This window comes from Podarcis muralis, chromosome 10 (assembly GCF_964188315.1).
Source record: "Podarcis muralis chromosome 10, rPodMur119.hap1.1, whole genome shotgun sequence".
In the NCBI taxonomy this organism is placed as follows: domain Eukaryota; kingdom Metazoa; phylum Chordata; class Lepidosauria; order Squamata; family Lacertidae; genus Podarcis; species Podarcis muralis.
Genome location: NC_135664.1, coordinates 1,575,627 through 1,831,775, shown reverse-complemented (window position 1 = coordinate 1,831,775; position 256,149 = coordinate 1,575,627). Strand labels below are relative to the sequence as shown.

The window sequence follows — 256,149 nt, the reverse complement described above, 5'->3', positions numbered from 1 at the left end:
TTTGGCAAAGCAAATTACAAATTGTGCTGTCATGTTCTTATCAGTTTATGGGCACAAGCCCACTGTAAAGTTCTCTTGTACAAGATCCACTAAAAACAAAGAGACCAGGAGTGTCCTAGTGCAGCTCCTATTAATTTCAGAAGTGCTTGAACAAAGAACTACCTGACGGATGACACCCCATGCAATTTCCACAAAGTGAAAATTAGTCAATCTAATTCTAGTTATCTTGATCGCAAATTGTTCAGAGCCAGCATGAGAGTTCTTTCTTTGGCATTTACACTTTAATAGTAATGCCTTTTCACATGGAAATATGACCTTCGTAGACAAATTGTTCTTCCTAATTAGCCACCGGCATGAATTAACCAAGAAAACATTTAAAGGGTGGAAATGAACCTTGGGGAGGAAATGAAAGAACAGGCAAGGCTATGTGTATCAGGGGCTATAATGACAAGGCCGTTAATTAGGATTTAGTAAGTTTTAAGATGAACAAATAAAATATAATGGTACTGGAGACATGATTTCATTGTAACATGAACTTTATAGTTACAGAATGCACCCAACTTAGTCCCATACTCTATAGGCTATTGGCTTTCATTCAATCCTGAACTGACCCTTACATATCTGCCAAGTGCCCCAGAAAAAATTGGACATCCCATTTTTTCACACGAGATCACAGTGACCATTTTGGGTGCCTCAATCTCACTCTCACACTGTGCTCTCACCCTGAAAAAAATGCCTTTTCAGGGCCATGATCTTGTGCTTTGGGGGAGGGGTGTGCCCCGTGACTCACCAGGGAGTGCAAACACAGAAGATGCCTGTCTTGGTTTTGGGTTTGAAAGAGTTGGCTGGTGTGGAATAAAATGCTCTCCCCTTCTTACAGTCATCATATGTGTTTTGAAACATATTAATACTTCAGGAATTTTGGGTGGATCTTGTTCAAAACATTCTGCTGTACATTGTATAGGACTTGTATTGGACTTATTCAAATTACTGTGGCAAACTTAACCCAAACTCCAGAATACAGCACTCTTATCATCTGATGGAGGGTACTGAATTTTTAATTTAAATTTAAATAGTACGTATGGGGTGCATTGAAATCAGAGCTGGGAAAAGGCAAAAAACAAAACATTGCCACCTTCTGAAAGCCTACTTTTGTCATTCAGTTAAATCATCCAACTTTTAAAACACTTTCATTTTTAAATACATTGTTGTGTGATAAACCTCCACTTTCTCATAACTGAAATTTTGTAAATTTGTATTGCATCCGTTTCCATTCAAGAATGTCATTAATATCCCTCCATCTTCACTCTGTCTGAATTCGAACACTTTTTCCTCTTCCTCTTCTTTCCAGGGTGGGAGGCCAAGTTCAGGTGGAACAATTAATCCATACAACTCTGCTAATCCTCTGTAGCTTTTCCAGTTGAAAAAGAACAGAGGTGCCATTCACTGGAAAACCAGTAGCCTCCTCAGTGTTCCCCATCATATGTAATCAAAAATCCTCCCTTGTCATTGAGAGCTATAGAAAGTAACCTCAACAAATGATTTAAAATGTGTTGTTTTATTGCCATGTAATCTTGAATGAGATTTATTAGCAGGCCTTAAAGCTTACTGTGAACCTTACCCACTTCCCACATATCAGACAACCTCTGGAAACTGAAACACAGACCCCAAACAATGTTCTTTGTTTAAGAGAGTTTTTAAGCTCCTGAGTTAATCTCCCAGCAAACTGATAATGTATTACAGGAAGAAAAAGCATGACAACAGTCCAGATAAACAGGCACACTTTGAACAGAAATGATTATCTTTAATTCTAATTAAACTATCTATGCATGGACATTTTTGTAAATGGTATGCAGCTAAGTTACTTTCATTTAATAAGCTGATCACTAAGCCTTGTAGAAAGTGTTCCAAACTTTGAAGCATTCCCAAACCTCTGCGCATAAATGTATGGGTGGAGCAATGGGATATTATTTTTAAATGGAGCCTGGGTAACTAGTGAAGACCCTCTAGAGCTGATGGCTTTTTTGCAATTCTGCACTACTATGGTTTAGAGGTGTCCCAGCTACATAACACTCCAGACCTCTGACAGCATCTGAAACTGCCTCTTTGAGAAAGAACATGTTAGCAATCACCTGTTGGCTGCCTTCCCTAATAATCTTTGGGAGACTCACATAGAAACATGAATAAATCCATGGGCTGTAACTTAAATACTTTGGTTAATTTTTGCAGTCACAAGGCTTTGATAATCACAGATGAAACACATATGTCCCTCTTAACTTTTCAAAGGGGATGAAGCATGGCCCCTTGGTGACCTGTGCCTGCCCAGAGGACTGTGGACCATCTAGAACATGGGTAGGCAAACTAAGGCCCAGGGGCAGGATCCGACCCAATCACCTTCTCAGTCCGGCCTGTGGACGGTCAGCGTGTTTTTACATGAGTAGAATGTGTCCTTTTATTTAACGTGCATCTCCTGGTTATTTGTGGGGCATAGGAATCGTTCATTATTTTTTTTCAAAATATCATCCAGCCCCCGCACAAGGTCTGAGGAACGGTGGACCGGCCCACAGCTGAAAAAGGTTGCTGACCCCTGATCTAGAATCTGCTAGCTGCTGAAATCCTTGCCATGAAGGCTGGTCAAATCCAGAAAAGCACTTCTTGAGGAAGAGTAAGAGTGCATACTCAGGATCAGTTGTTAAAATGTGTTAAGTCAGGGGTGGGAGATCTGTATCAATCTAGATATTGATGGGATTCCAACTTCCATCACCCCCACTTACCATGGCCCCTGGCCAGAGATTATAGGAGTTGTTGTCCAACATCATCTGGAGGGCAGTGAAGGCCAAAATCAGAGCACCCAATTTAAATTTCACACTCATTGGTGGATCCCAGGGATTTGAGGAAATACAGACTGACCAAGTCATGGTTTAAGGACTAAATCAACAATCAGGTGACTACTTGGGGCTGCAGTGGTCCAATCAAGTATACATCTCAAATGATCTTGAGCAAGTTTGAAAGAGGGAAAACTTGTAATATTTATCTGATTGCCATTCAAAAAGCACATAGCAAAAAGCAGATGTGTGGCATGCACTAGTTCATTTATTCCCAGGCTGCGGTTTGCTTTATTTTTTTTAAGAAAAGGCTTCCAAAGGCATGAAGTCATTACATCTCTCATCCCTCTTGTTTCAGGCCCCTTAGGCTACCTACCTTTTTGTGCACCTCCCGTATACAGAGCCATGGGAAAAATAATGAAAAAGTACTTCAAAGTTTAATAATAAAGTAGACTTCCATGGCAAAAGAACATGATTTATAAACTGACTCTGCAGCCATTTGCCAGAGGTAATAATTAAGAATTATATTGATTTATGCTTCCGAGTAATGTAATTGATTTTACAAAAAATTAAATTCAAAGCTTAGAGTTAGTTGATCTTGATCATTGGAAACATACATCAAAGGGCACCAGTGCCAACCCACCTAGAATTGCTATAGGGAAAAATAAATAGTGTTCAGCTGTGTAGCTGGAAGATTTCTCCTGCCCCAAGAGTTCTAAACAACACAGAAAAAGTAGTTCAAAGCAAAACATTTTATATCCTGTTTTTCAGCATGGTAGAGCTCAGTTAGTGAATCTCCCCTCAACTATTTTCAGTTTCCTGAAAATAAAAAAAAAAGTAAAAGTCCTGGCTTCAGATATGATCTATGTAGGAGGAAAGATATTGTTGAAAGTTGTGCAAAGGTGGCTGTGTGACCTGAACACTGGTGGAAAAAAGAAAGGAGGAGGAAGACCTTTGGTCCCTCTAGCCCAGCACTCCTGACACTGACGCAGGGAGCTGCTCTCCAGCTTCAGGAAAGTGTCTCTCCTAGCCTAACCTGGAGAGGAGGGCTTGCCCAATTGGTTGCCAAGTCTTTTAGCCATGAGCTGATGCCAGTACCACAAAACGGGCACATGGAGCATGGATTTGTGGGACAAAGGCCTGAGGGCTAGGCCATGACACACAGAAACCTTCCTCAATTGACGCCCAAACTATGTTGCTGGATTCCAACTCCCATCTTCTTTGACAGGGGCTGATGGGAGTTGGAGGTCTACTACCTGGAGGTCACCAGGTTACAGAAGGCTGGCATACAGTCAGGCCTCCATTTCTGCTTCTCTTGTGCTACGTTGTGCTGCCATCATCACTGCCACTCAGTAAACTAAGGGAAGAAACCGAGCAAGATGGGAAGGGGCCCTGCTGCAGAGTTGGACCATCATTTCATCCTTTGGATCTGATTTGTGGCACACCTTGCCAAAGAAGTTTGGTCATCTTAGATTACACATATACAGAATTTATACATATAATTTGTATAGAACAACACAGTGAGCATGTGTGTGTCAATCCAAACACTATCAAAACAAGTGTCTTGAACATGCCCCAGCTGGTTCAGAACTGAGCAGAAAATCTGTAAATGGAAAAGCCAGCTCTGAACATTCTGTCCTACTTGCCCAACATTGCATCCCACTGGAAAGGCGACTGAGCGACAGAATGAAGGAGGCTCCTGTGCTCCCAATGGGCTTGAGGCATGGAGCCCAAAGAACGGAAGCGGGTTTAGCTCTTCTCTCCCACTGCTGTTGCCCAGTACTTTCCTTCATGTAACATGTTTTCCTTTGAAAGTAAATGGCTGCCACTTGCCCTAGGGGAAAAAGTAACGCGATGCATTTGGAGAAAAGAGCAAAGGAGGCAGGGAGAGTTGGGCAAGGCAGGAAAAGGCCGTGGTAATGCAGAGGCCATTTTTCTAGGGAAGTGAAGGCATGGCATGAAGTTGGGTTAGGGATAAGGTGGCAGAGGAGGGCAAAGCTTTCCTTGGTGTCCTTTGAGTTCGACCAGTGGCTGCCAACTTTTCAAGGGCAGTTCTCCATTTGGAAGCTGCCAATTTGTGCACACAGATCAGCAGCAGATGATCCTGTGGGTTGCATGATGGGATGTGTCAGATGAAGCTGAAGTTTCCCCCTTAGTATGTAGCATTGCAGGGAGAAATAAAATGATCTGCATGATACCACGAACACCTCCAATGCCCATTTAATCTCCTGTTGATCAGGAAGGCAAAACAAAGGGTTGCTAAGAGAAACTAATTATTACATATGCACCAACCTAAGACTATTTCAATCTCTTGATGTTGAAGATTCATTGCAGAGACAGAATAAATTACAACCGCCAGAGATTGTATTCAGTGATAGTCATACTCAGAATAGACCCTCTGAAATTAATGGACATGACGGATTCAGGGCCATGTCAAGGGGTCTACTCAGAGCAGAACAGAGCAGAGCTACAGGCCCAGGCTTTTGTGTTGCAGCTGAAAAACATGACAAAAAAAGAGAAGCTCCAGTTCAAGCCAAGCCAGATGAGATGGAAATGGCAACAACATATTTTACTTTGGGTACAAGTGCTCAAAATCACATTGATTTTGTGTCTCTGTATTGTGATAGTGCTCAGTAATCCTGGATATTCTAGACATACCTGTTGGGTCCCAGCTGACATTTTGCAGTTCCTTTTCTCTGCCACCTCAAGTAGAATATTTTGAATGGCAGAAGGAGATTACATGCACCCACAGAAGCTTCTCCTGTAAGTGATATATAATTTCAAGCTTCAGGCAGGTCTGACATGTCGCTGTAGCAAAGGTGAGCAGTCCATCAGTACCTGCCAATCATTGTTTAAAAGTCAAACAAAAATGTTGGCATGTGCAGATAAGTGTGCTAGATGCTTGGGTGGGGTGGCAGCAAAAGCAGAAAAGCATGCTAATAAGGATTCTCTAAAACTGATCATGTGTAAAAGCCCCAGGACTTTACAGAGCATGGCACTGGCGACAGAGTCTTTGAAGCCAATCCCAGGTTGAAAACCACAGGTGTGACAGATTGCTCGGATCCATTTCCACCAACTAGATCAACCTACTGACAAGGAAACCCACCTAACTGGGTGGAATCTACAAACATATAAAAACCGTTTTGAAAATGCTTTTTTAAAGCTTTTTAAAAAATACATTGAATTTTCCATAAGGCTCACCATCGCCATCTAGTGTCAAATTGCTTATTGCACTTAAAACACACTTAATTTTTTTTCTTTGCAGCTGTATAGCTGAGTCCCTGGTTCAGAGAGAAAGGCTATCAGTCTCCTAAGGAGCAGACACCTAAAGCTTTGCCATTACCCTGAAGGGTTTATAAGTGGACTGCACTGTCATTTTGGGAAACCAGCAAAGGTCAGCTGACATAGAGTGTCAGCTGGTTCCATTGTCACAGCAGTATTTGTCTCCAGGTCTCTTATCTCTAAGCTTAGGAAGTGAGCATCCCATAAGGGGCAGGAGCTAGAGCTGCTACAGCAGCTCTGGTTTGTGACTCCTGGTCTATAAGCACAACTTCACAAAAGCTGCAGGTTTCTTGCCAGCTTAACATTGTTTATTATTATTACAAGATTGTGGTTGACTGTGTCAACAACAGCAAACTATGGCAAGTTCTCAAAGAAATGGGACTGCCTGATCACCTCATCTGTCTCCTGAGAAATCTCTATGTGGGACAAGAAGCTACAGTTAGAACTGGATATGGAACAACTGATTGGTTCAAAATTGGGAAAGGAGTACGACAAGGCTGCATATTGTCTCCCTGCTTATTTAACTTATATGCAGAATTCATCATGCGAAAGGCTGGGCTGGATGAATCCCAAGCCGGAATTAAGATTGCCGGAAGAAATATCAACAACCTCAGATATGCAGATGACACAACCTTGATGGCAGAAAGTGAGGAGGAATTAAAGAACCTTTTAATGAGGGTGAAAGAGGAGAGCGTAAAATATGGTCTGAAGCTCAACATCAAAAAAACGAAGATCATGGCCACTGGTCCCATCACCTCCTGGCAAATAGAAGGGGAAGAAATGGAGGCAGTGAGATTTTACTTTCTTGGGCTCCATGATCACTGCAGATGGTGACAGCAGCCGCGAAATTAAAAGACGCCTGCTCCTTGGGAGAAAAGCAATGACAAACCTAGACAGCATCTTAAAAAGCAGAGACATCACCTTGCTGACAAAGGTCCGTAGAGTTAAAGCTATGGTTTTCCCAGTAGTGATGTATGGAAGTGAGAGCTGGACCATAAAGAAGGCTGGTTGCCGAAGAATGGATGCTTTTGAATTATGGCGCTGGAGGAGACTCTTGAGAGTCCCATGGACTGCAAGAAGATCAAACTTCTCCATTCTGAAGGAAATTAACCCTGAGTGCTCACTGAAAGGACAGATCCTGAAGCTGAGGCTCCAAGACTTTGGCCACCTCATGAGAAGAGAAGACTCCCTGAAAAAGACCCTGATGTTGGGAAAGATGGAGGGCACAAGGAGAAGGGGACGACAGAGGACAAGATGGTGGGACAGTGTTCTCAAAGCTACCAACATGAGTTTGACCAAACTGCGGGAGGCAGTGGAAGACAGGTGTGCCTGGCGTGCTCCGGTCCAGGGGGTCACGAAGAGTCGGACACGACTAAACAACTAAACCCCCTTCATGGATCACTGCCTTGCCGTGGCGAAGGGGCTTGAAGAACTCAGAGAAGCTATGAACTATGCTGAGCAGGGCACACAAGATGAACAAGTCATAGTGGAGAGTTTTGACCAAACGTGATCCACCTGGAGGAGGAACCGGCAAGCCACTCCAGTATCCTGCCAAGAAAACTCCATGGACAAAGACAACAGGCATATAAAAGTTATGACGCTGGAAGATGAGCCCCTCAGGTCGGAAGGCGTCCAACATGCTACTGGGGAAGAGCGGAGGGCAAGTACAAGTAGATCCAGAGCTGATGAAGCGGCTGGGCCAAAGCCAAAAGGACGCTCAGTTGCGGATATGCCTGGAAGCGAAAGGAAAGTCCAATGCTGTAAAGAAAAATATTGCATAGGAACCTGGAATGTAAGAACCTTGAACCTGGGTAAGTTGGAGGTGGTCAAAAATGAGATGGCAAGAATAAATATTGACATCCTGGGCATCAGTGAACTAAAATGGACAGGAATGGGCGAATTCAGTTCGGATGACCATCACATCTACTACTGTGGGCAAGAAACCCGTAAAAGAAATGGAGTGGCCCTCATAGTCAACAAAAGAGTGGCGAAAGCTGTACTGGGATGCAATCTCAAAAATGATAGAATGATCTCGATACGAATCCAAGGCAGACCTTTTAACATCACAGTAATCCAAGTTTATGCACCAACTACTGGCGCTGAAGAAACTGAAATTGACCAATTCTATGAAGACTTACAACACCTTATAGAAGTGACACCAAAGAAGGATGTTCTTCTCATTATAGGGATTGGAATGCTAAAGTAGGGAGTCAAGAGGTAAAAGGAACAAGTGGCAAGTTTGGCCTTGGAGTTCAGAACGAAGCAGGGCAAAGGCTAATAGAGTTCTGCCAAGAGAACAAGCTGGTCATCACAAACACTCTTTTCCAACAACACAAGAGACGACTCTACACATGGACATCACCAGATGGGCAGCATCGAAATCAGATTGATTATATTCTCTGCAGCCAAAGATGGAGAAGCTCTATACAGTCAGCAAAAACAAGACCTGGAGCTGACTGTGGCTCAGATCATCAGCTTCTTATAGCAAAATTCAAGCTTAAACTGAAGAAAGTAGCAAAAACCACTGGGCCAGTAAGATACAATCTAAGTCAAATCCCTTATGAATACACAGTGGAAGTGAGGAACAGGTTTAAGGATTTAGATTTGGTGGACAGAGTGCCTGAAGAACTATGGATGGAGGCTCGTAACATTGTACAGGAGGCAGCAATGAAAACCATCCCAATGAAAAGGAAATGCAAGAAAGCAAAGTGGCTGTCCAACAAGGCCTTACAAATAGCGGGGGAGAGAAGGCAAGCAAAATGTGAGGGAGATAGTGAAAGATACAGGAAATTGAATGCAGATTTCCAAAGAATAGCAAGGAGAGACAAGAAGGCCTTCTTAAACGAGCAATGCAAACAAATAGAGGAAAACAACAGAATGGGAAGAACCAGAGATCTGTTCAAGAAAATTGGAGATATGAAAGGAACATTTCGTACAAAGATTACCATAATAAAGGACAAAAGTGGTAAGGACCTAACAGAGGCAGAAGACATCAAGAAGAGGTGGCAAGAATACACAGAGGAATTATACCAGAAGGATATGGATGGCTCGTACACCCCAGGTAGTGTGGTTGCTGACCTTGAGCCAGACATCCTGGAAAGTGAAGTCAAATGGGCCTTAGAAAGCACTGCAAATAACAAGGCCAGTGGAAGTGATGGTATTCCAGCTGAACTATTTAAAATTTTAAAAGATGATGCTGTTAAGGTGCTACACTCAATATGCCAGCAAATTTGGAAAACTCAGCAGTGGCCAGAAGATTGGAGATCAGTCTACATCCCAATCCCAAAGAAGGGCAGTGCCAAAGAATGCTCCAACTACCGCACAATTGCACTCATTTCACACGCTAGCAAGGTTATGCTTAAAATTCTACAAGGAAGGCTTAAGCAGTATGTGGATCGAGAACTCCCAGAAGTGCAAGCTGGATTTAGAAGAGGCAGAGGAACCAGAGACCAAATTGCAAACATGCGCTGGATTATGGAGAAAGGTAGAGAGTTCCAGAAAGACATCTACTTCTGCTTCATTGACTATGCAAAAGCCTTTGACTGTGTCGACCACAGCAAACTATGGCAAGTTCTTAAAGAAATGGGAGTGCCTGATCACCTCATCTGTCTCCTGAGAAATCTCTATGTGGGACAAGAAGCTACAGTTAGAACTGGATATGGAACAACTGATTGGTTCAAAATTGGGAAAGGAGTACGACAAGGCTGCATTTTGTCTCCCTGCTTATTTAATTTGTATGCAGAATACATCATGCGGTAAGAACAGATACTACACTTGATCTTAGCCAAAAGGCCGAGAAGGGAAAGGTTATGGAATACTGGTGTTAGGTTTACGGCTTGTAATGCTTTGAGAGAAAACATAATGAAAATGATCTATAGGTGGTACATGACCCCAGTCAAACTTGCAAAAAATTACCATTTGCCCAATAACAAATGTTGGAAATGTAATGAGACTGAAGGTACTTTCTATCACATTTGGTGGACCTGCCCGAAGATTAAAGCCTACTGGGAAATGATCTATAATGAAATTAAAAAGGTCCTTAAATGGACATTTTCTAAAAAACCAGAGGCTTTTCTCCTGGGCATGGTGGGCCAATTGGTGTCAAGGAAGGACAGAACTTTTTTCATGTATGCTACCACAGCAGCAAGAATTCTTCTGGCAAAGTATTGGAAGACGCAGCAGCTACCCACTCTGGAAGAATGGCAAGCGAAGGTGATTGACTACATGGGAATGGCAGAGATGACCGGCAGAATCCGTGACCAGGGGAGTGAAACAGTGGAAGAAGATTGGAAGAAATTTAAAATATACCTTAAAAATTGTTGTAACATTGAGGAGTGCTGAGATGTTATGGTGTTAAGAAACAGAGAATTGCAGCTGTAAATCATAAATTTAAGGAAATTATAATGAAGATGAGTTAATTAATTAAATGGAGGGTTGCTGTCAAAAGGGAAAAATAAGGATGCAGAAAAAGGGAGGTATGGGGAAGTCCGGAAAATAAGGTGAAGGAAAATAAGTTTATGAAATTATACATGTTTATTTGTTTGTATGTTTTGTTTTGTTTTATTGTTTGTTTTTATTACATGTTTGGAAAATTAATAAAAAAAAATTTTTTAAAAAAAAAAACAGAATACATCATGCGAAAGGCTGGGCTGGATGAATCCCTAGCCAGAATTAAGATTGCCGGAAGAAATATCAACAACCTCAGATATGCAGATGACACAACCTTGATGGCAGAAAGTGAGGAGGAATTAAAGAACCTTTTAATGAGGGTGAAAGAGGAGAGCGCAAAATATGGTCTGAAGCTCAACGTCAAAAAAACGAAGATCATGGCCACTGGTCCCATCACCTCCTGGCAAATAGAAGGGGAAGAAATGGAGGCAGTGAGAGATTTTACTTTCTTGGGCTCCATGATCACTGCAGATGGTGACAGCAGCCACGAAATTAAAAGACGCCTGCTTCTTGGGAGAAGGGCAATGACAGGCCTAGACAGCATCTTGAGAAGTAGAGACATCACCTTGCCAACAAAGGTCCGTATAGTAAAAGCCATGGTTTTCCCAGTAGTGATGTATGGAAGTGAGAGCTGGATCATAAAGAAGGCTGATCGCCGAAGAATTGATGCTTTTGAATTATGGTGCTGGAGAAGACTCTTGAGAGTCCCATGGACTGCAAGAAGATCAAACTTCTCCATTCTGAAGGAAATCAGCCCTGAGTGCTCACTGGAAAGACAGATCCTGAAGCTGAGGCTCCAAGACTTTGGCCACCTCATGAGAAGAGAAGACTCCCTGAAAAAGACCCTGATGTTGGGAAAGATGGAGGGCACAAGGAGAAGGGGGCGACAGAGGACGAGATGGTTGGATAGTGTTTTCGAGGTTACCAGCATGAGTTTGACCAAACTGCGGGAGGTAGTGGAGGACAGAGGTGCCTGGCGTGCTCTGGTCCATGGGGTCACGAAGAGTCGGACACGACTAAACGACTCAACAACAACAACAAACAACTAAACAACAACAACAGCAACATTATTACAAGCCCTCCCCACCTCCTGCAAAAGCTCACTCAAAATTGAAAGGGAAGTGGTGAGGTATGACTAAACACTGAATCTGCTATTTTTCCAGGTATGAAATGGCTGTGCCAAAATAACTGGTATGAAGAAAAGCTCTATAAAACAAAGCTGTTTCCACAGAATTTACTGTTTTATTTTGACAGTCACATGAAAAAGCAGACACACGTCAGGTGTACCAATAGAGCCCTATGCAGCTCAAACCAAGGTGCCCGAAGGGACTGCCTGCCTCTCCACTCACATCACATGGCCTGGCTGCTCCCCCCCTTCTGGGCCAAAGTGGGTGGCAACCAGCAAGAGGCCCTTCTCAGCTGTGGCCTCTGGCATCCCCTCCTCAGGGAAGCTTGCTCAGTACCTACGTTTTCATACATTTTTACATTCTTAAGCTGATAATGCTTTTACTGTGTCCTTCATTTTACTTCATAATTTGCTTATTGCTGTTTCAATGTTTTGTGTTGCTTTTACTGTGGTGAGCCACCCTAGAAGAGTATATGCCAAGGGTGGTTATCTGGACAGCCTGGACAGCTCAGTTGGTTAGAGCAGGGTGCTGATAACACCAAGGTTGCGGGTTCGATCCCTGTATGGGACAGCTGCATATGCCTACACTGCAGGAGGTTGGATTAGATGACCCTCAGGGTCCCTTCCAACGCTACAATTCCCTCAGTTCACGGCCTGATTCTCTCTCTCTCTCTCTCTCTCTCTCTCTCACACACACACACACACACACACAGACACACACAAACTCCAACAACGATTCCCCCCGCCCACCACCATTTTTGTGGTGGTGGCGGCAAAATAATAATGTAGACCCAGGGCTGGGGTGGGTGGAATCCAGCACCCTGATAAAGATGCAAATAATCCCCTTGCTGGTCCCAGGCCAGTCATTTGAGGGGGAAATGGCCCCTTTTCTTCAGCTAATCTGCCGGGATGAGCCGTGGGCAGGGGGTGTGGTGTGTCTGAGGTTGGGTGGAGAGTGGGTGCACAGACACTGCCGCCCTGCTGCCCCCAGAAGCTTGGCTCTGGGTGAATGTGGCCCTTTGGCCAAAAAAGGCCAGACAGTTCTGGACAGATATGAAGAAAATAATCATAATATTTCCATTTATTTCCACAACTGGAAACTCTCCTCACCAGCCACCGAAGTGGAAAGGGAAAAAACCTCATCTTGGTGAACCACGGCCTTGCTGCAAGGGCCAAAAGCAGCAGGGCCTGGGCTAGTGGGAAGAAAGCAGAGCTGACTCACACCAAAGGCAGCAAACTACTTACGGGAGAAACTCCCTCTCAGGTCAATGGGTTTGCTCGCTTCCCATCTCCCAAGTCATAGGAGCCCTCTGCTCTAGCCACCTTCCGGGCAAAACAGGAAAACTCTTTGAGACTTAAGGCCAGCACATTGCTACAGTGGCTGCCAGTTTCTTATTCAGAAGGTCTGCCTGTGTGTGCTACCAGCCCCAGAACAGAGGTATTAATTTTAGTTTATAAAACCCTGAACCACTTAGGAACAGGTTACCGTCAAGATCACCTTGCCCCCCTATGCCTTAGGCCTGATTTGAACATTCAACAAATGGGAGTTGCTGGCAGTGCCCATTTCTAAGGCATGAAACTACCAACAACAGGGCTTTCACTGTGATCATGCCAGCTTTGTAGAACACGGCTCCACTGACAATTAGCCAGGCACTTTTTCTATTTCAGATGCCTGCTGAAACCTTTTGTCAACTGACATATTATCTGTTTTGCTTGTAGCACTGTTATAATGAAGGGGTTTTACACATTGTATTTATGATGATTTTTATGTATTTGTTATATATTTTGTTCACTGCTTAGATATTTTTATGAACAAGTGGCCAATAAACTAGAATACAGTGGTACCTTGGTTTGCGAACTTAATCCGTTCTGGAAGTCCATTCATAAACCAAAGTGTTCTTAAACCAAGGTGTGCTTTCCCATAGCAGCGGGAAACTCAATTTACAAATGGAACACACTCAACAGGAAGCGAAGCATGTTCTTATTCCAAGGCAAAGTTCACAAACCTACTTCTGGGTTTGCAGCATTCTTAATCCAAGTTGTTCATAAACTAAGCTGTCCTTAAACCAAGGTACCACTGCATAAATAAATAGTTTTAGAGGATAGCACTACAGCAAAAAACAACAACAACAGTTCTCTTGGTTGTAGCGAGTTGTGAAATAAAAAGTTGTCATCAAGAGAAAGGGGAGACCCAGCAGTGTTAAGCGAGAACCAGCTGTCTCCCTTGTAATACTGCAAAGTCAACTTAAAACAGATTTATTCAATGAAGCGCCCACACAAGATCAGAATCATCACGGGGTTGTGGGAATAATATTAAAGAGCTAATGTTCTCAGAGCTTGTGGTGTCACAAATGCTATCTTTCCCCATGAAGTTGTGGCCTTGTTTCTTATTCCAATTTCATCCCACGTTTCATGATTCTTCATCATCTTGCTGATTTCGTTTCTGTTAGGATAACCAAGAAAATGAAATTATATTGAATTCAATGCTACAACTATTTTCCAGAGGAGACAGCCATGCAGTTGAACAAATACAACACATTTCCCACTGCCTATATTCCCCGAGGGAGAGAAGAGGGCAGGAGCGCTGAAACAGATGGAAGGAGAGCAAAAGAGCCCTCTGCAGCTCAGCCCTTGGGCAAGAGCAAGCTGCCCCTTCCCCCGGCCGCCTGGAAAAGGCGGTGGCTGAAGGAGGGAATGGCCTGTCCGCTTTTGGCTCTGATCCTGCCCACCACCAGCCTGTGGCCCCCAAAGGAGCACAGCTCTCTAAAGGGGTGGGGGGAAGGTTTCCCATCCCCCTTCTAAAGCCACAGAGACAGGAGCATTTGGACACGTTACTTTTAAATTTTTTGCATAATTCAATATTAGCAATGCTCACTAAAATCTACATAATTCAAGAGAGGAGAATCAATTATCAGAAAGATCTAACATCAAAGGGCTTTTTAAAAAAGACTAAATAAAGACCTCTCTTTTAAAGCAGGGAACTGCAGGGGAACAGAACACTAATAATAATGACTTCCTGGTTAAGTGACATCACACTTGAAGCTCTTCCATGCTCAATCTAACACTCTCTTCTTCTTCTTCCTGAACTGATGGGTGCATCATTAAATGCACATGCTGTTTAGTGACCCACCCCCCCGCCACCCCCCACAGCATGTTCTGCAGGGACATAATGAATAGTCCAGTTGAGATTGCTAATGCATCAATGGGCTTGTCGGGTTAATCCAGCAGTTGCATGGAATGGCCTGTCCCAATTTTCATAATGTGACCTTAATAACAAAGGTCACTTTGTAACTCAGCTCCAGTCCTTTCAACTCTTATGAAAGCACTGGGGGAAAAGATCAGCAGGGAAGCTTGCAGCTTTTTTGATAACCCCACAAGCTTTGGAACTAAAGATTTCATGATCTATAGGCTGACACATCGGAGGCTTTTAAGCTAAACCCTGTGTTCTACCACTAAGAGATCTTCTGTAAAGCCTGAAGGCATGTCCTGTTATTAGATCAAGACTAGATTTAACAAGTGTACAGTACAAAATATACAACCTTAAGTAAATGGATGTTCTTTTGGAACAATACTTCAGATGGATAAATTTCTTTTGGATTAGATAATATCCCTCCACCTCCACCTGCAACCACCAACGACTGAACAACAAGAAAGCACTCAATGAAATGCTTTTGATAAGATTTCACTCAATGCTAAAATTGTTATTTAGCCTTTTCCTTCTGCCTGAGGAGTGATATGATTAACCTTGTTAGAAGGGCAGGAAATTGACTGATTAAAAATGAAAACCTCAATGTCTTCCACTGTGTGATCAATATGCCTAATTTGCTGAGAAAAGCTGGAAACCAGTTACCAAATAGCCAGACTAGGCTTGCAGTCATTCTAAGCACAGAGTCACAAAGTAGTTTTTGAGACTTGAAAGTAGTTTGAGGAAAACTTAAGCATAGAGTTGCCCATACATCCAGGAATTCCCAGACATGTCCTCTTTGGGGGATCCTACATGCCCACCCGGGGAGAATTTTACATTTTAATGCAAATGTCTTGGATTTTGGGGTTTTTTTAAAAAAGAAGTGTGTGGGCAGCTCTGGTTCAGGCTCGGGCATAAGCAGCTTGGGCTCGGCAGTGGCAAAGGGGCCATCAGGAGATTGCCCTTGAAATATGGCAACCCTACTTAAGCATAAACACACATACATTCTCCCAACTTGCCCCTGGAAAGACAGCTTATGAATGGGTTTTTTTGGGGAAACAATCAAATTATATTCCCATATTATCTCCCTTGAAGAGGCAAAAGTAGGTGAACTCTCCTTCAAATCACATTCACCTCTAAGGAAAATCTAAAGTGTTTCGCTAATGTGATTAAGTAATACAGTTTCTACTTTTTTATTCGCAGCCAAGAAGTAACAATGCTGTACAAGGGGAGAGAGTGGTGGCGAAGAGTATAAAGTTTGTAACCTCATAAAAACAAAAACAACAGGAGAAATGTCATTTTCAGCATCTCAGTCTGTCTCAGACCAAAAACAACTCCCTATAATATGTATTTAAAGTATCTCAAGGGCTGTCACATGGAAGAGGGAACAAGCTTGTTTTCTCCTGCCCATGGCTTCAAGTTACAAGGAAGGAGATTCCGACTCAACATCAGGAAGAACTTTCTGACAGTAAGAGCTGTTCAACTGTGGAAGGGTCTCCCTCCGGAGATCGTGGATTCTCCTTCCTTGGAGCTTTTTAAACAGTGGCTGGATGGCCATATGTCTTGGGAGCTTTAGCTGAAATTCCTGCATTGCAGGGGGTTGGACTAGATGTCCCTTGGGGTCCCTTCCAACTCTACCATTCTATGTTTTGTTTTACTTATTTACTTGATTTTATCCTTAATTTTATTCTGTGAACCACCCTGAGATCTTATGATGAAGGGCGGTATAGAAATCTAATAAACAAACAAACAAAAATAGCCCTCGCTTTTTTGCTGCTGCATCACACTGCTGACTCAGGTTAAGCTTGTGTTCTACTAAGACCCCCAGGTCCTTTTCACATGTACTACTGGCGATCCAGGGGTCCCACATCTAAAAATTCAGGACTATCCAAATAAACAGATTGGCAATAGTTATGGAATTCTCCTTCACTATATGAAACAATGGCCACAAGGATTAGACAGTTTCAAAAAAGGAACTGACAAAGAGGTTAAATCTCTCAACTGTTTTTAGACATTGTAGTAAACAGAACCTCCAGATACTGAGACATATACTTGAGGCTGGAGACAATCAAGAGGGGAGGGCTGTCACTTTCAAACTACGCTTGTGACCTTGCAAAGGCCTCCAGCCAGACACACACAGGAGGAAACAGAATGCTGGATGTGATGGGCTTGACTCTGTCCAGCAAGGCCCTCCTTATGTAAGGAAATGTGCCTTTGCAGCAGCTTAATGAACACCACTTCAGAACTGATGCTCTGAAATGTAGCCTTAATATATTCATAATCATTTAAGTAGGCATTTAAAGACTCCATTCCTGGCTATAAAAACGCCAGCAAATTGTGGGTTCTAAATATGTATCCCTTTATTGAAATGGGCTACTAAAACCTATAGGACTTCTATATACAAAGATGGTATACAGTGACTAAATATTTGCATTTGCCAATTTTCCTGATCATCATGTTTTTTTTTAAAAAAAAGCTTGGAAACACTGGATGGCACAATTCAGTTAAAAGTGCTGGAGAGATAAAAATAAAGTCTGTCCAGAGCTTAGGATCTACTTTTGGATTGTGAACCTAAAATTTAAAATGTCAAGGCACCCAACATCACTGCAGCAACTGGGTTGGAGAAGTTGCGCTTGCCAAAATTCTTCCCTCTACACAAAATGACTCTTGTCCCTTATTACACCAAGCAACCAGTACTAAAAAGACCAGGAAAGGCAGAATCTAAATGAAAACAGAGAGACCCTGTAAGAGTTTACCAAATATATGATGAAATATAAAAATTGACCTAGAAACTGATATACCTTATTGGTCCAAATATAAGCCACACTTTCCCCCCAAATTCGGGCTGTGAAAAGTTAAAGTGCGGCTTATATTCATGACCTTACCACATGCTCCCCCCCCCCAGAGCAGCCTGGGAGTGCGTGGCAGTGGTGCGCAGCCCACCTGCCCACTACTCCCAAGCCTCCCCCGGCGCCGGCTTGGGGAGGTTGTGCCTGGAGTGCCAGGAGGCGGGCTGCACCCGCAAATAAGCCTTGAATTTTAAAGGTGTGGCTTATTTGCGCCTGTGTCTTATATTTGGGGCAATACGGTGCTGTAAAAAATAGAAGAGCTCAAAACAATTTTGATTGAGTCTCACATCACTTGATCACTGAGCACCATGTGGAAATTAGTCTACAAATAACCTCAACAGATCGACCTCCACCAACAAAACCATTGTATTATCTAATATGACAAGCTTTACAAGAGTCTGTCCTCCCAGTTCATCAGGTGGGAAGGAGAACATCATGAGAAATGAAATGACACATACAGATGTAAACTAACCTCTGAACCAAATAAGTGCCTGTTTGCAGTTACCTTAGAAACATAAAGATATGCTCCTCAGTTAGGAAAATTACTTACCAGTTTGAGCAGGTCAATTAATTTGTGAACATCTTCCCCAGTGGAAAGGTCTACAAAATCTTTGGGCAGCCTGTAGCTGAGATACGGGCTAGGCTGAACAGTAAGGCTGCTGTTTGTACAACGGAATGATGGATAGTCCTAATAAGGGGAGGCAATAAGCAAGAGATGTCAATTTGAAATCACCATTGTGTGTACCTAATTAGCGCAGTATATTTCAAATAACTGACAAAATCCTCAAAAGGATCACATTGGGAAGGATCACTCACTTGGCATTTCTACTTTATCAATGGCTTTTTAATACACATTTTAAATTGTATTTTCCAAATGTACATTATATTAGGAAAAAGCCTCGAAATATTGTAGAAGAATTAGACATTTTTGAAGGACAAAAACAACTGAATTTCCAGGAGGGCCATTGGAAGAATGGAGTTCACTGAGGTGGCCTGCTGGCAGGTTCTATTACATAAATGCAGCTGCCTCCACAGCCTCTGTTGCCCTTTGTTTGGCAAGCTGGGTGAAGGTGGTCTTGGCCTAGGGGCCTTCAGTTGCCCCTTTTTGCTATTAGTGGCAATCAGTACTCTTGCTACATAAGCTCTCAAATACTGATAAAATAAAATGGAACTGGAAATATCAACAGTTCAGTTAGAAGACCCGATATTATAAAAGAAGCATCCACTAAGAAACAGAACACTGTTAAATGTACAGTGAGAAAGTTCATGCATAAAGGTCATGCTTGAAGACTGATGTTACACGTAGAGGCTTTTGTTTTGCCTGGAAAGTGCAAAAAAGCTCAGGGTGACGAGCAAGTTGGAGAGCAGAGCTGTCACCAGGAAGGCCTTCTTCAGATTAATCTTGCCTTTCATTTCCAGCTCCCTGAAGTCCAGAACACCAGTGTATATATGCGGAAGTTCAAAAAGGAAATTTATGAAAGATACTTCCTCACAACTCCAGCTGCTCAAAATGTAGCAGTGGGAATGAAAGATCAAGGGCCCATTTTATTTGGCTGGAAGTGAACATACTAAATTGTGAATGAAGAAGTGGCAAAAAAAGATCAGCTTCATATGCAAGGGTTTTTTTTTTAATGTAGGTAGACACACAGATATAACACACTAACAATACTTGGACCTTTAGGTTTTGTATGTGCATGCACCCCATTAATTGACACCCTTACTGCTGAGTAGACATCAGAATACAAATAGATTTCCATTTCTTGGATACCAAGGGAAGTGGGCCATCTCTACATTAACGAATCAGTAGTCCCAGCAGCCCCCTTCATGGATCACTGCCTTGCCGTGGCGAAGGGGCTTGAATAACTCAAAGAAGCTATGAACTATGCCGAGCAGGGCACCCAAGATGGACAGGTCATAGTGGAGAGTTTTGACCAAACGTGATCCACCTGGAGCAGGAACCGGCAAGCCACTCCAGTATCCCTGCCAAGAAAACTCCATGGACAAAGACAACAGGCATATAAAGTTATGACGCTGGAAGATGAGCCCCTCAGGTCGGAAGGCGTCCAACATGCTACTGGGGAAGAGCAGAGGACAAGTACAAGTAGATTCAGAGCTGATGAAGCGGCTGGGCCAAAGCCAAAAGGTTGCTCAGTTGCGGATATGCCTGGAAGCGAAAGGAAAGTCCAATGCTGTAAAGAAAAATATTGCATAGGAACCTTGAATGTAAGAACCATGAACCTGGGTAAGTTGGATGTGGTCAAAAATGAGGTGGCAAAAATAAATATTGACATCCTGGGTATCAGTGAACTAAAATGGACGGGAATGGGCGAATTCAGTTTGGATGACCATCACATCTACTACTGTGGGCAAGAATCCCGTAAAAGAAATGGAGTGGCCCTCATAGTCAACAAAAGAGTGGCGAGAGCTGTACTGGGATGCAATCTCAAAAATGATAGAATGATCTCGATACGAATCCAAGATAGACCTTTTAACATCACAGTAATCCAAGTTTGTGCACCAACTACTGGTGCTGAAGAAACTGAAATTGACCAATTCTATGAAGACTTACAACACCTTATAGAAGTGACACCAAAGAAGGATGTTCTTCTCATTATAGGGGATTGGAATGCTAAAATAGGGAATCAAGAGATAAAAGGAACAAGTGGCAAGTTTGGCCTTGGAGTTCAGAACGAAGCAGGGCAAAGGCTAATAGAGTTCTGCCAAGAGAACAAGCTGGTCATCACAAACACTCTTTTCCAACAACACAAGAGACGACTCTACACATGGACATCACCAGATGGGCAGCCTCGAAATCAGATTGATTATATTCTCTGCAGCCAAAGATGGAGAAGCTCTATACAGTCAGCAAAAACAAGACCTGGAGCTGACTGTGGCTCAGATCATCAGCTTCTTATAGCAAAATTCAAGCTTAAACTGAAGAAAGTAGGAAAAACCACTGGGCCGGTAAGATGCAATCTAAATCAAATCCCTTATGAATACACAGTGGAAGTGAGGAACAGGTTTAAGGATTTAGATTTGGTGGACAGAGTGCCTGAAGAACTATGGATGGAGGCTCGCAACATTATACAGGAGGCAGCAACTAAAACTATTCCAATGAAAAGGAAATGCAAGAAAGCAAAGTGGCTGTCCAACAAGGCCTTACAAATAGCGGGGGAGAGAAGGCAAGCAAAATGCGAGGGAGATAGTGAAAGATACAGGAAATTGAAGGGACGCGGGTGGCGCTGTGGGTAAAACCTCAGCGCCTAGGACTTGCCGATCGTCAGGTCGGCGGTTCGAATCCCCGCGGCGGGGTGTGCTCCCATTGTTCGGTCCCAGCGCCTGCCAACCTAGTAGTTCGAAAGCACCCCCAGGTGCAAGTAGATAAATAGGGACCGCTTACCAGCGGGAAGGTAAACGGCGTTCCGTTTGCTGCGCTGGCTCGCCAGATGCAGCTTGTCACGCTGGCCACGTGACCTGGAAGTGTCTGCGGACAGCGCTGGCTCCCGGCCTATAGAGTGAGATGAGCGCACAACCCTAGAGTCTGGCAAGACTGGCCCATACGGGCAGGGATACCTTTACCTTACAGGAAATTGAATGCAGATTTCCAAAAAATAGCAAGGAGACACAAGAAGGCCTTCTTAAACGAGCAATGCAAAGAAATAGAGGAAAACAACAGAATGGGAAGAACCAGAGATATGTTCAAGAAAATTGGAGATATGAAAGGAACATTTCGTACAAAGATTACCATAATAAAGGACAAAAGTGGTAAGGACCTAACAGAAGCAGAAGACATCAAGAAGAGGTGGCAAGAATACACAGAGGAATTATACCAGAAAGATATGGATGGCTCGTACACCCCAGGTAGTGTGGTTGCTGACCTTGAGCCAGACATCCTGGAAAGTGAAGTCAAATGGGCCTTAGAAAGCACTGCTAATAACAAGGCCAGTGGAAGTGATGATATTCCAGCTGAACTATTTAAAATTTTAAAAGATGATGCTGGTAAGGTGCTAGACTCAATATGCCAGAAAATTTGGAAAACTCAGCAGTGGCCAGAGGATTGGAGAAGATCAGTCTACATCCCAATCCCAAAGAAAGGCAGTGCCAAAGAATGCACCAACTACCGCACAATTGCACTCATTTCACACGCTAGCAAGGTTATGCTTAAAATTCTACAAGGAAGGCTCAAGCAGTATGTGGACCGAGAACTCCCAGAAGTGCAAGCTGGATTTCGAAGGGGCAGAGGAACCAGAGACCAAATTGCAAACATGCGCTGGATTATGGAGAAAGCTAGAGAGTTCCAGAAAGACATCTACTTCTGCTTCATTGACTATGCAAAAGCCTTTGACTGTGTCGACCACAGCAAATTATGGCAAGTTCTTAAAGAAATGGGAGTGCCTGATCACCTCATCTGTCTCCTGAGAAATCTCTATGTGGGACAAGAAGCTACAGTCAGAACTGGATATGGAACAACTGATTGGTTCAAAATTGGGAAAGGAGTACAACAAGGCTGTATATTGTCTCCCTGCTTATTTAACTTGTATGCAGAATTCATCATGCGAAAGGCTGGGCTGGATGAATCCCTAGCCAGAATTAAGATTGCCGGAAGAAATATCAACAACCTCAGATATGCAGATGACACAACCTTGATGGCAGAAAGTGAGGAGGAATTAAAAAAACATTTTAATGAGGGTGAAAGAGGGGAGTGCAAAATATGGTCTGAAGCTCAACATAAAAAAAACACAAGATCATGGCCACTGGGCCCATCACCTCCTGGCAAATAGAAGGGGAAGAAATGGAGGCAGTGAGCGATTTTACTTTCTTGGGCTCCATGATCACTGCAAATGGTGACAGCAGCCACGAAATTAAAAGACGCCTGCTTCTTGGGAGAAAAGCAATGACAAACCTAGACAGCATCTTAGAAAGCAGAGACATTACCTTGCCGACAAAGGTCCGTAGAGTTAAAGCTATGGTTTTCCCAGTGGTGATGTATGGAAGTGAGAGCTGGACCATAATCAGCTGGACCATTGATCTGGACCATTGATCAGAAGATCAAAAGAGACTACGAGGCTCTGGGCAGGAAATTGAAGCAATTAAATGCACAAATTGTCATCTCATCTGTCCTCCCAGTTGAACGACGTGGCCCAGGGAGAGAGGGAAAAATAGTGGAAGTGAACAGCTGGCTTCGCAAATGGTGTAAACAGGAACGGTTTGGATTCTTAGATCACGGACTGCAGTTTCTTGAAGATGAACTTCTGGCAAGCGATGGGCTGCACCTCACAACGGTTGGGAGGAATGTTTTTGCCAAAAATCTCAGAAAACTCATCAGGAGGGCTTTAAACTAACTAATGTGGGGGAGGGAGACAGTGCTCCTGAAGGTAGGAGTCTATCAATTGATGAAGATGAGATCATCCAAATGTCATAGACCAAATGGAGCAAACAGCATGCAGACCTAGTGGTGGGAGGAAAAAATCCTTAAATAAGAGACACGGGGGGAATGATTAATGGACTTCAATGTCTGTACACTAATGCGCAAAGCATGGGAAATAAACAAGATGAGCTTGAGCTCTTGGTACAGCAAACTAAATATGACATAATAGGCATCACTGAAACCTGGTGGGATAAGTCCCACGATTGGAATGTAATAATGGAGGGATACAATCTATTTCAGAGAAACAGACCAGACAAGAAAGGAGGAGGAGTGGCGTTATATGTCAGGGATGTGTATACCTGTGAAGAGATCCAAGATTTAGAACCTCAAAGCCAAAGTGAGAGCACTTGGGTCAAAATTAAGGGAGAGAAGAATAACAAGAGACCTCATTGTGGGAGTTTACTATAGATCCCCAAGCCAAACGGAGGACATAGATGATGCCTTCCTGGAACAGAGGGCCAAGCATGCAAAAGGAAGGGAGATAGTAGTAATGGGGGACTTCAATTACCCGGATATTTGTTGGATGTCAAACTCAGCCAAGAGCATAAGGTCAAACAGATTCCTCACTGGCCTTGCAGACAACTTCATTGTCCAGAAAGTGGGAGAAGCAACAAAAGGAACAGCCATTTTAGATCTGGTCCTAACCAATGTTGATGACCTGGTTAGTGGGGTAGAAGTGGAAGGATCATTTGGCGCGAGTGATCATGCTCTTCTGAAGTTTACTATACAGCGGAAAGGAGCAGCCAAGCAGACTAGGACTCAATTTCTTGACTTTAAAAAAGCCGACTTCATAAAACTTAGGGAAGTGCTGGGTGAGATCCCATGGACAGTAATACTAAAAGGAAAGGGAGTTCATGGTGGCTGGGAGTTTGTTAAGAGGGAGATAGTAAAAGCACAACTTCAGGCAATACCAATGAGACGGAAACATGGAAGGTGCCTAAAGAAGCCAGGGTGGCTATCTAAAGAACTTTTAACTGAGTTAAGATTAAAAAAGGATGTGTACAAAAAATGGAAAAGGGGGGAAACCACCAAAGAGGAATTCAAACAAATAGCCAGCACATGTAGACACAAAGTCAGAAAAGCTAAAGCACAGAATGAACTCAGGCTTGCTAGAGAGGTTAAAAGCAACAAAAAAGGCTTTTATGGGTATGTCCGTAGCAAAAGGAAGAACAAAGAAACAGTGGGGTCATTCAGAGGAGAAGATGGTGAAATGCAAACAGGGGACACAGAAAGGGCTGAACTCCTCAATGCCTTCTTTGCCTCAGTCTTCTCCGATAAAGAAAACAATGCCCGACCTGAAGAATTTGGAGCAAATGATTCAGCAGAGGAAACACAGCCCAGAATAACTAAGGAGATAGTACAAGAATACTTGGCTAGTTTAGATGTATTCAAATCTCCTGGGCCAGATGAACTGCATCCAAGAGTATTAAAAGAACTGGCAGATGTGATCTCAGAACCACTGGCAGTCATCTTTGAGAATTCCTGGCGAACAGGCGAAGTCCCAGCAGACTGGAGGAGGGCAAATGTTGTCCCTATTTTCAAAAAGGGGAAAAGAGAGGACCCAAATAATTATCGCCCAGTCAGTCTGACATCAATACCAGGGAAGATTCTGGAGCAGATCATTAAGCAAACAGTCTGTGAGCACCTAGAAAGGAATGCTGTGATCACCAATAGTCAGCATGGATTTCTGAAAAATAAGTCATGTCAGACTAACCTGATCTCATTTTTTGACAGAATTACAAGCCTGGTAGATGAAGGGAACGCAGTGGATGTAGCCTACCTTGATTTCAGCAAGGCATTCGACAAGGTGCCCCATGATATTCTTGTAAAGAAGCTGGTAAAATGCGGTCTTGACTATGCTACCACTCAGTGGATTTGTAACTGGCTGACTGACCGAACCCAAAGGGTGCTCATCAATGGTTCCTCTTCATCCTGGAGAAGAGTGACTAGTGGGGTGCCACAGGGTTCTGTCTTGGGCCCGGTCTTATTCAACATCTTTCTCAACGACTTGGATGATGGACTCAAGGGCATCCTGATCAAATTTGCAGATGACACCAAACTGGGAGGGGTGGCTAACACCCCAGAGGACAGGATCACACTTCAAAACGACCTTGACAGATTAGAGAACTGGGCCAAAACAAACAAGATGAACTTTAACAGGGAGAAATGTAAAGTATTGCACTTGGGCAAAAAAAATGAGAGGCACAAATACAAGATGGGGGACACCTGGCTTGAGAGCAGTACATGTGAAAAGGATCTAGGAGTCTTGGTTGACCACAAACTTGACATGAGCCAACAGTGTGACGCGGCAGCTAAAAAAGCCAATGCAATTCTGGGCTGCATCAATAGGAGTATAGCATCTAGATCAAGGGAAGTAATAGGTAAAAGGTAAAGGTACCCCTGCCCGTACGGGCCAGTCTTGACAGACTCTAGGGTTGTGCGCCCATCTCACTCAAGAGGCCGGGGGCCAGCGCTGTCCGAAGACACTTCCGGGTCACGTGGCCAGCGTGACAAAGCTGCTCTGGCGAGCCAGAGCCGCACACGGAAACGCCGTTTACCTTCCCGCTGGTAAGCGGTCCCTATTTATCTACTTGCACCCGGGGGTGCTTTCGAACTGCTAGGTTGGCAGGCGCTGGGACCGAGCAACGGGAGCGCACCCCGCCGCGGGGATTCGAACCGCCGACCTTTCGATCGGCAAGCCCTAGGCGCTGAGGCTTTTACCCACAGCGCCACCCGCGTCCCATAAGGGAAGTAATAGTGCCACTGTATTCTGCTCTGGTCAGAGAAGCGGACACGGAGCAATGGATCCAAACTACAAGAAAGAAGATTCCACCTAAACATTAGGAAGAACTTCCTGACAGTAAGAGCTGTTCGACAGTGGAATTTGCTGCCAAGGAGTGTGGTGGAGTCTCCTTCTTTGGAGGCCTTTAAGCAGAGGCTTGACAACCATATGTCAGGAGTGCTCTGATGGTGTTTCCTGCTATTATCTCTGAAGTTCAAAATCAATGGAAAGTCCATGTATTCATTTAAACAAGACACAATAGCTTCCATAGATGTATGAACACAGCATAATGAATCCTTGCATCCAGGTACATATACAGAAGCCAGGAAGACCTGCTTAATTATATTTCCAGTCACATTCCATGTGTTCCCCCCCATCTGTTACCTGTTCCATGGTTCCACCTTCACTCTCGTCATCTTTCAAACCATTTCCAGACCTCAGCTCCTCCCACATAAATAGTAGAGAATCTGTTACCTCGCCAAATGGATTAAAATCAATTAACCACACTCTACCCTGCAGAAGAAAAATGGCAGAAGCAAAACATAAATCTATTTATATAGGACAACATAAAGAAAGCCTTTAAAATGGAATGTTGACCCACATGCTTTTTGCTAATTTTCATGTGGGGTTCAGTTCATTAACTCAATGGCTATCTGATCTGGTGGGGTGGAAGCAAGGCTGGTTAAGGAGGTCAGGAAACCACACATTAACAATTAAAACATATGTGGAGGTTGGCTTATGGAGGACTGACCTATTCGTGTCTATGAGCCATGACAGCTAAATAGCGTCTGGATAGCAGGTGCTAATACCAAACAATGAGGGGTGGCTGCTACCTGTGAGCCAGGCTTATTAAGAGAACTTCCATAGGGATGCCTTCCAAACGTTGTGGACTTCAACTCCTATCATGACTGACCATTTAGCATGCTGGCAGAGGCGAATGGGAGCTGCAGGCCACAAAATCCTGAGGGCACTACCTTGGCTGCCCCTGTTCTTAAAGTATCTGACTGGACGCTGCTGGAGGCGGAATATTGTGGCTTCAGCCTGATCTAGCAAGACAATTCTTGCCTATATCACAAAACGGCAAGCCACTGTCTTTTGCAGTCTTTCCATGCATGCATGTACTAGACGTGAAAGGGTGCTGTCACTTAAATAAATCAGGCAAAGTCCACATTTTGGATCCCTCTTGTACTGGTAAAACAAGATAAAGCTAACCCACAAACTGAAACTAACACGAGGACAAATAAAAGAGGATGTGGCTCTCCTTTATTACATACACAGCCCAACAAGACAACAACCCACCATACAGCCATACAGATTGACATGGCTACCTTGACACAACAACTCCTCCTGCCCCTCACACATGCAGTCAGCTGAAAGCAAGCAATCACAGGCCCCAACCTCTCTTACCCCAAAGAAAACAAATACATGAATAGAAAGAAAGCCTACCCATGTGATGCTGACACAAAAACCTCACACTTTCACCATGCAGACTACTGCCTGCTTCTCCCTCCGCTCTCCCCCCCCTCGCCTTATACTGTATACAACATTAAAGTCTCACATCAAACATAACTGATCAATAGAAAGGACTTTATGATATGAAAGTAGAGACAATGTTCGTACTATTGTAACCCAAGAAAATCCTTAATAGAAACAATTTAAAGAAAATATAAAACCAATTTGGTCACAAAAAGAATCAGCGGCTAGCAAATTTTGACCCTTTGGTGTGAAAGGTCTCTGTCTTCAGCTTGATGAAGTGCAAAGTGTTAAAACAGCTGCATGCAGTTTGCCCATCTAAACCATTTTAGAGGCTTTGGCAGGAAGATTTCTACATCATTTAGAACGTGGGTAGGCAGGCCACTCTTCCCAGTGTTCATGACTATGCCAAAGTTTTGCCAGAACACATCATTTAAACTTATCTCTGCTGCCACAACAGATTTCTTCCTTTTAAATGAAAACTGGGATGCTCAGGATTCTAAGGGGCGGAAGCCACACAAAATAGCATCAGTCCGTGCACAGTTATGACCCTCTACTCAGGCAGATGGAAGCTCCAGTATCAAAGATCACTTACAGAGATGTTGAATGGACAAGGAAGTTCTACAGTTCCAACCACAATGTTTCTCCAATTCCTATCCGTACCTTCCTTTGGAACATTCCTTTGGTGGCCTTGAGCGATTGCCAATACTTCAGAACAAACAAACAAGGTTCAGCAAGATTGCCCGGCTCAGAGTGCTGAACAGCCCAGACTCACTGGAACAACTCTGGGGTTGAGGCAAATGTCAAAAATGCTCTTAAATGTTTTAAAATGTTTTAAAATAGTTTTTAATTTGTGGCATTTTAAATTACAGTTTTATGGTCTGGTTTTTGCTATGTTGGGGGTGAATTAAACGATTAGTTGGGGCTGGGGATTAGTTTAATTTTCAGTATAACTGTGAATTGTGTTTTGTTTTGTTTTTAAATTAGTTTCTATCGTTTTATATAGTTTGTATTTGGTCGCTGGAAAAGACCCTGATGTTGGGAAGGAAGGATAACAACAGGAAGATTTAAAGAAGGAACTATTGGAAACTCAAGGCAGTAGAAACATAAGATGATTAGAACCCCACTGAACTTGAAGCATGGGAAGCCCCCCCAAAAAATTATAATTTGGCAGAATATTTGTACTATATGATATGCATTTGTATAATTTGGAATACTTAATGTGATTTGATTGGATTGTTAAAATGGAAAATTTAATAAAAATTATTTAAAAAAAATAAATAAGGAAAAGACCCTGATGTTGGGAAAGATTGATGGCACAAGGAGAAGGAGACGAGGACCAGATGGTTGGACAGTGTTCTCGAAGGTACGAACATGAGTTTGACCAAACTGTGGGAGGCAGTCAAAGACAGGAAGGCCTGGCATGCTCTGGTCCAGGGGGTCACAAAGAGTTGGACATGACTAAACAACATCAACAAATTTGGTTCTTGAAGGGAGAGGGTCAGGGCTGCCTGGAAGTGGGCCCCAGCCAACAGAATGGCTGGGGCAGGTTCCACGGGGGGTGGGATGCACTGGGACACCTGATCTCAGTGATCACGAATAAGAGGAGTTACACCAGGACCAGACCATGTCATTACCGAGGAGGCAGGTTTAGTCGTTATTGGAGGACTATCCCTGCCTCCGGGTCTTGACCAGAAGGATATTGAAATCAGCAAGGGAGACCCACATGACCTGAAGGTGCTGCTGTGCAATGCCAGGTCAATGATTCACAAGACCACTGCCATCCATGACTTTATCGTGGATGGAAGACTTGACATGACATGTGTAACAGATTTGGTTGAATGAAGCAGATGGGCCTGTTCTTGCCCCTGCATGTCCACCAGGTTTCTCTTCTGCACAGGTCATGTGGGCGGGGGGGGGGGTTGCAGTGATTTTTAGGAAGTCATTAGCATACACCAGGCATCCTGTTGGGAAGACCCAGTTTTCTTAGTGCATGTTCTGGAAGTTGGGCAATAGGGGCAGTACAGGATTCCTTTTGGTGTACCAACCTCCACGCTGCACCAAGGATTCCCTGGCCAAGCTGCTTCAGGTCATGGCGGATGTTCTCCTGGAGGGCGAGGGCGGGAGAGTGCTAGAGTCCTGTCTAGTCAAGTTGCATGGGATCAATTCCAATCTGTTACCTCCGAAGATGTGGACAGGCTGCTTGGACGAGTGAAACCAACCACCTGTCTCCTTGATCCTTGCCCATTCTGGCTCATAAAAGCAAGCTGGGAAGTACGTGGTAATGGACTCTGTGGGGTGGTGAATGCATCCCTCTGTGAGGGAGCCTTCCCAGACCCACTGAAAGAGGGGGGGTTGGGCTGAAAGTTCATCAGTATGCGGATGATACCCAGCTCAACCTCTCATTTAAATCAGAACCAGTGAAAGCTCTGAAGGTCCTGGGTGAGTCTCTGGAGGTGGTTGGAGAATGGATGGCGGCTAACAGATTGAGGTTGAATCCTGACAAGATAGAAGTCCTGTTTTCGGTGGATGGGGTGGGCAGGTGTGGGGGACTCCCTGGTCCTGAATGGGGTAACTGTGCCCTTGAAGGACCAAGTGCACAGCCCAGGAGTCATTTTGGACTCACAGCTGTCAATGGAGGCACACGTCAATTCTGTGTCTACCAGCTCCGTCTGGTACGCAGGCTGAGACCTTACATGCCCACAGACTGTCTCGCCAGAGTGGTGCATGCTCTAGTTATTTCCTGCTTGGACTACTGCAATGTGCTCTACGTAGGGCCACCTTTGAAGGTGACCCGGAAACTACCACTAATCCAGAATGCTGTAGCTAGACTGGTAACTGGGAGTGGCCACTGGGACCATATAACACCGGTCCTGAAAACCAACATTGGCTCCCAGTACATTTCCGAGCACAATTCAAAGTGTTGGTGCTGACCTTTAAAACCCTAAATGGCCTTGGCCCAGTATACCTGAAGGCGTGTCTCCACCCCCATCGTTCAGCCCGGACATTGAGATCCAGCTCTGAGGGTCTTCTGGCGGTTCCCTCACTGCGAGAGGCCAAGTTACAGGGAACCAGGCAGAGGGCCTTCTCGGTGGTGGCGCCCACCCTGTGGAACTCTCCCATCAGATGTCAAGGAAATAAACAACTATCTGACTTTTAGAAGACATCTGAAGGCAACCCTGTTTAGGGAAGTTTTTAATGTTTGATGTTTTATTGTGCTTTTTATTTTCTGTTGGGAGCTGCCCAGAGTGGCTGAGGAAGATAAATTATATTTTTATTTTTATCATCATCATCATCATCATTATCATCTAGCAATATGAACCACCAAACACCTTTGCTCTGCAGCAGCAGACTCAGAAGATAATGCTGCTCAATTGCAGGTTTCCACAACCCAGTAATGAATACAGAAAGTACAAGTAAATATGATTGCTCTAATAAATTCTAGGCAGTTAAGCACATTTTTCCGTCTATTTTTGACATCACAATGTTGTTAACAGCCACACTTTTTTGACTACTATTCAAGATTATTCCTGCTAGAGGAAAACCTTCCACTAGAGATTCATTTCTATAGCCACTTTTAAGGTTTAATCATCAATCTGCACAAACATCTTTTTTCAAACATTCACAAAGCTGAAATGCTTCTCCAAAAGCTCCATTGTGCCCACAGAGCCCCGCTTGCCATGCCAAGGTTCACTGCAGAAATTTATAGCCCAAACTTAAATATAGTTGCTTGTAAATCCACTAATCTTGGTGGAACAGGCTCAGCGGTAGATCAGCCATCGGCTGCTCTGAGTAAAGCCAGAGTACCAGAGTTGGATATCTATCAGTGAAAGTGCTTGGTATAAGCTTGAAAGACACATCTGTTTTATCACTTTTAAACTGCCCTGGCTTTCCACAAAAAAGGGGTTGGTTAAAGGTGCTGAAAGTGGTTTAACCATCAATCCCTCTTGCCAGGGAGCTTCGAGCAATATAGCTTTGTGAGGGGACTAGGGCTCTCCTAATAACTCTTAGCACCCATAAGAAACTACAGTTCCCAAGATTCTTTGGGGGAAGCCATGACTGTTAAAGTGGCATAATACAGCTTTCAATATATGTGGCCAAAACTGCATATACAGCCCTCTTACACTTGACCCATTTGATTCTGTTTAAAAAGTGACGGGCATTAACTGCCGCTGTGCATTGGTTCAAACCTGCATGTTTCTCTGTTTTTGATACTTCTTTCAATCGTTTTATCAATTGGTACTTCAGCAAAATTAAATTAGAAATTCATGGAGGATAAGGCCTTGCTTGTGGCTTCTCATAGACCTCTGGTTGGTTAGTGTGAGAACAGGATTCTGGAGCGCATGGGCCTTTGGCTGGATCCAGCAAGGAGCCTTCTTAACTAATGAAGAACAACTGTGGTGTTTTATTCTCAAGACACTTCTGTTTCAAGACGCCCCCCAAACACTGTTCCCTTACCACCCACCCAAAAAAGCTGTAAAGAGAAAGGAGAAGGAAAAGGAGTATACAATGTACTTGACCAGGCATCTTCAAACTACGGGCTCCGGCCGGGTCTCGTTATTCCGGCCTGTGGACCCTGCCGCCCGCTCGGTCAGTCCCCACGCACTGAGCTAAAAGGGACTGACTTCCGCAATGCTGCTGCGGCTTCACATTGGCAGCAGGAAACTCCTGCAGCCAATCCAAAGCCACGGACGCCTCTGGACGGGGGTGACGCTGCCATCATCACAAGAAGCCAGCTGGCTAAGCCGCCCAAGCAGCAAATATGGCTCCCCAGCGCAAGGAATTTCTCCTTGATCCAGCATTTCTCCAAAAAGGCTCCCCTGGTAGCGCACAAGCAGATAAGGGTGACTTATTTGGAAGGTGCTGGATTTTCAGTCCCCTCCTTTTCCTTTCCTTTCCACACCAGGATTCTTGGGGAAGGGGGAAGGGAGGAGGAGGAGGAGGAGGAGGAGGAGGATCAAGTCTGGGCAAACTGCACTGAGCTCAAGCCATCTGCAAAATGGGTCTGACCTGACACGGATCAGCAGCCGGGCTGGGAAGATGGGCGGGCGCAGGGGTGGGTGTTGTGCGCCGCCAGGAAGAGACTGAGCTCTCGAGGAGCTAAAATGGACACGATCCCATTCTGTTTCACCTCCGGCTGCCTTATAGACTTCCCCACCCACTAACACCTAATTGTCCAGCCTGCTTGTGGACGCTGCAAAGGGGGCCAGGCAGGGGCGGAAAGCAACAAGCAGAGGGAAGGGGTCAGTAGACTTGCTCAGTGAGGAGTGGGCCCACCTCCGACCGCCTCGCTGCCTTGCCTGGGGCCCCCAATCGCCAGAAAAGCAGGTCAGGAAGTGGGGGGGTGAGGGGGGGAGATTCAAGGGAGAACGGGCGTGGCGGGGGAATCCTTTTGCAGTCAGCTGCATTCCCATGCTATAGGACAGGTGGCCATGCCCTGGAAAGGAAGTGAGGGGGAGGCGTGTGCAGGCAAGGCAGTGATGGTCAGATCCAGCCAATCCAAGGAGGTGCTGCCTCTCCGCAAGCTCGCCTTGTTCCTCCGCACATGCCGATGGTGCAAATATATTCTGCATGGGCAAGAATGCTGTCTTCGTCGACTGTGCCTTCCAGAGGAGGGGTGGCCCTGCATTTGCCCCCGCAGTGAGTCATGAGGATGGGCAACACGCAGACAGGCTGCACCATGGGGATCGGGGGTAGGGAAAAGTGTACGGGCAGGCTAGCGCATAGGCATTTGGGGTTGGAGGTCAGGCGTGCAAGCTGGGGGTGGTGGATGGGGGTTAGGGAGACGTGTACCAGCTGGGTTGTGGGGATGGGGGCATGGAAGGCCTGCATGTAGACTGGGCCATGGGGGTGAGGGAGATCCATGTGCAGGCTGGGTTGTAGGGACGACGATTATCGATATTGACCATCTCATTAGCCAAAAGCAGGCCCATACTTCCCATTGAAATACTTATAAGTTCATGTTGATTAAAATCGTTCTTCATTTTAAATATTGTATTGTTTTTCCTGTTTTTTGTGCACTACAAATAAAATATGTGCAGTGTGCATAGGAATTCATTCATATTTTTTTCAAATTATAGTCCAGCCCCCGACAATGTCTGAGGGACAGTGAACCGGCTCTGTTTAAAAAGTTTGGGGACCCCTGTACTTGACAAACACACAGACACAGAGACACAAACAGAAACAAGCACACACACACTTTAGAACAGGCATAGGCAAACTCGGCCCTCCAGTTGTTTTGGGACTACAGCTCCCATCATCCCTGACCACTGGTCCTGTTAGCTAGGGATGATGGGAGTTGTAGTCCCAAAATATCTGGAGGGCCAAGTTTGCCTATGCCTGCTTTAGAGAGTCAGGCTTACCAGAACATTTATCTAGCTCAGCATCCTGTTTCCCTCCAGTAGCCAACCAGATTTTCGCATGAAGCACAAACATGACATGAGGACCATAGGCCTCTCCTGCTGCTGCCCCCTGCAGAGCCATGATGCCCAGATCCTGGAAGCAGCTCAGCAATCATGACTAGTAGCCATTAATACTCTGGAGATGCAGTTGACAATGTTTTATTTTTAAAAAGGTCCCCAAAGCCATACCATGTGTTTTGCACATTAGGCTGTTTCATATATCCTGCTTATCCTTTTATTTTGCCATTTGATCCAGTAAGGTCCTAACCTACTGCTCAAAACACTTAATTAATGGGCAGCTTCCAGCATTGTGAAACCGCAAGTGTGACTCTCAGAAGACAGGCCCTCTGAGCAAATGACAATTCTCACACTCTCAAGGTATATCCAAATAACAGATACAGATACTATTTTGTTTTACATAAATACATCACACATTACTTAATGCCATATTGATTTTAAGCATGAGAAAGAAGCCGCTGCCCACTCCCATAGAAGATGGACTTGCCCTGCCATTACAGACATATACAACATGTGGAATTTGACCACATTTAATTATATAGCAAGTCAGCATTATAGATCCCATGTTGATAGAAAACTGGTCCACCAAAATCCATGGTTAATGTGAAATGTGAACTTTTTAGCCGCTGCAGCAAAGGCTCCAGCATCGTCCCACGAGTAAAGAACCACTGCTAGCAGTCCCCTGTGGTGCTTTGAGACAGAGGCAAGTGCCAGTGGTGTAGATCCTGTGAGAGGGATTGGACCCAACACCTATACCAGACTGGAACTGGCATATCAAAAAATAAAGAGAAATTTGCCTGCCCCATCTTCCGTTCTGGCAGGTATGAGCCAGGAGGGCTTTCAATGCCGTAGTAGATTTGCTTGGAACAGTTGAAGTGCAGGACAGAATGGCTGACTATGATTATGCAGACCTGCCAATATTGTCTCCATCCCCAAATAGGGCACCAGCAAATCTTAACAAGGTATTACAGAGAAGGATGAAGTAGAGCTTGTGTTTTAGAATTTAACAAACAGCCATTCATTCCCTTGCAGCAACACAAACTGGAATTTCTACATTCATATGTTGAAAACCCACATTTCCAGGCGGTAATGGTATTAAAGACTGCAAAATCACTCCAATTCAGTGGTGACTGGAACCAGGTTTCTGCTTAAGATAAATACCAAAAATTCTACAATATTGATTGTTTCAAGAAAAAATGAAAAATCCCACTGGGAACTCACAGAACCAGTGTGCCTGAAGCACACTTGGATATGTACTATTCTTGCTTATTGATGGGTACCCTGCATAAGGTCATGGCAACTGTTTTATTACTGTACACTATCACTTTTCTTTTTTTTTTGAAAAGCAGAATAAAATACTGCTTTGCCAAGGAGACCATAGTCAAAAATTTACACAGAATAAAAATAATAAAGCATTACAAACCAAAGAGTTGACTTACCATGCTGTCCCTGTAGATGTCAAACACAACTAGAAAGATTAAAGAAGGAAAAAGAAAAGGGAAGGGGAGGGAAAGAGAAGAGAAGAGAAGAGGCAAGATTAATAGGTTTACTAAGCAAAACCTGAAAACCACTTCAATTTTTTTGCTTTTAGGCCTTCTTAGAACTGAAGGTGCTCTTATTATGTTACACTGAAACAAACATGGGTTCTTCCGGTGCTGTGAAAGGGTAAGTGAGATGTGTTGGGCCAAGCAGGAGGAGGGCACACTCCGCCTCTTCCCATGAACTTCATCCTTCCCAGAAAACTAGGACAACTGAGAGCACAATCCAAACCCCCAATCCAGCACGTGTGGGGATGGGGAGCTTGTACGAGGCAGACCTCTCTTGTCATCCAGCCCCAAATGGTCTCCACCTGCCGAGTGACATCACTCCACTGGCATGAAACGCCTGGCTCTTGCCCTTGATGAGCTCCTCTCTAGCAGCAGTCCCTGGAAAGCCCCCAAACAGGACCTTCTGTAGGAGGGACCGAGGCTGCCCTAGGTCTGCATGAGTGATGGGCCTGTAGGTATGGTGGCAGCTACTCTGCTGGGTTGCTTTGCCAGTGTGGGCCCCTTGTCGCCTGGGGCTTCTCCTGCTACTGCAGTGGCAAAGTAGAGAGCCCTGCTGGGTGATGCAAGATGGAGCCGCAAGACTTTTTAAGAAGTTCAGACCCTCCTCAGTGGTCTACACAAATGACTGTGAGCTTACTCACATTTTACACTAATAAAAACAACTTGCATTCTGCAAGCATAAGAACTGCCCTGCTGGATCAAACCAAGATCCATCTCGTCTAGCAATTCTCACTGTGGCACCAGATGCCTTGGAATGTCCTAAGCAGGGCTTGCGAGTATCAGCCATTCCCAATTTCTCCCCAGCAGCTGCTGCTCACAAATACTCTGCTTCTTCACATAGAGGTTGTTGACAGAGAGAAAATAGCTCTGCCTATCTTGCTCCACCCCTATAAGCCTGGAAAAAGCTGCTACCACAAGCGAGAGGTGCGGCTGCCTGTCAATGTACATTGGCAAACTGTGGAGAACCCCATGTCGCCTTTGCGAAATGCAGATTTATCTGGCCATGTACATGTAATGGTGTGTGAGGTTTTATTCTTCCTCCTGTTTAGCTTTAAGCCACAGGAGGCTAAAACCTGGCTGGGAGGTCTCATTTGGCCTCCCAATTATTTTTTTCTGCTCACCCCAAGACCCCTCCAATTTTGGCAGTGGCACACAAAATGGGGGTTGGGGGAATAAGTATTCACAATGATGGGATGGATTTAAATATTTATATCTACTCTAGCGCCCTGATGGGGATACAGATTGACACTCACACTGATTTGCACAGAACAGCCGTGGAGCGAGGGGGCTGCATGCCTGTATGTGCACATGACAATGTATGTAGAAGAGTGTGGCCATACCTACTACCAAAAAGGTCAACTACCTCTTCTAAACTGCTGGATTAAGCCAGTTTACTGGTGTTGTTTTATTCAAAGTAGCATGAATTGCTAGTTTATTATGTTTATTTACTTATTAATAAGGTAATTTGCAAGTATTCTTATGTTTTTTGAATTTCTGTACTTAGTTGCTGCTCATTTGATGTTTGAGAGCTGCTCTGAGGAAATGATGGATACCAATAACTGGGTAGACAGGCTGTCATGGCTGATCGGTTCATGAAAGAGATAGGTCTGCCATCAGCGATGAAATTTCTGCTTGAACTCATCTAACTAGGCTAGTGGTCATCACCATGTGGCATGACTTTTTGTTTAGATCCATGGTGTGACTGTATTTGAATTATTAAGTAAGCACAGACAGTTCTAGTCACTCCATGGCAAAACCAAATATTACAGAACTGAAAAGGGTACAGAAACAGGCAAGCAAAGTGATCGAGAAGCAGGAACATGTTCCCTATAAGAAAGAGCAGAAGGGTGTTGGGCTTTTTAATTATGAAGAGAGAGAGACAAATGACCAAAGGGGGACATGACAGGGGTTGAAAAAAACTGACAAGACTTTGTGTGAGTGGAGAGAAAAGTATTTTTCAATTTCTTATTAACACTCGAGGGGGAAACAATCAGCAATTAAGTTGATTGGCAGGAGATTCAGTAAAAGGTAAAGGTAAAGGTACCCCTGCCCGTACGGGCCAGTCGTGACCGACTCTGGGGTTGTGCGCCCATCTCGCTTAAGAGGCCGGGAGCCAGCACTGTCCGAAGACACTTCCGGGTCACGTGGCCAGCGTGACAAAGCTGCATCTGGCGAGCCAGCGCAGCACACGGAAACGCCATTACCTTCCCGCTATAAAGCGGTACCTATTTATCTACATGCACTTAGGGGTGCTTTTGAACTGCTAGGTGGGCAGGAGCAGGGACTGAACAACGGGAGCTCACCCCGCCGCGGGGATTCGAACCGCCGACCATACGATCGGGAAGTCCTAGGCACTGAGGTTTTACCCACAGCGCCACTCGCGTCCCCGAGATTCAGTACTTTCCACTTAACTAGCACATAATTTAAATGATGATATTCACTACCAAAAGATGTGATGAAAGACACTGGTTTAAGGGGTCTTCAGACATTGCATTCCAGGTCAAGGTAAGTGAGAGAAGGCAGTGGGAGGGGAACATTCACTTCATTCCTCATCATCATGGAAGGCGAGTTTCATGGAGGCTCCCTAGGCAGTTTAAAAGCCTGGTTTTCCAGGGTTCAAAAAATGTTTGGGGAGCTTTGACAAGCTTCAGGTCTTTGGCTTCTAGAAGTGGGAAAGCAGTTGGAATGCCAACATGGGGCAGAGCTAGTGCACTCATCCCCAGGACCAACCCTCCTCGCCCGCCTTAAGTGTTTGCTTTGATCAAGAACATAACACCTGAATAAGGATTCAGATGAGTCTGGAAAGATTTAGGCAGATTTATGGGTGATAAGATTCTTATTAGTTACGGAGGTTTAAGGGAAATAACTCAAATGGGACTTCCCAGTAGAGTCTGCATAACTCTTAAGGCTGCAACACTACACAGATTTAACTGAGAGTAAAACCCATTGAAATCAGTGGGAGTTAAATGGGCTTAGGCTGTAAGTGCTCAAATACACTGTGCTCAGCTGGATTTGGGAAGGCTTAAATTTCTCTGTAGTAGTAGCCCATGTGAACTTATGATCATCTGGTTACTGACACATTTGCTACATAAGTAAAGGGCTTCCTTTCATTCTTTGTCAAAGCAGGGTAGCTCAGCACAGGAAACTGCTTCAGGGCATTGACCATTCTTGACCCTCCAAGTATTTCCTCTGAAGCATTATCAAGGAATTTTGTTCCCAAAACAGGGAGTCGTGTAGTCAATTTTTTGGATATCTGAAAAAGTCTAAGTGACTGAAGTCAGACCACGCTCTCTTGCATAGCTCATGAAATTACAACTCTTTGTAAACTGTTGTGCTTGCCTAGTCCAATAACTCTGGATGTTTTAAAGGTCAGTCAAGGCAGCCAGAGGTTCTATTAGAACCTCCTGTTGGAATGCAGTTCTCATCATTTCCCACAGCTTTAGTGATTGAAAGTAAAGATTATTACTTGTTGCAAACACTACTATGTAGAACAGCCTCCCTCAACTTAGCCAACCAACAAACCACGCTGGATTGAGTGTGGTTTATTTTCCCTGTATTTTTATAGTATGGTATGTGTAGGGACACGGGTGGCGCTGTGGGTTAAACCACAGAGCCTAGGACTTGCGGATCAGAAGGTCGGCGGTTCGAATCCCCGCAATGGGGTGAGCTCCTGTTGTTCAGTCCCTGCTCCTGCCAACCTAGCAGTTCAAAAGCACGAAGTGCAAGTAGATAAATAGGTACTGCTCCGGCGGGAAGGTAAAGGGCGTTTCCGTGCACTGCTCTGGTTTCTCCAGAAGCTGTTTAGTCATGCAGTTTAGTCAAAAACTGTCTGTGGAAGCGGACAAACCCCCTGATTATAACTCCCTCAGCCTTTAAAGTGAGATGAGCGCTGCAACCCCAGAGTCGTTCACAGCTGGACCTAACGGTCAGGAGTCCCTTTACCTTTATGACATGTGTGCTGCCTTGAGAGGCTTGTTTTGCACCAAAGTATGGTTAAAATTAGCATTTCTGTACACACATTCTCCTACATCACAGGGTTCCGCTTGTATAGTTTTCTAAATTCAAAAATCAATTCCAAATTAAGTGATTAAAATATCACTACTTTTTGTTAGTGAAGAGTATCAATTTTTCAACCTTAGTTTGGATTTAATGAAATAGCATTCATTACAGCTGAAGAACAAATGAGACATCTCCATTCAAGAAAGACGGAAACACTTCTGTCCTTAAACAACTTTACCTCATAAAAACTGAATAAAATAATCTAGGGCTATAAATTTCACTCTGACAAATTGCATGAGCACATGGGAGAAGAACCTGTACAGTGTGAAACAAGCAAAGTCTATAGAGCTTCTTGGGAAACTTCTCACATGGCAAAAGAAGCAAACCAAATTTGAATAAAAAGCAACTTCAGCTATGTAAATGGCTGCAGGTGGAACTTTAAAAGATACCTCTGGGTGCACGTAGAATTCTGCTTCCACCCCACAGGTGTTCCTAGCTTTAATTAAAACTTTTTAGTTCCGAAAAAGCACCAGTTCCTTTCTAATGTTAGCTCAAAGAATACTTACAGTCTTCATCAAAAAACTTATACTGGATGTGTTTCTTGAAAAACTCTTGTGTAAGTCTACAGATCTCTTCTTTTTGTTTTGAGATGTGCTCGTAGTACTGAGTGTAGTCTCGCTGAGATATACCTGTCAGGAGAATTACATCAGTCATCCATAGCTAATGTATGATTCAACTAGAAAGCAAAGCTGTGTGAAATACGCTTGCTGTGATGTTTCTTTCACAGACAAAAAACAAAAGAATACTTGCTGCTTGGTCATTCTCTGTGCTAACATAATCATTCAGGAAGGTCTCTGACAGACCTTTTGAAAACAAATTCCATGGGATGCAATCAACCATGTTAGCTGGTTTTCTTAAATAATATTTTTTATGAAGCAATAAAATATAGCATTTGGAACTACTGCTAAAATAAAATAAAAATAAAATAAAATGATTGTGTATTTTGTACTGTGACTTCATCAGAGTTACTTGGATTCCAGCATGATTTCAAAACTATTTTACAAAAACAGAAAATATTTTAATAAGATAGTGGTACCAAAGCCATATAACTTGACCCCCTGAACAGCAGTCCAGCAAAGTACTGAAATAAACTGAGCTAGTCCTAATCCTTGGCAGACAAAATCTCCTTCTGGGACACTACCTGTGAAAGCCCACCTAACAGAAATCTCCACAGTTCAAATGCACTGAACTAAACAACAGGTTTGTTGTGTTCATTGGTGGTGCTAATGCAGAATTATTTGTGCCCCACCTTTTCTCCAAGGAGCTCATTTCAAGCCTAACAACAGCTGCCTGGGCTTGGTTAGGATGCAGAGACACTGATGGGACCAAGGACTTGCATAACTAAGCCCAACAAGCTAGCCACAGTGCTGCCCTGGAGGGAGTGGCTAGCTGTCTGGCCCAGTTGTTTCCCCCTTACTTTCGCCAGTTGCCAAGGAAAGGGGAACCTGTACTCCCTGCAAACCAAGAGTTGTTGTTGGACTGTGGCTCCTATAATTACTGACCACTGCCCATGCTAGCAGGGGCCCATGGGAACTGGTGGTCCAACATTTGGAGGGCCACAGGCTCCCCATCCCTGATGTACACAATCTCTCTTTACTAGAGAAATATTGGGGTGCTGCACTTGCTCTAAACCAGTCCAGGAAATCATTTAAATGAAATGTTGCAGAGAGAAAACATTCAGTTCTTTGGGACAGCAGCTGCATGAGTCACCTGGAAATTATTGTTATTTATCCTAGACGGCCTGAACTGCAAAGCTGAACTAGAGTCAGTCTACCAGAATGTCTCAAAGTGGACAGCTCAGTCAGTAGAGGAGGAGACTCTTAATCTCAGGGTCGTGGGTTCAAGATTCCTGCACGGTAGGGGGTCGACCAGATGGTGCTTGCGGTCCCTTCCAACTCTACAATTCTATGAACACTCTTGACAAGGTAGCACTCTGTCTTTTACTCACTAATAATAGACACAAAAACATACATAACTCATATTCATATGGCTCAGATAATGCAGGACTAAAACAACTGTCACCATCTTCTACTAGCATCATATACCACATTTGATATTACGGAAAGTGATGTACAGTGGTACATTGGAAGTCAAACATAACCAGTTCCGGAAGTCTGTTCGACTTCCAAAATGTTTGGAAACCAAGGCACGGCTTCCAATTGGCTGCAGGAGCCAATTGGAAGCTGTGGAAGCTGCGTTGGACATTCGGGTTCCAAAGAACGTTTGCAAACCAGAACACTCACTTCTGGGTTTGTGGCGTTTGGGAGCCAAAATGTTAAGACTCGTAAGGCATTCATCAACCAAGGTACAACTGTATTGTTGATTTGTATCTTTGCTTGTTTCATTGTAATACTTTGTTGTGAACTACCTGCAATACAACGTCTATTGAAAAGCAGCTCATGTATCAAGTGACTCTCGCTATGATCAATTAGGAGCAGCAACAACCAACAAAATAGGAATCGTAGCCAGATCAAACCATATATTCTTGCATAAAAAAGGCATGACACCCACTGTGAAATGTGAGTCTTAAAAACAGCAGAGAAGAGCCATAACTCACAACCTCACCTATAAGCTTGTTTTCCTTCACAAAGCATCTGAATTCTGCCCCAGGAATCAATTCACACCATTTTCGGAGTACAAGCTATAGCAGAAAAACAAAATCATGAAAAAATCTTGATAACTATCAATTAGCCAAAAAAAAAAAAACCACTCTCAACATCAGCAGTAATTAAGAAATTTATAGTCACTGGAAGCAAGAAGACTGTCTTTGTATGCACAATTATCTCTGCAAACAAGCCAAGTAGTTGAAATGCTGCTCAAGTGAGATTTTTGTCACATTTCTTTATCTGTGAGAATCACTTAACTAATATGCAAATCTTTCTCTGGCCTCCATTAAGAAGGTAAGATTTGACTTGCAGGGACCAGCCAAAGGTCCAACTAATTCAGCATTCAGTGTTCAATAATAGCCAGCCAGATAATGCCAGAAGTTCGCAAACAAGGCCCAAAGGTGACACCCCAATTGTTCCCAGCAGCTGCTTTTCTGATGAATAGCAAGGCCAACATAAACGAGCATTTTTGCAAGAGGCGTTTCTGCACTCCCTCCCTGCCCCCCTCTAGGAACAAAAATCTGCCAAAAAACCCCTCCACAAACCCTTTATAAATAGTTCAAACTCTGCCAAAGCAACAAGAGTCAATTACTTAAACAGAGAGAATTCATTTGAGGTAAACACCAAGAAATTTGCACTGTCCTCAGTGTTAATCTGATTAATAGAGCCCTAGGTACATTGCTTTCTTTTAAACAAAGACGGAAATGCTAACATGGAGGTAAAGCTTTTGCTCATGTTTGCATAACTAAAACATGGTTTAGGGCTATGTGGATAAACCCTCTCAGCAGAGTTTAGTGTCATTTTTACTAAGTATTTCAGGATTAGTATTACATTTGATGCAGGAATCCTGGTTCAAAACAAACTCTGGTAAGTTTCAAAGCAACTATTAAGCTGTCTTATTAAGCTCTCTGTGTAAGAACACACACAACAGTCTAGAAAAATAGTTTTCACTTACCTCATATTGCAAATTGGGGTCAGGAGAATCATCATTACAATGGATAAATCTGGAAAAGGAAAGCAGGTGCACTAATTTGCTTTGAGACTAAGAACCACAAACATTTGACATGAAAACTTTGCCAATGGCATTCTGGAGCATGTTAAAAATCAAGAAGTAAAATCAAGATATGGAAAACAGCATTAGACTCTCCTCCTATCATCAACTCATTAAAAAAAAAGAAAAAATTAGTTATGTCTTGTAAGCAGAAAGGTTAGAACTCAAGGAGATGCGCCTCCAGGAGCAAACATTACTTGGGAGTGCGCAGAACACAGTTCCTTCTTCTATCCTTTCCCTTCCCAGGCAGTCTGCTAATCTGAGGGGTGTGAAGACTGGGGCTGCTGAAGATATCACAGGCGCCACCTGATTGTGTTAGATGCTACAGGCATTATTCTCCATCTACAGAAGACTTATTTATTAAGGTCAAAATGGTTTCTAATCAGTTTTAAAGTCAAGCTTTTACTTACTTATTTGTATTTATTACACATACTTTGCTTTTCCTCACGGAGGTGGCCAGAGTGCATGGCCTGTTCTCAAACAGCCTCTTATTGAGGCAACTTACAGAGCTAAATCCATCTTGCTTTTAGCAGCATTATTTATATGTTTGTTTGTTTGTTATACATTCCTCACAGAGGAGCCCAGGGTGGCATCAGGTACTTCCAGCCAAAAAATACAGAGTGGAATCCCCCTGAAAGACCTAAATGTTGTATTGAAGGATATGGAGGAATTATTGCATGGAAGAAATAAACACTATTAATAACCACACACACAAACTGGAACATGCTCAGTTAATTATATGCAGCTTTACATATACTGGAAAAGTCTGTCATTGTTTACAAGCCCAGAACATCCCTTTGTTCACACAAAAGAGATTACACTGTGCAATTCTGTTAAACAGGACACTGTGTGTGTGCAATCCAAACACACAGGAGTTGTGGCTTTTAACAAGAGAGCCTGTTTCAAGGCATAATTTTATCAGGCAGGTGCTTGAAAAGCTGAGGAATCAAGGAATCAAGACATCCAGTAGAAAGCTACATTGATTTTACCCAGTCAGTTCCTATAGATGCCCAGCCCTTGTTCCCAGACACTGCCCACTCATATTTCACAAGCAGCAGCATCCCTCTAGAATTTTATGCCAAGTTGGGTACCTCAGAAGTTTGAAATAACTTAGAACTGTTTAACAAAGAGCAGTGGCATAACAGAAGCAGAGGTGTGTCGACAGGGATACTGAAAATTCACACAGGAAAGAAATACAGATCACTGCGAGAGTCACCAAATACCCATCCATTAAACACAGGAACTTTTCAAACATCTCTGTGTTCCAGAGGAATAGGAAGTTGTGCTTTTAAAGTAACTGAAGTAACTCCAGGTCAAGTTATCTTGAGCCAGTCTTTATATTGTTCCTTCTATCTTTTTGAACAATCCTATTTTCTATTTCTTGTGGGTTCTCTACTTTCTTAATAATTATTCTTGAGAAAGCTGGTAATCTACTTAGGTCTCAATTCTGTTCCTACATCTGGCAAGTAGCAATCATCTCAGTGGGAACATAGGAAGTTCCGTGACTGCCAACGATTATGCATTTTCTTTATATCTTTATGGTAATTGTAAATACTTCATTAAATCTGGTCACTCTTAAAATAAATTACATGAGAAAAAATTAGGGTGGAATCCAACATTGTGTGATTAGACTTCCACCCATGCATATTAGAAGTCTGTTCTGCTGACAACCCTTAAATGCCAGTTTTAAGTACTGCATGACTATACCAATATCATTATTTGCAAACAGAGTGACATTTTGTGAACAGCACAGACTGATGATATACACAGAATACCAGCTTAGTGCAGAACATGGAGTGGGGACTTGGGATAGCTAACATGCAGAAAATAAACCAACTCCATCTCAAACTCTTGTTTTCATTGACGATATAATACTATGTTTGAAAAATATCAGCTTAATCATCATGTCTCTGTTCTGCAAATAGAATCATAGGATCTTAGAGTTGGAAGGGATCCTGAAGGGATCAACCAAAGCAGGGGTCGAAAAGGCTTACCGGGCATGGGCCGGATCACTCCCGCGGAGATCCTCCATGGGCTGGACCGGCGCAGTGCGACGCCAGAAATTGCGTCCTGCGCAGAAGTGATTTCCGGAGCCACGGAAGAGAGTCCCTGCACCGCGCAGCACACTGCGCAGCACTCAGGACTCACCGAGTGGGCGGCTCGGTTCGGGGGCAGTTCATGGGCTAGTTAAGCAACCCTCATGGGCTGCTTCCGGCCCATGGGCCTTAGGTTGCCAACTTCTGAACTAAAGCATCCAAGACAGATTGTCAGCCAACCTCTGCTCCAAAACCTCCACTGAAGAAGACATAAATACATTTGGGTTCTCAAGTGGCCTCCCATCCAAACACCGGGTACCAGGCTGAGATCAGCACAGTATCATCAAGGCTGCTGCATTATATGCTTTCAGGCACCCTTGGGATAGCAAAAAGATTTGTAGCCCCCCCCCAAAAAAATATATATATGCAAAGATGACGGAGCTAAATTTGAACTGCCCACCACAAGCTGTTCTCCAAGGAAAACAAAGTTTGTCAAATCTGCTGAAATCCTGAGAACATTAGGACAAACGACATTCTGTTTCAGCTAAACATTGCCCCCTTTTGGATGTTTAGCAGATGTGCAGTCCATCCATACCCAGCTTTAGTATGTCTGCTGGGCACCCCAAAACCCCTCCGGGCAAAACAGGCTGCAGAGAAACCTACTGGGAAAGAATTTTTCTCTTCACAGTTGAATGCAAGTTGCCTCAGTTATCCAAGATTCTAATTCTGAGAACAGTTCTGGATTGTTTGACCCAATGTCTTTGTCAAAACAAACTCTGAGCCTCTCAATACGAAAGTTTTGTTTGTTTGTTACCTGGGAAACATTTAAAACGGTTTGAGGATGGTCAACTATCAGAACTTTTTTCTGAGCAGAGGATAGCCATTGAAAACAATGTTAGTTTATCTCACTCAGTTATGAAGACAGTATTGAGCAGGCTGCTCACCTCTCCCAGGTGAAACAAGACCCTCATCTGGCGAAGAGCAGGCTGGGGACCCCGAGAGTCTGGCGTGTCACACCTGAACCCCAAACCAGCATCTCAGACCAACTGCTTTAAGCTCTTGCGTTCCCCCGTCAATCCTTGTCTGTGGGATCAACTGAGGCCTAAATACAGGGCCTGGGAGCTGAAGGCCAAGCTCTTCACAGAAGACAGGGATCTGGTGGGAAAGGAGCGCATTGCCCAGCAAAAGCTGTTTACGCACCCCATGTGGCAAGAAGTCAACAGTTCAGAGTTTGCGTGGGGATGAACACCTGCAGCAGCAGAGGTGATGCCAGGAGACAAATTATACAGAACGTGACAACCGGTAACATTAGCAGGGATCCATGGACACGACCATGAAGGGCTCACAGAACGTACTGTTGTAGCTTCACTTCCTCATGCACCAGTTCCAGCACACACTCATTAGGTCTGCCTGTTCCATCAACGAAGCCTCACCCTGGGCCCGTCAAAAGGTCTTGCTTCCATCTAAGGTCAGAAGGGCTGGCCATACCCTTCACCTGAAACGTCCAGAGTACACAGTGAGACACTGTTGTTTAGCAATGATGCCCTGTTGTTGCTGGAGCCTCGTGGGCACATTTATTGTCATGGAGCCTGGATGGCAAAGTTATTGTACCAAGACCTTGTGGAATATGCACTTGTAGTTACTGCATTATCAAATAAAGCCAAGCTGTATCCTTTCCCCTTTTGTGGTCTGGATTTCAGTTCCAGATAGCACGGTCTGTCTAACCTTTACAATTACATGTGTCTGTGTATAGAGGAGAATTCAAGGCACCTCGTCAGAGCATGGCTTCACTGTTGTGTTCTCCACTTGGAGTTGAGCTTCTAAGTAAGATAAAGGCTCAACTGATACTTGCCACGGATACTTTAGCTGAGATTCCTGCATTGCAGGGGGTTGCTCTAGATGAACCTTGGGGTCCCTTCCAACTCTACCATTCTATGGTTTTGTTACACCAGTGTGGGATCTGTGTATCTAGGAGACTCAGGAATATGCACCCTTAAGACCAGACAATATAGCTCAGTAACAATGGCAAAAGATTCTATTTCTAGTCCAGTAATTCTCAGAAAATGGTAACTTGTTTTTTAATAAGCCCTTGCCATTTATTATGCAGGGTAGGAATAAAAAATAATCATCATATATTTTCCATTAGTATTATGTTTCTTTGGAGCAGTTAAATTATAGAACTTTCTCCATGTTACTAAACAAAGACTAAGTGCTGCTTAAAAAGAGAAATAAATAAATAAATAAATAAAATAAAATAAATCTATAAGCCGATTCAAATTAACAGGATATATAAATGTACCCAATTTCCACTTGTTCAGCATTTTCCTTCCGAACAACAGTAACATTTCTCATTTTCTCTTGTCAGGGGTGTTGAAGCTTAATCAATATCTTAATTAATGAAGACAGGTCTTGTGGTTCAGCAGGGCTGTTAACTTAAGATCCTGACTAGGTATATTCAGGCAAATTTGGAAATGTCATGAAAAAAGATCCTACATTCTGTCCCTTAATAGTTCCCTTTATGGAGGACTATGACTGGCATGACCCTGACGCAGAGAATAGCATTCAGGGCTGTGTATAAGGCTGCTGTTCCACTCTCATAGCCAACTTCTGCTTGTGCAGCAGAACTTTTCCCTCCCCTCCCCGGACCCTCAACTCCTCAACAATGCACCTTCAAAACTGCTCCAGAGGGTTGCAGGGAGCAGATTTGGGGGGCAGGCAGAGAGAAATGGGAAGTCCTACAGAGCATGTGCAACTTGGTTCACGCAGCACTGGATTCAACCTTCAGCTAAGAACTATGTGTAGCAGATTTCAGTAAAAAATCTAAAAGTTGAGAACTGTGCTAACTCCCCTAATCTGAAGATCTGGAGCACTTACCGTGCAAGCCTTTTCTGGATAAGACAGAGGAATGTCTGTTCTACATTTGAGTAAATTCAGATTGTTATTCCATCCACACTTACCTGAGAGCAAGTCCCACTGAATCTGGTGGGACTTGCTTCCAAGTAGAATGCACTGTTTAAGCTCCCACAGTCCAATATTCCATCCCATATGTGCTTTTACTTGCTCAGCCCTGGAGCACTCTCTTCTCTTATGAGCTCAATATCACGGCCCAAGTTTTGATTCTTTGACATAAGGATGTTTTAATTTTAGCACATTTGCTGAGAGGTAGTTTAACTATTCAGGTCCCCATCTTGAAAGAGAGATACATGTTTATCCTGTTTTCCAACGAGCCCTGTGTGAACATTATGCCCAATGTCCGCTTATATGGGAGGCAACATCCCAGACCTTCTCACGTTGCATGGACAAGGTTTGAATGCAAGTAGAACCCCATGAACAGTTGAGGACCCTGATAAATGCAGGACTGCTTTGCATAAAGCCATAGCTAAAATAAACTGTGTTTTAATGTGAACAAATGGCATGCTGGGGTACACTGCTCACTGACCAACCTTATCCAGCACCTGGAGGGTAGCACATTGGCCAACTCTAGGATAGGGCTAGTGAGAACACTAGAACTACCTTCTGGGATCAGACCAAAGGTCTCTCTGATCCAGCAATATGCTTCAAATGGGCCCACCTTAAGGAAGCTCATGAAGGTAAGAGCTCTCCTTTGTTGTCCATCTTTAGCACCTGGTAATCAAGAAACAGACTGCTTCTGGCAGTACAATGTGGAAAACGAAACTAATCTTATATTTCAGGGGTGGCTCTCCAGAGGTTGCTGATCTCCAACTTCCACCAGCTCCAGCCAGCATGGACAAAGCCAAGGGTGATAGGAGTTGTAGTTGAAGAGTATCTGAAGGGCCACAGGTTTCCACTCAAGTATATTGCATTACAATTGTGGTGATAAATACTTGCCTCTAAACAGTACATATGTCAGGGATGATGGTGAGAGAGAGAGAGAGAGAGAGAGAGAGAGATGTAGGATGACTCAAGGCTGAAAAGTGGGAACAAAAAAATAACCTCAAAGTAGAATAAGGGGATCCAGTTAGGAGGAAGCAGAAAAATTAAGAGTGGATAAATTAAGAGTGGGACCTGGAGTTAGTTGGGGGTGGGCAGGAGAGTGGGGTTTAGTAACCTGAGAAGCCAAGAGAGAGAGAGAGAGAGAGAGAGAGAGAGAGAGAGAGACAGAGACAGAGACAGAGAGAGAAAGATGGGTGGGTAACTGAAGTGTAGGTGGGTTCCCACAAGGCAAGACATATTGATAACAGCAAGAACCTTTATTGAACTACAGAACTGGACAACAGGGGCAAAGCAACTGCTTATATACATTTCTGGAGGCCTGAGCCACTCCCACTCCCAACGTGATTGGCTGTCTAAACTTCCAAGCTGCAAATCATAAGTCAGAGTTTAAGGGCCAATGGCCGAAGCCCAAATCCTGAAGTGTTCTGTGATTGGATATCATGTATCAAATCAGAGCAGGGGCTCAGAATCCTTAGTCCAGACTCAAGCTCAGGCAAACACTGAATACATAACAGTAACCAAGACAGCATTAGGAAAACAAAGGCATTGTGCACAGAGTTATGATTAAATTCCAGTATTGAGACAATGCAGAAGATAGATTAATGAACAATAAACTCAGAGAAAGCAAAGTTGCAGTAGGATAAACAGCAGAATAGTCTGACAAAGCATCTCTGCTCATGGACAAGATCAAATTGAAGATCCAAAGATCCAAGATTTCAGAACTGGGAACAGTTGAGGTGGGGGTGCCTGAAAACTCAGCAACACCACACCACACACTGATACTGTACCTAATCTTTTTAAAACTTACGGTTGAGTGAAATCTCGAGTAATGAAGTCTGAACTCTTGAAAAGTAGGAAGATGTCACTGAGACATTTGCATTTCAGTGAACTATTCAATGCTATCCAGTAAGCATCCTAAAAATTAAAAAACAAACTTTATTTTAAGCACATTTTAACCAAAGTGGCATCAAAGCTAGTCTGGGTAGAATACTGAATTTTGATGTGGGAAATCTAGATTCAGATCCTTCTTTGGCGCCGAGGAATGCTAGTATGCCTTGGATAAGAGACCGTTTTTTAGCCCAGAGTACTTCACTGTGTTTGTGAAGATTAAAACATGATTGCTCCATGTGCCCCACCCTAAGATTCTTCAGTAAAGGCTAGGATTCAAATGCGATACATAAACGTCAGCCGAAAATGCTGCGTGAGAGACAATTTTATTACATCCTTTGGCCATCCTCCCTTTCCCAAGCTGCCCTTAAGCATTGCTATACTATCTCCACTAACTCTTTTGAGTGTAATTATTTTTTTCACTTCCCAAATAGCTCAAAGAAAGTTATCCTTAATTTTTTAAAAAATATATCATTAAATCATCTGATTTAGGATTTAATTCATGTTCTCACCCTTGGAGCACTCCAGTTAAGCTTAGGAAAGACACTGCCTCCCAGTGAGCCAATTGCTTCTTCAACTTTAAGTGCAAACTCAGGGAATTCTGGTGCCTAGACAAACAACAACAAAATGAGAAGCTTGTGAAAAACAAAATGTGTCCTGGGTTGAACAGATTTAGAGATGTTTGTGGGCTCTCTTGCATTTTTTATTTTCTTTCTCTTCATCAAATGGAAGAAATTGTTTTGGGAATATGAAGATATTCATCGACGGTGATAAATGACTTACCATTGAAGTTGTCATGTTATTTTTTTTAAAAAAAGATATTTATTAAAAGTTTAATAGTTACAGAAAAAAAGAAGAAAGAAACAATAAAAAGTTCACAATACATCAAAAAGAAAAAGAAAAAATACCGCAAAACGACAAAAAAAGCAGAAACATTTAAAAACACATCCAATATCTCTATATCTCTACCTTTCATTTACTTGTATCATCGACCTCCTCACACCTCCCTTTTTTGTATTCTTGTTCAATTAGCTATTTCAGCAAATCCTTTCCATCTTTCTTAATTTTTGTTCTGTAATTTATCTTAACACAATCTAACCTTAAATTTCCACTTTGACCCATTAACAATCTATTTTTACTTAATTCTTTATAACATTTCTGCTAAAACCATATAACTTCATTCCAGCATCCTTCTAACATTCATTAATTTTACAATATTTCTGTAAATATACTTTAATTTTTTTCCAATCTTCTTCCACTGACTCTTCTCCCTGGTCTCGGATTCTGCCGGTCATTTCCGCCAGTTCCATATAGTCCATCACCTTCATCTGCCATTCTTCCAGGGTGGGTAGATCTTGTGTCTTCCAATACTTCGCGATAAGTATTCTTGCTGCTGTTGTAGCATACATAAAGAAAGTTCTATCCTTCTTTGGCACCAATTGGCCAACCATGCCCAGGAAAAAGGCCTCTGGTTTCTTCAGAAAGGTATATTTAAATACCTTTTTTATTTCATTATAGATCATCTCCCAGAAAGCCTTAATCCTTGGGCATGTCGACCAAAGGTGAAAGAATGTACCCGCCTGTGATTTTTGAAGGGTCACCGCCTTCGCCGTGGCGGCCAGACCCGATTTCCACAGAGCGGATTCCTCTCGTTCAGAGGAATTCCGCCATTGCCGATGGCGCTAACCCGGAAGTCCTGAAGTTGTCATGTTAAAGCCAGTATTTACAAATGTCATCCACTGTTTAGTTTCAGAGCACAGGTTTGATAAACAATAAGATTTCATAACTTTCCCCTTCCCTTCAGTTTTCATTGATCTAGATTCCCTCCTGCTTGTTGATTTTGAAATCATCTACAACCCAAACACTTCAGCATTTATTTATTATTATGCAGAATGTAGGCAGTAATAGTAATAACTGAAATCAAACTATTCATATGAGGCAATGAAGGATAATGGTAACTGTAATAATGCAAAAGTGCTGTAAATTTTATTTACCCCACATTGTCTGTTGGCTATGTTCAGAAACACAAAATGGAGGGAACTACCAGGGGATAGGAGCGGGGGGAAGACCAACAAATTTCTCTTGACTTTCTGTGCATCCAAACCCACTTCCACTGGCTCTGGAGCAGGGGGGAAAGGCAGTCCCCACTTCCTCACTTCACTACTCATCACTGAGGCCCCAATCCTTCCATATTTTTGCAATCTAATGCGCCATTGAATCTAATGTGCACCTCAATTTTCAAAACCTTGAAACGAAAAAAGTATTTGCTGGTGAATGTAAATGCGGCATTAAATCTAACGCACACTCTAATTTGGCCAAAAAAGGTGTGCATTACCATTGAGTAAATACGGTACTTCTCCAGGTCTGGCCCTGATGTTATGCTTGTCAAGATGGCTGTAAGAGCAAGTGGGATGAAGGTGTTGAGCAAGGAGCTCAGACAGAACAAGAAAAGAAAAACTGGAAAGTTTCCTTCCAAAATTTCAGTGAGCTGAAAGTCACCTGCCACATGGCACATGGAGATGCTTAAGAATGAGTATTGATAACTGATTGATGAGTGAAGAAGACTTGCGTATAGTACGCAGGTCTGAAAGGGCAACAAAAGGCAAACCTCCAAAGAGATTTGCTGATGAGTTTGCTAAGACAGCAACTGCTGTTCTTAGTAGCTCAGAGAAGGTGTGGGAACCTTCAAGCTTCAAAGAGGTTCAGGAGTTAACCTCTAAAGATGCTGAGCCTTGGCTTAATGCCATGAAGGCTGAAGTTGATTCCTTGAATAGGAACCAAACTTGGGAGCTGGTACCGGTAGTCCCAGAAATGAGACTGGTTGGCAGCAAATGGGTCTTCAAGGCCAAGACAGACCAGAATGGCAAGGTTGTCAGACACAAAGTCAGATTGGTTGCCAGAGGTTTTTCACAGGTACCAGGACAGGATTACCACGAGACCTACTCACCCACCGTCAAGTATGAGAGCATTCAGCTGATGCTCAAGATTGCTGCAGAGGAGAAACTGCATGTTTCCCATCATGACATTAATACAGCTTTTTTGTACGGGGTTTTGGGGGAGGAGCTGTATATGCTTCCACCTGACGGGATGCAGCTACAAAAGGGAATGGGCTGTAAACTGTGGAAATCCTTATATGGTCTCAAGCAGAGTGCCAGGTGTTGGAACACAAAACTCACTGAGACATTGATTTCTCTAGGTTTTCACCAGGGCAAAGCTGATCCGTGTGTGTTTGTCAAGGAGGAGGGACAAAACAAACTGTATTGTTTATGTTTTGTTGATGATCTTCTGATGTTTTGGAAGAATCAGGCTTTGTACCAAAGCACCCTAGCTCAGCTGAAGGAGCACTTTGACATGAAGGATCTTGGTGAGGTATCCAACTATCTTTCTCTGCAGATGGAGAGGGACTGAGCAGGTAATTTTCTGGTACACCAAACACAGAAAATTGCTGATGTATTAACCAGGTTGAATTTGGTTGATGCAAACCCAGCAGACACACCGATGGTGACAGGTTACCAGGTAGATAGTACTGCTGAAGCGTTTTCTGACACTACGCTGTACAGATGCATTCTAGGCAAGTTGAATTTCATTGCTAGATGCTAAAGACCCGACATAGCAGTAAGCACTAACCTGCTTAGCAGACATGCCAACAATCCTACTGTTCAGGATTGGAAAGCTCTGAAGCGCATAGCCCGCTATTTGAAAGGGACTTTGCACTACAGGCTGAGGTTCACCAGTCAGAAGACTGGGGGTCTTGAAATCTTTGCAGATGCTAGTTTTGGAAGTGACACCACGGATGGTACAAGCACTTCTGGAGTATGCTACATGTACAACCACTGTCTGTTTGACTGGTTGTGCAAAAAGCAGACGGCAGTAAGCCTAAGTTCCTGTGAAGCAGAACTCAATGCTCTGTCATTTTCACTCATGGATTGTGAATGGTTGATGCAACTGTTTAAGGACATCAGAGTTTCTGTGAAATGTCCTATACAAGTGTATCAAGACAATAGATCCTGTTTGGCTTTGCTGAACTCAGAGAGTTGCAAGCAAAGAACCAAGTACTTGCAGATTAAGCTACATCGTGCAAGAGAGTGTATTCAGAAAGGACTCATTTAGGTGTCCTACATGGCAGGAAATGAAATTCCTGCTGATCTGTTGTCTAAGGTTGTTAACAGAGAACAACTTAAGGTTTATGTACAGAGGTTGCAATTGGGTTGAACCACAGGTACTACAGGTTACACGGAAAGGGGAAGGATGTTAGAATATTTCCGTTCCACCTTAAAAGGGAGCAGGCTTTGTGAGTCACAGAGTCTGCGTATTTCCTGTTCACAGGAAGTTTATATTTTGTCTATGCTTTCGTTTTCTCTCTGTGTGTCTGAGACACACTGAAGCAGGCAGTCATGTTTTTTTCTTTGTTCTGACCAACGCTGAATAAACTTGTAAATATGCTCTCCTGCGTGCATCTTTCGCTGTGCGAATTCTGCTGATAGAGCGTGCAAGAGCACTGGAATGTGGGAAGCTATTTCTGGAGCTCGTGTCGCTAATTGAATGATACTGCGTTATCTACAGAGGTTGATGGATCGCAACGGAGACGGCTTGGGGGCATGATGGCCTTTGTCTCCCGGGCAGTATCCCAACACTTATTTAGTCTGATTGTTAATGCAGAACTTGACCCAAATCAGTTATTTCTCAAAAATATATTTTCAACCACTTTATGTAAGCAAAGTTATCATTATGTTTTAAATACAATGCTATTTAATTTGATTAATAAGGTTGTACACACTTTATTTTTACATTTTTATTTAGTTTTAAATGGACTACCATGTTGAGCCATTGCCTTTTCTGGGAACAAGTAGAGTTTAGTTCAATTTCTAACCTAATGAAAAGAGTTCTTATGCAACTCTGGTCCGATAAAAGTTAGTACTAATGGCAAATACAGTTAACCCTTCAGTATACATATTTTCCCTGCAGCTCAGCTGTATCTGATTAGACAATCCCTGAATTAGTACAATATGCAGATTCATATCCTGCCTTTTTTCAGCAACGAAACCCAAGGCTGTGGTTTCCAAGTCATCACTCATCTAGGTACTAAAATCAGCACCACAACTGCTTAAATTCAGGAAGGTGGTGGCCTCAAATGCCTTCAGACCATTCACTGGGACAAAAAAAATTAAAGAAAAAAAGGGCCTTACCGTAAGTGTTGTAGTATTCTCATCATCAGACCACTGAAGAAAGAAAAGAGTTTGAAATAAATAAATACATAAATCTGGGCATGTTTTTTCAGATCATCGGGAGGCAGAAGGGACCTTGGAGTCATTCAGTCTCACCTCCCTGTTCACTGGATTATGTGCAATGTAGGGCACCGCTACCGCATCTCTGATAGGCTGTTGTCCAAGGAGAAGACACTCCCTCTCCTGAGCCAGTCTATTCCACTGTTGAACAACCTTTACTCCCAAGGTTTAGCTGAAGTTTCCATCCACTGACCTCAAGAAGCAGTTTGGGGTCACATGTGACCTCCAGACAGGAATATTTGGCTAAAATTGAGGTGGTGGTAGGAAATCTACCTCATCAAAGCTCTCTATTTGGAGGATTCTCTTTTCTCTTGCTGCTGTAGATCTCCTCAACCTCTGTGAGCTTTGGTGATACTGAATGAATGATAACGACAACTAGTGGAGTGTGCCTGAGCAGCTCATGGCACAGACTCTGAAAAATATGTTTGCAGCTATCCCAAAGCCATAGGAGCAAACTCCTAGGGGTTGAGGGGTCTTTGCCCCTCCAATAAAATATTTGAGCCCCCCGAAGTTGATGGGAATTGCCGTTCAAATGGTGTCCATGCACCACATCATGTGATGGATTATGCAGGGCAGGGCTTACTTGCCCACCACCCCAATATTTTATTCAAGTTGGCAGCGCTGTGTAAAACTATCCTGCAGTGGATGGGAAAGACAGGTTTCAACATGAAGATAGAAATAAGAATTCCATTTGCACTGCACAGCAAGTAAAAGCACATAAAAAGGGACTGGGTGTGTAGTGGGTGTGGAAGCAGGCTAGAGAATAAGATATTGCTTTGTTTTCCAATTCAATAGCCAACTTTTAAAAAGTACAAGGGGAAACTTTGGGTTATAAGCTGGTAACGGTACCCGTGGGTGACACAGAAATATCAGTATACAGAGCGTGAGTATATCACAGTTTGTACAAACCTGTATTTCCTCTGCCTCTTCCCCATCATCATCTTCTTGGGAACATGTTGGTGGATCTTCCCTAGAATAGAAGCAGGAAAACCGAAACCTATTAATTTCAAGTCACAAGGGTACAGAACTTGAAATAGCCTAACAAGTTGATACGGTTTTACTTCTGCAGAATGCACTAACTTACGGTGACTGGAGCTTTAGAAATGCAAAATGTAAGCCCCAAGCCATATGCTACATAAACTAAACACAGAAGCTCCAAAAGCAAGTATTCATTTTCCCAACCAACAAGTCATTTTAATTTATGCCATGGCTTCTCACATTTGGCCACCAGTAACTTTTGATACAACAATCCAGACTTCATCTTTGGTTCATATATGTGAAAGTCAATTTGCTCCATTGCTTGTATGGATAGAAAGGGCTGCAAATCAGGAACACTATATAAGAGAACGAAGACACTTTTTAGATAACCACTACCACCACCCTTAAAAGTTGTCCCATAATGCACTCACTCCTTTGACTTTTCAGATTTAGATAGGATACTTTTAGTCACAGACCTTGCAGGCAACAAAAAAGGTCAAGCATCCCTCAGACCCAATACTCACACCAATAACTTTTTAAAACTTTGGACACAATAAATGTATTGAGGTCACATCTATGGTTTCTAATTGCATGCTGTAGCCACACTTGCAGCCAGAGCTAAAGACTACTGTGAGAGTCATTATTCTACCTTTATTTTAACACTAGATTAAACATATGAATCAATTTACTCTGACTTTAAAGCCACACAAGACAGGAGAGAGAAAAATGACTTTAAAGACTTTAAAGACTTTAAAGCCACACAAGACAGGAGAGAGAAAAATGACTGAGGCAATTTCTTTGAAGTATCAGTGAAACGCCAGAGCAATAATTTATAATTATCTTTAAAATACAAATAATTTCTTACCTTCCTGAAACCACCAAGGTTCCGTCATCCAGCAAATAATCTTTTACATTCTGAGGCAGTGGCAGTATGATACTGAATTGATTAAAAAAAAACTAATTTAGGACAACATGAAAAACCGAAGACATAAAATATACCAATTATCTATGTTCCATATAGATGTTGTCACTAAAGTGATTTAATAATATTAACCATGTCATCTTAATACACACATTTTTTAAAAGGAAGAAAATCTCTTTTTATCCAAGAATAAAAAATAAAAGGCAGAGAAGTGAGGGAGGAGAAAATGTACAAAGACTTTATTAAAGAAGCAAAACTCATGTAAACTCATTACAATAGTATTTTGTCTTTAAACTTGAAGAACACTGTCTCAAATATTTTAGTTTTATGTCACTACATACTAGAGTTCCCAGTCCCATGAGCCACTGAGCTTGGTAACTCCAAACAGGCTGGCAAGACAGTCATTTGCTACTTGCAGTCAAGGAGATTCACCAATATATTTGTTGTCCCGGTGAACAGCTTTTACTTTCTGCAATACATTTACATGGACAAACAACATGATATGGGCGATCACAAGCTAAGGCCAGCAATTTCCACAGTCACTAATGAGTGGCAGTCCACCCACCCACCCACCCCCTTTCAAATCTGTACTGTGAATGTGGAATGAGCAAATATTCATGGGAAATGCATTAACAGAAAACAAAACAACCCTAATTAATAGGTACTTATTTGTGTGGGAGCCTTGGGGTGGGGCCATCACTTCTACCTATGTGGAGGCTGACATTAAGAAATGCATATTGTGTTCTAAATATTGGTCACGGATATCTTGATTTGAAGATGGGGAAGTTGAATACCCTTTCTTCATTCCTAGGCATTCAAGAAAGCCCTTGCCTCAAAGGATTCTCGCTCACCTGCGGATGGTCTGACTCTTGAAATGAGGATACCAGCATGAGAACTGACAGTTCAGCACTTGCTCCTTCTTCATCCCTTTGCCTGGACGCTCCTTCTGAGTGCAAGGCTGGTTTGAGATCTAAAAGAAAGGAAAGAAGGTACCATAATTCCCAAAGCAGCAGCAAAGCACCCTCACAAAGCCAAGAAATCATCCTCTCGCCAAGTTAATCACCATTTTCATAATGAGAGCTACTGAAAGCGTTATTTGTTTAATTCTGCTTGGCGGCCAAATGCCAGTGATAAAACACAGCCCTGCCCTCGGGCCTCGAGTCTAAAAGGCACAACAAGAAAGGGAAACGAACTGCGAGGAAGGGGAAATGAAATCTGAGAAACTAACTCGTAGTGACACAATTCTTCCCGTGAGCAGCACCACTACCAGGAGCGAAGCGGCGGAGAGCGACCCGCCCCTTGAGGGCCCAAGGAGGGCGACCCGAAGCGCGCTTCCTCAGGGGCGATGACGTCATTAGCATCTTAAAATATTTATAAACAAATGAAACACGAAGCGCTTTGTCACTGCTCATTTATTGGCAGTTTCCACCGTTCCGGTCGCTTTGCCTCCTTTCTGGGAGCCGAACCCACCTGCCGCCGGCCTTCCTCCTTTCTCATGCGCGGCCCCTTCCGCCTCCTCCAGAGCCTCGCTCCATCTTCCTGACCTTCCTGACTAGCCAATCAACAGGCGGGGCGGGACTCCAAACCTTACTCCGATTGGGCCACTGCCATACAAGCGTCTCGGTGGCTCAATGAAAGGCAGCTTGGCTGGCACCGCCCGCCTCCAGCCCAGGAGGCCAGACAGGCGAGAGAGAGAACCAATCGTCACAAAGCTGGTCAACAAAGCCGACTCTGGTTGGACCAGCTCTTTGGCAAATATTATCGCTGATCCAATCAATGTCAGGTATTGGAAGTGGCGGGCGGAGGAGGCGGGAAGAACTGCGTTCCCGGGTTACTAATAGAGATATACCGAGTGTAGATTCGCCATAGTTCTTGCTTTCAGGCTGGGAAGGAAAGAGCTGCAGAGACATTCAGAATTGAAGCGAGCGGCGGCTCTTCGACCCTCGGGCAGCTGCAGGATCCCCGGGGCAGCGCCACTGCCGGGAGCCGGGCTGCTGCTCCTCCGAAGAGCCTCCCCAATCCTGCCCCTTGGGGGAGAGGAGCCGCGGCTGGTCTCCTCCCACCCTTGCCAAGGACGGGGCTCCGCACCTGCCTGGGTGATTCCCACTTCACCCATTGAGTAAGGTTATAATATAATAAAAAAAAGTTAATTTATTACTTATAGCCTGTCCATCTGGCCAGGCCTCCCCAGCCACTCTGGGCAGCTCCTAACAGGAACTGCCAGAAGGCCCTCGGCGCTGGACCTCAGTGTCTGAGCTGAACGATGTGGGTGGAGACGCTCCTTCAGGTACAGTGGTACCTCGCAAGACGAATGCCTTGCAAGACGGAAAACTCGCAAGACGAAAGGGTTTTTTGTTTTTTGAGCTGCTTCGCAAGACGATTTCCCCTATGGGCTTGCTTCGCAAGACGGAAACGTCTTGCAAGTTTGTTTCCTTTTTCTTAACACCGTTAATACAGTTGCGACTTGACTTCGAGGAGCAACTCATAGCACGTGGTGTGGTAGCCTTTTTTGAGGTTTTTGAAGACTTTGGTGATTTTTGAAGCTTTTCCAAAAATTTTCCGACACCGTGCTTCGCAAGACGAAAAAAATCGCAAGATGACAAAACTCACGGAACGAATTAATTTCGTCTTGCGAGGCACCACTGTATACAGGGCCAAGGCTGTTTAGGGCTTTAAAGGTCAGCGCCAACACTTTGGCTTCCTATAGGTGTTAAAAAGCATGGGGGGTAGAGAGGATGGAACCTTGAGGCACCCCACAAGTGAGAGCCCAGGGGTCTGAAGACTCATCCCCCCAGCACCACTATGTGGACACAGCCCAGGAGGAAGGAACTGAACCACTGGGTAACAGTGCTCCCAGCTTCTCTAGACGGTCCAGAAGGATGTCATGGTTGATGGTATCAAAGGCTGCTGAGAGATCCAGCAGAACTAGGAAACAGCTTTCACCCTTGTCCCTAGCCCACTGGAGATCATAGCCCAGCACGACCAAGGCAGTTTCAGTCCCATGATGAGGCCTGAATCCTGACTGGAAGGGATCCAAATGGTCCGCATCCTCCAGGCATGCCTGGAGTTGTTCGGCAACCACCTGCTCAACCACCTTGCCCAAGAATGGAAGATTTAAGACTGGGTGATAGTTCAATTTTTTTTTTTTTAAGAAGCGGTTTAATAACCACCTCTTTCAGCAGGTCTGCGAAGGCTCCCTCACAGAGGGAAGCATTCACCACCCCACGGATACCGTCACCCAGCCCTTCCTGGCTCTCTTTTATAAGCCAGGATGGGCAAGGATCAAGGAGACAGGTGGTTGGTTTTACTAGTCAAGGAGCATGTCCTTGGAGGTAACAGATTGAAATTGACCCTTGACTAGACAGGACTCTAGACATGGCCCTGCTCCCATGGTGGAGTCTACCTCTTTCTGAATCCAACCGACTTTATCTGAAAAAAAAACCCCTGCAAAATCGTTGCAGGAGATCTTGGGGTCCTTACCAGGCCCCAATGGCAAAGGTGGTTCCATTAAATTGCGAGCCACCTGAAAGAGTTTCCTGCTGCTGTTTTCTGCAGGTGCAATAGAGGTGGTGAAGAAGGTCCTCTTTGCTGTTGCTATCACCACTTGGTAGGCTTGACGTTGAGCTCAAACCTGTGTCCGGTCCAATTCAGAATGAGTTTTCCACCACCAGTGCTCTAGCCGTCTCAGCAATTGTTTCATCACCCTCAGCTCTGGGGAAAACCACAGGGCTGTCTGGGCTCCATGCAATCGGAGAGGGCGCTTCGGAGCCAGACAGTCGATAACCCTGGTTAATTCCACATTCCAGCAGGCCACCAGGGAATCAGCTGAAAGGCCATCAACATGATGGTTGATTTGACCCTTCAACCCCCATTGTTCCTGATGTAGATCTTCACTCCATTCTTCTTCCCTGGTGGGGGAAGATACCATTTTGTGGTTCACCTCAGGTGGCAAAATATTCTTAGTCAGCTGTGGATGTGAGGTAGGTACACACCCAGTAGTAAGATTTAGGACAGACTAAAGGAAGCACTTTTTCCCCACGGCACATAGTCATCTAGTGTTATGAATTAGAAGACATCCTAAATTCTGGATCAAGCTAGTTAACAGGATTTAATTAAGGCGTAGAGTGTTAAAGCTATGCTAGACCCATATGTGAATTTGAGCTGTGTATTGTACACTTCTAACCCTCGGGAATCAGCTTGTGTCAAAAGCTATTTAAGCCAAGATTAGCCTCCTGCGTGAGCCAGTAGGGTATTGAGTGATTAGGACTACGAAAGATCAACAGCAAATCTCATTTGCAAATGAGTGGGCCCCCTCTCTCCCTCAACTGATAGTTTAAAAGACAAGTCCAGTGTTATAGGTTAGGGTTTTTAAGGATTGGAGTTAGGAGTTATGCATGGAGATACTGCAATGGCCTGAATATACGTTGTACCCCCAAATAAGCTGCACCTTTAAAATTCAAGGGGGAAAATACAATACCCAGATATAAGCCGCTCCCTTGGCCAGCGTTGAATTTTTTTGGGGTGCCCTAATCACCCTGATGCTCAAACCAACCAGTGGGTTGGGGGTGGCACTGGCACTCGGTATCCCGCTCCCCAAGCCGGCACCAACACTCGGTTCCGAGTGCACTGTGTGCCCGCCTCCCAGCACTCCCGCCCTGAATGAGGGATGGGGGCGCCCGGCCCCCTGCTCCCCAGGCAAGCGCTGGTGTTGGACCCCTGCCACCGCCTCCCCAGGGGGGAGCGGCCATTGCTGGAAACCCCAGCAGGAGAGGAGAGGCGCTCTTGTGCTCTTGTCCTGCTCCTGCTTCCCCGCAAGAGGCATCTGCTTGGCTGCTGTCAGAACAGGATCCCGGGCTAGGTGGGCAACTGGCCGGATCCAGCAGGGCTCTTCTTGTGTTCGGGTTGGAAAGTGGAGCTCCCTGCTGCAGTCACGGAGAAGCCTTGAGCTCTTATTGACACAGACGGGGGCTTGTTGGTTTTTTTACAAACTGAACAAAGAGCAAGCCCCGTTTCCCAAGCACCACGCAAGACCCGAATGAGGAAGAGCAAGAAGTGGGGGAAGGGCGGGTTGACCAGGCAGTCAAAGCCAAACTGAAGTCCTGCGCTTCCCATGGCTATCTCTAGAGGGCGCTCTCTTCCGAAGTGAACCCGGAGTGCGAGTCTCCCGGTTACATCTCGGGGCCCTCCGAGCACAAGGCCAAAGAGCAGCGCCGGAGGCTCCGAGTGCGCCTGCGTAGCCCTTACCCTGCTTTGGACTCCTGCCTCGCGGCGCCGTAGAAGCGCGGAGGTCATTGGTGGAGCCGCCAGGCGCGCCCGGCCGACGTGCGCCAGCCAGTCAGAAGCGCGGGATTGGAGGAGGCGCTTCCCCCGCCCGGCGGGCTCTGAGGTGAGAGCGCGAGGCGCGCGCCAGGCCGACCCCTTTTCCCTCTCGCCTCCGGCGCTTGGCGGGGTGGGTGGGCTAGATGACCCTCGAGGGCCCCTCCCGCCCTGCGGTTCTGCCACACGGACTGCAGAGCCGAATCGCCCCCCCCCCGCCCCCCAGTTTTGAGCGCCAAGCGGGAGCCCCTCGCTGCTCCTCGGGAGGAAACCGCGCAGTCTGCGGGGGCGATTAGGCTCCCCGTTGGGTCCCCTCGGCCCCCTTCCCGGGCCCTTGGCCAGGATCCCCTCCAGGCGGGCCTGTCGCTCTTCCCTTTCTGTGGTCTCCTCCTGAGGCAGCGGCAGCCCCGAAGGCGCCGGGAGAGAGCGGGTCTGGCCTCGCCCGAGGGGCCGCCAGCGAGCGCTGCCTGTGGGTCTGGATGCGTCCCCGTGCTCACCGCCCAGGAGGACTGACTAGGCCTCCTTTGGAGCGATGACTCGCTTCCCCTGGAGAATAAATGCCGCAAATGTCCCCAGTGGCTTGCAGGGCAACTTCATCTAAAGCTATATTGAGAAGGAGCTATTTGCACTTCTGGTTGGCACCCATCTGTCTCGAGAGACATTGGAAGAGGGCACCATCGGGGGCAAAGTCAAGCCGCTGAAGCGTTAACCGTGCCGGCTGTGGCTGTAGAGACCAATACGGAAGAGACTTGCTTTGTTGCAGATGAAGGCATTCACTTGTGCTGCTGCAGATGTACCACAACATTTCCCCCTCTGCACTGGCTACAATACCATCAAATAAATGCAATTTTTGACAAACATAAAAAAAGAACGGATTTGAAAACAAAATTTCAGCACTAGAGAAGGAACTGTTACATTATAAGAATACATTATAAAAAACGTATAGGTTAATTCTAGTTTGGAATCTTAAGGACGGAGAAATAAAAAAGTAATGATAAAGTGGGTGCAAAATTTAGGACACCCCATAGAATTACAAAAATGGGAAGAGTTGTGGAAATTTGCAGCATGTTACTTAATCAAAGAAAACTTTTATGAAAATGCAGTTTAGATGGTATTTAACCCCTACAAAATTGGCTAAAATAAATAAAAGTTACAATAATGTTGGAGATGCAAATCTCATGAAGGAACTTTTCCCCACGTGTGGTGGATGTGCCCAGAAATTAAAAAATTCTGGGACACAGTCTACGAGGAGATGAACAAAATATTAAAATTTACATTTAAGAAAAATCCAGATGCATTCCTACTAGGTATTCCAACATGACATTCCAAATGAAATAAGAACACTTCTCTATGCAGCAACTGCAGCGAGAGTACTACAGTAATGGCAAAGTATTGGAAGAGCGAGCACATTCCATGTAGAGAGGAATGGCAATTAAAACTCTGCAAGTATTTGGAACTTGCAAAATGACGGAATCAATAAGTCATCAGAAAACGTTAAAAAAGGGTGGGAATGCTTCAACAATTATTTATCAAAACAAGGCGCCATATCTAAGATTTGGTTGTGTATGGAATAACTCCGTAAACCCCCTGTAATTTCTGTAACAATAGGGATATATTGTTTCCTCATACCAAGATGACGAGGAAACATTAAACACAGGAAAGATTTTAGTAAGAAAAAATGAACCGTTTTGAGGTGGATGGAAGTCCATAACAAGTAAATACATAAAGAGATTCAATGCATATGAAAGGTATTTATGAGAAATACTAATACGGGATTGAATTGTATTAAATAGTATCTAACAAAAGATACGTCGTGTTATTTTTGTGGGTGGGTGTGGGTATGTGTGTTTGTTTTTGTGTTTTGTTTTGTTTTATTTATTTATTTTTAAGAAAATGTGGGCTCTTGTCATTGTTTTAGTGTCTTTTCCTTTTTTTTTGTTTCCTTTTTTCTTGAATATAGAGATGGAAGGGTATTTTTTGGATATTATTTGATTTTGTTATTTGATTCATATAGAAGTTATCAATTGTATGTGTTTGTTATTTATGTATTTGTATATTTGTATATTTTGAAATAAATTTATATTATGTGGGGGATTAAAAAAAGTAGAACTAAGATTGCAGCTTTATATGTATTTTATAACAAATTTTATTAATTTTTCAGTTTATACATCTCAAAATAAACATTTTACATAATACCATGTAACAATTGACTTCGCTCCTTCCCGTTTCATAGTTCATTTTACTTATCTATCATTCCTGCATATTTTACTATAGCCAATCTAGTCGTTTCTCCATTTTACATCCTTCAGATATTTACCATACTGTTGACTTTATCTTCCTTACTAGGGATCTTTCTCACTTTCCATTTTGGGGCTAGCAAAATTCGAGCCACCATGGTTGCGTACATAAATATTTTTTTTCTGACAACTGGGAACTTCAGACTGAAGTATTCCCAACAAAAAGACCTCAGTTTTTTTCGGGGAATGTCGTTTTAAACATTTTTTTTAACTCATTGTAGATAATTTCCCAATAGCCTTTAGCCTTTTTACATGTCCACCACATGTGAAAAAATGTTCCTTTTGTTTCTCTGAATTTCCAACACAGATCTGATCCAACTTTGTACATATTGACCAACCTAAGGTAAAGGGGCCCCTGACCATTAGGTCTAGTCGTGACCAACTCTGGGGTTGCGGCGCTCATCTCGCTTTATTGGCCGAGGGAGCCAGCGTACAGCTCGTCCGGGTCATGTGGCCAGCATGACTAAGCCGCTTCTGGCAAACCAGAGCAGCGCACAGAAACACCGTTTACCTTCCCGCCGGAGCGGTACCTATTTATCTACTTGCACTTTGATGTGCTTTTGAACTGCTAGGTTGGCAACCTACTCAGCGTTAAATACTATCTATGCATCATTTTCATATACCATAATTCTCTTTCGAAGCATAACATGCTGTACATTTCAAATCACTTCCAGATTTCTCCCAGAGGTTTAGGTCTATGTTATGCCCCATAACAGGGGTCAGCAACCTTTTTCAGCCATGGGCCAGTCCACTGTCCCTCAAACCATGTGGTGGGCTGGATTTTTTTTGGGGGGGGGAATGAACGAATTCCTATACCCCACAAATAACCCAGAGATGCATTTTAAGTAAAAGCACACTGTAGGGGTTCTAGGAGTTGCTCGTGCGTAAGCCGGTGCCCACACCTGGCTGGGTTGCCTAAGTGAACCTTTTCTGTCTCAATCGCTGGCAGAATCCATCAGTGGGCGTTTCTTAAACTTCTTCCAACAAAGAAGTTCTTTCACGCCCAGTCTCCTACTTTCCCTGCGCGGAAGCCTTCTGCGCAAGGAGGGCGTAGGCAGCAGAAGACCCTTCCTCCCCCCGTTGGTCCCTGGCAAGGAGTCATGTGACCCCCTCTCAGATTTCCCCATCAGCCCCCCTTCTCCACTGGAGCTAAGCTGATTCCCTTCCCCAGAAGATGGGCTGCCTCTCCCAATCCCGGGACGCTCTCTGGGATCCCTCTGGAGCTTGCTCTCTCCCTCCGGCACTGATGGCAGTTCCCTGACATCCACCTCCTCCTCAGGATTCCTCCCACCCCCGGCACCATTTTCCAACACAACCTCCTCTCCTCGGCCGACAATGCGGGGAATCCCCTGAAAGAGCTGTCATCCTCTTCTGAGGATTCAAAATCAGCCTCCCATCTGCTCAGATCCCTTCCCGCTGGTTGAACCTCCCAGTCTGATTCTTCTCCCTCGGACACCTCCTCTCCCTCCTCTTCGGAGGCAGGAAAACCCACAAAGTCCCCTTCGTCGTCTGTGGGTCCAAATTCTTCCTCCCAAAATCTAGCTAATGGTTTGGGCTTATCCGGGAACAAACTGTAGAATTCTTCCACCAGATACTCGTCAGTGATTGATTCAGCCGGGACCCACGTGTTTTCCGACCTGGGTTCCCCCTCCCAGGCTACCAAGTACTCTAACTGGCGACCTCGCCACCTTGAAACGAGTATTTCCGTGGCTTCGTTACAGTGTTCCCTCTCCTCGACCCGCGGGTGGGTGGTAACCCCTCCCTCCCGTCCCGGGAATTCCCGCCCCTCCCTGTACGGTGAAAGTAGGGACCTGTGGAACACCGGATGTATCTTCATGCTGTCAGGCAACTTGAGTTTAAATGCCACTGGGTTCACCTGCTGCATTACCTCAAAAGGCCCCAGCCGCCTAGGGCACCCTCCCTTTAGGGCAACCCTTGGGATGACAACCACACCCGGTCTCCCACCCATATGGCCTCCCCCTCCCGACGGTGCCTGTCCGCCTGCCTCTTGTAAACTTCCTTGGCCCGCTCTAAGTTCAGCCTGAGTTGCTGGTGTAAGGCCTCCATTTCTTCCACAAATTGCTCAGCCGCAGGTACGCTCCATCCTTCCTCCCCCCGCCCCGGGAATGCCCTGGGGTGACACCCGTAATTGGCCATGAAAGGGCTCATTCCCGTGGACACGTGTTCAGCGTTATTGTACGCAAATTCAGCCAAAGCTAATTTCTCTACCCAATCGTTTTGTCTCGCTGACATAGCAGCGTAGGTATTGCTGGAGTATGCTGTTCGCTCTTTCGGCTTGTCCGTTGGTTTCCGGGTGCCTCGCTGTCGAGAAGCTCACCTCAACCTGTAGCAAGCTCATGAGTTTCCGCCAGAACCGGGAAGTAAATTGTTTCCCGCGATCCAAGATTACCCTCAAGGGAGCCCAATGCAGTCTAAAAATGTGATCCACAAACAGTCTGGCTGTCTCCTCTGCTGTTGCTGCATGTGAGCACACTACATAATGGCACATTTTTGTCAGTAGATCGGCTACTACCATGACCGCTGTCTTTCCCCTTGGGCAGATCTGTCATAAAATCGATGGACACCACCTCCCAGGGCCTTTCCGGTGTGGGTAAGGGTTCCAGTAACCCCACGGGGGCAGCCCTTTCCCCCTTTGCCCTCTGGCATCGGTTACACCCTCATACATATTCTCTTACATCTTCCCTCACCTTTGGCCACCAGAACTGCCTGGTGACAAGTAGCATGGTCTTGTGCTGTCCAAAGTGCCCAGCTGTTGGGTTGTCGTGGAGTTGTTTAAGTACCTTCCCCCTCAAAGTCTCCCCCGGTACATACAGCGCCCCCTTATAGTACAATAGCCCTTCCTTTTCCTCGAACCCTCCATTGACTTCCCTTCCGTCCCTGAGTTCCCTGATTTTCGTCTGAGCAAACTCATCGTCTCTGGTGAGCCCTGCCAGTTCTCGTTTCCCAACCAACACTCCCCCCCACACCCACCGGTCCTCGGGGAACACGTGCCTGGTCTCTGGTGGCCCCTCTCCTTCCATGTACTCTGGTTTCCGGGAGAGAGCATCTGCCCTTACGTTTTCCTCTATCGGCACATATCGGATCTCAAAGAAAAACTTGGCGAACTCCTGGGACCATCTGATCTGTCTCTGGTTGAGCACTCGTGCGGTCCGCCAGTATTCCAAGTTCTTGTGGTCAGTTCAGACCTGGATCTTGTGCCGCGCCCCTATCAACAGATGTCTCCATTGCCGAAATGCCGCATAGATGGCAAGCAGTTCTCGGTCATACACTGTGTAGTTTTGTTCTGATTTGCTCAGCTTACTCGAGAAAAAGGCACACGGCATCCAGTTCTGCTTGTCCCCGGGCTGCAAAAGGACCACTCCAATGGCGCGGTCGGACGCGTCCGTCTCCAGTCTCATGGGCTTCTCCAGATCCATGTGCAGGAGCTGTTCTTCCAAGGCAAACGCCCTCTTCAGTTTTTCAAAGGATTGCTGCGCTCCCTCTGTCCACGCAAACTTTTTTTTCCTACTAAGACAATCCGTTATGGGCGCTGTCAAGTGAGCGAAGTTCCTTATGTTTTTTTTTTTTTTAAAATATTTTTTATTGCTTTGTTTTCCAGGGTCAAAGTACAACGTCAATACATCGTCGATAACACAACAAAAGCTTTTTTTTACAAAATGGAAAAAAACAAAAAAGAATACACTTTTCCAAATCTTTTTTTTCATCATCAACTGGACTTCCCCACATCCTCCATCCCTGCGTTCTTTACAATAAAAATCAACAGCAAATTAATACCTTGTTTCATGTGTTTTTGTATTTTTATCTTAATATTTACTCTAAAAGTTAAGCTTTTCTCAGTCATAACTTAGTTTCAATCATTTCCGAATCTCAATACTGAAGCATGTTTTTCTCAAGACTTAGCAAATTCTCAACATTCATATAACTTAAAATGTTTTTGTAAATAGTCCTTAAATTTTTTCCAGTCCTCTTCCACTGCCTCTTCTCCCAGGTCTCGGATTCTGCCAGTCATTTCAGCCAATTCCATGTAGTCCATCAGTTGCGTGTGCCACTCTTCCAGTGTGGGTAACTCCTGTGCCTTCCAGTATTTGGCTATAAGGATTCTTGCTGCTGTAGTTGCATATAAAAAGAAAGTTCTATCTTTCTTTAGCACTCTCTGGCCCACAATGCCCAGGAGGAAGGCTTCTGGTTTCTTATGGAAGGTATACTTAAATACCTTTTTCAACTCGTTATAAATCATTTCCCAAAAAGCCTTCACCCTCGGGCATGTCCACCAAAGGTGAAAGAATGTTCCTTCAGCCTCCTTACATTTCCAACATTTATTATCAGACAAATGATATATCTTTGCAAGTTTGACTGGGGTCATGTACCACCTGTACATCATTTTCATAATGTTTTCTTTTAAGGCACTACATGCCGTAAATTTCATACCGGTGGTCCATAACCTTTCCCAGTCTTCAAACATAATGTTGTACCCAATATCTTGCGCCCATTTTATCATGGCTGATTTAACTGTCTCGTCTTGAGTATTCCATTTAAGCAACAAGTTATACATTCTTGAAAGCACTTTCGTCTTAGGTTCAAGTAGTTCTGACTCTAATTTTGATTTTTCCACCTGGAAACCAATTTTTTTGTCCTTTTTAAAGGTCTCTAAAATTTGGGCGTAATGAAACCAGTCTCGCACCTTTCCTTTCAATTTTTCAAAGCTCTGCAACCTCCAAGTGTCCCCCACTTTTTCTATTATTTCACAATATTTTGCCCAGCCACCCCCCATATTAAGTATTTTTGTGGCCTTAGCCTCCATCGGTGACAACCACCTCGGAGTCTTATTTTCGAGTAAGTCCTTGTATTTAATCCAGACAGTAAACAAAGATTTCCTGACAATATGGTTTTTAAATAACTTATGAGACTTTACCTTGTCGTACCACAAATATGCATGCCATCCAAAAGCATTGTTAAACCCTTCCAGATCTAGGACATCAGTGTTTTCTAGCAAGAACCAATCTTTCATCCAGCAGAAGGATGCAGCTTCATAATACAACCTTAAGTCCGGCAGGGCAAATCCCCCTCTTTCCTTCGCATCTGTTAGTATTTTAAATTTTATTCGGGGCTTTTTCCCCTGCCAGACAAACTTCATAATGTCCCTCTGCCACTTTCCAAAACACTCCACCCTGTCCACGATCTGCAGGGCCTGAAACAGAAACAACATTCTTGGCAATACATTCATCTTAACTGCTGCGATTCTTCCCAACAAGGAAAGTTTCAGTCTTGACCAGATTTCTAAGTCCTTTTTGATTTCAGACCAACATTTTTCATAATTATCTTTAAACAAATTCAAATTTTCCCCAGTCAAATTAACCCCCAGGTATTTCACTTTTTTAACCACATTTAGTTCCGTTTCCTTCTGGAACCCCTCTATTTCTAAAGGTGTCAAGTTTTTCGCCAGGACCTTAGTTTTTTGTTTATTTAACTTGAATCCCGCCACCCGACCAAACTCATAGATTAGTTCTAAAGCTCTTTTTGTACTGGGTTCTGGCTCCTGTAGTGTCAAAACCAAATCATCTGCAAAGGCCTTCAGTTTATATTGTTTTCCTCCGACCTGTATTCCTTCCACCCGCTGGTCCTTCCTAATCAAGTTCAGCAAAACCTCCAGAACCGAAATAAATAGCAAGGGTGATAAGGGGCACCCCTGTCGTGTTCCTTTTTCAATTTTAAACTCCTCTGTCACCACATTGTTTACTATCAATTTAGCTTTTTGTTCTGAATAGATTGCTTCAATACCATTTTGGAACGCCCTTCCCACTCCCATCCCTTCCAAATTTTTCTTCATAAATTTCCAAGATATGTTGTCAAAGGCCTTCTCCGCATCTATAAATATCAAAACTGCTTTCGTATTCAAGTTTGTCTGTAGTAGTTCCAGGACATCCACAATGTTCCTAGTGTTGTCAGACAAATGCCTGCCAGGGAGGAAGCCTGCTTGGTCTTTATGAATTACTTCGTTTAAAACTTTTTTCAATCTGTTTGCCAAAATATCAGCAAAAATCTTGTAATCCACGTTTAGGAGTGAGATAGGACGATAGTTCTTAAGTTGAGTCTTTTCAGATTCCAATTTTGGTATCAAAGTAATGAATGCCTCTTTCCACGATTCTGGTGCCCCCTTCCCCTCCATAATTTGGTTGCATACCTCCATCAATGGTTGAGTCAAATATTCCTTCAATGTCTTATAATACTTGGAGGTAAGTCCATCTGGGCCCGGGGATTTGCCTAATTGCATGTTCTGAATGGAACTTTCAATTTCCTGTTGTGTTATTTTATAATTCAGTGCTGTTTGTTTATCTTGTGTTAGTTTTTCCAGGCCGTAGCTTTTTAAAAATTTATTTATCTCAGTCTCCACTTGGGGTCCTTGAGTGAACAATTTTTTGAAATATCTCTGGAAACACTTTCTAATTTCTTCTGGTTTCTGAATACATTCTCCTTCAACCTCTAGATTGGTAACAAAGTTCAATTTTTGTCTCCTTTTCAGCTGCCATGAAAGCAGCTTCCCACATTTATTTGCCGATTCAAATGATCTTTGTCTCATCTGTTTAATTTTCCATTCAACTTCTTGGTTTATCAATTTCGCATATTGTGCTTGATGGAATTTTATTTCTCTTAAAACTTCTTTTGATTTTGGATTAAGTCTCAACCTTCTCTCTCCGTCCTTTATCTTTTCCAAAATCTTGTCCTTTTTACCATTCCAGAGTTTTTTCCTAATAGTATTCTGTTGTATCAGGAACCCTCTCATAACAGCTTTACTTGCGTCCCAGATTGTTTTCTTTTCCACCGAAGTGTTCAAATTTATTTCAAAATAGTCTTTCATCGTTTTTTGGGCCTTCTTTACAATCTCCTGATCTCTGAACAAAGAGTCATTCATTCTCCATCTGAAGGATCCAGCTGGTGTGAGTCTCAAGTCTATTTTCAAGGCGTTATGGTCGGAGCAAGTTTTGGGGCAGATCTCTATTTTTTTAGTCTTAGGTGCCAGTCCTCTAGATATCCAGATTTGGTCGATTCGTGTCCAAGATAGGTGGGCCTCAGAAAAGAATGTTCCCTCTTTACCTAGAGGGTTCTTTATCCTCCAAATGTCAATCAAGTCCATATTGTCTGTAAGTTCAAAAAAAGTCTTTGGTAGTCTGCCATCTTTAGTCAAGTTTTGGTTTTGTGACTTGTCCATGTGTGTGGAGACAACCCCATTCATATCTCCCATCAAGATGATGTTATTATAGTCAACATGGTCCAGCATTATCTCATGCAGCTTCTTGTAAAATTCCGATTTCCCCTCGTTCGGTGCATAAATTCCTACTATCAGAAATTTTTCTCCTTGTGATTGTATTTCAATCGCCAGAATTCTTCCTTGTTCATCTTTAAACACAAATTTTGGTGCTAGGCTCTCCTTTGCATATATCACTACTCCTCTTTTCTTTACTTTGTCTGATGAAATAAATTCTTGGCCTAGTCTCTTGTTAATTAATACTCTTCTGTGGAGCCTGGTCACGTGAGTTTCTTGAAGACAAATGACGTCTAGTTGTTCTTTCCTCAGTATATGAAAAATCCTTTTCCTTTTTTCGGGGGAGTTTGCACCATGAATGTTCCAACTGAAGAGCTGCAGAGACATCCTGGATCAGTTTGTCAGCCAATAGGGTTGTCTCCCTTGTCGTCTATTTCTGGAGGTGGGTCTTTTTCACCAGGCCGGGGGGGGGGGGGTGGCCAGGTACCTGCTGTTCCTTTCCGGAGGTCCTCCCCGTGGTCGTTCAGGAACTTTTCTTGCTCCTCTGCTGTTCTAATTCTTACCTTCTTCTCTTTCCAGTTAAAAGATAGTCCTTGGGGGAATTCCCACCTGTAAGGAATTGTGTTGTTTCTCAATAATCTTGCCAGATCTTTATATGTAATTCTTAAGTCCAACAACTGTTTTGGTATATCTCTGAAGATTTCTGCTGTCTTTCCCTGTATCATCAATGAATTTTTAAAGTGTAGGCCGAGTATATTATCTTTTTCTTGCTTAGATCTCAATATGATCAAGCAATCTCTTGGTTTATCCTTCTTAGCCACTCTTCCCAGTCTAAAGGTGGTGACAATTTTGAAGTCCTTCTCTTCTGCCAAGCCCCAGAACTTGGATATTTCTGCTGTCAAAAAGCCGGTCAGATCTTCCTTTTCTAATTCTGGGATATTTCTAAGCCTAAGATTGCTTTCTCTGTTTTTCAGCTCCGCCATAGACAGGTAGGCCTGCTGTTCAGTAACCTGTCTGCTCAGTGGTCTTACTTCTCCTCTTAGTTCCTCTATCCTTTTTTTATTTTGGTCTGCTTTTGCACTTGCTTCCTCGGCTAATTTTCGATTCTCTGTTGTAGTCTTTTCAATATTTCCTATCGCCTGTGTATTTTGAGCAACTTGGTCTGTCAATTTATTAATTGTAGCTGTCACCTGGTCAAATTTAGCCGCTTGTTCATCAGCTTTCTTGTTTAAAGCTGCCAGTTGGTCCAGTATTTCTTTAGAGATAGGGTCTAGCCCTCCTGCAGCCATATCCTCCAAAACTGGCTGTTTAAGTTGTCCTTCTTGCAAACCTGTCACAATTGGAACAGATGACCTGCGTTGCTGCACAGGCAAAGTTAATTGCACTAGTTCGGCTTGTTTTGCTTTCTTGCCAGCCCTTGTTTTTCCTGCACCACTCATTCCACAGCTGTCTATGTTTCAAGGTCAAATTGTAAATCCCATGGGAAAAGCAATCCAAAAAGTAAACATCCAGACATAAAAAATTCCAAAACAACCAGCAGTTCTCAGAGACTGATAATTCCACAATCCAGCAGGGGGAGCACCCCAGAGGTTAGGAAGAAAGATGAAAATTTTCCATTAAGTTCCCAAGTAAAGTAAAATCCAAAACAGAGGGGGGAACCCTCCAAATTCCCTTTAAACTGCAGAGAGTAAAAGTTCCTTACAAAGGTGCTTGCAACAGTTCCTTTCTTGTAACTTGCAAAGTAGCCCAATGAAACTTTGTATCTCTATACACAGTCACCACAGTCTGATGTTACTTTGTATCCAGACAGCCCGAGAGCTGGGTCTCATAACTTTGTAATCCACAAAAGATAAAGAGGAATAACACAGTCTCTGTCCACTTATAATACAGTTTTAATTTTTCCTTAACTTTTTAGCAATCAAGTCCGAATTTGCAGGGTAAATTCCAAGTTCTTTTGAACTCCTTTCAACGCTTCCGCTTTAGAAAGACTTTGCTCAGCACTTTAAACAGAGACGGAAGACTGACTTCCTTTTTAGCGTCTCCCGCTTTCAGCCGAAATTCACGAATTACTGTTCAAATAGAGTCTCAAATTTCTTACTCACGAGTATGTTGTTTTGAATCAAATGTTTAAAGAAGAAAGGTCAGCGCTCATCAGCAGCAGCCGCGCGGCTTCACTTCCACGGAAAGAGCGATGGATTCACAGCACCGCTACCCCCTCCACGTTCCGGAGCCCCTTACGGGGTCCCTTCTGCGTTTCCGAGGTCGCTCCTGGTGCCCGCCGAATCCCACGGCCACGGGCTCACTCTACCCGTGGATTTTCTGAATGGGTCGTCGCTGTGCCGCAGCGCACGATCCTTTTCCGCGGAGCCCCTCTTCAACAGCTGAAGAGGACCGCCATTGCCGTTTCGCGCCGCCTTCGCGCCGCGCCAACTTCCTATAGAAGTTGCTGAACCTTTGCACATCCTTTCTGATTTGGGGGGCTTTCCATTCCAGCACTGCCTTTACCTTGCCCGGATCCATGGCTAGTCCCTTGTCTGACAGCCTGTATCCCAGGAACTCGACCTCCCTGGCGTGGAATTGGCATTTTTCCAGCTTGACCCACAACTGATGCTTCAATCTCTGTAGCACCTCCCTGATGTCTCTGACGTGTTGCCTTTCATCGTCCGAATAGATTAAGACGTCATCCAAAAAGGCTATGCAATTCTTGTACAGCAGGGGCCCCAACACATGGTGCATGAAGGCTTGAAAGCAGGCCGAGCCCGATTGTAATCCAAATGGCATCACTAAGTACTCAAAAGCCCCCAGGGGGGTGAACATGGTCGTTTTCCATTCGTCCCCTCCCTTATCCTAATCAGATTGTATGCTCCCCTGAGGTCCAGCTTGGTAAAAATCTTCCCCTGCCTCACACGTGTCAAAATATCGTCAATCCTGGGCATTGGGAAAGTCACGGGTTCTGATACCAGGTTCAGGGCCCTGTAATCCACGACTAATCTGGGTTGATTAGTCTCCTTTTTGTCCACAAAGAACACTGGACTGCCCCCCACCGCCTTAGATTCCCTTATGAAACCTCTCTTCAGATTCTTGTCAATAAACTGCCGCAGCTCCTGCATCTCCCGGTCGGACATGGCATACAGCTTACCCACTGGTAACTGAGCCCCTGGAAGCAGGGCCTGGGGGGGGCAGTTTGTCTGCCTCCCTTTCACTGAAGACCTTCTTCAAATCAGCATATTGTGGTGGCACCTGCCTTTTTTGCTTCAGGGCCAACCCCGCCACCCTGGCTACAGTCATTCTTGGTTCCTTCCCTCCCAGACAGTGTTCTGAGCAGTAAGCTGACCCAAAGGTGACCGACCGCTGATGCCATGACACCACCGGGTCATGTAGTGCCAGCCAGTTCATTCCTAGTATTATTGGGGGTCCTGCCAGCGTGGCCACGTGAAAGGCAATGGTTTCCGTGTGCCTAGCAACCCTCATTCGCATTGGCGGTGTCTGGTGTGTCACTTCCCCTCCCAGGAGCTCCCTGCCATCGATGGTGGTCACCTGCAAGGGAAAATCTAGTGGCAACAGGTGGAGTTGGTGCTCCAGAGCAAAGTCTCTGCTGAAGAAATTACACGAGCTGCCAGAATCTAGCAGTCCCTCCACCTTGACGGGGTGCCCGTTTGGGAGTTCTAGCACCACCTCTATGGCTACCGCTGCCTGGGGGGGGGTCAGGCTGGGGCACTTCTATTGGTTGCTGACCTGGCTGCTGGCCCCGCTAGTTGGCAGCCAGGCGTTGGCGTTTCCCTGCGCCTGCCCCTCCTCCCCCTTCTCGTCGTGGCCTGCAGCCCCCATCATGCCTTGCCAGGCCTTTCGTTGAGGGCAGACCTTTGCAAAATGTCCCGGTCGCTGACAGAGGAAACACTTCTTGGTAGTTTTCCACTCCTTTCCCTCCCTTTTCCGACCTTCACCGGCGTTTGAAACTTCGCGCGCTGCATCAATTTCCATCGGCTCTGCCGCCTGGGAAGGCTCCCTCAGTATTTCAGGAATGCGGTTGTCATGGAAACGTTCCGCCCTTATCTCCTGCTTCTCCTGAGCCCGCGCTTCCTGGCGTACCCCGATCGCAAGCACAGTCTTTGTGAGTTCATCCATCGACCGTGGGTGGGGCGCTCGGGACAATTCGTCTTTCACTTCAGGGGACAACCCCCCCTCGAACAACATTTGCATAGGTTCGGAGCCCAGATCCCACCCGAGCTTGTGGACTAACATCGTGAACTGCGACCAGTAGTTTCTGACGGACAGGCTCCCCTGCTTGCACCCCATCAGCTCCCAGCATGTCACGCTTTGCTCAACCTCGCTGGAGAACATCGCGTCCATCGCCTGGTAGAATTTATTGAGATCTTTCAATGCATCATTCTGCGTCGCCATTAGGGGCCTGATCCATTCACGCGCCCCATCCTGCAGATGTCCCACAATGTAAGCCACCCTCTCCCCGTCATTGGCAAAGTCATCTTTCTGCAGTTCCAAAGCGTACTGGATTTCCATTCGGAATGCATTGTAGTCCTGGGGCTTTCCACCAAATTTGTGTACCAGCCCCTGAACCTTCCTCCCTATCGGGGTGGCTCTGACCTGTGCATCCTGAGCCCGTCTCTCCTCCAGCCGCGCCATCAGGGTAGCTACATGCGCCTCCAGGTCTCGGTTCCTCTCAACCAGACCTCGCACCAAGGCTTCTTGCTCTGTTCCTCCGGCCGGCTCTGTTTGGCTCATCGTGCTGCCTCTCCGGGACTGCGCACAAGCAATGTCAGGGACTGACGGATTGCTGTAGGGGTTCTAGGGGTTGCTCGTGCGTAAGCTGGTGCCCACACCTGGCTGGGTTGCCTAAGTGAACCTTTTCTGTCCGGACAGCCACTCACCCGTGGCTGTCTCAATCGCTGGCAGAATCCGTCAGTGGGCATTTCTTAAACTTCTTCCAACAAAGAAGTTCTTTCACGCCCAGTCTCCTCCTACTTTCCCTGCGCGGAAGCCTTCTGCGCAAGGAGGGCGTAGGCAGCGGAGGACCCTTCCTCCTCCCGCTGGTCCCTGGCTAGGAGTCATGTGACCCCCTCTCAGATTCCCCCATCTGCCCCCCTTCTCCACTGGAGCTAAGCTGATTCCCTTCCCCAGAAGATGGGCTGCCTCTCCCAATCCCGGGACGCTCTCTGGGATCCCTCTGGAGCTTGCTCTCTCCCTCCAGCACTGATGGCAGTTCCCTGACACACACATTCTACTCATGCAAAAATATGCTGATTCCTGGACCATCCGCAGGACGGATTTAGAAGGCCATTGGGCCCTTGGGCCTTAGGTTGCCTACTCCTGCCCTATATCCATTGCCCAGTGTGTCGTTGAAGCTTTGACTAACTTGTCTTTCATTTCCCATTCTAATGATAAGTTATACATTTTTGACAATAATTTATCCTTATTCCATAATCATTCTCTTTCATACTCTGAGCTTTGATCTGGAAACCCTCTGTTGTAAACAAAAATTGCCCTTTTCCCTTATGGGGTGTCCAAGAGCCCGTATAGAGTCCTTACGTAGGTTCCCTATTGGTAGGAGAAAATAACAGGCCAACCAGAGAATATTGAGAAGCAAAGCAGCTAGTAAGCTTGATCTTTATTGATCTGTTGCAACAGGGGGCTCCCTTCATCCGCAGGAAAGGAGGAGGAACCCAGAACAAGGGCGCACAAGCCCTTATAAAGACTTTTGAAATTGCCACCCTGTAGATCAAGACCACCCCCAGAAACATCATACAGACATCACAGAAGGGGTGTGATCTAAGACCACCCCTCAGCTACATCATACCTACATCACAGAAAAGGCGGTCTAAAACAGAAATTTGAATGTTTTCCTCCTGTCATTGTTTATCTCCTGTCTGGCAGGTTACTTGATTGGATTGCCTGGAGAGCCTGGCCAGTCTTTTGTAATGATAAATACTTAGTTCCTGGGCCAGGTCACAGGCTCACACCCTATTCATATCTTAAATGTGTCCTTAAAACAGGATTTGTAAGGAAAGAGACAATGGGGAGGTTTCCCACTTTGACCTTGCAGAGAAATCATTTGCTCAGTTTGGGAATCAAAATGGTTTCAGGTCGGTCTTCCTGTGCTGATCTATGTACGTGCTTGGTTGGTACACTTCTGAACATTACCATATATCTAAGACCTCAAAATTCCTATCACACCCATTTTAAAAAAAAATCTAATTTAAACATATAATATATTTGATGATACTATAACCAATCCGTAATTTGGCTCCTTACTTCTTCCATTGGTTTCAATCAAGGTTCACTCCCTGTAAATTCCAACAGATCTCTGTATGTAGCCCATTGTCTGTTTATGTTAATTCCCTTAATTGTGATTGCTTCAGTGGGGGAATACTATTATTGCAGCTTTAATACCTGTTTAATAACTGCATTCAGAATTTCCCTGATGCTTTGGGGCTGTAAAAATATGCAGGAATTCACTTTGTTTGTTCTAGGTCATTACACTGTAGGCTACAGTACAAAGGGGCACTCTGTGTCTTGCATTTTAAAGTTGCAACTAATTTTGTGAGGGGCTTCTAAAATTTCAGTACTGTATAAAGCAACCCCACTTGTTTTCAGAGAGGTTTCACTCATATTAATTTAATTACTTTCTTTTATCTTTGTCTCACAATTTTTCATAAAATTCACTTAATTTTGGTGCTTAAATTGATAACTCCAGTACCAGTTGGCATATATTATTATGGTTGTTGCAATCAGAAATCATATTTAAAAATTATGTCATGGTGCAATACTATGTTCTCATGCTTGAATCTCTTCAGCTATGTTGGTTGTTTATATTCTTTCAACTACAGTATATGATACTTTTGACAGTATCAAAGTCATCTTGCTAATTTGTACCCATTAATGATCATAATATAAGTAACAAAGTAGTCTGGTACTTCAAAAGTATAGAATTAACCCTCAGTTGGGGGTGGGGCAATCTGTAAATAACAGCTTTGTGTTGCCCAGGTAGGTTTTTTAAATACCAGTTTTTCCAATGCTAGATTATAAATTTATTAAACTCTCTTAATATCTTCTCTTTGGTAATGTGAACAATTTAATTTTATTTGTTGCTGCTTTAGTTTTTTTGCTTTAATTTGCTATACTAGTTTATATGCTTTATATTATTATTATTATTATTATTATTATTGACCTTTTTGTTTCTCATTACACTGTGATCTGCCCTGGCAGCATCAGGCTGCATGCACATCATACGTTTAAAGCGCATGGCTGCTTCCAAATAATCCTGGGGACTGTAATTTACCCCTGACAGAGCTATGATTCCCAACACACACTTAATAAACTATAGTGCCCAGGATTCTTTTGGGACAAGTATGTTATGCACACAACCTTAATTTATGTCAAATTAGATAAATTAGGTAAATCATAGGACATTTAGTATTGGAAGAGAGAGCTACAATTAAAAGAATCTTAAATTTAAACAATTAATTGGTTAAATCTGCATAGTTATATTAAATTTAGAATATATGTCCTGCTACTTTAGGGAGCACATTTTGAAACAAGCAATTAAAAGGTTTTTAAAGTATTACTGAGTTGCTAGAATAAATATTGCAATCCTCATTTTTAATCTTAATTGTGACCTGGATTGTCTTCTCATCTGGTTTGGATACTGAGGCAACATCCTGTTGATCTTATGTTCCATTGAGATGAAGGCAGACTCTTTCACCAATGAATAACCAGTCTCTAGTTAGCCAGTATGTTACTTGTCTGATCTGGAGTCTACATTTTGTGTTTATATTTGCTGCAGGGTTGACTTGTTAATTTAGAATGAAAAGAATGAATGGTCTGACTTGATCCTGAGGGCAAATATTGACTCTGGTTTGTAGTTAGGTGGACTTTGTGCTTGAGGTGGCAGACCAACATCACTGAAAATGGAAAAGGAAGCATCTGCTGAAGCTCGGAAAACCACCCAAGAATCTATAGTTAAAGAAGAGGTATGCAATGTTTGTGTGCTTTTTGGCATGTTATTTTGAAGCAACTTAGTTATTGTGATCAAATACTGGGCTTAGTATTGCATAATATCGTATGCAAATGCTACGTATCCTACTGTGATAATGGGAAAGCAGCACCTTTATGTGACTTAGCAAGACCATTTCCTATCATCCAGAGATCTTGCAATTCCAACCTTTTGTCAGGATAGCTGTTTTGCTTTGGAAGGTTATTCTGTTTAGGTACCAAAAGTTTGGAAGCTGATATGAGATGAGTTAGAAATAAGAAAGCAGATGCATCAAAGTCCTTATAGTGTATGCCTGCACTGCAGTTATAAACATAACCACATTTAACCAGTCAATTCATATTTTAAATTTTCTTTTATACTTCTATTCCGTTATTCACCAAATGCTTCAAGGGTGGGTTACAAACATAGGGAACAAGTTGTACTGAACACAGCCCAGCTTGCTTTTGAGCAAACATGCATCACACTGTCCCGTTGAAATTAATGGCAATCTAATGCTCTTCAACATGACCTTAATTGCTCTGAAGACGTTTGTGTTATATTAAGTGAGTTGTGCGTTGGTAATCAAATGTCTGTTGATTCTCAAGAATCAAGAGCAGGGTTCATGGAGTTCCTCACGTAACATCCACCTGACTTCTTGATGTGTCTAGTAAGATGGGACTGCCTCAGTGTGCAGAAATCCGGTGTCCATTAGAGGGACTTGTTAATAATCTGTAATATTTTTCATGCTTAGCTTCCTCTTAATTGGTCTTCTTGACCTCTTGCTTGCCTGGTGCATTTTTGCCAATTCAGTCCCGCTACATTTGATGGTCCACGTAATGTCCAGTTTACCTACCTCTTTCCGCCTATCAATCACATGCCCGTGGGTTGCTGTGAGTAGTTGGGGTAATGATTTAAGCTTGTGTCACAACAGTGTAGGGGGTCACGATAAATTTCTCTCTAGTCCTTCATATCTTTTGTGTAACGTTGTGTAACATTTCAAACAATTGCTCAATCATTACAGGTCTGGTGTGAGTGTGTCAAGTGTGACCAGGGCAGAAGAGGAATTTTATGTTTTTTCTCCCACTTAGTGATTAAGTTGTTGTTATTTACTACATTCTAGGCAACAGTTCTCTGGAGAGTCCACAGATCTAAACCATTTTAAAATAAACTTAATTTCCACAAAACCTGATTTCTGAGTTCAGCATAGCCTCCTGTTACTTATGAAATCAGCTCAATAGCTCTTTTCTCATGGTGTTGCTTATATGCCTTTCATTTGTACCTCTGAATGTACCTATAACCACAGTTATTGATACTTAACCATACAGTCATAGGTATGTTTACCTGGAATTTAGTCCTAGTACATTCAGTGGGACTTATTCCCAGGTAAGTGTGCATAGGATTGTAGCCCTGAGCTCCTACTCACTTGCCTTTTCCTCTTGCCTCTCCTTTTGATTCCTGCTGTTCCTTGTTATTGTTGTCTTCTTTTCTCTTTTTTTTCCTTCCTAACTGCAGTGTCTCATTCTAAAGTCATGAAGGATTGCTGTGGCTCAATGGCTTCCTTCCATTCACTGGCCACACCTGCTCTGTCAGTAGATAAAGCATTAGTGTGATGTCCTTGGGGTCCTACAATAAAGCCCTGGCTTCTAAGGGTCACTGGGTAAGCCAAAGTAACTAGGTGTCTAGTAACTCAGGTTCACACTCACCATAAAATTATCCAAAATACACTTCTGTCAACACCCACTGAAGTGCAGAATAGTAGGACTTTCCTAAGTATGTTCATCTGTGCAGATAAAAGCAAGAACATGAGGTGGAATTCAACCAGACCACAATTCATCAAGTATTTGAACCAACTATTGTATTTATCTAGAAAAGTCATTCGGTGGAAGGGGTAGCCAACTTGATGGCCACCTGATATTGTTGGACTACAACTCCTATCAGCCCTACCCAGCATGGCCAGTGTTGAGGGGTGATGGGAACTATAGTTCAGCATCTACAGGCCATCATGTTGGTGAACTCTACAATAAATAGGAAATAATGTTTCTGCCTAATGCACCGACCCAACATATCAGACTCCCTGCTTCACTATCAGCCTTTGTTCCGGGTCCTTTTCACCTGACTCCTCCAACTGTCATTCTTAACTAACACTCCTTATTTGCCACTCACCTTGATTCTACCCACCATTCTGTCTCACTCTTCACTTCACTTCTCCCACACATTCTTCTAATAGGACTAGTACTAAAATTCTTCTCTCCAACAAGAATGTAAGAACCACCTTGCTGAATCAGACTGAAATCCAGCTCATCCTGCACTGTTTGCCAACAACTAGAGATAACAAGTGAAAGCTCACAAAGGTGGTGGCCATTTGTTCATTGAGTGTGGTGTGCAATAAGCAAAAAACAAAATTAAAATAATTTGGGCATGGTACTCTTGAAGGGACTGCTGCTGTTTAGGTCACACAGATCCGGTGTTTCAGTCTCATCACAGTGTGAATTAAGAGCAGAGTACTCTTGAATTTGGTTTCATACCATTCCGCCTTTGTTGGGCAACCTTTGCTTTGAGAGAAAATGCAAGTCCATTTCACCATTTCATAGTGTAGTGGTGGGTGACCTGTGGCCCTCCAGATGTTGTTGGAATCCAACTACCATCAGCCTCAGCTAGCACAGCCAGTGGTCAGGAATGGTGGGTGCTGTAATGCCTCAGAATCTGCAAGGTCAGAGGTTTCCTATCCCTGCCATAGTAAGCAATTCTGTATTTGGTTCACTTGAGGAAAAGGCACATACGGTACCTGTTGTTTCCCCTTGCCTTTGATTGAAATTCTAGTACTCTCTGTAGAAAATGACCATGTTGTAAAAATAACAGTGCCAAATTATTCCATATATTGTTGATTCAGGCTGCTTTAAAAATGCCCTCAATGGTTAATGTTCATAAAGATTGCTTCCTGTTCAGGGCATATGATCCTTTTCCAAGAGCACATGAGAAAATTATAGAGGGCTCCCTTTACTTTTGAACTTGCACACATCTCTGTGTTCACAGCAAATAGTTCTTCATTCATGTAATGTAATGCAAATACTTTGGTAATGCCTACCATTTTGGAAATGGCAAAACAGCAAAACTATTGTCTTCCTTCATCTATGAGTAAAATCCTGCCATTACTGAACTGAAAGAGAATGCTGATGATGACTTCAGTTTTCCATATTAGCTGTAACCACAGTGGAGGCAGTTTTCATGGTTGTTCCAAATCATCATCTTTGTGGTGAAAATAAAGGGATCGTAGTAGATAGGTCAACAAAGATGGTCAACCCAGTTTGCAGCAGTTTTGGAAAAGCTTGAATCCTGCTTGCTAATTTTCCATGGGCATCTGATTGGCCACTGTGAGAACAGGCTGCTAGACTTAGATGGGCCATTAGCCGGACCCAGCAGGCTTTTCTTAAGTTTTTAAAATGTTTAAGTGATTTTTTCCCCCCTCAAGACGATTGCAGAAAGAAAATGGGTGAAGCTTGAGCAGACAACTTACATTGACCCTGAAGGTCAAACAAGGTAATAATTTTTACCTATTAGCTGTTTTCTAAACCATGGGGTTTTGAAATAGTGTTCTAAGGTAAAGGGACCCCTGACCATTAGGTCCAGTCGTGACCGACTCTGGGGTTGCGCCGCTTATCTCGCTTTATTGGCCGAGGGAGCCAGCGTACAGCTTCCGGGTCATGTGGCCGGCATGACTAAGCCGCTTCTGGCGAACCAGAGCAGCGCACGGAAACAGCGTTTACCTTCCCGCCGGAGCAGTACCTATTTATCTACTTGCACTTTGACGTGCTTTTGAACTACTAGGTTGGCAGGAGCAGGGACTGAGCTAGTGTTCTAGAGAGCTTTTAATAGTGTTCTAGGGAGTTCACATAGGGTTCTTCATTGAGGACACCAGTGGTGATGGACAAATCCCATCAAATTGCAAGACAAATTGCCTATTCCTCTCTATCTGCCCTTGCAGCACATCTCCACAGGAGAGAGTTGGATGTGTGCATAGTTCATGCTGGGCATTTGTGAGTCACAGTAGGCTGGGCCAGCACTCTGCATGAAGTAGGGTGCCCAGATGCAAAAGGGCATGTGGAAGGGGGAATTTCAGCAGGTATAGCTTGCATGACAAGCCACACCTACTGAAATTTCCTATTTTACACAACTATTAAAGGTGCAGGTGCCCCCCCCCCCTTCATGATAGGGTAATCATGAGCTGGCTCCTCAGACAACATCCCAGAATTCTCTGCAGATATTCATGGCCTAATAAACCATGCTTTGTTAGCCAGCAACCCTTCATCTGTAATTCAGTTTTTTTTCAATTGTCTCAATTTCTTACTCATATTTATGTTTCATTGGAACATAGAAAAGCCACAGATTATGGAGCTGGCCTTAAAAGTAAAAGTAATCTACTTGAGAATCTTGTATTTCATTAAAAAGAAAGAAGAAAGTTTCTCATCTGTTTGCATAAGTTTTCCTGAAAGTTTTTAGCAATGCCTAATGTATATTGGAAGTTCCTAGCTGAGAGTTGGGAACGCCCCCTTTGTGAGACAAGGATTAATATCTACTTTTGAGAGAGGGATTTGTCTTTTCTTTGCTCTTTTTATTTTTATTTAGATTTGTTTTTTATTGTATGATGACAAAGTTTCATTAAAAATTATGGGGGGGGGGGGAGAGTAAGTAAGAGCCGAGGTTGCTCAATATTTCTAGTGCTCAGAGGTCAGGACTTATGATCTGGAGCTTCTTCCTGTGACTAGTGAAAGCAGAATGAACTATGCAACACTGGGAAGAAATGCTGCATCGATTGGGCAAAAAAGAGGTCACATTTGTTTGCATAATTTATTCCAGCTGCAGAATTCTGCATTTGTTAGAGTCACTTGGTGCATACCTTTGATTATTATTTTTTAACATTTTAACATTTTTTTTAGCATATAGAATCATAGAATCATAGAGTTGGAATAGACCACAAGGGCCATCGAGTCCAACCCCCTGCCAAGCAGGAAACACCATCAGAGCACTCCTGACATATGGTTGTCAAGCCTCTGCTTAAAGACCTCCAAAGAATATACTCTCAGCTTTGAGAGATTTTTTTCATGAAGGAAAAAAATTCTCTGTGACATCAGCAAGAACTCCGTTCTTGAAGTACCTTAGGATGTAGAGTGAGGTATTATAACAGTAATAATGATTAACATCTCATTTTGGGAACCAACATGTTTACATTGACATCTATCTTCTTCCCATCTCCTCCTTTCTATTTAATAGAGTATGGGAATCTGTGAAGCGTACTACCAGAAAAGAGGGGGTTTCTGCTGATGGTGAGCAAGTCTTTACATTGACAAACACAAAACACCTGTTACTTCACTGGCTGCTGAGAGTCTCCTAATGTTAGATAAGCTGGGGACATACATGAGAGAACACCAATATATATGGGAATATTGATTGTTGAGATTATTGGTCCTTCACCAAATTTCAGGCAAGCATTTTATCGTCGTTGAAATTTATAATAATTATAATGATGGTTTCCATTTTCATTCAGTAGCTAGTGGTTCATAACAGTGGCTGTATGTGTGAACAGGCCCCCAGGCATGCCCTCAAAGCTAAGTGACCTGCCAGTCTTCCCTTCCCCACCTTTTATAATCAGAGCGTGGAAAGGAAGATGCAAAACAGTGTGGTCTGGTACCCGCTTGGATACTTGTGGATAGTAGGCCACAGCAGCACTGTTAAGATGGTTTGAAAAAAGAGCCATATGAATTTCCTAAACTAATGTTTGTTTCCAGTTGTGTTCTGGAGAATCCTGGTGTTCATTAAAAGCTTCTTCAGGGCTATAATTAGGAATGGCAGACTGGCTTCTCTGATGGACAGCTTGCCACCTATTCCAGTCTTCCCCTATGATTGGCAGCTGCAGTGGAGTGTTGGATGGTTATCTTCTCCATTCACCTATGTGGATGGTATGACCCAACAGGTCAAACCAAGCACCTTATGTGAACTGAGGATATGCCCTAAATCATCTTCCAGAATCTTCTGCAACATTCAGGGCTTCCAAGTAGATACTGAAATTGTTCCCTCAAGGGAGAAAGTGTGAAAACCATTACTCTGAAACTGATAACATGGACACAACCATCAAGTACACTGCATGAGATACCTTGAGTGAGTTACTGATCTTTGTCTGTTTCAGTGCAGGCATGTTTTTGCAAGTTCCTTCTCTGTATTGGCAGGTGTTGCTGTTATTCCAGTGTTGCAAAGAACTCTTCACTATGACTGTGTTGTCCTAGTGAAGCAATTTAGGCCTCCCATGGGAAACTACTGCTTGGAATTCCCTGCAGGTAGGTGGTTCACCTCAGCTTCCTTGTTAATTTTAAGGTAAGGCTCTTGCCATTGTGAGAGAGGCACTAGCTGTTTCTTGGGATGCTTATATGTTTGGAAATAGGCCACAAGTCCTGTGTTGCAAACCCCTTAGGTTAAATTCTTTCAGTGGTATTGCACCCTGGACATATCTGCACATTGCTATTTCTGATTTTATCAGAATTAATGCCTTGTAACTAGGAATGGAGGAGAACTTTATTTGGTGTGCCCTTTTAAGTGAGCAGGCCTATTTTACACCTTCCTAACTAAGACATAGATTAGAACACAATTATCCTTTTGATCTTGCACTTCTCTGAACTTTGCAATACATTTTTTTTGTTGGGGGGTAATCAAGGTGTAAAAATGTGTATTTTAGGATAAAGTGCATTCAGAAAGGCATTCATTGAGGAAAAATACATTTAAATATGTTCTTATATACAAGTTTTTTTAAAAAAATCAGAGATGAATGTGGAAAGTGGATGGAAGACACTTACAAATGAACCCATGTCAAATTGATAGGGACAGAAATGGGCTGTGCATGTAACAAGAGCCAGACTAGGAAGTAATTGCTTAAAACAGTTGAGAGCAGCAAGGAATGTTGAGAGGGAAGGTCAGCTTTCACTTGCCTTCCCTTCACACTTCTTTTTGGCAAACAGGCCAAGTATTGTGTAAGATACATGCATTTGTCCTACAGATCTAGTCTGGTATGGAGCCTCAGGATTCTAAACATGCCCCCGTAGTCTGTACTCTTCAAAACTTGTGTGCCCCATCCTGTGAAGAATCTTGCTGGTATCATTATGAGGAGATTGGCTTTTTAATGCATATGTATAATGCATTTAGGGATGCGGGTGGCACTGTGGGTTAAACCACAGAGCCTAGGACTTGCCAATCCGAAGGTCGGTGGTTTGAATCCCCGCGACGGTGTGAGCTACCGTTGCTCAGTCCCTGCTCCTGCCAACCTAGCAGTTCAAAAGCACGTCAGAGTGCAAGTAGATGAATAGGTACCACTCCGGCGGGAAGGTAAACGGCGTTTCCGTGCGCTGCTCTGGTTTGCCAGAAGCGGCTTAGTCATGCTGGCCACATGACCCAGAAGCTGTACGCCGGCTCCCTTGGCCAGTAAAGTGAGATGAGCACCGCAACCCCAGAGTCGGTCACGACTGGACCTAATGGTCAGGGGTCCCTTTACCTATAATGCATTTTAATAATTAGAGTAGTGATAGGGAGAACCTGTGGGCCTCTAGATGTTGTATGCCAGCTCTCATCATCCCTGATCGTCAGTCACTTTGGCTGGGGCATATGGGAGTTGTAACAAAATTTCGAGGGCGCCAGAGTCCCCATCCATGAATTAGAACATTTATCTTGCCACTAAGTCTTGTGCTTTCTTCCTAGCCATGCCAATGTCATCACCCCCCCCCCCAAAAAAAGGTCCATTTACCGTTGTTGATCTTAGTTACAATTCAACCTTTACATCACAGGTCTAATTGATAGCAATGAAACCCCAGAAAGTGCTGCTTTACGTGAGCTGGAGGAAGAAACAGGATACAGAGGGGAGATCCTTGAATGCTCTCCAGGTAACTTCTGTATTTTGTCTTGACTGTTTGGATGGAAAATGTTGATGCATGTCCTTTTATGGAGCACTTTGGAATGCTCAAAGGGCTTGCAGTTGGAAATATCAAACATAACTGCCATACCATAAATGCTGTCTAATTATTTTCTAATAAATGCATGCTGGAACATTTCACCAGTGCAAAGAGGCATGCCCTAGCAAACTCTGGGCATACCTATGAAGGTGCTGATGGAGCTGGTCAGAACACTTGCAAAATTTGGGGCTTTTCAGCTGAGAAAAAGGGAGAAGGGAGGGACATGAGGAACATTATGTGGGGAAAGTGGATAGGGAGAAAGTTTATTCCCCCCTCCTCTCATACCAGAGCCCAGGATCATTCAATAAAGCTAAGTGGTTAGAAGCTCAGGACAGATGAAATGAAGTACTTTCCCCAAACTGAGCCCATCTAGGAGAAGGAAAACTGATCCTAAACCTCTGCTGCCTTGCAGGATATTTTGGGGAGAAGAAAGGGCTAAGGTGTAAATCCTACACAAATTTGGAGCAGAGTCCCTAAGATGGTTGGATGGCACCGTGTCTGCCTCCTCCTGGCAACTCCTGCAGCCAAGCTGGTGCCAAATGTATGGCTCCGCTTTCCTTTTAACCACATCAGTGAGGCTGAGATGGCAGTCTTGTTATCTGGGCAGCCCAGGGCCTCCAGACACACTGCCCAGGCTTGCTCCCCAGAGGGGTCACTTGAGTGCTGCTAATGTAGCGGTTTGCCTACCCCCAGAGGCACACACATTGTCTCTCAAGACAGATGGATCCCACCAACAACTGGTTGTTGTAAAATGCTTGGCTATCTAGTTTCTGAATTCCATGTATTTCTCTGGCTTGCTGGAACTAGAGGATCTGAGCGTATGCACAGTGGTCCCTAGTCTTCGGCGGCACATTAGAGTTGTTTATCTAGTTCTTAATTAGGAGCAGATTCTGTGATATTCCTTCTGTGTCTTTGAGAACAAATGTGTATTTATTAGCATGTCAGACAAATAACTGAAGAAAGATGCTTTCTGTAGCTTTGTGCTTGGATCCTGGATTGACTAACTGTGCATCACACATTGCAACAGTCACCATTAATGGAGATATTCCTGCCAATCTGAAGCCCAAACAAAAACCAGGTGAGTCCACCACTTGATATAATCTTCTCTTATTCTTGTATCAAAACATTTTCAGTGCCCTATTTGAAACACCCTGTATTTATACACATATATTCAAAGTGAAATTTCTGTTCATGTTGGTGTCTTTCTGCAAGGAGCCAAACATAAATCCTCAATATAAGAGTTGTCAATGTTATACCTAATAGCCAGAAAGCAGGAGTCATTGTGTGGTTTACGGGAAATACTGTAGTAGCATTTTTGTGGACTGTCCTATTTACAGGATGCAAGTGAGGCTTGCACAGTGTGACTACTGCTCCACTTTAAAAGCATATATAGTATGATTAACACATTTTTAAAAAGGATCTCCAGGCTCTGCAGACTGAAGTTGTGCCCTTCAGAGTTCCTCCACTGCTTGGCACAAATACAGTGGTACCCCGGGTTAAGAACTTAATTCGTTCTGGAGGTCCGTTCTTAACCTGAAACTGCTCTTAACCTGAGGTACCACCTTAGCTAATGGGGCCTCCCGCTGCCGCCGCGTCACCACCACGTGATTTCTGTTCTCTTTCTGAAGCAAAGTTCTTAACCCGAGGTACTATTACAGAGTCTGTAACCTGAAGCGTCTGTAACCCGAGGTACCGCTGTACAGAAATACAGATAAGATAAGAAACAAAGTAGCATGGTAGCTCTTAAACTGTCTGGGAGCTGCATAAGCCTAAATTCAAGAAGGTGCAGTAGATATTAAGAGTCTGCCTCCCCCTTCGTCTCACCCCTCCCCTTTTAGCTGCATGGGAAGAAGGGTTCAGTATGTGGGGATCCAGGGCAGGGGGCTTCCTTGGTCTGAGGGAAGCAGCTACAGTTTGTCTGGTAGGAAGCTGTGGAGATTGAAGAGAGGAGCCTTCGGGGGCAGAAGTGGAGGCATCTTGGGTGTTCTGAGCCAGGGGAATGTTAATATAAGTAAATGTGGTGGCAGGCATTGTGGCAAGGCTGTTTAGGAAGAGGCGGAACTGAAGGGTTGAGCTGTGTGGGGTTGCTAGAGACCGAAAAGTGTCCTGGAGCATTTAGAGAGAGAATTCAGATAAGTGGATTTAGGCTTAAGAAGTAGAGCAGCACCAAGAAGCCTTGCATGTCATGCATGCTGAGTACCACCTCCCACCCTCCATGTGTGCAGCACAAACATCTGCACGTAGGGAGCCTTTGCACATGTTTGCACTGTATATGCAGGCGCCAGGGACTCTACCATGCAACAGCAGGACTACTGGATCCAACCCTGATCCTGTGCTGCTCCATTCAGGAGCATGAGCAGCTATATAGGACTATGTTTCAATAATATTGTGGATAAATTGTTCAGAAAGGAAGTCTGATATCAGAGTGAAAAACAGAAGTATCTAGAGTCACAAACCTTAATTCCCATTGTGTTTATGCTTTGTTTTGTATATGCAGAGGAAGGAGGTACGTTGTCTGCTTAAGTTCACTATGGCTGGCATCACAGATAAGTATGCTAGATACTTCTGAATATTCCAGTGTAGTTTTGGCTCAATAAAGCCCTTTTGTCTTTTAAGTTCAATAGCTATCTCTTTCTGGGTCACCCTAACTTTTTCCAGTAACACATTGAGTAGTATAGAATTTTAAAAATGTAGACTTCACTGGTGTATTAAAAGAAGTTAATCCCATTTAGCATGATCTGCAGGAAAGGGATCCAAAATCAATTTCCTTAAAAAGAAAAGTTGGGAACAATGGGTTGGATCCAAAAAACTGAGTGGAAAGAAAGCAAGACACTAGCACTGTTCTCCAAATGGGTTGACACAGCCTAAGTAGTTGACCCAAACTTTTGCACCGCTGCTCTTCTTGTCTGTGATGTCACACTGAGCTTTGGAGACACCTAGGAGAGTTGACAAGCCCTTGCCTCTTTTTCACTCTGCGGTGGCAGGGGAGGACATGGGTTTGACTGTTACACAAAGCTCAGTGTATAGATCTTTGGCTTTGTAGAGTATGGAGGAATCTCCCAGACTTTACACTGCCTTAGGAAAGGCTTGAAAAGCACCGAGATCTTTTCCAGAGAAATTACCCACTGTCTCCTAGTGTGGACGAAGAGGTGATCTTGCTATTACCACTTCTGAGGTGACAGATATATTTGCGTAATTCCACTTGTGTAAGAGTTCATTGCACACTGCTATAAGTTCTCATGCTTCCATTTGTGCAAGTTTTTTGGATTTACCTTCACTTTTATTGCATAACCCTGAAGGTAGAGGTGCAAAATAGCCCTTTTGTTGTTAAGTTGCTTTGAGACTTTTTTATGAAGTGACTAAGAAATAATAATAGTAATAATGATGATGATGATGATGATGTTGTTATTCTGTAAGTGGGAGACACATTCCATGAGCAGAAGGACTTTTATTTGGATCCAGTCCCATACTTCATGCAACTAAGTTTTGAACTAGGGAAGAGATGAGGAAACCTGTGACCCTCCAATTATTATTGGACTACAGTGCATACCAGCCCACATGGCCAATGGTCAGGGATGATGGGAGATGTAGTCTGATAACACCTAGAGGGCCACAGGTCCACCCCTCAGAACTAAAGTTTCCATTATTTCTAGGATAGTGTTTTCGCAGGTAAAAATCAACAGAGCTCAACTGCAATGTTGTGATCTCCTTTTAACCGAGGAGTCAGAAACTGGTGACGCCTTTGACTAATCTAGTCCTCCAAATCCTAGTTCATGTGTACCACAGAATAACTGCCTTCAATATTGGCAATAGAACACCTCTTTCTGATTCCTGGTGACCCAAACATTTGCCACTGTCTACCTCTGCGCACCATTACTCAACACTAGGGGGAGTAAGCAGTTTTTTGCAGAAACAGCTGGCCTTGGGTGGAGGAGCGAAGTACTGTGAATAGGAGGCATAGTCATGTCAGCATAACATGAATGGGGCTGGTTGTAGCTCACTGGCTTTCCTTATAAGTTTCAGTATATGTGAAACTCATCTTATTTTCAGCTTTAGACTAAAAGGAGAGTCACCTTGTGGAATAGAGTAGAAATTATGTAATGCGTAATTTTCTTTCTTTCCCCTCCCTCAGAATTTGTAGAAGTTGTTACACTACCAAAGAATGATTTATTGCAGAGAATTGAGGGTAAGTACCATCACTGAAGAAAAGATTCATGAAAATTGAAATGGTGGCAGAGTTTGCAAAGTCAGGGCCTTCTAAAAGGATTTTCTGAGAATGAAGCATATTTTTCTTGAATGCCAGGGAAGATTCCCAATAGGAGACCTATTTCTACCTGACATCAGTCTTCTGAGCAGGGATGCTTAGCTACACCTACATATTACCCTCCAAAATACCACAGCAAACCGTTATTTCATTTATACATCCTTGAAAACCTGTGAAGTAGATGGTTGAGGCAGGATTTCATGTCCCTGTGGAACTGCACCTATTAGCTGCATCACTGGCAAAAAGAACAGACCTGCTTGTGACCATAGCAAAACTGAAGGGGGGAAGAAGCAAGACGGACAGGAACAAATAAAATATACAATATGGGGGGGGGGGGTCAAAAGGAGAAGAGTGGAGGAGGTAACTGAAAACCCTGAGAGGTAAAAAAAGACTCTGTGTGTTTAGTCATTGGCCGTATTTTTTAAAAAGAGGCCTGAGTTTAAAAAGGAATTTTAAGCATTAGCTCAAGTGTTTTGCAAAGGGCTGTTCTCTGCTGTTTTTCCTCCAAACCACTATAGTTCCTTTAAAAAAGAAACAACCTCAAGGATTTTAGAGCCAAACTGCATCATCAATAGAATGATATGGCTGAACTCTTGAGGCTGGGGGTGGGATGTCTGGCTGCTCTGCCAGCTTTAAAACAAAACAGCAAAGTCTTCCTGCGTCTGGAACAGGGGTGGGAAAACTTTTGGCTTGAGAGCCACATTTCTTTTTGGGCAACCTCACAAAAGAGGGTGATGAAATGACTGTGAATGTTACTACTGTACTGCAGGCTGGATTCTACACACACTCTTCTCTGACCTCCAGCCAGGCAAGCAAGAGTTGGTACTGGAGGTCAAGGATTTTCCAAATTCATGATGGAGGGGATGCATCCCAAAGGCCAGCTAGGGAGGCCTGGAGGTCAGCATTTGATTCTCACTGCAGGCCTGAGATTCCTCGTCCCTGATATGGAAAATCAGGGGAAAGGCATGGTGGATTTTTTAAAATCTAGGGTGCAATCAGACTTGGTTTTCCTTCTTCTGCAGCATTAAGAGCTGTATTATGCTGTTCTGCCTTATAACAGTTGGGGGGGGGGAGTGTGCACTCTCCTCTGTATCGCTGTTCTAGTGGTCATCTTACTCAGTTTTATATGACTTTAAGACCAAACATCTTGGTAAAATTTAAGTACAATTATACCTTGGAAGTCGATCGGAATTTGTTCCAGAAGTCTGTTCGACTTCCAAAACGTTTGGAAAGCAAAGCACAGCTCCTGCAGCCAATCAGAATCTGCGGAAGCCCCATCGGACTTTAGGCTTCCAAAAATAGTTTGCAGACCGGGACAGTCACTTCCAGGTTTGTGACGTTCGGGAGCCAAAATGTTCGAGACTATAGTACGACTATGGTAATATTCTCCTGACAATTTAAGATCACACAATTCAGAGAGAGTTGATTATTTATTGTTGTTGTTGATTGAACTTGGTGAGAACCACCCAGAAAACTTTGTTGATTGGGCAGTTGGTTGGACAGCATGGCCTTGGTTACCATATCCTGGCTCTGAGTGCAGGGTGGCACACAGTTGTTTTCGTTATGTCCTGAATGCTCCGTGTGTGGTCTGCCAGGGGGTGTGGGAAGCAATGGCCAAGGCTGCTCCACTCACTTTCTGGCAGACCACCCATGAGAAGAGCATATGATTATTTTTGCAGATTTGCTTTTTCGCAACTACCACATTGCAGAAGGTGCACGTAAAACCAAGTTGAACTCAGATACAGTAGTTTCAACAATGTTAAGTGCATACAATGCAAAGTTTTGTGGCCTGAAAGCAGAGTGTAAAAAAATTAGCTCAGTCAGTACAGCCTAAGATGTGATCTCAGGGTCTTGGGTTTGAAGCCCCACATGGGGCAGAAGATTCTGGCATTGTAGGAACCCTTGTGGTTCCGTCCAACTCTGCGATTCTACTCTTTTATTCTAACAATACACGTTTCCTCAACATATGTGTGACTTGTGTTCTTTGGAACATTGGGATTAAACCAGTCTTGCTTATACTACTTTAACAAAATATTTATCTATTTTTTCCAGAGCTGGTGTCAGAGGAGCACATGATAGTCGATGCAAAAGTATATGCTTATGCCTTGGCACTGAGGCACGCAACAGATCAGCCATTCCAAGTGCCATTTATGAAATTCTAAGACTGCTTAGTTGTTTGGAAGGATGTTCCTGTATGGAGCTAAGGCACCATTTCTTTCCTGTGACAGTCAACAAGCTGAATGAAACAGTAAGCTTTTTCTAAAAAAAAGAGAGTAAAGTTTATAGCAGTCTAACTGGCCTGTTTGTTGAAAAGAAAGAAACAATTTCACTTAATTCATTTTCTGTATCCAATTAACTGGAGATTTCCTGAGAAAAATAAATCTCTTACTGCCTTCTGACAGGGTATTGTTCTTCTTCTATTGTCTTAGAAATTCTGAGCCCTGAAATTAGTGTGAGCAGAAAGACTAGCTTTGTGAGGGGCTGGAATCTGGCTTATTTGTAAATCAGGTATTACTTGTTTTTTCTCCCTAAGCCAAGGGCCTTAGATGGAAATAGGAAAACAATGTACAGTGGTACCTCGGGTTAAGAACTTAATTCGTTCTGGAGGTCCGTTCTTAACCTGAAACTGTTCTTAACCTGAGGTACTGCTTTAGCTAATGAGGCCTCCTGCTGCCACCGCGCCGCCGAAGCACAATTTCTGTTCTCATCCTGTAGCAAAGTTCTTAACCTGAAGCACTATTTCTGGGTTAGCGGAGTCTGTAACCTGAAGCGTATGTAACCTGAAGCATATGTAACCCGAGGTACCACTGTACAAGGCTAGGCTAGTAGCCAGAGGTTTCACGCAGTGTAAGGGGCTGCATTACACTGAAGTGCATGCTCCTACTTCCAGAAGTGAAACTCTGCATATGCTCTTAGCCATTGCTGCACAGAGAGGTCATCAGGTGCATCACTTTGATGTGGATGTAGCCTATTTGAACTCAGACCTAAAGGAGGATCTGTACATGCTCCCTTCATGGTTTGAGGTCAATAGGCCAGATGCAGTGTGGAAGCTCCACAAATCCATTTACAGCCTGAAACAATCGGCCAGGAACTGTAACTTGTGTCTGAATGAAGCCTTGCAGGGCATGGGTTTCAAGAGGAGTCTTGCTGACAGCTGCCTGTACCTGAAAGGGTCAGGAGAGTCACAGGAGCTAGTATCGGTGTTTGTAGATGACATAATCTACGTGGCCAGGACTGAGAAACGGGTTCAAGGTTTTGCCAAAGAGCTTGGGAAACGTTTCCAGCTCAAAAACCTAGGTCCAGTGAAAATTTACCTAGGCGTCCAGGTTGATAGAACCCAGGACGGAAGCTTCTCTCAGTCAGAAAGGCAAGATTGAGCAGTTGCTTGAGAAGTTCAAAATGTCTGAATGTGCAGGGGTCAGAACACCCATGGAAATGAGCTACGTGAAAGACAGTAAGCTTGGGGAACATGCTGAGTTCGAAAACACAGATCTTTCAGTCAGCTCTGGGTAGTCTGTTGTATCTCTCCCAGTGGAGCAGACCTGACATAGCGTTTGCTGTGAATCTGCTCAGCAGGGAGGCTACAAAGCCAAGTGTGAGTGCCTGGAATGGTATCAAGAGGGTGCTGTGATACCTGCAGGATACCAAAGATTTCTGCCTCAAGCTGTCAGCTGAGGATGAAGCACAGCTCACCTACTGGGCGAATCTGGAAGACAGGAAGTCTGTGTCTGGAATGGTAATAAAGTTTGGGAAATCTCTAGTTGAGTGGAAGTCCCGAAAGCAAAGTCTCATTGTGCTTTCCTCTACTGAAGTGAGTTCAGTGAGTTGTCAGAACTCTGCAGGGAACTAGAGTTTTACACTTGTTTGGTCCAAGAAATCTGTAGGGATTGTTGTTTGCCCATCACTGGGAAGACAATCAACTCTATCTGAAGTTGGCAGAGTCTGGACAGTTCGAGTCCAGAACCAAACATTTAGACATACATTTCCAAAATGTGTGTCAGGAGTGTCCAGACAGGCTTGCTGAAGCTGAAGTACTGTCCAAGCCAGCAGAATCTGGCAGATGGGTTTACTAAACCTTTGAGCTTCCAAAGACACAGTGAGTTCTGTGCAGGGTTGCTTTTGGGGTAAGTGATGTTGCTTGCATTCCCCCAGCGGTGCAGGACAAGAGGGGTCTGAGGAGAATCAGAGTTTATAAACAGCTCAGAGTCTGCATCCTGCCCACTGGAGTGGTCTCCATCCGGGGATCTGTTCTTTGTGTTCAGTCTGCTTTCGGTTTTGTCCGAGACTGGAGACAAGATGTTGTCGCCCGAAGGTGTTGATTTATTGTTGCTGCTGTACATAAAGCTTCTTAGATTAGATACAGACTGTTTTCTGCATGCTCACACACAAGAGCACACACTGTTTACTCTGCTACAAGTCCAGAAAAGCTGAATGGCAGTGGAAGCGTACAGGACTCATTCCTCATTACTTCACAGAGACTCCCATGCCATAGATACTGCACTGTTACAAACCAGGATAGTAGAACTCTGCTGTTAAAAACTTTTATGGACTAAACAGAAGGCGAGAAGGCTGTGGCAACACCAAATGTAATTTTACACACCTTGAGAGTAGCAAAATCAATTCTTGGCTTGGGGGCACACCAACTAGTTTAACAAAATAAAAATCATGGTAAAGCAATTTGCACATAGTAAGAACAAGTACCAGAGCCCATAAATCTCTAGTGTAGAATGGGAAGAAGGCTATCTTCAACAAGCTAATCTCTCTTAGCCACAGTTTTTATAAATCCCAAATGAGAGGTAACACTGGCCCACCTTACAGGCTCTAGTAAAAGTATTTTCATCCAGCCAATGTTAAGTCCCTTGAGTTTAATGGGAGAGTTGAAAGTCTAGTAAGTAAAGCATCTTACACAACAAATAAAGCAACATTTAAATTAAATAAGTTTATTGTCTAATGTTTACACTGCTTACACTGCTGCCAAGAAGCACAATGATTTCTTTTTCAGCATGACTTGCTAATTTCCTCTGCTTTAAGACCTAGGGCTTTGGAAGAAGAAGGGGAGAAGTTTCAACAGTATCGATTCCCCCTGCTTCAAAGAACACATGGGTCTATAATAAGGCAAAGCAGCACTTAGAAGGCTGCTACTGGCTGCTGGGAATCTTGGATAAGGACTTCCAACCTTACTCCTCCCATGTGCCTTCACAGACCCCAAATTTGCAAGTGAGATGGTTAAAATTCCCACACACACCCTCCTGGCTTCAAAGCATGGTGCTTGCAAGGGAGCATGGCAAAGGCATCAGACACTGACCCCACACCAGGAGAGTTGGGGTATGCAACAGGTCACATTTCTTTAAGTTGTATATCAAAAGGAATTCATGTAAATATATATTTCAGGGGGGAAATTGCATGTACTTTTTAAAATAAGCTCAGGGATTCTCACATGTGGCCACTTGGAACTCTATTGTTGTGGTTCCCTTTTGCCAGTGTGTGCAGGTACATTCAAGCCTCATGATGGAGTGTCCAAAGTGTTCTCTACTAGCAAAATGGGCATCTTTTGACTATTTCCACAGGAAGGCAGATGCACTATTTTCCAGCATCACAGGCAACAATGGAGTTTTTTTTGTATTTTTAACCCGTGTAAACTCTTTATTCTTAAGGCAGCTGAAATAGAAGCTGCACACAGGCATTGTGCAATACCTATTATGAGAAATATGGCAAGTAGCATTTGGAACGGGGGTGAGGGCGGGACTGGCATTACTGGAATAAAAGATTGCATGTCATCAAAATACAGGAGTTCCTTTCTTACACATCACATGGTATCTCAACATTTAGAAAAATAAAGCACCCACCCCTCCAACCTCTGCCTGTTCTTTGACAAATATCTCAAAATATTGATAAATAATGGTGACAGCAAGTAGAATGCCGGTGCCTGAGCCAATGGCACCAAGGAAGTCCGCTAAGACAGAGAGGGCCCCGATGCACAAGCCTCCAAATGCAGCTGCTGTGGGGATGTACCTGTGGGAGGAAATCACTTTTAATGTGGGCCTAGCAGGCTGAATTCATTCTTCTGCACAGGTAAGTCATTATGGCTTCAATCCTAACCCCCATTAAGTTAAACTAGACTCATGAAAACACACCTCTTGATTCACCAGAGAGGCTGAAAAAGCTGTAGACTAGTTAATAACAGCCTGAGTTTGAATCATTTCTATCCACAAAGCCCAATATTTCTTTATGATTGTGACTGCAGCAACAAGGGGCCAGGTAGAGAGGCAGCAGGATTGAGCTGGAATGCATCTGTGTTCTGCCCCCAACATATAGTCCAAGCTTAAACATGCTTACTCAGAAGCAAGACCTGCTGGGTTCCATGATCTTACTCCTTAGTGGGTAAACTGGAAATTCACAGCAACTCTTACCTGTTTAATTCATGAACCATGGATGTATCCCTGTGGCCTCTCATCACCATTTGCTGTTCTTTCAGTTGCTTGGCAACCTGCAGAAACACGTGTATCAGGTGGCTGCAGTGTTCTGATAATTAGAAACCAGCCTTGTGCAAAGAACAGCAGCAAAGGTTTAGAGAACAGTCATGAAAAATACCTACATCTTTTGCAGATGATCCTGACACTTCAATCCACGTCTTGGAGAAAAATGCACAGGAACCCAACATAAATATGATATAAACAATTACATGGACAGGATCCTCAAATATAGCACCCATGGATTCTGGAGGCGAGAGGTAATAGCAGAGGCCTCCAACAGGGTAGGCACGTGCTGGACCACCACCAGTAACGTCCTGGAGAGGAAACAGTAAACACACCAGCAGCATTGGTGCCCTTTGCGGATCAAAAGCTAACATACTGCTACTTGTAAAGGCAGCATTCTAGGAATGGGTGAATACTTACCGCCCACTGCCCAAGTAAGTTTACCAAGAAGTTGCCACTGAACCGCACAGACAGCATTTGAGAAATAACATAGAGGTTGGAAACTAAGGCAGACTGAAGAATGATGGGAATGTTGGAGGTGTAAAAGAGTTTGATAGGATAGCTACTGTATTGTCCGCGATATCGAGCAGACTTGATTGGGAGATCAACACGAAATCCCTTGGGGAGGAAAAAAGAAAAGTTAATCACTAAGCTATAAGAAAATCAGAAATGCATTCACTAAGAAGTCACAGAAATTGTTAAGTGGCTTGGAACTTTGGACTGGATTATTTGCATTTCTGTTACAATTAACCAGAACTGGCCATCTGTGATCCTGAGTCCAAGGATTTATCAGGTCATGCCTGCACATTGAAGTCTAGATGCCAGAAGCAAAGGTTTTGCCTAGTTTTTTTCAAATCAATATACAATTCCTCTGCTCTGCAATTAATTGTCATGAGCAGAACTTCTCTGTGGCCACTCTTTCACCCTCCATACTCCTTGTCTGAGTCCTCCATCCCTTCCCCATCCAGACCACTCCACATTTCAAATCTCCGCTGTCTTTTCTCAAGCTCTCTTGCTTCTACAGATGCACAATTGTGCCTCTCCTTTCTTTCTGCCCTTTTGCACTGTCACAATCAAGAATCCTCCCAGCTCAGCCGCTACATACAAGGACTCTTCTGCCTGCCCCATGCCTCTCAAAAGTTGTTTGTGGCATGGCACCAGACCCCACTTCTGTTTTAAATCAAGTCCCGCTAGGTATGCCCAGGCACCCGGTATACTGACAACAGCTCTTCAGATCCTGACCCTGCTCTCCCTCTGCATTCTCCTAGCAAACAGTGGAACTTCAAATGAAATGGATCAGCAGTAGGTTCAGACACACAAAGAGGAAGTACTCATTCACACAAAGCATATTTAACTTCTACGGAACTGACTTCCACAGGATGTCTGATACCCAGTGGCTCAGATGGCTTTAAAGGGAGATTAGAAAGATTAATGAAAGCTAGACACCAGAGAACACACAATGAAGGAAGAGTGCCATCTTCACACTCTGTGTAGCCAGATGTTACTGGGGTGCATGGAAGCAACATGGACTAGATGGAACCCTGTGGTTTGCTTCAGCAGGGGGTTCCTCACATTTTCAGAATCTAGCAACAAAGCTAACCATCACACATTTCTGTCATTTCCAACACTGACACATTTTATAATTATACAAGGAGTTCAGGGCAGCCTCCCATCCAACAGGGCCAAACCTGCTTAGCTTCAGCACTTAGGAGTGGGTCATGAACCTTCAAACCATCATCTGGGTCAAATCAAGCTGCACTCTATTTTAGAGACAGTTACAAAGCAAAGCTACAGTATCCAAAAGAAAACAGTCACCGGTGTTAACTACTGTAGCACCACTCCAAATGAAAGTGTTGGTGCTGATCTTTAAAGCCCTCAACAGCCTCGGCGCAGTGTACCTGAAGGAGCGTCTCCACCCCCATCCTTCCGCCCGGACACTGAGGTCCAGCGCCAAGGGCCTTCTGATGGTTCCCTCGCTGCGAGAAGTGAGGTTACAGGGAACCAGGCAGAGGGCCTTCTCGGTGGTAGCGCCCGCCCTGTGGAACGCCCTCCTATCAGATGCCAAGGAAATAACTATCTGACTTTTAGAAGACATCTGAAGGTAGCCCGGTTTAGGGAAGTTTTTTAAGGTTTAATGCAAAATAGGCAAACTCGGCCCTCCAGATGTTTTAGGACTACAACTCCCATCATCCCTAGCTAACAGGACCAGTGGTCAGGGATGATGGGAACTGTAGTTTCAATACATCTGGAGGGCCGAGTTTGCCTATGCCTGGTTTAATGTTTTACTATGTTTTTATATATGCTGGAAGCTGTCCAGAGTGGCTGGGGCAAACCAGTTAGATGGGTGGGGTAGAAATAATAAATTATTATTATTATTATTACTATTATTATTATTATGGGCTTACTATGAGTTTTAACTCCTAAAAGACAGAGAAAAGAAGCTACTTGTGTACTTGTGTACTTCAGTGTAATGCAGCCCCTTCCACTGTGTGAAACCTCTGGCTACTAGCCTAGACTTGTACAGTGGTACCTCGGGTTACATATGCTTCAGGTTACATACGCTTCAGGTTACAGACTCCGCTAACCCAGAAATAGTGCTTCAGGTTAAGAACTTTGCTACAGGATGAGAACAGAAATTGTGCTCCGGCGGCGCAGCAGCAGCGGGAGGCCCCATTAGCTAAAGTGGTGCTTCAGGTTAAGAACAGTTTCAGGTTAAGAATGGACCTCCGGAACAAATTAAGTACTTAACCTGAGGTACCACTGTATTTTCTCAAACTAATTTAGAATAAAAATTATCCTAACAAAAGTTCTTTGCAAACTTGAAATTGTGGCCTTCCTCCTGACACAAATGCTACAGTGAACGTTCTGGTGCCTGGTGAGCTATTCAGAGATCCTTTAGGGCTGTTTAGGATGCTTAGACCACGGTTCCTTCTGTGAGGGAAAAATAATAGTTCTGTAGTAAGATGTACGCAGCAGACTTCACCTACCTGAAAATATATAACTACAGCAAACACAAATACTGTAGCAATCAGATTCATAAGATTAGGCAAGTTCTGGCGGTAGAAAGCCTCCCGTAAAGCACGGACTTTGTCGGTTCGTGTAGCCAAAAGGTGGAACAACGCAATGACGGCACCTTCAAATTCAGTTCCTGTGTGCACCAAAAATAATAAACAGTAACCCCTATGAGATATAGACAGTACAAGCCTGGTAATAAATTTCACCAGGTGATAAACAAGATTATTTTTAATAAAAGATGGAAATGGAATTAACACAGAGAAAAAACTGCAAGGAATGAAATCTTACAAGGAACAGAATGCTAAAAAGGACTGCATACAAATAAAATAAATTGTGTTGAACTTCTGCAGGTATTACAAAAACCTCAAACATGACAACACATTTCTGTTTTTTAATGCAGAACATCATGCTTTTGTTTTATAGAATTTGGGTGTTGTGATCCAAAAAGTTACAACAACTCAGTGACTAGATTTGGACAACTGTATCTTGACTTACTTAGCTGAGGTATGAACAAGATGTCTGGCTATGCATGCAGCCTTTTGGCTCCTCACTTTGGCCAAGCAAAAAATTCCCAGGAAGTTTCCCATTAATTCTAGCTTCCTGTTTCCTCTGAGCCAGGAAGCTGTGATTAAGAGCTCCAAATAAAGTTAAGGTATTAAGCAAACTTCAAATGATAGTGTAATATTCTAGCCTATTCCAAATCTATTCCCCATAATTTCTAAATCAATCAAAATGGGAAACATGACTAATGGAAGACTTCCTAGTTTGTTTTTGTGACCAAAAAGATTGTTCAGAGCTCAGATTAATAAGCAAATTAACAATGTCTGAATTGTGATAGTGTAAAGTCATAATTTACAAAATATTTGCCCCAAAAGAATTATTAGGGTGATGCATTTAAAAATAATAATATTTATTACATTTCTATAAAGCCCTTCATCTGAGGATCACAGGGCAGTTTGCAATATATATATGGCCCCCTGTTTAAAAGACCATAGATTGTTTAATTAGCTGAAGGCCTGAGAGAAGAGGTATGTTTTTGCCTGGCACCTAAAGAGACGTTCCATAGATGGGCAGCCACTGCAGAGAAGGCCCGTTCCCATGTTGCCACCCTCTGGACCTCTCAAGGAGGAGGCATACGAAGAAGGGCCCCAGATAATGATTACAGGGTTTGGGTCAGTTCATATGGGGAGAAGCAGTCCTTGAGGTATTGCAGTCCTCAGCCATTTATGGCTTTATAGATCAAAACCAGCACTTTGAATTAGGCCCAGAAACTAATTGGCAGCAACTGCAGTCGGGCCAGGATCAGTGTAATATGCCAAACCTCTCGTGTACCTGTGAGCAACCTGGCTGCCAAATCCCACCAGCTGACATTTCTAAACTGTCCTCACAGGCAGCACCACATATAACACTGTGCAGTAATCTAACCAAGAGGTTACCAGAGTACAGAAAACAGAAGTTAGGCTATCCCTGTCCAGATAGGGGCGTAGCTTTGGTTGGTGGCCCAGCTACGCCCCTATCTGGACCACCAACCAAAGCTGACGGAAGGCACTCCGGGCCACTGAGGCCACCTGAGCCTCAAGTGACTGCAGAGAGTCCAACAGTGCCCCCAACCTGTGTACCTGCTCCTTCAGAGGGAGTGCAACCCCATCAAGAGCAGGCAGTCTTCCTTCCATCCAGTCTAGGGAACCACCCATTAACAATGCCTCATAATTCACTTTTCTGGTGTTGCCTTCTTCCAGTCAACCTCCAACAGGGGCAAATAACTCTGCTGCATCTAGGCACTGGGTGCAATTTGCTCATTTACGTGACTGCCTAATTAGGAGGCATGCTCAGAACAGTGACTCAGGGCTTCTCTGAACTCAGATAACTCTTTCTTTTGCACACGCCAGAAGTAAACCTCTTGGTGTGCAAGAATGGAATATCCCCCCCTCCTTCCATTAACAAAAATAGTGTCCCTCAGCTATCAGCTGTCTGGAAAACAGAAGTGTTAGAGAGAAAATGCAGATAAGCAGAAGATGAAATAGTGTGGCACAGTAGCAGAAGCAAATCCAAGGAAATAAAAAATTCAGAAATCAGAAGGGAGAAACTCGCTCAGAGAGAGGGAACAGTTACAGAATCTGGATTGCAATCCTGCATTGAATTAATTGTTTATGATTCCCACTGAGGTCAGCGGGACTTACCTAGGCACAAGTGATGATAGGATTGCCCCTTTGGATTTAAAAGTTATGCTAGATGCTAACCTCTCAGCACAAAAAGGGCACTGCTTCTCTACAGGTAGGCCGCGACTCTGCAGCTGAAGCTGGAGAGGCTAAAACAAATAAAGTTAACATTTCTGTACTGCAGATTTCCAGGCAGACTTTTGGCACAGCAACCAAGATACCCCAACTACAGGATTATTCTTTCACCAGAAAACAGCAACTGTGCCACAGTATTTCCATTCAGCATATATTACATAAATGAACAGATCATAAATCACAAAAGGAATTTTGTTCCAGACTCTGGGAAGCTCCAGAAGTTTCACTGTGGTGGGAGGCCTCACCACACATGCACAGCAACCTTCTGCTCTGACACGATGTGATGACATGGCCAGCACAATGAGACAGCCTTCTGGACAGCGAGTCTGCCAGAGTCTGTTAAGAAACCCAGATCAATATTGCCTCCCGCCCTCCCTGCAAAAAATAATAATCAAAAACCTGCTGCCTCCTTATCCTTTTGCAGCAGAAAATAAAGCATGCATAGTGACCTAAGACAGCGCTTCCCAATTAGCTAAGTGCTGGGGACCTCACTTTTCAAAAGCGAAGCCATGGACCCCCTACTGTTAAAAACGTTGGTATCTCTGTGGTAGTTTTTATTATGTGCATGGTGCCACCATATCCTCCAACATGTCCCAGAGCAAAACTGGGTCACGCATCTTCTGGGCTCCTGCATGTGTCAGGCAACCTGTGCGAGAACACAGCACCCCAAAACGGGGTGTCCTGGGCAGCTGGTGGGTATGTGCCACAGACCTCCTGGGTATGTTACATGGACCCCTGGGGTCTGCAGGCCACCAACTGGGAGCCAGTGATCTGGGACATTTCGCTGTTTGTGGTTATGAAGAGATTATTCTAATATCACATCTTATAAAAGTCCATTTGGTGCAAAGGTTGTGCCTTCACTATGCCATGTCTTCATTTAGTTCCCCATCAGCAGATCTCATCCACTCCAACATCCATGGTCACTCACTATATTAACCTAAAGAAAGCAGCTGACAAGCATGCATTTGGTCAAAAGGTCAGATTTTCAAAGTGTACTATACCTCTGCCAGTGTTAATAGTTGTAGGACTGAAAGCCTTCCAGACAATGGTTTCACAGATGTTGGTAGCAATAAAGAGGGAAATCCCAGAGCCCAAGCCATAACCTTTCTGCAAGAGCTCATCTAGTAGCAGCACTATCAAGCCAGCAACAAACAACTGTGGGTGAGAAACACCAAAAGATCCACAAAAGTGGTTTAATATCTGATTTGCGTTGTTCAAAAGTGGGCCACATTTGCTATCAGAGTTGCAGCTCCTCCTTCTGTCATTCCAGTTGAGTAAAGGAAGTAACAAAAACTTCTGGAATCATCACTAAAATGTATGCTGCAATTCTTAGCATAGATGCTTGAAAGAAAATCTCACCAACAAGAATAGTACCAAAATCAGAGGAGCTAATAAGCACTGTCAAAACAAAGAATGGTGTATTATCAAAAATAAAGATAGTTGATTGACTCCTGGTTGTTCATTGGGAAGTGCAAGTAGTTTTTCTTTTTTAAAAAAAGATCTTATATCTGAAAATATTTGACATTTTGTTTTTACATATGCCTTGGTCAAATCCCCTTAATAGCACAAAGAAAATAATTATAGAATATTATCTAGCTGGCACCTTGGTGAGTGATCTGAGAGAAGGTGCAAAATAAATTAGAACTTTTAAGGAAGTTTTGTTTCCCTTTATTAGTATACTGATTGAGGGACATATAGTTGATTTGAATTTATTTTTAATAATGAAAAAATATTTTTTTATTTAACAAAATTTATATACCACTTCATTGTAATAAAAGCTCTAAGCGGTTTACAAGAAATATTAAAATTAACAATAAGAACCAGTTACAAAGAATTATTAACTATACTTAGAGTATTCAGAAGGCGTACCTGAATTATAATCAGGAGACAAATTCCAGCCCCCATTTCTGCAGGATCTCCATACATCCCAGTCATGACATACACAATTGCTTGCCCAATAGTAATTATCATTCCAAACACTGAAACAACAACAAAAGAGGCAGGTATTCCCTGCTTGTATGACCTAACAGACATAAGTAAAGTTTGATTTGATTTTGATTTAAACTGTTTATTCTGCTTTTCCAACAATAAATATTGAATGCAAAGCAGCTCAAAATAATCACAAAAGCACTGAAATCAACAAACATTACAATCACTATACTATCAGACACAATCACATATAAATAAAGCAAACAACAACAAATTCATCAAAATGGTTACTACAATTCAATAGAGCATTAGCTAAGAAAAAAGGAAGTTTCCATTATGGCAAAGATATTAATACTCACACTTCTGAGCGCCATTAAAAAGGGCTCTGTCTTTTGGTGTGTCACCAACTTCAATGATCTTGGCTCCAGCCAGTAACTGCATAATTAAGCCAGATGTCACAATGGGAGAGATACCTAGCTCCATCAACGTGCCTGCAAAGGAGAAGATACTCTTAACAATAGTGTAAACTAAAACAAAGACTTCTTACAATTCCTTAAATACTCCAAAGTCTCAGTTCACTGCATATTTCCCCACTAGCATTGTCTTTCAAATATAATTGGTCAGATACCTAACCATAGTGCTGGGCTTTAAACACTGCATCCAGAGTGCTTGCAGTATTAAACAGTATTAAGGGTGGAAGAGTATTTCCACAAACAACATTAGCTGCTCTTAAAGGCACAAGAGAGCACACTAATTTAGTACAAATTAGAAATAAATACCTTCCCTCCAGGTCTCCTAGACAATATCAAGATTCAACTGTACAGTGTCTTTAGCATGGCTCGTATTATCTGGAATGGGCTGGATAATCTCTTTCTCTCCATGGCCTCATTTTGAGAATTCCTTGCTCTGCACTACATAGTTAAAATCAGAAATCTTACACAAGAAATGGGAGTCAGATGTGGCACTTTCAGAAATATAAGTCACATACACACACCCAGTTGACAGGTTCAGCAGGTGGCTTCATTGGCTACTGGATCTGCAAGAGCCCACTTGGAGAAACAGAGAAAAGAGAATGCCCCCCCCCCCCAAAAAAGTGGTCTTCCAAGTAAAACTAGCTGCTGACCCTGTCTCCAAGAGACCTGCACTGATGGTATATATACATACATACGTACACACTGTGCTTTTTCCTGGGGGAACACAGGGGTACGCATACCCCTAAACATTTTGTAAATCTAAGTTTGGCCTCAAGCAGGGGCACTATTTCAAAATGAGTAGGAAAATGAGAGTACCCCTAAACATTTTTTTAGAAAAAAGCACTCTGTGTGTGTGCGCGCTATAGCAAGTGGTCTTCCAAGTAAAATTAGCTGCTGACCATGTATCCAAGAGATCTGCAGTGATAGGGAGAAAAACATTTGGCAAAATATAGGTAAAAATTATTCACATACCAAAATACAGTAATTTTGAAACCCTTCAAGTACTTTCCAAACTCTAACAAAACTTACTATTTAGCTTCTCAGTACCAAAGACCAATGCAAATTGTAATTTCAAGATAAAAAGAGCACTTGTCAATTGCACATTCTCATTGATGTGACCCCAACTACCATACTTCTCCACCTATAAGACGCCCCCTTGTATAAGCGACCCCCCCCCCCATTATGGAGGACTAAATTTTAAGAAAATGAGGGGAGATGGCCCAAAGTTGTTGAGCCTCTCCCCCCACGCAGCTGCAGACAGGAAACACTCCCTAGATCGTTTCCCATGGGAAGCGGCAGCGGGGGAAGTTGCGCTCCCTCCAGCCATCTGGTTTGCAGAAGCGCAACCTCCCCTGATGCCGCCACGTGTGGGAAACAATCCAGGGAGCGCTTCCCATGTGCAGCGGCATCGGGTGAATTTGCGCTCCTGCCAAAGAGCTGGCTGGGGGCGCACCGCTTCTCCCGCCCCCCCATGCCACTATCCGTGTATTGGACGACCCTGGCTTTTTGACATGATTTCTGAGTCACAAAACCTCATCCAATAAATGGAAAAATACGGTATATGCACCATGAGCCACCTCCAGACAGTAAACCAAAGCCAGAGAAAAGACAGCAAGAGAGATGATGAGAATCCTGACCTCTGTTTGATGCGAGAATGACTCTCATCCAGTAGAAAGGATCTGCGGAGTCGGAGGACATTATTCCAAACAATGGTATCTGCAAGATTCATAGCAACATTACACTGAAAATATATAAATGAGGGAATCCCCTCCCCCCCACACCACAACCCATCATCCATTTGTTGAGCAAAGACAAATATAATACTGCAATAATCAGCAGTTTACTTCAAGACTTTCTCAAGCATATGGTTGCTGGTTAAAGCTTGAAATCAATGTAAACCTATACATGTCTACTCAGGTGAGCTTAATAGGACTTACTCCCAAGTAAGAGGATACAGGATTGTGACCTGAAACAGCCCCAACAGAAAGAATGTTAAAAGCCCCAGGTTATTTTCAAGCCAATATCATAATTCTTTGTGTGAATAATTCACTGAGCATTTTTCTTTTCTTTTAAAATGTGAATTGTTGGTTGTTTCTAAGAATCATAGAATCATAGAGTTGGAATAGACCACAAGGGCCATTGAGTCCAACCCCCTGCCAAGCAGAAAACACCATCAGAGCACTCCTGACATATGGTTGTCAAGCCTCTGCTTAAAGACCTCCAAAGAAGGAGACTCCACCACACTCCTTGGCAGCAAATTCCACTGTCGAACAGCTCTTACTGTCAGGAAGTTCTTCCTAATGTTTAGGTGGAATCTTCTTTCTTGTAGTTTGGATCCATTGCTCCGTGTCCGCTTCTCTGGAGCAGCAGAAAACAACCTTTCTCCCTCCTCTATATGACATCCTTTTATATATTTGAACATGGCTATCATATCGCCCCTTAACCTCCTCTTCTCCAGGCTAAACATGCCCAGCTCCCTTAGCCGTTCCTCATAAGGCATCGTTTCCAGGCCTTTGACCATTTGGGTTGCCCTCCTCTGGACACGTTCCAGTTTGTCAGTGTCCTTCTTGAACTGTGGTGCCCAGAACTGGACACAGTACTCCAGGTGAGGTCTGACCAGAGCAGAATACAGTGGCACTATTACTTCCCTTGATCTAGATGCTATACTCCTATTGATGCAGCCCAGAATTGCATTGGCTTTTTTAGCTGCCGCGTCACACTGTTGGCTCATGTCAAGTTTGTGGTCAACCAAGACTCCTAGATCCTTTTCATATGTACTGCTCTCAAGCCAGGTGTCACCCATCTTGTATTTGTGCCTCTCATTTTTTTTGCCCAAGTGCAATACTTTACATTTCTCCCTGTTAAAGTTCATCTTGTTTGTTTTGGCCCAGTTCTCTAATCTGTCAAGGTCGTTTGGAAGTGTGATCCTGTCCTCTGGGGTGTTAGCCACCCCTCCCAGTTTGGTGTCATCTGCAAATTTGATCAGGATGCCCTTGAGTCCATCATCCAAGTCGTTGAGAAAGATGTTGAATAAGACCGGGCCCAAGACAGAACCCTGTGGCACCCCACTAGTCACTCTTCTCCAGGATGAAGAGGAACTATTGATGAGCACCCTTTGGGTTCGGTCAGTCAGCCAGTTACAAATCCACTGAGTGGTAGCATAGTCAAGACCGTATTTTACCAGCTTCTTTACAAGAATATCATGGGGCACCTTGTCGAATGCCTTGCTGAAATCAAGGTAGGCTACATCCACTGCGTTCCCTTCATCTACCAGGCTTGTAATTCTGTCAAAAAACGAGATCAGGTTAGTCTGACATGACTTATTTTTCAGAAATCCATGCTGACTATTGGTGATCACAGCATTCCTTTCTAGGTGCTCACAGACTGTGTGTGGAGCAGGCATTTCCTCTTTGGCTCCTGCTTTGAAAGAGATGCAGAGAGATATTATCCCAAAGCTTGGCTTTCTCTGTTGGATGCAGTTCAATACTCTTGGATGCAGTTCATCTGGCCCTGGAGACTTGAATACATCTAAACTAGCCAAGTATTCTTGTACTATCTCCTTAGTTATTCTGGGCTGTGTTTCCTCTGCTGAATCCTTTGCTCCAAATTCTTCAGGTCGGGCATTGTTTTCTTTATCGGAGAAGACTGAAGCAAAGAAGGCATTGAGGAGTTCAGCCCTTTCTGTGTCCCCTGTTTGCATTTCACCATCTTCTCCTCTGAGTGACCCCACTGTTTCTTCTTCCTTTTGCTACGGACATACCCATAAAAGCCTTTTTTGTTGCTTTTAACCTCTCTAGCGAGCCTGAGTTCATTCTGTGCTTTAGCTTTTCTGACTTTGTGTCTACATGTGCTGGCTATTTGTTTGAATTCCTCTTTGGTGGTTTCCCCCCTTTTCCATTTTTTGTACACATCCTTTTTTAATCTTAACTCAGTTAAAAGTTCTTTAGATAGCCACCCTGGCTTCTTTAGGCACCTTCCATGTTTCCGTTTCATTGGTATTGCCTGAAGTTGTGCTTTTACTATCTCCCTCTTAACAAACTCCCAGCCATCATGAACTCCCTTTCCTTTTAGTATTACTGTCCATGGGATCTCACCCAGCACTTCCCTAAGTTTTATGAAGTCGGCTTTCTTAAAGTCAAGAAATTGAGTCCTAGTATGCTTGGCTGCTCCTTTCCACTGTATAGTAAACTTCAGAAGAGCATGATCACTCGCGCCTAATGATCCTTCCACTTCTACCCCACTAACCAGGTCATCAACATTGGTTAGGACCAGATCTAAAATGGCTGTTCCTCTTGTTGCTTCTCCCACTTTCTGGACAATGAAGTTGTCTGCAAGGCCAGTGAGGAATCTGTTTGACCTTATGCTCTTGGCTGAGTTTGACATCCAACAAATATCCGGGTAATTGAAGTCCCCCATTACTACTATCTCCCTTCCTTTTGCATGCTTGGCCATCTGTTCCAGGAAGGCATCATCTATGTCCTCCGTTTGGCTTGGGGATCTATAGTAAACTCCCACAATGAGGTCTCTGTTATTCTTCTCTCCCTTAATTTTGACCAAAATGCTCTCACTTTGGCTTTGAGGTTCTAAATCTTGGATCTCTTCACAGGTATACACATCCCTGACATATAACGCCACTCCTCCTCCTTTCTTGTCTGGTCTGTTTCTCTGAAATAGTATCCCTCCATTATTACATTCCAATCGTGGGACTTATCCCACCAGGTTTCAGTGATGCCTATTATGTCATATTTAGTTTGCTGTACCAAGAGCTCAAGCTCGAAGAGGGTGCTTTACTTCTGGGACTTTTTTTCTGCATGGCAATAACCCTTACTGTCTCCAGCCGTGTGTGCCAGTTATTACCACATTGATACTTACCTGGCAGCATACTAGAAAAATGAAGAGGGTGATAGCTGTCCATAAAACCTTTTCTCTGAACTGAATCTGCAGAACACAATGAAAAAGAAAGAAAAAGGGAAAAAGAGAAGTCTGGCAGGCCAATAGTAAAACGGGCAGGCCAATAGTATAGCGAACATACAATAAAGCAGCCCTAACTGGCAATTTAAGGCAGACTTGTATTTAGACACTGGCATGCAAGTAACCAGGGTAGTCCCTCCATATGTCTGTCCAGCACAGAAGGACACAGCTCTCCATCTCTCCTCTGCCAGCCCCCAAGAGGTCAGTCCATATGTTCTGTGGCTTAGTAACCTCCATGGGCTTCATTACAAGGCTATACTATCAGGGGTATACAGTATTCACATTTCACCAGTCCAGAAGGTATGTACAAGCTCTGACATGGGAGCTAACTTGCTTATCTCCAATACTGAGGAGAGACAATGTCTGTCCTTCCAAAGTGGCAAAGGAACAGGAAGCACTAACAGTTTGCAAGTCCTGTTGTACAACAACAATACATCTGACTCTTAAGTTCTTACTTAAGGGGCAAAGTAAAATGCTTATTTCACTGGACTCATTGGGCTAGGCCCTGCAATCGAGGTAGGCATATCTACTCAGAAGTCATGCCCATTAGTTCAATGGGGCTTACTCTCAGCTGTAATCAAAACCCCCAAGTCAGCTATGATGAGGCTTGATGGTGTGGCAGAGCCAGGGGGGCATCCACAGTCCTGCCACTCATGCCAATGAAAGTGGAATGTGAGGAGAACAGGAATAAAGGCTTCTTTGACATACCAGGTCCCAAAGTGGCACAGTGAAGAGGCTCGGAAGAAGCCCATTGTAGTCACGGGACAACAGCAAGTCCAGCTCAGGATCCTGTAGCTTGTGCCCACATAGTGGCTTCTCTCCCCACCCTGGCTAGAGCAGGGACATTGCATCTCTGTTTGGGAGCAGTGCTCCCTAGCTGGCAGAGCTGAGTAGGGTTTGGAAGAGGGACACCTCAACCTCATCCCAACCACCTCCAGTATGGAGGCCTGTGGGTTGGGACTGCTCTGTTGGTTGTGACCAATGTTTGCTAGATTGTGCTCCGTGTAACTAGACCAAAGTAAGCATAGGGCTACATCAATGGAACATGTCAGCACCTAAACAATCACTTCAACAGAGGGATTTTTACACATTTAGATTTTTGAAGAACACAACTTGCATCCCCAGATACAAACTTTGTCACAATGTCAAGCAAACTAAAGGCCTGTATACAGTATTCCGAAGAGCCAGAAAAACCTAAATAGGTAGTACATAGCCTAAAGAAACTACATGATCTCAAGCCTGTTTACTCAAAGAAACCCCACTGTGTTAATTCAAAATGCATTTGATCAACATTGCACAAATAAGAGACACCATGATGTGCACTTACTTTTCTTTCTGGCTTCTGGATTTCCGGAAGAATAGCACAGAATGGCTTAATAACTTCTAGAAATTTGACTGTTAAAGAAGAGAAATATTAAAACAGCAGAATGTAGGTTTTGACCAGTCCAAGAAAACATTTCAATTTCTCATACTAGTGTATGTTCCTGACTGCAAATATATGCCCTGGTTTGATGGGGGGACGGGATGGGATAGAATCCCTATTTTCATCAGCTCTATCTTATATATTAGTGAAATAGAACTTTGGCCACAAACTAGGTTACACACTTTTTAAAAAGTGAAAACTTAAATCCTTTGTATGCTAATTTGTGAGTGCATTTAACTGAATTCAATATAACTTACTTCCAAACAAACAAACAAACACACACAGGAACAGGCTGCTGGTCACAGTGGGAGAATTAAGCATATACTTAACTCTCCCCCATTGAACTCAAAAGGATTTAAGTGTGACCTAATCTTTCTCATCTCTCAAAGTTGGGATGAGGGAGGTAAGGATCCATCTATCTTCTGAGCTGGATCCAGTTTCTCACCCCTGATCTAAGCAAAGGTGAGCAGCTTTTGCCAGCCTGGTGCCCTGTAGTTGTTTTGTACTACCATCAGCTGATGGGAGTTGTAGTTCAAAACACCTGATTGAGAAAGTAGTCCATTGTCTACCCTTGATGGGGCTGCCCTCTCCTAGGAGCAGGTTCACAGCGGGTGTGTGTGTGTGTGTGTGTGTGTGCGCGCGCTTCTGGATCCAGCTTTGTCACTGGCCTCTGTGGCTAGAAGCATTTTTTACTAGCATTGACTGGTAGGATCATTCCTGGACCAGGAAAGATCAGCCACAGCAATTCATGCACTGGTTACATCAAGACTGGATTACCGCAAGGCGCTTTATGTGGGGCTTGCCTTGCGCTTGATCTGGAAGCTGCAGTCAGTGCAGAATATTGCAGCACTACTGCTGACAGGAGTGAGACCCCATCAGCATGGAACACCTGTAACTCAGAGATCTCCACTAGTTGCCAGTTTGCTACCAGGCCAAGTTCAAGGTGTTACTGTTAGCATATAAAGCCCTGAACAATTGGCATCACTTTACCGGAGAAATCACCTGACCCAAAATATGCCCACTTCATCACTTCAATCTGCAGAACTTGTACTGTTACTGCTGCCACATAATAGTATTTGTTCTGCATTTATAAGAAACAATCTTTTAGTGTGGCAGCACCAAAACCTTGACACTCCCTGTCTCCTCCCTGTCTCTTAACATCAGGCAAATGACTTCATTGTACTCTTTTCAGTGCCTGCTTTTTTTTTCTTTTCTTTTTTTTGCAGAAGCTTGTAATTTTTTATTTTAAAAAAGCTGTATTTCAGTGCAAGTTTCTCATAATATTGCTGAATATAGTGCTGATGAAAATGCACATTCCCTTATTGTGTGCATACTGGTACGCATTACTTGGCTGGAGAACTGCATTGTGCAATTCTGAGAAGTACAAATTCTAAAGGGTTGCTGTGTTTGGGTTTGCATATTAGATTGAGAAGTACAAATGAGGTCATTTCCCATTAAAATGCAGAAAGAATCAAATCAATTTGTAAAAACACATAATTAAAAGAAAAAGGGGGGGGGGAATTGGAAAAAAATAGATCAATTTTTATGCCTTTTGCTTCATTTACTAGTTTCCTTGACTTCCACCCGCCTCCCCTTTTTGTATTCCCATTTACCTAATCAATTCAGCAAATCCTTGGCCTCTTTTCAGTGCCTGCTAAAACATTTTTGTTTAGATAAGCCTACCTAGATATGTAGGACGTTGTTGTGTTTTAACCTGTTATTAGTTTATCACTGATTTTAATTTTTTGTAATATTTTAGTCGTTTTCAGCTGTTTTTACCAATGATTTTATTTAATTCTTTTTGTAAACTGCTTAGAGGTTGTTCAGAATCAAGCCTTGTATAAATTTTAAGAAATCAATAATATGAAATAATTGAAACATCACAATCTGTAGGATTAACATCACAATTTGCAAGATGGTTCAAAATGATTTGTGAGCTAAAACATTTCTTTTCCGCTTGAGATGCTTATGAAGAAGATAATTTATTAAATTTGTAGACCACCCTATAGCCATAGATCTCAGGGTGTTTCACAATGTATCGTATATGATATGCATCTTCAAATATCTAAAGAAATGGAAGATGGAGCAAGCTTGTTTTCTCTTGCTCCAGACTCGAGTCTAGAATCCAAAACAATAGATTCAAGTTACAAGAAGAGATTCTGACTAAACATCGAGAAGAATTTTCTGGCAGCAAGAGCTGTTGGTCGGTAGAGAAGACTTTCAGAAGTGGTGCTTGACTCTTCTTCCTTGGAGATTTCTAAGCAGAGGCTAAATGTCCTCCTGATTTGTCTGACACTCCTGCATCGCGGGGGGGGGGGGACTGGGGGGGGGTGGATTAGATGCCCCCCCCCGGGGTCCCTTCCAACTCCACGATGCTCCAGACTGCTGCCTCGCTCATTCTTGCCCCCTTAAAGCAAATCCTGCCCTTTCCCCTTTGGCCCTTTTTGCATTTCCGCTTCGGAGCCCTGCGCGGGGGGGGGGGGGGCCTGGGGGGCCCAGAAGGGGCTCCTCTCGCCCCCCTCCCTCCCTCGCCCCCCCCGCCCGCCTCCGAGGCAGCCGCGCAGGACCAGAAGCCGCCGGCCAGGACGCCCCCCTCCGGCCCCCGGCCCGCTCCCTCCCGGCCCGCCGACTCACTTCCCATGCTGGCGGAGGCGGCGCCCGGAGGAGGAGGAGGAGGCGGCCCCCCCCGCACCCGCCTCGCCGCCGCTCACGTGACCAGTGACGCCTTTTTCCGGCGCGACCGAAACTCCGGCCACGTAGAGCCACGCCAAGGGGAGCGTCGCGCCACCTCGCCTCCTTGTTTACATTCGCTTCTTTAATTGGAGGGGCGCTTTAATTTAATTTAATTTAAATTTATTTATATTTGTGTAATAAAATTGACGGGCGCTTTATTTATTATTAAATTTGAGGGGCCCTTTTATTTATTTGTTTAATTTGACGGGCTTTTTATTTTTCATTCATTTATTTATCCGCTCCAAACCGGTGCCAAGCTGCTGCAGTTGTTTTCAGCCTTTTGCTGCGAAAACTGCGCGTTTTGGAGTGTCCCACCGACTGAGAAATTCTTAATTAAACCTGGGGTCAAACTATCACCCCAAGGCCTAACATTGTCTAATTCACTCCAAAGTGTGGCAACAATTTTGCCCCGAAAACACGACGTTTTACAGCAGGGGTCAGCAGGGGGCCGGTCCACTGGCCCTCAGACCTTGTGGTTATATTTTGAAAAATATAAATACCCGGCAAGCCAGTCCCGCTGCTGCCTGCGGACCTGAAGGAGGACGCACGGCGCACGCTCACCGGCCTTGTGGACGAGCAGCCAATCCGAAGCCGCGCCAGCGTTGCGGAAGTCAGTCCCCACATGGCGAGGCGTCCGCAGCAAGTGCGGGCGGCAGGGTCCGCGGGCCGGATTTACAAGCCGGGGAGGCTGCATCCAGCCCCCGGGCCTTAGTTTGCCAACCCCTGTTTTACAGCACCCCACCACAGAATAGAATTGAGCAAATTCTACTTGTGGCAGTGGCCCAAAGGGCCACAATAAACGTGATAATGTGTACCCCTGTAAATCCTTGAGTGCTTCCAATAGAGATGTTGTGGTTGCCTGTTACTTTATGAAACTGATGATTTTGCAAGTTGCCCCCCCCACCCCCAAAATTGGGGCAGAAATACAGCTAACATGTGAATCACAAAGATACAGCTCAAAGCTAGAACATAAGTTGCTACATGGTGCAAATGGCTACACGTAATATTGGCTCCCAACATGCACACTAATACAATGTAATAGAACCCAGTGGGAATCAGAGCATAATCAGCAGAAATTGCCAGTGCCTGTTGTGCATGTGTGTTAAACATGAAATGAGGTAATGATGTATGTTTGGTGGAAATTGAAATGCTTTGTTTGAAATCTTATAAATACCACTGCCTGGACCACTGGGCAGGGTTGCAGATTTGTGGAATGATCCGACTGTAACCTTTTGTAAGCTTTGCAATAAACATTGGACTCCTAACTCCTCACATTTCTGAGTTTTATTGGCGTAAACTCAGGAGATAAGCTATTTTCTGGCTTACAACATACTCAAACCTGGGGTCACAGCTATCACCCCAAAACCAACACTTTTGCAGCCCCCCCACCAACTGAGCAATTGCTACTCAAACCTGGGGTCATAGCTGTCACCCCAAAACCCAATGCTGTCCAATTCACTCCAAACTGGTGCCTGAACGAATCGCAGAAGCATAATGTGGTGAGTAAAAGAAAACAGAAGAGTCTGGGGAATGCGTGAGCTTCATATGCACAAATTCCATTCCATGGGTGGGGGGGGGGGGGGGAGAGAGGTGGAAGGAGAGGGGGGTGGTAAATGTGCATGTTATTTTCCCTTTTTTTTTTTTTTAAATTGGTGTATGTGAGGTTTTTGTGTCAGCCTCACTTGGGCAGGTTCTGTTCCTTTGCTGGTTTATGTTGGCAGTGAGAGAAGAGCGGGCAGGGCATGGTTGATTGCCTTTGATAAACTACAGTAAGATTTGTTTGTGTGTGTGGAAAGGGGGTGATGGATTGTCTGGTCAAGTTAGCCATATTGATCTATATGCTGTTGGTGGTGAATAACTCATGAACGGATCCTATCAAGCTATTTGAAACATTTGACAGACAAGGCCAGCTTTAGCCATCGTTCAATAGGAACATGATTTTACGCCCCCAAATTTGCAACACGGGAGAGGGGAGAATTGGGGAGGTAACTCTGTTTAGGAAACTATCAAACTACTGAATTGCTACCTTCCTGAAGACTCAATCTCCCATCTGTGCATGTGGATGGAGGGTAAGCTCTCGCCCACAGTTGCAGGGGAGAAAGAGTACATTGCTGTGATATTTTGTTTCAGGTGCACAAATATCTAAAAAGCGCACACTGCAACCACTCTTGCTTTCTCACCAATATGCTATTGGGCCAACTGCTGAGCACATAAGAATCTGCTGTAATTTCTGTAGCAGCATATATGAGAGATGGGGAGGAAGAAAATGCTCATTTGGGAGGGAAATTTTCTTGCCCAAACTGTGTTGATATATGTACCTGCCTGGCTCCATACTAGGTAAGAAGGGGGAGGGGTGTGCCAGAGGACAAGGGGTCCTGCCTGTTGGGCTGCACAAGTAACCAGCCATGTAAGCCTTTTATTTGAGTAATAAAAACCTTTGAGACTTCCAAGTGACCCAGAAGTTTCATTTTTATTACAATGGAACATATTAAATTTATATTGTCATTTCCCCTCCCCCCATTCTCCTAGAAAGCAGCAATATAGCAAAATTTCAAGAAAAGTATTCAAAGATTGGTATTAAGTTCTTAGTGAGCCCTGTGATAATATTGCCCCATACTTTGGCATTGCCTTGTTTTACTATAAAGTAAAATAGTTGCAAGCCTGAATACAATTGGAGCAGTGGTGCTGGGGAAGGTTTTAACACTTACTTTCTCATTCTAAATTATCCCCCATAAACAGATCTTAGCGGCACTATAGAAAAATACAGGGACTTGAACATGATCAAATCTCCCAATGTTCTGATAAAGGTAGGCAGGCTAACTTAGAAGTACATTGCAGTAAAACATTACAAAAGGACATTTCTTCAGTCACTACTCTTGACATATGAACCAACTAGGAAAACTTCACAACCCACTTAAGGCCTGGATTGCAGATATGAAGAATACAATGGAAAATGCAAGGCACAGGGAATAATTTTGTGTTATCCCTTTGAGGATGGCACTTCGGGGTAGAAAAAGGGCATTGCCAGCCCCCTCAGGCCAGTGCTCCAGCCCAATGAGCTTCCTTGCAGTTGGAACTGCTGGAAGCTAAGCCCAAGAGGGGCTGTTGCTTCCTGCCCTGCAAACGGGCTGCTACCCACATGTATACCAACTGCAGCAAGACTAAAGATGTAAAATTTCCAGAAATTTTGAAGCCGGAGGGGGGAGGCGGAAAAAAACTGTTTCCCCCCCAATTCTTCTGGGTTTTCCCCAGGCCTTCCCATCTCTACTTGAGGACAGCCGGGGCAAAGCATAAGGCAAATTTTTTTGCTTGCCAGGCCCAGAAGTAACACAGATGTATTGGTAAAACCATCCCTGGGTTGTATCACTTTTGACTTTAGCTAGGGGATTGCATGACTGAATAAATACTCCCAATAAAACAAATTCACAGCACGCAGAACCATAGATGTCAGTGGCGCTATTTTTCTAGATCTCACCATGCATGCCTCTCTTGTTCTCTTATTATGGCAATGGCGCCCACCTGAGAGGTGATGGAATTGAGTTCTGGCAAATTCCAGCTGAAAAAAAGCCCTGGATGTCAGGATTAAAATTATGATAGCTTTTCATATGCAGGGATCCCATCCACTCAGTTGAGTTATTTTCCCACCTACTGCCTGAAGTGATACAGCTGAGGAACAGTTTTTTCCATCACATCTGTTTTTTATAATTTAGACCTACAAGGCCCACTCATTAAAAAACAACAACACCCAGCAAGCTTTAATAATTTCTTTTTAAACTACAGTTACAATAATCTACCATGATTGAAGCCAAGGGTAGCTATCCTTTTCCAGACAGAGAGCTGCACTCAGCTGTGGTCAACCTTCTGTGCATGACATGTCTGAGTTGGTGTGCTAGAATTTAGAAGGGTTTTGCTCATGAAAAATACAAAATCTTGCCACTTTTGCCATCAACAAATAATGCACAAAAGTGGGAAGTCATTATGGGTATCATAAGAGTCTCAGATTTTAGGAGCTGCATGAAGATGTTTAATTTAAAAATTATTTTATTTTATTTTAAAAAGATTTCTTACCTAAACATGAGCAAATTGCAATAGGAAAGATCCAAATACAGATAAATGCACTTACGCTCCATTCAAGGGTGCAGATTTAAATACATGCTTAAGTATACACTGAAATGAACTTTAGCTGGCTTGTACCCAATATACAATTGTAAACAACATGCCTCATGATCACATTTAGGTTTGTAACATTCTCATTCACTAAGACCTTGTTTTAACCTTCAAGAATTAACACAGTTCATAGGTCTCAAGCAAATGTTTTGGTGAGAAGGTCTTCCTGCTGTTTTTGGTGTAACATTCCAATGCCCACGGCAGGTGCTGGTAACGCAGGTCTACTTACAAGACGGAGCTGCAATTAAGTTAGAAAGGCAGCATTACAAACTACTTATTATCTGTCCAAATTAAACAGTTATTAAATTAATAAACTGGGCTGCAATCTTGCACACAGGCTACCTGACTCAAATGGAGCAACACAGTCCTTAGCATGTGTACTCGGAATTAACCTGGCTGTGTTCAATGGGTTTCATCAGTGAGGATGAGAGGGGGTCTTGTCATATGTGGGCAGCCCAGGATTTCCATAGGCGCTGCCCAGGCTTGTGTCCTGGAGTGGTCACTTTGGCGCTGCCAAAACACAGGAGGGAGCAGCTACAAGTTACCAGTCTCTGCAGCCACAGTGGGTGCTGTGATTCTCCAGCACTTTGCTTTCACCCACAAAGGCGCACTCCATTGTCTCTTGAGACAGACGGATGCCAAAAGCAACAACAACTCCCTAGTAGATGTACTTGGAATAGGAGTCCAAGCCAAACTATGTGAACGACTGCAGTCTTCACCATTATTCTGCAAACAATATTATTGTGAAAGATAAACCTGTACTACATAACCGGTATGCACCCTTTTTTATTTTCTCTTCTATGGCTCTGTCTTGGCTTCAGCATACATCTCAGGAAGCCAACATTATAAGACCCCCTTAGAACTGCACACCTAGCTCCTCAAGCCGGCCACAGGCAAAACAGACAAGTGGGACGCTCCCATGTGGTTTAGAACCAAAGCTCCTTTAAAAGATCAGAATTGATCAAAAGTCTCCCACATTTTGCAAGAAAATGTATTGGGTGTGTTTTACAGGCCTGTAATTGTTCAGAAGGAAGTCTCACTGTGTTCATTGGGTTTTCTTCCCAAAAAAGTAGAGAGAGGATTTCAGTTTTAATTCCACTGAAATCCAAGTTGTTGTTGTTTATTCAACTTATATACTGCCATATATCAAAAGCTCCCAGGGTGGTGTGCAACATTAAAAAGTTCTAGCATTGCCTATAGGTACTGCTAGAATACAATGTTATCAATCAGTAAAAATCCATTACTATTATAACATTTATGTTCTGCCTATCATGGAACTCAAACTGATATGCATAACTCCAGGTTCGAAGTTCTTGTATACAAAGCCATGAACAATTCAGGACCAGGTTACCTTAAGGTAAGGTTACCAGATTTTTTTCAAAGAATCCGGAGACACTTTTCCCTCCCCCTCAATGGTGGCAGTGGCAGTGGCGCAGCAAGGTCGGGGCTCCCCTCTTTTTTCTCCTTCCTCTTTCTCTCTCTTCCTTCTCCTTCTCCTCTCCTCCTTCTCCCTGCGTCAACTCCAGGGCTTTCCTGGCCCTGGAGCGCCGCTGGGCAGTCGGCTGGGTGGCCAGGCGCTCTCGCTCCCAGCTTGATTTAGGTCGTGGAGGAGGGGGTCAGCGGTTCCCCCAGTTAATGCACCAGGCATCCCCGGTTCCCCCTCGGCAGTAGAGTTGGCAGCGGCAGTCTCAGCAGCCCGGAGCCAGCCTGGTAGCACAGTTGGCTCTGGCTGGCTTCAGGAGCTGCTTGCTGCCGTGGCGCCCGCCATTTTGCCTCACCGGAAGTCCCCAGATGATGTGTTGTGTGCCGTTGAACCAATCACACAATATTCATTCCCTACTAATAAATCTACAACACTTAAAATATAAATCCGGGGACATTAAATGAAATCCGGGGACATTCCAGGGACGGACTTTGTCCAGGGACAGATTTGAAAATCCGGGGAATGTCCCCAGGGAACGGGGACATCTGGTAACCATACCTTAAGGAGCACCTTACCCTGCCTGCTTCAGGCTGGCCATGGAGACCACCTGGGGAGCCCTATTAGTGGACCCCCATGGTCTAAGCAAATACAAACCTGCTTAGTCTTCAGTCCATTGTGGTAGCAAGAATGGCAAAAACTGATTTGAGGCATTTAAGGCTCAGCTAATGGGTAACTTACCCCAATGTCACAGAATACTGGAATCTTACCTTACAAGCCAGTTGCTTCTCAAATCTTGGTGACACAAACGCCCAGGGCCCCATATTCTGTGGCTCCTCTTGACTCCATATAAATTCTGAGTAAAAAATAAGAGGCAACAATAGGTATTGGTTTGTCCTATGAATTCTGGCTAATCCATAGGCTCTCCTCTGCTTATATATCAGGGGAGAGGAACCAGTGTGGCATCATGGTTTTAGAGTGCTGGACCTGGGAGAGCAGAGTTTGAATTCCCACTCAGCCATGAAGCTTCCTGGGTGACCCTGGGCCAGTTTCCATCTCTTAGCCTAACCTACCTCACAGGGCTGCTGTGAGATGAAATGGGGAGGAAGAGAACCATGTGCAACCATTTGTGCTTCTGGGAAGATAAAGGTTATATGTAAATATAATAAATAATTAAAACCCTTTTTGGCCTGGTGGGCCAGATCTTTCTCTCCCGCTCCCCTGAGGACCAACGTCGACAAGTTGGCAGGACCACCCACGTCTCAATCATCTGATGTCATATTGATAATAGTTGATTGACAGGTGGGTTGTCTTGCCAAACTGCCATAATTGGCCCTCAATTGTGTGTGTGTTTGGGGGTGCGACATACTGTCCAAGCAGGATTTGGACACCACATGGAAACTGGATGGCACAACCAAGCTGAGCAGGATTGAACTCCCCCTGCATCAGCTTCTACCTTCCCCACACCTGACGTTACACAAGTGGGTGTGGCTTTGGGAAAACAGCCTGGTGGGCCAAATGGGGAGGTCTCTATATGTTCAGTCAATGTTGGCCACAGCCTCTTAGAGCCCCTGTTCTCAAAGGACTGCAGCACATTAGTCTAAAGCAGCTAGGTGAACAGGTTTTGGCCAAGTCCTTTTGAAGAGTCACGAGCCCACCAACCTTTTGCATTAGTAAATTTTTTCATCTCTTGCTGAAGAGCTTCTATCGGAAAAGGACACAGTTCTTCTAATCTGATAATTGCTGTATTTTGCTTCTTTTCTTCAAGCATCTCCCGGTGTTTTGACAGAGAATAGTAATGTTTTCCAGAACAGAGAATTACTCTGCTCACACTGCACGGAAGAAAGGTTGGAATAATTTAAAGGATCCAAAGGCAATTCCTAAAAAGACCATTCATCTATTCCATTCACACACCCAGATGTTGATGTCTGATTAACTTAAAAGAGAGCCAGTGTAGTGGTTAAAGCAGAGATGGGCAACCTGTTTTCTTTAGAGAGCTGTAAACTCTCAGGAGTAATATTTCAGGAACTGCATGTCAGTAATGGGTGGAACAAGAACAGGGACTAGGCTGAGCCAAAGATAAACGCATTCTGGATTAACTACTCCGGAATAAAGACTGCCCTACTCCAATTTTCACCATGGCTACCTCAGATTAGAATTCCCAGCCGTATGCAGGTCTAATAAGAAGTAAGTTCCACTGAGTTTGATGAGGTTTTACTCAAATAAGTAAGCATGGGATTTAAAATAATATAAAATAATAAAAAGACCAATACACCTATGGTTCTGAAAAGCAAGTGAAAGTAATTCCTACTTTACTTTAGTGTACTACAATATTGTTTTTAGATGCTAGATTTCTCACCCACCCTTCGCTATAAGGTCCCAGGGCAGGTTAAGAGGTACATGTCATGTTAAGAATACAGTATTAAAATTAGTTAAAACAATTTGCAATCAGAATAATAGAGTAGGTGCTTAAAGTATATACTTCAGGCAGGGGAAAGAGAAGCATTTACAGACACAGAATATGGGAGAAGCCTGACAATTTGTCTCAGACAGCTGGGAGTGGGGCTTCTTAAGGAAAAGGAAAACATTTTTTAAAAGTCAGTTTATTTTCACAAGATATCCAGCTATTCAGAAGCTACATAGAAAGAGGGGAGAAACACACTTTAAATTATGAAAAATAAGGAGATGGTGGAAGAGAAGAATGAGGAAGTTTCAGACCTTGAGTGCAGCATAAACAATGTTAAGGCTGCATAAAACAGGCTGCTCACCAGTGGGCTATGCATGGACCCAGCTTCAAACTCCTGGTCATCCATACTACTCACTGGGTGACTTTGGGCACTCCCCCCACAGAGGTGTTTGGGGTTTTTTAAGGTTTAAAACATTGCTCTTGTTCTGCCTTGGAAGAAGGGCAGGATATAAATCTAGGAAATAATATGAAGATAATGATTCTGCTTTTATACTATAGGCACGTACAACCGAAACCTATGACTTTACAGGGAACAAGACATCCCAGGGGCCTGAGCACAAAGGGAACAGGAGACTCAGCACAGGCAAACAGGGACCAGGTGTGTATTGCCACTTGTACATGCACCCTACATCCCTACTTGTCTCCAAGTAACAGTACATGTGTTAATCCAATCTATCCCATAGGACCATGTCAGATATACCCAATCCTGCCAGCACAATATGGCAATGGCAGGCCCCTGTCAGTCTTCCAGCTGGTAATCCAGTCACCCACAAAGCAAAAGGCTGAATATCCAGCACCCCACTCCTGACTTTTATGGACATAATCAAAAGCAAGTCGTTAAATCAGAGAAACATGTTTTACTCAAGCCATTGGATCCTGACAGCATTAAACAGGGCTTACTTCCAGGTAAGCAGGTATAGGATTGCAGCCTTAATCTTCATTCTAAATCTATGAGTCTCAGTCATGCTTAAATTTTTCACTTCCTCGTGCGCTATCGTGCTATTTTACTGCCTGCTACTATTTGGAATGTTGAATACTAAATACAAGACCGCAGTTCCAGTTACTTTTTAGGATCCACCGTCGAATCACCAATAACTGGTCTGAACGTTGTTCCTGAGGCCATTTCTACTAAGCTTGACGCAGCAGCCTACAGAAAGGAAAGGGGTGGGGGGCTGAATGTATGCATATCAAGTACATTTGAAGAGCTAGATATTTCACTCAGCAACTGTAAAGTGTCTAAGCATGACAAATTTCAGAACCATTAGATTTATACAGTGTTTTTTTCCTAAAAGAAATGTTTAGGGGTACTCTTTTTCCTTCTCATATTGAAATACTGCCCCTCAATGAGGCCAAACTTAAGAGTCACAAAATGTTGAGGGGTCTTCATATCCTCGCATCCCCCCCAGAAAAAAGCACTGGATTTATATGACTAGCTGGGGACAACTTAGGAACAAGTATGGAAATACTAGCTAATAAAACTGTTTGGTCATTAAGATGTCTAAGATTCTTGATAAACATCCATGAATAGTCAAAAGTGCAAGACAAGTATATCCCACTGAAGTGATAGATCTTTCACTTAAAAATTTTGAGGAATGAGTTAGAAGTTAGATGAAATGTAAAATATTAAACACATAGAAAGGTCATTTAAATAACAGATTATGTTCAATAATGTAGGCATGTTTGTGTGTGCGCGCACACACACACACACACACAATTACACAAACACAAACACATATAGAGTCAAATTAAAAAAAATGACCCTTCCAAACATCTTATGCCTAATACAGCATAGGATGAATCCAGAGCAACACAGATTTACTTCCCTGGTTTTTTTCCAATGGCATTTTGGTAATACAGTGGTACCTCAGGCTACAGACGCTTCAGGTTACAGACTCCGCTAACCCAGAAATAGTACCTCGGGTTAAAGAACTTTGCTTGAGGATGAGAACAGAAATCGCGCAGCGGCAGCAGGAGGCCCCATTAGCTAAAGTGGTGCTTCAGGTTAAGCGCAGTTTCAGGTTACGAACGGGCCTCCGGAACGAATTAAGTTCTTAACCCGAGGTACCACTGTATACATACAAAGGGATCACATGTGCAGGCCCAGTAACATGGTTAGCTCCCACACCCAGGTTGGCAACATTCAGGTGGGAATTAACCACACCGCTGCCCCCGTCCAGAGGTCCATTCGCCCATATGTTATTGGAACTACAAAGGAAGTTACAGGACCTACATGAAAAAACTGTAATTTTGACAGTATGTGGCTGTGCTAACAAGTGATGTTTTAGAATAATTAGGAGTAGCAAGCAAAGCAAGAAATCTTTCTACGCACAGGCAACCTGAGCAGAGTTTTTGGAGAAGCAACAATCAAAGGTTTCCGGAAGTTTCGAACCATCTGTCTACGGAGTAAGTGGAAATACTGTGCTGGGGTTGTTGGGTGCACAACACACATGTTGACATGGTCACCATCCACACCCTCCTCTGAGCTATCACACATCTGTGAAACAAATGAACAAAAAATGCAAAACAAATTAAAAAAAACACAAGTACAGCTGCTGTTTTTAAAGTTGCAAAACAACGAGCACAGGGACAGAGCAGTGGAGAAATTTCTGAAACAACAATGGGATATCAGCTTTGCCCAAGGCATGATGGAGAACAGCAACAACCAGTATCTGAATAATAATAATAATAATAATAATAATAATAATAATATGTTTTTATTTATACCCCGCCCTCCCCAGCCAAGGCCGGGCTCAGAGCGGCTTACAAGCAATAATAAAAACAAGTTGAATGATTACAACTTAAAAACAAAATTAAAATACAACATTAAAATATTGAAACATTAAAATATTAAAATGTAGCATCGCAGGAGGAGAAGGAAAAGAAAAAAGAAAGAGAGGGAGGGAATCAAATTGGCTCCAAGCCAAAGGCCAGGTGGAACAACTCTGTCTTACAGGCCCTGCGGAAAGAAATCAGATCCTGCAGGGCCCTGGTCTCATGAGGCAGAGCGTTCCACCAGGCCATTCCACCAGAGTTGAAAAGGCCCTGGCTCTGGTTGAAGCCAATCTAACTTCCTTAGGGCCCGGGACCACTAGGGTGTTGCTATTTATGGACCTTGAGGCTCTCCGTGGGACATACCGGGAGAGGCGGTCCCGTAGGTACGAGGGTCCTAGGCCGTGAAGGGCTTTAAAGGTCAAAAGCAGCACCTTAAATCTGACCCTGTACTCCACCGGGAGCCAGTGCAGCTGGAAAAGCACTGGGTGAATATGCTCCCATGGCAAAGACCCCGTGAGGAGCCTCGCTGCAGCATTCTGTACCCGCTGGAGTTTCTGGGACAGCTTCAAGGGCAGCCCCGCGTAGAGCGAATTACAGTAGTCAAGCCTGGAGATGACCGTCGCATGGATCACTGTGGCCAGGTTGGGGCAGGAAAGGTAAGGGGTAAGTGTCCATGCACACAAAAGCTTATATCCAGAACAAACTTAGTTGGTCTCTAAGGTGCTACTGGACAATTTTTTATTTATAGCAACAGCCAGGGGAAAGAAAGACACATCTTACAAGAACAGGAAGAAACACCACAGACAGAATAATTGCTGCACACAGGAAGAACAAGGATATAGTTTGAGTTCCTCACTTGCAGTTTTATAAATTGCAATAGCAATTTGTGTCTGCAAACTTCTCTACAATTGACTGGTGCGTAGCAGGACAGATTCTCTAGAACAATCTTTCACAATATAGCCATGTAAAAAGTACTTCTCTCATCCTGGCCAAGTCTGAACATAGCTGAGCTGGAAATTACCTGATGTGGTATAAGACAGTGCTGGAAGTGTCAGCCTCACCTTTCCCAGAATATGAACAGTAACAGCTATCCAGCCCAAGGCCCCATTTCCCGCAGCAGCCCACTAGCAAGATCCCTTCCCTGCTCTCATTTCCTAGTAGCTTACATTAAGAAGTAAGGTGCCTCTGATCATGGAGCTAATATACAACCCTCATGGGTGAGGAGAGGGAGTGTTATTGGCTTGTGCTTGTTCTTGTTTGCATCATGTATTTTTTTTGTTTTATGTTGTATTTTTATGTTGTGAACTGCCCTGCGATCTACAGATGAAGGGGGGCATACAAATTTAGTAAATAACAACAATCATAGCCATGGACAGCCTTATCCTCCATGAACCTAGAGATGCCAAAAATTGAACCCGGAACCTTATGCATGTAAAGCATGGGAAGCATGAGCTTGTAGAACATGTCATGTCTGGCTACCTGCAAGAAACGTTCAATTCGGCAAGAAGAATGCTCCGGTCCAGCACCGTCATACCCATGTGGGAGAAGAACGACTATTCCACTCTGTAGAAGCCACTTTGCTTCCCCTGGAGTGGAGAAAGGAAGACTGATTCATTTTAGATGCCAGGATTATACATTATCACAGTCCACACAAGAAGATCCTCATCACTCAGAATGGGTCACTTTCTATGTTGTGATCTTACCCATCCTTCAGCTAATATAGTATCTAATTGCTCTTCTTGCTGCGGGAAAGACCATTTGTGATACACTTCAATTGATACAGAAGTCAGATTTTATGAATATTCACTTACACTTTCCTCTTATTGTTTACATAGCGACCCAAGAACAAAGTGTGCTGCTTCAGAAAGATCTCTGAAACACTACAATATTGCAATTCCAAAGGTTTCACATATATTCCTCTTGGACATAAGAAACACATTAAGCTGCAAGCTGAAAGTCACCTCTACTGTGGCTGAGCTCACACATCTGTACATGACACCTGAGGGCTATAGCATCAAGTGATGATCTGCGTGTGTGAAATGACCACAAAGCCTATACACAACAGAAACGGCTTTCTTATCACTTGATACCACTGCACACCCAATGCTTTTCCATGAAAACAGCTCATACACTCAGCTGCCAATCACTGAGTGATCAGCCAACGGCACAATCCTATGTATGTCTACTCAGAAATAAGTCTGATCCATGAGACTTACTCCCTAGTAGAGTATTTAGAATTGTGAATGGCCCAAATGAAACTATTAATTAAATAGAATTTAAGCCTTGTCTTTTAGAAACTCACTTAAGGTGGCTAACAAAGCATTAAAATAAAAATGAAACCTAATTAAATGTGGAGCAACATAAAAAATAAAGCCTGAAGTGATGAGATATTAGGGGAAGCATGTGTGAGTAAGCAAGAATAATAAAAACAGATCTAAATGCATTTCTGTTTGGCACTGGCATTGGAATCTCACCTCCAGAGATAAATGTATCAAATATTATCTGAGCTCCATTAAAGAAATCACCAAACTGAGCCTCCCAAATAGGCAACAATTTGGGGCTCTCAATGCTCATTCCATACTCAAAGCCAAGCACAGCTTCTTCTGAGAGGGGGCTGTTGCTCACCTAACAGAGAAAGAATGTGAGAACTCGTAAGCTAAACAGTGGTTCGTTTATGCATGCCACACACAAAAAAGCATTTTCTTTTTAAATCATATCTACTGCAGGAGGCTACCAGTTATTTTTTAAAAGAGGGTTAATGCAGGGGTGGACATAGGAAGTAGCAACATACATATTTACCCAGAAGTAAGTCCCATTGACCTCAAGGTCACTGACTTCTGATGACACTGCGAGAAACTCAGCAAGCTAGCACGCTTAAAACTGGGGATCTTTGTTTTCATCTGTTCAAAAACTTAGCTATGAAGCAGCTTTTCAGAAGTATAAACAGCAGATTACAGTAGGATCATGATGTCAATGAAATGCTGCTCGGTTAAAAATGCAACTTTTACCTCAAGGAAACCTTTCTGATCTGGCGACATGTGATTCAAAGGGATGTAGGTTTCACCCGTCTCTTGGCAAACCAGCATTGTGTGTCTCTGGCTAAATGTCCCTCGGCCAACATCCTGTCCGCTCAGGCGAATATTAAAACCTTTGTATAAAGCAAAGTATGGAGTAAAAGTACAGCTACCCAACCTGGAGTGGCCAGTGTCCTCCCGACAGGGCAGGGCTGTGTGGATACTGCAGCAGAGCCGCTGTGGTCTTCCCCCTGGTGCGTCCATGCCACCCCGACTTTGCTGCCCCCTTGCACTGCCTTGGTGAGCTGCAGCAATGCCGGTGTCACGAGGGAAGCTCAAGCCCACCCACCCCCGGGGGCCCAGGCACCACAGTCACCAACAGAACAACAGATACCAAGTATCCTGCAGGAATTCTCTTTAAACCAATGCTGGCTTTTATTCAGATCTCAAAACCCTTCTTGTTTCCCCTTCTTGATGAAACATCCCTTTATCCATTTCTTCTAGCACTCGTATCTAAGTATTCCTTTTGGATGCATTCTACTGATTACTTTTGAGGGCAGTTTTTGTACAAGATACTTATTTTAAAAACTCATATCCCTCTTGCTTCCCAAGGAACACAAGGTAGCTAAGAAGTCACAATAGAAAAACTATTATATTTCAAAACATAAAATACCTTGACAGAGCAGAGAACCAAAAGCTAACGTTTCAGCTGTGGCCCAGTCCAACTTTACTCCTTCTTCCATCTTCAGCATTCTTGACTGTACAAAACACAAATATTCAAATATTACAGCCTTGTTACCTCAACTTCTGGAAGGTCTACCCAGCTTCTGTCTGGTTTCTGGATCACACATGATCAAGAGATTCATTATCTACTTCACATGTTTATCTGCTTTGGCTACTTTGTGTATGCAAAAGAAGCAACTTTCTGTACAATAGTTATATTTCTATTATCCGGTAACAGTTCAATCTTTTGTTTAGCTAATCAGTAATCCCTTCCTATAAGCAAATGTTACAGGAAACTATTTAGTTGTTAGTATGTCACAAAAAGGAGCTTTTTGCAATATGCAAATGCATGTAATTATAAAAAACTAATTAGTCGGCTTCCCTAAAGCCATCAAGCGTTGTTTGTGCACAAGGAAAGAGCTGAACCAGCTTGCAGGTATGTGCTTTCAGTTAGTTTAACTTCATATTTTATTTTATTTTTTGCACCTGGGCGTGTGTCTTCAGAATATGGCTGTGCAGCTGCATTTCCGCTGGCACCTCCACGGACTTGACCCCAACAAACTGAAGGAGTGGAATTGGTATGCCGGTATCCCATGTGGTGATCCTTGGCGAGGGCTCCACCATGTTACTCCAATGAGCCTGAAGATTGGTGGGTGGAGGGCTGTACAAAGTCATGTTGGCAAGATGTTCGTTCAGTTTAGAGTAATAGGAGGTCCTTATTTCAGACACTTCTTCCTGTGTCATTAGTCCCTGGGCTACCAGACGCTCTGCATAAGTGTCTGGAATACTCTTACGTGACCTGTGAGGGGAAACATGGTATTGAAATGTATGGCATTGCCTATTATTTGGATTACTGTCATGTCCTCTACATTCTGCTGCCCTTTAAAAACGGTTCAGAAACTCCAGTTAGTACAGAATGTGGCTACCTGCTTATTAATGGAAGCATGGGGTAAATGTCAGTCACTCCTGTGAACCTGAGGGAGTGCGCTCTCCCTCTCCCTGTCTGCCTCTGGTGCATCTCTTCATACACTGAAAACAGCAAATGGGCAAAAAGCAACCCAAAAGGAGTGACTTGCTGCAGAAAACCAGTAATGACTCCCAATCCAGTCTGGGACGCCACAGCTGCTTTTTCTCCAAAATAAAAGTGACCAGGTAGAGCACACTTGTTTAAACAGTTGTACTTTACACATTACAGAAGGAATTTTATTTAAATATTTAAAAAATATTTTTGAAAGGCCCACATATAGATTTCATCAGGCCTGCTGAGTCCCTTTCCACCTATTAACTGTTTGGAGGGGAGCTGCTGAGAAGTAAAGTGGATTTAGAGTTTTTCACAGTGTGCAAATGTAGCTTCTACCTCTGCAAGAAGGACTGCTACAAGAAGATCAAAGCAGAGGAGAAAATGTCTCTGAGATGTAGACCTTCGTGTTACTTAAAAAAGTAAAGGCAAAGGACCCCTGACAGTTAAGTCCAGTCGCGAATGACTCCGGGGTTGCGGCACTCATCTCGCTTTACCATTTGAATGGTGCATGTGCACTGCGTCATGTGATCAATGATGTGGGGCAGGGATGACATGGGCCCCACCAATATTTTATTCAAGTTGGCACCCCTGATTAGGGGCATCTGATTGTGTGTAGGCCTTGCCCAATGCCTTACTAGAATGTGGCTGAGATAGCTTTCCATGGGGAGAATGCAGCCTTCAGCCCAAAAAGGGTTCCTGGACCCTGCACTAAGCCATACCTGATAATTTTGTACATGGTGGGGTTAGTGAAGAATGGCTCATCCAGTTCATTGTGACCCCACTGCCGGTAGCACAGCAAATCCACAATCACGTCCTTACGAAAATGGCGCTGGTATTCAACAGCTAATCTAGTGGCTCGGATTACTTCTTCAGGGTCATCTCCATTTACATGGATAACTGCACAACCAACGATCTTGCCTAAGAATGAGAGAAAGAATATTTCAGTCTCATACAACATATGACCAACTAAAGGTAAATGCAGCTCACCAGAAATGTGTGACAGTTCATGAGAGGCAGGACGCACCTCCTGTTTTTGTTGCCTATGAATGCGAAAGCAGAAGGGATTCTCAAGCACCTGGCTGGTCACAAACCATGTCTGGTGCACTGTGGCCACCAGCCAGGATTATAATTAAATTAAATCACTTTAAATATAGCAGTCCATTTATATTTTTGCAGTTTCACATTCACCAGTGATGCCCCCCGTAAGCATTCTCAGATACAGGTCCAGTCTCTCCAACTCCTCTCACTTCTGGAAAAGTCCCTGCAATACCGTCCCAGAAAGGGCTATCTTGGTAGTGGCACCACCCTGTGGAACACCCTCCTGCCAGATGTCAAAGAAATAACCAATTATACAACCTTCCATAGACACCTGAAGGCAGCCCCATATCGGGAAGTTTCATGTGTGTTTTTATATTCTGTTGGAAACCACTCAAGAGGCAACCTAGTCCAATGGGCAGGGCACAAGTAAATTATTGTTATTGTTGCTGTTGTTGTTAACTTTCAAAACTGGTCACAGACAGTGGCAAAGCGTGGGGGCTGGGGGGGGCATGGCATCAGGAACATTTTTTTGAGGGGGTGCGACCAGGCACTCCATCAGAGCCTGGCTCTGGTGCGCAAGGAAGCTGCGAAGAAAGCTTTGTTGTGTGACGGCCCAAACCTGCAAGCCGCAGCTCCACTTCTGGGTCAAGCCTGCCCCTGGGGCCAGAGAGAGGAGAGTCAGTGACAAATTTGCCACCCCTCTCCTCGGCTGGGTGGCGATGCGCAAGGATGCTGCCAAGGCAGCTTTCTCACACCCAAGCGCAGCTCCACTCCACGGGCCATGATCCAGGGGCACAGAGTGCGCCCCATGCAGCCGCCCCACATGGTAGTATCATACACTCCTCTGCTGGTCACAGACACTCACCTTCTCAATCCTTAGAACACATAACCATTCCGCCTCCACAGAATCCCATGATACATACCAATATCACTGCAATACAGAGATGACCTCCCTCGCTCTGCTGGAGTGGTGTAGCCCAACTGATTGTTAACAATGAGATGAATGCTTCCTCCTATTCTAAAATGTGGTAGACCGGAAAGTGTAAAAGTTTCAGGAACAATGCCTTGGCCAGAGAAAGATGCATCACCGTGAACCTATATTACAAAAAGAAATTGAGAAGTTATGTCAGAAACCACTGACAGTTCTTTGAGGGGACTTATTTGTTCAGGGGAGGGATTAAAATGTTTCAGCTATAATCTTTAGTTAGGAAGTTTAGTGTAGCTTTCCAAAAGTGGCAGATGATGGGGTGAGGTGGCAGCACTTACTTGACCTCCCGGCAAAGCACTGCTGCTACTTACTGGGAGAGTGGGAGGGGCAGGGCGGTGGGGTGGTTGGCACTGTGCAAATGCACCAGCCCCTTCCACGCTGGCTCCCAGGAAGCAGCAGCCAGGAAATCAAGGAAGCACCACATTCCAAACCCCTCCACAGAGTGCCACTACTTTCAATCTGAAACTTGCTAGAGAAGGCACAGGCCTTCCGTATTTTTTTGAACTTGAATTCTAAGTAAAATGCAGTCACTGATTTAATTAAACCAATAGCATGCTCTTAACCTCTCTTCCAGGCACTGATCAGTCTGTGCCCTGCTCAGCTTTGGCAATACAACAGATCTATATGTCTGCAGGCTATTTCCTGTGACCAGAGAATTAGTCCTATCGATATCATTACATCACATCAAGTTGTCTGAAATGTTAAGATACCCCTTCCAGAACCCTGCTCACTGGCTGTCAAAATACCTGCAGGCAGATGACTTTGTCTCCAGGCTGTGCAGAACTGTCTAGAGAGTAGTCCCCATCGAGCAGAGACTGCTGCCTCCCCCTTGCTTTGCCAACTGCCACAGGGTTAATGGCTTCTAGATGGGAAGGGTTTGGCAACAGGATGACATGAATAGGTCGGTGAGATCCGAAATCAAGATCCACTGAAGCAGTCAGGTGAGATAGGACATCTCCAATTGCTGGTGAGTCGTCTGGAAATTCGCTCAAGCCTCGCATTTTACGGAACATCAGCTTCACAGGAGGATATGAGTACGAAGTTTCAAACACATTTGCAGAGTATGTTGAATGCAGATGAACAAAAGCAGTCTATTATCTATTACAGGGGTTCCCAAACTTTTGGAGCAATGACCCAGGTCTTCCCCCTGTTAGATTCAGGTCTCAAAATAATAATCTCAGCCCTCCTTCTATTGCAGCCCACCCTACCAACTTGAATAAAAAATAGGTAGGGAGGTAAGCCCCACGCAGCACAACTGATCACAAGGGGAGGCCTGGCCCCCTCAAATATTTTATTGGGGGCAAAGGGACCTTGATCCCTATGAGTTGGCTCCAATGGACCTAATACTGCTTATGCCCTCACTTTCTTCAAGGAACTCTGAGCTTCATACATGGCTTGTCCCATTTACACTTCATAACAATCCCTTTGAAGGTTAGCCAAAGAGAGTGAGACCAGCCCAAAGGCACAGCTGAATGGGGGTTTGAATCCAGGATTCCCCAGAAGCCACTCGCTCCATTGTTCTGTCCATATTGGCTCTGCATATGCTGCATTCACATGCAGTCTCTTTCAGGATTAGGCCTTCAGGTACCAAACGCATATCAGAGCACATGTTGTGCGCAGTCGCACAGGTCCCAGATTCCACACCAGGTGTCTACAATTTAAAATATCTGCTACCATGATGGGAAAGGCCTTTGCTTATCAGAAGATGCAACACTGGACTGGGGGGACAAATAGTTTGACCTCCGTACAAAACCATGGCTATGTAGAAGCATTTGAAGTTGCCATTGTGAGGCAGCCATTATGTTTCAGCTACAGTTTAGGGGCCTGTGTCACAAAGACAATTGTGAATACTGTATTTGCTACTAGTTCTATTTAACATTCAATTGGAACACAGAGTAACTATACGGTGGCACTGTTTTACTGTTTTGGTGAAAATCCTCTGAACTTGCAACATATGTAAAGCAGTCTGAATGGTGAAAGTATCAAGTATGTTTTTGACAAGGAATGTCAAGGAGAGTACATGGCAGAAATATTTCTCACAGATGTTTCATCTTGTGGGTTATTTGGAATTGTCACCTCAAATTCCTTTTGGAGGAAGGGAGGTAGATACATTTAACAAATTAAAGTAAATGAAGCTTTTTGGTCAAGGTTTCAGCATTTCCACATGACTTTTCCACATCAAATTAAATAATGCATCGTTTTGTGTTAAGATATTTGTTACTGTTACATTTGGGTTGTCAAAAGAAATTCTAAACATGTCTAAGAGGGCGACCCCAAAGAATCTAGCATCATTGCAGCTTTTGCCACCAATTTTATGGAAATGTGTATTTTCAAATCAAAATTAGTCACACCTAAGAAAAAACCCCACTTACCTCAGGTGGAAACTGAAGAAGGCCGGTGAGGAGATTAAGTCTGCCTCGATGAGGCATTCCAAGTACGATGTCCGTCACCCCACTGTATGAGCACATCTTTAACAATTCATGAAAGAAACCCATCATGCTCTCTGCTCCTTCACCACCATATCTTTTCACTGTGGCAAACTTTGTAGCCAAAAAATGATCAAATTCCTGGAAAATGTGAATGGTGATTATATATTTACATATTTAGAAGAATGTATCTTTGATAGGGATTCAGGCTTGGTATAGATATAACATTTGCAATCTTCTCACTACGATTTGGTGAGAGTGCTAAGAAGCATTACATCTGCCATCACTGCTAACCATGATTAATGCTAACCAGGATTGCCTTGCTAACCAACTATGGCTTGCAAATGCATTTTGAAACACGGGTCAAATTGTGAAGGCAATCCTGGTTAGACAGGGAAGCGCTGAGGGAGGTGGAAAGTTTGTGCAAACCCATGGGGTATAACCACAGTAATCAAATGTGTAATCACTAACTGTAGATAAGAGGTTCTAGAATGTTACCTTTCCACCAGGTCATAGCTATAAAAATAGACATCAAGAAAACTGAACAAAATTGTTTATTTGCTACCTTCATGAATACTCAAATAGCCTATTTCAGTTTGGTTAGACAAATTTGGTTTAAAACACAGTCTGTTACAGAAAGTTGGGGCATCACAAAACAATATATTGTATTTGCAGTAATGATCCCACAGATCAGTACTGTCAGCATATTCAAAAATCACTATGGGGAAATAAGCATTTTGACAGGACTACTTGAAGTATTTGTTGTCAGCCCTGAGTGCTCACTGAAAGGACAGATCCTGAAGCTGAGGCTCTAATACGTTGGCCACCTCATGAGAAGAGAAGACTCCCTGGAAAAGACCCTGATGTTGGGAAAGATTGATGGCACAAGGAGAAGGGGATGACAGAGGACCAGATGGTTGGACAGTGTTCTCGAAGCTACCAGCGTGAGTTTGACCAAACTGCGGGAGGCAGTGGAAGACAGGTGTGCCTGGCATGCTCTGGTCCAGGGGGTCACAAAAAGTCAGACACGACTAAACGGCTAAACAACAACAAATGTTATACATATATACACTGGTCTAGCGGTAGTTAATTACACTAGTAAATCTACTAAAAACTCACACTCAAAATTTAGCACTAGAAGTTTTTTATGCGATGTCATCCATTGCCTCCTAGAATTTGGGCCTACTCAGCAACATTGATAAGCCCAACATGCAGTGGGGCAGCCTGACTCCACCTTCTTTTTCAAAAAACACACACCAGGGGCTTGTATAGCTTATCATTTGCACTCTTGTGATAAGACTAGGGTCAAAATGCACTATAGGCAGCAACCATTTTACGTGCATCTGAACCTGAAAGTTACCTGAAAATATCAAAACACGTCAGAAAAAGGGGCAGAATAGGGTGTTTGCAGGCTTTTAAAATGGGTGCTCGATTATACGCAATTTCACATAAGTGCACGGGGCTTCGGAATGTAACCTGTATTTTCTCTGTTCCATAGATGTAAGCCTTTCCATTTCTCTGCCTGAAAAGCCCATTTGTGCAAATCTAACAGGAAAAATTTCCCCTTGCAGTTAAGATTTCAAAATCAATGCAACTACTAACTTAAAAGTACTTTAGTTTCTGTTAGGAATCACAAAATGCTGCAGAACAAGGCTATCAAAACTCATGTAAAAACTACTATGCCTGTAATGCAAATAATGAAATAAATCATTTGCCAGAAAAATCCTCAAAATATCAGTTCTGTTAAAATATTATGGTATTTTAATCCACCAGTTGAGCACTTTATTCATATTGAGAAATGAATCAATAATCCTTTAATTAAGGTGCTACTTTTTACCCCTAGAAATAATTTCATTCTCATTCTTTTTCTTATACTATATGCACACACATACTTATACAATGCACCTGAGATTCTAGCATGAGCTTGGACAAATACTTTTTCTCTTCAGTAGTGAATGCTTCTTGTTTCAGCTCCTCAAACCGTTTAGCAATCCATTCTCTTTCTTGCAAGCTTGACAGCTGACTGGTCTCTATAGACATATGTTCACAGTATATGTGGCCCAGGTAAGACAATATATCCTCTAGGGATGCCTCCTCCTTTCTCATGTTCAAAAGTCCTGGAATAAAATATTGTCTAATAGATTATATTGATACATTAATAACACTGAGCATCAAGCTCTAAGATGCTCTTCTGCCAAGTGGTCCTTCAATAAGACAACTTCTCTTTTTCTTCCCTTTAGAAAATAACTCAGAGGTGTTCATTCTGAAGTTACTGCTGCAGTGTAACAGATCCACAATTCTCAAATATTATACAGGAGACTTGCAACTTACACACATTTAACTTGTACACGCTTGGTATAAATTGTTTTAAAAATGATAAAAGAGGTAGGCATCCAGGGAAAAAGGCTTTGGCAATCCCACCATTGCACCCAATTTGTGTTGGCTATATGCAATTTCGACTTTATGTACTATTCCCAGAAGGTGATCCCTGTGTAAGCGGCGGGTCTACTGTATTAACAAAACAACCCAATGTACTATTTCCTTGACTGCTACCTAACCAACCACTTACCAACGGGGGGGGGGGGGGAGGTACTTCACCGTTCTGGCATGAAAGTTACTTTTCTTTCCTACCTGCAGTATTGAAAGGTCCTTGAAGAACTTCAGTCAAAACTTGGATTTCAGGTACCATATCCATCACAGCTTGGCCAGTAAATAGAGGGTTGATTTTGGCAGCTTTGTGGCCATGTTCATAGTATGCTGTCACCAAGCGAGCCAGTCCATGGTCTACTAAAAACAAGAGAACAGACTATTTTTTAGCAGTGTGCAAAGATACCAATTATTATAAACCATGAAAAATTAAGTTGGAAAGCCAATTTGATGTGGTTACAGAAATTACTGGCTAAAAATGTGAGTGTATTTTGTTTTGAAAGCTTCAAAGAAAAATCCCTGTCTCCCTGCACTGAGCTCTGTGGATTCTCTAATGCACCCATGGAATTCCATCGGAGCAGTCTCTCTCATGCACTTCAACAAGCGTTATGTGCATTCAAAAGGATGCATGCCTGGAGCTGTCAGGAAAGCTCTACTATGTGTACTCTCCTACCTACACATAAGGAAGCTCTGTGAGCCTATGGAAATGCTTAGATGTACAACAAGCTACTGACTGCAGGCCCCTGTCAGCAATGTAGCTCACTTTTGGGCAATCACTGTTAGCTAGTTTAAGGTTAACCAAGCAGCCACATTTGTATGTTTCTGGGAAGAATCCAAAGGAGTCTCCCCTTATAGAGCTCATTACCAGTAGCAGACCTTGGTGGTAATTAGGTATTGAATAACAGTTGGCAGATTGTCTTTTTCTAGGAGAGGTCCTGGCTGATGAATCAGCCACAGCCTAAGGATCCAGGAGCAACACAGGGTCCAGCAGCACCTGATCCCTCTGGAGGGCATGCCCCAGCTTTGTATTTAATCATAGCCTGCTAAGAGGTTAATAACCTGTAGTTCAATGATTGCAGCAGAGCAACCGTTTTCTCCATGATGAGCATGAAAACAGAGCACTACTTTTGGGTTTCTTGGGTTTTTCCAGGCTATTGACCTTTATGGATTTCATAGGAGCCAACTCTGAGGAGCTGAGGTCCCTTCACCCCCCAAAGTATTTGAGGGAGCCAGCCATGTCATGTGATCAATTATGCAGGGTGGGAATTATGTGCCCCCCCCCCCAATATTTTATTCAAGTTGGTACTCCTGATGGGATTATTTACAAGGCTGGTATGACCTCATGTAGAAGCAGGGAAGCATGAACTCCCAAATCAGGCTCCCTACTATTAACATCTCTGTCTTGTCTGGACTCAGTTTATGAATTCTCATTCAGTCCCAGACTTCTACTAAACATCTGTTCAGAACTTCCATCACTTCATTTGGCTTTGTTGAAAGGAGAAAAAGAGCTGCTACCATGAGCACTTCACCCCAAATCACCAGATGATGTTCCATTGTGGTTTTTCATAGATCTGAAAAAGCCTGGTAGACTAGACTAAACCTGTTGTTTGCCCACAATGTTTAATTATTGCCAAGAACATTCCATAAGAGTAAAAAATGCCATGAGTTTCAAAGTTTTATTTTCAAGTTAATCTGTGTTCTATATAGCACCCTGGTTCTCACACTGTGGAGTGAGATACAAGATCATGGAAGGGTTTGAAACTTAGCAAATATTGGGGGGCCACTAGGGGTGCATTGGAAGATGGCCGACAATAACATCTCTCCGACCCACACGAGGTAATTAAGAGGCTGTGATGGGAGTATGCAGCCTCCCTGCCCCCCCAAGTGAGTGGGGGGGGGGACTGCCCTTGCCTGCTGTGCCCTATACCACCCCCGAACTCGAGGGGGTGGGGGCACTAGGCAGAAAGCCCTTGTGTGGACTTCGGCTCTCCTGGACGCTGTCTCTGATTTGCACCTCTAGCTGCAGCAACTTCAAAAGAAACAATTAGGAGGAAGCAAATGCACATATTTCAAGGAAGAATGGGGAGTAAAGACTGCTAAGTGAAGAGATCTCTGAGAAAGAAGACGGGTTGGATAAATAGGAATATATCATGAGAAGACACACCAAGGCTCGGTATGTCGGCAACGGGACTGGATGGGGGGGGGGGAACTTTCCTTTCTTTTCGCTATGTGATTAACCAAGAACCCCCCCCCCAAGTCAGAAATGCCGCTTAAATGACCTAAGCTGATGATTTAAGACTGTGTGGAGATAATCTCTAACCAAAAGCATGTTTTAAGGAGATCGTGGAAAGTATAAGAGCTTTGGGATGACGCAGTAAAAAACAGCGTCGCCATTTTGGCAAGTTCTGTCGAAAGACTTATGTCTGGGAGGAGGAATGGATCTGTTTTCATATTGCGGGCGAGCCTCCTCAGAGGACTAAAGAAGGTGACAGATTTGCGAAGATTAATGATGGAAAGAGCACTTTTATTTATGGAAGTGATGATATATGGAAACCATCTCGATATGGTGATTGGACGAACGGAAAAATTCACACAGGATTATAACTGGTGTTTACCTGCTTAAGGAGATTATCAGAAGAGATCACAAAGAAAAAAGAGAAATATATGAAAATAACAAGATGAGATGTGGGAACAGCAAGATAGGACTGGATAGAATTGTGAACATTATTTGGACAGATTTGTGGATATTAACGCAGCAGCAAGAGGATGATTGGAATCCCCTTCGGAACTTGAAATATGGGTACCCCCACAAAAAAATTAAAATTCGGCTTTGTAATTCGGAATTTATGTGATGTGATTTGATTTGGTTTGATTGGTCGGTGTCAGGGGCTCAGGAGCAGAGGGACAGGAAAGGGAGGAATTAGAGACCGAGGGGGAGGAATCCGAGGGGGAAGTGAGCGATGAGAGCTGCCCGAGGTCTCTAAGTCTCTCCAGCGAATCGGAGGATTCACAGAAAGGGGCTCCCGTGGTCAGAGCTAGGGGGTTGCCAGAGGGAACACCTCAGGAAGAAGGGGCCAGAGGGGACTCAGAGAGCAGCAGCTGGAAATCAGGACCAGCTTCCCCACCGGAGAGCAGTAGGGGGGAGGAGTCCCAGGCATCGGCATCAGGCAGCCTTCCGTCAGAGGAAGGACATGAGTCAGGGTTAGCCACGCCTGCATCAGAGAGCGAGGAAACGGTCAAAAGGAAGGTCGGAGGCAGCGCGCGCGCGCCAAGTTCAAATGTACAAGAGGGTGGCGCAATGAGCAGCCCGGATAGGGAGCCAGGTCCTAAAGCCCGCCGAAGGGAGGGGGAAGAGTCCGAGGGGTCCGCCTCCGAAGCGTCCAGGAAGGAAGGGACCCCGGGGGGTGGTAGGACCCAGAGGCGGAAGGAGAGACGGAAAAGGTGGAGTAAGGCTAGAGTCTTAAGCTGGTGTATAGGGGGCGGAGACTCAGACGGAGCTTCGCCGGTCTAGTGTCCAGACGTAGAGACGCACGCTAGGGTTTGAAAATGGATAATGTACTTTAATAAAGACTTTTGTATATTACCGCTGGCTAGCGTTGGTCCTCTGTGAGCTGGGACCTGGAGGCAGTCTCTGACAGTAAGCTCCGTCTCCTATTTCATCAGTTTTCTTCACCGAAGGAGTCGCTGCGTGAGTATACGCAGCGCGGGAAGAAGACTGGTGCCTCGCGAGCTCACAAGAGTCAGGCGAAATGACTACCGAACAGCAAATAGCTGCCTTGCAAAATGCGGTGACACAACTCAACGCGGAGGTAATCGCATCCAGGAAGAGAGAAGACGAAGCGGCTGCTGCCTGCAGAGATCTCCAAGCCAGGTTGGAAGTGCTTGCGAAGCAGGGGCAACCGGGACCCAGATCCGAGGGGATTGGGTTGGGGAAGAGAGGAGGCAGCCTTGTATCTCAGTTCGATGGGAATTTACAGCACTACCCCAATTTCCGAGCAGACGTGCAGTTTGCGCTGAAACTGCTGGAAAAAGACTTTAGAGATGAGCAAGAGAAGGTGGGGTTTATCTTGTCCCATTTGCAAGGGGACGCGAAAGCATGGCTGCGCAATCTGTGGAGAGATAAGGATCCAGCGCTCCGGAGCGCAGATGCATTCATTAAAGCAATGGATTCCTGCTTTTTATCAAACATTGACATTGACATTGCCCGGAAGGACATATTTGGGCTAAGACAAGGGAAAGCCAGCGTAAGGCAGTTTCATTCCCACTTTTTTGCATTGGTCAACGTCCTGGGTTGGGATAAGGATTCTCCGCCTGTTAGAGACCTCTTTTGGGAGGGATTGAACCCGCAGGTCAAGGATGAGATCGCAAGGGGGGAGAGACCCAAAAGCACTCAGCAAGTGGTTGAAAGAGCGCTAACGGTGGGTGTGCGGCTGGAAGAACGCCCATGGAGCAAAGAAGAAGGGCGTTGGGGACGCACACCAGCGAGAGGGCCCCCCTCCTGCCCAGGGATGTCGCGCGTGCGCAGTCCACGCCTCCACAGGGAGGGGGCGAAGAGCCGATGGAGATTGGCGGTGCTAGGGCTCACTCAGCAACCAGAGCCTTAACACCGGGAGCAGTCAAAACGAAGCCGCCTAGAGGGAACAGGAAGTGCTATATCTGCGACAGTGGACAGCACATGGCGAAAGAGTGTCCCCAGAGGCTCCACAAGCACACTGCAGCTTCATTGACAGTAATGGAAGCAAATCAGCAGAGAGGACCACAGCAGGGAAACGACGGAGTCTGGCTGGAAACGGAGGCACTGGGGCCCAGCCAGACGAGTCAGTGAAGAAGTCCCCAGAGATTTTGCAGCCCACAGACCCCCTCCCGCCCAAACCAGTGGTGCAGCTCACCGCATCGCTCCAGCTGCCCAATGGACTCACCTTAGAAGTGCCTATTACGATTGACTCTGGCAGTAATGCGGACTTTATAGGACTGGAGTTTATTCAGCAACACAACATAGCGCTACTGCCAGCCACGCTGCCCCTGAAGGTGGTCACAGTAGATGGCAGGGAACTGCTGGGGGGGCAGGTGGTACAGCAAACACCACCGATGGTGATGCAAATTGGGAATCACCGGGAAGTCATCAGCTTCAATGTCACCCAATTGTCGGACACGCCCGTAGTTTTGGGCATGAGTTGGCTGCACAGGCACAGCCCAGCATTGGCTTGGTACCAACGCCAACTGACTTTTGGCTCCTCCTACTGTGCGGAGCATTGCATCCTACCTAGCCCAGAAGGGGAAGAGGATGACCCGCAGCTACATTTGGGCACGCTGCAAGCAGTGCCTCTCAAGTATGCGGAATTTTTGGAGGTATTCTGTGAGAAGGAGGCGGACAAGCTACCTCCGCACAGACCCTATGACTGCAAGATTGACCTCCTGCCGGGGGCGACGCTGCCAACCGGGAAACTGTATTCCATGTCTGAGGATGAACTGCAGGAACTCAGGGAGTTCATAGATCACAATTTGAAGCGCGGGTTCATCCGGGAGTCGAAAGCGGTGGGAGGCAGCCCAGTATTCTTTGTGAAGAAGCGGGATACGCCCCAAAAAAGACTGGTGGTGGACTATAGAATTTTGAACTCGAAAACCAAGCCCTCGGCCTTCCCCATGCCCAAGATAGACGACCTGCTCGCGACGGTGAGGAAAGGACGCGTTTTTACCAAGTTGGATCTGCGAGGGGCGTACAACCTGATTCGCATGCGGGAGGGCAACGAGTGGAAGACGGCCATGTTCACGCCACTGGGCACCTACGAATACAGAGTTATGCCCTTCGGATTACAAAATGGCTCTCACTGTTTTCAAGCCTTCATGCATCACGTGTTGGCGGGACTCCTTTACAAGAAGTGCGTATGCTTCCTGGACGACATCCTGATATTTTCTGAGTCGCGAGAAGCGCACGAAAGGGATGTCAGGGAAGTTCTGCAGAGACTGAAGGAGCACAGGCTGTACGCCAAGCTGGAGAAGTGCCAGTTCGACATGACGGAGGTGGATTTCCTAGGCTGCAAACTGTCGGACAAGGGGCTCGCCATGGACAGCGCCAAGGTTCGCTCAGTATTGGACTGGAAAAGCCCGCGCAATCGGAAGGAAGTCCAGCGGTTTGTCGGCTTTGCCAACTTTTACCGCAAGTTCATCAAGGGGTTCGCTATGCAGACGGCAGCCATCACCGACACGCTCAGCTCCAAGAAGAAGAAATTCATCTGGACGGAGCAAGCGGAGCAGTCCTTTCAGAAACTCAAGCGCCTCTTCGCGTCCGAAGAGCAGCTGCTGCATGTGAATCCCAGCAGACCGATGAGGGTGGAGACAGACGCCTCAGACAGAGCCGTGGGAGCCGTCCTGTTGCAACAAGACCAGCAGGGGGACTGGAGGCCGTGCGCCTTCTACTCGAGGAAGCTCAGCAAGTCGGAGCACAATTACACCATCTGGGACAGGGAGTTGCTAGCCATCCATGCAGCGTTCAAGGCATGGCGGCACTTCCTTATCGGAGCCAGACACACAGTGCAGGTCCGCACGGACCACAAGAATCTAGAGTACTGGCGCACGGCGAGGTTCCTGAACCAGAGGCACATTAGATGGGCGGAGTTCTTCGCGGACTTCGACTTCAAGATAGAGTACATCCCGGGCGACAACAACGTAATGGCGGATGCATTGTCCAGAAAGCCGCAATACCTCGAGGAGGCGGCACCGTCGGCGGCCAAGCACATTTTCGCACCGGAAGCGTGGGCATGCGCTTCGGCAACCGTGGACCTGGACGCCGTACGTCAAGCGCTGCAGGAGGACCCCTTCGCACGAACCAAGATGGAGGAGGTGCACAAGGGCACGGCGAAGGACGACGAGTTCCAGATAAGAGACGGGTTACTCATCCGCAAGGGAGCGCTCTACGTGCCGGGAGACGACCTCCGTGCAAGGATACTGCAGCAGCTACACGACGCTCCCACCGCCGGGCACTTTGGTAAAGAAAAGACGGTGGAATTAGTGGCCAGGGACTTTTGGTGGCCCAAGATGCGGGGGGAAGTAGCCGATTACGTCTCGAGATGCGACACCTGCCAGAGGGCCAAGTCAGTTCACAGACCGCCGGCGGGACTGCTGGAACCGCTGCAGACACCATCAGAACCGTGGGAGAGGGTGGCCCTGGACTTTGTCACGGACCTGCCCAGTTCGAGGGGAAAGACAGCAGTGCTAGTGGTGGTGGACATGTTCACCAAAATGGCACACTTCATTCCGTGTGCGAAGGTGGCCACGGCGGAACAGACCGCCAGACTGTTCATAGACCACGTGTTTAAAGTCCACGGTCTGCCACGGTCTATTCTCTCCGACCGGGGGCAACAGTTCATCTTGAACTTCTGGCAGAAGCTGATGGGCATCCTGAACGTCAAGATCAACCTAGCGTCGGCGAGACACCCACAGACCAACGGGCAAGCGGAGAGGGTCAACGCCATCATGCAGCAGTACCTGAGATGTTACGCCAATCAGCAGCCTACGACATGGGTAGACTACCTGCCCCTCGCAGAGTTCGCGTACAACAATACGAAGCACGTGTCGACAGGGGTGACGCCGTTCTTCGCCAACAACGGGAGGCATCCCAGGACCTTCCCGGGTTTAGAGAGAGTGGGGGAGGGGGAGCCACAGGCAGCGGAAGCCTTAGCGTCGGAGTTGCAGGAAGTCCACGAACAGCTCAGGAGGCAGTTAGAACTAGCAAAGCACGCATACAAACTGCAGGCTGACAGACACAGAAGAGTTGGGGAAGACATACAGGTGGGAGACTGGGTCTGGTTAGCAGCGCAAGCAGTGCCGACCAGATCGTTAGCGAAGAAGAAGCTAGGGCATAAGCAGCTAGGGCCTTACCAAGTCCAGGCACAGGTCAATCCAGTGGCCTTCCGGTTGGCACTTCCGGAGGGTTCCAGAATGCATCCGGTGTTCCATAGATCGGTGCTCACGCCCTACAAAGCACCTCATAGATTTCAGGAGCCAGGCACAGCGCCAGACCCGCTAAGAGAAGGGCCCAGAAAGGGAGGGTCGCCAAGAGGGGGACACATCAACGAGGTCACAGAGATTTTAGACTCGAGATGGGGGGAAGAGGGAGTAGAATATCTCCTAGCCAGAGAGGGTACCCCGGCCAGTGCCAACGGTTGGGTGCCGGACTATGCCTTGGAGGAGCCTCTGCTCAAGGAAGAATTTCATGCCCTCTTCCCACACAGGCCCATGCCAGCCGAGTATTTCGACGACTGGCTCTTCACACCCACACTTTCAGCCAGCACGTTCCAGGGGTTCGCCTCGGACGAGGAACCGGCACCAGACACACGCTCCCCGGAGGGCTCACCCTCGGGGTCTGCCTCAGACCGCTCTTATTGGTGGGACGATCGACCAGAGGAGCAGTGGCGCAAGAAGTGGCTGGGGGGTCCTTGGCAAACATCACCCTCAGAGGGGAACGGGGGCGAGACGGACATGGACGTGTGGGGGGAGGACGTGGGGTTCGAACACGAAGGCAGAGACATGGAAGCAGAGGAGATCGACGTCAACGAGTGCACGGAGAACGAGCCGGACCTAGCCGGTTTGATGTACGACACGGGGGACGAACTGTATCCGGCACTCACCCCCGCTACGACGGAGCACCCAGTACCCACACCGGAAGGAAGGGAGGGGGGAAGGGGGGGCTTCGAGGGGGGGATGGATGTCAGGGGCTCAGGAGCAGAGGGACAGGAAAGGGAGGAATTAGAGACCGAGGGGGAGGAATCCGAGGGGGAAGTGAGCGATGAGAGCCGCCCGAGGTCTCTAAGTCTCTCCAGCGAATCGGAGGATTCACAGAAAGGGGCTCCCGTGGTCAGAGCTAGGGGGTTGCCAGAGGGAACACCCCAGGAAGGAGGGGCCAGAGGGGACTCAGAGAGCAGCAGTTGGAAATCGGGACCAGCTTCCCCACCGGAGAGCAGTAGGGGGGAGGAGTCCCAGGCATCGGCATCAGGCAGCCTTCCGTCAGAGGAAGGACATGAGTCAGGGTTAGCCACGCCTGCATCAGAGAGCGAGGAAACGGTCAAAAGGAAGGTCGGAGGCAGCGCGCGCGCGCCAAGTTCAAATGTACAAGAGGGTGGCGCAATGAGCAGCCCGGATAGGGAGCCAGGTCCTAAAGCCCGCCGAAGGGAGGGGGAAGAGTCCGAGGGGTCCGCCTCCGAAGCGTCCAGGAAGGAAGGGACCCCGGGGGGTGGTAGGACCCAGAGGCGGAAGGAGAGACGGAAAAGGTGGAGTAAGGCTAGAGTCTTAAGCTGGTGTATAGGGGGCGGAGACTCAGACGGAGCTTCGCCGGTCTAGTGTCCAGACGTAGAGACGCACGCTAGGGTTTGAAAATGGATAATGTACTTTAATAAAGACTTTTGTATATTACCGCTGGCTAGCGTTGGTCCTCTGTGAGCTGGGACCTGGAGGCAGTCTCTGACAGTCGGTTAATAAAAATTTTTTTTTTTTTTAAAGAAACTTAGCAAATATTAGATTAATTTAATTTCTCCTCCTCAGAGGACTCATCATTGATCTATAGTGCAAGTGACTGCCCATCCACTGCTTTGTTCTAAAGCTGTTTCCTCTGCATAGTTTTTGGAAGTTTGGAGATGTCTTGTCTTATCTTACTTCTATTTTTTAAAAGAAGTAAGTAACAAAGAACACTTGGTATGCCTTGAGAAAAATAACACCAAAAGCTTGCTTATAAAGTCTCCCCCCGCTGTATCAGTAATAATGTTGAAGAATCCCCCACCCCACAATCCAAGGATATCATTTTAGTTCTCTTCCTATTCAAAAGCCTGGGCAGAATTAGTATCCCTTCACTGATCGGTTTGTGCATCTTCATGCACAAGATACATACAGTGGTACCTCGGGTTACATACGCTTCAGGTTACAGACTCTGCTAACCCAGAAATATTACTTCGGGTTAAGAACTTTGCTTCAGGATGAGAACAGAAATCACAAGGCGGAGGTGCAGCAGCAGCAGGAGGCCCCATTAGCTCAAGTGGTGCTTCAGGTTAAGGACAGTTTCAGGTTAAGAACGGACCTCCAGAACGAATTAAGTACCTAACCTGAGGTACTACTGTACATGCTCCCCTGCGGAACAACTGGTCAGGGGAGGGTGGAAAGAGGCAGCTACAGAATACAAGTGGAGCAGAGCTTAGGAAGACAGTGTGCCGTGTAGGGAGCGGGTGTGGGAACTGGCAAGAGAGGAAAAGGTCTTGTTACATCATAGCAGGAATGCTGGAAAAATTCCAAGACCAGCTTTGCACACAGTCCTACCCATACTTACTGAAAAGTGTGGGAAAACTATTGTAATCAATTGGATTTGCTTCCATGTAACCCTTTTAAAGATCCGTGTGTTATTACCGCATTCCTATACTCACTCACCTGGAGGGTAAACTCTATTTTATTTATATTTACTTGTAAAATTATATGCAGGCCACCTTTTGGTGTACACAGCATAACCGCTGCAAACTCAGTGGGGTTTACTAATGAGCAGACATGTACAGACACTCACTTTGGGGACAGAGGAAAGAGGGGGGTCGTCCCGAGAGCATGAAAAAAGATGCTTTTGACTAAAAGGCAGGCATATCAAGTGTGGCACAAACCACTTTCAACAGTCTGATCCTGTATAGATCTACTCCGTACTGAGAGCGAGTCCCCGTGTGCCCAGAGGACCTTGCTCTCAGGTGAGGGGACCTTTGAAGGTGGCATTTGAAGGCTGCCCTCCCGCGCGCTTCCCCCGGGACCCCTCGCGGAGTGGATCTGGGTGGGCTGAGGATGCCTGCGGGCAAAGCTCTTCTTCTTCTCCCGCCCGCCCCCCCCCCATATAGCAACGCGCGGTCTCCCCCGCCCCGCCAGGCGCCCGCCGACCTGCTCTGCTGCGGGAATCGCGCGGCTCCGCGCCGTCGGCGGCTCCGCTCTCCGCCTTGCGGCTCGGCTTGTAGCCGTAGACCCCCCGCTCGGAGCGGTACCAGCGCCGCCGCAGCAGCAGCAGAGGCGCCGGCGCCCGCCGAGACCCCATTCGCGCTCCCAGCGCCGCCACCGCCATCGCCGCCAGGCCCGCTTGCTCGCTCCGCAGCCCAGACAAGCAAGGGGGCGGCCCCCGGCCCCGGCCCCGGTTGGTGGAGCTGCGGCGGGAGGAGCAGGCGGGACACGCCCGGCGCCCGCCTTTGGAAGAGCCGAACCAGGTCCCCTTGGCCGCCTTCCCCTTTTAGCTCTCCTTTGCCAGCCCTCGAGAGATGGGCTCCTTGCAGTGAGGGGCGGCGGAGAAGGGGGCGTCTGAGGCTGTGCCCCTCTGGTGTGGCTGGAGAGGATGGCGAGTGTGGAGGGATGCTTCAAGGACTATTGAAGAAATGTTTAAATCTTTCAGGATAGTAGAGTATAATATAGTATCTATATAAATATATTCATTTGCAGAATATGGATAGATCTCTCTTCAAAATGAGAGCAATGGCTATTCTATGAAAGATCAGAAAGGAGAAAGGCTTCTTTGGGTTGATGAGATGAGAGTTTGTCTCAAATTAGACCTAATATAAATGAGATTACCTGGCAAAAGCACACACACACCTCGTTGAGTTTGTATACATACTTAAGGTACACAGGTAAGAGGTTCATCTATATATTTTGGGAATTATTCATGTTCTTATGTAGCTGCATTTGCTCACGCAAATATTACTTCTGAAAATGTGGCTCAAAGAAAATATGTGGTTTATATACACATACAGAAACGGGAAGCCATCTCTGGGCAGGGTTGAAACTAGGCTTTATTTCACCTGGGTCAAAGACCCAGTTTGGCACCCCTCCATGCACATTTGTGTACACACATACATAGGCTGAGACCCTCAATGGCACCCCTCTGGAGACTTTAAAGGTAAAGGTAAAGGTACCCCTGCCCGTACGGGCCAGTCTTGACAGACTCTGGGGTTGTGCGCCCATCTCACTTAAGAGGCCAGGGGCCAGCGCTGTCCGGAGACACTTCCGGGTCACGTGGCCAGCGTGACAAAGCTGCATCTGGCGAGCCAGCACAGCACACGGAACGCCGTTTACCTTCCCGCCAGTAAGCAGTCCCTATTTATCTACTTGCACCTGGGGGTGCTTTTGAACTGCTAGGTTGGCAGGCGCTGGGACCGAGCAACGGGAGCGCACCCCGCCGCGGGGATTCATAGAATCATAGAGTTGGAAGAGACCACAAGGGCCATCGAGTCCAACCCCCTGCCAAGCAGGAAACACCATCAGAGCACTCCTGACATATGGTTGTCAAGCCTCTGCTTAAAGACCTCCAAAGAAGGAGACTCCACCACACTCCTTGGCAGCAAATTCCACTGTCGAACAGCTCTTACTGTCAGGAAGTTCTTCCTAATGTTTAGGTGGAATCTTCTTTCTTGTAGTTTGGATCCATTGCTCCGTGTCCGCTTCTCTGGAGCAGCAGAAAACAACCTTTCTCCCTCCTCTATGTGACATCCTTTTATATATTTGAACATGGCTATCATATCACCCCTTAACCTCCTCTTCTCCAGGCTAAACATGCCCAGCTCCCTTAGCTGCTCCTCATAAGGCATCGTTTCCAGGTCTTTGACCATTTTGGTTGCCCTCCTCTGGACACGTTCCAGTTTGTCAGATTCGAACCGCCGACACATATAATCTTTCTGCCTAACCCCATTATATTTGGAATACACAGAAACTCAGGCTTGCTACAAGTAGTCATCATCTTTGCTGCTTGTTTTTGTTATTAAGCAGTGAGCATAAAACACTTAATCTCAGGGTTGTGGGTTTGAGCCCCATGTTGGGCAAAAGATTCCTGCATTGCAGTGGGTTGGACTAGATGACCCTTGGGGTCCCTTCCAACTCTACAATTCAATGATTCTATTATATACAACCTGAGCCTGCAGGGGAGGAGTTCATGGCATCAACACCCCAGAAGGTCTTGCTTCCAGCTTTGGCTTCCAGCAGAAGTCAAGCGTGGCTTTCACTCCCTGGCTCTAGTCCAGCTCTCTCTCACCCCACTCTGGCCATTGCACTTCTCACTACCAGCCAGGTGAGTAGTGGCATGTGGACAGGGAGCTAGAGGCTAGTCCCCTAAATGTTCTCGGTAAATTATAGTATTAAAGCCTGGTGCCTCCTTCCCAAACCTGGGAAGCTTCTGCCGGGCTTAGGGAGGGAGGTGCGTGTGGTGTCCTCATCCCATCGCCCTCGCAAGCTGGTGCCTCTGGTCCGAACTGTTTCCCTTCAAAAAATTTCACTGCACAGCACTGCAGGTGAGGGATGCAGGGGTGGGACCACCCATTGGTCCTTCCTTCGTCATACTAAGACATTTTGCTGCCTGAGGAGGAGGCTCCCCCTCCTTCCCACATCCAGAAGTCAACTGGACGGGGAATGTGAGCGGACACCGTCCCACCATATCTGAGGAGAGCAGGTTTGGTTAAGGGATATAGCTAAACTAGCTATACATTTTTGCAGTGTGCATTACTTACTACTTGCGTCTCAAAAAAGAGAAGCAAATTTCGCTATGTTTAGGAGAAGAGCGCGTGCACGCTTACGCCCGAGGCGCGCTCCCTGGGCTGCGGCACCTCGGACTCGGGGAACCGTCGGCTCTGGGCCCGAGTTCCCCAGGGAGCAAAAGAGCGCCTTGCACCGCCTCGCTTTCAAAAGCTTCGGCGTTGGGCGGAGGGCGGGAGAGGCTTCTTAGCCCCACCCCTCCTCCTCCCCCGCCCTCCGGAGAGGCCCCGCCCCTCGGGCACTTCCGCCTTCCCCTGGTAACCAAAGCACGGGGTTGCCCCCTCTCCGTCCCAAGGACCCCGCCAGCCAGAGCTGTCCTGGGCGATGCCTGGCAAGCGTCCGCCCCTGTTCTCAGCAGCCCGTCCCGGGAAGGGACCGCGTCCGCCGGTAGGTGAACCCTCAGACCAGTCTTTCCCATCACCCTTCGCCCTGGACCGAAAGGCGGGTGGCGGCGGGGTTGCTTCCGAGCAGGCGACGCCGAGGGCAGCCTGGGGGGGCGGGGTCCTCGTTTGCGGGGGGGGGGGGAGAAGAAGAAGAAGAGGCTGGCGGAGCTGGAGCTGCAGAAGCTGGAACCGATGTTTACAGCGGGCCGAGGTAACCGCCCCTTCACCGTCCTCCGTCGGGGGAGACGGAGGGGGCGGGGGGCTGCTGGGGGGGGGGCGTCGAGATGGGGAGCCCCGGGCGGGACGGGCCTGGTCGGGGCGCCGCGGGACAGGGAGCCCGAGGCCGGAGCCCTCCGCGGGGCTGCCGGGGGGGGGGGGAGGCCTCTGCCGCGCGAGGGGGGCGGCCGGGAAGGCGGCGCTTCTGGCTTCCTGCGGCGGCATCTTCACCTGCGCGGGGGGGGGGGGGTCCCGCTGTCTGAAAGTGACAGGTGTGGGGAAGCTGACCAGGAGGGCGGGGGTGGGTGTGTGGAATGGCGCCCCCTCTCTTGAGTCGGTCGTGGAAGAGGTCTCCTTTTAAATTAATAGTAATAATAATAATAGTAGTAGTAAAAATGTGTTAAAGAAGGTATTATCTGAATAAAAACGAAAGCGGAGAGAAAAGGAGACGCGGAGGCCTCTCTCCCAGAAAGTGGCGGACCCTCCCCGCTCTCCCCGGGGAGCTCCGTGGAAGAAGAGGTCTTTGAGGGAGCAAAACCGCCGCGCGGGGCCGGGGCAGGACGAACGTTATTGCCTTGTTTACTTGAAAGGAAAGGCCGGCCTTTCCATACTCGGGGAGGTTGGCCCTGTCTGCAGGCAGCCCGGCTGCTTCAGTCCTTGGCCGCTTCCTTTGCCAGTAGCCCTGCCATTGTGGAAGGTGAGCGGACCAAGATGCTCTCAGTGGTTGTGATGCTTCCCAGGGTGTGAAGTGGTGAGTGACAAAAGCTCATCTGGCGGGGCAGAAGTTTTGCACTTTGCCAAAGTTCAGTCTTCTCTTCTTCAGCTCTTGCTTGTTCTTAGGCTTGTCTAAAGCTGTCAAAAGCTTGGTCTTCTTCTTCTTCTTCTTCTTCTTCTTCTTCGTCTTCTTCTTCTTCTTGGTCTTCTTCTTCTTCTTCTTCTTGGTCTTCTTCTTCTTCTTCTTCTTCTTCTTCTTCTTCTTTTTGGTCTTCTTCTTCTTCTTCTTGGTCTTCTTCTTCTTCTTCTTCTTCTTCTTCTTCTTCTTCTTCTTGGTCTTCTTCTTCTTCTTCTTCTTCTTGGTCTTCTTCTTCTTCTTCTTCTTCTTCTTGGTCTTCTTCTTCTTCTTCTTCTTGGTCTTCTTCTTCTTCTTCTTCTTATTATTATTATTACAGAATTGTTTTCAATACTCTATTCCTTGCTGTTCTGAAATAAATCTGTATGGCAAGCTGCTCTCTTCCTTGCTGTTTTGCCCATGGGCTCTCCCTTCACTTTCTCTTTCCAATAGCTTTAGATAGTTAACTCAAACATGTATAGTGCCATTCCTTCTTTCAAGTGTTTTCTGAAGCAATTCATTGTGATTTAGGATTAATAGTGTCCACAATTCACAGCAGTTTAGGATTGTTATAAATTTAGGATTTTACTTACAAGCATGGTTCAACTATGCTTTGTTTTGCTTTTAGTTCTTCACAAAGCAGCAGTTCTGGGCATGCGCACGGACTGAACACAGTAGGACTTAAAGCATTGTTTAAATATACATAATATCAGGCTGCTGTAGTTTGCTGATCTGTGATATTATCTCTGTCAGTTGTTTCAATAAGTTAAGTGACAAAGATAATGCAATTAGAATGTGCATGTAGACTTTCTTGTCTACTGTGACGTGGTAAGCAACAGTGCAGTGTATGAGAGAGGTTGGGAAAGTTAGCGACACATTGCTTATTCTCAAAAAGCATGTACTTGTATTTAGAATGCTTTAACATGGCTTACTAGGAACCATGCAGGATTGCTGCTGTTCGGTCTCATGTACTTAGTGACAGTGTCTAAGTATTATCAATTTGTCCCTTGACACGGGGACATTCCCAGGGGAACTGAAGGAAGCAGTGGTGTGTCCACTCTTAAAGAAAACTTCATTAGATCCCTTAGACCTATCCAATTACCGCCCAGTTTCAAATCTTCCATACCTAGGTAAGGTAATTGAGAGAGCGGTTGCTGAACAGCTTGGTAGGTTTCTGGAGGAAACATCGGCATTAGATCCATTTCAGTCCGTTTTCCGTCCTGGTTTTGGGACGGAGACGGCTCTGGTTGCCCTAACAGATGATATCCATAGACAACTGGATCAAGATGGGTCAGGACTGCTGATCCTTTTAGATTTGTCAGCAGCCTTTGACATGGTCGATCATGATCTTCTGGATCACTGCCTCGCAGACGTGGGGATACAGGGCATAGCCCGTAACTGGTTGTGCTCTTTTATCTCTGGTCGGGGACAGAGGGTGGCACTAGGGAGGGAAATGTCGTCACGCCATTCCTTGGTGTGTGGAGTGCCACAGGGCACAATTCTCTCCCCGATGCTTTTTAACATCTTTATGTGCCCCCTTGCCCAGATTATCCGGAGCTTTGGGCTGGGCTGTCACCAATATGCTGATGACACTCAGCTCTATCTGCTGATGGATGGCCACACCGACTCGGCCCTGAACACACTGACCAGATGCTTGGAAGCTGTGGCTGTATGGTTTCGTGAGAGCCAATTGAAACTAAATCCTTCGAAGACAGAGGTCCTATGGCTAGGTCGGGATGGCATGGGGATGAGGGACCAACTCCCTTCTCTTGCGGGGGCCCAATTAGTGCCATTGCCTTCCGTTAAGAGTTTGGGTGTAATCCTTGATGCCTCCCTTTCCATGGAGGCGCAAGTTACAGCAACAGCCAAGGCGACATTTTTCCACCTTCGCCGCATCAAGCAGTTGGTCCCTTACCTTTCCCGACCCGACCTGGCCACAGTGATCCATGCGACGGTCATCTCCAGGCTTGACTACTGTAATTCGCTCTACGCGGGGCTGCCCTTGAAGCTGTCCCAGAAACTCCAGCGGGTACAGAATGCTGCAGCGAGGCTCCTCACGGGGTCTTTGCCATGGGAGCATATTCACCCAGTGCTTTTCAAGCTGCACTGGCTCCCGGTGGAGTACAGGGTCAGATTTAAGGTGCTGCTTTTGACCTTTAAAGCCCTTCACGGCCTAGGACCCTCGTACCTACGGGACCGCCTCTCCTGGTATGCCCCACGGAGAGCCTCAAGGTCCATAAATAACAACACCCTAGTGGTCCCAGGCCCTAAGGAAGTTAGATTAGCCTCAACCATAGCCAGGGCCTTTTCAACACTGGCTCCGGCCTGGTGGAACACTCTGCCTCATGAGACCAGGGCCCTGCAGGATCTGATTTCTTTCCGCAGGGCCTGTAAGACAGAGTTGTTCCGCCTGGCCTTTGGCTTGGAGCCAATTTGATTCCCTCCCTCCCTCTCTTTTTTCTTTTCCTTCTCCTCCTGCAATGAGGCTACATTTTAATATTTTAATGTTCCATTATTTTAATGTATTTTATTTTTGTTTTTAAGTTGTAATCATTCTTCTTGTTTTTATTATTGCTTGTTAGCCGCTCTGAGCCCGGCCTTGGCTGGGGAGGGCGGGGTATAAATAAAAAATTATTATTATATTATTATTATTAAGTATGTACACAGCATTATGACCTGAAAGAAGAATTTTCATAGGATCATAGGGCTGTAAGGGATCTAAAGAGCATTCAGTCTGAAGACTTGCCCCTAAGACAGGAAGCTCCTTATACATATCTTGGGTTAGTCATTTGGTGTGTGTTTTTTTAAACCACTTTGGTCAAATATTGAAAACAATTTGTTAGAATTCTTACAGAATTCTACAGACCTGTGCTTACTACAGCCCCTACCATTACCTGGGTGTTATAAGGGAATTAACAAATGGAATTAACAAATGTAATCAGTTGTTAAAGTTATTGATGTTATGCAAATATGTTCATACTTCTACCCCTAAACCACAGTAAATAGTGTAGCTGTTGAACTTTTTGAAAATGGCATCAAACAAACAAAACATATGTAGTAACAAGATAAAATTCCGTTTTACACTGCTGAGTAGAGAGCAGGATGTCCCTACTCTTGAATGAAATTGCATATTTGGGAGTAATGGCCCATGTTTTCTACAGCTCCACATACCTTTTGTCTATCTTGTATCAGAGGATGTGAAAATGCTATTTAAAAGGTAGGACCTCTACTTACACTTGTTTGTGGCTTGACAGGATATTTGACATAGTCAAATAAAAGGCAATCAATAGACCAGCACCAGCCTGTCCACGTCACATGCAGATTAATCCATCTCATCCATATTACTGTGCCACAAGCAGAGAGCAGAGGCGCCTATATATATATATATATATATATATATGTATATCTCTACATCTATATATCTATCTGTATATATATCTATATATCTGTTTGCCCCAGGACATATTTTTATAGAAAGGAAGGATAGAAATGCTGAAAATATATGTATATCTGAGGAGTCTATGAGGTTTGAGGAATTACTAGGTAAAATGGCTCAGTTTAGTGAGCCAGGCTATATATTTTAGGGAAAGACATGCATTCATTCTGTCCCCTCCTTACAGTAGGGGCAAGATATTGAGGAAGAAATTTTGAAAGCTCATACAAAAAAAGTATTTTGTATTTAAAAATAATCCAGGAATCTAAAAAGTGTATAAAAAATACTTTAGATGTAGTGTTTCTGAGCTGTTTGAATAATGAAACTTGACAGTACATACGTTGATGAAAGGTTTCAGAGGATGTTCTCAGTTGATCTTTAGCTAGCACAACTTAACTTCCTTGCAGGGCTCAACTTCTGCTATGTTTTCATTGTCTTCCTTCCTTGCATGCAAGCAAATAGTACACATTTCTTTGCCAGACTATGGAAAATCACTCTACGTGTGTGTGTTGTGGGAAAGAGCTTCTTGGTAATTAGCCATTAGATTCTTTTTATCCATCAGACTTCCTTTAGTTTGATTGTGTTCCAATATTACTCAAGGACAGGCAGCACCTGAGATTTGTCCACGAAAGAAATGAATATGCATTGCTTTGAGGACAATTGCTGTTGTGCTGTAACTTAAAATACTGCACTGTAATTAATAGTGGTTTCAGAATTTTTTTAAGTAGTGTTGGTTTTAACCTGGTACCGTATCTTTCGTCCCATAGGGCGCTCCGTCCCATAGGACGCACCTAGTTTTTTTGGGGGGAAATAAAGGAAATTTCCCCCCCTTTATTTCCCCCCCAAAAGCAGGTCGGGGAAACCGAACCAGGTCGAGGAACAGTGGGATGGCGGCACTGCGCCTCCCCGCTGTCCCCCGAGCTTGTGGAGCTGGCTGATGTCTGCCCGGCGCGAGGGGCGCCCTGCTTCAGGGCGCCCCGCCCGCCGGGCGGCAGGCTGCTATCCGCAGCATGGGAAGCCCTGTGGGGAACTCCTGCAGGGCTCCCCACACTGCGGATGTCTGTCCGGCGGGCGGGGCGCTCTGCTTCAGGGCTGCCTAGGCTGCGGATGTGTTCCCGAAGCGCCAGGCGCTCTGCTTTCAGGGCGCCCGTCGCTCCGGGAAGCAGGCTGCTATCCGCAGCCTAGACAGCCCTGCGGGACCTCCCGCAGGGCTGCCTAGGCTGCGGATGTCTTCCTGAAGCCTGGAGAGGGGTCGGTGCGCACCGACCCCTCTCGCTCTCCAAGCTTCAGCAAAAGCCTGCATTCGCCCCATAGGACGCACCCAGATTTCCCCTTCATTTTTTGAGGGGAAAAAGTGCGTCCTATAGGGTGAAAAATACGGTAATTCTTTAATCGAAAAACAAGCTTTTAACAGAAGTTATGTTACAGTTCATTTCTTTTCTAGATTTTCATATGCTTTCATTTGTGAACTTCAGTTTATCACCTAGTGATCAGCTTTGCTGGGAACTTGAAGTTTTGTTTGTAAAACTTTCTATCAGGATCTCCATAAAGGGGTGGCTTATTGATATAAAATGGACCAGATCAGGCCTGCACAACTATTTCAAGTGACGTGTGCACATAAATATGCATGCTTCCTACTGATAGTCACCTGAAGAGAATTAATTACAATTTGATTTTAGATCAGATGAATATTGTAACCATTCCAATTCTTAAATTTTGGGCTATTACTATCTTCATTCATCATATTGCTAATTTTATGAAGCAATCCATTTTAAAAGTTGAAAACTTTCGATAGAGAAATAAAATAGTGGAACTCTTTTGGACAACATTTCAACCCATATCACTGCCTAGGACTAGGTATATAAAGCTTGGTTGTCAAAGAGTAAAGTGTGAATGGGGAGAAAGCATTTATTAGAGGTCATGGAATGGGAATCGTTTTTGAAAAGATGGATGTGAATGCAGCTTTAAGTATAGTGCTTTTGTTTTGCACTAATAATACATCAATTTCAGGGTGAATATACAAGGGCTATTGTTTCATGCTTTGTATCTGGGTTGGGAAGAAATGGGTCTTGAGCTGAGTAAAAAGCCCTGGGTGCAAAAGAAACAGCCAAGGTGAGCAGAAGTAGTTAGCTCTACTCCAAAGTTATTTGTATACACTGTCGTAACAGCAGTAGAGTACTACTACTGCTTCTTCGGTGTTAAATTACAACTGATCAAGTGTTATAAATGCTGTAGGAGTGTTAATGTTGCATTGGCTAGAAGATGTTCAGTAGTAAATCCATCAATGAAGTAGTGTCAGTGCTTAAAAACAACTGTTGTGGTAATTCTCACTGTTTTTCAGGTATGCTTAAGAGTAGACAGAGATTTGGAATGTAACTAATGGAGTGCAAAACTGACTGTAATACTTGTTTTTATCAAACAATTATTAGGTGGTAAATATCCTGTTTGTTGTCTAGCAGTAACAAGTAACTGATGTAGTCTTGGGTTTTTTCTTCTAGATTTTAATGGTGAACATAAGTTTTAATGCGTGTGCTGTAAGAATTCAGAGCTTAGTTTTGAAGGCATTTTATTGAAATGTTGTGGTTTTAACCTATCTAATAATGAATTGCTCATTTTAAAGAATCTTAAAGAGCTAGTATTTGTAGGACTGGAATAAGAAATTCCTATCAAAAATAGTTAGCAACTGTATCCCTCCTCCCAACAAAGGAGATGGTGCACCAGTTTAATGTGTTTACTTAAACTTCCTTAATTGTTTGCAGGTTTTGTTCTTTAATTGTCTCAGTGTGCAGCTTTGAATTAGAGGATTCAATACACTACTGTAAAGGTGTACATAATACTCATACGTGCATGATGATTTGTTTAACTCGGAGGAGCTTATCAGGTCCATACAATGAGTTTGTAAGTTCCATAGCTTATTTGCTTGAAAGGAATTATGTGTATTTTCACGAACGTGCTAGAAAATAAGTTATAGTTGTGTGTAAAGTTGTCAGTCCTTGAACAATAGATCACTGTTGGTCTACTACGAGTATATTACCCAAAATTTCCTTCTCTAATGATAAACCATTTATAAGCAGATATTTTGAAAATGTTTTCAAGCAAGCAACTTTTTTGCTTATTTTATTTAATTGAAGTAACTTTGTTATAGTCAGGCATATAGTAAAAGCAATTGCTGGTATGCTATTGTAGTTCCTTTTGTTAAGCTGCTGTGACTTTAGTCCTCTGATTGTGACACTTGGTTAAAAAAAGGCAATCCAGTGTATATTATTGAGAGTGGAATTAACTGTTACGGGAGACAGGGGCTTCCAGTGGACACAGTATCCTCATTTCAAGGTCTGCCCTTCCCCAGCAAGTAGAAAACTTCCTCTAGGTCATGGTTCTGTATTTTTCTTCACCACCAGAAGCCGGTGATGACAACCGGGAAGTCAAAACTCAAGATGCCACCATATGTAAGGGAAGGAATATAATTTATTACAGGAGTTTGTTTCTGGTGGTAGCTCGATGTTCTGCCCTCAGCTGTTCATGGTTTTGCTATTGGGTCAGAGGCCCCAAAACCCTGAGCTGAGTTGAGATGACTACTTTAGACAGCAGATTGGGGGTGTAAACTGTAGAGTGAGAAAGGGATGGACTCAATTGTGCAGCTTCACATTTCAGTGGGATTTGTGTAGGAGAACTTTCTGTAGATTGTACCTCATGTTAATTAGTGAGAAAAAGGATACCAGTTGGATTTACTTTATCGGTTATCAAAATGTCTTGGGCTGCTTCTGTTATGTACTGTGGGCTGAAGGAAGGCATTTGTGCATTTAGCAGTACTTATCACCTTCCACTAATAATCAAGCCAGTTTGACAGCACATAGCTCTGGAAAAAATATCCATTCGTAGTTTAGAAACAACATTTTGAGGCCTTGATTATTAACTTGTGAATTCAATGACAATGTGTTGTTAATAATCTTTCAGATCTGCCTGGGTAACATAATGCCAGCAGAGCGTAAGAAGTCGGCAAGCATGGAAGAAAAAGAAACATCATTAAGTAATAAAGATAAGGAGTTCAACGAGAGGCGGTCAGGTAGCAGCCGGGACAAACCCAAAGAGGATGTCAGGCTTGGCATGAAGAGAGAAATGTTAAAACCACCTGAAGATAAAAAGAAAAAACTGGAGGAGGAGAAACGGAAAAAAGAAGACAAGGAGCGGAAGAAAAAAGATGATGAGAAGATAAAATCTGAAGAAGAGCAGAAGAAGAAAGAGGAGGAAGAAAAGCAAAAACTTGAAGAAGAGGAGAGAAAAAAACAGGAAGAAGAAGTAAAGCGACAACAAGAAGAGGCAGCTGCCCAGCTGAAGTAAGACTTTATTATTTCTTTGCTGCTAGTACCTAGGTTTTCAAACTATATAAGAGAGGGTGCTGGGACACAGATGGGGAAGCACAGGGAGCTAAGGATTGGGTGGGTTGAATAGCTCCATGGAAATTGTAAGGGAAGTTGCTCCATTTGAAAGAAGAGCTGCGTTTTCCCCTTGTGCAGAAGAAATGCTTGCTACTAGGTTGTTGGGCTATGGAAGTACAATACAAATAGACAAGCCCCACTTCAAAAAGCTTAAGAAATACTGATGCCCAGGAACCCAATATAACTAGTTCTGTGCACCCAAGGTAGCTTTCTCCTTGTGTTCCTCAAACTACAGATCTATTTTTCCACATCATAAGCCACTCTTGGAGCTTAGTAGACTTTGCTAAGTGGTTTGTGATATGGGAGGTTTGCTGGTCAAATACAGTAGGAAATCCCACCTGAAATGCCCAACAAAGCTCTTTAGATGCTGGTCTGAGTATTCGTGGAAAATTTCTGACTGACAAGCTACTTCATTTTCAAAGGGTTGCTGGTTAGAAGCATCACTTCATTACAGTGGTACCTCTGGTTGTGAACGAGATCCGTTCTGGAGGCCTGTTTGCAACATGAGTAGAACGCAACCTGCGCATGTGCGGGTCACGATTCACCGCTTCTGCACATGCGCACGACGTCATTTTGCATGTCTGTGAATGCGCGAGCAGTGAAACCCGGAAATAACCCTTTCCGGTACTTGCGGGTTGCCGCGGGACGCAACCTGAAAACGCTCAACCTGAAGCAAACGTAATATGAGGTATGACTGTATAACAATAATGTCATTTTAAAATGTTGCAGTACAGATATAAGGAAAAAATAAAGCAAGATTACTTGTTTAATGAATTTTGCAATTCATTAGGAAATTCATTTACAGCGGTGCCTCGCAAGACGAAATTAATTCATTCTGCGAGTTTTTTCATCTTGCGAATTTTTCGTCTTGCGAAGCACCACTGTATTAAGTCTGCAGTAATTTTAAGAAGTGGCCCCAACACTCTCCAGCAGGCTACCACACTGCGTGCTATGAGTTGCTCCTCGAAGTCAAGTCGCAACTGCACCTCTAATGCACCCTGGGTATTAACGGTTTTAAGAAAAAGGAAACAAACTTGCAAGACGTTTTCGTCTTGCGAAGCAAGCCCATAGGGAAATTCGTCTTGCGAAGCAACTCAAAAAACCAAAAACCCTTTTGTCTTGCGAGTTTTTCGTCTTGCGAGGCATTCGTCTTGCGAGGTACCACTGTATCTGCACTTTACTGCTTTAAAATTAGTGCTATCACCAGACTGAATAAATTTGTTGATTACTCAGACTAGTTCCGATTTAAATTTGCATATATTGAAAGCATTTTTAATAACAAAAAACATACTCTTAGACAGTGAATGTATATGTTGCAGCTGGCACCATCTTAGTGAAACGGTCCCTTGCGAGAGGGAAAGAGGAAAGAGGAAATTTTCTAAGATGGTGCCTGCCATCTGTAATCTTCATACATTCTTGGGTGAAATCCAGTGCTGCATCCACTTGACCAACAGGCGTTCACCCTCCTCATCTCTCCCCTGAAACTGTCCAAGTCCACCCAAACCTCCTTTAGAGGGTCCCCTAAACTTCCAGAGCAGATTTTGGGAGGGCGGGCAGGAGAGGAAGCTGAAGTCTGTTTTGTTGCCACAAAGACGTCATTTATTGCAACCTTTAAATAAAAAATATGTTGCTCTGTTAATGAGGCTTGCCTTTTTAGTCTATTACAATGTTTAAAATTTCAGCCCTACTTAAACACAATATTCTTCATGTTCTGTTTAGAGAGAAAGAAGAAGCCCACCAGCTCCACCAAGAAGCGTGGGAGCGCCACCAAGCAAGAAAGGAACTCCGGAGCAAAAACCAGAATGCACCAGACAGCCGCCCTGAAGAGAACTTCTTTAGCAGGCTGGATTCAAGTCTCAAGAAGAACACTGCCTTTGTTAAGAAATTAAAAACTATCACAGAACAGCAGAGAGACTCCTTGTCCCATGACTTTAATGGCCTCAATTTAAGCAAGTACATTGCAGAGGCTGTTGCTTCTATAGTGGAAGCAAAACTGAAAATATCAGATGTGAATTGCGCTGTGCACTTGTGTTCTCTGTTCCATCAGCGTTATGCTGATTTTGCTCCATCACTACTTCAAGTCTGGAAGAAACATTTTGAAGCCAGGAAAGAAGAGAAGACATCCAACATTACTAAACTAAGAACAGACTTGCGGTTTATTGCAGAATTGACAATAGTTGGGATTTTCACTGATAAGGAAGGCTTGTCTTTAATCTATGAACAAGTAAAAAACATTATTAATGCTGATCGCGAATCCCACACCCATGTCTCAGTGGTTATTAGCTTTTGTCGGCACTGTGGAGATGACATTGCCGGATTGGTACCAAGGAAGGTTAAAAGTGCATCAGATAAATTTAACTTGAGTTTTCCTCCCAGTGAAATCATTAGCCCAGAAAAACAACAGCCTTTCCAAAATCTGCTGAAAGAGTACTTTACATCTTTGACCAAACATCTGAAAAGGGACCACAGGGAACTGCAAAATATTGAAAGACAAAACAGGTAATATTTTAAATGCTCTTAAATGAATTGACAGGTTTCTAATACTTGCTAGAATTTCAAAATGGATTGGGTAAAACTTTTTTCCGCCCCAAGAGACCACAAAGTATAATTTCATGCTTTGAGGTTTGAATTGGGAAATGGATTAACATTACAATCCTACATGTCAGAAGCAAGTCCCAGTGGGTTCAGCGGGGCTTACTCCCAGGTAAATTCTCAGTAGACCCACTGAAATTAATGTGCCCAAAGTCATGTCTGTTAATTTAAATGGGTCTACTCTGAGTATGATGTTGGATGCAACCCTTAGTCTTATAACCATCTTGTAGGTTTAACACTGTCTTCTGGCTCTGATTTGGAATTATTCACATTGTAATTTAGGAATGTGCTAGCTTTTTTTTTTTAAAGCCCTAGCAGCTTCTGTTTTTCCATGTGGATGCACTCTAGTTTACAATATTAAGTATTTTACAGCCTCCTAAATTTCATTGTGCCTGCTTTCCCTTAGTAAGCTTTTGGTATACCATAAAATATGGTTAATGGGGGTGGAGGAACAGCAGCTGCATTCTAAACTGGACCTTCATCCAAAACATGAGTTCGAGGGAGGTGTACATTAAAACCAAACAATCAATACAATCATTAATCTTTTTAAAAAAGTAAAATCAAAACATAGAGGTGGTAATCTGTCATGGATGCATTACTTGAGATTTCTGCATTGCAGGAAGTTGGACTAGATGACCCTCAGGCTCCCTTCCAGTACTACTATTCTATGTGTCTATAACAAAATCAAAGACACCAATAACAATTCAAAAACTTAAAACATAAATATTTAAAAACTGTGAGTGATACTCAGTATTAGTCATACTCAAGAGTAGATATGTTAAAATCATTGGACTTGAAACTTTTGGTGGGTGGGTCTACACTAATGTACCATATATACTCGAGTATAAGCTGACTTTCAGCACATTTTTTATGCTGAAAAAACCCTCCTTGGCTTATACTCGAGTGAGGCGGGCGGCAGCAGCGGAGGGATGAGCGGCCTAAAAGGAGCCCTTTCTCACCGCTGGTCCCGCCGCTGCCACCCGCCTCTCACAGGGGCAGGCACAGGAGGTGCGGTTGGGAGAGGCGCTGCTCTGCGCTGTGCCTCCCAGCTGCGGCTCCTATGCCTGCTCTTGCGAACGGCAGAGGCGGCAGGGACAAGGGGCCCGAAAGCAGCCCTTTTGGGCTGCTTTTTTTCCTCCACCACTGCCGCCACCACCAGGTTTGTGGTGTGGTGAACCGGCTTATACTTGAGTCAATAAGTTATCCCAGTTTTTTGTGCTAAAATTAAGTGCCACGGCTTATATTCGGGTCGGCTTATACTTGAGTACATATGGTAGTTAGATATCGCCCTGCATTCCTTAAGAATTGTTTGCAGATTTGTATAGAAGAGAAGTGGATGGGGTAAGTGTGGGATAGGGCCACATACATTTAGGGAAATGGGGCATTGAGAAAGGTAAGGGAAGTTATGTGTAACCAGAGAAGCAAGATACAATATCACATAAGTATGTGTATGGATGTTTAATTCTGCAGGAATGGTAAATCCATGTGTGTGATGGCTCATTCCAACACCTGTGTTCCCTGACTTGCCCCACCTCGACTATTTCATTATTTTCCTCTTGTGCATTACATTTAATGAATAAAATTGAGTTTTAAAATTGTTGACTTTGAAGCTATTACTTTAAGAGTACAGGTTCCCCATTGGCATGAAAGAACATTTTCCTCCCCCCTCAGATGATACATCCAGTTTGTAATTTTGTGGATAGCATTGGGTGTATTGCCAGCCTAGGTCTGCAAATAGTCTCGATCAAAATATTGAGGTGCACCTGCAAACTCTGGACTCATTGCACTGAAAGAACTTGCTCTTCTGCAACATTTCTCTGAATGAGCAGTTCTGTGTTGGCATCTGTCTGGCTCGAGAGACAATGAAGCAGTGCGCCTTTGGGGGTGAAGTCAAGCTGTTGAAAAGTTGTGGCGACTGCTGTGGCTGTGGAGACTGTTCTGGTAGAGACATGCTCATTTGCAGCTGGGGCAGATGAAAGCATTCAGTTGTGCTGCTGCAGGTGCACCATAGCGTTTCTTCTCTCTGTGCTCCTCCCATAGGTCATTTCTCCTTTGGTCACTACTATGGATACATGACTTGTCTGCCTGTCTCCAGGCACTGTGGTTGTCTGCAAGGGATTCCCACATGGCAGGGATGGTGTTGCCAACCTTCATGTCATGTTTGCAGACATCTTTGTAACACAGAGTTGGTCTGCCAACGGGCCTGGTGCTTAAAACTAGCTCCCTGCAGAGCACGTCCTTGAGCATCCTGCCACCTTCCAGTCTGTGGACATGACCAAGCCAGTGTAGATGTCCCTGAGACAGGAGTGTGAACACACTGAGAATGTTGCTTAAGAGAGCACATCTTTCTTTGGAATTTTGTCCTGCCATGTGATACCCCAAATTCTCCTGATGCAGCACATGTGGAAGGTGTTAAGGTGTCGCTCCTGACAGTTATAAGTTGCTCACGACTCCCTTCTAGAAATCAATGTGTTCAGCACACAAGCCTGGTAGACCTTCACCTTAGTACTGGACGTTGGCATCACATTCTTCCATACCGTTTTGGAGAGGCGACCCATTGTCATAGCTGCCTTGCCAATGCGCTTGTTCAGCTCAGCATTGATTGAGAGATTGCTGGTTATGGTGGCTGACCATAAGGCCTTTGTCAGGTCTATGAAGGTGCTTCTGCTGTTGGCATTTCTGCTGCAGGTGGTTCAGTGAGAAAATGACATCTACTGTTGAGCTCTGAGCTCTAAAGTCACATTGTGACTAGGGCTTGACCCTCCAGCAAGTGACTATAATATGTTGTGAACTACATGGGCGAAGGCTTTCCGCACGTTACTCAGCAGAGAGATCCCACAGTAGTTGTTGTTTTTGTTCTTGCTGGAGTCACACATGTCTTGTGGCATGGATCCTTGCTCCCATCACTGCAAGAGGAGGCTGTGGAGGTTTGTAATGAGGAAAGTATTTAAGCTGGCTTTCAGCACTTCTGTTGGGGTTCTATCCTGTCCTGGGGCTTTACCACATGCCTGAGAGTTGATAGCATCTTACAACTCGTCAAGGGAGGGAGGAACATCCAGCTCTTCCAAGACAGGCAGAATCTGGATACTTTTAATTGCAGAGCCCATGTTTTCCTGCGAGTACTATTCTTGATAGTGTTCTGCCCATTGCTTCATTTGCTTGCTGTGATCTGTGATGATATCTTCTGACAAGGTTTTCAGCGGTGCAGTTTTCTTGATTGTTGGCCCAAAGGCTTTCTTCATGCCTTCGTACATTTTGTGAGTGTTCCAGTGTCAGCAGCGAGTTGGATGCTGTGGCACAACTTTAGCCAGTAGTCATTGGCACATCATCTACCAATCTGCTGGGCATCACTTCTTGTCTTTCTCATTGTAGAAAGTGTCTTTTCACAAGGAGCATGCTTGTAGTTTAGGAGAGCCTCACACTTTGCAGCAATAACAGGTTCCATGTCCTTTATGCTGGCCTCAAACCAGTCAAGGGTCTGTTGCTCTCTTTTGCCAAGGAAGACCTAGCTGTGCTGTAAATTCCTCGCTGTTGTGGTTTCACCTTGCTTTGACACTATTTCTGGGGCACTTCAGTAGAGCTTATTTAACAGAATCAGAGAAGCATTCATGAAGTTCAGGTATGACTGTTCTAGCAGTGTTGATTTGAGGACCACACTTAATGCTTTGTAATATAGGCCTTCTTTGGCTGGAGAGGGATCTTGCTCACTACCAGGGACTGATCCATGTTGCAATTGGCTCTGTGGTAGCTCTGTGTGACACGGAGTGTGTGACACCGATCATTTGGTGACAATCAAGTCCAGTTGGTGCCAGTGGCCTGACCTTGGATGTCTCCAGGACACGAAGTGTTTTGCCTTGGTAGTGAAGAACATGTTTGTGATGCAGAGGTTGTGATATGAGCACAGCTCAAGAGGCCTTTGTCCATTCTCGTTCATGCTGCCAATCCAATACCAAAGTAGCCTATGCAGTTGTCACATGTGTGATTATCTTTCCCATGGCATTGAAATATCCCAGCAGGAATAGGTGTTCACAATCTGGGACCCTCCTGACAGCCTGGTCTAGTTCCTCATAGAACTGGTCTTTGGTTTGTAAGGCTAAGGAGTAACTTCCTACACAAATCCGGAGTGGAGTCCCTAAGGCAGTTGGATGGTGTCCTGTATGCCTCCTTCCAACAACTCCCGCATTCAAGCTGGTGCCAGGCATATTGCTCTGCTTTTCTCTGGACCACATCAGCAACAACCCAGGACCTCCATACACACAAACGTGTCCAGAGGAGGGCAACCAAAATGGTCAAAGGCCTGGAAACGATGCCTTATGAGGAACAGCTAAGGGAGCTGGGCATGTTTAGCCTGGAGAAGAGGAGGTTAAGGGGTGATATGATAGCCATGTTCAAATATATAAAAGGATGTCATATAGAGGAGGGAGAAAGGTTGTTTTCTGCTGCTCCAGAGAAGCGGACACGGAGCAATGGATCCAAACTACAAGAAAGAAGATTCCACCTAAACATTAGGAAGAACTTCCTGACAGTAAGAGCTGTTCGACAGTGGAATTTGCTGCCAAGGAGTGTGGTGGAGTCTCCTTCTTTGGAGGTCTTTAAGCAGAGGCTTGACAACCATATGTCAGGAGTGCTCTGATGGTGTTTCCTGCTTGGCAGGGGGTTGGACTCGATGGCCCTTGTGGTCTATTCCAACTCTATGATTCTATGATTCTATGAAATATAATGTAGAGAACAAAGGCTCCCCTTCACTTACATTCCAATCCAATTACGGCCAAAATCCTCTCCAGATCAAAACTGTGGCGGATTCATTTAGAAGGTTATCTTGTCTCCATCCAGAACACACCTGTTTCTTTAGTCCAAATTCAAATCCATCTTAAGAGAACGGAAGGACCTCTGCTCATGGTGACCGTGTTAGAGAGTTTCCAATATGTGAAGTGCTATGCACTCAGCGTCCCTGCCCCCGCATTCCGTTGGAACGAGAGGCAGATATCAGATGATCTGCAAGTGAGAGCTCACCCCCCGACTGGCGGGGGGGGGGGCTTGCAAGGATAATTACTCTCAAATTATCCTTAATTGGTTGCACGGCCGGTGTCCACTATTGTGGGAGCCGCTGTTCACTCTGGCGGAAATTGCCGGAAGTCCAGGCTTGAATTGAGTTTGATCCCTTCATCTCCGTTTGCATCCATGCACTCAGTCATCAAATTCATGCTGCCATCGTTCAATATTAGCCGGCTGCCTGCCACATTTTGCGACTGGCAACCGTCCTTTTGTGACTGGCTGGAGATGTCCAAGTGCCACCCTTGCCACCTAGCATTGGCAAGATAGGAAAACATTAATCTTTTGCTGCTGAGCTACTTTTCTAGAATACCTGATTTGCTTGGCAGCAAAATAAAATATTTTATTTATTTTTGCTGCTGCGCTGCTGGCTGAATCAGGTGTTTTGCGAGGTAGCGTGGCAGTGAAAGACATAGCTAACCTACAGATCACCTGATTCTCCCGGCGGCTTTTTGTTTTGTTTTGTTTTGCCAGGTTGCCTGATCTGGTAGTGTTGCAGCAAAATAATAATAGCCATAAACATAAAAAGGTGCCTAGACATTTTGTTTTGGTGCCCACAACCTAGGTTCCGGGAGCCACATGGCTCCTAGCTTTCATATCCCAGTTTCTAACACTGCTGATTTCCCTCCTAATTCACTAGCCTCCGTTTGAACAGCTTGCTTGCTTGCTTGCTTGTTTATTAAATTTGAATGCCACCTTTCATCCAAAGATGGTTCGCAGTATAAAAATGCAAGATAGAAACACAAAATACATAATAAAAACAATAAGAACAAACCAAACTAATAACCTCCCCCCCCAAAAAAACCCACACATATAAAATAATATATGATGTTAATTGGCTTAAGGCCTGGTTGAAGAGTAACCTTTTTGCCTGGTGCCTAAAGGTATATAATGAAGGCTCCAGATGCACCTCCTAGGAGAGAGTTTTACCCATTGTACCTTGCTGCCTCCTCCTGGAATTCCTTCCTAAAACCTCTCTGGTGTCACCACCCTTCAAAATCTGCCTCTCTTGTGAAGCCCTTAGTTTAAACTTCATTATTCAGCATGAATATGTAGTTATATGTATGTAACTGGACTTGACACTCAATATGCCAGCAAGTTTGGAAAACTCAGCAGTGGCCAGAGGATTGGAGAAGATCAGTCTACATCCCAATCCCAAAGGAGGGCAGTGCCAAAGAATGCTCCAACTACCGCACAACTGCACTCATTTCACATGCTAGCAAGGTTATGCTTAAAATTCTACAAGGTAGGCTCAAGCAGTATGTGGACCGAGAACTCCTAGAAGTGCAAGCTGGATTTAGAAGAGGCAGAGGAACCAGAGACCAAATTGCAAACATGCGCTGGATTATGGAGAAAGCTAGAGAGTTCCAGAAAGACATCTACTTCTGCTTCATTGACTATGCAAAAGTCTTTGACTGTGTCGACCACAGCAAATTATGGCAAGTTCTTAAAGAAATGGGAGTGCCTGATCACCTCATCTGTCTCCTGAGAAATCTCTATGTGGGACAAGAAGCTATAGTTAGAACTGGATATGGAACAACTGATTGGTTCAAAATTGGGAAAGGAGTACGACAAGGCTATATATTGTCTCCCTGCTTATTTAACTTATATGCAGAATTCATCATGCGAAAGGCTGGGCTGGATGAATCCCTAGCCGGAATTAAGATTGCCGGAAGAAATATCAACAACCTCAGATATGCAGATGACACAACCTTGATGACAGAAAGTGAGGAGGAATTAAAGAACCTTTTATTGAGGGTGAAAGAGGGGAGCGCAAAATATGGTCTGAAGCTCAACATCAAAAAAACGGTGATGGCCACTGGTCCCATCACCTCCTGCCAAATAGAAGGGGAAGAAATGGAGGCAGTGAGATTTTACTTTCTTGGGCTCCATGATCACAGCAGATGGTGACAGCAGCCACGAAATTAAAAGATTCCTGCTTCTTGGGAGAAAAGCAATGACAAACCTAGACAGCATCTTAAAAAGCAGAGACATCGCCTTGGCAACAAAGGCCCGTATAGTTAAAGCCATGGTTTTCCCAGTAGTGATGTATGGAAATGAGAGCTGGACCATAAAGAAGGCTGATCGCCGAAGAATTGAGGCTTTTGAATTCTGGTGCTGGAGGAGACTCTTGAGAGTCCCATGGACTGCAAGAAGATCAAATGTATCCATTCTTAAGGAAATCAGCCCTGAGTGCTCACTGGAAGGACAGATCCTGAAGCTGAGACTCCAATACTTTGGCCACCTCATGAGAAGAGAAGACTCCCTGGAAAAGACCCTGATGTTGGGAAAGATGGAGGGCACAAGGAGAAGGGGATGACAGAGGACGAGATGGTTGGACGGTGTTCTCGAAGCTACCAGCATGAGTTTGACCAAACTGCGGGAGGCAGTGGAAGACAGAAGTGCCTGGCGTGCTCTGGTCCAGGAGGTCACAAGAGGCGGACACGACTAAACGACTAAACAACAACAACTGAACTTGATCACATCCATTCCTTTTCTTCCCCATATCTCCCTCCTATTATTTGTCCCATTATTGAAATTTATATTTCAGCCTCCAGGGTTCTAGCTATGCTTGCATAACTTTTAAGTACAATCATTGTTTTAGCCAAAATATGGGGTATAATTTGAAAATAAAAGCGAATCAATACTATAAGTAGTAATAGCTATGAGAAAGTGAAGAATGCGAATTTATTTTATTTCAAAGGTGTTGATAATTATTTTTGGAGCAGCTTACAAATAGCTTGCTGCTGAAAACGTATGGCTTCAAAGAAAACATTTTTTGCTCGTTACTGATCATATACTGATCTTTTTCTTTAAAGATTGCAAAGCAGCTTTATCCTCCCTTTTTATGGGCTCAGTAATACGATTTTTAATAGTCAAATATTTGTTGATGTTGAATATTCTTAATGGATTTTAACTCTGGATTATTCTAAGAAGAATTAAAATCTAGAGTTACAATTGTTTGTTCATACTTGGAATCTTCATTGCTCTCTTTTTTCTTGGTTTATATTTCTAGGCGTATTCTGCACTCTAAAGGAGAGTTGAGTGAAGATCGGCATAAGCAGTATGAAGAATTTGCTATGTCCTATCAAAAGTTGTTGGCAAACTCCCAGTCTTTAGCTGATCTCCTGGATGAAAATATGCCTGATCTCCCACAGGATAAACCAGTGCCTGAAGGTATGGAATTTCCTAGTTCAGAAGGCAAACTTTTTAGTTCTGATGGAAACACAAAAGCATATTAATAGCTATTCCCCCCCCCCCTTTTTTTTGGAGAATGAAAACAAAGCAAAGTGACCAACTTCTTGTGATCATTTTGTTGCTTTCTTCCTAGTATTTCTTCTTGGTGTGTCTGTTCTTTACTTTGCAATCCCCACTGATTTCATCCTCGTGTATATTAGAAGGAATTATGTGACAAATTGATACAGATACTGAAATCTGGTGTAATACATAACATTCTGCTTTTTATATTCCAGAACATGGGCCTGGCATTGACATTTTTACCCCAGGCAAACCTGGTGAATATGATTTGGAGGGGGGCATCTGGGAGGATGAAGATGCTCGAAACTTCTATGAGAACCTAATTGACTTAAAAGCATTTGTGCCGGCTATTTTGTTCAAGGATAACGAAAAATGTTCCCAGATTAAGGACTCTGGTAAAGATGATTCTAGAGGTACATTTTTATTTTTTTTGCAACATTGTTTTAGAAGTTGTGATAGAGAGGGTAGTAGCATTTTATCCTGATCCGTGTATATGCTAGCTCTGCAGCACAAGTGTATCTTCTTAACAAATTGCACTTTGCTAGTACGATACCTATGCCTACTGAGAAATCACATGAAAACTTTATTTTCTTGGAGGAGTAAGAACAGTGCTTAAAACTTATTGAAAAATGAAGCTGTTCTAAGAGGCAGTTTAAGTGTCAGTGATTAAAGAGACACTCGCTCTCTGTATTATATTTTCTTCAGAAACTGTAAACTATGAACATGGAGGGTCAAAGGGCCAGGTAAAAATTGGGAAAAGTATGTACATCTTACTATTTTTAAAACAGAGTTAAAAGAAACTAAGGAAAACAAAGATGTGTCTGGTACTGATGATCTGGAGTTGGACCTGGAGAATCTGGACATTAATGATGATGCTCTTGAATTAGACTGTGGTGATGAAGCAGAAGATCTCACAAAAAAGCTTCTTGATGAACAAGGTAAAAATAATATGGAGAGGTATATTTTTGTCTTTATTAGTTTTCCTAAATTGAATTTATTACCGAGCCAATCTATAGCAATGCGTATAATTTTTTTCACGGTATTGACAAAACTGTGGATACGCTACTTCATTTTGGAAGCATTTGCGATTGTGCACAATAGTACTTTCATCCACTCTGTTACATGACCTCTTTTTAGTGTTTCCACGACCAAAGATGCTTCTATGCCTCAGCCAGGGAATTGCTTTCAGTGAACTAATCTTCATTACTACTAGGGCATGCTGTCAGTAATACTTGTTCCCTGTAATTTGATGTCATTGCCTGTCAGCAGAAAAATTGCTCCTTGGCAAGGGTTCATTAATAATGCCAAGGGAGCGTGTTCTGCTTCCTTACACAACCCAGCGGTGGCATACCTAGATGTGGTAAACAGCTGTTGAAACTGGTGCAGGCTATTTTCTATATTATTGAATTGATGTGAGATTTTCCACTGAGAAGCATGGGAATTTTTGTTTCTAAACACAGTGAGATAATGATTACTCAGCTGTTCAAAACAATATATCTTCTTGATGTAGAAAGCAATAAGATTTTGTTTGATCTTATCAAAGTGTTAACCACATTTTCCCATTAGGATAGCCATTTGCATGGCTTTTTATTAACATCCAGTTAGCATGGGACAGTAAACCAAACATGGCTAAGTATGGACGTACAAGTGTGCAGGTACTCAAAACGGAAATCCTGTCCACTTTGTTCCTCCCCTGCTCCTCCTCCTGCTGCTGCCATGCTTTCGGTCACTCCAGACAAACCACAAACTGCAGCCAAGGTTTCTTTTTGGATTACCAGTCTTGGTTTGTCTAAAGTGAAACAAACATCAAGCCTGGGTTCAGATGTACTGTTAAGCCAAGCCATGGCTTAGCCCGGTAACAGCAGCAGAAGGACCGGGGAGGAATAAAGTGTCTGGGATTTCTTCTGTGAGTACCTGCATGCTTCTATGTCCATGCTTAGCCATGGTTTGGGTCAGTGCTACTTGTGAACCAAGCCACTATAAATCTTACTATAGAGAAAGCCTTTTTGGATTAAGTGAATTCCAATTCCAGTTTTGCTGTCAAAAGTTGTTTTCCTGAAATAGTTCTCTGCTAGCTATAGCCTCGTTTTCCAGGGTAAATGGCAATTGTTGAGGAACTTAACCATGTTTGGAGGATAGTATTCACAAACTTGCTGCCTAGCCTTGCACAAGTCACATTCTCTTAACTTTAGTTCTCCTGTGTATGGAATATGAATTATATAGTGACTTACCTTGCAAGGCTGTTAGGGTGAATGAGATTGGTTGTGAAGCACTTTGTGTGGTTAAAAGTGTAATGACATCTGTGTATGAGTGAGAGAAAGCAGGTGAGGGGCAGGGAGAGAACAATAATTCAATTCCGTTCATTGAATTCTCTCCCATATTGTAAACTAATACTAAAAATCTACTAAATTGTGTGGATATTTGACCTGCTGATAATATGGTGGTGGTTGTCTTTAAATAAGAAGCAACCCATTGCTTGGAACACTTCTCAGTCTGGCTTAAGATTCAGATTTTAGGATATTCATCTCAGCACTGTTTATTTTTCACATAGTTTATTGGTGATAGTGAGATTAGAATATTAATATGCTTTATACCCCAATATACTTTAAATAAAAACCCTGATTGCATACTATTAATATGGAAAGTAACATGAACTTGGGGAGGGAACATCTACATAAAGGAAGAGGAAATTATTTCTTTCATAATAAAGATTTGCTTCTGTGTCATGTTTTGTTACGGGTGTGTTTAAATTTTTTTGTTCTATTTTTAATATGATTAGGCAAGAAACAGGGAGCAGATAGCACCGGAGCTGAAAATAGTGACGGAAAGCAAGCTGCACGAAGTGAGTTTATAGGTGGTGCCTAAGGAGAAGAAGCCGCTTAAAGCAGATAAGCTTATAGGGGGTAGGGAGCAGATAGAAGTTCTAGGCAGAGTGACTCATGCCAAATTATCTGTAACTAGAGCCGTTTTAGATAAGTGCTGTGTCAGGCTTCTATATGGGAGCAAAACAAAATACTTAAAATGGTTAAGAAAAATGGTTCAGACCCTGCTGATAATCAAATTAACTTAGGGGTGAACTTGAAATACTAGTTCCTGTAGGTAGCCAATGATGATTTTGTGTTCTGGCTGCCACTTTGAACACATTCCTCTTGGAAAGCACCTAGAAGTTAATGTAAAGCTTAAGTGAAAACAGAAGGAAATTTTTCAGTGAGGACTGAGACAAACCTCACCCAAATGTAAATTGTGTTTTTGGTCACACCAACTAACTTGCCACATAAAAGGTAAACTTTTTAGACTCACCACATTTATCAGAAATGAAAACCTTACTTTTTAAAAGATTGCTTATGAATCTGAGTTCAGAAACCCAACCAGGGTCACTAAAAATCCAGAGGGTAAAGATTTTCTTCTAAGACAATGAAATACCATATTTCACTGCATAATAGTTGCACCACCCTTTTTTGGACTCCGAAAATGGTCCCAGAGCATTCCCCGCATAATGGTTGTAGGGTAACTTCTAAGGCTCCACTAAGCCTCAAGCCGCCCCCGCCCCGGCTTCCCTCCCACCTCGCCATCTCAGCCATGAGCTCCTAGGGGGAGCGGAGCAGGCAGGAATGTTTCTCCCCATTCTCCTGCTGCTGCTTTTTTATCACTGTTTCAGCGGGAATTGATGCTGGGGACAACTGGGCCACGTGGGCTGAGGGGAGATGGTGGCGGCCCCCAGCAGGCCTGGCCACAGCTGCTGCCGTCGCCCCTCGTTTGCTGTTCCTATGGCATTCCTTATGAAACTTCCTGTCCGAATTTGAATGGCTGTTCTGCTCTTGCAATGCAAAGTATAGGGCGGTTATGCTCACTGTACAGATTCTGATAGATGAGCGAAGCTGCTGCGTCTCAGTAGGCTGGACAAGAGAACATATGCACAAGGGAGGCTTCATTTTTACTGAAAGGTACACTAGTGTCTTTCCGTTTTCTCTCCCCATGGTCCCAATAACAACAGTGACTTTGTCTCTCCCTGCGCTGCCAGCCCAGCTCCTCAGATCCACCTGCTGTTGTCCCCACTTTATTCCTTGCATAATGGTCGCACTTTCGTATTTCCCCATGTAATAGTCGCACCCCCCTTTTTGAAAGCAAAAATCAGCACAAAAAATGCGACCATTACACGCTGAAATGCGGTTTCAGCAATGGTTCAGATAACATGTGAGGGTAATCTGGTTTTTAAAATGGCTAATTTAGTTTATTATAAAAAACATTTTTAAAACATTGCAACCATTGTAAGTTTAATACGATGCAGGCAGCAAGACCTCTCCCCTCCCCTGAGTCAAGACAGGATTGGGGGAGGCAGGTTGGGTGAAGACATATTTTGGCTGTCTATTAAAGCAAACCAAAATTTGTGGGCCCCTCTTCGTATCACATAAAGTTTGAAGGGGCAACTCTTTGTTTCAGTGTCTGCCTTAAAACTCCTAAATGCTTTTTTAAAATGCGGCCTAAATGCTGAAATAGTTCTACACATTAGTTAATTTTCCATCTTCCTTACCTGTGAGACCTATTTGCAGTCCAATCCATAATGTATATAGTCTGACTAGGCAGCATTAGTTTTCATAACAGTAGGAGAAGTGTTGTGGATGAGCATGTAAGATCTGTCTGTATTAGGTAGTATTTAGGTAATGGGAACCAAGTTTCTTTAAAAAATATATGCGCTGTGTAGAGGTGAGAGAATTGACTGTGGCTTAAACCTACTGAGAGTACAAAACGTTGCTCTAGGAAAGGAGACTGATTTCTGAATTCTCTGTAATCTAATCCTTTGCTATTGGAAAGTATAATGAAACAAGAGACTGGGAGCCACATAGAAAGCCTAGGCGGGCAACCCCTGCTGTAGAGGGTTGGTAATTGGGTTCATGGAAGAATCTTTCCCTTGGTGTTTAAAAGGCCACTTTCAATTTCAAACCTGAAACCAGAAACGGGTGGTGATATCAAAGCTTCCCAGGACTGGAACTCTGAGGAATCCACAAACCTAGATGCAAATGGGACTTTGGTTCCCAAAAAGTCTCTGTTGTCATTCTCAGTTCTACTAGAAGAGGACAAATATAGATCTCTTTGGTCTTCATAGGTTAGTCCTTCTTGCCTACTCGTGCCTCTTGTATGTGTCCTTCTTTGCTGTTGCTAATGAAAGTAGCACTGAACTTTGCTGTCTCTTCTATGTGCATTTCAAATCTCCTGACATCTACTTTGCCCCATTTCTATTTTATCTTTCCCTTCAAAGATGTTACTAGGGAATGGCCTATAGGGATTGACCATTTTTCTTATGTTTATTTCCTCATTGAAAAAGTGTGATTCACTTCCCTAAGGTGAGTGATTATATAGGACTTGCAAGCATACTTGAACAGTTAATGTATCATTACTACAGTGTGTGAGAGCTTTTGGTTTCTCTCGTTTGTTTATTTTTTATTTTTTTTTAAATGGCTAGAACAAGAAGATGAAGAAGCCAGTACTGGGTCACATTTGAAGCTTATAGTAGATGCTTTTCTTCAGCAGCTCCCAAACTGTGTAAATAGAGACTTAATAGACAAGGTACAGTAAACTTGTAGTGTTTCTCCTTTATATCCATAAATTGGTTATTGGATGTTGATATAATCTGTTAGATAGTTTTACTGTTATATGCCACTCTTACACCCACTGTTAATATGGTAAGATGCAAATATACAGTATAGCAGAAATTCGGTAAATGTTGGCAGTAACAATCCCAAATAAATTTTGTAAAAAATGTCCTAAAATTTGAGAGAGATTGGTGAACACTGCTAGCCATATACTTCAGTTTGTCAGCATTTCTTTCTTGGACTTAAACCAGTGAATTGTGTACCAATTAGCTCAGGTGCTCATAAATTGACCTGGATATTTGCCAGCAGTTACAGTTCTAATCTACAGAGCAGACACATTCTGACGTGGCTGTGGCTTTATTGGCAAATAGATGTGTATATAGACTATTCAAAAGCAATATTCTATCCTTCCAAGTGAACTGTGATTGACTTAATTAAAAAATGGTTGGACCACCAGAAGTCAAATGAAATGACATAACAGATGTGATCTTGCTCAGGGACTGCCAATTGGCCTTCTTAAGGATGAAAGAAACTATTGTTTCCCATGTGTAGAAGAGTATGTGAAACTCTTTCTTTTCACTTTTTAAACAATCTGTGTATTGTCAGATTTAAGTGCCTTTCTTCTTGCAGGCAGCAATGGATTTTTGCATGAACATGAATACAAAAGCAAATAGGCGGAAGTTGGTTCGTGCTCTCTTCATAGTTCCTCGTCAAAGGTAAGTGTTGATGTAAATGTCATATTAATGGTCATGGCAGAGATACCTTAAGTAACAGGGACAGCAAACAATGGTTTAAGCTAAAATGACCTCCCAAAGCGGCAGGAGCATGGTAAACAAGCACACGTAGATGCCTAATTAGTTCCAAAAATATGTCTTATCTAATACAAACAGATGCCACTGTTTAGTCATTAATTAACCCTAGCAAGAATAAAAGGCTTTCAAACATCATCTTCCAACAGGTAACTGGATTAAATATTGTCACATTTCATCCCTCCCTTATGAGAGTTTCATACCCCACCCTAGTATTCAGACAAATGTGGATTTTATGAAGTTAAATAGGCAGTGTTTGTGGACTCTATTAAGTTAAATAGGCAGTGGACTCTAGAAATGGCATTTCAATAGTGGCATTTGAATATTTTCAGAACAGGTGAGCAGATGTGATTCTATTCATTTCTTTTCCACCCTCATGCATGTAGTTCTGTATAGTCAAAGAAATATGATCAACATCTGTAGGTAAAAAAAAAAGATATTCCTTCCAAGAAGGTAGCTGAATGTACATGTATAAATATATCAGAAGTACACTTACAAAACAGAACAGTTAGAACTTTAATATTTTTCTATATAAAATAATGCTATATTGCATGTGTAACCTTTTGTTTGCAGGCTGGATTTGCTACCATTTTATGCACGGCTGGTTGGCACATTACATCCTTGTATGTCTGATGTAGCAGAGGATCTCTGTTCCATGCTAAAAGGTGACTTCAGATTCCATGTAAGTTTTGCATCTCACAGATTCATTTAGGAAATGTTTTAAAATACAACAGTGTGAAAAGTTAAAAGTAATAATGCTGACAGTGTCATAATGGAATATAGAATCATAGAATCATAGAGTTGGAAGAGACCACAAGGGCCATCGAGTCCAACCCCCTGCCAGGCAGGAAACACCATCAGAGCACTCCTGACATATGGTTGTCAAGCCTCTGCTTAAAGACCTCCAAAGAAGGAGACTCCACCACACTCCTTGGCAGCAAATTCCACTGTCGAACAGCTCTTACTGTCAGGAAGTTCTTCCTAAGGTTTAGGTGGAATCTTCTTTCTTGTAGTTTGGTGATGCTGTTTTTATCGAGTAAGACTCAGTTTGTGAGAGTAAGTTTTCAAGGTTATTACTCAATAAACTGATGTCTGACCAGCAATATGTATATTTGTGAACAGACATATAATAGTTGTACCTAACAAGAGAATGGGTTTTGTTATAGATGTTAATCTTCAGAATATCCTAAGACTTTGTTACCTTCATCTAGTTCACCAGCTACGGCCTCAGCACTGTAGCCCATGCATTGGTAACCTTAAGGCTAGGTTACTGTAATGCTCTTTATGTGGGGCTGCCTTTGGGTCTGGTTTAGAAGCTCCAGCCGGTATAGAATGCTTCAGCCAGATTTCTAATGGGAGCTTTGAGAACATGCGACACAGTTCTTAAAACAGCTGCACTGGCTGCCAGTCTGCTACCAAGCCCAATTCAAAGTTCTTACATTGATTTACAAATCCCTGAACAACTTTGATCTAGGATACCCCAGGGACCACTTGAACCCATATACAAGCAACTCTCCCTTTGAGCAGGGGTTGCGTTCCAGGTCGTTGCATGCCTGTTCTGCCCCCTTCCGGGGCTGAAAGCGACACACATGGTGGTGGTCGTGTGTCAATTGGACAAATGCAAAATGATCACCACCTGTATAGCAGCTTGATCACTGAGATAATCTGCAGGAGCTTCTTTGGTCATTCCCCAAGTTGGTGAGGCTTGTTTGACAACAACAAGAAATTGAGTCTTTAGTGTCATCGGGCCAGTCTGTGGAGTACTCAGCCTATAGAGACTCAGCAAGCGCCTTTTGTGCCAGCTATTAAACTCGTGCTGAAAACTTTTCTGCCAGGCTGAAGCATCCCCCACAATAGTCTGTTGATAGAATTGTAGAGTTGGAATGGACTGTTAGAGCCATCTAGTCCAACCCCCTGCAAATGCAGGAATCCTTTGTCCAATGTGGGGCTGGAACCCACAACCCTGTGTTTAAGAGTCTCATGCTTTACTGACTGAGATGTTGATTTGAGCTGCTTTTAATTTATTTTTGCTTTTAATTTGTTTTTAACTATTTTATTATTTGGTTTCTTTGATTTGTTGTAAATCACTGTGATATATATTTATGATACAGTGATATATGTGTATATATTAGATATAGATATATGTGAGATTTCCATGAGGCAGTGTTTTTTACCTGTGGTCTGGAAACCTCCAGAGGTTCTCAGGAGCTCAGTGAAAATGCTACAGAGTTCTATGATGCGTGCACTGTATGCAGAAAATGCAACCTATCTGCTAGTTTAAATCTGGAAGTTTAAAATAGAAAAACCAGTTGCCTTTACAGCAGTTCATGTAACTGCAGTCCTCCGCTTCCAGCAAAGAGCTTCATTGGACCACGTCAACAAAGGAGATATGCAGCAGTTGCATTTCTAATCTGAAATATTCTCACGTATCCTCTCATGTGATACCCCAAAAGTATGACACCTCAAACTGGTACTAAAAAAAGAGAGATTTTGTTGAACAATGAATTCTTAGAAAACTCCAAGGATGATATATTTGAACAATTTAATAACATAAAAGTGTTGATGAATACAGAATGCTAAATCAAATCAATAAATGCCTCTGCTCTTGCGTGCGTGGTTTTGTAATTGTGCATTTTTGTATATCATAAAGCAGTCATTCTTCAAAAATACCCCCACCCCAAATAAGCAGGTATGTAATAAAAATATAATTTGGCCAGAGAGAGTCATCTTTAATTTTTAGTGATTCACCTGGCCACTTCACTATAAGTTAAGAACTAACTTAAGAAATTAAAAGTCTTGAGAATGTTATTACTGTTATAAAGAGTACCAATATGATGGTAACTACTGATTAAATCTGCAGGCCAATCTTATAAAGATATTTGTCGCATTAACTTTTAGTACTAATGTGACTATTGGCTGGGACTCGGAGTACCAGGACCATCTCCTGGTGGTGCTTATTACCTATTTAAACAGCAAACTCCTGTGCCATATCTCAATCTGCTTTTGAAAGTCCACTTGATTTCTACTTAGCATAGAGAGCTACTGCTAATGAAGCCCAATACTCCTGGGACATGTGAAACTCGATGTATACTTCTTTGGATTCTGGCCATTGTGTTTCAATATCCCACCAATAAATTGGATTTAAAATTGGTTATTTTATGCAATCTTTTACCTGTTCATGAACAAAGAGGCAGGACTATTTGGGCCTCAGCAGTCCTGCATGCATCGAATCTGGCACCATGAGGAAAATCTTGAGAATGTCATCTGTCACTCAGAAACATTTGGGAAGAATGGAGGAGCATAATTCCATAGTTCCTGATGCAAATATATCCACATATCATTTGTTTGCCATCATTGTGAATTTTGAACCCATGTTTTTAGAAATGTCCAAACATTATTTATAGGACTCTTTCTTTGATTGTAATTCAGTTAACTCATTGAAATCCTCCAGAAAAAGAACTGAATATTTTAGCCATATCCCTGAAAATATTATACTGATTTTATTATTTGCATCCTAAATACATCCAGTGTCAATTTTTATACCAAAAAACACTGTTTTAATTTTATTTTTTAAAAACTGCCTTAACTGAAGTAATAAAGCCAGATTTCAATTTAACAATTAAGGCTATTCTCAAACCATTCTTCTGCTTCTCCTTGTACTGCACTCCCCCAGCCCCTTGTTGCACTCTGGCGAGTGTGCGTGCATGCACATGAACAATCAAATAGACAGCTGCATATCTGTTGTGGGCAATAACATATTAATTCGTTGCATACTAAAAGTAAATCTTCCTGTATTCCTATGTTTAGGTGAGAAAGAAGGACCAGATCAACATTGAAACAAAGAATAAAACTGTGCGATTCATTGGTGAACTTACTAAGTTTAAAATGTTCTCCAAAAGTGACACTCTGCATTGCTTAAAGGTTGGTGCTCATGTACATTGAGGATCAGTTCACATCCCCTTTTTCTTTTATTTTCCTGGCATACTCAGAGGTTCTCTATACAAAGCTTGTGTCGCAATATACTTTTTATAATGGCAGAGGGAATAATTGGGTGTGATCGACAGTGGGTGTGGTTGTATTACCATTCAGTGTATATTATCATTTAATGTATATTTTTAAGAATTGGAATTCCATCACTATAGATAAGATGTGATGAAGCTGTGCTGCCACTTTAAGAATTTCACATTTTACTTTAGCCCCAAACAAGGTTGATTTTGAGCCCACTCTGAATACTCTGATAAATTAGAATCATAGAATCATAGAGTTGGAATAGACCACAAGGGCCATCGAGTCCAACCCCCTGCCAAGCAGGAAACACCATCAGAGCACTCCTGACATATGGTTGTCAAGCCTCTGCTTAAAGACCTCCAAAGAAGGAGACTCCACCACACTCCTTGGCAGCAAATTCCACTGTCGAACAGCTCTTACTGTCAGGAAGTTCTTCCTAATGTTTAGGTGGAATCTTCTTTCTTGTAGTTTGGATCCATTGCTCCGTGTCCGCTTCTCTGGAGCAGCAGAAAACAACCTTTCTCCCTCCTCTATGTGGCATCCTTTTATATATTTGAACATGGCTATCACCCCTTAACCTCCTCTTCTCCAGGCTAAACATGCCCAGCTCAGTATGAAATTAGTATGAAAGGCATTCTAGATGTATTAGTAAATTTAAATGTAAATGTATTAGTATGAATTAGTATGAAAGGCATTCTAAATGTAATTTATTTCCACAGATGCTCTTGTCTGACTTCTCTCATCACCATATTGAAATGGCATGTACATTGTTGGAGACTTGTGGTCGATTCCTGTTCAGATCACCAGAATCTCATTTGAGAACTAGTGTCCTTTTGGTAAGAATAATTTTTTTAGAGAGCTGTTTTTAAAACATAAACATAACAGCCTGCTGGGTGAGGCCAATGGCCCATCTAGTCCAGTCTCCTGTTCTTACTAAGTGGGCTAAGCACATGCAGTCCCTGAGCACGAGAGCACTCTCCCTCCTGCAGTTTCCAGCAGCTGGTGTCCAGAAGTATTGCTGCTTCTGAGCATAGCCATCGTAGCTAGTAGCCAAGTTTGTGGCCATCACTGCCTCCTGTGGGAGCAAGTTCTATAGTTAAGCCCTGTGCTGTGTGAACAAGCACTTTCTTTTAGCTGTTCTGAATCTTCCAACATTCAGCTTCATTGAATTTGTGAGAGGGAGAACAATGTTTTCTGTCCGTGCCATGCAAAAATTTATAAACTTCCATCATGTCACCTCTTATTCGTCTTTTCTCTAATCTAAAAAGTCCCCAAACACTTCTGCCTTTCCTCAAGTTGTTCTTTGACAACTCTTTCAAAGCCATAGTTACAATAAAATGTTCTAAGATATGATTCTAATGCTTAGCAGGTGGTGGGCCAGTTCCTGTGGCAGAAGAAACGCTTCCCTACCCAGTGTAACACATTTTATTTTATGCAGTCTGTCCTTGGGGGCAAAGTCACACAAATCAGCTTTCTCCTCCTACAAGTCTCTGCCTGGAACATCCACATATATTACAGGATAAGGGTTTGTGTAGGGGTCGGCAACCTAAGGCCCATGGGCTGGAAGCAGCCCACGGAGGGGTCGGCAACCTAAGGCCCATGGGCCGGAAGCAGCCCCTGAGCCGCCCCTGAACCGAGTTGCCCGCTCAAGCGAGTCCCCGCTCGCTGTGATAAATGGGGACTCTCTTCCATGGCTCCGGAAATTGCTTCTGCGCATGCCCAGACACTGGAAATCGCGTCTTCATAGGTCCGCGGCGCCGGAAATCGCTTGTGCACAGGTGTGATTTTTTTCGGGCATCTGGGCATGCGCAGAAGTGATTTCCGGTGTCGTGCTGTGCCAGTCTGGCCCACAGAGGATCTCCGCGGGAGTGATCCAGCCCATGCCCGGTAAGCCTTGCCGACCCCTGGGTTTGTGGGTTGAGATTTGTGGCAGTTGCTTACTGACAGTGAGAATTGGCTCCCCCTTTGGTAGCCATCTGAACTGGCGCAAGAACTTCAGCGGAGAATTATATGCTTAGCTATCAGCAGCCTTGGTGGGCAGAAAGCACAAGGAGCAAGGATATGTGTCTTACCTTCCTACATTATCAAATTATAGTTAAAAATATAGGGCTGCACATTCAGCAATAGTTGTTAGAGGTGCAATGTAGGAAAGCTAAGTAGATTTTAGCTTGTGAGCCAGATAATATTTCACAGTATGATTTTCTTGGTAGAAAATAGGTTTTGGCTTTTGCTTTAGCTAGAAGAACAAAACAGATGGTTCTTATGAAAACTTAGTATGTCTGCACAGGGTGATTATTTCTCTTTGTTTCCAGGAACAAATGATGCGAAAGAAACAAGCAATGCACCTGGATGCACGCTATGTCACCATGGTGGAAAATGCCTACTACTACTGCAATCCTCCTCCCGCTGAGAAAACAGTGAAAAAGAAACGCCCTCCTCTCCAGGAGTATATTCGGAAGCTTCTTTATAAGGATCTCTCCAAAGTCACTACTGAGAAGGTGCGTTCTCTTCAATCTTGGTGGGTTTCCCCAAAAACCATTATCCAGGAATAGAATAATGGAATTTTATCCTAGAATAACTTCTAAAGCATGAAATCTAAAGTACATAGGATTTTAAATTCAAATTTTCCTGTTTTAATTTTTTTTAAATGAATGAGATTATGTCGACTCTGAGTGTGTGTGTGTGTGTGTGTTAAGATAACAGGTCACAATGAACTATGGGTATCCCAAAGTCCTTTTTTCTTTGGGGGAGGGGGAGTAATTTTACTTAGTAGTCAACATATATGTATGTAAAGCATCCAACTTTGTTTTTTTTCTTTTTGAGTTAAGTTTCTTTAAAATCTTGTTCAGGTCCTGAGACAGATGCGCAAATTGCCCTGGCATGACCCTGAAGTGAAAGACTATGTTATATGTTGTATGATCAACATCTGGAATGTGAAATACAATAGTATTCACTGTGTAGCCAACCTTTTAGCAGGACTGGTACTTTACCAAGAGGATGTTGGAATTCATGTTGTGGATGGTGTCCTAGAGGATATTCGGCTAGGAATGGAGGTAAAAAACTTTTAGGTTTTTCTATGTGAAATAGAACATAGTACAAAACATTTAAAAAGAAGTTTAGAAATTATGTATGTTAACTTTTTTATAAACATTTGAGGCCCAAGGTTGAGGAAGGATGCACTAAGTAAAAAAGCACGGTAGGAGTTGACATGGTTGTTTTATAGCATCGTTGTCCTTGACATAAATGGCTAGACTGGATTGGTAGTTCTTAGGACAAGTTTTCATTGGTTAACTGATAAAGTGAGATGCATGTGAGATACTGAGGGATGGAGAGGCCTGGATCAAAATTCTCTAATCTGCATGTTTACACTGCACTTCACTTAATTATGCTAATTTATCATGAACAGTAGTGCAGGCAGCCACACTGTTGCCTACATCTTTACAGCTTTTGCTTAATCATAGTACATTATGAGGCCTCTGCAGGGTATTGAACTTCATCTAGTGTTTAAGAAGTGTATGTTAACATGTCAGTGGTATTTTGTTTGCTGAAGGTTAATCAGCCAAAATTTAACCAGCGGAGGATCAGCAGTGCCAAGTTCCTGGGTGAACTGTACAATTACAGAATGGTAGAGTCGGCAGTCATATTTCGAACTCTGTACTCCTTTACATCATTTGGTGTGAATTCAGATGGTACATCTAGCCCACTTGATCCTCCAGAACATCTTTTCCGAATTCGACTGGTGTGTACCATCCTTGACACTTGTGGGCAATACTTTGACAGAGGATCTAGCAAACGGAAACTTGACTGCTTCTTGGTGTATTTCCAGGTAGGAACAAGCCTCATCTTTCCCTGTGACCAAATTTGTCCCTTACATATTACTTATTTATTATTTTATTTGAAGTAGGCATACCCCTCACAAAGTAACATGTAGAAATGCGAGTACTATTAAGATGTATTTGGATGGTCACCAGAAGAATGTTATTTATTAAATTTGTTAGGTGCTTTATCTTGCCCAGGGCAACTTAAAGCGACTTACAACCAACCAAACAGACAGCAACAACATAGATACATTAAAGCCAAGAAGAAAAAGAAATATATTAAAGACATATCATCCACAAGGTCACAGATAATTACAGACCAAAGGCCTAGCTATAGAGGAAAGTTTTTGCCTGGTGCCTAAAGCCTTATAATAATGTTGCTAGGCAAGCCTCCCTTCCACAATCGGGAGCCACTGCAGAAAAGGCCTGTTCTTGCGTTGCCACTCTCTGGACTCCTTGTTGAGGGAGATACTTGAAGAAGGGTCTCAAATGATGATTGGAAGGTCTGGGTTGGTCCACATGTGGAGAGGTATCCTTGAAGTCTTGCAGTCCTGAACCATTTTAGGCTTTATAGGTCAAAGCCAGCACTTAGAATCGGGCCCAGAAACTAATAGGCAGCCAGTGCAGGCAAGCCAGGATTGGCATTGTATGCTCAAACCATATTTCTCCAGTGAGCAACCTTGCCACTGAATTCTGCACCAGCTGAAGCTTCTGAACCGTCTTCAGAGGCAGCCCTATGTATAATGCATAGACAAGAGAAGTTAGACTGTTCCTGTCCAGATAGGAGCGCAGTTGGGTAACCAGCCAAAGTGAGAGTTGCAGAATAAAAAAGTTGAATGAAAAGGGTAGAAAGGAGTTAAACTATCAGGAGGAAAATAAAATTGTGTTAAATCTGACCGACACTAGGTGGTATTTATGCCACATTTGTTCAGCAGTGCAAATTAGGTGAAGAAGGCATGATTGAAGAGTAATCCCATGTTGAAAGGTGAAGAATTATAGGGACAAAACAAAAGCAATGAGAGAGAGAAGAGAAGTTAATAAAACAATTAAATGAAGAAGAAACTGTAGTATCAACAGTGCATTCAGTCAATAGTTGGCAAAGTAAAACTGATCTCAAAAACACTGTAAAATGTTATTGAAATGGGAAACAAAAGATGAATTGGTTAAATCAGCAACAATACACTGGGCTAAAGATTTTGGTCATAATATTGATATGACTCCATGGGAACTACTGTGGAGAGTGAATATGAAATATACAGCCTGTTTTACTTTAAAGGAAAATTACATGAAAATTATATGCAGGTGGCATTTAATGCCAAATAAATTGGTAAAGATGTTTAAGACTATGTCAAATAAATGCTGGAAGTGTAAAAATAATGAAGGGACGTTTCTTCATATGTGGCGGACATGTGAAAAAGCTAAAGGCTTTTGGGAAACTATACATAATAAAATGAAAAAGATATTTAAGCTGGTTATTCCCCCCAAAGCCTGAAGTTTTTCTCCTAGGGATAATTTAGCCTTGTTCCTTGTTTTAGCTTTGTATGTTAAGATCCGAATTTCACTAGACTAATTCTAGTCGTTGCCTATCTGTTTTGCAATTATCTGTGTCTTTCCAGAGGTATGTTTGGTGGAAGAAAAGCCTGGATGTTTGGACAAAAGATCACCCATTCCCTATAGACATTGACTATATGATCAGTGATACATTAGAATTACTGAGACCAAAGATAAAACTGTGCAATTCCCTGGAAGAATCTGTTAGGCAGGTACAAGAACTGGAAAGGGAATTCTTAATCAAACTAGGTAAGAATGCTACATCAAGAATGAAAGGAACTGAAATCATTGTTGTCTGTTTCTGCATTTTTTGGCTATATAGTACAGTACTTTCTGTAACTTGAATAAATTTTTAGGATAAGTGAGTATGTACTTGACTCATTCTAGAATTTTGAAATATGTTATGAGGACTGTAGCAACATACAGTGAGGATGGGGATGCAGGCTGGTCTGTGAATCTGTTCCTGGTATAAATTAGTATTTACAGTGGTACCTCGGGTTACAGACGCTTCAGGTTACAGACTCCTCTAACCCAGAAATAGTACCACAGGTTAAGAACTTTGCTTCAGGATGAGAACAGAAATTGTGCAGCGGCAGCAGGAGGCCCCATTAGCTAAAGTGGTACCTCAGGTTTAGAACAGTTTCAGGTTAAGAACAGACCTCCAGAATGAATTCAGTTCTTAACCTGAGGTACCACTGTACCGTCATTTGCATGGTCTGACCTGTGTGTTGTGCTACTTCTAATGTGCAGAGATCTTTTGTTCCTTTATGTTTTCTTTAAGAGTGGTGCGCCCGCTCTTAAAGAAAACATCATTAGATCCCTTAGATCTATCCAATTACCGCCCGGTTTTGAATCTTCCATTCCTGGGTAAGGTGATTGAGAGAGCGGTTGCTGAACAGCTTGGTAGGTTTCTGGATGAAACATCGGCTCTGGATCCATTCCAGTCCGGCTTCCGCGATGGTCATGGGACCGAGATGGCTCTGGTCGCCCTAACAGATGATCTCCACAGGCAGCTGGATCGAGGCGGGTCGGGGCTGCTGATTCTTCTAGACCTGTCAGCAGCCTTCGACATGGTCGATCACGAACTCCTGGACCACCGCCTTGCCGACGTGGGGATTCAGGGCACAGTCCTTCAATGGCTGCGCTCGTTTCTCTCTGGTCGGGGACAGAGGGTGGCGCTTGGGGGGGAATTGTCATCGCGCCACTCCTTCGTGTGTGGAGTGCCTCAGGGTGTGATACTCTCCCCAATGCTTTTTAACATCTTTATGCGCCCCCTCGCCCAGCTTGTCCGGAGTTTTGGGCTGGGCTGCCATCAGTATGCCGATGACACCCAACTCTATTTGTTGATGGATGGCTATCCTGACTCGGCCCCAGACACACTGACCAGATGTCTGGAAGCTGTGGCTGGATGGTTACGTGGGAGCCGGTTGAAGTTAAATCCTTTGAAGACAGAGGTCCTGTGGCTGGGACGGGACGATATGGGATTGAGGGGGCAACTCCCATCTCTTGCGGGGGTGCAATTAGTGCCAGCACCGTCCGTTAAGAGTTTGGGTGTAATCTTCGACAGCTCCCTCTCCATGGAGGCGCAGATTGCAGCTATAACAAAGGTGGCATTTTTTCATCTCCGCCAAGCTAAGCAGTTGGCTCCTTACCTCTCTCGCCCTGACCTAGCCACTGTGATCCACGCGACGGTCACCTCCAGACTGGATTATTGTAACTCGCTCTACGTGGGGCTGCCCTTGAGACTGACCCAGAAACTCCAGCGGGTGCAGAATGCTGCAGCGAGACTCCTTACGAGGTCTTCGCTGCGAGATCACATTCACCTGGCGAGATCACATTCACCTGCTGCACTGGCTCCCGGTGGAGTACAGGATCAGGTTTAAGGTGCTGGTTTTAACCTTTAAAGCCCTATACGGCCTAGGACCCTCGTACCTACGGGACCGCCTCTCCTGGTATGCCCCACAGAGGAACCTACGGTCTGCAAATAAAAACATCCTGAAGGTCCCAGGCCTCAGAGAGGTTAGGCTGGCCTCAACTAGAGCCAGGGCTTTCTCGGCTGCGGCTCCAATCTGGTGGAATGCTCTGTCACAAGAGACTAGGGCCCTGCGGGACTTGACATCTTTCCGCAGGGCCTGCAAGACAGAGTTGTTCCACCAGGCCTTTGGTCAGGGCGCAGCCTGACTCCCTCCTCTGGCAACCTGCACAGAATTTTGCTTAACGGTTGCCATTAATTTGATTTTAATTAATTTTTATAATGAAATGTTTTTAGAATGTTGGATTATTTGATTGTTGGATTATTTGATTGTTGTTAGCCGCCCTGAGCCCGGCTTCGGCTGGGGAGGGCAGGATATAAATAAAATTTATTATTATTATTATTATTTCCCAGAAGGATTAAGTTCTCTGTAGAATCAGAATGTAACATAAATAATAACCTTGTAGATTGATAAAAACTACATTTAGCAAGAAACCGGAATAATTTTTACTAGGAATGGTTTCAGATAATATTCCCAAAAACAAAACTAGGCTATTTATGTACGCAACGTCAGCAGCAAGGGTTATAGTGGCAAAACACTGGAAAGATAAAAATACACCCACTAAAGAGGAATGGGTAGTCAAATTGTGCGAGTACTTGGAGCTCGTGAAGCTGACAGATGCAATAGGAGATAAACCTAAAAAATTGGTGAAAGAAGAATGGGAATGTTTCAATAATCATTTAGGGGACAAGGGCTCAGCAAGAAAGATCTGGCTATGTTTAGAATGATGCCGCATAGAGAAATGCTCCCTGATACCAAGATGAGGGATTCCTTTGGAATGCAGATAGAGAGAATTGATAAGAATAATGATCTGTTGTGAGCTTGACGGAAGTGTACAATAAATGAGCTTTCCTGCTTTGGCTCATCTTCCTTTTTCTTTTCCCCCCTTCTATTTTTCTTTTTTCTTTTCTTTTATCTTTCCCATAGTTGCCTATGTTCTGTATCATGTACTTCGATATTTTTTGTAGTCTTTTTTAGTTTTTTTTCATTACTATTAAGGAATTTTCCTTTGTAATTTTGGTTGTCAATATTTATATGTACCTGTTTAAAGCAAAACAAAAGTTAAAAAAAAAGAAAAGGAAAAAAATAACCTTGCATTTAATATCAACTCTCACAACCCCTTTTTCTGTTAGATAATTGCGTAATTCCTTTGATGCATACCACATTTTGATCACATGCTTAGTGCTGGCAAAAAAAAATATAAAAAGCAAGTAAAAATCAAGTAACAAAAGCCATTATTATTGTGGTTCTCTGTTAAAAAATTAGGGTAAGCATCTATCAAAATAAAATAGTAATGTTGGTTGATGGGACAGTAAAATGTCCTGAGAATTGTTCGTAAACTTAGCTTGACCCTTTGCATGTATCTCTTAAGTAAAACTGCAGTCCTGACCTTAGTTACTTGGGAGTGAATAGCCACTGGTTTCAGTAGTCCTTACAAGTACATGTGTGTTGGATCTCAGACACGGTCAGAATTCTTTCTAATGCCACTCATTAATAATTCTTATTTCCTTTCTTAGGCCTTGTGAATGACAAGGACTCTAAAGAGTCAATTACTGAGGGAGAGAACCTTGAGGAAGATGAGGAGGAGGAAGAAGGTGGAGTCGAGATAGAAGAGCAATCTGGAAATGAAAGTGAAATAAATGAGCCAGAGGAGGAGGTATTCTTTTTCCACCATTAATTTACTAAGCTACAATTTGAGGGGCTGGGCTGTGTAACTGTTGCCAATCATAATGAGTAATTACCAGTTGAGGCTCCAAATATCAAAGATGGAGGTAACCTGGTAGTTATTGTGCTCAAGGTCCTTCCACTGCCGCCGATAAGTATGATTTTATTATGGGAACTGCAAAGTTGTGTTCTGTTTGCCGGACCCACTTGGAGTCTCTTGGAGCTCTGGTCATTTATTAAGTAGGGTAGAAGCGGGGTAAATGAGTTTCTGAACTTGAATGAACATATGCATGCCATGCACAGTGCAACTGGTTCTGAGTGAGCTTCACTCACCATCAACAGGCTAAGCAGAACTGAAATGACCATGGAGGAGAGATTTCTGAGACAGTGTAAATTTAAGTGTGTGTATATGTTAATCAGTTTCATTAAAACATGGTTTATGATTATGCATTAAAACTCCAGTAAACATTTCAGGAGGGCTCTGATAATGACGACGAAGAGGGAGAAGAGGAGGAAGAAGAAAATACTGATTATCTCACAGACTCTAATAAGGAAAATGAAACTGATGAAGAAAATACTGTATGTATTGCTGTACTATTTATTTCTTTAAAACATTTCTTATAAACATTCATTAGAAGGTCAGTTAGTGGTCTCAATCCACAGCAAGCCACATAAGTACTGTAGGCTTGATATTAATGACCAGCAAATGCCTGGATGAACAAAACAAATAAGTCTTTAAAAAAAAGGTAAAGGTACCCCTGCCCGTACGGGCCAGTCTTGACAGACTCTAGGGTTGTGCGCCCATCTCACTTAAGAGGCTGGGAGCCAGCGCTGTCTGAAGACACTTCCGGGTCACGTGGCCAGCGTGACAAGCTGCATCTGGCGAGCCAGCGCAGCACACGGAACGCCGTTTACCTTCCCACTGGTAAGCGGTCCCTATTTATCTACTTGCACCCGGGGGTGCTTTCGAACTGCTAGGTTGGCAGGCGCTGGGACCGAGCAACGGGAGCGCACCCCGCCACGGGGATTCGAACCGCTGACCTTTCGATCGGCAAGCCCTAGGCGCTGAGGCTTTTACCCACAGCGCCACCTGCGTCCCTAAATAAGTCTTTAGCAAGCACCAAAGCATCCAAGTTGGTGCTTGCCATATTCCAAAAGCTGAGTTCCACAACAGAAAACACCCTCCCCCAGATTACCGCAAGATGAATTTCAGCAGACTGACTCATCTGAAGGTCTCTATGAACAGCTACATCTATTGAGAGAAGGCTTTCTCTCAGATAACCTAGTCCTAAGTTGTTAAGACAACAACCACCACCACCACCACCTTAAACTTGGCCAGGTGGATTGGCAGCCACTTCAGTTCTTCTTGAAATGGGTACCAACCTCCCCACTTCATCCTACATTCTGGAGCGGATTCCAACTTTAAGATGAAACTCGCATACCAAAAGCACTGTGCACGCTGACTTCAAGTGTGGCTCGTGCCGCACCACACATCATGGTTGACTGTTTCAGCAGTATTACATGGACAAGAGTCCACAAGCCCAAGCAAAACATTGGACGTGAACTCTTTCCCCCTCTGTTCTCTTACTCTTGTGCTGCCAGGAAAAGGACTTCCATTGAATTTAGTGTTCATTCAAAAAATCTTGCTGAGCATTACATAGAACCAGGAGTTCTGCTTTAAAACGATGGTTGGTTACTAAACGAGTCTATTTCAAATCATGGGTTATGAAGCTGGCTTTTTAAACCACTGTTTGTTGTAAGCCAAGATCCCTGGCTCTTAGGGAAGCTGAGATTCTTTACAGGTAGGTAGCTGTGTTGGTTTGCCGTAGTTGAAACAAAATAAAAAAAATTCTTCCAGTAGCACCTTAGAAACCAACTAAGTTTGTTATTGGTATGAGCTTTCGTGTGCATGCACACTTCTTCAGGCATCACACGAAAGCTCATACCAATATGGTCTCTAAGGTGCTGCTGGAATAATTTCTTTATTCTGAGATTCTTTGCAAGTGAATCTAAACTTGGCAGAACCCCTGTGCACCACAGTGCAGAGAAGAACTCAAGCACATGTCAAACAGGTGCATGCAAACTTAGTGCATGCAAACCAGGCCATTAAGTACGTAGGTGTTAATATTAATTAGTTTACTTTGGATTATCAATTCACACAAATTCATATGAATATCAAGTTACGAAGATGTAACTGATGTTTGGCTCTAGACTGGATTTATCAGAAACCTACAGAATGCCTACCGTAGAAGTCTTGTGTTATGGAAGAGCATTGTTGTTGTTGTTGTTTAGTTGTGTCCAACTCTTCGTGACCCCATGGACCAGAGCATTAATGAAAACAAATAGTACCTCATAGAATTGGTCACATTACCCTGCAACGAAATTTACTGTTGTATTGCCAGCTGTTGTATTGGCAACATCTATGCATAGGATCTGAAGCTAAGACTATATGAGAACAAATACATAGTGCAGCTCCTTTATTTGTAATTTAAAAGAAGGGGCAGCTAAAGGAAACTTACAATTGTGCTTCAACTAACTCAACTTCCTGTATTAGAAACTAATCTGCAAAGTAGCCTTGTTTTCTGAGAGATACAAGTGGTGTCCCTTTTATAAAGCAAGCATATTTCCTCCCCTATCTGAAGCCAAGTGTGTGTTGTGGAGAAAGCCCAATATGAAACCTACGTAACTAAAAGTAAGAATTTAGCATTAAACCTAATAGTTAGAACTAGAAAGCCTTAATTATAGTGTGAGCTTGTAATTGTACTAATTCCCTCTGACCGGTAGTTGGAATGATTTTAAGACTGTTGACCCGTCCAAAAGCCCTGCTCCCTTGTCTTTCATTTAGCCTGAGTGAGAGAGGCCCATACTCCAGCCACCTTCTTATTTTTGCCACCTATCCAACTCTTCAGGTGGCTTGGTTCCAAAGAATACAGCCAGCTGCATGGAGCAGTAAGGAGTTAATGGAGCACGTGCACTTAAGTACATGCCTGAGCTGCATTACATACAAATCCCAAAGCATTAAAACATGGACTATTTTCTACTTCTCTGTACAAAAGGTACAGAGGAAAACATTTTGTCCTAATGACTGAAATTATCCCACATTTTTATTTTAAAATTTTGTATGGCCATTGGGGGCCAGATCTTGCTTCACAGGCAAGATTCAGCCTGTTGGCCAACCCTAATTGAGGGATAACTTATGCACATTAATCTAGAGAACATAATAATGTTGTTTCCCTGCCCTCCCTTATTTAACAGGAAGTCATGATTAAAGGTGGTGGACTTAAGCGTGTCCCATGTGCTGAAGATGAAGACTTCATTCAGGCATTGGACAAAATGATGCTTGAAAATTTACAGGTATTAATGGGATTTTTAATCAGTCACTCATATGTCTTACTCTTATTGGTATCCATTACACACAATGACATTTTGCATGGAGGGATTATTTTACAATTCTTCCTTGTACATCAAGCCCCCCACTCCCCAACCCGGCTTGTGTGCTTATCTTCTCTGATGTGGCTGCAAAGAGGAATTCAGAAGCTCGCAAACGTTAATTCTGGTTTGTTTGAAACAAGCTAAATTTGAAACCATTCGTGCCATAATATGGACATAACTGTTAAATCAGCTGAGAGAAAACAAAGTATTTTACTTTGGGGGACCCATTTCACTATGCTATTGGTTGTACTTCTGGCATAGAGCTATGACCATAGCACAGGGGCAACTCCCTGAAGAATGCACCTGCTTACAACATTCATGCAAATCATGGGTATATCTCCTTTAAAAATGTAGTGTGTGAAGCAAAAAATGGGAGCCCCCAAAACTCAGCTGGAAACAAAGCAAAAACAGCAGCAGGCCTTTTGGTCCTTGCTGTTCCTTTTTCATGGTATTCTAAAATCAGTTTAAAAATTCATAGTTAAAGAGCTGAATAATATACTGTATAGAAAAGATAAACAATAAATGCTGTATTTAAAGATAATTACAAACTGGAAAAGGGGAGCAGTTTATTTCCCACATTCAGAACAAATTTGGGAGAATAAAATTTACATTTTTCAGACATTGATGTATTAGAAAGCTTTGACATAAAAGTTAATCAGAACTCCAGCTCTAAATATATATATATATATATGTACCCAGGTTTTTTTTAATATAAAAATGTACATATGCATGCTAAATTATGTACATATAGAATATCAAAAATTAAACTTTTTTTACTTAGAACAGTAATTCAAAGTTTCTCTCCTATTTTTATGCTATACCAAACAACTGAGATATCCACCTACCATTCCTTTTTTAATTTTTTTGGTTTGTTTGTGTTTCTGATACATTTCAATACAAACATCAAGAATAATACATGAAAAACCTCAAAAATAAAAAAAGCAGAAATTTAAAAATAGCAGAAAAACAGAAAACAATCATTTACAGACTTCCCTTCATCTTCTTCCATGGTTCCTTTTGTCTTCTCCTTGTGTTTTCTTGGCTCCCTCATTCTATCTCAACTCCTCACATTAATCTAGTTATTGCTTACACTCCTGAGAATATTGCCATCCTGCTACTTTTTCATATAATCAATAAAAAATATCCAGTCCTCCTTATATCTTTTATCATTTTGATTTCTTATTCCAGTGGTCATCCCTGCTAGCTCCGCATATTCCAACAGTTTCTTCTTGGTACCTGATCTGTTTTTCATTTTTGTGCTGTTAACACACATGCGGCAGTTGTCACATACAGAAACAGGTTTCTCTCTGTTTGAACAACTTCTGTTGTAATTAATCCAGCAGAGGACACCTTCACCCCAGTATGGCTCCCTTTGTCACATACACAGCCCAACAAGACAACAAGAAGAGCCCACCGACAGCATTCGAATCAGCCTGGCTTTCTTGCCCCAACAAGCCCTCCTGCCCCTCTCACAAAGGCAAACAAACCCCATCGCAGCCAGCCACAGACAACCAGTCATACCTCGGGCCCCCAACTCCTCTCACTACCAAGAAACGTAACAAGCAAATAGAAAGAGAACCTATCTAGTTGACGCTGACATGAAACCCCATGCGTACACTGCAAAAAATATAAATTTCACCCCCTTCTTGACCTTATACTGTAACTCAACACTAATGTCTCGTAACAATTGTAGCTGATCTGTAGAAAAGACTGTACAACTTGAAGAAAGAGACAAGGCATGTACTTTTGTAAACCAAGAAAATCTTTTTAAAAAAAAAAAAAGGAAAAAAAGAAATGCTTCTGGGTTTTTAGAAAATGCTTTTTTGGACATTTTTTAACGTTCATTATAAATCATTTCCCAGTAATTTTTAATTATACTGCATGACCACCACACATAGTAGAATGTTCCTTCTGCTACCTTACATTTCCGGCAGTTACCCTTTATTGATTTTGACACTTTTGCTGGTCTGTTTGGTGTTAAATACTTCATGAAGGAAAACTTCATGAAGGTGATCCATACTCTTTCAATTTGTATTCCTCCCCAGTGACAGTCAGCAAATCTCTATATGTGCTCCAGTTTGTCTGTGTATTAATTTTTTCCTTGTGAGGGCTTCTATTGGTGGCAACCACATCAGTGTTTTCCTTTCTAATAAGTTTTTTATATTTTTCCGATATCCTATACAAGTGTTTTCTAATCATGTGGTTTGAGAAACTCTTATATAGCTTAGCCTTCCTATACCGCAAGCATGCATGCCACCTAAATTTTAGGTCATGCCCTTCCAGATCCAATAAGTAATTATTATTTAATAAAATCCATTATTTTAACCAACATAAACATGATGCATCAAAATATAATTGTAAGTCTGGAAGGGAAAAGCCACCTCTCTTCTTAGTATCAATCAGGGCCTTATGTTTTATCCTGGGCTTCAGATGTCATTAACTGTAGGTACTGTCTGAAACAGGAATAGCATCTTTGGGAGTATATTCATTTTTATAACCGAAATTTTAGCCAACAATGACAATTGCATTCTACTCCAAATTTCCAGATCTTTCTTGATTTCTTTCCAAACCTTTACATAGTTATCATTAATAATATTATGATTGATTGTCATTAACCATATCCCCAAGTACTTCACTTTTTTTCACTCTTCAAACCACTGACTCTTTCTAAACCCTTCATAAGTTGACTATCCAGGTTTTTAACTATAATTTTTGTTTTATCTTTGTTCAGTTTAAAACCTGTCAATTTACCAAACTCCATAATTCCTTCCAGTACTGCCGGCACACTTTCTAGTGGGTTTTCTAATGTTAAAACCACATTGTCGGCATATGCCTTTAATTTATAATTTTGCTGACCCACCTACCATTTCTAATTCCAAACATTTGAACCTGGAAGTAATGCTGAAAGGCCTAGATTCTCATTATGACTTATAGGAGCCTTAAAAGCCACCTGGTGGTGTGTGAGGCAGCTCTGGAATTAACTTGTTTTTCTAAATTAAAGAATGGTATCCTAGTTTTGTTGTTACCTCCGTTTCTTGCCTTTTCAGCAAAGGAGTGGGGAATCGGTGAAAGTGCATCAGTTAGATGTTGCAATTCCCTTGCATCTCAAGAGCCAGCTCAAGAAGGGTCCACCACTGGGTGGCGGGGAAGGAGAGTCTGAATCTGGAGACACCATGCCTTTTGTCATGTTAACTCGAAAAGGCAACAAGCAACAGGTGAGGCTTTGTGTACAAGGGAGTTATTTTTGCCTTTTTCAATTTTAACTTCATTCATAATTTTTGTCATCCTGTATACTTCACTGACTGCTGCCTTGGGAAGTGTGGCTCAGTGACACTACTACATTTGTTATGGAAAGGTGCTGCCTAGTTGTCATCACCTCCTTTTGAAACTGGTTTGTTTTTGGAGGGCAGATAGGAATGCCAGCTGTGGCTCTCACATGTCTTAGTCAGACTATCACAAGGGACTGAAGCGTCAAATGGACTTTCTGCTTGCCTTCCTTCCTTTGGAAGAACTTAAAAAAAAAATACCATTAATCCTTTCCCATCTCATAAATATGGGCCTAAAGCAAGAAACTACTTCTAAAAAATACACAGAGAGTGGTATATGTTTGAATATTTTTTATCTATCTGTGATTCATGAAAATGGTGAAACTGCTGTTAAAATAGAATAATGTATTCCCAGAATATTTTCACTTTTAAAGGATTTCACTTAGCTTAATTATATTACAGCCATTATAGCACAGCAGTAGTCGCATGTTAGACTGGATCAAGAGCTGATGTTAACATGGAAGCTGAAACCAAAAACTATGAATCATGAAGCATCTACTTCAAATCTTTCCTCTCCTGGGGGCGCCACTCTCTCTCCTGGGCCATCCACCTGCAATATGGGAATCGTAATGATCTACCTTGCAGGATAGTTGTAAGGAATGGAACAAATGAATGTATGTGAAAGGCGCTGAGTGCATTCTGAAGCTCTGTGTGAATGATTGGCATGATAATATACGAAATACTTTAAAGTAGCAAAGTTCTGTAGCTAATGGCACATTTCTTTCCTAAGTATTCACCTTTTTCACTTTAGAAGTTCTGTTCTGTTGAAATCTGTAGGATTAGCTCAGTGTTTTGTCATCTTTAACCTGACTGACATTCCACTGTCCATTCAAAACCCACTTCTGGAAATAGTTTGGACTTACAGAGTTGCAAGTATTGGTGCAAATAAAAACCAGCAACATTTGTGCACTTTTCTTCCATCTAGAACATGTTGAGTCATACATTTGTTCCTTTCATTGAGCTTACATATAAGACACCACAGAAAATAAATTGTACAAAAAATCTTCCCCATAACTATACAACGGTACAATAAAAAACTACAATAAGTTTAAAAATGCAGCCAGAATAAAAATCTAATGCAATATGCAAGCAATAAAAGAATAAGCACAAGTTCTCAGAGGTGTCTTGTCTGTCTTCAGTTTAAGATCCTAAATGTGCCAATGTCGTCTCAATTGGCTGCAAATCACTGGAATCAACAACAAGCTGAGCAAGAGGAGAGGATGAGAATGAAAAAATTGACATTGGATATCAATGAACGGCAGGAACAAGAGGACTATCAAGGTATGAGTTACCCTTCCAAAGGGCCTTTGTATAGATGAGGTTATTGCTGAGGTTCAACCTTCTACCACATAGGACCATTTGACTGATTTTGTGTGGGCCTGCTCCAAATTCCTGCAAAGGAATTGACAAATCATTTATTCTCTTGACTACCAAATTAAAGAAAAACATATTAAACAAAATTAAAAGATTCAATCTTCCAAATAAATGTCAGTTAAATAGACATTTGTCATCATTTGAAGTGGCTTTTTCACCCAGCCTGTAGGGCTGGTTGCCTGGATAAGGAATCATAGGTGAAAACCTTCCATCAAGCATAGTGGAAACATGGTTTGCTCATTTACCGTATTTTTCGCTCGATAACGCGCACCTGACCATAACACGCACATAGTTTTTAGAGGAGGAAAACAAGGGGGAAAAATTCTGAATGAAACAGTGGATGTATCATTTTTGTGCTTCATGCTGTGGCCACAGACATGTGATTTGACGGTGAGTTTGGGGTAGCCCAATGCAAAAATCCTGAGAATCCATGTGGATCTGGGCTTTGTAACCATGTTTTTGCACCATTGCAGCCCCAGGCAACAATGGGTGCGTGATTTTTTTGGTGCAGGCTGTAGCCATGGATATGCTATGTGATCTGATGTTGAATTTGGGGTGACCCAATGCAAAGATCCTGATGATCCATGTGGATCCGTGCTTTGTAACGACGTTTTAAGTGGGGAGGGAAGGAAAAACATAGAAGGGACAAGGAGCACCGAGAGGGGTGTGCGGAGAAGCAGCTGGCTAAGAATGCAGGAGAGGGGTTTTACCGGAGGGAGGAAAGGAAGGCAAAAGTTCCCCCACCCACCCACCCACCCAAGCCAGCCAGCTCTCTCTCTCTCTCTCTCTCTCTCTCTCTCTCTCTCTCTCTCCCCCACCCGCATGTTGCCTGCGAGTCTCTAGACGCAGCAGCAGCACCGGAGCACGGAGAGGAATTACGGTAGAAGGAAGGACGCTCTGCTTTCCCCTCTGCTTGCCTGGAGGGGAGGGGTTTTCTCTGCTCTTTGTTCCGTTTGAGTAAACACAGTAACGAAACAGAAGAGGGTGGGCAGTAAGACCCTGAGGCAGAATGCAGGAAAGCAACAGCTTTCTCTCTCGGGACTCGAACGCGCATGTGTGGCTGCCTGCAATCAGTTTACCACACCGAGAATGAAGATAAACTGGTAAAATAAGGGGGCTGGGTTAAAGCTAAAGGGAAAACCTCAAAGATCCCTCAAGAACAAGGCAGGGGTTCAGGACTCCCAAAGCCAAGCTGCAGCCTTAGAAGGGAAAAATGGGGCTTTCGGAGGTGGTTTTTACTGCCCCGCTGCTTCCAATTTTTTAAAAGGCAGACTGCAGGAGAAGATGCAGCAGTCAGTCACTCTCTCACTCCCTCCAAGCACCCACGCTAGCGAACAAACACACAGGCAACCACACACTCACAAAGCACCCACACTAGCAAACACACAGTCACGCTGCACACACAATCAAGCGATCAGAGTGGCCAAACCTCCTAGCAAACACTTCCCTGGCTTCTGCTGATCGCAACAAAGACGACCCTCGAAGAAAATGTGTGATGCACTCGGGCCAGTCGGCTCCAGGGACCACACATTCGCTCAATAACACGCATGGACATTTCCCCTTACTTTTTAGGAGAAAAAAATCTGTGTGTTATAGAGGGAAAAATACGGTAATAACCAATCAGTTACTGTGGTTTCTGACTGGCAGAAAAAAATATTGGTAAATAATGTGCACATAAAAAACATCTTAAATGCCAGTGTTTTGCCTTTACAAATGTATTTTGTCAAAAATAGGAAAATTGTGAAAAATGTGTTTTATTTATTGTTCATGTGTTTCAGGTGTGTCACAGTCTAACTCTTTCACAAAAGAACATTTCCCAGGATTCTTCCATTGAAAGATTAAAAAAATGAGAGCCATCCCTGAAACTCCTTTGAATTTGCAATGTAGCTATACCCTCTGTTGCCTTCTTTACTTTTAATATTTATATCTATATATGTGTATATTTAATATGCAGAGATGATGCAATCCTTGGCTCAGCGGCCAGCTCCAGCAAATACCAACAGGGAACGGCGGCCTCGTTATCAGCATCCAAAGGGAGCACCTAATGCCGATCTAATCTTTAAAACTGGTGGAAGGTAGGTATTCTAGAAACAGGATGATTATTGCATTGTTTTCAACTTCTTGCAGCTTTCACTATTTCAAACATAAAAAACCCTTAGGATAGAAGTGATAATATCCTAATTCTTTCAGGGGTTAAGTGCTTCATGTCTCTGCTTAGAATTCTTGGGTTGACAGGACCACCGCCTTGTTATCATTGGTTACAGCTAGCTACATTCTAAATAGATTATATACCTCTGTAACTAACACTACTCCTTATAAGTTGCTTCATGCTGTAAAACCCAAGTTGGGACATTTGCGTGTGTTTGGATGTAAATGTTTTGTGCATGTTCAAGCAGAGACATGCAGGAAACTCTTCAAGGGGGTTAGAATGTACATTTCCTGGTTATGATTCTCAAACAAAAGCGTATATAGACTGTGGGTCTCTAAAAAGCAAAAATGTAATAGTGAGTAGAGATTTCATTTTTCATGAGCGCAAGTACAAAGTAGACAAAATACTTCTGAAGTGTGTCTTCCTTCAAGTCAGAGATTATCTCAAAGTGAGACACAGAAACAAACTGAAAAATCAAACAGGCGGTTAAGAGACAAACAGCAATGAGTGAAGAAACTTTTCAGGATAGAGAAACTGATGTTAAGGTAGAATCTGAAACAGTGAGTACTCCTATTTTAAGATGTTCTGAAAGAGGAAGGAGAGCACCTGTACATTATCAGAGTGAATTTCAAAATTATCAGACTACACATAAAGCAGTGATGGCCAAACTCAACCCTCCAGCTGTTTTGGGACTACAATTCCCATCATCCCTGACCATTGGTCCTGTTAGCTAGGGATGATGGAAGTTGTAGTCCAGAAACAGCTGTAGGGCCAAGTTTGGCCATCACTGACATAAAGCAATGAAAGTAGCTTATGAACCAGAATGTTTTGAAAAAATTGATGATATGGAACCAAAATTAGCAAAGTGTTGGTTTAATGCTATGTCAGAGGTAATGGAAGCAATGCATAAAAATGAAACTTGAGAACTTGTACCTTTACCTGAAGGGAGAAAACTCATCAGTTCCAAATGGGTGTTTACAGTGCCCAAATCTACCCTGAACATTTATGCTACCCAGGTGTCTGATTCTGGCAGACAGGCAGTCCTAACCTCAGCTGATGGATAGGGAGTCAGAGGACATTGTTGTTAAACTTATTCAAGATACCCACCAAAATGGAAATCCAGTTCTTTTTTTCTATCTTTTTATTTCAGTTTGTCTGTGTTGTTGCTGTTGGTGGTGGAACTGAAATGGTGACTTATCCAATGACATTTGAACTGGGAGCTTCCTGGTTTTCACACTTAGCCTTGGCAGCAGCACGCACCATTTACCGCTTTCTGTTCACTTCAATTCTTTCTCTTGAATTGGTCCCTTTGCCCAGCAATTCCTGTCCAGAGGAGCAGCAATAGCTGTTACAGGGCTCAATTCAGGTCTCTGTATTGGGGGGAGAAATGAAATCACATTAATGTCTCCAAAAATACGCAATGTCTGTTTTACTTCATGATCATAATTGTGAATCCATTGCCTAACCATAGTCATTATCTATGGTGTAACAGAGCAGTTGCAGTGTAAAATTACAGTGGGGAGGGGGATTTGGAAATTAAAATTAACCTTTGTGCCTATTCTATTTCCCACTTACAAAAAAGGTACTACTTTGAGCCTCAAAAAAGATGAAATAGGATAACTTTAAGTTGCTTTGGTAGCCTCTTGGCTGAAGAGCAGGGTATAAAATGCTTTAACTAAATAAGTATATTGCAGAAGAATGCAGTTCATAAAGAAACTAGAGCACTTCTCAATTTCATGATCATTCCTATTTTTTTAATATGATCAGGCGAGAGAGAGGGAACAGACAGCGCCGAAGCTGAGATTAGTCACGGAAACAGAAAGAAAAGTGAGTTTTGGGGGAGGAGGGTTCCAGGTATAGGTCCAGTTCCCATGTCAGATTAAACCATTTAATGTGAAAGAGCAGCATGTTGGTGCACACTGCTCAAAAGTTCCTGCTGCATATCTACCCTGCTCCTGCCATGCCATGAATGCAACAAGCCAGTGTGGCCCATTGTTTTGTCTGAACCTAGGGTTGTGGTTTATTTCCTCCAACCAACCATGAACAGTAACCACAGTTAGTTTGCGGGGGGTGGGGGGAACCAACCACAAGTCCAGATTTGAACAACATGACTGGCTAGACTTGGCCTTGCTTGACTGATAGCTTACCAGGAGCAAGGGGCATGTGCTGTAGGAGGTTTTGAGCAGCATGCACTAGCATGTTTCTTGTTGACATTAAACCATTGCACTACGGTTTAATGTGCCATAGAGTATAAAAGGTTACTCTAGTAGTCAACGTGGCATTTTAAGGTAAGGGATACAGGCAGAGAGGCTACAGTAGACCACACAAGACACCAAAAATAATCAGTTCACCCAAATATACCTTTTTCAAAATATGTCTGTGTAGGTTTGAACTTCATATTTGAAAGATCAGATCCTATTCAGCTTTGAATGTTAGATATACTTGCAGGAAAAAATGTGACTTGGGAACAACAGCATCTAAGCCTTGGATTCTAATGGTGGAAGTCAACTTCCAGCTGTTCCTTCTATACAAGCATTGCAGCTTGTCAGATGAAATTCTCCCCCCTCCTGCCTAGGTATGCTGTTCTGAGGGAGCTCCCAACCCCATGTCAGTTTCAGGAGGAGGGAGCTCTTGTGCAGGACTTCCACTGATGGGACTGGTTAGCTGACTCCTGTCCTAAGGACTGAATCAGCGAACTGAGGGTTAGGGTTGATTTTATACATGGCACACTAACACAGTTTTGTTCTGTTATTTAAAAAAAATGGGACTGCAAAAAAAACCAAAAAAACAAAAACAAAACAAAGACCCATGGAGGGCTGGTCAAATCCAGCTCCCCACCTCTGACATAGATTGTGGAGTGCTGAGGAAGAATAATTGTCAGGTTGCACATGCCTAAGAATGTTTTTAGATCCCGGTCCTTGAAGAACCTTGCAGTAAAACCTCATTATTGTAGTCAGTTCTGAGACTACACTGTAAAATAAATAAATAATAAATAAATCTACTGCACTGAGAAGCTGTATTCTGCCCCATGTATAAATTATGCAGATTTGCAACATTTATCCTGTTTCTTTCAGTCATGGGGGTAATCACAGAGTCCTGGAGAGAGAAGCTCCAGCCTGACCACTTGAAATTTTATTGAGCTCCCCTTCTGGGCGTCTGATATTTTCACCAGAAGTTCTTTGTTGTTGATATGCATTTCCTTTGTCTTTTCTCTTCTTTGTTAGGAGACGTTGATCGAGCAGCAAGCGTCATTTCATTAGGCCCTGTATCTCCAATGTTGTGGATTAGTGGAGTCCTCCAGCAATTAAACGAGAGCAGCGGACACATCTGAGCATGTCGGTCTAGAGAGTTCAGAATCGAAAATCTGGGACAGGCTGGAGCCATAGAGCAGATACACCAGCCTCCACTAAAAACAGAAAAAGCGGAAGCTCCCAGTCACAGCCTACCAAACAAACAAAAAGCATCTTGTTATGGAACCATGTGAGGATTAATCTTCTCATGAGAATGGAAGCAAATAAATGAGATGGTTAACTTTACCAGTGAGCAGTTCAGTTACAACAAAGCGCAACTTAAATAAGATGGATTACGCTGGAATGGAGACGGTCTTGATGGCAAAGTATGGGGGAAAGCAAACCTAATAGGAGTGGCATTTTCTCTGAATTGGGCATGGCATGTCAGGAGAATATTTATCTGGGGCTCCAGTCTGCATTAGAGAAGTGGTAGAGCAAGAGGTAATTATCGTAGAGTAAACCCCAACATGCAGGGTAAAATAGACAGCACCTGATTTACCAAAACACCAGATATTCCACGAGAAAGAGGATTTTGTTTCAAGGGGGAAACCCTTTCTCTGCATGTGTTGCGGGAGGGGGAAAGTGATGAAGGGAGCAGATCCAGGGAAGTGGGATGGTCTACTGAAGGTCAGAGTGGATGGGAAGGTAAGAGAGCATTGATCCAAAGTTGCTTCAAACAGCCTGATGCCAGCCTAAGAAAGGATCTAGAGGAGCTCGTTAAAGCATCATTGAAAACCAAAATGTGCCAGTCAGCATGACAGACAGATGCCGACAAGTGGAGTTGAACGTTCTGTTGACTTTCATGGGTTGATAAGCCTCTGTGTCTATATTTTAAAACACAAGGAAAAATTAGCTGGCAACAAGTAGAATTTTTATTTTTCTAAATGGAAATGAGGTTTCTGGGTCAGTTTCTGACAATCTTGTTTGTTAGTATAGTTCTGGGGATTTTTTTGTTTGTTTGCTTTCACGTAGGTCTAGTACATTCAGTTAAAGAGCACATCTGTATGCTAAAAATTCTGAACTATTTTAAAATTCTTTTTACCTCTGTTGAGTTCTGCATGTAGAATTTAAAACGAAACTTGTACAACTTGTTACATTTCACACTTGCGTACACACAGTCAGAGATGCCGCCCGATCTTCACCAGCTTCAGAAAACTGATCTTTGCCGATGCTGCAATAAAGTGTTGTAATTTAGAATTGGGGTGGTGTTTTTTGTCTTTGTGTCCCGTTTTATGACTGGTGCTTTAGTATCTGGTTCATCGTTGAAAGATTTTTACAGGAAATTGATGTGCATCTCCGTTCCCTTAAACGTGAAAAGCCAGCTAGCAGCTGGAGATTTCTGGATTCCCTCCTTCTGCACAATTCCCATCTTAGGGGTTTGGGTATAGTTCTATCTTTTCTAGATGGTACATAGGACCATTAATATGGATTAATGCCCCAAATTCTGCTGCTGGAGAGCTGTCTTTATCTTAAAACATAGCAGAACCTCTTGGGTAAGTTTTGCAATTAATAGTTTCTGCCCCTGCTTGAATTTACTTTGCCCTGTATTTTGATTCCTGATGCTACTTTCTTTGCTGAAACTGATTCGGCTGTTTAACAATGAGAGGAAGCCTGTGTGCTGCTCATGCACTGACCTCTATGTTTGAATTCAGAGAACCTCATGAAACCATTGACTCAAAGGTACAAGGTTGTATTTCTCAATTTAGGAAATTTTCCTGAAAGTGTTGTGTGGTAGCATTGGCTGGAACTGAAGATGTTCCAATCACTTAGAAGCTTAGAAATAGCAAATCCAAGTGTGGGAATTCTCAAAACCTGACCATATATTGTTCTGTGGGGTTTAAGCCATGTGTTCAGTTAGTGTTCTGTGAGACTTAAAAGAATAGGAGGAGGTGTATCTCTGTGGCTGGAACCACAAATGGAGATAAGGTGTAGGAGGAGAAAGGTTCAGCGCCATTTTCCTGTAGCTCCTTACTGTTAAAGACACCAGATTACCTGCTTTTTGTATGCATAGGGTGACCATTTTGAAAATAGTGCTTGGTTCAGTTGCATCTTTGGGCCCTAACTTTCTCTACCATCTTCCCTAGCATGACCATTGAACGTAGCTGGGGGTTGGAATCTCATTCTTGCCAACTGACTTACCACCACTAGGCAGGCCTCTGAGCTCCTAACTGCTTGATCACAAAAGGAGGTGAGGGTGTCTGTGATTCTGCATAATTCCAAGCAGGCTTCTATTAAAAGCAGGTGGCATTTAATTGGCACAACTGATCTTTGCTGGATAAATTATTCCCCTTGTTTAAGCCAGTTGGGCAACTAGCTAATCTCAGTTTGCAAGACTTTCCTCTAACACAGTCTAGTTGAACATCTTGGCAGCAGTTTCCGCTTGGCGTGCTTTTCATAATTAGCCTCTCTGCTGTCCCTCCCCAGAGTCACATTTGAGTAAAATGTTGTGTGAAGTCATTCCTGAGGCCAAGTTCAAACATGGTGCATTTCCAGTTGACAGGAATATTGTGCACACTGAGATCCAGTGATGCTGCAGTTGGTTTTTCCAAGTGTATGTTCCTGGTGTTATGGAAATGGCAAGAGGCTTTGGCGTGGCTGCTTTGATTGCTGTGTTCAAAAGATTTCTGTGTTCAGATAAACCTTGGCAATGGTCACCTTTAAGAGAACTACTTGCAAACTTGTGGGATATTTTTTTTTTAACGTGATTGCATAAATAATAAAAGTTCTAAGAATCACTCCCAATAGGGAAATCAACAGCTGAGTGCTTCCAGGCTTGCTGCCAAAAATGAGGCCACTAAGAAGCAAGGGAGGTATCAGGCATGCTAGGAGGGGACCCTCAGGGTTTGCAGAAGTACAGAATACACTGCAAAAACAATGAAGGTACAAAACAAAACTCCTAGCCTGAGAACATGCTCCTTCATGGAATGTAGGGTGATAATGATTAGGAAACAAAAATGGTACACGGGGTAGGTGGGAAAGGAGAAGAAGGGAGTCCTTTTAAAAGCAAAGATACATGGCAACATGTCTCATTGCTGCATGCATAACTAATGTGCACATAAGAGCCATGTATGATGTGCTGTGCGTATGCCTGCTTGATGACCATATATAAAAACACACACACACACACATACTGTAGGCAAGCTTGCTTGTCATTTCTAGAGGCTGAATCTCGGAGAATCTTAACCTGGGTGCACATGTGTGCAAAGACACATGCATAAACACTCTGTGCTGCAAGTTGGCTAGGAGTTACTGTTGCTTGCTGCTGTTGCTTGCTGTTCAAAAGTACAGAGGAAATCTTAGCCTTTCCAAGTGAGAAATAAAGGCTACATTGCTATGCCACACCTCCCTACCCTCTTGGCTTCCTCCTTTTTACCACCCTTCTTTGATGAAGTATACAGTGGTATCCTGGGTTAAGAACTTAATTCGTTCTGGAGGTCCGTTCTTAACCTGAAACTGTTCTTAACCTGAGGTACCACTTTAGCTAATGGGGCCTCCCGCTGCCGCCGCCACCTGATTTCTGTTCTCATCCTGGGGCAAAGTTCTTAACCCAAGGTACTATTTCTGGGTTAGCGGAGTCTGTAACCTTAAGCGTCTGTAACCCAAGGTACCACTGTAGTTGAAATCCCATGATGAGGTCTGAATCCCGATTGGAAGGGATCCAAATGGTCCGTATCCTCCAGGTTGTTCAGCAACCACCCTCTCAATCCCCTTGAATGGAAGATTTGAGACTGGGCGATAGTTCACCAAATTGGCCGGGTCCAAAGCGTGGGTGGCACTGTGGGTAAAACCTCAGCGCCTAGGACTTGCCGATCGCATGGTCAGCGGTTCGAATCCCCGCGGCGGGGTGCGCTCCCGTCGTTCGGTCCCAGCACCTGCCAACCTAGCAGTTCGAAAGCACCTCCGGGTGCAAGTAGATAAAATAGGGACCGCTTACCAGCGGGAAGGTAAACGGCAGATGCAGCTTGTCACGCTGGCCACGTGACCCGGAAGTGTCTGCGGACAGCGCTGGCTCCCGGCCTATAGAGTGAGATGAGCGCACAACCCTAGAGTCTGGCAAGACTGGCCCGAACGGGCAGGGGTACCTTTACCTTTTTTAAAGATGTTTTTTAAGAAGTGGTTTAATAGGCACTTCTTTCAGTGGGTTTGGGAAGACTCCCTCACAGAGGGAAGCATTCACCACCTCGCAGAGCCCATTGCCCAGACCTTCTCGGCTGGCTTTTATTAGCCAGGATGGGAAAGAATCAAGGTCAGTTTCACTCGTCCAAGCAGCCTGTTCACATCCTCATGTGGACCACATTTGCTCTGACCAATTGAACCCATAGTCTTAGCATATCGGCTTGGGATAAAAGCAACTGTCTAATGCTGAAACATATTTTTACACTTTCCCCCACCAGGATTACAATTGGTTTCAGAATGCTGCTCAGACTCTTCAGAGATAAGTTCTCAAAAAGGAAAAAAGTGAACAAATGTTGAAGTTTTAACATTGCCAATTCAAATTATTTCCACAGAGTTGCTAACTGCTCAGAAAGAACAAGGCCAGACTTGTCCTTAGGCTGTTGACAGCATCTCTGATATGCAGAAATCAGCAGATGAGGTGTTTCTCAGCAATCGGGTAAATATTATTGCCTGCTAATATTTACATAACAAAGTGTTACGGCACACAGTAGAAAACCTGAGGTACTGCTAGCTTAAAATAATAATAATAATAATGTTGAAACAACTTGTTTGTCCTCCTTTCCCCTGTCCAAATCTGGGATTAGCCTTGAGTTATGTTTCTTCAGTATAAATTTCTCTAAATATTTGAATGAATTGGAACATGAAAGCCATTACTCATATTTTGGCTTTACTGGTCTTTGACCCTATAGATGCAAACCACTGGACTGAACATGCAGGTCCTGCCTTGGAATGTATGACACATGTAACATAAGCTGTCTGCTGATGAATCAGAACTGAGTGTTAGTACTAACTTTCTTTAAAACAGAATATATAGTTACAACATAAGACAAAGCAGGAAATGCAGAGCCCGTCCCCAGTGATGTTTTATTACTGATGCTGCAGTAATAGTGCATTCATGGTGGAATTATGCAAGACTGTCCAGACATCATTCTACTTTATTAGTTGTTCTGTGATGCTTCCTCAATGCTGCCATATTACCACCCTTGGCGGGGGGGGGGGGGGGGGCGTGATACAGCTGCGTTGTAGTGCGATGAAAGCAGGACAAAAAACCAAACCCAGAACATTTCTGGTCTGAAAAGTTGCAGGATTTCAGCAGGATATTACGAGACATGCACAAACAAAGCAGTATGTCCACCACAAACAATACTGCATCTATGCCCCAAGACCATCTCCATGAATGCACAATTACAAAGGACCTTTGGAGGGACCTATCACTGCAACAGGGGCACCACAAATTTAAGAGGGGTTCCCTACCAGGACAGACTTTGCTCGTGTGCTCAAGACATCGATTCCATAAAACATATTTTGTTGCACTGTGCAAAATATGAGCAGGCCAGGGCTGAACTGATACTACCCTTGCTGGTACCTTTCCCGGGAAAAGCAGAGGCTCACTATGTCAGGTTCCTATTTGAAGACCGGACAAACGCTACAACATTAGCAGTGGCAAAGTTTTTATCGGTGGTTGCAAGAACCAATGATCCCTATATTCTGAACGAAATGCTTGTTTAACCTGGAGTTAAGGTAAAGGTAAAGGTACCCCTGCCCGTATGGGCCAGTCTTGCCAGACTCTGGGGTTGTGCGCCCATCTCACTCAAGAGGCCGGGGGCCAGCGCTGTCCGGAGACACTTCCGGGTCACGTGGCCAGCGTGACGAGCTGCATCTGGCGAGCCAGCGCAGCACACGGAACGCCGTTTACCTTCCCGCTAGTAAGCGGTCCCTATTTATCTACTTGCACCCGGGGGTGCTTTCGAACTGCTAGGTTGGCAGGCGCTGGGACCGAGCAGCGGGAGCGCACCCCGCCGCGGGGATTCGAACGTGGAGGTAGGCTGTATGAATTGTGTATTGCTTTGTAACGATTTGTTGGGTCTCTGTTGTTGTTGTATTTAAATCAGCTTTGTACTGGGGGAAGCTAAAAGGCCTGTATTAGTTTTGTTAAGGACTCGCCCCCTCCATCAAGAGCTTTTAGTTAGGCTAGGAAAGAAGCAATGACCAAGAAAAGCTGCCCCTCTTAAAGCAGCACACATGGATTATTTGTCAGACTTGCAGGAAAATTATACCACAGCCCTGGCACAGAGGCACATTTCTTTTCTCCCCCCCCCCCCTTGCCAAATTGTAAATCCAATCACAAGCAGGAAGCGTGAAAGTTCACATATTCCTGCAATTTAGAAGGACAGAAGAAACAGATGCTACAGACTGAAGTGCAACCAGATGCACACCAAATACAGCTCTTTTGCTGTGATGTGTCCGCATCTAACCACCAAGGGGCAGTCTTGCTAGAGAAATGATGGCCAGGCAAGATTTATGTTCTCAGGGCTAATGAAGGTCTGCACAGTATCAGGCAACCTTGATAGCACTTCTTCTTGGAGTCTTCTGCTTTCCTGCCCTGGCAGCCATGCAACAATCCCAAAGATTCTGTGCTCTCTGCCACCTTTCCTCTACCCAGAAAGGAAGCCATAGTAATAGTTGAACAAATGGCACTTGTCTTATATTTTCCTGTTCTTCTCCCAAACACCCAAACGCCTTTTACTGTTTTCCGCCCGCCTGCTTTGCCTCCTTGCCTAATGAAGCAGAAACCCAAGACCAGAAGCAAACCATTGGTGGTGGTAGTGAGCTACTGAGGGCAAACATGTGAAAGGCCTGGGCCTGGGATGTTATTTAAACTGTGCTCTGACTAAATTTAGTCCTGAATGCCTTAGTTATAAATTTCAGAAATGAAAAGTCCCTTCCTCCCACCCAAAAAACTGTGTAGGTTTTTGAGAGAGAGAGTGTGTAATATATATATATAATCTGTGGATTTATTTAATGAATTTTATATTGATTGTGGTTTACATGAAATGTTAAAATTATAATTAAAACAGAAAACAAGTAATTAAAACATATTTAAAAATTATTAAAATTAGCTGTTAACTAATATTTTTATTTAACAACATTGATTTGTCTTGGAATCAAAATGAAAGCCACTGACCACTAAGGTTATGGGTGATGTCCAATTAAATCATACTTAAAATAGACCCATTGAAATCCACGGATGTAACTTAAACCTATTAATTTCAAAGGTTCTGAGTGTGGCTTCATTGGGTTTCACCATATATCCATTTCCATCAAGGGTACTTCCTAGCTAACCCACTACAATGGTAAATCCAGATTAAAAGGTTGTTGGATGTTTCTTTAAAATTTTATTCCATCTTAAACCTCGGGGTTGGCTTTCTTTTGAAGGTAAGATAATGCACAGTGTTTCATTGATTTACTGGAACTCTGCTTCCAGGCCAGGTGTCTATTCTAGGCTTCTACTGGTGAGGAACAGGGGCGAAAAATCTCTAAAACCATTAACTTCATGCTAATTCTAAAACACTTTTTTTGCCTGCTAGTAAGCCAGGTGTCCCCCATCCTATATTTGTGCATCTGCTTCTTCCTGCCTAAGTGCAGAACCTGACATTTGTTCCTATTGAAATTAATTTTGTTAGCTTGTGTCCTGTTCTCCAGTCTGTTAAGGTCATTTTGAATTCTGATTCTGTTTTCTGCCACATTAGCTATCCCTCCCAGATTCGTGACATCTGCACATGTGATAAGCATCCCCTCAATTCCTTCAACCAAATTGTTTATAAAGACGTTGAACCCTGCAGCACTCCACTTGCCACTTTTTTCCAGAATGATGAGGAACCATTAATGAGTAATTGGTGGGTTCAGTCAGTCAACCAGCTACAAATCCACCTAACAGTTACCTCGTTCAACCTACATTTTACCAGCTTCCTTGCAAGAGTATCATGGGGGACTTTGTCAAAAGCTTTGGTGTCATTCCATCAAAAAAAGAAATGAGATTGGTCTCGCATGACTTATTTTTGAGAAACCCCTGCTGGGACTTAGTAATCACAGCGTCCTCTCCTAAGTCCTCACAGACTGACTCTTGAATTATCTGTTCTAGGACCTTCCCTTGCTTGGGTGTCAAGCTCTCCAGTCGGTAGTTACCTGCGTCTTCCTTCCCTCCCTTTTTGAAGATGGGGACAACATTTGCCCGCCTCCAGTCTGTGGGGGCCTCACCTGTTATTTAATAATTCTCAAAGAACATAGACAAAAGCCTCTAGTTGATTGTACCCAGTTTCCTTGGCGTGGAACTTGGTATTTTCCATGGAATTCTTGAATTTTATTGGATGTTGCTTGTTAAGAGTACTTAATGGTACTTTGTGCCATTTAGGTTGTATCTATCTATAATCTCTGGCTTCCCCTTGGTATCAGAAATTCCAAAAGGACTGGTACTGAGAATAAGGTGTATCACTTGAATACCCCCCCCCCCCCAATTTGTGTGTGATAAGCACATTTGGGGCTTTCCTCAAATTCTTACTAGGATGTCCTTCAAGGCATCATCTTTGAATAGACTTTGGATGGGGTCTGTCCTTCTCAGTGCTACAGCCACAAGCTCCAGCGTGCCACCACTTGTGTAGCTATCGCATGAACCGCAAATCAAATTATATCCAAGATTGTTTCTGTAATCAATGTTACTGCCTTGATTAACATATGGAATGTTTGTCTCACCATATTTTAAATGTGCTGTGGATTTTTTATAAGATCTTCTGGCACTTATGGAATTTGAGGCAGTGCAGGATGTGCACCTGGAGAGGGCAGCTGTGGCTTTTCTTAAGAGGCAGTTGAGAGATCATCTTGAAAGGGTCATGAAGTCAGAGTCAAAGGCCGTGGTCCCCAACATGGAGCACATGCCCTACAGGGGGGCAATTTGATTTTTAAGGGAGCAATTCGAAAATGAGTGATTTTTTTTGCATTTCTTATGGTTCATGGGGCCTCATATACATTATATAAATATATATTGTGACATACATATTTTTAAAAATCAGAATGTACACAGCGGTCAGCTGGTGACAATGGAGAGGTTATCTAAACAGAATATACACTGGGCACATTCAGAGGAAGTAGCACTCGGGGGGGGGATCAGGATTTTAGAGGTGCTTAGATGGGGCGTGGCTAAAAAAAGGTTGGGAACCACTGGTCTAAGGTATAAATTTTATTAGCCAATGGAAGTGACTTCCTATATTGGGGGAGGAAAGAGAAATCCATTCACAATTAGTAACCTTTTAAAAACTGCTAGACCTTTAGCAGGAGTGGTAGCTGTACCTTCTTGTTGTTGGGGAAATAGACCTAGGGTTGCCAATGCCCAGGACATCAGATGCATATACAGTGGTGCCCCGCAAGACGAACGCCTCACAAGACGGAAAACCCGCTAGACAAAAGGGTTTTCCGTTTTGGAGGCGCTTCGCAAAACGAATTTCCCTATGGGCTTCCTTCGCAAGACGAAAGCCCATAGGGAAATCTCCGGGACAGGGGGGAAGCGCAGCGCGTCTTCCCCACTGTCCTCGGACCTCCTCCGAAGGCTGGCGGCGGGGCGGAGAGACCTCCTCCTGCCGCCAGCCTTTGGAAGGCTGCTCCGAAGGCTGGCGGCGGGGCGGAGAGACCTTCTCCCTGCGCCAGCCTTCGGAAGGCTGTCCTGAAGACTTGAGGTGGGAGGAGGGTTTTCCTTCCCACCGCCAACATTCAGAATGCTGTTCTGAATGTTGGCGGTGGGGAGGAAAAACCCTCCTCCCACCGCAAGCCCCGGGAACAGAGGAGAAGCGCTGCGCGCCTTCCCCTCTGTTCCCGTACCTGTCCTGAAGGCTTGCGGTGGGGAGAAAAGCCCTTCTCCGCACCGCCAGCCTGGCAAGCGGTCCCCATAGGAACGCATTTATTGATTTTCAATGCATTCCTATGGGAAACCATGCTTCGCAAGACGAAAAACTCGCAAGAAGAAAAAACTTGCGGAACGAATTAATTTCGTCTTGCGAGGCACCACTGTACCATATTTGGAAAGGGTGATGGACTGCTTTTCCTTATACAGTGGTACCTCAGGTTACAGACGCTTCAGGTTACAGACTCCGCTAACCCAGAAATAGTGCTTCAGGTTAAGAACTTTGCTTCAGGATGAGAACAGAAATTGTGCTCCGGCGGCGCGGCAGCAGCAGGAGGCTCCATTAGCTAAAGTGGTGCTTCAGGTTAAGAACAGCTTCAGGTTAAGTACGGACCTCCGGAACGAATTAAGTACCTGAGGTACCACCTTAAACAGAATCATCACTCCATTCCTAATTCTGTAAACTGTGAAGGGCCAGACCCTGTAGGGCGTGATGCTGCCAGAGCTGCTTCTGCTCTGAAAGCAGAGATGCTACGCGACTCACCTGCTGGGGAGGTGGCCTGTCATGCCTCTCTAGGAATCTAAGGTGTTCATAGAATGATAGAGTTGGAAGGAGCCATAGGGTCATCTAGTGCAACCCCTTGCAATACAGGTTGCCAGCACGGGGCAACAGTCTCAGCATGGGGCAAGAGTCTCATGCTCTACCAATTTAGCTGTCCCCGGTGGGATTCTAAGGATTTGGAAAAGCGGAACCCAAAGAATCTCGGTCTGTAACTGGGTTGTTTTCCTTAGTGGTTGGGGCAGGGCAATTCACATTCCCTGAAGTCTTACTTGCGGGAATCTGCAGATAATTGCCTAATAATGCAGCGATAATTTGAACAATTATTGCTGGTGTTACCATAACTGGAAGCCTGTAACAAAGAAGGAAGTGGGTTCTGATGAGATCATACCCAACCAGTGAATGGATTCCAACTGATGCAATTTGATCCTCTCAGGTGGTCCATTTTATACTATTGCCAATATGTTCCAAGCCTACACCTTGCTCAGTAGCCAGCATAGTTACATTTGAATAGTTCACTAAAAGCTGCTTACCGTGTAATGTTCAATATCTACATTTTTAAAAAAACCTATCACATGACTATTTCCACTTGGAAACAGGATATGGCCCCCATGCTGTTCCCAAGGTATGCCCCCTGGATAGAAACCTAGATTGCTGCAGGTTGTTTGCCATGTATACTGTGTAGGGAGGGCAGTCACACACTCAAGTTTGCAACCAAAGGTTACCTCAGCAGCATAGCTAGCCGCTTGGGCACCTGCAAGATGGGGCGAGGCGCCCAGGGGGCAGAGCAGGGCGCGCCAGAATCCCGGCGCCCGAGCCGCGTTCTGCTCTGGCACCCTGTAGGCCTGTGTTGTTGTTTTTGAGCAGTGCGGAGCCTGCAAGGGTCCGCCCGCTGCCTCCTGCTCAGCTGTAGGGTGGCAGCCTGAGGGGGAGGCGGCAGGCAGATGTCAGCCCCATGGTGCCCTTTCGGGCAACGCGGAGCCTGCAGGCGCCCGAACCACCGTGTCACTCCTGAGAGAGAGTGCCGCCCCCTGCGGTGTGGTGCCCAGTGGCCCCCACCCCCCTAGCTATGCCTCTGGGTTACCTTCCTCCTGCTCCAAAGAAAGCCTTCATGGTGCCACCATGGCACTGGGTTGGTGACCCCAGCTCAAGAACACCAATATCTCTGGCCATTGTCCTGGTTCTACACACCTGAGGGATTATTCTTCCTCTAATTGTGTTCCTTCTGCTATCATCTTCTCTGCTGCCTCTTAGTAGAAATTCAGCATGGAGGGAGCAACTGGTATGCATGTTGAAATGCTGAGTTAATTTGTTTGTGAGGAGGGGATTCTGTGCCTCCTTCCCTCCCCCTGTTCTGTCCTCATGATAAGGCAAAATTGTGGCTTTCTTCAATAGTACAAACAGAAATTGTTTTTGAATTCTGGCAGGTTTTGCAAAGTCCTATTCTGTGATTTCCTTTGTTCCTACTTTTTTCTTGCTAGTGCACTGGTCCATGCCCTAATATTGCCTCTGCACAAGAACACTGAACTAGCATACCATCTGTAGTTTTGTTTTGTTTATTTTTGATTGCCTCAAATATTATTTGTGTGAGGTGTCCCCCCCCCCCCCGTTGGCCTTGCTAATGGTGGGTTTTCTCTGCCAGTGAGGGACACTAGTAAGCTGGTCATAGTCCCACCCAGAGGTGTTTCATGGGTCCTAAGCCTTTCCTGTATTTGGTTTACTGAAAGTAATTGAAAGGCATTAAAAAAGGCAAAATCGTTGGGAGACAAAAATTGTATCAGATGAGTGCTGATTAAAAACAGACTTTTAATTATGATACCTTTTATACTGTATGTATAACATGAAACTCTAAAATGACAAAGACTTTAAAATAATTTTAATTGATTTTTATGAAATGGCATCAAGTCAACAATGTGAAGGATGGGAGGACATGGAAGAAGTTGAGAGCAGAATAAGCAAATATACTTTCTAGGGCTGAGACACACCTGTTCTTTATGTAAACAGAGAGATCAAGAATGCATCTAGTGTCTCAGAAACCACATACTCTTCCAAACAACTGGATAATACTTGTTTTGAATATATACTATACCTGCTTTCTTCAGGCTGATGCCTTCCAGGAGTTTTGGACTACAATTCCCATCATCCCCGATTATTGGCCATGCTGGTTGGGCCTAATGGGAGCTGGAGTCCCACAGAACAACTGGAGGGCACTGCAGTGGGAAAAGGTTAGCTAAACTACCCTGAATTAATCTTGACTTTTATTAGAGACAATATTCTATCTTCAAATTATTGTTGAAGGAATTTGAGCTGTTTTCCTTATCATGGTGAATAATTTTTATGTACATATAATATAGCTGTATTTTATTGTGATGCACTATTGTTTTGTTCTACTGGTACTGCAAGTTCTGCAGTCGTCGTCCCCATCCCTCCCCCCAAATGATCTATTCAAGAGGGAGGGAAGGTGAGAGAGAGTGCCTCCAGCACATGATAGGGATTACAAACAGACCCACACAAATTGTGAGTCACCAGTTCAAAAACAGCCCACCAGCTGTGTGTGGTGTCTGCAAGGAGCTCAGTAAACCACCTGCTTTTTTCGGTGGGGGGGTCTCAGAACCTGGCAAGCTGCACCATACAAACTGATGGGAGTTGGGGCATCAGGCAACATTTCCCATTGGGTGCCTGTACATCTACCATTGCTGTCATACAGAATTTATGTATGCTTTTCTGATTTAAATTGTGAGAGATTGGCTTTGAAATTCTAAATTTTCACAAAGATGGATTGGCATCCCTTTCACTGCAATAGAGCTTGGGCTATTATGGCTCTCAAGGATCAGGGCTGCAAACATTCACACTGCTAGGCTGTTTGATACTATTAACTTCAGTGGAGTTTAAACAGCAAAGCTGTGTACAGAATTGCAAGTCAGGTTACCCATGCAGTTTTCTACAGTTGAAAACGAATTGTAATTTATGGCTGTAACCTTAAACCAAAAGTATTGCTAGGGCCCCACAGTGGTCAATGGGATGCCTATGTGTTCTGACTTCTAGGTTTATATATTGTCTTACATGTGACTGAAAGATCTACAATTATGAGGAGCTAGCAAAGCTAACTTTTGGATGCATAGAGGTCTACAGAGAAATCAAGCATATAGTCTAGCGTGGTCCTGAATATCCAAGCTGCCTTATTCCCAGAGCAATGAATCACAAAACCATTTTTGCTGCACTATATTTTGAAAATAACCCAGTTCTATTCATTGATCCTTTGTGAGATGCTACAGGAAGTTAATGGGAGTAAGAGGTGTCTGGGCCAGGAGCCTGAAGTTGCAAGATGAATGAGCAAAATACTTCTGTAAAGCAGAGTCGGTGGGTGCAGCTGAACCTATATAAATCACTCCACCTAAATTAGGCTGTGAAGAAAAAAGAAGAAAAAACAAAAACCCCACAAGATGGTAAGTATTACAGACAGAATAAGCAAAAAGGACTGTAATTCAGCTGCTAAAATTCAACAGTTAGCTTAATTGAAATTAATTCTTCCTTAGTAAACTGACAACCTAGAAGTGTTGGGATGGGCAAGAGATTGGCTTGTTTCCTATGGTATACAATATGTTCTCTCTTCCTGTGCCCCTTAGAATTAATTTGGATTGTGGTGTTCAAACCGATGCACACTTGTTGGTTGGGAACTGAGATAAGTGGCATGCAATGATCTCAACTCAGTCATTGTTACAAACAGGTTCACACACACATATCACAGGCTTCTTAGGCTGAGGTTTCCCAACTGGTGTGTGCACAAACACCACTCCTCCTGAAAAGGTAGTGATGGGCTTGTGGAAGTCAAATGCTTTGTAAGATTCAAAACAGCACCCCAAACAAGTGCTTCAACATTTTGTTCCTGGAGCTGGTAAAATATCACTTGCCACCTCCTTGTTAGGAACAGGCTTTGCAGCCATCAATTCATATGCAAGGAATTGAAAGGGTGCATTCAAAGAACACTGAGTAGAGGTTAAAGCAGAGCTTTTCAAACTGTGTGTCAGACGTGTTGGTGTGTCGGCCGCAGTGTGCAGGTGTGTCACTCGAATGCTCCCTGCGCGCCTCCTGGGGCTGGAAAGGGGTTAGTTGAGCCTCCTGCTTGCTAGTAAAACTGAATTACTGTGTCACAAAACAATGCATGTCTAAAAAGTGTGTCACCAAGATGAAAAGTTTGGAAAGCTCTGGGTTAAGCCTTAACTATGGTGACCTCAGGTCTTTTTTGGCAAGGAGGCTTATTTCTGTGCCAACAAAGATGACACTTGCTACAGATGTTATATGCTGTCCCATAGAACCAAAAAAAGTCTACTCTTATGTGCATAGATGGAGTGAAAATCTTGATTTTTAGGGAGATCCTTGCCAGGTTTCTGAAACGAAGGGGAATTTATAAACAAATGGTGAGTCTACTGAAAAGGAATGGAATTCACCATAGATGGGAATTCCCAGGAGGAATCTCCTTTTACTTTAAAGATAAAAGATTCAAACTAACTAGCCCCCAAGAGTTAGAGAAATTCTCCAGAAGATACGACAAAGAGTTAGGGAGGACAGGGAAAATAAAACCAAGACAGGACCAGAAAGAGGAAGGAAAGGAAAAGGAGAAAGAAGAAGAACAACAACAGGAGGAAGAGGAGGAACAAGAAGAGAGAGAGGAATCAGAAGAAGAAGACAACAACAAAGAACAGTAAACTTAGCGCAACTGAGTGAGAACTCTTAGATAAAAGAAATAATGAACCTGAAAGTATTTTATTGGAATGTCAATGGGATGAACAATTTAAATAAGAGACAAAAAGTTAAACCATGTTTTGATTAAACGAAACCTAGATATCATATGCCTGCAAGAAACACATGTAGCAAAAAAGCATAAAAGAATTTTAAGTAATAAAAAACTGGGCCAAGAGTTTATCGTGTCAGATTCGAACAAAAAGAGAGGTGTGGTAATATATGTAAAAGAGAAGCATGATCCAAAATTAATTTTTAAGGAGGATGAGGGAAGAATATTGATTGTACAAATTGGGTTTCAAGGGGAAAAATTGGGTTTCAAGGGGACGCGGGTGGCGCTGTGGGTAAAAGCCTCAGCGCCTAGGGCTTGCCGATCGAAAGGTTGGCGGTTTGAATCCCCGCGGCGGGGTGCGCTCCCGTTGTTCGGTCCCAGCGCCTGCCAACCTAGCAGTTCGAAAGCACCCCCGGGTGCAAGTAGATAAATAGGGACCGCTTACTAGCGGGAAGGTAAACGGTGTTTCCGTGTGCTGCGCTGGCTCGCCAGATGCAGCTTGTCACGCTGGCCACGTGACCCGGAAGTGTCTCCGGACAGCGCTGGCCCCCGGCCTCTTGAGTGAGATGGGCGCACAACCCTAGAGTCTGTCAAGACTGGCCCGTACGGGCAGGGGTACCTTTACCTTTACCTATGCACCAAACGATAAGAAAGCTGAATTTTATACAAAGTTGAATGAAATAATGTTAGAGTATTTAGATCAGAAATTGATACTACTGGGAGATTTTAATGGAGTGGTGGTACTGGATCTAGATAGATTAACAAAGAGGCGAAATACATATGAAGGTAAACTGCCGAAGGCCTTCTTTGATATGGCCAATACATTGGGAGTAATTGACATCTGGAGATTAAGGAATCCAACAGTAAGACAATTTTCATTCCACTCTGAACCAAACCAAAGCTTCAGCAGAATAGATCAGATCTGGGTTTCTAAGATTCTAACACCGAGAGTAACTAGAATTGAAATCCTCCCAAGAACCCTGTCAGAACATAATCCGCTAAATATGGAATTAAAAGGAAAGGACCCTTCTACACATAGATGGAGAATGAATGAGAGCTTATTTAATGATCAGAGAGTAGTGGAAACTGCAAAAGAGACAATAAAAGACTATTTTAAATGGAATTTAAACAAAGAAACACCAATTGAAACAGTCTGGGACGCGAGCAAAGCGGTGATAAGGGGTTTCCTGATTCAAAAAAACAGCTTCCAGAAAAGAGGGAGAGAGAAGAAGAAAGAAGAGATCCTGTCCCAGCTCATGGAGAACAAAAAACAGCTAATAACAAAACCTAAAGATGAAATAATAAAACAAAATATAAAAATGTTGCAGTCTCAGTTCTCCATGGTGGTGGGACAGGAGATCGAATGGAAATTAAAGCCATGAGACAAAAAATTTTTGAGTCGGCCAACAAAGTTGGGAGATTCTTGGCGTGGCAAATAAAAGCAAGACAAAAACAGAACACAATTTGTAAAATAAAAGATGGGGATAATATGATTGAGGACCCGAAAGAAATTAGAAAAGTATTTCAGAGATTCTATAGAGATCTTTATAGGAAAGATAAAGAAGACAATAAGAGAAAAGAAAAGTATATCCATGACCATAAATTGCATCAAATCTCAGAAGAAGAAAAAAGAATGCTTAACCAGGAGATAACAGAACAAGAGGTCACGAAGGCAATAAAAAGAATGAAAATAGGGAAGGCCCCAGGACCGGACGGTATCTCAGCAAAGTATTATAAAACACTATCGCAATACCTGACACCTGTTCTAAGTGAAGTAATGAATAAAGTCTTAAGAGAAGGAAGGATGCCAAACACCTGGAAAGAAGCCTATATTACACTGATCCCGAAGAAAGAGGTGGATATATTAGATGTAAAAAATTTCAGACCAATTTCGTTATTGAATAACGACTATAAGCTATTTGCGGATATACTAGCGAATAGACTAAAAATGGTGTTAAATAAGGTGATACACAAGGACCAAACAGGCTTTCTGCTGGGGAGGCAACTAAGGGACAACGTAAGAAACCTGATAAATATAATTGAATACCTTGAAGTCAGAAATGAGAAACAGGCAGTACTAATGTTCATAGACGCGGAAAAAGCGTTCGATAATGTTTCTTGGCATTTCATGAAAGAAAACTTTAAAGTATTAGGAATTGGTGAAAATTTTTTGAGAGGTATTGACACGATCTATTCAGACCAAAATGCAAAGTTAATAATTAATAATAACATATCAGATAACTTTGAGATAACTAAAGGTACTAGGCAGGGATGTCCTTTGTCTCCCTTGCTATTTATTACAGTCCTAGAGGTCTTGAACAAGAAGCTAAGAGAATCATAAGAAGTCAAAGGCATTAAGGTGGGACGAAAAGAATTTAAATTAAGAGCCTTCGCAGATGATCTAGTCTTAACGTTGAAAGAACCAAGACAAAGTGTGAAAGAGGCAATAAAAAGAATGGAAGAGTTTGGGAAGGTATCAGGGTTTAAACTCAACAAAAATAAGACGAAAATGCTAGCAAAAAAATCTGAAGGAAGAAGAGATGGAAGAATTACAAGTAGACTCAGGAATCGCAATAGCTAAAAAAATAAAATATTTAGGAATTTGGATGACAACAAAAAACATAAACCTGTACAAGGACAACTATGAGGTGGTATGGAAAGAAATTAAGAAAGATATGGATATATGGAGCAGACTAAAATTGTCATTATTAGGCAGAATCTCTGTGATAAAAATGAATATACTACCTAGACTGTTATTTCTATTTCAAGCAATACCAGTGGTAAAAGGGATAAGACAATTTAAGGATTGGCAAAAAAATTTAGCGAAATTTGTCTGGCAGGGGAAAAGGCCAAGGATAAAAATGAAGATACTAGTAGATAAGAAAGAGAGAGGAGGTTTTGATTTACCAGACCTGACTTTATATTATGAAGCTACGTGCTTGGTATGGTTAAAAGATTGGCTGACTTTAGAAAACACTGACCTATTAGATCTAGAGGGCCACGACAATAGATACGGTTGGCATTCGTACCTATGGTACAACAAAGTAAAGGTACATAAAGGTTTTCTAAACCATGTGATTAGGAATTCTTTATATGAAGTATGGGATCGGAATAAAAACCTCCTGGAAAGAAAGACACCGTGGTGGATATCACCAATTGAGGTATTGACAACAAAAAAAGTAAACATGGAAGGGGAAAGAGTAACATATGAGGATATTACTAGGAAAACAGACCAAGGGATAAAGCTTAAACCATATGACCAAACTGAAAAGATGTTAACAGGGTGGCTGCAATACCACCAGATCAGTGACTTATTAAAGGAAGATAAAAAGAGAAATGGGTTTGAAGATAAAAAATCAAAATTCCAAATCGAGTTAATAGACTGTAAAGATAAAATTTTATCAAGAATGTATAGTTTATTGCTAGCATGGTATACAAAAGACGAAGAAGTAAAGGAATCAATGATAAAATGGGCAATTGATATTGGGCATAACATTGAATTGGATGCGTGGAAAAGATTATGGAAGGAGGGTTTGAGATTTACAGGATGCATGGCTTTAAAGGAAAACTTGCTAAAAATGATGTATAGATGGCATTTGACGCCAGTAAAATTAGCTAAAATGTATAGGAAAAAAGAAAGAAAATGTTGGAAATGTAAAAAGGCAGATGGGGACTATTTCCATATGTGGTGGACCTGCGATAAGGTAAAAAAATTTTGGGAATCAATTTATAATGAACTCAAAAAAAAATTTAGATATACTTTCCCCAAAAGACTGGAAGCGTGTCTATTAGGCTTAATAGGAACAAAAATTAAAATAGAAGATCAAAATTTGTTCATGTATGCTACAGCTGCCGCGAGGACCCTTCTGGCCCAAAGATGGAAAGTACAAGATATACCAACGATTCAGGAGTGGCAGGTGAAGTTGACAGAATATGCAGAACTTGCCAGACTGTCAGGGAGGATCCGGGACCAGGGAGATCAAAGATACCAAAATAACTGGAGTAAATTTATTGAATATTTAAAGAAGAATTGTAAAGAGGTCAAGACACTAGCAGGATTGACATAATACCTCCAATGAATAATAGTACTAATATGAGAATGATGTGTGTGATGGAAAGAGGATAAATATACCAGTTGTGGGGAGGGAGGGGGGTCGCGACTCGGCAGAGTCAAAGGGAATGTATGGTGCTATTACAATTTGTTGGAAAAGAATATGTAAGGAAAAAAATTAAAAATCACTTGGGGGGGGGGAAAGACTTTCACATAAAGAGTGGCTAGCCTCGTTGGAGTGCCCTAAATTTCCACAGCTGCTACTATTGTTCTATGTTTAAAAGTGGGTGAAGATCTAAGTAATAGCAAGAAACTCAAAGTTTTAATAAAGAGAAATATATATTTATACTTGATGTAAAATATGTCTGCTAATATGGGAGATGGATTCTAGGTTATGCCTCAGAAGTGCAGGCCATCAGAACAGAATTAGAAGAAAAAGATTTCACTATATTTTGAATGAGTTTAAACTAAATCGTTGCAACAGAGCAGGAAGGCATGACATTAACTAGCACTGACTTTATTTTACTATGACCTTTGCCAAGCAATTTTCTCTGCCCTAATTTTAAACTAACCAACTCAGATGTGTTTCTAGATCTTAATTAAATATTGCAATCATTTGAGATGTTCTGATGAAGGGTGGAAATTATTATTAAGCTTTTTCTCAACCCCTTCCTAAATGCATAGTTAGCAAAAGGGATCTTTCTTCTTTTAAAGCACCCACTGCCAGATGTGTTACCACTTGGCATTCAACCAGACCTTCTATTGATCTGGAACACGTTTAGAAAGAGAAAGAGAGAGAGAAATGAAATGGGGAACAAGCCAATGTTTACAAAAGTCCATGGGATTATTTCAGTGGGGTTTTGGATGCCATTCATATTGCAATCTGCTGTTTTCCAATTATAATAGTAGTGCTGCTATTATGATGGGTGCAAGGTGTGTTGAGGGAGGGTCTTGGTCCATTTTATGGAGAAGGACAGAGGAGTTTATTCCTGGCAACACAGTATGTGTGCATGTGCATACCTGAGTCCTTGCAATGCATCTCAAGATTGCTCTGTTTAGCCGCACAAGGGTAGTAAGAACAATCTTGAAAGACTGTCTTTGCCAGATCTGAGAATCTAAGACAGCCTTTGCCAGATCTAACAATCTAAGACAGCCTTTGCCAGATTTGTGTCCTCTAGATGTTTTGGACTACAACTCCCATCAGCCAACATGGGAGTTGGGAGTTATAGTCCCAAACATCTGTAAGGTCCCAAGGTGGCAAGAGCTGCTCTAAGAGTCTTTTTCCTCCCCTTTTTAAAACTTTTTTTTTCATGTTACAGACAACAAAACAACACATATACCAACAACAAGCAATCAGGATTATTTAAAACAGTAATTTTCAAGCTGTGTCCTAGGGAACCTTACATTTATTCAGACGTTTTCCCAGTGTGATGATTTGCAGTGGCAGAGAAGCTTCCATGAAAGGCATCTTCCAATTTCCCCTAACATGCCTTAGGGCGCATTCTCAGTTTCCTAAACTCTCATGAAGGCTGAGGCACACCTAGCCAGCACCCAAGTAGATGAGCTAAAATCTTCGGGGTTCCATAGCAGAAATGCAAGTTCATGTGAAAAGGCTTCCCCCAGGCCCCATCTGCTCTATACATTTAGATCAGTATTATACTACTTTATATCATCAAGGTTTCTCCCAAGGAATCCTGGGGACTGTGATTTGTTAAGGGAGCTGAGAATTGCAAGGAGACACCCCTTTCCCTCATAGAGCTACAATCTTCAGAGTTCCCTGGGAAGAGGGATTGACTTAAGCCACTTTGCTAATTGTAGCTCTGTGAGGGGAATAAGGGTCTCCCAACAAATCTCAGGGCCCTTAACAAATGACAGTTCACATGACTCCTTGGGAGAAGCAATGACTGTTTAAAGTAGTATGATACAGCTTTAAATGTAGAGCACAGATGGGGCCTGAATGCAGAGTCTTCAAAGCACTGACCTAAGATGCACGGATATTATAAAAAGTCTATCTTTTCTGCATTCATCAGTATTTTCAGGCCATGATCATCTACCCTTACTTCCAGCTTGCAAGACTGAGCCACATTTATTTGTTATTGTTGACAGCAGTCTCTCTCTCTCTCTCTCTCTCTCTCTCTCTCTCTCTCTCCCCACCCACACACTCCATGTTCTCTTAAAAGAGAACCTTAAATAAGAAATTGTGATGATGATTTTGATGTGACCTACACTGGGACAACATGACTCACCAGATAAAACCTAATCTAGCTGAGACTCTGTGCAATTGATTTAACGATGGCTATTCAGATGTGACCTATCCACTAATTAACCAGTGATTAGGCTTATCATAGCTGAGCTTTTTTCTCAACATCAGTGAATACTATATACTGAACAGGCTACCTTGGGAATTTCTGACACATGATTGTACTTTACAGATGCAGGATGTTACATGGTAATTAAAGTCATCATGTGAAAAACATGTCCATGCATGTTTTTCTGCCAAAGTTCTTCCCTAAGTGCCTTCATTAACCCAAGTGTGCTGTGTAATAACAAAGAAGAGGCTGTTTTCAGTGTAGCACCCTAGTTATGGACCACTCTCAATGATGCCTGGTGCCTTCATTACAATTTTTAGGTGCCAGAATACGTTATTTCTATTTTGGGGGGCATACAATATTTTAAATAAACACATTGTGAGGATCCTGAAAGAGCACCCCATGCCCACATTGTCACAGTTGTGCAACACACCTGTTAACCTGAATATATAACTAACTGGATGCTTTGGATGTTCCTTACATACCTGTGTTGTGATGTTGTGTTGTGTTGTGTTATGTTATAGAAGTATATGAGATAGCATATGAGTTCCAGGCATCAGAACCACCACTTACTCAAAATCCAGCCGTAACTAATAGTAAGTGAAACCATTTTTCTTTCCAAGTGGCCTTGCCATGACTTTTACCAGCTATCTAACCACAGTGGATTTCACCTCTTGCTGTGATATTTACGGTAAATTTATTGGAGTCTGGTTTCTTCACACCACTTGTGGGTTTTTTCCTCATTCTGACAAGCTAAGCCAAAACCCTCTTCTGCAAGGTTGTATCATCTCATTGCCTTTTCCATTTTTCAGATGATTAAGTCCTTGCAGCAAAAAAAAAAAAAAGTCATACAGATCTCAATGGTCTCCTAGTTGTTCTAAACACACTAGGTCATGTGGCTATCAAGATGATGGAGAAAAGATGGATGTCTGCTCTGGAACTGGAAATCTAAATACAGCTTGGTAGTAAAATAAAAATAAATTTAAAAAATTTGTCCAGTAGCACCTTATAGACCAACTAAGTTTGTTCTGGTATAAGCTTTGGTGTGCATACCTGAAAAAGTGTGCATGCACATGAAAGCTTATACCAGAACAAACATAGCTGGTCTATAAGGCACTACTGGACAATTATTTATTTTATTTTTATTTCAACTGCGTCAGACCATCACTGCAACCTACCTGAATCTAGAAGCTTGGTAGTAAGTTTCCTTTGTGAGTCATTATGACTGCATTGTGTGATGAGGTCAAGATGCTAGAAGAAGTGATAACACCCAGGCACACCTGCAAATTAAGCCAGCTGTGGGCCTTTTTGGCTTTTTTGACAAATTAGGGAAAACCATGTGCATTCATTATTTGCTGACATCAACAACTTGGATGTGTGAATGAACCATCACATGTCTAACGCCTTCCACAAACATTCCTTGTTATCTGATGTTGCTTCGAAGGCAATGCTTTTCAATCAATTCATTTGTCAGTCATATACTGAACAACCAAGAAACGTGAAGACAAGTGATGTACATGTAGCAGCCCTTGGGAAAAACCTCAGCCAATGTACAGCTGAGGACCTTTCTGGATTCCTTTCTTTAATATATATGTAGTGATGCTATGATTCAGTGTTTGAATCGACTGCTCTAATTGTGACATTAACAGCAACTTGGTGTGAAGATCCTAGCAAGGATTATTCATTCTATAGGCCTTGGCTGCACTGACTTCTTTAAATAATCTGATTTTAGAAAAGTGCCTCAAATCAAGTAAGAAAGAATGGTGAATCATCAATATAAGTTGGGAGGACTTCAATTATAGTCAGTCATTTTTCCTGCTCAGCTACTGTACACAGCCAGGTTCTAAAGATTCACAACTTTAGAACCTTGAAGGCTTGATCTAGGCCTGTAACAACAGCAGGAGGCAGGAATGAGGTGGTAAAATCCGGGAGCCCGGAGGTGGTAAAATGGAGTGTGCCATCAAACTGTAGGTGTGGTAGACCAATTTTGAATGCTTCCCTATCTGAAAAGATCTGAAAAGAAAAATAGAACTAAGCTAAGCTGGAACAAAAAACAGGGGCGGTGGCAGGGGGGGGGGGAAACACCCCTCATTTCCTGTCCCCTGTTCACCAACCCAAAGGCATGGGTCAGATGTAAACGATAATAGTAAAGTTCATACAAGCACTGCAGTGGACAGGGACTGAGTTGCTGAACTAAGCAGTGGGGAGGCGGGAAATGAGCAGAAGCGTTGTGACTGGCTCCGTGTTTGTGGAATGCGATGGCTTCGTGCCAGGCAAAAACATCCCTTTTCAAATAGGCCTTTGGCTGATTGACATCTAAGGACTCAGCTACACTGGTAGAGAGAATGCGATTTATATGCTTTGTAGGTGTGATATACATTGTGCCACCAGTGTTTAAATACATTGTTTAAAAATTAATTCATGTGATGAACCCCTCCAGGTGCCACATTTGGTAGGTAGGCTGTTTCAAGTTTCTTCTCTGTATCCACTGGACCTTATGAAAAAGTCTGAAGATGGAATGGAGTGTCACTACTGCAATCAAATATTGCTGTTAATCTTATCCCTGAAGTAGCATACCAAGAAACAATCATAGTAGTCTGACCTTACTGTTAATATCACCACGCTGCAAATGGCGGAGGCCGTGGTGTTGGGGGGTAGAAAGACAGATTCTGAACTGAATGTAAGATCTGTAAGCCGAGTCTGTGCTGATCACGCAGTGGGAGGAAGGACCCTGGTACAAGGATTCGTAAGACTCCTGGCCTTGCCTGTGATATAAATATATATAACACCATTAGCAGGAAGGAGGCACTGAGCTGCTGGAACCAGGAACTCCAAGTGTCCCATATCTGGATGAGAGCACAGCACCACACTTTTGCAAAACAAGAGTGTTTCTGGAAGCAGGGGCCTGCAGTGCGCCCGAGGCATGCGTCTCTCCTGGGAGAGACACGGTGGCTTGGGTGCCGCAGGCTCTGCGCTGCCCAAACGGTCCGCCCGCTGCCTCCCCCCCAGCTATAGGGCGGCTGAGTGGGAGGAGGCAGGCAGATTCTGGAGGCCCCATGGTGCGCCCCGCCCATATGGGTGGCTTGCCCCACCCCTGGGTGCGCCATCCCTGGCACCCGAGCAGCTTCCTCTGCCACTGTCTGGAAGTTACTCTCCTGCCTCAAACAGCCGGTCACTTCATTTGACTCTGAAGCCCACACAATCAAGATCTGTCTGAATCAGTTCTTAATACTGACAGCATTCTTTCCTGACACTCAAAGCATTTGACACACTCAGTGTCAGCAGAGCATGCAGCACTCTTGCAAAATGGGGCAGTTCTTAACCAGTCTTCTGCACCAGCTCCTTTCTGTCTTCCCTCTAGTTCAATCCTAGACAGACAGGTCTCAGTTCTCTCTAGTTTTGTTCCCATTAGTAGTTTTGTTCCTAGTAGACCAAAAGTGATAGATGTTCATGCAAATTTGTAACTGCTCATTTACTATCAGCTCCATTATACAGTGGTACCTTGGACGCTTCAGGTTACAGACTCCGCTAACCCAGAAATAGTACCTCGGGTTAAGAACTTTGCTTCAGGATGAGAACAGAAATCGCAAGGCGGAGGTGCAGCGGCAGCGGGAGGCCCCATTAGCTAAAGTAGTACCTCAGGTTAAGAACAGTTTCAGGTTAAGAACGGACCTCCGGAACGAATTAAGTTCTTAACCCGAGGTACCACTGTAAAGGGCTACTATAACAGAAGAAATTGCATACTGATTTCATCATTTGTGATGCACAGAGAGTGCTCTCTGTCTCTCAGGATGTTTATTAAGCCCATAGATGTGATTTGAGGCCTAGATGCCAGATCAAGGCTTGCTTTGCATTGGCTTTTGGTTGCCTCTGACGCTGGTGATAAGTATTTCTCTTCTTTTCAACAAATTGAGTTTCAAGGCTTTATGCCTCACATTGGATGTGCTGTTCCAAGGGACTCTTCACCATACAGATTGTAAAATGCTGATAGGCCCAAATGAAGGCATGGATATTGAGGCAAAGAGGGAGCAGCATGTTAGTGTACCTGCAGGGCCAGCCCACCCATGAGGCAAGGTGAGGCGACTGTCTTAGGCAGCAGGATCTACAGGGGCAGCAGATCCCAATGTAGATCTTTACCCACCCCCCATTCACTCACTCCTCCTTCCCTGGTAGGTAGGGGGACAACATTTTGTGGTTCGCCTCAGACACTAAAATGTCTTGGGCAGCTAAATGGAACCACTGCTTCAGGAAGCACAATAAGCAATGTTCTGCGCCTGGAATCCAGCTCTTAGGGCACTTCATATCAGAATTTTCAAGATCAACTCTAAGTCACACTTCCTAGTGTATGGATTAGAATTTACTTAGCATTACTTAGCATTTCTATATATTCCAATGCAGTTCTTGACTCACAAAGCTAGTAAAACTCACATCATTTTTTTAAAACAATGTATATTTTGAAATAAAATATGCTTAGAAATGTGTATTTCAAGAGGAAACGTGTTTAAAAATAGCTACAGTGGTACCTCTGGATACGAACGCTTCTGGCTGCGGAAGTAGTTGCTCCTGGATGCGAACTTTGTGAGCGGAAATCACATGCTAGAGGGGAGTGCGCAGCGGGAAGCATGCTTTCGCTAATGGCACCTCATGTTAAGAACAATTTCAGGATAAGAACAGACCTCTGGAATGAATTAAGTTCATATCTGGAGGTACCACTGTATTTAATATACAAATTCTGCTATTCTCAGTGGAGATTTCTTATAACATATGTTTGATTGTTGAATGTGTTAGTGTATGTCTAAATATAATGCATAAAACAAGCACCATTACCTGTACTGCTGGATAAGTGTTTAATGGTTATTGTATTTGTTTAAAAACTAATAAAATTTTGTTACACACACACACACACACACACACACACACACACACACACACACCTTCTGCAGTGGATATTTACTAAATTGTAATGAGGCATATCCTTAACAGTTGGGCAAGTGACTTAACTATGAAAGTGGTGTCCTATAGATTTTCCATTACTGAGAAGGTTCCTATACAGAGTTGCACGATTTTCTTTATAAGCATTTACAGTGGTACCTTGAACTTAATCCATTCTGGAAGTCTGTTCGACTCCCAAAACCATTCAAAAACCAAGGTGTGGCTTCCGATTGGCTGCAGGAGCTCCCTGCACTCAAGTGGAAGCTGTGTTGGACGTTCAGCTTCCGAAAAACGTTTGCAAACTGGAACATTTACTTCCAGGCGTCCGGGAGCCGATTTGTTCGACAACTAAGCTGTTCGAGAACCAAGGTATATGAATTTCCTTTTTTTAAAAAAACACAGAGTAATACTTTATTTAGAATTCAACAATAACAAAGGAAAAAAACCACAGTAGTTGCTACATCAAATCATTACAATTAACCAATTTTAACAATATATAAATAATAATAAAGAAATTATACAACATCACTTTTAACTTACTGAGGTTTTCATATTACACTTTTATCTCTTTATCTTTTTCCTAACATATCAAAAGGAGAAAGACCAAGAAAGGAGACACAAAAAGGAAAAGAGAAGAGGAAGAAGAAGGGAAGGGGGTGGGGAGAAAAAAGGAAGAAGAAAACAAAGCAAAACAAACACATTTGGCTTCCGATTAGACTCATTGTATTATTACTGCTACAATTTTTTCACACACAGTTCTAAGTTATTGTATTTCTTTGTTTTCATCAGATATCAAAAAACATTATATTTGTTATTTTACAAGGATCATTCTATTTCTGCCAGGAGATATTTGTTATTGTAATGCTTTTCTAAATACTCTTTAAAGATTTTCCATTCTTTCTGTACTTTCTGTTTTGGATACCCTCTAATTCTCCCTGTCATCATGGCCATCTGTAGATATTCTATCATTTGGACCTGCCACTCATTTATCGTAGGTCACTTTTGTCACTTTTCCAGTTTCTTGCAATTAAGATCCTGGCTGCTACGGTTGTATACATAAAAAGTGGTATCTTTTCTATTTTGATTTCTGGTGACATTATTCCCAGGAGGAAGGTTTCAGGTTTTTTCTTAAATGAAAACTTATATAGTTTTTAAAAATTCATTGTAGATGTTATCCCAAAATTCTTTAATGGCTGTGCATTCTCACCACATGTGCATATATGACCCTATACCAGCTTTACACCTCCAGCAAGTTGGTGATTTTTATACATCTTTGCGAGTTTTGCTGGAGTGTGGTGCCATCTGTATAACATTTTCATAATATTTTCTCTCAGATTATAGCACGCCGTAAATTTGATATCCACCCTCCACAATTTCTCCCATTCATCCATATAGATGTTATATCCTAGGTCTTGTGCCCATTTAACCATTGAACTTTTCACCAATTCTTCTTTCACCTCCCATTCTAGTAGGAGGTTATACATTCTTGAGATGTATTTTCCTTTATACTGTATTAATTCTTTTTCAAATCTGGACATTTCCTTTGCAAGACCCTCCTTTTTATCAAGTTCAATCTTTCATTTATCTGAAATTACTGTAGCCAGTCTGTCAGGTGACTTCTAATTTCTTCACATTCTTTTAATTTGATGTTATTGTTAGTCTCTTCTATTAAAACTCTATATGTGGCCCGGTCTCTTTGCATATTTTTCTTTTTAACAGCCAGGGCTTCTGTTGGTGAGGTCCATAAGGGAATTTTTGGTTCTAATAGTCCTTTATATTTTATCCAAATCTTGTATAACAATTTCCTTATAAAATGATTTAAAAATCCCCCATGGGCCCTCACTTTTTCATAATAATAATAATAATAATAATAATAATAATAATAATAAATTAAATACGCGTGCCACCCATATCGGTTGTCAAAACCCTCTAGGTCTAACACGTCTGTATCTCTTAGTATAATTCAATCTTTTATCCATACTAGTCCGGCTGCTGCGTGATACATTTCTAATTCTGGTAGGGCAAAACCTCCCCTCTCCCTTTGATCTATAAGTATTTGGTGTCTGATTCTTGGTTTTCTTCCATTCCATACAAATCTCGCTATATCTTTCCTCCAACTTTTAAAGCATTTCATTCCTCCCAATATTGGAATGGTTTGGAATAGGAAAATCATTTTTGGTAGAATGTTCATTTTGACTACTGAAATCCTTCCCCATAGGGAGAGGTGAAGTTTATTCCAAATTTCCAAATTTTTAAAAATCTCATTACAAGGTTTTGTGTAATTGTCCTGGTACAAGTTAATACATTTTGTCGATATCCAAATTCCCAAATATTTTACTTTGTTTTTAATCTTCAAACCCGTTATTTTTTGTAAATCCTTCATCTCCTCAGATCTCATATTTTCAACTAATAAATTAGTTTTTTGAAACTTATTTTAAATCCTGCTAATCTTCCAAATTTGTTGATTAATTCTATAGCTGCTGGAATACTTTGTTGGGGATTCTCAGGTCGTCTGCAAATGCTCTGATTTTATATGATTTTACTATCTTAACTCCCTTTATTTCTTCATTTTTCCTAAGAGTTTGTAATGTTTCCAACACCAGTATGAATAAAAGAGGTGAAAGGGGACAGACATCCTTGCCCTGTGCCCTTTGTTATTTTAATATTTTCTGTAATATTACCATTTATTATCAGGTTTGCCTTCTGTTGGTGGTAGATCGTTTCTATTGCCCTTTCAATTTTTTCTCCTAGTTTCATTAATTTGTTTCTTCATGAAGCACCAGGAGATGTTGTCGAATGCCTTTTCTGCATCAATGCTACCTGTTTGTCGCTTTTAAATTCTAAATATTCCAATATATCAACAATATTTCTGGTATTGTTTTGGATCTGCCTCCCAGATAGGAATCCTGCTTGATTTGGGTGGATGATTTCTTTTAGCATTTCTTTCAATCTATTTGCTAATAATGTAGCAAAGAGTTTATAATCACTATTTAATAGTGATATTGGTCTATTATTTGCTACTAATTCTGGATCACCTCCTTGTTTTGGTAATAACATTACATAGGGTTCAGTCCAGGAATCTGGTATTTTCCCTTTCTTTAAGATGTCATTCATTATTTCTTTCAAAGGTGTTGCCAATATATCTTCTAGTTTCTTATATAACTCAGCTGGTATACCTTAGGGGCCTGGCATTTCCCCTGGTTTGGCTTTCTTTATTACAACAAAACTCTCCCTTTTCAACTTTGCTCAGAGATCAACCTTCTCCAGTATTTCTCTTTCACACCCAGTTCCAAAAACAGATGATGGAAAGGGAAAGGAGAATAATTTCCCAGGTTTTCCTGCTTCCCCTTGCAAATTAGCACCCCTCTGGTGCTCAGCAGCTACTCTACGAAAGACGTGAAGGATGCTTTTGGATTCTGGAGCCACAAGGAGGGGCGATTCTGCGGCAAGGAGGGGCCGTGGTTGGAGGAAGCCCCTCGCAAGCTGGGAGCTTCAGTGGCGGCACCCCTCTAGAGGCTTCCCTCAGGGCTGAGCCCCTGGCTAGCCCCTCCCCCGTTAACTACGGGGCAGTATTCTGTATTTGGATCCTGTCTCTCTGCATACGCCATTCTGCTTTCTTCTCCTTCCTTCATCTTTTTTATGTTAACATTTAATGGCCCCTTCGTTTCTCGTTTCCTCAACTCCTATAGGATACTTCCCCTTTCAAATCTAAACCTCCCCCACCCCATCCCATTTATGGTAGTGACCTATTTTTCGTTTTTCTTTCTGGATTTTTCTGCACCCTAAACTTGGTCAGGTTTGTGGGTGAAAACTTCCACAGCCTTTCTTTGGTGGAGGTAGCCATGTGAAGCATGCTGATTTCCTTGCCATTTCCAGCTAACATTCTGAAGAATGGCCCACTTCCATCTCGATTTTATGGGTATGTGTTTTAGTTATAATTGCTAATCTTGATTGTAGACTCACATCCATTGAATTTAAAAGCTAGATATAAATGCCCATAATAAATAAATAAGTGCATTGGACATTTCTGTCATCAGTTATGTAGGCCTGTAGCTTGATGGTGTGTGTGCCTGGATGTGTGTGTCTTCTATAAGGAGGGTTGTAAAAATAACTCTGAAAGTGGGGAGTGTCCTCTATGTTTCTCTCTCCTAATTTTGGAAAAGGCAGGCTGGGGCTGCCACGTGGAGTGTGTCAGCTCGGCCCTGCAAAGTGGTGGCATTGCTTGGGTTCCCATCGACATGTGGGCATCCACTTACACGCAAGCCAAAAATGGCTCCAAAAAAGGGCAGAGCAGAATGGGGGGGGGCAGAACTTGGGAACCCACTTACATGTGTCCTGTAACAAAACCCCAGTGTAAGTGGGTAGTTCTTCAAGGGAGCTGTGGACTCAAAAATGTTGAAAACCACACTGGTCTAACTAACTAGTCTAGAGAAGAACATGACAACCATGCTTGTTCCTTTGTTCTCTCAGATGATAGTTAAAGATGACCTTTCATCAAAGCCTGAGAGAAAAGTGTAAGAAGGAAGAAATAGTCGTAAAACAGGATGCAGCCTGGGAGTATCAGTCTAAACAAGGAGGAGATTCAAAAGCTATAGACCAAACATGTTCACAAGGAATAGACCAAACAGGAAGGGAGGAGTAGCATCATTATATGTAAAGGATGTGTACACCTGTGAAGAAACCCATGACCTGGAGCATGGAAAGCAGATGGAGAGTAAATACTGTAGGAGAGAGAAACAACAGTGACCTTACTGTGGGTGTCTGCTATAGACTACCAAGTCAGACAGAAGACTTGGATGATGCCTTCCTAGAGCAGATTACCAAACATTCAAAAAGGAGAGATAATCATGGGAGACTTCAACTTCCTCAATATCTGTTGGAACTCAAACTCTGTCAATAATGTAAGGTCCAACAAATTCCTCCATTTCCCCACTGACTTTCCCAGAAGGTGGAAGAAGTAACAAGGGGATCATCTATCTTGGACCTAGTCATCACCAACAGGGAGGAACTGACCAATGAAGTGGAAGTACTCGGAAACTTGGGAGGAAGTGATCATGTCCTCCTGGGTTTCATGATACAGAGGCAAGGGAAAGCTGAGTGTAGTAGGACATGCACTCTGGACTTTAAGACTGTCAAGTTCAACAAGCTTAAGGAGCTACTGGGTGAGATCCCATGGTCAGAGATACTCAGAAAGAAGGGAGTCAAAGATGGATGGGAATTGCTAAACAGAAATATATTGAAGACCCAAATGCAGACAATTGCAACAAGAAATAAAAATGGGAGGCATCTAAGGAAATCAGTATGACTGCATAAGGAGCTTACAGATGAGCTGAGAGTTAAGAAGGGCATGAATAAGAAATGGAAGAAAGGGGAAATCACAAAGGAAGAGTATACATGAGTTGCCAACAGTTGCAGGTCAGGCTGGCTAAAGCTCAGAATAAGCTCAGGCTTGCAAGAGAGGTTAATAATAATAATAATAATAATAATAATAATAATAATAAAGGTTTATTTGGCTATGTCCAAAGTAAGAGGAAAAACAAGCAAGCGGTAGGCCTTCTGCGGGGAAAAGACACAGAAATGCTATTGGGTGACAGAGAGGTGGGACTACTCAACACCTCCTTTGCCTCTGTCTTCACCCAAAAGGAAAGCAATGCCCAACCTGGTGATAAGAAAATAAATGATGTAAGGAGGGAACTGCTGCCCGTAATAGGAAAAAAGGTAGTAAAGGGATACCTACCTACTTTAAATGAATTCCAGTCTCAAGGGCCTGATGAACTGCATCCAGGGGGTACTAAAGGAACTTGCAGGTGTAATAATAATAATAATAATAATAATAATAATAATAATAATAATAATAGCATCTTAAAAAGCAGAGACATCACCTTGCCAACAAAGGTCTGTATAGTTAAAGCTATGGTTTTCCCAGTAGTGATGTGTGGAAGTGTGAGCTGGACCATAAAGAAGGCTGATTGCCAAAGAATTGATGCTTTTGAATTATGGTGCTGGAGGAGACTCTTGAGAATCCCATGGACTGCAAGAAGATCAAACCTATCCATTCTGAAGGAAATCAGCCCTGAGTGCTCACTGGAAGGACAGATCCTGAAGCTGAAGCTCCCATACTTTGGCCATGGCCAGGGAGAAGACTCCCTGGAAAAGACCCTGGTGCTGGGAAAGATGCCTCCATCTCCACAAGGAGAAGGGGATGACAGAGGACGAGATGGTTGGATAGTGTTCTTGAAGCTACCAGCATGAGTTTGACCAAAGTGCGGGAGGCAGTGGAAGACAGGAGTGCCTGGTGTGCTCTGGTCCAGGGGGTCACGAAGAGTCGGACACGACTAAATGACTAAAGAACAACATGCAGTTCCTTCAATCCATGAAGTGACACTTTCTGCATACCACAGTCACCAACCAACAATAAGCAGCCCAGAGAAAAGCCACATAGTTTGCAAACTTTGCATGAAAGGACCAGAATATGGGTTCAGATTCAGAACTCATTAAAAAATCAAAAATCTAGGCTGCATGATATCCTGGGCAGATAAGTGCTCTCTGTATAGCTTGTGTCTTGCACACATCAGCCCTTAGATATCCCATCAGATTCTTGGTCACCTGGGATAATGTAACAATTTCCAGTTAGTTCGTTTGGTCGTGCTCAAATCATAAATCAGTCCTTTTCCTTTGAGGAGTGTAAAATGGAAATGCTAATCATGACTTATCTCACAGGACTGTTTTAAGGAGGACCATGAAGGAGCACATGTACAAAACCCTTATTCATTGTTTACATTCCAGTGCACTCTTTATTTACTTACTTAAATCCCACTGAGCTCAACAGTGCTTAAAGCATCCCTCCCTCTGAAGTGAGTGGTGTTGCAGGACTGGTGGTCGGGTCTGTTTGCGATGCAAGTGGTTCACCATTTTGAATTTGCTCTCGCCGAGTTGCTGATGGAGCAATGGACAGCAAAAACAACTGACTTTTTTTTAAAGTATTGTTATAGATTTGGTCTAAACCTACGTGCAGAGGATGGCTACTGAGATGATCAAGGGCCTGGAAGCCAAGCCTTAGAAGGAATGGTTTAGCTGGGTATCTTTAGTCTGGTAAAGAGGAGATAGAGAGGAGATACGTGATGAACAGTAGTGTCTTGCAGTAAATAAAAAAGAACCACGCAGAGTCAAAGATCCACAGCAAAAGCAAAACTTTACTGAGGCAAAAACTTTGTTCCGTGCAATGTACAAGGAGTAAAAAAGCAAAGGGAGAGCAAAGAGAGATAAAGCAGCTCACTGAGCCCAGGAATTTATCTCTCCTGGCTCCACATGACCCTGAGTCAGTCAAAACAATTTGAACCTTCCAGTTTCTTCCAGCACTTTCTAGTTTCTGCCCTCACAAACTTTAGTCACGACAATAGGATACCCAACTCCAAATATCTCAAGGGCTGTCACATGGAGGAGGGAGAAAGAAAGGTTGTTTTCTCCTGTTCTTGAGGGTGGGACCTGGACCCATGGCTTCAAGTTACAAGAATGGAGATACTGACTAAAGATCAGGAAAACCTTTCTGACAGCAATGGCTGTTCAACCGTGGAATAGACTCTCACAAGTGGTGGTTGACTCTTCTTTGGAGATTTCTAAGCAGAGGCTAGAAGGCCATCTGTCTAATATGATCTAGTTGAGATTCCTGCAGTGCAGGGGGTTGGACTAGATAACCCTCAGGCTTCCAGCTCTACAATTCTATGATTTGCTACTGTTCAAAGGCAGCAGTACCACCCACCCACTGATAAAATGGTTCTCCAATGTGGAGGGCACTAACTGGCAGCACAGCCAGGTCAGACTACTGAAGGACCTTTCTGAGTCTTTGGGGCCCTCAGCCAGTATCCAGCTTGGTTGATAGCTCGTGCCATCCCTGAGAGAATACTGAGCTAGACCAGCCAAACATCTGACTTGGTGTAATGCAGCTTCTTATTCCTACCTCACTACTGGTATTAGAATTTAACATTTGCCTTCCCACATGTTCCTCAGAACCAGATCTTGTCCTTTCACTACACATTAACCACTTTACCACCTGATTAAAATGAATAAAAAGTAATTGGCCTTTAGTATTCAGTCTTCAGTAGGATCCAGTCTACTTTCCCTTTATCCTGCCAAGAATATATACCCTCAACACATAATTAATTTTTCCTCAAAGGTGCTTCCAGCCAACTTTTCTGACTTTGCCTGCTCCTTCAGATAATTAATCTATTGCATTTCCAAATGCTTTTCAAAGGATCACAGAACTTGGAGTAAGTCCTTGAGGAATCCAATACAGTCAAACAACTGTCAAACAATTAGGTCCAGTTATGACTGACTCTGGGGTTGCGGTGCTCATCTCGCTTTATTGGCTGAGGGAGCCGGCGTACAGCTTCCAGGTCATGTGGCCAGCATGACTAAGCCGCATCTGGCGAACCAGAGCAGCACACGGAAACGCCGTTTACCTTCCCGCACTTTGACTTCTACTTGCACTTTGGCGTGCTTTCAAACTGCTAGGTTGGCAGGAGCAGGGACCGAGCGACGGGAGCTCACCCTGTCGCGGGGATTCGAACCGCCGACCTTCCTTTCGGCAAGTCCTAGGCTCTGTGGTTTAACCCACAGCACCACCTGCGTCCCTCAAACAACTGTAACAGCCCTCAAAAACTTGGTTCAGAAACCCTAGCTAATGAAAATCAGGGACTTCCGGGTTAGCGCCATCGGCGAATGGCGGAGTTCCTCCGACCGGAGGAACGGGCTCCGTGGAAATTGGGTCTTCCCGCCGCGGCGAAGGCGGGGGCCCGCTAGAAATCCCAGGCGGAAGAAGCCTGGGAACGTGGGGTTCGGCAGAGCACCAAGAGCGCCTCCCCTACTAACGAGGAAACCCATTTTCGGGGCTCTGGAGTGAAGTGGGGTGAGCAGCGCGGTGCAGCGAACCGATCGCTATTTCCATGGAGGGAAGCCGCGCAGCCATCGCCGGAGAGCGCTGACTTTTTCCTGATGACATTTGGACTCTAAATCAAGTACCCGTGAGTAAAAACGGAGAATCGGACTAAGAAATTTGCAAATTTATGAATTAGGCACGAAGCGGGAAGGTGTAAACAGGAAGTCCGCCTCCCGTTCTTGTATACAGATTGAAGCAAAGATCTTGCAACCTAATAGCCTGAAAAGCTCTTTTAAAGTTGGAAATTTCCTGCACCCATAACCAACAAAACCCCCTTGGAAGCAGGAGAAAAGGGGGGGGGGATTTGACTGTTTAATCCTGCAGGAAGTGAGAAAAGGAATATAAGTTTCCACCGTCCCAAACCTGGGGACAGGGTGTTGGGACAGAAACTGCTTGAGACGTCCATTGATTGAAAGTGGAGTACTTTGACAGATAGTAAAAAAAAAAGAAGGAAAAAAAAAGAGAGAGAAACAAATTAACTTCAACGCTACCTTCTGCATTTTTGCTCTTTAAAGAAACAAAGTATTTGAAATCTAAAGGACTTGAAATTGAAAGTAATTTCCTTTGTTGGATACTTTTTTTAAAAAAAATGGATACAAATAGAAATTGTGTCCCCTAGAGGGAGCCTGTAAGTTTGCGGTCGCAGCTTACATATGTGAGATTTGGATCATGGGAACAGCCGTTTGACCTTGTTTTTGAACAGAAATGTGTTGGCAGGAAGGTTTGGTGTCTGCCCTTGGCAGGACTAATGCTTTGCTGGAGCAGCTGTACGAGAAAATGAGCTTGATGAATGAAAAATTGGACTTCATGAGTGCTGTGGCCAGTGAATATGATTTAACAGGGAACAAGGATAAAGAAGCTACACAGCGATTAACTCAGGAATCTGGTTTGACAAGGCAAGTCCAAGGGCAGATGGAGAAGGAAGAGGTAGTAGCTATTTCCCATACAACACAAATGGAAAGATCCAAAGTTCTGCAGGAACAAAAGCTACTGCGTTGGAAGATTGAACTTGGAGTGTGCTGGGAAGTATTTGAAGTCAAGGAAGCATTTAACTCTAGTGGGACTGTGAAACAGGTGAACAACTTTCTTCTGGATAAATACTTTTTGGACTACAAAGATGAAGAGTGGGAGTGGGACTGGGGGGAAGGGGACAATTGGATGAAGGAAAATGGAAATCATTACTGGATGGAACCCTCCGGAGACCCACTCCCCCAGAAACCAACAATAGACAAAGAACTGCGTAAGCACAAACAAGAACAAAAAAATTTGCAGAAGGGGCCTAGAAGAGATTTAAGGGCCTCGGACATTAGAACACCAGATTGATGGACTATGTAATGGACAGAAAGGACTGATATGACCCGAAACCAGGAAGAAGGGACGTTGGATGAAAATCAGAGATATGAAGGGAAATTCTTATGTTAATTTTCGAATTAGTGTAATATTATTGAAATTTGAGGGAATATGCTGGAAAGGAACTAAATTGGCTTTAGTAGAAATGATTTTAAGGAGAAATGTATGAATGTGATGTGATTTTGAAATTATAAGATTTTTAAGATAAGATAAGGTTAAAGAGATTAAGGTAAATTGAATAACAGATTATATTAAAAGAGGGAAAGGTTATGCTGATTAATAAATAAAATAGATTGTGAAGATTAATTATTTAAACTAAAATTGAGAAATATGGGAAGAATTTGCTGAAATAACGAACTAAACTAGAATACAAAAAGGGAGGTGTGAGGAGGTTCAAGAATTAAGCAAACAAAAACTGTAATCTGAGATTTATATTTTTTCTTTTGTTTTTATTTTTTATTTTTTGGGTGAGGGTTGGGGATTTTTTATGTATTGATGAAACTTTGAATAAATATCATTAAAAAAAGAAAAAGAAAATCAGTGGAGCTACACCATTATTCAACAATTGTTGGTAGATCTGTCCTCTGTTGGTGTGGAGAGCTGGTTTTGATCTGCTATAGAAAAATAACATCTCCACCTTTTTAGAAAGCATTCTCAAGAACAGATGTGAGGCTCAAGCTGGTCCTGATTTAGACATATGAAAGAAGGAAGAAATGCCAAATGGAGAACAGTTTCCACTAGAGGCCCTTTCCCCTCCACTGTTTAATCTACTGTGTATCTTCCATGCTATGTTGGATGATACAGTGGTGCCTCGCAAGACGAAATTAATCCATTCCGCGAGTCTCTTTGTCTTGCGGTTTTTTCGTCTTGCGAAGCACGGCTATTAGCGGCTTAGCGGCTATTAGCGGCTTAGCGGCTATTAACGGCTTAGCGGCTTAGCGGCTATTAACGGCTTAGCGGCTTTAAGAAAAAGGAAACAAACTCACAAGAACTCGCAAGACGTTTCGTCCTGCAAAGCAAGCCCATAGGGAAATTCGTCTTGCGGAACGACTCAAAAAACGGAAAACCCTTTCGTCTAGCGAGTTTTTCGTCTTGCGAGGCATTCGTCTTGCGGGGCACCACTGTAAGTCTGTCTTTAGTTGAAGGTGGCACTTCAGGGAGCAACAGACACCCTGGGCCTTTATTAAGGGTTTAATCCAGAGCTTTCCAAACTGTGTGTTGTGACATATTAGTGTGTCGGCTGCAGCGTGTAGGTGTCACACTTCTCCTGGGGCTCAAAAGGGGTTAGTTTAACCTCCGGTTTGCTAGTAAAACTGAATTACTGTGTCGTGAAATGATGCATGTCTAAAAAATGTGTCACCAACATTAAACGTTTGGAAAGCTCTGGGTTAATCCAACATGTTAAACAGTTGGATAGTTAAACCATGGAACTCACCCCCACGGGAGGCAGTGAGGCCATCAACTTGTAGAGCTTTAAAACAGAATTAGACAAATCCATTGAGAATTAGGCTGTCCATGGTGCTAGTCATGATGGAGGTTAGGCTCTGCCTCCACCAACTGTGGAGCCAATGCTCTTGGAGGCAGCAATGCTTCTGAATCCCAGAAGCTCTTGTGCTCAGGTCCTGCTTGTGGCATCCTGCAGGCATCTGGGTGGACACGGTGAGAACAGGATGCTAGGTTAGGTGGCCTGATCCAGCAGGCTCTGATGTTCTTCCACTTTAACCAGACCCAAGGGGGCACAAGGCATTCTGTCCCCTCCCCTGAGGCAAAGTCGCACTTGCTGCCCAGTGCCGCCACCCCACGCATTGACTTTCAGCTTGTGTGGGTGAGCAGGCCAGGGCTCCCACCCACAACTTGGAAGGAGGACCCCAGGGAGCAAAGGCTCCTTCCAGACGGAGGCACCGTGGTTTAGAGGGCACCAGTATTTAAAGTTTAGTAAACTGCTTGACTTTATAATAAGTGTTTAGTACTAAAGCAGTCAACAGCGGCAGGATAACCCCTCCCCCCAAACCCCCAAAATATTTGGGGGAGGTGCACAGAGGGCTGGAGGTGGAGAAGAGGGGCTGGCGGCACCATTGCGCAAGTGCAAACAAATAGAGACATCATTACTGACTTGGTCAACTGTGGAAGGGAACACACAAAACATTCATTGTCTAAATGACCCAAGTACAAGATGGATATGGAGTACTGAAGTAATTAATATGTACTGAAAACACTGTACTGAAAACAAAATGTGATTTTTCCCTTCTGTAAGATATTAAAGAAGAAAAAACAGAGTTGGAGAATTTTGTATATATGGCTGTCTATTTTCAATATGTATTACTGCCACCCAATCTCCTAGCTATGTGAGATTCCAGGGGTCCCAGGTGCGCTTGCCAGGGTCTGTATTCCTTTTGGGGACAATGGGGCACAACAGAGACTGCGGTGCCTTTATGATATAGTTACACATATATACAACCTGTCTCTAGGTGGAGAGAGTTCATAGCATTCACAGCCCAAGAGGGTCCTGTTCCTCCCATTGCTGTAGCCTCGGATTCCAACCTCAAACATCATGTCTGAACTTCTCTGCCGCATAAAACAGACTGCCCGCCTTGTGTTCAGCCCCCCCCCCCCAGCTTACAAAAGGGAACACTTTTTCCTGTTTGCTTACCTCCTTGCCCACTGCAATTCTGGAAGCTTCCCCCTCCCAACTCTAGAATGGTCTTTTGCTGATCCCCAGGCAATTCCCTGGTCAGGAAAACAAGCCTACCCTATTTTTTTACATTGCTAAATCCATTGATTAAACACCAACATTTACTAAAGCCAGGAATTATGAGGTTTGCTTGACTCCTAACCCCTTTAATGAATCCAGAGATTTTAGGGGAGCCTTGCCTTCAACTTATAACAATATGTTTTCTTTGTATTCACTGTTGTTCATGTTTATAATAATTTAAATCCCTTTTGCACCTCCATTTTAACTGATAGCTTAAGTGGCTATTTTAAAAAGCAGGTTTGCATGAGGGAGGGACACAACTATTCATATATTACTAGGAAAGCTTTGAGAGAAGCTGAGTCACTAACTTCCCAGCAATAAAACCTCAAAATGGAGCACTAAGTGCTGACTCCACCAAACATACGTCATGGATTGCAGCAGCTGTTCTAAAGATATCTAAAGGGGGTGTAGAGGAGAGATTTAAAGTGGATGTGTCCTAACTAAAAGGCATACTCAGATTCTGAGAAGCAAGCAGATGCAAAGCATAAATTAAGTTGTGATCTCACTGAGTGTGTACTTTTGTGGGTTTGTATCCACGGATCACATGTTACATTGTCAGTTATGTTGTTGAGGGCTTGGGGCTCCCTCTACAGATAAGGCACCCATAGCTCTGGCCTTTTCAACACCATTTGAGCTGTTTACAAAGTGGAAAGCTTTTCTGGAGTTGGGGTGCTTCCAGATAGGTATTTATTGTGGGGTGGGTGCTCCCTGCCCATGCAAGTTTTCTGCAGTCTTGACACAATATCATTAGAATGCCAACCTGTAATCCCCCTACCACTTAGTCCAGATTTACCCTTTACATGCAAATTCCAGTAAGTTAACAACAACAAACTGTTGCCAACAAATTGTTTGTGATAGCTGAGTAATTCATTTGCAAATTAAGCCCCAGTCTGGAAGCACCCCAACTTTGAGAACTGTAGTCCTACTTCTTTCACTTGTAAACACACAGTTTCATTAAAAGACAGATCATGGACTGCATCCAAATGTAGTCATATTTTTGTACACCTTTTATCTTAACACATGCATTTTTGTGCACATTTTGACTAAAATATGTATTTACATGCACTTCAGTACATTTCTGAGCAGAGAACTGTACTTCAAAATTTGGGGACACAGGTGGCGCTGTGGGTAAAACCTCAGTGCCTAGGAGTTGCCGATCGCATGGTCGGTGGTTCGAATCCCTGCGGCGGGGTGCGTTCCTGTCGTTCGGTCCCAGCGCCTGCCAACCTAGCAGTTCGAAAGCACCCCCGGGTGCAAGTAGATAAATAGGGACCGCTTACCAGCGGGAAGGTAAACGGTGTTTCCGTGTGCTGCGCTGGCTCACCAGATGCAGCTTGTCACGCTGGCCACGTGTCTTCGGACAGCGCCGGCTCCCGGCTTCTAGAGTGAGATGAGCGCACAACCCTAGAGTCTGTCAAGACTGGCCTGTACGGGCAGGGGTACCTTTACCTTACCTTTTTAACTGTTCTGATCTGGGTTTTAGTTTTGGAAGTGCAAATCAGCTCAGTTCACATAAAAATGTGAGCTGAACAAAATTCCTGGGCGCCCCTAAGTCCTCCTGGTTTCTATGAGTCTTCAGTAACTACAGTGGTACCTCGGGTTACAGACGCTTCAGGTTACAGACTCCGCTAACCCAGAAATAGTACCTTAGGTTAAGAACTTTGCTTCAGGATGAGAATAGAAATCGTGCGACGGCAGCAGTGGGAGGCCCCATTAGCTAAAGTGGTGGTTCAGGTTAAGAACAATTTCAGGTTAAGAACAGATCTCCAGAATGAATTAAGTTCTTAACCTGAGATACCACTGTATCACTTGATCTGGTTTGAACCCTATGAGCTCAAGAAGAAAAGTAGCAACAAGCTGTTTTTCTTTGCTCTTATTTTGGCCCCTCTGCCACATTTTAGGAGAGCTATGAACTATTCAGGCTTTTGATTATACCTGCACTTAATGGCCTAACCACTAGTTCAGAAAATTACCATTACCCTCCCGCTGCCTTCGCCCTCACCTGTCTTACGCATGGTTCCTGCAGTTGTGCTTTGAAATACCATACCGTAGCAACAGAAACTTCCTCAGGCACAAATAATTCCTAGCAGAGCCTGACTGCTTTCCCTTTGTGTTGCTGGGGCTTGATCACAGTGAAAAACATACCCTGTTTATTGCTGCATCAAATCAACTACTCAGACCACTGTTAGTGTTTTGTGTTGTTGTTGTTTAGTCGTGTCCGACTCTTCGTGACCCCATGGACTAGAGCACGCCAGGCACCTCTGTCCTCCACTACCTCCCGCAGTTTGGTCAAACTCATGCTGGTAACCTCGAAAACGCTATCCAACCATCTCGTCCTCTGTCGCCCCCTTCTCCTTGTGCCCTCCATCTTTCCCAGCATCAGTGTCTTCTCCAGGGATTCTTCTCTTCTCATGAGGTGGCCAAACTACTGGAGCCTCAGCTTCACGATCTGTCCTTCCAGTGAGCACTCAGGGCTGATTTCCTTAAGAATGGATGCGTTTGATCTTCTTGCAGTCCATGGGACTCTCAAGAGTCTCCTCCAGCACCATAATTCAAAAGCATCAATTCTTCGGCGATCAGCCTTCTTTATGGTCCAGCTCTCACTTCCATACATCACTACTGGGAAAACCATGGCTTTAACTATACGGACCTTTGTTGGCAAGGTGACGTCTCTACTTCTCAAGATGCTGTCTAGGCCTGTCATTGCCCTTCTCCCAAGAAGCAGGCGTCTTTTAATTTCGTGGCTGCTGTCACCATCTGCAGTGATCATGGAGCCCAAGAAAGTAAAATCTCTCACTGCCTCCATTTCTTCCCCTTCTATTTGCCAGGAGGTGATGGGACCAGTGGCCATGATCTTCGTTTTTTTGATGTTGAGCTTCAGACCATATTTTGCGCTCTCCTCTTTCACCCTCATTAAAACCTGCCATCAAGGTTGTGTCATCTGCATATCTGAGGTTGTTGATATTTCTTCCGGCAATCTTAATTCTGGCTAGGGATTCATCCAGCCCAGCCTTTCGCATGATGTATTCTGCATATAAATTAAATAAGCAGGGAGACAAAATACAGCCTTGTCGTACTCCTTTCCCAATTTTGAACCAATCAGTTGTTCCATATCCAGTTCTAACTGTAGCTTCTTGTCCCACATAGAGATTTCTCAGGAGACAGATGAGGTGATCAGGCACTCCCATTTCTTTAAGAACTTGCCATAGTTTGCTGTGGTCGACACAGTCAAAGGCTTTTGCATAGTCAATGAAGCAGAAGTAGATGTCTTTCTGGAACTCTCTACCTTTCTCCATAATCCAGTGCATGTTTGCAATTTGGTCTCTGGTTCCTCTGCCTCTTCTAAATCCAGCTTGCACTTCTGGGAGTTCTCGATCCACATACTGCTTAAGCCTTCCTTGTAGAATTTTACGCATAACCTTGCTAGCGTGTGAAATGAGTGCAATTGTGCGGTAGTTGGAGCATTCTTTGGCACTGCCCTTCTTTGGGATTGGGATGTAGACTGATCTTCTCCAATCTTCTGGCCACTGCTGAGTTTTCCAAATTTGCTGGCATATTGAGTGTAGCACCTTAACAGCATCATCTTTTAAAATTTTAAATAGTTCAGCTGGAATACCATCACTTCCACTGGCCTTGTTATTTGCAGTGCTTTCTAAGGCCCATTTGACTTCACTTTCCAGGATGTCTGGCTCAAGGTCAGCAACCACACTACCTGGGGTATACGAGACATCCATATCTTTCTGGTATAATTCCTCTGTGTATTCTTGCCACCCCTTCTTGATGTCTTCTGCTTCTGTTAGGTCCTTACCACTTTTGTCCTTTATTATGGTAATCTTTGTACGAAATGTTCCTTTCATATCTCCAATTTTCTTGAACAGATCTCTGGTTCTTCCCATTCTGTTGTTTTCCTCTATTTGTTTGCATTGCTCGTTTAAGAAGGCCTTCTTGTCTCTCCTTGCTATTCTTTGGAAATCTGCATTCAATTTCCTGTATCTTTCACTATCTCCCTCGCATTTTGCTTGCTTTCTCTCCTCCGCTATTTGTAAGGCCTCGTTGGACAGCCACTTTGCTTTCTTGCATTTCTTTTTCATTGGGATGGTTTTCGTTGCTGCCTCCTGTACAATGTTACGAGCCTCCATCCATAGTTCTTCAGGCACTCTGTCCACCAAATCTAAATCCTTAAACCTGTTCCTCACTTCCACTGTGTATTCATAAGGGATTTGACTTAGATTGTATCTTACCGGCCCAGTGGTTTTTCCTACTTTCTTCAGTTTAAGCTTGAATTTTGCTATAAGAAGCTGATGAGCTGAGCCACAGTCAGCTCCAGGTCTTGTTTTTGCTGACTGTATAGAGCTTCTCCATCTTTGGCTGCAGAGAATATAATCAATCTGATTGTGATGCTGCCCATCTGGTGATGTCCATGTGTAGAGTCGTTTCTTGTGTTGTTGGGAAAGCGTGTTTGTGATGACCAGCTTGTTCTCTTGACAGAAGTCTATTAGCCTTTGCCCTGCTTTGTTTTGATCTCCAAGGCCAAACTTGCCAGTTGTTCCTTTTATCTCTTGCCTCCCTACTTTAGCATTCCAATCCCCTATAATGAGAAGAACATCCTTCTTTGGTGTCACTTCTATAAGGTGTTGTAAGTCTTCATAGAATTGGTCAATTTCAGTTTCTTCAGCACCAGTAGTTGGTGCATAAACTTGGATTACTGTGATGTTAAAATGTCTGCCTTGGATTTGTATCGAGATCATTCTATCATTTTTGAGATTGCATCCCAGTACAGCTTTCGCCACTCTTTTGTTGACTATGAGGGCCACTCCATTTCTTTTACGGGATTCTCGCCCACAGTAGTAGATGTGATGGTCATCCGAACTGAATTCACCCATTCCCGTCCATTTTAGTTCACTGATACCCAGGATGTCAATATTTATTCTTGCCATCTCATTTTTGACCACCTCCAACTTACCCAGGTTCATGGTTCTTACATTCCAGGTTCCTATGCAATATTTTTCTTTACAGCATTGGACTTTCCTTTCACTTCCATGCATATCCACAACTGAGCGTCCTTTCGGCTTTGGCCCAGCCGCTTCATCAGCTCTGAATCTACTTGTACTTGTCCTCCGCTCTTCCTCAGTAGCATGTTGGACGCCTTCCGACCTGAGGGGCTCATCTTCCAGCGTCATAACTTTTATATGCCTGTTGTCTTTGTCCATGGAGTTTTCTTGGCAAGGATACTGGAGTGGCTTGCCGGTTCCTGCTCCAGGTGGATCACGTTTGGTCAAAACTCTCCACTATGACCTGTCCATCTTGTGTGCCCTGCTCGGCGTAGTTCATAGCTTCTCTGAGTTCTTCAAGCCCCTTCGCCACGGCAAGGCAGTGATCCATGAAGGGGGTTAGTGTTTTAGGCCAGTTCCATTTTATGTTATTTTTCTGGCCTCAAGTTCCAATGCAGCCCTACTCCATCTGGTTTTGAATATTCATAGGCTTTGTTTATTGCCAGTTTGGCAGATGATATATGTAGAACTATCTATGTTACACCAATGGACTTAGTGCTATATTGATTTATGCATGGGAGATAGATGTCTGACCCAGATGCTAATCAAAGAGGAGAAGACATTAATGTGGCCTAGCAGACAGCACAGTTTTAGTTCCCCTACTTGGTCCAACTTTTTGCCCTTTGGAAATTATTATACAATACAGTAGATGAACAAACACCTGGTTTTCTCCTTCATGGCTCTACAAGAAGGCAACAGGCAATGCAAGTTGCAAACCACAGAAAACCCAATCTATGACATTATCTTATTAGCAGAGGATCCTGGCCCCCAGCGCAGCCCCCGGCCCGGAGCTCGTCTCTGCAAGTCTTGGTTCCTCAGATGTTGGCAGAGGAGTGCCAGGCCTGCCAGGGGCACCTGCTTTGCGCCCCCTCAAAAATCCATGCCCAGGGCCAGGTAGATGTCTGTTGCTACAGAAAATAAGCAACCCAACAGAAAAAGCTTTAAGCATTTAGAGAAACTAGATTGTCTCTATACTTACAGGTTTTCCTGCCAGCCAAATCCACAACAGGGTTGCCCAAGAAACCTTTACTTCATGAAACAAATATTCACCCTAAAGTTTTGATTCTAAGGATTCAAATTTGTAAACTGCAATTTTAATTCTCTTGTTTACCCTTGTGAAATGAATTAAGAGAGTTGTAATGTCACCTTGGGACATTACACCTTGGTAAAACCTCAGTGCCTGGGACTTGCCGATCATATGGTCGGCGGTTCGAATCCCCGCGGCGGGGTGCGCTCCCGTCGTTTGGTCCCAGCGCCTGCCAACCTAGCAGTTCGAAAGCACCCCCGAGTACAAGTAGATAAATAGGGACCGCTTACTGGGGGGAAGGTAAACGGCGTTCCGTGTGCTGCACTGGCTCGCCAGAGCAGCGATGTCACGCTGGCCACGTGACCCGGAAGTGTCTCCGGACAGCGCTGGCTCCCGGCCTATAGAGTGAGATGAGCGCACAACCCCAGAGTCTGGCAAGACTGGCCCGTACGGGCAGGGGTACCTTTACCTTTTTAATGTCACCTTATTTTGAGTGTTCTGCTATACGGCAGCAAAGCACACACCACTTGAAGTTTCCAAGGGAAGCAAGTCAACAGCTTTCACGTCTGCTGTTTACCCTTTGCATCCTCAACGTTCCCTGGCAACGCAAGATCACCCAGCAAGTAGATCAGGCTGACCTAACTAACATCTGGATAGTCTCAGAGAAGCCTTTGCTGATATATATTTGCATAGGATGCAAGACTGTTGCACACCAAAATACATAGTCTATTGTGAGATATTCAGCACTTGAAAACTAGAATTCACACAAGCTCCCATGTAGAAGTAGGATGTTTGTAAATGATACTTTGATTTAAATGAGTGGGGGGGGGGGGTTAAATGAGTGAAAGAAAAATCTTCTGAATTGCCAGATGATATTAGAGCTGACCAAAAAATGGGAAGCCCATTTTCACCAGCTATTTTGGTAATCCCTAAAATAGAATGAACTTGAAGGGGCTTGAAAGTGTAAACGGGGGAGCGGTATTAACCCTCATGATGTTCCTTTTTGAAAAGCTCAATTCACTAGAATTGATCTTGTGATACTATTATTTATTATGCACCCATAAATTCTCAAGGTGATGTGAGCATTTGTGGATGAATTCCATGTATTTTGAAGCAATTCTTTTGTTGTAATTTTTGTGATATAATTTGTCAGTCGGTTGTGTGTGGTTGTACTGATGAGGTACAACCACATTTTTTGACAGAATTACAAGCCTGGTAGATGAAGGGAACACAGTGGATGTAGCCTACCTTGATTTCAGCAAGGCATTCGACAAGGTGCCCCAAGATATTCTTGTAAAGAAGCTGGTAAAATGCGGTCTTGACTATGCTACCACTCAGTGGATTTGTAACTGGCTGACTGACTGAACCCAAAGGGTGCTCATCAATGGTTCCTCTTCATCCTGGAGAAGAGTGACTAGTGGGGTGCCACAGGGTTCTGTCTTGGGCCCGGTCTTATTCAACATCTTTATCAACGACTTGGATGATGGACTCAAGGGCATCCTGATCAAATTTGCAGATGACACCAAACTGGGAGGGGTGGCTAACACCCCAGAGGACAGGATCACACTTCAAAACAACCTTGACAGATTAGAGAACTGGGCCAAAACAAACAAGATGAACTTTAACAGGGAGAAATGTAAAGTATTGCACTTGGGCAAAAAAAATGAGAGGCACAAATACAAGATGGGGGTCACCTGGCTTGAGAGCAGTACATGTGAAAAAGATCTAGGAGTCTTGGTTGACCACAAACTTGACATGAGCCAACAGTGTGACGCGGCAGCTAAAAAAGCCAATGCAATTCTGGGCTGCATCAATAGGAGTATAGCATCTAGATCAAGGGAAGTAATAGTGCCACTGTATTCTGCTCTCGTCAGACCTCACCTGGAGTACTGTGTCCAGTTCTGGGCACCACAGTTCAAGAAGGACACTGACAAACTGGAACGTGTCCAGAGGAGGGCAACCAAAATGGTCAAAGGCCTGGAAATGATGCCTTATGAGGAACGGCTAAGGGAGCTGGGCATGTTTAGCCTGGAGAAGAGGAGGTTAAGGGGTGATATGATAGCCATGTTCAAATATATAAAAGGATGTCACATAGAGGAGGGAGAAAGGCTGTTTTCTGCTGCTCCAGAGAAGCGGACACGGAGCAATGGATCCAAACTACAAGAAAGAAGATTCCACCTAAACATTATGTCAGGGAACTGACATCAGAGACACGGGAGAAGGAGAGGGTCTCCGATTCTGCAGGTGAAGGTCCTAGCACAAGGGGGAGACTCAGCTTGGTGTAAGGGGAAGGAGATACGCGTGACACCAAGAGTCCAGGAGAGCAATGGGAAGAGGAGGTGGAAGGGCTCCGGGATTCTTCCCTGGAAGTCAGTGAAGAGAGCCCAGGCACTCCGCTTCCCACGCCCACCCTGTGCAGGAGACTCCCGCGCAATGAGAGGCGGAGACGATTAGGTGTCAAACAGCTTTTATGCTGGCAGAGGTTTAAGAAACGCCCACAGACAGATTCTGCCAGTGACTGAGGTAGCCACACGGAGATGGGCTGTGCAGTCCGAAGGGTTTAACCAGGCAACCAAGCACCCAAACGGGGTCGGCTTACGCACGAGTAACTCCAAACCACTACACATTAGGAAGAACTTCCTGACAGTAAGAACTGTTCGACAGTGGAATTTGCTGGCAAGGAGTGTGGTGGAGTCTCCTTCTTTGGAGGTCTTTAAGCAGAGGCTTGACAACCATATGTCAGGAGTGCTCTGATGGTGTTTCCTGCTTGGCAGGGGGTTGGACTCGATGGCCCTTGTGGTCTCTTCCAACTCTATGATTCTATGATTCTATGATTCTAGGTCTTTTCAGAGCACTCTCGGGGTCTTTACTCAAGGTCCTACCAAGCCAAAATGGCCAGGCCTACTGCAGGTTAGACAAAAGCAACCCTGCAACAGTTTTGCTGCAATGAAATTGTCCGTACTGCATGCACAATGTTAACCATGCCAAAAATAAAACCCCAAATTGAAGGCAAGTAGCGGCACAAATTAAAGAACACAAATATCAAGCAGCCTCAGAAGAAATGCCTATTATCTACAAACAGCTGTGCTCATACTCAGTTTAATAAATATGCACCTGAGCTCAGAGACATTTTTGTATGGAAGGTTTCTTTTTAAAGAGATCAAATAAATTAATTTATAATTATTTGGAGAACCTACAAAGTGCCTTTCCACCTTCTATCTTATGATGTGAGCATTTTATTTTACAATTGGCTGTTTGTTGCAAACTCCTGCTTTTGTGATTCCACAGGCCAAAGAAACAGCTGCTTGCAATTTATTTAATCAGCATTAGAATGCATAACCATTTCTATTTGGTCACTGTGACAGCCAAGCTGTTTTTCATATATAAAAATATATCATTAGCCTGATTATGTGCAAATCTGGGGAAGTAGGTAGCAAACTGAGATTCATGCAGAGTCTTAGTCCTGTTTTATCACATTCCAAATAAATAAATAAATAAATAAATAAATAAATAAATAAATAAATAAATAAATAAATAAATAAATAAATGCAATGCGAATGCTCCCTGTGGATATTCTTTCTTGTAAATAAGCCTACTGGTTTTGTTTCATTATTTACATTAATATAGTAATATGAAAACATGGGCATACAAGGCCAGATCCGAAAGTATGATAATGCTGTCATGGAGCGAAGTTTTGTGTATGTGCAGAAGCTGACAGTAAAAAGCTAGAACATGCTAGAACATTCTAGTGAGTCTGTTGTGCTTTCCATTGTGCTCAACCCAAGCAGCTGTTGTTTTCTACTGGGTGCCTTATCTAAGTGCCAAGGTCACTGGGAAGTGTATATCTGCTGCCCAGTGAACAGTTTCTCATTCTCATTCTTTCACTGACTATCTCTTGTTTTCATTTTATAAATATGTGGTGTAATTTTTATGCTGAAACTAGATTTTTGCTCTAAAAGGAGCCAAGTTGTGTCTTGCCAGGAATCTGGCAACAAACTGTAAGATTTATGCCTTAGTAAACCTCTGCTAATGTTTTTTCTGTGTCCGGTGTCTTTTTGGAATGCATGCAACCGCCAAAGTATGCTTCTCTGCTGTTCATGAACTAAAAAAGTAGACAACTTTTAGAAAACATCTGAAGGCAGCTCTCTATCGAGAAGTTTTTAATGTTTGATGCTTTATTATGTTTGATATATTCTGTAAGCTGCCCAGAGTAGCTTGGGAAACCCAGCCAGATGGGCGGGGTATAAATAAAATAATAATACTAATTATTCTTATTCAATCAACGGTTGGAGGTGTCCCAGAACTTGGGGGCAAGGATCCTGACAAATGTTGCCTTTGAATATGCTAGTTAAATTCCAATGTTCTTAGAAGCTTTGTGTCCTGTTGACACTAAATTTTTTTGCAAAACATGTAATGGCCAGTAAAGAGAACAATAAATATCATCTGTCTTACACTTGGAAAGCATGTGCATAATTCGGCCAAAAATGTAAACACTTTTAAATCCCATTGATTTCAGTGAGGAAGCTAAACACATAATCTTGGCTGGATCATAGGCCGTGTAATTTCCAACATGTTCACACAGTCCAAATGCACACATCAAAGTAGAATGTACCCTCTTGGTATTTTGTAAAGTGTGGAGAAGAGTATCTTTATGTGCCTATCCTGATCCCACAGCAATTTGCAGGATCAAAACAATACTCTCTCTGTTTGCTGCTGCTGCTGCTGCTGCTAATAATAATAATAATAATAATAATAATAATAATAATAATAATAGGATTCAGGATAGTTTTCAGTTAAAAGTAAATTTCCAACACTGCGCTACATCTACAGCATACCATTTAAAGCACATTGTTTCCTTGGGAACTGTTTTTTACCCATCAGAGAGCGACAATTCCCACCCCTCCTTAACAAACTTCATTTCCCAGGATTCTTTGGGGGGAAGTTATGTGGATGAGGCAGAATCCAGGATAGGCCTTAGCAGATGGAGAGATGGGGCTGGGCAGTTTGGAGCAGGCCTAATATTCAAAGCAGGAAGCAGGAAACAGCCCCCCCCCCCCACATCCAGTGGGACTAACTGAATGGCAGAGCCCATCCTTTGTGGGATAAATCAGCTTCATATAGCCAACATGCTTAACTCTAATCAATGCATAAAGGGGTTAAGACCATAGAGTAAGCTGTCCTGCCAGGGAGGAGGGGTTACCAAAGTCTTTCTTCTTTCACTTCTACCATGTGAACCCTACCAGTAGGGAAGTCTAAGCTGGATGCTCCAAGCTTAGACGACATGTCTTAAACTATGTTTGTGTTTCTATACAAATAATTTAGAAACCTGTCTTTTCTTGCTGCTGTATGGAAAAGCACATGAAATGGACCTTTGGAGAGTTTGTAAGAAAACCATTTTAACTTACCAAACATGATCTTTTTGTATGCTAAGGGAAGTGGGAAACTTTGGAAGGAACTTGGAAGGGCTTTAAAGGTCTGACAGCCTATATTTCCATGTTTTACTCTGCCACATGTTTTGTGATTTTCTATCTCTGCTGGGGTCTCTCATCAATGAATACTTGCCCCAAACCAGGACCTAGGCATCTAGGGAATTCTCCTTTTATCTTACCATATCTAGCATTTTTCCTTTTAACCAAAATACGAAAACCAACATGCTTTGTGTGCAGAAAGCCTTTGATTGAACCCCTGACTTTTCCAGTAAAAACAGTAAGGTAGCAAGTGGTG

General features: G+C 43.6%; 5 protein-coding genes, 1 long non-coding RNA gene and 1 pseudogene across 28 annotated transcripts; 2 read left to right on the top strand and 5 right to left on the bottom strand.

Annotated features, from left to right (window-relative positions):
- Positions 1-9,795: 9,795 nt before the first annotated feature.
- LOC144329143 (U2 spliceosomal RNA) lies at positions 9,796-9,911 on the bottom strand (annotated as a pseudogene).
- Positions 9,912-13,922: 4,011 nt separating this feature from the next.
- Positions 13,923-58,732, bottom strand: CDC123 (cell division cycle 123). Of its 7 annotated transcripts, none has more exons than XM_077935664.1 (14): positions 58,614-58,732; positions 57,975-58,113; positions 57,087-57,158; positions 56,153-56,213; positions 55,145-55,177; positions 50,471-50,566; positions 49,879-49,985; positions 42,985-43,033; positions 41,989-42,064; positions 39,930-40,052; positions 35,257-35,285; positions 26,310-26,438; positions 18,266-18,403; positions 13,923-14,125 (listed from the first exon to the last, which is right to left on the bottom strand). In XM_077935664.1, the coding sequence occupies exons 2-14, from the start codon at positions 58,031-58,033 to the stop codon at positions 14,093-14,095; spliced, it is 1,005 nt and encodes a 334-aa protein (XP_077791790.1). In that variant the 5' UTR covers positions 58,034-58,113; positions 58,614-58,732; the 3' UTR covers positions 13,923-14,092. The 7 variants fall into 7 exon arrangements, with proteins under 7 accessions (XP_077791790.1, XP_028603131.1, XP_028603128.2 ...); XM_028747298.2 differs by having other exon boundaries at positions 57,995-58,113; XM_028747295.2 differs by lacking the exon at positions 58,614-58,732 and adding an exon at positions 58,372-58,586.
- A 3,663-nt stretch (positions 58,733-62,395) lies between these two features.
- NUDT5 (nudix hydrolase 5) lies at positions 62,396-94,676 on the top strand. 7 transcript variants are annotated; one of them, XM_077935669.1, is made up of 12 exons: positions 62,416-62,529; positions 64,068-64,207; positions 79,837-80,023; positions 81,538-81,682; positions 83,495-83,562; positions 85,294-85,346; positions 86,247-86,354; positions 87,849-87,944; positions 88,990-89,091; positions 90,502-90,519; positions 92,146-92,199; positions 94,330-94,676. In XM_077935669.1, exons 4-12 carry the CDS (start codon positions 81,635-81,637, stop codon positions 94,437-94,439), a joined length of 657 nt encoding a protein of 218 aa, XP_077791795.1. In that variant the 5' UTR covers positions 62,416-62,529; positions 64,068-64,207; positions 79,837-80,023; positions 81,538-81,634; the 3' UTR covers positions 94,440-94,676. The 7 variants fall into 7 exon arrangements, with proteins under 7 accessions (XP_077791793.1, XP_028603136.1, XP_077791791.1 ...); XM_077935668.1 differs by lacking the exon at positions 81,538-81,682 and having other exon boundaries at positions 62,419-62,529; positions 79,916-80,023; XM_077935666.1 differs by lacking the exon at positions 81,538-81,682 and having other exon boundaries at positions 62,420-62,529.
- A 2,521-nt stretch (positions 94,677-97,197) lies between these two features.
- Positions 97,198-115,572, bottom strand: SEC61A2 (SEC61 translocon subunit alpha 2). 3 transcript variants are annotated; one of them, XM_028746091.2, is made up of 12 exons: positions 115,493-115,572; positions 112,763-112,830; positions 111,337-111,402; positions 108,102-108,180; positions 106,351-106,482; positions 105,932-106,041; positions 105,064-105,217; positions 101,741-101,901; positions 99,174-99,371; positions 98,873-99,064; positions 98,688-98,764; positions 97,198-98,289 (listed from the first exon to the last, which is right to left on the bottom strand). In XM_028746091.2, the coding sequence occupies exons 1-12, from the start codon at positions 115,497-115,499 to the stop codon at positions 98,103-98,105; spliced, it is 1,431 nt and encodes a 476-aa protein (XP_028601924.2). In that variant the 5' UTR covers positions 115,500-115,572; the 3' UTR covers positions 97,198-98,102. The 3 variants fall into 3 exon arrangements, with proteins under 3 accessions (XP_028601924.2, XP_028601925.1, XP_028601926.1); XM_028746092.2 differs by lacking the exon at positions 115,493-115,572 and adding an exon at positions 114,472-115,159; XM_028746093.2 differs by lacking the exons at positions 108,102-108,180; positions 111,337-111,402; positions 112,763-112,830; positions 115,493-115,572 and adding an exon at positions 106,771-107,995.
- A 2,470-nt stretch (positions 115,573-118,042) lies between these two features.
- DHTKD1 (dehydrogenase E1 and transketolase domain containing 1) lies at positions 118,043-149,279 on the bottom strand. 4 transcript variants are annotated; one of them, XM_028745836.2, is made up of 17 exons: positions 148,951-149,279; positions 138,259-138,414; positions 137,533-137,744; positions 135,574-135,768; positions 133,948-134,217; positions 133,137-133,308; positions 131,895-132,093; positions 130,641-130,953; positions 130,105-130,189; positions 129,426-129,565; positions 128,892-129,042; positions 127,897-128,003; positions 125,975-126,139; positions 124,710-124,792; positions 122,841-123,010; positions 121,949-122,034; positions 118,043-119,996 (listed from the first exon to the last, which is right to left on the bottom strand). In XM_028745836.2, exons 1-17 carry the CDS (start codon positions 149,126-149,128, stop codon positions 119,895-119,897), a joined length of 2,784 nt encoding a protein of 927 aa, XP_028601669.2. In that variant the 5' UTR covers positions 149,129-149,279; the 3' UTR covers positions 118,043-119,894. The 4 variants fall into 4 exon arrangements, 2 of the variants coding, with proteins under 2 accessions (XP_028601669.2, XP_028601670.2); XM_028745837.2 differs by having other exon boundaries at positions 138,259-138,411; positions 148,951-149,159; XR_003708482.2 differs by lacking the exons at positions 118,043-119,996; positions 121,949-122,034 and adding an exon at positions 123,947-124,099 and having other exon boundaries at positions 122,871-123,010; positions 148,951-149,160.
- A 2,581-nt stretch (positions 149,280-151,860) lies between these two features.
- On the top strand, positions 151,861-206,017 carry UPF2 (UPF2 regulator of nonsense mediated mRNA decay). Of its 6 annotated transcripts, none has more exons than XM_028745440.2 (24): positions 151,861-151,962; positions 160,391-160,770; positions 162,592-163,371; positions 171,533-171,693; positions 171,990-172,187; positions 172,563-172,712; positions 174,554-174,616; positions 177,236-177,339; positions 177,996-178,081; positions 178,748-178,856; positions 181,982-182,095; positions 182,902-183,018; positions 184,495-184,680; positions 185,032-185,235; positions 185,733-186,008; positions 187,617-187,800; positions 191,102-191,241; positions 191,724-191,828; positions 194,505-194,603; positions 197,729-197,896; positions 199,147-199,288; positions 201,336-201,456; positions 203,298-203,357; positions 204,755-206,017. In XM_028745440.2, exons 1-23 carry the CDS (start codon positions 151,900-151,902, stop codon positions 203,329-203,331), a joined length of 3,984 nt encoding a protein of 1,327 aa, XP_028601273.2. In that variant the 5' UTR covers positions 151,861-151,899; the 3' UTR covers positions 203,332-203,357; positions 204,755-206,017. The 6 variants fall into 6 exon arrangements, with proteins under 6 accessions (XP_028601273.2, XP_077791784.1, XP_028601274.2 ...); XM_077935659.1 differs by lacking the exon at positions 151,861-151,962 and adding an exon at positions 152,047-152,169; XM_077935661.1 differs by lacking the exon at positions 151,861-151,962 and adding an exon at positions 152,521-152,871.
- On the bottom strand, positions 198,284-203,402 carry LOC144329116 (uncharacterized). Its single transcript, XR_013394524.1, has 2 exons — positions 202,638-203,402; positions 198,284-199,399 (listed from the first exon to the last, which is right to left on the bottom strand). It is a non-coding gene; the product is annotated as an uncharacterized LOC144329116 (long non-coding RNA).
- Positions 206,018-256,149: the final 50,132 nt, after the last annotated feature.

Excerpts from the sequence above, each read along its gene's own strand:
- CDC123 (XM_028747295.2), bottom strand. The coding sequence starts at position 58,555 with ATGAGCAGTGACAAAGCGCTTCGTGTTTCATTTGTTTATAAATATTTT. Across the intron at positions 55,178-56,152 it reads AAGAGGCAGAGGAAATACAG|TGGTCTGATGATGAGAATAC; the intron begins GTTTGTACAAAC and ends TTCTTTCTTCAG. Across the intron at positions 35,286-39,929 it reads TAAGTTTTTTGATGAAGACT|TTGTGTTTGACATCTACAGG; the intron begins GTAAGTATTCTT and ends TAATCTTTCTAG.
- NUDT5 (XM_077935667.1), top strand. The coding sequence starts at position 79,961 with ATGGAAAAGGAAGCATCTGCTGAAGCTCGGAAAACCACCCAAGAATCT. Across the intron at positions 85,347-86,246 it reads AGAGGGGGTTTCTGCTGATG|GTGTTGCTGTTATTCCAGTG; the intron begins GTGAGCAAGTCT and ends CTGTATTGGCAG. Across the intron at positions 92,200-94,329 it reads TTTATTGCAGAGAATTGAGG|AGCTGGTGTCAGAGGAGCAC; the intron begins GTAAGTACCATC and ends TATTTTTTCCAG.
- SEC61A2 (XM_028746091.2), bottom strand. Across the intron at positions 111,403-112,762 it reads TCCAGAAGCCAGAAAGAAAA|ATTCAGTTCAGAGAAAAGGT; the intron begins GTAAGTGCACAT and ends TGTGTTCTGCAG. Across the intron at positions 106,042-106,350 it reads TTTTAATGGCGCTCAGAAGT|TGTTTGGAATGATAATTACT; the intron begins GTGAGTATTAAT and ends TTGTTGTTTCAG.
- DHTKD1 (XM_028745836.2), bottom strand. The coding sequence starts at position 149,128 with ATGGCGGTGGCGGCGCTGGGAGCGCGAATGGGGTCTCGGCGGGCGCCG. Across the intron at positions 133,309-133,947 it reads ACAAAGTCATCTGCCTGCAG|GTTCACGGTGATGCATCTTT; the intron begins GTATTTTGACAG and ends TTTGTAATATAG. Across the intron at positions 130,190-130,640 it reads TTCTGAAGACACACGCCCAG|TCAAGAATGCTGAAGATGGA; the intron begins GTGCAAAAAATA and ends TGTTTTGTACAG.
- UPF2 (XM_028745440.2), top strand. The coding sequence starts at position 151,900 with ATGCCTGGCAAGCGTCCGCCCCTGTTCTCAGCAGCCCGTCCCGGGAAG. Across the intron at positions 183,019-184,494 it reads TGAGAACTAGTGTCCTTTTG|GAACAAATGATGCGAAAGAA; the intron begins GTAAGAATAATT and ends CTTTGTTTCCAG. Across the intron at positions 187,801-191,101 it reads GGAATTCTTAATCAAACTAG|GCCTTGTGAATGACAAGGAC; the intron begins GTAAGAATGCTA and ends TTCCTTTCTTAG.